Source organism: Dermacentor andersoni, chromosome 8, assembly GCF_023375885.2.
Source record: "Dermacentor andersoni chromosome 8, qqDerAnde1_hic_scaffold, whole genome shotgun sequence".
Classification (NCBI taxonomy): domain Eukaryota; kingdom Metazoa; phylum Arthropoda; class Arachnida; order Ixodida; family Ixodidae; genus Dermacentor; species Dermacentor andersoni.
The window spans coordinates 119,749,326-119,959,959 of NC_092821.1; the positions used below are offsets into that span (position 1 = coordinate 119,749,326).

A 210,634-nucleotide genomic window follows, 5' to 3' on the forward strand; every position below is an offset into this window, starting at 1 on the left:
TGGGGAGTACACGTTCGTCCGCTTCAAAGCATAGGGAGCCTCATTTGTAATCTCTCACAGGATCTTTTGCTTGAGCAGCATTGAAGGCTGTAATAAAATCAGGAACTTCCAAAGAAACTGCTGTAGTGTCTTGCATCACATCATGTGGCAAGTGCTCTTCTATAGGGGAGGATTCAACTCATTTCGAGCCATAAACTGGCAGGATCCGACGCACTCTTAATCAAAAAGACGATCTTCACACTTAGCTTGCTCACTTATTTAGCCCATTTCGTTGCGATATATTCTTTAGAGGAAAGTTGCCTTTCTTTGTCATTACAGCTTGTGCTCACATTGTTTGTGAATTTGACTCATTAAAAAAAAAACTTGTCTACACTTTCAATTGCCCTGTACAAGTAGCAACACGTACAATAACATAAAAACTTATGAAAACGAAAATATTCATCCGCTCGAATGTAGCCCAAAGCTACAAAGGAAACGGTTGTTTGAGGACATTGGGTTTTCTTTTGAGCTTCGTGCTGCTGTCGCCGCCTTCAACATATGGCTGTACCCATGAGGAGGGGATTGCAACATTTATGTGAATGACAATTTTCCCTTTACTATGCTTTCTCCACCTTGCAGGATTCCGCTTAACTGATTTGTCAAAACTAGTTATATAGAGATTCTGCACAAGCACTGACAGACCGTTGCAAGGTTGAATAGATCACCTTCCTTGGCAAAAAAAAGTGAAATGTTGACGCTCCTGTGCACGATGCAAACTGTTTGGATACACCGTTCACCTTCACCAAGGAACATCCAGACAGACACACCCAGTCACCAACCTGCAGTGATATATACACTGCCGTTCTTATCCCAACATCCCGTGCCCACATGGCTATCAAAAAAAAGAGTCCTTTGACATTCCACACAGACATTGAAATGTCCCGCGTGGATCAGACCTCCAGTCTGGCTTCTCCCGCCGCGAAGAAGTTGCATTAAGAAGGTTACATGCATGCTAAGGTTACATGCTACATTGACCCCTGCTGCAAACTGTCTATGGGCTCCGGAGTGTAGGCCTGCCTTCGGTGTGACCTGTCCCTTCTTTCCTCGCCAGCTGCCTTTGCAGATTTACCGCACCTCTGGTAGAATTGTTCCCGACTGCACTCAAGGCCAGCCATTCATAGCCAACAATGGCCAAGTGGTGCTGACTTTTTTTTGTGATAGGCCGTTCAGTGCATGAAAAATGCATTACTGAATAGTGATTTGTACATGAAAGCACATTAAATGCAGTGGCCAGAGAGTTGTGGCATTGGGCTCCTGTAGCTTGTTTTACTTTTGGTTCATGGGTGCTGCCATCACGACCTATTATGCAAATAATTCCTGAATTTCTTGAGCAGTGATGTCAAGCTGAAGTGGTAGTACCATGTATTGGCTGTTATAGTTGCAGAATCTGTGATCCGACCATTAAGCACTCCCAATGCTTCCATCAATGTCAACATGTTGGTGATGTATATGAAGTGGGTTCAGATCCAGCAGGCAGCACCAGGTGGGTGTGGTTGCCACAGGGGGGCGTGTTTATTTTGACTGGGAACGGTCGAGTCATGGGGCTCAAGCCTTGTAGCCACGGCTCTTCCTTCGGCCACGAGCACGCTCGTACTTGCGTCCCTTTGATCGCACATACGGCCTGGCAAAGAACAAAAAAAGTTTACAGTCAGCAACTCTCAAGCAACAGCAATAATAGCAAATGTGCTGCAGACTTCGCATGTTTTACCTTGAAGTGGAAAAAGAATCCGAGACCAAACAAGTTCGAAAACCTTTATTCTTCCGTGTTACAGTGCTGAGAACTTGCACATGTCATTTTACACGCTTACCCAAATACGAGGCCAGATTCTTACTTATCTCATTTGGTTCTAATTTTACACAAGTGTCCTTTACTTCATTTTTGAATGACATTTGAGAAATTGATTTCTCAAACAGCTAAACAGGGTATCAATAATGTTCGCATGATCCAAGAAGTCCTATAAGATTGAACTTTATTTCTCGGTCAACCCTAGAAAAAACAAAGTTGCAAGCTGAATATTTTCAGAAAAGAAATTCTCTGTGACTACTTTAGTCCAATAACTCGTTTTAGGGTAGACAGAGCAGTAAGGGTGTTCTTATTGCATTGTTAAACCATATCTGTTAGTGAAATTTGAGGAACTGTTTTTACTGATATGGACCTCGTATTTGGAATACGCATATAAAATTACACATACATATCCACCAGTTTTCAACACATCTAAAAGATTTTAAGACATTTTGCCCTCCAAAGAAAACGGTACTAAGGAGCAAAACTAAGGTGTTTCAGTCTAGAGTATTTTTTAAGAGGCTCAATTTGAATATATCTGGCAGCAAAATGTCGGTCAACAGTTAAAAACAATGCATCCTGAGGGAATAAAGACTGAAAACTAGTGAGCTTTGTTAACTTTCTCAGCAGAGAAATGGGCAAGAAATGTACAAATAGCCAGACCTCGTTACAACAAACACCACATTTACGAACATTTCAGATTAATGAACTTTTAGAACATCTTGTGCTGACTGCTTATAGCTTAAATGCGAAAATATTTCAGTACTACAATCTTCATAATTATCATCGTTATTTAATGCCCTTGTCACCTTGACAACAGCTTAGTACTATGGACTCGTATTACAAAAGTCTGATGATTCTTCGATTTCAGTGTACTCGTCACGGCAGCCGGAGTTGTAAGCTAGCAGACGACGCAGCGCAATGAGCAAAACCCAAGATTGTGCGAGAGGAGAAAAACGTGGGAGGTTTTTTTCCTCCTCTGTTGTAGAGGCGAATATGTATCAGGTTTTGTGAGCAGAGGTGGGAAGCATAGGCTCGGAAAACCTACTAATAGAGCCACTGTAACAAACGATAAAGTAGGCCTTTTCTTTTGCTTTCCTTTTTTCTGTCGCGGCGGCGGAGACCCCCATGACGCTCACGTCTTTTTTGCTTGCTTTCTTTTTCAGTTCACGTGCTGTCACTTGCATCAGGCATGTGCATGTTTTTCTTCTCGTTATTTTATTGTGTTGGAAGTGCATTCCGGTGCTCGTGTTGCCATGAGCTCAACAATTCCCATGGCGCGGAAGCAGTTTTCTTTGAGCGAGAAAGTTGACATTCTTCGCGCAATAGAAGACTGGAAATAACAAGCCGTCAAGCCAAGGAGCATGGAGTAGCACGATTGATGATCGCCACGACTGTCAAAGATAAAAAATATTCAAGCACCAGCACAGATCTCAGCTTGCCTCGTCAAAGAAACAACTGCAGCTTGGAGATTTTAAAATATTCACACAGCAGTGCTGATTTGGTTTAAAGGGGGACACTGCATCAAGATACAACTCGCTTATTTCTTGACCAAGCTTGACGAAACTTGTTCAGTTTCTTTTGCAGATTTCGAAAATTCAATTACATTCCTTCTACAGTCAATCCCGGCTTACCAAACTGGCAAATAAACGCCTATCAGTTCGATATAGAGCGTAACTCGATATAAGCCTGCTAGAGAATTGGATGTCATAAAAGCACATACCATTTATAAAATCAATTTATCGATGAAACTAGCTTAGCTTCACATGGCATAGTCCTGTATTTTGTTGTGCTTGGGCAATTTCGCAGCCTACAACACACTCACTTCTCCACATTGTCTAGAGTCGGAGCACCTGAGGTCGCAACCTTCCACATTTGCGCACAAGCGCCGGACTAGTGCGAGTGCACTAATCACCTCAGAGGATGTGGACAAAGGATCGTCAGCAATGTAGTCTTCGTTTTCGGGCTCTGCCATGGTGGCGACACCATCATCCACACTCACAAACTCGTAGACTGTTCATTCGTCAATGGCTTCCGTAAATTCTAACAGCTCGGCAACATCGGCAACGGCTTCGTCGCACTCATCAGAATTTTCAGTCACCATCGGGCATGCGGAAGCCAGCACATCTGAAGCAATTTCGTATGAGCCACTTGTACACGGCTGTGCGTATGCGTTGGGCATAACAGGCACTAGGTCGCGAGTTTATCCGCTTTAGCCCTAATCACCCCTTATTCTTCCAAGTTTGTGTTGAGAGTGCTCCTCAGAATCTTGCACACTACGGCGACATGCATTCGACTCAATTTATGACTGCACTTCATGGCTAAAGGCCAATTCTGCAGCGTCGTCACGGCAACAGTGCGGGAGCAGGCCCACAAGGCGCAAAACACAATGAACCAAAAAAGCAGCGATACAACTCGCACTTGCGCCATCTTGCATGACGAGGACGCAAACGCTGCGGGCGGGCCAGGATCATTTTTTTGCAAAGGGGTCTCGACGGCTCACTCGATGCGGTCATGGTACAAAGAGCGGTTGGTTGGAGCCGCGCCCACGGGTTTCCTTGCCATCACAAGGGAAAGCAAACTTCTGGGGTCACTGTTGCCCGCTTGACATTCAATATATCGGGAGTCGCAGCTATTTTTGTTCGATGTAAGCATAATTTTTGCTATGCATACTCATATTAGATATACCGTGTTCATAAATTGTTCAATATAGTCAGGTTCGACTGTACTTATAGAGAAGTGCGGCACAAGGTTTGAAGCAGTCCATACGAATGCAGACTGTTTAAAATCGTTCGTGTAGTTTGCGCTGCAACCATCAGAGAACTATCGTGGATTATTTCAAATAAACATGTATTGTCCTACATCACGTGTGCATTTTTGTGAGGAACGAGTTCAAAGACGTGCGTGCCACTGAAAACGTAGGACATTCTCAGTACTGAAATGCTATTGTTATGCTTTATTTTAGGGCTTTCACAATAACGACTTTTCAGAATAACAAACATTTTTGTGCGGTCCCCTGAAGTTAATTATACAGATGTTTCACTGTACTGATGCACTCATGCTGCAGTTTGCGTGCAACACTCAAGAAGGGACACCTTGGCCTCCCGTTTTCTCCACCAATAAACCAACACTTGTGAGCAAACAAATCAACAGTGCTTTGCAATTTTAACCCTTTGAAGGTTTTCGCCGTACATGTACGGCGGTGGTTTTCTGTCCCGCAAGGTCTTTGCCGTACGGGTACGGTTCCGACCCTCCGTTTGAAATTTCGCGCCATAATGACGATGTGTGCTCACCGGGAGGTGCTGCCACCTCTTAGCACTTACAAGATGCGTTTGAAATTGGTGCTACCTTCTTGGGGAGATAAAGAGAGCTGATTGCTAGCTTCAGCGCGTCGCTCAGACTGCGGCAATGCCCCTTTGGCGGTTTCGGTTTCGCCGCGTGATCGCAACGGAGGCGCGCGAAACGTCATTTTTTTCTTTGTCAGCACTCTCTTGCAGGGCGGTGGAAGTTGTTTTCTATCTTGATTGGCGCTGCTCTTAGCTTGCTTATCAGCGCCGTTCGCGAAGTATTCTCGTTCTCAGTGGTAACGCGCTTTCGGTTCCGCCACGTGATCGCAACGGAGGGCGCGAAACGTGGTTTTTCTCTTTGTCGCCACACTCTCGCAGGGGTGGCGGAAGTTGATTTCTATCTTGATTGGCACTGCTTTTAGCTTGTAACAGATAATGTGGGCAGATATATACGTGATAGCCCTGTGCTTCTAGAGCGATCACACCTGGTACTGCCAAGGCATCTGTCACGACACCCTATCACCATCACTGTTGGTCTGAAGTCGACCACCCATGCAGCCACGGCACTTCGACCAGGGATGCAGGGTATTGTCGCAGACCTTTTAACATCATAGCGACACTGTCATCCGATGTGTAGGGCTGTCTGTCGAGCACCGATTTACGCTGCACAAATTTAGAAACGTCAATTATCGTTAAAAAAAAAAAATCATGCTGCCATGTAGATTTCATGGCAGCTTGATTTTTTTTTAAAATTCATTTCAGGTTTAGCAAACCAGCAGCAACAAACTCGGCACCGAAAATCTAAGCATCATTTCTAGATTGCAGTGACATTTTCAACAACTGTGTTGTTGCCGATTTTGCGTGCTTTAGGAACTCGCCTGTACAAAATTGGAATCCTATGACCATTAGTACAACTTCCATCGGAATGTTCGGTGACCGACAGGTGAAAATTTTTTTGCAAACGGAATTTATTTTTTGCAGAACTTCATGCAACACTCGCAAAATCTTCAGACGATCCCAAGTTTGTTGAAATTACGAAAATACTTGGGAGGGGTAGCGGTTATGTATTATAAAGAGAACTTTCTTTTTCACATTTCTTTTTATGTTTATTACTGTAGATCTCGATATAACCAGTGCAACAATATAAGTTTGCTTACCATGCGTAGGGGACAAAAATAATCGGAATGGAGGACCACACACAGTGCACCATATTTGGAAGACAATGAGTTTTAAAAAAGACACAGAGACCGTGAGGAGAGTCAGTACTCACTTGGTGTGACTGTGGGGAACTCCAGGAGCCGGTCCAAAGTGACGGCAAGCCTCGCGCGAATTCCGAGGTCCTGGGCACAAGCAAAAATTAAGCTGCATGTTAGCAACATTCACAGAATTTTCCCACATTCACAAGTGTATTAACACATCCGTTTCACATTCGCTCTTGCACGCTTTCTTTTATTTTCCTGCACAAATTTTTAGCCTTCTGACCTTGCACACACTGCTAGTTGCTTTTATTTCTACGCGTCTTGGTTGTAGTTGCCATATATTAAAAAAAAAGAACTACTGTGTATGACAATTTCAATCACTGGTCACAGGCCGTTTGTAACTTTTTGTCTCAGGTCCACTTTCCAAATTTGACGAAGATTAATGTTCTTTATTCCACTCAATGCAAACAACCATGTGAGAATTTTGAAGCGTCAAAAGCTTGCTTTTGTATTATATATGAACAAATACGACTATGATGCACTTCGTCGTAGGACCAGACATTAAAAGAACATTTTTCCGCTGAACTGCTGCTCCACCTAGCAGTATCAGCCAAGTTCTAACATGCCCACGAACCACATGCACTCAGTTTTCATGGGTTCAAAGCAGGAACTTGACAAAATTGAAATTAGGGCTGCTTGTGAGACTGACACAGAAATGACAAAGCTCCTAAGAAAGTAAAAATCTAATGCATACCAGATTTTTAATTCTGCATTTGCAGATCAACTCCACAAAATCTGCAAATGGGATGGTGGCTTATGTTTAATTAAAGTAACAACTTCACTAGTTCATCCTGCAATGAATGCAGTTCTCAATAACACTGACATCTACTTTGCAGTCTCCAGCTTAGCATGTAAATTACCATGTTTATTCAAATATTAGGCGAGGTTTTTCCACAGAATCGCTAGCCTAGAAGTCACTCCCTGCCTTATACGCGAGGTTGATAAATTCAGCAACTGTTTCAATATAGTAGCAGCACCATATCATTGATTGGTGATGGGGATATTAGACAGCAGCACAAATTGTAGCAACTAATACGCGTGTAGCAAGGTGCACTTTCAAGTGGGTTCAAATTCTTCAATTGTGATTGGCTCCCTTCCGGAAACAAGCCAATCGAAACCAAAGATGCACTATGTGACAACCACAAACTTTGGTTAAGTGGGCCAGTGTTTACATCCCACCAAAACAAAGCAAATGGAGTTGATAATTGTTGCCTAGAGAGTTAAGTGCCACCTTGAGAACTAGTGAAGGGCAGTCATGGAACATGCCAGAAAGGGGCATTTACTTGGATGTGTTAAGTTTATGAAGGTTTTTTTTCCTTTTACGTTAGGTTAGGAATGAACTAAACTTCAACCTACTTTTCGGATATCATTACACTTCCCCTAGCCCCCTATCTGTAAGCAATTATCACTATCTGAGACATCATAAACACGGTGTTCCATCTTTAGGGCTACTTTTCTAGACGAGGTGAGAACTCGTATGCCGCTAGGAGCGGAATAAGCAAAAACAAATGAAGTGTGGGATGCACAAATATTGCACGTTATCCGCAGAGTGGAACAGTCATCAATACCCACCACACTGGTAACCTTAAAAGCAGGAGCTGCCCAGCCACTGCGCAATAAATTTCTAAAAAAAATCTTTTTGGTAAGGGCAAATATGCCAATCACTCATTGCAAGACGCTGTTTTTTGCTCGGGCATTGTCATCGGGCATGCCGAAAATAGGCGTTTTTGGTGGGGATAATGTGTCCAATGCGTTTAGCACCCCTAACCGCACCAAGACAGATACTCCAGGAACACCCCCCCCCAATGTCCCTGCAGCCCAGCTCCCTCAAGTTATCGCTCATGAGAGATGTTTTACTTGACACTTTCCTGTCTGCCCACAACAGTACTCATCACAGTTTCAGGCAGCTGCATTTTACAGAAGCGATGAAAGCGCACAAACATAAAAAAAGACTGAATACTAATAAATACACACAAACACTGTACCCATTGTTCATACTTTCTGTACTGAGGTCGCTTTCAACATGGTTTTCATTCGTATACTTATTTACAGAGGCGGACATATTATCAGCACACCAATGCGAAGGAAACAACAGATAATGTGGGCAGATATATACGTGATAGCCCTGTGCTTCTAGAGTCATCACACCTGGTACTGCCAAGGCATCTGTCACGACACCCTATCACCATTACTGTTGGTCTGAAGTCGACCACCCATGCAGCCACGGCATTTGGACGGGGGGCCCAGGGATGCAGGGTATTGTCGCAGACCTTCTAACTTTACATCAAAGTGGCACTGTTATCCAATGTGGAGGGCTGTCTGAAGTACCCAGTTGCCCACAATTTTCTCAGAGCAGGGGCGTCATTATTACTCTAATAGACACGCAAACGACACGAAACCAAGGTGGACAGGACAGGTGTAAAGGCACCTCTAAAACATACACTTAGTGCCACCTTCCAACTGTTTCTTAAACCTGTCCTTGTCTTTTATGTATCAGAGTGATGAACCCACAAGCCCAAGCAAAAGTTGTGATCTTATCTCTTTTGGCGATTACCAGATTCCAAATTTTTAAAAAGTAGCTGTAAATGTCTCTGAAGCAGCCAGGACAGTAGCCAAAAACCAGCTAACTCGTACTATGCAAACTCATTGCATTTACACGCGATCTTTAAACAATCATATGTCTAACATTTAATCGCACATGCGCTACATCAGATAATGTTGACTAAATGCTTCTGTCGCCAAGGGTATGCAATGCAGAACAGACAACTTTCACAACTGACTACACCACTGCTGTGCTGTTGCAAAGTGCTCGAGGGTAACTACGGTAAGAAGCATGTTCCTTTTGTAACATGACAAACTCCCCTAGCCATTGAGATCAAAACGCAGGGAGACAGGAATAAAAATATTCCACAACACTAATCAATCCACAGTAGCATTGTCCTCAGCGTGTCCCTAAATGCTGCCTTGAAGCCAAGCACAGCACGAAAGCAACTACAGTCAATGACCGATTTTTCAGACATTCCCGATAATTCCAACGCATTTGTGGTGGTACCGCACAGGTGGTTCTGGATGCTGAAACTCTTCGCAGGCTGATTTTCCGGACTTCTTGCCATGACCGCAGGACTGAAAAGCCTTAGCCAAAGGGATCACAGCTGCCATTTTGATGATCTTGCAGCCTCAAACCAGCTCTCGCATGCCGATCCACTGGCAGCCATATCCACTACAGCAATGCTAGGTGGCAGCTTTGACATTCGCTACTAGGCTACCTACTGTTTGCTGCCGTGTTTTTCATGGAAAGGATTTGTGGCTGTCAACGATGGCGCCAACTCCACCTCTGTCATTCTTGCCGATGGCTCCGAAGTGCGAAAGCATGGGAATAGTTCAGTGTAGCATAATGTTGATTTCTAAAAGTCAGCTCCACCGCAATACAGCGGTGTTATGCGGTGAAGCATACAAAGAGTCAAAAAGGGCCCGCAGTCACGGGACACAGCATGCATTTTATAAGAAAGTACGCATGCATACGCTGTCTCTTGTCACAGCACGAACACCGATGCGCCTAACAAGTGTACTGGCAGGTTTGCAGGGCTATTTCAGACATTTGTTTCAGGCTGCTAAGTACGTGTTTCCACATTTACAAACACCCTTGAGGGCAGCAAAAGCATTCAATTTTTCGAACCGCCCGATATTTCGCACATTTTTGTAGGCCCCTAGAAAGTAAAGAAAAAAAAAATGGGACATTCACTGTATAACCATAGCACTACAGAGACGCTGCTTATGCACTCCGAGTGTGGCGAGATGCCAGGCTGTTCGCCTACTAAAGCCGGTGGCAACCTAACGGTATGTTAGGACGGTAGTTTCCACCACATTTTCACGCATCGAGTTAATCCGTTCTCAATTTCGCCTTGCTGGGACTGCGATCGAGATCTAGCGGTGTTCCAATGACGTGGCTTCTGCGGTCAAGCATTATTGGTGTGGCACTTGCCACAGCAAGCAGCTGGCAGGCACATTGGCGCCTGCGCACCATGCCTTCAAAGGAAGCACACCATGTGTCCTTTGTCAGGTTCAAACTGCTTCGTTGAGCTGCTCCCTGTTCGGCTTGTGCCCACTTTCTCTGGTGCCAATCAACAGTGGGCTCAGTGTAATTGCAATCAGTCTGAGCACAACAGGAACCAACGAATGCTCCATTAGAAGTGCATCACCACCACCGAGAGTCTGCATAGCTGTGCTAGCCAACTGTTTACAGATTTCTGTTACATCACGGTGGGGGCGAACTTTCTTCAACATCGTTGTCTTTGCATTGATTTCCATTGATTCAACCTTGAGAGGACCGATGAAATTAGTGGTATTATCCAACAGGCTGAATGAAAAGGCAGAAAAGATAACGCCCAAAACACATCAGTGGCTCATCAATCAGTAGTACAGTCGCCGACTGATTTTTCGGACTTCAAAAATTCGGACATGCTCGATTATTCGGTCTGCTTCGCGGCACCGCCATTCTCCCCAAAGACCATACTGTATAAGAACTGCTGAAAGTTCAGACATCTTGCAACCCCTCGTCTGATTTTTCGGACATTCCTTGAGACAACTCGATCGAGAGCACCATGCACCCACTCTGATCGGTGCATGGTTCGACTTGCTGAATGCCATTTTTGTTTTGAACGGAGCCTCCTTGCTGCCCCACGAAGTGGCACTACAGCAAATCCCCGCTCATCATCATCGTTTCTGCCTGGTTCATAACTAAAGCAGTTTCGGTCTCAGCTTAGTAAGCCATGCCAAGACAATCCAGCAGCCGATTTGTTTCTTTCTTTGTGCGACTGGTGTCAGCGTGGTGATGTTTGCTTTGTGTGCCGCGTCGAGGTTGCGGTGATGCAACGCGGCATACGAAAACATAGCATCGAGTGTCTAATGGCGCCGACAGTGCCCGCACAGACTGCGCTGGGGAATGCCGGCAAGCGGGTGCCGGGAGGCCTAGGATTTGTCGCCTTCCGATGTGCTCCGTACTGACACCGAAAAGGCTCTGCCGAGACCTGCGCACTGGTCGCATTGCGATTGCGGACACAGTCTCATTTGACAGTTTCACATTGCTGTACTGATATGAGCAGAATTTGACGACGGCGAGATAATTCGTCAGGTTTCTGCTGCGCTGCCGGACGATGACTCCGAGACGGAAGGTGACGCACCATATGCTACGCTGCCGTCGCATGCGGAGCGTGTACAAGCAGTGACTGTGCTTTCAGCCGCCTATAGTGAGCGTATGACCCTCTCCGAGATTCAGGCGTATCTGATGGCACGCAAATGGAACAGCGTGCAACGACGCATTCACGATTTCTTCAAGCCTACTGCCGAGCCCGAATAAGTGCATGGAAATAAAGGATTTCTTTTTTTTTCCCCTTAAGGGGGGACACGGCTCTTTGCGGCGAAAAAATTTCGAAAAAATCGATTTTTTGAAAACGAAATTTTCGACATCTACAGCTAATATTCCTTTAATTCACCAAGTTTCGAATCTCGGGGAAGAGTATTTCAACCGCAATATCAATTTATAACATCACTGTGAGCTGAATTCCGCGCAAAAACAGCCCTTTTTATCGCGGCGCATAGCTCTTTTTCTACGCGCGCGATCGCAGCCATCTTGGTCTCGTTGGAAAGAGGAGCCTTCCTTCTTTAATTTCCCGCCAAAAGTGACTCCGTCGGTACGCCAGTGACGTTGAAATCCGGGGAGAAAAAAAGCCCGAACGCGCGATCCGATTCGTTGACTAGCGCACGTGACCAAAAACGCGCGCTGTGGTTGGCTGCGCGAGGTTCCCATCGTCTGCTCCACTCCGCAGGCGACGCGACTGCGCGTCTCGTAGGTTTGTTGGCACCACGCCCAACGATGTCCGATCCACCGGGAAAGTTCGCCACGAGGCACAAGTTCGGCAAAAAGAAGAAGCGATCAGCTTATAACTTTCAAAAGCGCTCCATTCCTTCTGAAAGCTTTGAGAGTAGCTCGCCGCCAACCGCAAATGATGCCGAAACCGCGGACGATGCCGAAGTAGGCCTAGCCAGCTCAGAAATGAAATCGTTACGGACAGCGGCCGCGTTCGGCGTGACACTGCAATGTTGCAGCGTGCGGATTTGTTGCAGAGGGAGATGAATGCTCAAAAAAAAACTTTGAGTTCTTGCGTCAACGCCAGCAACAAAGCGGGTGTTGGATTTGCACACTCGCGCCGACGGCGTTGCAGCCGCGCCAGTCGACGCCGAGGCAGGCTTCGCTTTCCTCAGTAGGGCTCCGTAAGCGGACTGATGTCGTCAAGTGCAAGCAAGGTGTGCGGCGGCAGCGTTGCAGTAGGCAAAAGCGAACGGTAATCTGGCCTCGCCATAAAGATCGTTATCACATGCGCGTGTCGCGGCGATATCGCGTCGGCATGGAGCTCGACCCTCGTGAACAACCTTGCCGCGCGCGCGATGCAAGTCACCGGGAATCGGCGAACGGCGCTAAACGATGTTTTTGCCGCATTTGGGTGGCCGTGGTCAGAGCGACTACATTCCTGGTAGCTTTTAGCCATTTTCACTGCAAAGTAATGCAAAATTATTTCTGCACTTTTGATTAAAAGTGAACGTATTCCTTTTTTCTCGTTTTCTCAAAACACCGACTTTTCACTTGTACACAATGTAGGGCCAGATTTTGGAATTTATGCTTTAAAAATTTTCAATTCTGCTTTAGATCAGACAGTAGGGTAGCCACAATTCGAACAGTAAAGATTGAATTGCTATAAAATTACTAATATTTGATATATCAAAATAGTATTCCTACCATTATGTTCCTTATGTTTTCTAGTACCCAGGCAGTGCCAATACGAATTTCGTAGTGCATTTCCCCCCCCCTATTGTTTCTGCAAATTATGAACAATGAATTCCATTTATCTTCAGAACTAAATGGCCTATTGGAAAAATAATTACATATTTGAAATCAGCACAAAAGTCTTAACAAGAATGGAAGGTTTCATGAATATTGATGGAAAACATCATGAACATTATTTGAATTAGTGTCCCCCTTAAAGAAGCGAAAGTTTCATTCTTGCCTGGTTGGACCCCTGTATCATCCTTGATCAATTTAGTATTCAAGCATTTGCCGTAATCACTATGAACATGTCCTGAAATGTTTTTCTCGTTTTCTCAAAACGACGTTTTTGATGGTAGTGTAGTTTTGGAGTGACGATATCTCTGGTTCTACTCATCTTATTGCAATAATTCTTTTTTCATCAGAAAGGTGGACAAATTGGGAGTGCAGTAGGCCTAAAATGTGAACAAATATCATTACAGAAATTTTGAAAAAGTAATAATTTCTCCAGGGTTTCACTAATGCCTTCTGCTTACAAAAGTTTGACATGCTGTAACTTCGGCATAAATCAGTTTAGAACATTCATTCTTGTAGCACTGCAACCTCTGATCAATAATAATAATATTTGGGGTTTTACGTGCCAAAACCACTTTCTGATTATGAGGCACGCCGTAGTGGAGGACTCCGGAAATTTTGACCACCTGGGGTTCTTTAACGTGCACCTAAATCTAAGCACACGGGTGTTTTCGCATTTCGCCCCCATCGAAATGCGGCCGCCGTGGCCGGGATTCGGTCCCGCGACCTCGTGCTCAGCAGCCCAACACCATAGCCACTGAGCAACCACGGCGGGTAACCTCTGATCATTCAACATCATTTTGATGTGCCAGACTCCTTCATTAACAGCCAGCATTGTAGAGAGAACTTGCCTCCAAATTAGTCCATGCAAAAAAACATGAATTGCTTATATTTTGAAAAGTACTTGTTGCATGGGAAAACAAATTGAATATTTGAAATCAGCATGTCAAAATACATAAGTGATGGAAGTTTTATCAAATTGTGGCCACAAATAAAAAATAAAAATTTAAGTGGGGTGTCCCCCCTTAATCTGCTTTATTGGACACCTGTTTATTTGGACATTTCCACAGTCCCCGTGAGGTCCGAATAAACGGTCAGCGACTGAATTTATCAGATTCTGAAGCTGGGGTATATGCGTGGTAAAAACATGATCTGATGATGAGGCATACCATAGTGCAGGGCTCCGAATTTTGACCACCAGAGAATCTTCAATGTGGCCCCGATGCACGGGAAATGGCCATTTTTGCATTTCGCCCCCATCAATATGCGGCCGCCCTGGCCAGGATTTGATACCGTGACCTCGTGCTTAGCAGTGCAACACCATAGATGGTAAACCACCACGGCTGGTAACTTTATCCGATTCTAATGTGCACCCAAATTGAAGGCACACCTCATTAAAAGGTAGTGTGCCTCCTACTATGGCAGATCAGAAATAAGATGAAATATGAGGGGTTCACCTTAAAAGAACAGAAACTTATTTACACTTAATGCTTATGGTTGCTTATGCACACTATTTATTGCTTTCTATGAACTGAAACTATGTCGTTATCCTTCAAACCCATTCCATTCCTTCGGCAAAGACCAAGTAGCAATGGGAAATAAGGAAGCCACAGAAACAGACCCTTTTCTTAAATTGCAAGGCTACTTCTCTGCATAGTATATTTGTCCAACTAATGGCAGCCCCAGCCACTGCTCAAATGAAAATGTAGTCCCAGCAAGCACACGGTGGAGATGGTGCCTTGCATACATTTCCATCACGAGAGCTGTGTCCACATAAGCTAACGCACCCGCACGTGCCAATTGCAATAATGAATACAATGCAACGAGCTCGAGAAAGTGCCTTGCGAGGAATCTGGCTTTTCACAATCATGAAAAGGTTCTGGTGCGACAAAGCGACGAAGCTCACCCTGCATGAGAACGGTGCCCTTGCCCTTGGGGGCCTTGACAGCCAGCTCGTCAAAGGTGAGGATCTCACCACCAGCCTTCAGGATGCGAGCACGGGCCCTCTCAGTCACCCGCAAGGCGCACACCTGCAAACGTGAAAGGATTGGAAGTTGTGCTTGCCGGCGTACTCTTCGAAAAGCGCCAACAGTAAGGGGTATACCTCGGCAATGTGCCGATTCAGGCTAGCTGACAGGTTCATAGTATTTTAACAGGGTGAGATGCAAGACAAAGTAGACAACACATGCGAGGACTCAAAACTGAAGGTTGTGCTTTGCACAGGGCAAAGTGCAGGAAGGGAAAATGGGGGTTGCAAATCAAGATTAAGAAAAAAAAAGTGGTATGTGTCATGCACAAGGAACTAGGCTTGAGTAAACTAATGTGTATGTATATATATATATATATATATATATATATATATAAAATCATGGGGTTTTATGTGCCAAAACCACGATCTGATTATGCGGCACACTGTAATGGGGGAGACTCCGCAAATTTGGAATGTGCACCAAAATCTAAGTACACAGGTGTTTCGCATTTTGCCCTCGTCGAAACGCGGCCACCGTGGCCAGGATTCAATCCAACACCATAGCCACTAAGCAACTGCGGTGGGTCTCCAGTAAACTCTGCTTGTGTAATCGTGGTGGATGGTAATCTGTAACACTGTTCTAAATCTTAAAGGGACCCTGAAACGATTTTGGCGATTTTCTACAAACGTACTGAGTCGTTAGAGTAGGTCCTTCTGATCATTAATTGACACATCTAAGTGCTCTGCTTAAAGCGTGTAATTTATTATAAGGTTTTAAAAATGCACATCGCTGTCGATCGCAGCGCACTGCTCGGCGGAATTTTAAGCCGCCCCTACCCATATGATGCAAATAACCCATATGACGTCACGTGGGCGAGCTATCTGATTGGCTGACCAGGGCGCGTGATCGATAATTTTTCCAACTTTATGGTAAACAAATGATCTTCGTAATAGTTGGAATGTTAGTTAATTTGTTTTTATAAAGAGAAAGTAGCAGAAAGAGAATGCACAAGAACAATTTTTCAGTACACTTAAGCACTTCCGGCACACAGCAAGTGTCGTCTGCTTGTGTTACAACGTACTCCATTTTGACGAGAGCTCCGCGGTCAGAGCACTATGATTCGACTTTGTTGCCTTGTGGACTGCAAACGTAGTGACTGGCAATATGTCAAGCTGCGACATCGTGTCCCTCTGCAGGGCAGCGTACGAGCGAACTGGCTGCTGCGCATCGGACTGCCGCTATCTGATCGGCGCCAGGATTTGCGCGTTTGTGGCCGTCACTTTACACCGGAAGATTACTAACGCACTAGCGTTTCGCGAGTCCCGTATTAGGGCAAACGTAAGCGCAAGGGGACAGGGTCTGGCCGCTTGACTGTGCCGTAACGGGATGAGCCGAGATGAGCAGAAGGGCAAATGTGAATGGTCTGCACGGTGCAGCCACCTGGTGGCATAGAGCTCAACCATACACAGTAGCAGCAACGAAGCGTATTTCAACCGGGCAATCTGTTGATCTGGTACAACGACGGACGAGAGGAAGGCTCTACTACGGGAGTCCATTCCTAGCATCCTTCCTCCCATTCCCACTCGCCTTCCTAGAACAGCCCAGGTCCTCATCCACAAAGCAAGAGCTAAGGCATCTATTACACCGGATGTCCTGAGCAAGTGGAGAAGAACGGAAGTGGAATGCCCCAACTGCCCTGCGACCAACGTCGATCTTAAACATATGATCTGGTCCTGTCCTGCCACAGCCACACTTAGGGACAAGCACACCCGACCTCTAAAGGTGACATCGTACGAAGACTGGGTCGCACCTCAAGCAGATGCCACCAGAAGAATCAACGCTTTGCTCTCCTTTGCGAAGGAGGCAGGCATCCTTCCTTTCACCTAACCCCCACCTCTATCTTAGGCCACGGGCCATCACTTCTAATAAAAGTTTCGATCAATCAACGAAGCGTATTCTTTTTTGCTGCTGGTGCGTATTTTTCGCAGGAGTGTAATCATCAACACATTGTTTTTATAAATGTTTAAAATGTTTTACACTTGGTTAGAGCAATATTAGCGCTGTGTTTGGCTGGTTAAGCACTGCGCCAACAAGTGTCTGGACCGTGCAGACCGATCAGGCCGCTCACGTACGTCTGCGCCAAAGTTCCTTCATCAGCTTGAGTTTATGCCTCCAGTCATTTGCCGATATGACCAGCTTGCCTGTGGCTAACGGAATACCAGACACGTTCGGCGCTACGACAGAATGCTCGCAACGCACGCTGCTTCGATAGCTCTCGCTTGGGGTCGACAGCCAAGCCAGGCCAAGCGGCTAGTGGAGAGGTTTCGCGCGAGCGGGGGCGGGCTTCAAAACAACCGGAAGTGGACGATGTGACGTCGCATCGTGACGCAGGACCAGTGAAGGCGGAGCTTAGCCCCGCTCGCTCGGCGAACGAGTTGAGGAGGAAAAGCATGGCTGGGGAGGAGGGTAACTTCTAATCGCTTGTAGCTCCATTAATACGTAACGCTTCACTTAAATTGTGGTGCGAATGTTCTACTGAAGCTGTACCCTACGCGTCTACAAAATTTGTCCGAACCGTTTCAGGGGCCCTTTAAGGTGTACAGGGAGGAAGTGACGATAGAATGTTAGGTTAGCGACGCGGTTGGTTAGTGCTTCTGACGCAAATGTTATGTTGAATTCCAATGGTAGATCGTGAGCGCTCGGCCGGATCACGAACGGAGCGCGTCGCTCTGACTGAAGTCGCTCTCGTCAAATCTGCGAAGGGAATGCGTGTGCTCCCGCGGGGGCACTTAGTGCAGGAGAATGAAGTGAGAGGGCGCTAGAATAGAGAGAGGAACAAGCAACCCACCACCCCATTTCACTGTCCGTGTCAGAAGAATCATCCCTCGACTTGGAAATTGTACTGTCTGAGTCGGAGCTGTCTAGGAGCGCGAACAAAATGACACGGCGCGAAGCGGCATCCACGTTTCTCATGTCGTCCATAGCTGCCCGCGGCCGGAAACGGGCGACCGTGACAGGAAGCAGAGGCGGGTGAAGGAAATACGTCACGAGGACTACCGGTCAAATCTGCCAATTTCGGCGGAGCAAATATTTTTGCTCCATGGAGCAATCGGGGATCAGCGGCTGGTGCCAATCTGCCATTGGAATAGGATTGCTCCATACAGAGCAGAAAAACTTGATCTGGATCTGTCATTGGAATTCAACATTAGAATGCGCAGCACAGCAAACAGTGCTTGCATTGTCAACATTGTGGTCGCATCTAGTGCTCTTAGAATGGTACGAGGCTGCACTTTTGCTGTTTCATTGTGCCCACAGGGTTCGACGTTTGCATGGTGGGTGCTCCTTTCCCGGGAGAATTCACCAAACAAACTGCTGGGACAGCATATGCCCATGCCCATTAGGATAACCAGTGATGAACTGGCAGCTGCACAGTTTTGAATACATGTCCTGCGGGAGTCATAGCACTCACCTACGAGGCCACAGCTGCGGCACAGAGAGGGGGGTGCGCCATGCCACTACCACCAACAGCTAGTCGGGCATTACACTGTGTAATGTGTAAGCACCTAGGAGGTACTTGGGCATTACACTGTGTAATGTGTAAGCACCTAGGAGGTACTTAGCCCAGTGAAACAGTTGGGACTGGTGAAATTAACGCCAGTTAACTGTCGATTGGCAAAGGTGTTGGGCTGGCTGTTACACTTTTCTTCGAAGTGCCGCGCCTACAAAGAGCATTTATTGTGTTGTGCCATTATCCAGGTTTCAAGATAAACTGCACGGTTGTACGGACATGCACAGTTCGCAAATTAGCATTGGCCAGACTGACAGCTACGGTTCGGCTCAGGGGTAGCTTTAAAGTGCAGTGGCGCAATCAACGAAAAAAGCATCTCACGCAAAAACACAAACACGCCGCTAACGTTTCACTAACGCTGCCACAGCAGCGCAAGCTCTCGACCGGACTTTACTGGCACGAGCAGACCGACATGCGAAAACCAGACAGGATACTTACGCGCAGCTTTGGCAGCTCGTAGATGCGCAGATCATCGGTCACGGTGCCGACAATCACGGCTATGAGGCCCTCCCGCCCGGGCTTCTTCATGAAGCGGGCCTGCGACGACACAAACGTTCACGTCCACCGCTTGCAAGCGCCCACGACACTGCACATCGACCTATCGGAAGAGATCGAAAGAGAGCAAAACGTACCACGCGAGCCACCGACATCGACGGCCGGTTGATGCGGCTCATGAAGAGACGTCTCAACACAATCTTGTTAAACTTGGAGTTGGTCCTACGGGCCAGGAAACGGTAGACCTGCGAAAACGTAACGATGTGTTCCAAGCCGGCTCGGTCTCGTGCCGAAGCCAGACTAGAGCGCGTCGCGCGAGGAAAGCGATGACAAACCTACCGCTAACAAGAGAGAGCTTTAACGGTTGCATGCACGCGACACTAGCAGGGATCAGGACGTTTTAACTCGAAAGCTCGCTAACTTACCTTAACCAGGAGGCCGAGGTAGACATTCTCGCTCTTGGGCCGCGTCCTGCGGACCTTGCGGTCGTACTTGTGGCATATATCGATACCCTGCGCACGGAAAGGACATCGCCAGGAATTATAATTTGTAGTGACAAAAATTGGGTGTGATCCGAGGCGGAGTATCGACCCGATTTAATGGATATAAATGTCGATTCACACGACAAGATACTCACCATGGCGGATATACACGCGAAGAGAAAAGGATCACGGGAAGCAAAGAGCGACTACGACTTCGGCCTTGTTTCGGCTCAGAATGGCCAGCTACAGCTTATAGAGTTTTTTAATTATAGTATAAGTTTTTATTTTATAAATTAAACACTCACTTGCTAAAAAAATAAACGTTTATGCCGTAGAAATAGCAATAGTTGATTGTGATTTTGTATACTTTTATAGTTGTTGACAGTGGGACAAGATGGTAATAGTGTACGTTTGACTCAAGGCAATTTGTGATTGCCGTTTGTCCACGGCTTTGCAATCAAGGGTCATCATCATCAAGTAGGCAGGCCTTGCGGACTAGTGGGTTTTTCTGTGTGTGTTCGTTTCTCGTGCCGCGAGTCAGCTGCGTGCGTGCAGCAGCAGCACAGCCCGTGCTTGTTTCCTGTGAGAACGACGGAAACATTCAGCCGCGGCGCCTCGGCCGACTACCGGCGTTGTGTTGCGAACCGTCTGCTCTTGGCCATGTCGTCTGCCTGACGCTACGTCGCCCCGTGTCGTCTGCCACGAATTCGCCGTCGTCCCCACCACGCAGGTGCTACCGGCGAACGAAAAAAAAAAAAAGAAAGAAGGGAGAGCAGCGATGCAGTGCGTGCTCAAAGACAAGTTCCGGCTCTACCCGAACGCCGAGGACGACTACGATGTGACGCTATTCGATAAGTCGCTAGTGTTCGAGCCATGCGTCAAGGGCAAGGGTTTGCCGCAGTACCGTTCGCGTACCGAGGTGAAGCTCGACGACGTGATCGGCTGTCATGTGATGCGCGTCGCCGAGAACGCCACCGGGCTCAAGAAAACTGTCTCGTATTTCTGCGTGTACGCGTACCATCTAATCCAGAAGAAGAAGAACCTCGGCCACAGGCGCCAGAAAAGGACATATGTGTTTACGGTGGATAAAAGCGACGAGTACGAAGCGAACCTCGCCATCTCCAGGGTATGGCAGTCGGCATTTCTCTGGCTACTCCGAGGCGTCATGCCCGAGCGAGGTGGCGGTAAGTGTGCGTAAAACAAAACGAAAGAGCTGCCGCGCGGAGCATTTGCATTGCCTCGTTTCGGTCGCACCTACAATCACCTCTAAGCGACGTCGAAGAGGTTTACCGCCTCATCGAACGAGAGACGTGCTCGATTGACCAGCTTTCGCTGGCTGCTCGCGCGACGAGTGGGGTTGCGTTAATTTCGTATGCGGTCTTCCCAGAAGTGCAGACGGACGCATATCTAGCTTGGCCCAAGTCATTTCGCGCGCGCTTTGCGAATTACCAGCTGTGCGCTTGTTTTCGTGGTCAAGCCCACATGCACCGGAGTTTTACTTCGCCCAGTGGCACCTGTTCTGCCGACGAGAACTGGCGGTGGCACGACGCTACTATTTTTGTCCGCAATTTCCTACGTGCGAAGGAGCGGCACTTCCATTCTCCTTGCCAGGTTTTCTGCTGTCGTCTGCTTCCATATCTCAGATAGCGGGAATCCAATTCGTACTTTATTATGTGTATACTGCAGCTAACAAGAAACTTCGCGGAACAGAAGACGAACAGAAGTTTGCGCTGCTGTCAACTGTCTGTCACGCCAGTTATTTCGTCACGCGCGCTAAAGGCAACGCGCGCATATGTTCGTTTGCGGAAGCCGGCAGTTTGTTTTGACCTTATCTCGTTGAGTAAGTGCGAAATGTGAAGCGAGTATGCGGCCGTCTCGGGTGTGCGCCTACAGATGTTTGTTTCTAGGGCTTGCAATTCACCGGAGGCGAAAAGTTTGTCGGAGACACCGTTTTGCTTCTTCTTGGTTCTTCGTTTCGTTCTGATAATACCTGTGTCTCGATTCCACGAAACGTTATCGCTCTCCAAATGCGCCCATAGTTCAGTATCGATAAGCTTTGGTTAAGCATTTTTGTCCCCTTCGGCGTAGAGACGTCTGTGCTATGTAGTATTTAACCGCCTGTATTCGACGAAGAACCTTGTTGCATGTGTAACCATCATGTGTAACTGTCATCCAACGATGTACGGACACCGTCATATTCAACCCGAACAAAATGCATTCTTCTTTCTCCTGCGAAAAGTGCTTGAAATTTATGGTTTAGGTGCCTGGAATGTGTCTTCCTTGTTAGATTATTCGATGGTTGGACCTGACAGCACGTGCTTATTAAAGTTTAGCTATACTGTACGTGTCATTATTATGCACATTAAGTATGACGGCGATTGTAGTTACGTGTGACGTATCGGTATTTGCGAGCGCTCTGATAACGAACATATGGTGGCAACTGCAGAAACCTTTCGACCTTCGAGAGCAGGAAATGACTGCAATAAAATCGCGAGAAAGAATGAAACATCCTGAAAACACAGCTGTTCCACCTTTCGTCGACTACAAATTAAGTCACGGTGAATTAAGTAGGTGTCAAAAGCGGCGTGGAATCACGTAGCAATCAAAACTGTGAGCTCGGAAGGAATAAAATCTAAACAGTGCCAACTGTATATATGTCTCGGGTCTCATCAGTCACATTTTAGAATTATTGTGCTGTAATCCTAAATATAAGTTCTAAATGGAAGGTTTAAATAGTAGGTATCTGAATTATGACAACTGGTAACTTCGAATTATGGAAGTTACAGCGTGGTGTCGTTTGTTTTTTCCTTTGCCGAATCGAAACATCGGCCGAACTAGATTTTGTATGCGACTTACAAGTTGTGAATCTAAAATTATTCACGCCGCTTGTTCTGCAGAGCGTGACATCATGAATATTAGTCACATTTCATGACCGCAAGAGAGAAAAAAAAAACATACCTACGAACTCTGCCGAATGACGTGAATCTTCCTCAGACAACAGGAGACGCGGGAAAATATTTGCAAGTTTCTTGGGCAAAGATTATTCTTCTAATCGGGGAACAGTGAAGGTGTTAGGAGTGTGACGCGGAGGCGAGTGAAGGTAGCAGACAGCATATATAGCTCGGGTCTAAAAAGAACTAAATTCGCACACTTGGCCATTTATCGCGTAAACGTTAAAATCAAGTGCGAAATTCTTAAATAGCACGCTACAGGTCGATTCGAACTGAAAGTGTTCAACTTGTACTCATAACTCTCTGCGATCGGAGCGGCCCGGAAAGGACGTCTTGTATATGTACGGTATGAAGTGATCGCCAGGACGTCTTGCTGATCTCGTCAATACATCTTGTAGACGTCAGATAGACGTCTGCGTGTCCAGTGGGCGGGACCACGGGAAAGATGACTATAGTATACGTGGATTTGTCTATAATATTCGTACACGTTGCTTCAGGCGTTCTTGTGGCGTTGTTATAATTATACTTTGTCCCTATAAATTTTGAAGCAATCGTGTGCGTGTGTTTTGCAAACGTGCACGGAAGATCTCCGCTGTACACTTGCGCCGACCCGCGGAACGACACGATAAACAATTCGACGACTGTCGTCAGACGCTGAACACTTATGAGCATGCGGTTCACTTGAGCCTTAATTGTTGATTGTGCAGGACAGGCTTGAGCGACGTATTGTGTCAATATCGACCGTTACCTCCTCTACCGACGCGAGTCCCCGCGCTTTATCCTCCATCATCGTAAACGTTTACGGCGTTGATCCGATCTTTGTTGGCTTCCGTGTATCACCAGCTACATACCGCAAGTAAGACTGCATCATCCGCGTCTCGCCTAAAGCCCCTCCATCCACGTTTCCGCCGACCAGGTGGCGCGTGGATTGGGAGGGGCTTTAGTCTCGCCGAGACCTGGGTTGATCGCCGATTACGTTTCTAATACCATCCGGTCGAGGAAATGTTTCTCGAGACTGGGAAGACACAAGGAGGAAGACTCCCCTGAAGGATCCGCCTCAGTCGCAGAACAACACAATTACTAGAGCTCTCAATAAAGTTCTCACTCACTCACTCACTCACTCGAGCCTCGTTAATCGTTTCATCTGTGCAGCCCGACGCAGCATCTACATGACGTCGTTCGTTTGACGCTATGCAAATTTCGGGCAGAAACCAGTTTGGCGGCGCAATGCGGGTAGTCTTGCACAAGGCACGTCGGGCTTGCTAACTAGCTATACCCTCGGCAGCGTAGGTTTAGAAACATCGGTATAAAGAAAAAAAAAACGAAGGCATGCCGCAGTTGCGTAACGTGGAATTCTGTCGGGACCTAGTGACAGAAAGCTATGCGTCCCGTATAGACGGATATTATGTGGCTATCTTCAAATAGCGTATGGACATCCTTCATCAGTCCATATTTTACCGTATCTCGCGCATGCTCTTGCGTATCTGTACATGTATCTTGCGCATGCTCCGTCTGTTCAGTTTCATTCGAGAATAAATCGCGAGCGTAGTTAAACATTGATGTACGACAAACTTCACTATAACGAAATCCTCGATAAACGACGTTTATATCCGCGGTGTGTCGTCACGTGACATAGGCAGGTATTGGGGCGGACTACTGAAATTTTCAGTGTCAGTTGTGCCGGAGGATGCGCAAAGTAGTACAGTGTGCATACGAGCTGGAGACATACAGCGGAGGCTGTAACTTGGACATATGTTGTTATAACTCAACTGTTATGACTGCTACCGGACGGGGACGACCGCACGTGCCAGGGCCGCTTGAGAACGTCTGAACAAAGGGCTGTCACTGAATAAACGGGTGCAGTGTTCCCGTTCTTTTTGTAGTTCTTTTTTGTAGTTTTGTAGCCATTTTGTAGTTCTTTGTTTTGTTTTTTTGGCTTGTCTTGACTCGGCTTATTTGGTCGTCGGTGTAGACGCGGTCTGGCCACCTGGGTCGGAGCGGACGGTACCGGGATCCGGCAATCTGGTAACGCAACACGGTATCCGGTAAAGTCATGCGCATGCGCAGTTCGCACCCGGTAAAACGCCCCAACGCTAACGGGGCGGCTTTCCGGACAAGCTAAACCTCTCTAATATGCTCCTGGCCGTCCGACCGGATGCCGTTCCCGCCCGGTAGCAGTCATAACAGTTGAGTTATAACATATAGGGACTCGAAACATATTTCTATCTCTAAGGAACCGAAGCAGCAAGCCTCTGGAAGGGCACTTTACCATTCCTGTATGAGTCGATAAAGGTCTGTGTGTACGATGTGGTCCTCGTCAGTGTACCCGAAATTGCACGTCATGCAGACCGGTGTGCTATTCATTTCCGCAGCGGCGTGGAGATATATATTGGGGCGTGAAGGTAGTTGTCCCACGGATGAAGCGCTTTTTTTTTTCTCTCTCACCTTTGTGCGTTGCATTTGTAGGGCACGCAGATGTGGACTGGGCCACCTGCATTTCAGGTTTCGCGCCTAGATTTGCGAAAAATATACCTTTTTTCTTTCTTTTTTTTCGTAACATCTGTGGGGTCTCCGGATATTTGCCCGCGGCTCTACGATTCGATTCGCCCCGAGCCGAACTGCTGTTCTATGCACTGCAATTACAACATCATGTTTCGCGCTCGTCGTTCTGAACGAACGTGAAGGTCTCGTCAGCAGTCCGGTTCGCCATCTTTGAAATGCGCCATTCTTTTTTCTTTTTTCTGACTGCCTCACAGGGCGAGTACGCGTCAACGCTGATTGTCTCGAAAACGCCAACGCGAGCGCAGTGTTTTGTTGTTGTTTTTTCCCCACAGTGTCCACGACAGCAGGTGGATAGCACTCCGCGCTTTCCGAAACCGTTGGCATTGTTCCGAAGCATTCTGCGCATTGTGAAAACAAAACGAATAGGCCATAACCGATTTGATTCGTCTCGTGACCTTCGTGCGGTGCTTCCCCTTCCGTCACGCATTGTTTTTCACCCACTCTGCTGATTGCGCGTGTCGCCTCTGCGAGAAACGCGCTTTTGAGAGGGAAAGACCCCCCCCCCCCCGCTTACAAGGAAACGTTGGCGCTGCCGTCGTACGGGGCACGTGTACGTATCCGCCTTTATACAGGAATACACTCGTATTATTTCTCTATGCGGTCTGTAGCAACAAATAAGGAGGACAGTCGCCATTTGTAGGCAACGAGCAGCTGGCTTTCGCTATTTTAATGCGTTAGCAGTAGGAATGTCAAAGTCGGGAGAGGGGGGTTAGTATGTGTGTGAATTGGGGGAAACCGCTTACGTGGTGGAGGTAGAGGGGAGATGGGAAAGCGTAGGAGAGCGCGTGTATATATCATCATCATCAGCAGCAGCGGCCTGTGTTTATGTCAACTGCAGGACAAACGCATCTCCCTCCGATCTCCGATTACCCCTGTCTTGCGCTGTAGCTGGTTCCAACTTGCGCCTACAGACTTCCTCATTTCATCGCCCCGCCTTGTTTTCTGCCTTGCTCGACTGCTCACTTCTACGTGCGCTCCTGACATTCGCCGAGGCTGTCGGCCTCGCCGACCGCCTTTAGCTCCATCCCATTTCCGCGGCGTGCTGCTGTTTCTGGTGCTCTCTCTCTCCCCCTACTTTCATTCCCTACCCCCTGTGCAGCGCGGTTGAGGTGTCCTCTGCTGAGAGACAGTTACTGCGCTGCACTTTACCCCAACCTTTCCTTCCCATCATCAAGAATCTCCTTCTCCCTTCTCTTGGCACCCATTAGCTGTAACTCTAATGGTGGACCGGTTATGTACCCTACGTATTACATGGCGTGCTGCCCAGCTCTATTTCTTTCTCCTAATATCGTCTATCCCCGTTTGTTCTCTGATCCACTCTGCTCTCTCCCTGTCTGACAACATTACGCATAACATTTTTCGTTCCATCGCTCTTTGCGCGGTCCTTAACTTGTTCTCGAGCTTGTTTGTAAACCTCCAAGTTTCTGCCCCATATGTTAGCACCGGTAGAATGCAGTGATTGCACACTTTTCTCCGCAACGACAATGGTAAGTTCCCAGTCAGGATTTGGTAATGCCGGCCATATGCACTCCAACACATTTTTATTCTTCTGTAAATTTCCTTCTCATGGTCAAGGTTCCCTGTGATTAATTGACCTAGGTAAACGTACTCCTTCACAGACTCCAGAAGCTGACTAGCGATCCTGAACTCTTGTTCCCTTGCCAAGTTATTGAACGTTATCTTTGTATTCTGCATGTTAATCTTCAGCCCCGTTCTTACACTTTCTGTGTCAAGGGCCTCAATCATTTGATGTAATTCGTCCCCAGTGTTGCTGAACAGGACAATGTCATCTGCAAACCGAAGGTTGCTGAGATTTTCACTATCCCAGTTTAATAGCTTGAATACTTCTTCCAATCATGCATTGGAGAGATTCTGTCTCCTTGCCTGGCACTTTTCTTGATAGGTAACTTTCTACTTGTGGAGGATCAAGGTAGCTGTGGAATCTTTGTAGATATTTCCCACGATATTCACGTATACCTCCTGTAATCCTTTATTAGGTAATATATCTATGAATGCTGGTATCACCACTGGGTCAAATGCCTTTTCATAATCTGTGAAAACCATATAGAGAGGTTGATTATACTCTGCAGATTTCTCGATTACCTGATTGATGACATGGCTGTGATCCATTGCAGAATACCCATTCCTGAAGCCAGCTTGTCCTTTTGGTTGACTGAAGTCAAATGTTGCTCTTATTGTATTGGAAAATATCTTGGTGAATATGTTATACAATACTGAAAGCAAGCTAACGGGCCTAGAATTTTTCAGTTCTTTAACGTCTCCCTTTTCGTGGATTAGTATAACGTTGGCATTCTTCCAGCTCTCTGGTGCACTTGAATTCGTGAGGAATTGTACGCAAGAGGCCGCAAGTTTTTCAAGCATGATATGTTTTGCATCTTTGATTAAATCGACTTTATTCCATCTTCTCCTGCTGCTTTTCCCTACGTCATATCTTGCAAGGCTCTCGTAACTTCATCACTTGTTATGGAAGAAGCCTCTGTATTCTGTCCATCACTACTTCGAATTAACGTCACGTGACTGCTCTATGTACTGTACAAGTCTGTATGGAACTCTTCTGCTGCTTTTACTTACCTTATCTTACCTTGTCCTATGTCAAGTTTTCTTTCACTGATTTCATACTGCGGTTATACTTTACTGCTTCGTCAATCTTTCCCATGTTATAATTTCGAATATCCCGTAATGTGTTCTTGTTGATCAGTTTTGACAGTTCAGCCAATTCTATCTGATCTTTGAGGTGAACAATTCCATGCTTTGTCGTTTCTTTATTAGGTTCTTTGTTACTTAGTAGAGCTTACCTAGTGGTTGCCATGGTGCCTTACCTCCCACTTCAATCGCTGGTTCTGAAACCAGCCTAGTTACGGTTTCATTCATCACCTCTGTGTTATTTTCATAATTTTTCTGAATTTGGGCGGTGTGGCACGGTGATAAGTCTTTCAGGAGACGGGACAAAATTCCTGCCAGGTGCATTATACGTTTATAAAGCCTTAGAACGAATAATGCTTTAATTTCGGTACTTTCGGTACGCCTCACCCACAACATTGCCCCCCATTCCCTTCAAATATAGAATTGATACCACCTTTGGTTCTGCGAGGGCAGCGGAGAAATTTGCAAGCGATTCATATATTACGTCTCCAACGCACAGGCAGAAAATGACGGTTTAGCAATTTTCGTTTAGCCGCTTATATGCCCACAAACTTGAAAATTTGCCTGTATATCTCCCCTGGCATACCCATACTCTCGAGATATAAACTCCGGAAACGATCTCTTAAGTTATTTTCCGTAAACAACAACAACAACAAAGCTGGCTTAGAACGTTTTCGCGATCATCTGCACTCTCACTATAGTAGGATACAACTTTAAAAAATATATATAGCAGTTGGCAACCGAAGCACACGGACAGCGCGGGATTGTGTTACTCCGCTAGCCAATCACAGAAGCAAACGAAGTCGTCGTCATGTGACATTTTCAAGATGGCGTCATACTTGATACCTCCGGAGCGTCTGCTGTTCTTGAGTCTTTTCATCGGCGGAAGCGATGAGGTGTGCAATAGACACGGACAAAGTGTATGGAGCCTGAGCATTTCACTCTTCAAAAGTCCACGGTACAGTTAATTTCACTGCTGAGTCCGTTTTACTCATGAAACTTCAATGCCAACTGAAGTGAAACTTGACAGTACTATACATTTGCAGCGAAGCAAGCGTTTTATTTCAGTTCAGTAAAGAATTAGGCTATAATAGTCGAGTGAAAACGTATAAAATAACGTACTTATAATTTTGTTTTTGTGGTCGCCGCCTTATTTAGGTAACAGGGAAAGCTTGAAGTACGAACTATTTGCAGCCTTGCGGAGGAACAGCGACTGACGGTTATCAAGAGGTAGGCGGGGCTTCACTACAGACTTGAGTTCTATCCGGCTATAGTAGTTTCGCTGTAAAGTGAATCCGGAGCCGCGTCCACCGTATACTGCGTGCCACACTTCCCACTGCTGCGCAGTTTCAGTGCGTTTAAAAGCATATAATTTATTATCACGTGGGCGAGGAGTGCCTTCGTGCCGGATGGGGATATCCGGTCCCGAAGACTGCGGCGCGCAGAGAGTTAAGACACGGCTCTCTGGAGGTGTAGTCTAGCGCCTCCATACAACGAACACCTCTGCGACGAAGTGACCGGTATAACGAAAGAACGATTCTATAACGCAGTTCTACTTCGTGAGCTGTGCGGTGCGCTACGGTTACAACGAAGTGACCCGTATAACGAACGAGATTCGTCGAGCACTTCGTCGTAAAGACGTTCGTCGATTGCAAACGTTCGAGCCGGACGGCGGCGGAGGCAGGCGCGCGCGTGTCCCCTGCATATGCATCGGCCTTCGATGATGATCGCACGGAGTGCTCCGTCGCTCTCCTCTCCGCCGGTGTGTCCGTAGGAGTCCCCGCGCGACGGTCACGCGGCACGGCACGCGTTGTTCCATGCATGCGTCAGCCTCCTCGCCAAGGACGCCCCGTCGCCTCGCTCGGACGCATGGTCGCCCCTTGCGCGGCACGACTTTCCTCCTTTCCCTCTCTCACTTTCCACGCATTGCGGGGCTTTCGCTTCGACCTCTCTCTTCTGTTTGCACTGCACGGTTATTCGTGCCGTTTTCTCTTTCTTCTTCGTGCACTTTCTCGGTGGCCTTCGCGGAGTTGCGTGCACCGCCGCCATCAAGTGTGTGTATACATATGTACAGCTGATGCGGTTAGACAGGCTTTTAATTGATAACTGCATTCGAGATGCACACACATGTTGCTGCAGCGGCGCGAATAGGCTAAACGCCCTAAACGAACGCCGCTCGCAGCAAGTATCCTGGTGTAAATCCCGGTATGTTCTGGGGCGCCGAAATTGGGCGGATGTCCCGAACTGCCGTCTCAAGTTTTGTGTTGTTCAGTCGCTCCTATATAGCAGTGACCGTTCGGCAAACACTGTACATTTGTATGGGGCAGCATACACCGTAAAATTACGTTCTCAAAAGCGAACAAGGGTGTAAATCGGTGCGCAACTCACACCCTTGCACCATAGGGAGTTATGGACCGATATGCACCCTTATTCGCTCGCGCAGGTGACTCTGCGTGTGTGTGTGTGCTGGCCTGTTTTGAGCCACTCCGCAGGACAGCAGCATTATCTGCCACGGTCCGCAGGATCCGGGAGAGCTCGCAGAGAAAGCTGTATGTGCTTTAATGCGAGGACAGCCTGCAGGTTATGGCTGTCTTTGTGTAGTCTTCTGGATGGATGGATGGATGTTATGAGCGTCCCCTTTGGAACGGGGCGGTGGCTTGCGCCACCAAGCTCTTACTACTATGCTGCCTAATATCCTACCTATGTTCACCAATTAAAAAAAAAAAAAAAAAAAAAAAAAACACTATGAACTACCACGTCCAAATTTTCTGATACCCTATTGCGAACTGTGCTTTTGTACGTCTCCGTCTTTTGTCGTTTCCCTACTTTTCTTCCACCAATCCTCCAATCGCCTCTTACTGATGTCTATTGCGGACCTGTTTGCTTTACCACTGCTCCCGCTGAACCCAAGGGCTTCAAGGAGGCCAGTGGTGCCTAAATCGACCGCTGGGTAGACGTCCTCACATTCTAATAAAATATGTTCCGTCGTTTCCCTAGCTTTACCGCAGCAAGCACATGTTTCTTCTTCATTCTTATATCTCGCTTTATAGGTGCGTGTTCTAAGGCATCCCGATCTCGCTTCGAAAAGTAATGAGCTTCCCTTTGAGTTATCATAAATGGTTTCTTTCCTAATTTCGTTTTTTCCCCTTAAGTAGTTACTCATGGCAGGTTTCTTTTCCATTGCCGCCACCCATGAGATTAATTCAGCCTCTCTGACTTTCCGCTTGACCTTCTTTGTTGCTGTGTTGCCCACCCCACAGGCCGCATACTTGCTGGTAAGCTTCCTAGTCTGGAAACCGGATGCGGCGCCGCCTGGTATCGCCGGGCAGTGTACCGTCAAATTGAAAAGCCTTGTTTCGTGACGTCACAGTTTGACCCGGCTCGAGAGAAAATGGCGCACCGCCGGCCGGTGCTTAGTGCAAGACACGCGGAGGGGGAGGGGGCTGAGGGGGAGGGGGGTACGCGCGCGTTTGGCCAATTCCGAGGTGTCGTCAACCGCCGTGCCAGCGTGTCCTTCGGTTTTTTCTTTTTCCTTTCGTTTCCTTTTCTTTTACGCAAGCTTCAGCAGAGCGTGTAGCGGGACAGCGCATTGTGTATAAGTGGGCAACTAGAGTCTCCGAATCAACCGCGAGTACAAGTCGAGTTAAATCTCGCGAGTGAATTAATTCACATCGAGAAATCGAGCTTGCGTGTTGTTAGTAAATTGTGCTTCTGGAACAGCAAAGCGGCTGCTCTTAACGCAACTAGATAGGAGATTAAAAAAAATAGAAAAGAAGGTGCATAGCGGAAGTCGTGCGTGCGTCAAAAAAATCAATCCCGCGGGCCTTTCCGACACGGTAAAATCATTTACACCCCTGAAAGTGAATAAGAGTGTGAATTGGTCTATATGCGTAATCCACACCCCCCCCCCCCCCCCTAAATAAAGAAAGCGTGTATGGGTGTGAGTCATACGCACATTTCTTCACCCACGTTGCACTTTTAGGGCTGTGAGTTATGTTACAGTGCACAGCGGCGGCGTACCTCGTGTACACGCATCCCAAATTATGTGCTGCTTCGGGACGTCAGCCCCGACAGTTTTAGTTTATAGCCTATTTGCCTGTTGTCCAAGTCGTTGCCCCCGTATATATATGTACCGGTGTTATTCTATGGCTGACGTCACAGCCACCTTGCTGCTCAGAGTGCTCGACTCGTGTCGAGTTATACGACACGTGGGTATGTACTATGAGGCAATGCTCCTGCAGCCGCACGCTATATATATATATATATATATATGTATATCCTGTGGCGACGCTGAGCGGAAGCGTATATTTCGACGAGGCTGCGGGAGTGTCCAGACCGGATCTGGCAATCACGTGTGTACTATAATACCCCCCTCCCCCCACGAAACGAGAAGACGGCAGTCGGCGTTCCGCCGCTGGATCCTTTTTGGGCCAAGCGGTCAAAAGCGCGTGAAGTTGTAGCGTTAAAAAAAAAAAAAAGAAACCAGTGCGTTCCTTTGAAAGAAAGAGAAGGGCGAATTCTGACCTCGCATATGGCGATGAACCGGCTTCGCTTTCAGGTTTGACGTCTCTCTCTCTCAAATTTCTTTTTCTTGCGTGGGGGTCATTCTCGCTTCATTATTTTTTTTTTCGCCTCTCTATCTCTCTCTCTCTCAAATTTCTTTCTTTTTCTTGCGTGGGGGTCATTCTCGCTTCATTATTATTATTTTTTCGCTCACTTCCGGTTCCGGTTCCGGTTAAGGAAGCAAAGACGCGGAAACCAGCAGGACTAGAAAACAAAAATAAGTCACGTTGATAACGCGTTGCAGTTTTATAGCCTGGACTCTTTAAATTGACACTTTAGCGGAGCATCGGACTTGCTTGTCAAGCGAACGTTTCTACAGATCCAGTTGTTTAAAAGCATCCAAAATGAACGAACGAACGTGTGGAACGTTGCCCCCCCCCCCCCCCCCCCGCTATATTTCGGCTGGGGTCCGGTCTTCGTCTCACACACACATGCACGCACACATTTTTTTTTTTTTGCCTAAAGAGATTAGTTATTGCTTAAAGGTGGTCAAAGCTCCCCACCTCCCACCTCCTTATTTCTTTATTGCCCTCTTTGTCTAAAAGAACACCTGCAGACTTTGTCACCTTCGAAGGCTTCATGGCATGAACTGAAGATAGCGCGTAGAAATATTTGCGGGCCTTTCGCTGTCAGCGACATGATATACTCCGAGTCTGAAACATGAAGGACGCTGAAAAAAAAAAAAATCTCACGCGCACTGCATACATCCCACTGAGCATTCGTTTCCCGCTGCGTTTGTCAGCTGTCCTTATTTTTTTAACAATGTTATCGGCGACATTTCGATCTGCTGACGTATACGCGTTTCTGGGGGGTCTCTCCATCTATGGACATATTAGAAATCGGGCAGATATGACCGTGTATGTGACAAATACGGCCCCTTATATATGGCCCCTTATGGGCCATATATGGACACATGTGTCAAAGTTTTCATATATCAGTTTATGGATTTTGTGTTATATATCAGTCGAGATGGGACTTTTTTTTTTTTTTTACAATGGGAAACCATTGTATGATTGATCATGAGGATCGCCGTAGCGACCCGCCGTGGTTGCTCAGTGGCTATGGTGTTGCGCTGCTGAGCACGAGGTCGCGGGATCGAATCCCGGCCACGGCGGCCGCATTTCGATGGGGGCGAAATGCGAAAACACCCGTGTACTTAGATTTAGGTGCACGTTAAAGAACCCCAGGTGGCCGAAATTTCCGGAGTCCTCCACTACGGCGTGCCTCATAATCAGAAAGTGGTTTTGGCACGTTAAACCGCATAATTTAATTTTAATTTTTAATCGCCGTAGCGGTGGACTCGGGTATAACTTTGACCATCTTCGATTGATTCAACGTGCACCTACATCTAAGTACACTAGCGTTTCTTTCTTCTTCGTGTGTGCGTGTTTCGATCCCCCCCCCCCCCCTTATATCGTACCCGTGACCTCGAGCCCGCCACGCATGGTCACGACGGGTGTATCCAGAATCGGGCCGCACGACAAGCCGCATTGAAACCCTTGCCGAGGACGCACCTGGTAAAAGGCACTGGCAGGCGCTAATTGGAATCGGTTGGCGCAGGACAGAGGGGTAATTGGAAATGATCATAAATTGGATGATGATGATGATGATTATGATGATGATGACGACGACGACAACTACGACGCGTCAGGGTTGGCCCGCGAAGTCCACGCTAGTTTTGCTTAGATTGTGTTCAACGTTGGCCCAGTTCACTAATTACGCTGTCTTCCAGGTTCGCGGTCCATTCTTTTACGCGGCGAGTCAGCACCGAGCAACGCCGAACTCCGGGGAAGCAAAGAGCGCTTCTCTTAAAAAGAAAAAAAAAAGAAATTACTGATATATCTTTTGTGTGTGCATTTGAACCTGACATGTATCTATGTTTCAGGTAGCTTTTCTTTCGATAACCATTTAGCTTTTTTTTTTTTTTTTTTCAGAATACGTTTACATGTCCACCGCGTCGGGTGTGCATGCGTATACGGTCTCTTGGTGAAATTGAAATTGGGCGCTTTCCCTCGGGTCGCTCAGGTGTGCATGCAACATAATGGTCCATGCAATTCGATCCGCTATGTCGTCTTTCCGCCTGTCGTTCGCCCGGGTTCAAATTCCTAGCTCGCAACGAGAGAAATCGAAATAAAGGTGCACACTCCGGCGTGCAGGTCACAGTCCCACACGCGGAATAACACAGCTGCTGCATAGTGTTTGCGAATACGCAAAAATAGCAAACTGCAATTATATGCGCGTGTTTCACTTAGCAGCGAGAGTCCACCCGAAATGTGCAAAACGCGCGCACGCGTGGACGGACTGCGTCAGTTTGCGAAATCTGACAATTAGACATATATAAGCCAGCTGTGTGGCGCTTGTTTTATTATACTTATGATTTTTTTCTTGCATATACATTCTATCATGTTGCTGCCGCTTCATTTTCGTTTGCCGCCTTCGTTTTTCTGTTGTATATTCGAACGTAGCACATTTCTTCGTTTCTTGTCCTGCGTTTGATCGAACGTTCCCGCGACTCACGTGACGTGCATGCGATAACGAAATAGATGACCTGGCTTTTTTCTTTTTTTCACTTTCGCGTGTCGTTGCTAACGTCGCATAATTGGGGTCGGTTCGTTGCGATAAGCTTAATTGCCGCCGCTCGACCTTCGCGTTTGGCGCAGTCGGATAACGGCGATAGTGGAATCGCTGAGCTATGTGGCGCACGCACGCATAACGCATATTCCCGACGGTCAAGTAGCACGCGCACGTCGTCAGGGGAATCAAATGTTGGAATCGCACGCTTTGTTAATTGTTTCGTTCCAACGGTATGCATACGCACACACATTCGATGGGACACGTACGCTACCCTGGGTCCCGACGATAGATGCCCTGCGTTCTTGTGGGCGGAGCTTGTAAAGTCATGTACGTTGTCATCGACTACAGTGTACTTATATGTAATGTGCGTGCGCAGAAACGACCGCGCTTAATAGTAGCAGATGCGCTGTCCCGCCGAGCCGAATGAGCCAAGCGTTACGTTAAGCGTTACGTTAAGCGTTACGCGCTTCGTCAAAATAGTAGCAGATACGCTGTCCCGCCGAGCCGACTGACCCAAGCGTTACGTTAAGCGTTACGTTACGCGTTACGCGCTTCGTCGTTGTTTTTTTTTTCGGCCAGTCGAACTGCGTCATCCTCGCGTCCCTGGAGACCTGTAACGTTCCACGTGCGTGCCGCGCGTGTTTCGTCGATAGCTTGACAGAACGGCGGTGGTCGCGAACGCGTCTCGAGCGGCCGTGCAATTGCTATCGCGCAATAAAGTTATCAGAATTCTCGACTTTCATTCTTTGGTTTGGTGAGAGGGCAATGCGATCTTCTTTTATCGATCACCGGCAAGTGTGAGCTTCCCAATTATTCTGGCGAGCACGATTTGTACAAAGTGTCGCATAGCGAATTCCAAGCGGAAGGTTAGGCGGCGCAGCGAGTTATACTATATATGCGCTTCGTGTTTGCGCTGGCTCGTTATGAGCCTCTCGTCTGCGTCTCATATTTGTGGTCGCGCAGTGTTGTGTGCTTGCGGTAACAAGTTCGTGCCGCCTTTAGGTGTGAAGCCTCTTTCGTGTCAAGCGGTTTACGTCTAAATAACAAGAATGAGCAAATGGGCGGTAAAATACGTGAGGGTCGGACACTGAAAATCTCGTCGACACTCGACCAATAAGCGCGCCGAAATAGGCGTCATCCGGAATTGTAACTCGCCGTGGCAAATCCTTTCAGTCGCGGTTTTATGCGACGAATTTTTTTTTCGCTATAAGCTATTTGCCTCGCCAGAGCGCCTCCGTTGTTAAGAGTTGGGATGATGTGGCCTGTTTAAAATGCTAATCGCATTTGAAAAGACACGTACGTCTGAAAATCTTTTAAATAGCTCGGAAAGCGAACTGCCTGCTTCTGTGCTCGTTATTTACGGGAGTGACGCACTTTGCAAGGTCGATAGATGGATTATATATGAACATCCATACAAGTTTACCCTGAAATTGTTTTTATATAGAGTCCACAAATAAGGACATATCTATAAAGTTGAAGTCTCATTGTAGAATTCGGTACCGAGCCTTGTGCGCTTGTGTTCGCCATCTGTGGCAATGGTGGTTCATACTTCGAATTTACTGATCACTCGCGCTGTGTATACACGCCGATAGTGCCTGACAAATGTGAATTTAGCCAGCTTGTAGACGTTTTGTAGTCGTCTGGTAGATTAGTTTTGGTCTGTATACATATACGTTTACTTGGACGTTGTCCATGGACAACATAGGCAAAAGTGAGGAGGTCGTAAGTTCGTGTAGACTGCGATATTATAGACGGTACATACAAGCGATCATCGAAAACGTCTATTGATGAGGAAGCCGTAAGCTATATATATGTGTAGCCGGTTTTATACATGGTAAGGAACGTTGCGGAAGATTTATGCGCAAGTAATATGCCGTCATAGAAACGTCTCTCCTTGCCCGTTGCGCAATGCAGTTTTTTTTATGTGCGGCGCTTTCTATAGGGAATAACTATACTTGCATATATTACAACTACAACTTGTGCACGTAAAGTTAGGTCAAATCAAGTACAGTTTGTGCATCTGGGTGCTTCCAGTGTTGGATGTATGACGGTTTGGTCGCGAGCATTAGATGTGCGCCGCGCGTTTGCTTGCACGTGTCACACTAAATCGACTTGAACCTTTAAGGGTTGCTTTCTGTCTATAACTCACCCCCTTAACCCCTTTGCTGGTGTGAAGGTGTGAGTTATAGACCGATATGCACCCTTAGGTACCCTGAATAATGTATGCGCACTGTATGTGCGTGCATTGTAAGCACCTTTAAGGACGCTTCTTGTCTAACGATTATTTTCTAGGCCTCCATTTCAACCACAGCTAATTTCCCCAACGCTTTCCTTGGATTCGGTGTCTGTTGGCTTTATATGATAACGATTTAAAAAATCTAGGCCCTCGGTTTCCCTTGTACTTCTCGTTTATATATACAGGGTGTTTAAGCGAACGCTTTCCTGTGGCAGATGGCACAATTCTAGTGCGTGAGCTAGTCTACTCGAAGAGGCGCGGACTTAACTTGCGCGAAAAATTCAAATGCATAATCGACTAATTTAAAAAAAAAATCACTAGTTAAATTCATAACTAATTATCGTATGGCCCGTATTGCAATTTACAAATTCTAGCCGTACAGTTCGCAAGGCGCATCCCACTTGGAACGAATTATCGGGATGACACGAGTTTCGAGATATTAATTTCCAAACTTTGCGGAGAAATGCATCGGCATCGCAGTTACTTTTGTGTTTCAATTGCTTAAAACGACGTTCTTTCTTTTTTCTTTTTTTTTGAGGTAAAGTAACTGGGACGCCAGTGCATTTCTCCGCAAAGTTCGGGAATTAATATCTCGAAACCGGTTTCATCCCGAGAATTCGTTCCAAGTGGAATGCGCCTTGCGAACTCCGCCCCTATAGGATTTGTAAATTGCGGTATCATTACGAATATAGGTACACATCGCGCACTCGTGTTGGCCCCGAGCCAAAGCTTCCTTTCGACGACGTCGTGTGTATGCGCTTCGCCGACGACACTGAATGTGCCGCCGGCCATTTCGTCGCGAGGCGAAGCGAGTTTCGCCTCCAGCAGCTCTCTCTCGAGCGTTTTATGCACCTTCGCGCGATTGTGTCGCTGTTCCGCCGCCTCGTTCGACGGGTGTACGTTGCCATACATGCAGGTGCGACTGAAAGCTTTTTTTTTCCCGCTGCCGCGCTATTTCTCGACCCTGCCGAGTCTATTCCGAGCTCGCTGTATAGCTGCGAAGGCGGTCGCTTATCTTTCGAGGATAAAAACGGGAGGGGGGGGGGGGGGGAGGGGGCGAACGGAGGTGTCGTCTGTATACGATTGGGAGACAATACGCGCTTCTCCGGTGTCCATTTCCCACGCATGCGGATATATGAGGCGTTGCACTACCTCTTAACCGCCGCCGTGGGCGCAGGTGGCGCTGGCTACCACTTCCGGATAGAGATTAGTAAGAGACGATTGGAAGGTTGGCGGAAGAAAAGTAGGGCAGCGACGTAAAACGGAGACGCACGCAAGCAAAGTTCGCAATAGGGGATCAGAAAATTTGGTTGTGGGAGTTCATAGGACATTAGGCAGTATAATAGCACGAGCTTGGTGGCGCAACCCACCGCCCCGTTCCAAAGGGGACGCTCATGACATCCATACATCCATCCGGAAGAAAGTGAGTGGGTGGGAGGGTACTCTGACAAGTGTCCGATAAGTGGACTGGTCCATTACAGCTCGCACCCATTGGACGTTTGTAGCCCGAAGTCGGTATATGTGGCAGGCGCGCAAATTGGCCACCGCCGGCTCTGAAGGTATCTTCATTAGCGCGCGCGCGTTGTAGCTGAAACGGAGAGTCCACTTAGTGGATACTCGCAGGGTGCCTTCCAATTCTGCAGCAAGCGTCGGAAACAAGTCTTCGTGGACAGCTAAGGGGACAGCCAAGACAGCTGCTTTGAGTCCAAGTAATGGAGCGCGTCTCGAAACGTCTGGAAGACGCACGGGGAAAAAAATGTGGAGGACGATTCAGCTTCGCCTTTAAGAATGCTGCGACACGAAATCGCTCAAGAGACCACTGACTGATTCTCACGCTTCCCGTTGACTGCAGCTTACGTAACCGTAATGTTTACCTGGAAACGCTGACGGCGAACGCTGTGCACGAAGGCGAGCTTTAAGGTTCTTTCTTTTTCTCGCCTCTTTCGCCTCCGTGCAACGCTGTCGCGCATGCGCGGAGGCGAGCGCCACCTGGATGGTGTTGCAGGCAACCGAGTGGGTGGCGCCGCTCTGTGAATGGTAGAAGCGCTTGAAAAGGGCCTTGTGTTTGAGTTTCAGCTAAACAGAGTTACGTCTTCTCGTATATTCGAATTACAGTCCGACGCTATCGTGTCTGTAGGTTGGGCGTAAGTCGTACTTTAGGACTTTTTTTAACGCATTTTACTTTGAGAAATTCACTTAGTTAAGCAAGGCCTCTGCGCCACGCGTACGGCCTGTGTATAGTTCAGTATGCGTAAAGTGCCTAGACTATATATATATATATATATATCTGTGGGCTTTAGGTATGCGTGGTTCGTTGAGAAAAGCACACATTATCTCTGTGTTTTAACTCTTTGCGTAACAAATTATTTTACATTTAGGAGGTCCGGAACCAACTCTCGGGCTTAGTGAAAAAAAAAAACGCAGTCCGTGAATAGCGTGTACACTGCAGTGACCATCCGTGGCATGCACGTGACCGCCACAATACGTAGCTGAATTTGACGGTGTCAGTTCAATTTTCATTTCACCATACGCATGGTCGGAGCTGTGCGAAACAGCTTGACTGGGCCCCAGAGACCACATCAAGGCAGAGTAGCGTGACGATGTAAACATCAGTAAAAGGAAAACTAAATTAAACAACAAAATCTAGGTGTTCAATACATGTTGACTGAATAGCACCCCGTATACAGTGCACTAGAAAGGGGGTAGTACGTTCAGGGGCGGAACGTGACGTGCATTGGCGTGAGGCGGCAAGTTTGGTAAGGTACGGCCCTTGGATATGCTGGCCCACAAGACGTTCATTTGAGGGATCGCCAGTCGTTCTTGCGCAGGCGCGAGTAAAGAATGGGCGCGAGAGAGAAAATCTGGGGCCCTTGGGATGCCGGCCCACTAAAACCCCTCAATCTTTCAAAAGTAGCGCCATTCTTAGATCTTTCCGCCACCCCGCTCACCCTGGCGCGTCCTCCTCCACGCCTCCTGTCGCCCCAGCCTCCTCCGCTCCCCCATTGGCCAATCTGTGTCACGTGGAAGCGGGCGCCGCGCTTTTGTATATTTTTTCTTTCCAGCGCGCGCCGACCTCCATTGTTGGGCCTGCGCGACGAAAGTACGGCAGGCAGACTGACGGAGTGCGTTAGCGTAATAGAATCACAGAACACCTATACAAACTTAGAGAAGGGAAACTGTACCTTCCACAGTGTTACGGAAATAAGCGTAGCGGTGGCGTCGTGAACTAAAGTATGTGACCACAGGTGGCGCTGTACAACAGGAAACGGAAACGGGGTTTTGCACACGCTTCACCAGGTTTGCACACGCTTTACCAGGTGTTCTGTGGCTTTACTGGGTTTCTGGCTGCTGCGCCTCGATCGTGCTCCCGCCAGTTTGGTTGCTGTGTGGCAAACGTAGCGCCTACATAAATATGTAGGCGCTACGTTTGCTACACAGCAACTAAACTGGCGGGAGCACGATCGAGGCGCAGCAGAATACATGTAGCGCTGAGTCATATCGAGTTAAGGCACACTCTGAACTGACTTTTAAGGGCATCCCGAGTACTGCCGCCGCGCTCCAGCTGTTGCATTTCGTGTAGGGCTACTGACAGAATGCGGTTTCCAGATGGCACGATGGCCTCGACTGGAATAAATGCACACGACACCAAAGATTGAGTAAGCCTGAAAATATTTTATTTGCATTTTACAAGTACAACAAAAAGCACACGTCTACGCATCCACACAAACGCGGTTACATAGTCAAGAACATAGTCAAGAGATGGCTCATTAATAAGGGTAGCACAAACGCACAAGAAAGAAGACCTAAGCTACAAAACGTACGGTCGGCTGCTAAGTATAATAATTTCCCTGTCACCGCGTGTCACTTTTATACAGCATCTTTACAGCACTACCAGGCCGGGTAGTTTGGCGGAAAGAACGCAACAGCTTGTACGGCCGTCAGCTGCCTTTTCCTTACGGGTGTCATAATTGTGTCCGCATCAACGTCGTGCAAGTTCGCATACAGGTATCTGTATCTGAACCATATGTGCCAGCTTAATACACGTCTAGTGAAATTATGATAACCACTGCGTCTTATCAAACGTATTGGTTTTGCAAATGCGCATTACAGCTGACGGAACGACATACTGTAAGTGAAGCACAAGAGAACAAGGACAAAATGAGGATACAACACTTGAAGAAATGAAGAATTAGTAGGCATACAGCAAACAAGCGATGACGGAGAACACACAATGATGCATCGGGTGTTCTGCGACATCGGTTTGCGTACTTACGGTGTTATGGAGATCAACGGCATAAAAACGTACCTTCAAGCGTACTCCCTCAACCTCCGCCGCATTCATTATGATAGTCAACGCCTAAACAAAATGAAGCACTATTCTTTGCCAAGAGTAGACCTTCTTACAGCAAGTCTATGTAATGACTCGCAGACGAAACCAGCATGCTTTCGAAAATGTTTTACCGCCGTAGTATTCGAACGCCAACGGCCAGGAAACACATCGATACCAATAGGCTGTCGGCTGTCGGTGGTTAATCGAGCACAAAAACCCTGACGCTATGACTAAAAAGCAGCTTAAACAATCAAATTAAAAGAAAATCAACTGCCTATTTGCCTGAGGTAAAAAAGCATCCTTAGACACCTCGATTGTTCATGTCAATGGTTTGTGTAAATTAAAAAATTCAGCATGTTCAGCGCCTCTAGCAGAGAAAGCGCAAATTAAACTATTCGACCAAATTACAGTAGCTCCACTTGCGCGCTTACGCTGAAACGCGCCTCGATTGATTTTTCGCCCTCTGTGGACATTTGTTGAACTTGAGAGTGTGCGGGGCCTGATAGAATGTGCAGGGCCGAGAACTTAATTGCGATGCCATGCTGCTGCACCTTCGGTTGCCGCAACAGACACAGCGAGGGCAAAAAGCTTTTTGCTTTGCCGTCCGGCGGGCGCAACGCAAAAAGAAGTGTGGATTCGCAGGATCGGGCGGGCTGACTTCGAGGAAGTGGCAAAGAGCGCACGGCTTAGTGAAGTAAGGGCCACGGCTACTCACAACCTCTTATTTTGAGCCTAGTTCACGCCTTCCGCTTCGAAAAAGTGAGTGTTCATGCTCTGCGGGGTTTTTAGCGCGTTGTTTGACTTTCTTTTTTCGAATGTGCTCTCTTTGTTTCATGTAATATCGTCTTGCGGTGAAATGCACGCATCTGCAGCTGGCCTGTGACATAAAAGCTACTTTATTCAGGGTGTGTTTTGAGCTCCACCAGAAGTTAGCACATTCTCGACGCTTTTGCAAGGCTCACTATGACTTACGATGCAGTCTTTTAGCTTCGAACGCATGCCCGCATGTATTGATTTCGTTTGTGGTGACTAACGTTTTTAACGTTCCGAAGCGACTAAGGCTAGGATGGAGGTCGTAGTGGATGGCTCCGGATAACTTTATCTAGCTCGCCTGGGGATGCTTAACGTGCACTTTGATCGTAGAGTCGTACGTGGGCCGGTAAATTCCTCGTTAGCGTTTCATAATACTCGTGCGCTAGTGCTGCTTTAGAAGTTGGCGCCTCGGCGCGATTGTATTTCTTCAATAAATTTTATTTACTAGTGTAACAACTTGTCATTATTTCGTGTTATTGACGGCGCCGTCAAGGCACCAAAGCGGCAACGGCAACACCAAAGCTAGAACCAGCGCTGGATGGGGCTCGCCGAAGCCTGTGCATGCCAAGGGGGTATAAAATCGCGGACAGCCAATTTTGTATGCGAACACTCCCTGCGACGTCTGCATTAGTGTAATGTTACGTGCTCTTCAGAGGCTTCCGTTAGCCATTACATGTGCCCTCCTGGAGCAGTACTTGTAAAAAAAAAAAAAAACAAGATATCGTCACGATTACCAAAGCACCCCGCAATGAAAAAACGGCCCTGTTGCCACGCATTGCTGACCGCACACAGCCGGAATCTCTCACGCGCCGACCGAACAAAAGTGTCCTGCAGGTACGTGAATGAACCTACGAAACCACGTACACATACTTTCACGCTGTCAACACCTGAAACGTTGGTAATTACGCGCGTGTTTGAGTACACCGCGTGCTTGCGTCGTGTTTCAGCAACACGAACTCTCAACGTCGCGCGCTTTACGCCTTAAATACGCCTTGAATAATGGTCATTTTCTCTATTTCCTCCGCAATTCTAACACGAAATTCTAAAGGCCAGTTACCGACTGACGAAGAAAGATCTCGATTGAAAAAACTGCTCCGCAGGGCTCGAACGAACTTTTCTGCGGATTTCCTCCCGTAGCGTGTTAGCCGTCGTCTGCTACGACAGGCCCACCACCGGCGGCGCCACCGTCGAGGCCGCGCCGAGCGGAGGAGGAGGGAAGCGAATGGCGCTACTTTGGGAGATTGAGGGGCTTTACGGCCCACGCGACAGCAGCGCCACCGCCAGCATCCGCCGGCCGTTCCTGCCGTTTGTCAGTTGTACGCCGCTGGCGCGCCCGCCGAAGTTTGTGTTCTTTGCGATGTTGTTTTGCACTCCGTGTAGTTCAAACGACGCGCCGTTTAAAGTATAAAGGCTTGATTTTCCCCCGAGGTGTTCCAGTTTGAATTCTACACAGCGGTTGTCACCGCAATATGAAGACCTCAATGCGTGTAATGAATTGATTAATTATTGAATTAATTTTGTTATCCGACTTTGAAATAGCTCAAGTAATTAAAACATGGTTGTGAAATAAATAATTAAAAATAATTGTACTGTTTGCATTACTCAAGTGTGTATGTGCATTTCCACAGTTGTCTGTGCGTTTCCAAGAGGTTCTCTAACTGATCCTGGCTCAACCAGGATCCGTTAGAGAACTTCGGTATTGCCAGACAGTCACGCGAATCAAATGGTCATCCCGCACCGACGCAGTTCCCGATTGTTGTTAATTAACCGCTTGTCGTTTCATAACCTCGCAAAAGCAGTCAGCTCAGGCAGTGCAGGTCTTCTTGACGAAGAAATGAGCTTTCCTGTTGAGCCTATAGTGGTGGCTCCATCCGAGAAGCCAGAGTTAATGATCTGGATGCGTGCCGTCGAAGCAGGGACGTGTTAGCTTTGACGCGTTGGCAATTAAGAAAAGCACATTCTTCTAAGCGCGACGTATGCGAAGCGCCGTATAGCCCATCGCAAGCGATGCATGGTGCGACCGCCCATGCTCTGGTGGCGCCCTCTTGTGGCGTTCGACATCAAGTGCGGCAACTCCGAGTCGTCCCTGATCGCACTGTAGCCCATATTCTAGCACGCTGTAAGCCAGGGAGCGATGGTTAACATCGATAGAAATGCCTATAAACCTGGTCCTTGTGGAAGGTGATAACATTCAGAGCGACAGCCGCGACTGATAACATATCACGCGGTAACAGCTGGATGAAATTCAAACAGCTTTGCGATTTTGCAAGGTGATCATCTTCAACAAAGGAAGTATTCCCTTATAAGTGCAACAATTCGCAATGATTATTCGTGTGTTCAGTCTTTCTTGCCTTCCGTGTCTATAAGGTTGCCTGGAAAGCTGAAGTGAATAAACGCAGATAAAGAACAGCAAACAAAGCCCCAAGAACGCGTGAATCCACAAACACGAAGATAACACAATTCCGTGTACTATACCCATCATATTTCCGCGGCAACCGAACGATCGCTGCGATACCTTTAGTAGTCTCGGTTAGATGGGCGATGGGTACGCGAATGGGGAGGGAAAACCGACATGCGCGCAATAAACAGCACGCGCGTATACACATATTCGCACACAAACTCGAGCAAAAAAACGCTTACTATATCTGCAAAAATTGAAACGCGAAAAATATCGAAACTATACTGCAATTGTCGTGGTTTCGTTTCCACGTTCACGTGTATTTGTGACAGTGACCTATGTTAGACTCCAGAACGAACACCTGGGACTACTCCGTGCTTAGAAATAGGCCACAGAGAGCGCGATTAAGCGGTACGAACTTTGTTGTCATTACGCGTAACGGGTGTCCACAGTAGTGATTTCCTGTTTGCATTTCGGCTCATAAATTGATGGAGTATGTACACAAACGCACGCATGCTCGAACCACACTTGCGCCCATGAACATGCACGCAAAAACCCACTTACACATACGAACAGAGAACACAGACGCACAAACACAAACATGCACGCGCTGCGAACACATATGTTCACATACGTTCACACATGTTCACGCACTCTCGCACAAAACTCGAGCAAGCGTACGCGCATGTTAGCGCATGACCGCACAAACATAAAAAAAAAACAGGCTCGTGGGCGTGTCCATTTGCACTTGCGCACACAAACACGCCGATTTAGGGAGACAGAGGGATTTACTTCGTAAACAAAGGCATTCGTTACGATTGCGACGTCCGCGTTCAAAATTTTCATCACTGTTTGATCTGCACGGCCTGCTCGAAAAGTTCTAACTTCGCCGCCGCACTAAAAGTTTTCAACGATGTTCGATCTGCGCGGCCTGCTCGAATAGTTATAAACTACGCCGCCGCAAGAAGCCCGCTGCTTCGACCTTCTCCGAACGCGCTCCTGTGGTCGTGTGTCCTGCGCGTCCGTCACGTGACTGCGCGACCCGCGGCGCTCATCAGTTTTTTTGTTGTTGTTTTTTTATCGCGCCACCGCGCCGCAGGCAGCGCGTCGATATCAGCGCGCGGCCGACAGAAAAGGGACGTCGGTGTTTGTGTGTGTACGGCACACACACTGCCCGGGCGGAGGTGTCGAAACGCGGAGTTGTTGACGGGGCGCTTCTTCTTCTCCCCCTCCGCGAGAAGCACGGGAGGTTCAAGTTGCTGGCCTCCGCGTGACCTTGTGTGGGGTTGCTCTCGCGTCACGTGTGTGTCCTCCTTCCCCCCCCCCCCCCTTCCTCCCTGCTCGTTTGCGTGCGTACGTATGCACGTCGATGCTTAGCCTGCGTCCGAGGTCGAACCAATGAGCGGCCGCTTTGGCTCCATAGGTGCATTGCACGCGCGTCCGGGACGCTGTGCGTTACTGCGTTGAGGGCTCAAGTTGCGTCAGTGACACGTGACGTTCGTCGCTAATACACGGTTGTTGGACGCTGATTTTGTTGCGCTAAGGGGGGGGGGTCAAGTTTCGCCACTGAACGCTGACGGTCATCGCTAAGACGCGGCTGCGTGGTGCTTGTGTGGTTCGTGTGTATTCTTCGCAAAAAAAAAAAACAAAAAATGACATGTTGTCGAAGAAAGGACCGTAAATTCGAAACAGTAAATCAGTGTATGGATTGGCGCAAAGTATTCTTGAAGAAACTGTACCTTTATTTATGTCGAGGTAAATACTTGATTATGTTAGAAGAGGAAAATGTAGGTCGAAGTTCCGTTTCTTTCAGTTTTCGAATTTCGCGAACAAATTCCATGTTCGATACGTCTGCAGTGTGGGAACATGGCGAATTTCAAAAATATTTTGAAATCCGTTGTGGTTCGTTAAAGGTTTCTCCGAAACTTGCCGTAACTTCACTTTCTGACTCTTTTAGAATGCAATGTAGTTAAAGATTTTTTTCTTTACGGACACACAATCAACTATGCCCAAGAAGACATGGGCAAAATCCATGACGTCACACCGAGCTAGTGCGGTCACTTCACGGCGGCGTCGCCACCTGCCTTTCCATGTTGCGGATTTTCTGGCTTACCCAACCCAAGCTAGAAACCTGAATTTGATAGGTTTTTCTTTTAATTTGGCATTGTAAAAGAGCAATTTACTAACACAGCTGAAATAATTTCAGTCATGGTGTCCCTGTAACAGTTCAGATAAACGTAGCGAACATCCAAACGTGTCTGTGCACTGAAAGAATACTGACAAGATTTATCGACTCGCCTTTTTTTTTTTTTGTGGTTGTTTCTTAATGCAAGGTACAAGCCCTAGAAGGAAATAGGGTGGAGTGATTTTCTACAATGTTTGTTTCAACGAACAAGTGCGCGTTTTCATATATCCAGGGGATATATCAGGGGTCGGGTGCATCATGACGTCACTATTATATATTGTATCGGTTCGTGTCCGGGATTGCTGCAGCTGTCATGTCACTCGAGTGAAGGCAGAAAAAACGCGCGCAGCACTCTTGTTTATTGTTTTTTTTTTCTGAGCAACGTCATTATGCAAAGCATTGTTACTGCACGATGTTTTCAAATCTTCCTTTGTGTCGCTACAGCATGATGATTTCAGTGCTGCTAGGTCCTGCTTTCGAGTCACCATTAGAACAATATATATATATATATATATATATATATATATATATATATATATATATATATATATATATATAAAGATTTTTTTTTCAAACATCGCGCTTGCTATGGATGGCATATATACAGTATATAAACGTCACGATGCATTGTATCGATTTGTATCCGCGATTGCTGCAGCTGTCACGTCACTGGACGGAGGGCAGAGGAAAAACGTGCCGCATAAAAGTGTTGTAGCGAGTGGGAAAAAAAAAAGCCCTCGAATCCACGCAAGGTGACCGCCTCGAGCGGCCAGTCGCGAGGCGATTTTGCGTGCATACGCGGAATTCATTCACGCTTGTCTCTCTGCGATTTTCTCATTGACATTTTTTCATCTGATTGTCATATTTTAGGAGCTGACTAGCTAATTAAGACTAATTATGTAGTTAGGTGGAATGCAAAAAGAAATAATCCGAGTATCTCCAAGCGACGGCAAACATTACCTTGGTTCCGTCCAACTGTGTCGTATTTGCTTATCTATAAGTCTTGGTGCATGATAGTTGAGACATCCTGTGTATCTTTGAGTTCTTATATCCTTGTGCTGACATTTCACTTGTGCGTGTGTTTAATAGATAACAGCTAAAGTTGTGATGGGCAACATACGTTACAGCAAACGTAGCTTACAAGCACGCGTACTATAGCCCAACAAAAATAGTTACGTATAGTCTCCTCGGTAATGCTGCCCGCAGGTGGTTGTTATGTCACGTGTCTGGTCTCGTCGTGTGCAGGATCTCTTCCCCAGTGTTCCTTAAAAATGTTATCCCACCAAAATCTACATGCTCTTACCATATGACCGGCTTCACTCCCCTACACACACATGCGCGCGCTTTCTTCCACTGTGACACTCCTAAGGCCATCGCACTAACAGAAGACAGTGCCTGCCGCGAGGTGGAGGAAGAGAACGGTCAAAACTAAGTGCCCAATTGAATCGACAAAGCCGCACACAATGCATCAACGTTTATTTACACCGGGGACGATGGCACTGCCCAGTCAAAGCAGGCGCCCTGTGCTCCCCCCCCCCCCCCCCCCTGCTGCTTGATGACAACTTCGTTGTTCGCTGCTCGCACTTTGACAAATGTAGGGCGCGCGCCTGACGTCTCAGTGAAGGCGCACGAGTACGAGCTCCCCTCGACGACAGCTGTGACGTCACGCAGCGCATCCTCCTCCTCCTCCTTAGGCGGGTGCATGTAGAGATCTGCTGGGCCTCTATGTTGTGTTCAGTGGATGCGCACTTTCTGAGGAAAATGGCGCCTCTTCCTCGTCGCAGTCACACTCTCTCAAGCGCACTTCCTTATCGCGCCAAACTATCGGGGGCGACGTCTCTCGCCGAAGCGGTTCCGGCGTTCTCGTTGAATCGGGTGGCCGTTAAGCCCCGCCCTCTCTCTCTTTCTTTTTTTTTTTTAGAGTTTCATACAATTACGCTAGCCTACGCAGGAGCTGCAAGCGGAGCCGTTCACAGCCAGCATGGAAACGATGGGTATAGTACGTGGGTTTGCCTGGACTTCGTCCTTCTGGCTTAAAGTAAGCGGCTTGGTGACATTATAAAGCGATCATTTACGAGAAAGCATACTGCGTTATGATTAATTAAACATTATCAAAATTGTCAGACAGGAATATTGGAGCGCAGGACCTCTATAGCACAGGACCCCGATATTGAAAACCGTTACGCCAAGGACGCATGAATCGAGAGAAATCGCAGCAATTAGCAGCGATTATTCGTACTTGTAGAGTCGTAGTAGTAGAAAAAAAAAAGGAAGAGTTGTTTTGCAATTTAGTCCAATTTATAGGCCCAGATAAATCGTGATAAACGAAGATGAGACAAATCCATGTGATACTCGACATTCCCATAGTAGCTGAACTATCGCAGCGCCAGAGTTCCATCTAGTGATTGTGGGAAACTCTATGGTTAAGCCGGTGCCGACCAAGGTTTCCCGTCACCAAACAGAGAAAAACAAATAAAAGAAAAGGTTGCCTTTACTTCTCGATATGCAACCAAAACGCAGACAACCTGTACTGGAGCAAAATAGTGTGTTCTGCACAAACAGAATTGCAGTGTGGCAAGTTTTTGAATGCTTTAGAAACATACACGAATACACTATGGCATGTCCATATATCTGCATGTGATGTTACCTTTTCCACAATGTATTATTACTCGCAGACTTTATTAACACGCTTAAGTGTACTTGATGTATGTTTCTAAACCGTTCAAAAACTTGCCCCACTGTGTTGTAGCCGACATATTTTTTGTTGCTGTGGTTCTTGTTTAAATGATGGGCCCCGAAAATATCAGTTTAACGAACAGTTCAGCACCTACCTTAGTTCCCCAGCGGTTGCTTAGTGGTAGGCACGTGCGATTGGCTTTTTTTTTTTTTTTTTAGGCTGAATCGAAGAACGCGAATCGAATAGGGCCAGAAGCTAATAGAGAATGCAATATGGTTTTCAAATAAAATATGCAGATGCGTCCTGTCAGCGCTATATAACAAAATGTTCACGTCCTAGTGTATATTTACCTCGTTAGTAAGCTTCGGTGATTACATTGGAACTAATGAACTGTTAATAAATAGACACAAATAAAGCATTATGAGCAAATGAGCATTTCGCTCGGATATACTCACGACTTTTGGGTGAGTGCGAATGTTAGTCGATTAGCTGGAAAGGCCTGCATATGGCTCCCTGAGCGACATATATACCGTGCTGCTTAACGTATGACTGCTGGTGGTTTACGTCTGCTGTACGGTGCGCGATTCGAACCGGCAACCTCGTGCTTAGCAGCGTAACGCATTTATATCCGCTAAGCCCGCCGTAGCGCGGGTGTAAATTCGAAGGCGCCGGAATCGAATTTTGGCGACGTTCGATTCGTTATAATTCGAAATTTTTTTGCCTGCATCGTACGTACTATTCTTACTAATAATTCGAAATTTTTTTAAATGTTTCCACACCTATGCACTCAGTGGTTATGTGGCGTGCGTGCGGCTGGTACGCGCCGCACGATGTCTTGGGTTCGAATCTCGGTCGGACTCGGCGGCCGCGTTCCTGCGTTGGCGCAACGCAAGAAAAGAAAAAGAAAAGAAAAAAAAAGCCGCCCTTGCATCGTGATGTGCGTGTAGGCGCCTTCATTAATGCTGCAGCCGCTAGGATACGCCCCGGCCCGTCTCTCCTGATGAACCACCGGATGCTTTTGCGACAAGTGTGGTTCCTGTCTTTTTATTTCTTTTTTTTTTTGTTCTCGTGGGCGTATAAGGAGCTTTTCCTCACTTCGTAATGTGCGAGATGTTAAGCGCATTCCTTCGTGTGGACCTGCCACCGCACTGCATGCATAGCTGTACATTTGCATATGCGTTGCGTGAAGTGGATTTTGCGTTGCCTGATGTGTGCCGCAGTGGCGCTGTTCCCGAAGCATATCTGTAGGGGAGATAGGGGGGGGGGGGGGATTGCAGTTTTTGAGATTGAATCGAGTCCGAGTCGAATAGCTGCCAGAAGCTATAATAGTATCGCGGAGAATATCGAATACTCTTTTTTTCGAGTAGTTTGCGAATAATATAAAGCCTTCTCACCCTAACATAGGGAAATTTTAACAGCCTGGTATCCACAACAACGGCAAGTTTTTTTTTTTGTCATTGTTTCTGTCGTTTTTTTTTTTTTACTCAAAGCGCAATAGGAACGTTTTTGAACAACTACGCAGATTGTTCGCTAACTCTGGGCTCTTAGGAGAATGCATGGTCATGCATTATGATATAACGTTTATAAAAGTAACACTGCGGCGATATTAATATCTTCGCATACCGTTGCGACCAGACATAGGCGTTATATGTGGCAACGGCCAAGTGAAAAAGAAAATATATCACTTTTTCTCAAGTTGAAATCGTCGCGGCAGACGGTGCCGCTATATTTAGAGTATGTTGCGATGAAACTTATTCTGATTTAATCTGACGAGAGGGGACTCACGTTCCGCATGTATAAATAGTACCAAGCAGTATATCCGCTGCCCGAAGGCCGTTTCCAAACAACATTTTATTGCGAGTTGATCGTCTGGCTGATTGAGCGAAGCGGTCTGCTCTTGTGCATATGTCACGTCCACCTTGGATGGGATGAAACGCGTAACCGTATTTTTTATTTTTTTTGCTTCAATTTGATGTATTGATCGTGTGCAGTCGACGACGTAAAGTACTTGAAAAGTATTCGTATTTTTCAAACAGTCACTGTTTGATTCGAGGACCCGAATCAAATACGACAGTATTCTATTCGTTATTCGAAAATTTCGAAATTTCGCATGCCCCTGCGTACGTATTTCTGGCGGAGACACTTGTCGTTCGCTAGCCATGGCAAGTTGTTGGTGGCCATGTTTGTTGAGAAGGAAAGGCAAGTTCGTTAGCCACACAATGCCCGAAACTACATTCCACATCAATGAAAAAATTTAAAACCTTCTTCACCCTTGTTTTCGGGCATGGGCAGTACACTCGTACAAGAAACATTTCATTTTTATTTGAGCTGGAAGTTAATTACTGTAGTAATTCGTAATTGGTGTTCTGAACTACTCACAACTGAAACCATGCTGCAGCACGTCAGAAACGCTACTATGAGCTTTGCGCAAAATTTCGTGCGCCTCAATCACAATATTAAGGCGTAAAAGCTTTTAGGGGTAAAACGACAAGTTTGCTGGGCAGACAAGCGTGCTCGGTGAAGTTTTTATGGCAGGGCAAGTCTGTTGGCGAGGCGCAAGTTTGTTGGCTAGGAAAGATTGTTGGCAATGCAGTTTGCTGGCGATGCAAGTTTGTTGGCGGTGCTAGTCTGTTGGCGAGAACAGTCTGTTGGCGAGGCAGGTTTATTGGCGAGGACAGTTTCTTGGCGAGGCAGGTTTGTTGGCGAGGACAGTTTCTTGGCGAGGCAGGTTTGTTGGCAAGTTTGTTGGCGAGGCATCATGTTCCAGGTTCAATTCACTTTGCTGCGTGCACCGATGACGAGTAGTCACGCCGTGTGTTGCGCGCTTTAGTCGTTCCACCGTTCCGTTCTTATCGTCCTCGCGCGTATGTATATATGGCGTACTGAAACGCCGAGAATGCCGCGTGCCCGACGTGTGACGGCCGCGCCGCGCGCGTTCGCTTTTGATATTGCTCTGCCTCGTCGCTCCGTCCTGTACGCTGCATTGTTCTCTGCGCGACCGCCCGTCGTTGTGTGTGCGCGGACGTTGTGCGACCACCAGTGCCTCGATGCGTGCTCTCCGCGTGTACACACCACTGATTAAAGCGAACGCCGCCCGACCCGCTTCTCGTTGTGTCGCCTCATGTTTTTGCGCATCCGGTCTTATTATAGGTACGCGCGAGCACCGCGTGGTTACAGTGCCTTCCTGGAAACCGAATATGCTTAGCTTTCGCGCAGTCGTACGTGCGGTGTCTTATAGTACAAAGCTGTTGCTGAGCGAAATCTGCCGCCGCCTCCGCCTGCGATAGTCGCGCCGTCGAATAGCACCGGACTGTTAGTTTCCGACTCCGTTGCAGACGGCAACGCAGGTCCGCAGGTGTAATCTACAGTCTGAACGATGGGAGTACTTGTAGATAATTTATTGCGCTGGGCAATGTGCTTTTCGTATATTTTAATTCTGTACTTCGGAGGGTTCTAGATTAGTGTTCACTCGGTTCGTGAACGAAGTAGACTCGTCTGGTATAGGACGAGAACGAGAACGAGCGATGACGTAGTTTACACACGGGCCAGGCGTCCCGTTACTACTTCCTCACGAAAACAGCTGCCAACCTTTCTCTTTGACTTTTAGAGTGTGTACGTTGTTCCACTGCACCGAAGTGTGACCGGCAGTAGCGCCTCTGTGGTGCCGCAAACTTGCAGCGTTTCCGCGAAACCATGTGGCACTAGGCGTTACGTTTATCGCTTACGTCCACTCTAATAGTAAAGATAGCTTTCTTTGGTACGGCGGTTTACATAGAACTCTGAGCAACAAGACAATGACGAAGACAAATAAGTTCTCTTGCGGAGACGTTATTGGTTCCGGCGTGAAGGTTTTCTTGTTCGTTCACCGCTGTTGCTCATCTCAAGTCGCCCACCTTGCTCTGGATATCATATCTTGCGTTATTAATGTATTGCATAGTGTACACACTTGGAACAGTGCACGCATCTGTGTGACTTCTTCGTTCGTCCGGCATGTGCCATGAGCACTGGTAACGTGCCAGGTCAGTTCCACAGAAATGCGCACAAGGTGGTGAAAGTTTCATGGAAGTCAATAAATGTCGTTATGGCTATTGTGTTGCGCATTCTAGTCATCACGGCTGCTGCGCAATAGACCTTTTGCGTAATGCCAACAACCCTGTGTGCGCACATTGGGTTCCCGCCACCATCGTGAAGGATATTAAGAATGGCGTCCGAGCGCAGGGCATGCGTATGTATAAACGGTTCGTGGGCCGCGCGCGCGCACTGTTCTTTATTTATTTTTACTTCATTTGAACCTCTAGGGTCCCCAGACGAGATTTTACATGAGGGCAATCATACTCGGTAAGCTGTCACCGAGTATGATTTGACGTTCTGACGTGCACACAGTGTTGGCTGCATAGCATGGCCCCGCGAACGCAAGCTTGCCGAACTTGGTCCCTCCCCCTCGAAACGGGATGGGTTGAATATCTTGGCTTCTTCCCGCACCTGCTCCACGAACGCGCCCAATGCAGCGAAGCTATAGCGGCGACGTAGCTATAGGCCTTTGTCTGCAGGAGCTGCAACCTCTTTGTCAAGTCCTACGTCATTCTGCATTCCATCAGAGCAAACTGCACGAAAAAAGAGAGAAGAAAAAAAAACCGCTGCATGCTGCCATGCTTTTTTTTGTACAGTGGTGTGTAGCCATCCCGCGCGGTCATCTATATAGCATGGCCGAAGTGTGGCCTCACAAGCAGTAAAGTATGTTCGGCAATGCGATCAGGCCGGCATCTCGCCATCATCAAGAAGCGCGACCTCAGTCGCCTGCACGGATTTAGTCAGGTGACGCACCTCGTTACGACGGTGCATGTTGCCTTTGAGTGTGAAGTAAGGCTATAGCTAGCAATGTGTGATGCGTATGCATTCGTTTAAATAGTATGCCGAACGACCGGCGAGTCAAAGCTGCCGCACTATTACAATTTGTGCGGAATACGGGCGAAGGGTCGGCTCGGCCAGGCAGTGGGAGAGATTGCAGAGGAAGTCGGTGCAGTGAACGCCGTATCGAAATCTACGCACTTATGTACCACATGGCTGGAACTGTTCACGTGCACACACTGCTTGCTTAGCGCGGCTCTGCGCAATGAGTCAGCATGCCGAATTTAATTGAAGGAAAGCTGGACACAAACGGTAGAAAACATACAAGTACGCCATTGGGCAAGCGACCGACTGCTATATCCTTCTCGTACATTCCCTCGGCTATGGCGGCCGAAAACCAGCACCTATTGACTACAGCACAAGGTGGTTGGGTTTATACAAGTTTCCTATAACAATCAAAATTTGTTTTAATAATGGTCCTGTGAAATGCACTAAGCTACAGAGGAAACCCGACAAGATTTCTGTGGAAAGAGGAAAAAGGTTTCCCATAAGGAACGCGGCAGAATTTCTGCAGAAAGGGGAGAGTGTTTTCCAAGAAGGGTCCAATAGGATTTCTGCAGAAAGAGGAAAAGTGTTGCTCAACAGGGATCCAACAGGATTTCTGCAGAAAGAGGAAAAGGGTTTCCAGCAGGTATCCAACCAGATTTCTGCAACAAAATGAAAAGTGTTTCCCAACAGAAATCCAACAGCATTTCTGCAGAAAGGATAGGGCTTCGCTGCAGGGATTCAGCAGGCTTTGCACTGAAAGAGGAAAAGGGTTTGCCAACAGGAATTCAACAGGATTTCTGCAGAAAGAGGAAAATGGGTTTCCCAACAGGGACCCAACAGAATTTCTACAGAAAGAGTCAAAGGGGTATCCCAACAGGAATCCGGCAGAATTCCCATGGGAAGGGGAAAGCGGGTTTTCTTTGTAGCTTCGTGCTGCACTAAGGTGGATGAAATTCCCTTCCGTGAGCACTGTAGCGCGTGGCGTCTTTCTGGAACTCTGAAATCTGCGCCATTGCGTGAAGTTTCGCCCTGTTTTTGGCTTCAGAGCATTTATGTCTTCCCGTATATAGGCACCCTGAGGTAAAGACCTATGGAGTTATGGGCTACGTACACATAGATACGGGCGCACGTAGTATAGCCATTTCATAGATGGGCGCGAGGTTTCCTTCCTTAAGACAGACGGCGCTCGTAAAGTGCAATCTTAAATAAGCGTTTGGGCGCTTAAAGGTCCGTGCTTTTTGCTGATAAACGGCCGAGATCTTACGAGCTTTACGATGGTCTCGGAGCGGTATCTCAAATGGCTGTGTGCGGCTTTCGAAGGCGTTCGACTCGTTATCTGCGGCGACGTTTCATTCTCTCGAACAAGGTTCACATCGCTGGCAGGGGGTCCGTTTGCGTCTTCCTTTGCTACGCCTACTGACGCCTTGTTGATGTCGAAGAAGAAGGTTTCGGTGGCGGAGTTTGTTAAGCCGCGGGGGCTGTTGAAGGGATTTGGGCACTCTTAATTGGATGTTCGATGTCCACTCGAATCGCACACGTACGCTTCATTTTAGTCGCACTCCCTCCCCGTCTGTGTTCCGTCTCGTTTGCACTTTAGCCTTCTTTTCGTCCCAAATTCGTTTTTGGCGCCACAAGTTTTTGTGCATCAGAAATAAAGAGAAGGAAAAAGAAAAATTCAGTGTGCTTTTGTCGAGTACGTCGAAGCCTTCGATTATGAACTCTGTATGCTGTGGGCCGCTTGTTCTATCTCAAAATTTTGAATTCACAGTTGTAAGTGTGTTGAGATGTGGTTATAAATTATTAGAAATTCCTGCCCCCTAAAGCCGTTAGCCCGCCTTTGGTGGTACATAGCTCCAGAAGTGTGGCACAGAGGGGTATGCTCGCAGTGTTCTGCAATGTGAAGTTTTCGGAATTTCGCCAAAGGCCTCGCGTCACCAACACTAACTCGCGTCACCAACTTTAGATGAATTCAGTGAATGGCAGTTACCGGAACTTCGATTCCTCAACTTGGTGATTCCTCACCTTATCACTTCGGTTTTCTCTTGGTCATGCGACCTTTCGAGTCACCGCGTGCACATTTAGTGTACACGCAGCTTGTTTTTGCCAGTTCTGTCAAAACAGAATGTTGCCGAACAGGTGCTTCATAAATACAATAACATCGTTGCAGAAATCAGTGGCGGCGATATGCCTTTTTTCACTCTCAACGTTTAGAAAGGCCCCTTTGTCCACAGTTCTATACGTGCCATGTTATGACACGAGGAAACGTATATTCGTCAAGCTGGAATTCTCTAATAACTTCCTCAATATCGCCGCCACTGATTTCTGTACGATGCTATTCTATTTGTGGAGCACCTGTTCGGCGAAATTCTTTTTTATTGCTCGTTATCTGTAGCCCCCGTTCAGCTAAGAAATACTAGACACGTTGTGTCTCCTTATCTATAGATACTGCAAAGTTTTATTGACATTGCTGACTCAGAAATTGTGAGTGTTTCCATCCGGCCATTGTTGCAATAACCTTGTTTGACGCATGCCTGGACCGAAAGGGTCCAGACAGGATGCTTGCGGGACGGCTAGTAAGTAAGTGGTGTGATGAAAATAGGACATTTGCAGGCACAACAAATTCAACCTGCGTGAGACAAGTGGCGATCTCTTATAGAAGTCTCTATTCTGGAGCGGTCATAAATTAAGCTAATGATGATGACATTTATTTCTTGACTTGAACTGGTGTCGCAAAAAAAAAAACATTAGCCGCATTTCCAAGAAGTTGTTCTCGGTAAGGTAGTAGTGTCTGCCATGAGAGCCTGCTGTAGTCGCAGTGAAACGTTCGTTTTACTGCGACAACCGTATAAAACAGCTGAACTCTGTTGATTTTCTTTTTTCTATTAAAATAGCGTGGCACCTGTCCGGCCGAATATTACGGACTGCAGAAATACTACCGAAGTGTTTGAGAAAACGGCAGAAGCTTCTCGTAAGGTAATAGAACATAAGTTGCAGAGCATAATATCCAGGAACCACGGGGCAGAGCCGACGTAAAGATTGAATTAATCGGTGTCCTAATGAATCAATCTTTCAGCATAGCTAACCAACTATAGCCCAGTAGAAAGTAAACTATTCATAAATAAATGAATAAGAAAACCGCAACGTCTAGGAAGATTTATAAAAGGAAAAATAAGTCATCAGCGCTGAAATTGGTCGAATGTACAAAGGAATCTCAAACCATGAAAACACTACCCCGTTTCAGTTTTGCACGTTTCTATCGGTATTTGCAACGGCAATATGTTGAGTACCATTACGAGTCCACTCAGAGCTGTCCGTATTGACGTACTTACAGTTTGCGGAATAACGGTATGCCGTGGCGCCACCTTGTTACCCTGAGGTCAACTAGAGCGACAGATGTGTAATTTCACGACCATGTTCGGGCTGTTTGCTGGTGCAAAGGCGTTAACAGCAACAACAGTCATTATAGAGCTTTAGTTCAGAGGACGCAAGCGGCTTGCGTACGCAAGAACTAAAACTCTCTATTATAGAGAATTTTAGTGCGTCCGGTATTCCGGCAAGCGCGGGCGGTTTGCCGGATGAGCTGCGGCGTAAACGCTAGCGGCCAGATTTGTGGCGCCAGCTGGTAGTGCAAAGCTCAACCACATAAACAATTACTGTATTCTGCTTAGCTGGGGTGTAAATTTTCGACAGCGGCGTAATCGTGTTCACAATTACGCCGCTGCCGAAAATTTGCACCATGCAGCGAAGCAGAATTGTAGGTTAATGCAATTTTAGCTCTGTGTTTGTCTGGTTGAGCTCTACACCACCAGGCGGCTGCACCGCTCCGGCCGCTCACGTTTACGCCCCCGAACATCCGGCAATCCGCCCAAGCCGCCCCCATTTGCCGGAATCGCTGACATGCTGAAAGTCTCTAGTATCATGTTCTGCGACAGCAATCTTGCAATGCAAAAATGTTTATAATGCCTTTCATGTGGTTGAAGACAACGTCACAAGATGACGCTGCTAGCGCTTCTGCCGTTTAACTCTCCTGTTCTGCGCTATCATAAAATGTAGCAAGTTTATGGACGGTATTCCGTAAATGCGATAAGTTTACGGACGGTATTCCGTAAACTGTAATAAGTTTAGGGACGGTATACCATAAACTGCAATAAGTTGACGTACTGTATTCCGTAAACTGTAGTAACTTTACAGACTCACATAGATAGTTTTAGCTTGTCCATGTTACCTATTACCCACCACGGAATACTGGAAGCGGAGTCGTGGATTGCCGTAACATACATACATACATACATACATACATACATACATACATACATACATACATACATACATACATACATGCATACATACATACATACATACATACATACATACATACATACATACATACATATTTATTTCAACAGTTCACAACTTACCAGTAACAACGCTGCTAGCGACATTTTGTGACGCCTTCTCCAGCGACAACGCGTTAGAGACATTACGCACGTGGGTGTTGTCAAAACTAAGAAAAAAAAACATGTTCAAAATTACGTCGCGGCCGGCGCCTACACCAACTGCTAAGTTGACTATATTATTGGTTGCCGCAATAATAGCCGTGTGTCCTCTCTAGTTAGACTGCAGGCACAAGATGGCGCCACAAACGTGACAGCTCGCCTACGTATATGTTAACCAAGAATTCCGTGAATAATATTTGTAGATGGGCTTAAACACATCGTTCATAAGCTGCGAGTAAGAATTAAGCGTTCGATGGCGGAGCATCGCTTCGCGGAAATCTCGCGCGACATCAAAAAACTGCCCTCTCAACACTGCACTGCTCGACCACACTTTGCGAAAGCTGTGTTCAGAAGTGGAATTATCGTCATCTTCAATCTCTTTGTATCCTGCCGTAGTCTGTTAACTAGTGCCTCTCATTACTGTTCGACCGAGGCGGAATGTAGGTGCACATAGGCATATAGGCGGTAGCAGTGACGCCAACAAATACCATGACATTATGCTATAGTATTTGTTGTGGGCATATGTATGTGCAGCAACGAGCAAATGTTTGGAGACCACGGCATAAGCAAAAGAACGTATATATATATATATATATATATATATATATATATATGTATATCGGTGCAGCTCCGCCGCCTGGAATTTAATACATTGTACTGGTCAGATACGCTCACGTAGGCGTACGCGCTTGATTTCAACCGGAATTCCCAGGCGGCGAAAAAAAAGAAGAAAAAGGCGCGGTTCTTTGGTTCCCAAACTTTTGCTCGCGACTGTACGTATGTACGTACGTACATCTACTGATCCTTGTGTGCGCGTTACCATACTTAACTCGCATTCAAGCAGGTTTTTTTTTCAAATGCCGGCGAAAAATTGGCAATAAGAACTGATAGTGGCGGATTATATACAATGTGACCCGGCTACCGTTCGCCAAGGTGTCGAACGGCAAAAGAAATAGAAGAACACCATGCATGGTACAATTATAAGACCTACGGTGCTCGGTCGTTAGAGGTCTGGTGACCGAACACGTTATTTTAACGCCATATCTTTCACCATGTTTCTGAAATCTTTTCGTTAAATCTTAAATTTTTTCGTTGAACACCTTGGCCAAAGTTAGCCGGTACACCCTATATATTCCAGGAGTCGGCGTATGACTGATGCGGTCATGAATTCTGCAAATTGCAAACTTTGATGGATGGAGGTCGAAAGCAACTTGGGAGCTATGAGAGACTCACTAGGTCAATTCATACCAGGTCTCCGGTTTAACCTTTACCACCTGGGGTACCTCTAACGTGAACCGAACTCGGTATCGCGGTAGTATATTTTTTTCCATTCTGCCCCCATCGCAGCGCGACCGCCGTGGCCTGTGTTGCTTTTTACAACAAATTTTACCTAATTGATAATTCTAGTTTGTGAGTTGCGACTATGTTTAGCAGTTCTGGCGTGTCCGTAAACGTATTACCGTTCGCGGTATACCGGGTTACCGGAGAAGTGCGCGGCAGCAACATCGCTGGTAGCTGCATCTTGTGGCGCAGAATTTGACCAGAGAACACGCAAAGCGAATACTGCCACTGACTTACCATGCTCTGCTAAGTGGGAAGCTTTAGATCGGGGGCTCCTGTCTAAATGCACGGGAAAGGAGAAATCGTTTTCCTCGGCAACCACTGCACCAAATTTGATGGGGTTGGTTGCATTTAAAGGAAAAGGTCAAAATCTAGTCGCTGCTGGGAGCGAATTTCTGATTTAGGCTCTTGATCATTTTATTAGAGATTGTTGAAAATCGCTAATTTTCAGGAAACGCAACTATCAATAAGTTTACAACTTCGTAATTCTGCAGTGAAAAATGATATCAAAATTCTGTAAATTACATCTAATAGAACATCTGAAGTGGACAACATTGATATAGTTTACATGGCTCTTAAATACATCACTAAATATAAGTAGGATTTTGCAAAACTCTTCTAAACATTGTAACAAGTTCACCAAGATGTAAATTAATATCTCCAATTTGTCCTCTTTAGATGTTCTAACGGACGCAGTTTACAGAACTCCGATATGTGTTCTTGATGCAGAATTGCGGTATTTGTAAAATTCGCGCTCTTTCTATTGTGTTGGGCTGCTAAGCACGAGGTCGCGGGATTGAATCCCGGCCGCGGCGGCCGCATTTCGGTAGGGGCGAAATGCGAGAACACCCGTGGGGGGAGGGTACTTAGATTTAGGCGCGCATTGAAAAATCCCCAGGTAGTCCAAATTTCCGGAGTCCCCCCACTACGGCGTGCCTCATAATCAGATCGTGGTTTTGGCACGTAAAACCCCATAGTTCTTTTTTTTAATTTGTGCTTCTATTTCTTTAGCTTAACTATTTTCGTCAATGTTCGTAAAAATATTCATGCCTTGAATCAAAATTCCGCTTGTAATAGTCAGTGCTATGGAACTTAACTTTCACCCTCAAATGTGGCGAATTTCATTAAAATCGGCCCAGGAATTATCTCATGAAAGCATTTATGCGTTCAACGTGTATTTTAATAGGCGGCAATGGAGTTATTCCTTAACTCGCAGTCATTTTATCATTTCATTCTTCGACGATACCACTCACGCAAACACAAGCCTTTCGATTACGTACTTGGAGCACCGATAATATTAGCACTGACTACCTTTGTTTTATTGTCATATGGGTTTACCGTTGTATTGTGTCAGGCGCCTGCAGTGTATCTTGTATTAGCTATGCATTTGACGTGCTTGTTTCTGTGTTTTCGCCCTACGATACTGCCCACGAGGGCGCTGTAGAAATTTGCATAATTAGGAAATTAATAACTATTTCATTAAATAGTAATTAACCATCCCTAATTAAATACGCAAATAAATCTGTGAGCGCATCGTTTTACGATGTCTTGCGGACATCTGCCTATATTAGAGGTCGGCTTAGGCGCGAGTAAATACGGTACGGGTACGCCGCATACACGGAAAGAACATTTGCTTCAGAAGGAACGCAATTTCCTCGCCATTAATTTGTCGGTGCACGTACTTCGCCAGCGTTCATGACTCGCCTGCACGTTGGATCGCCTTATTCAAAAGTATTTCCTATACTGGCCTTGCATGCTTGGAATCTTGCTCTTTCGGGGCGATGGCTTATTCGAAACGTTTCGCTTCCCCCGTGAATTTATAGGCAGCGCGAGTGCTATGCCGGTGGAAAATATGTGCGGTGCAGTTGACGGAACGCGGTCACGTGTGCGCACGCAGTTTGTATTCTTTATTGAACTCTGAGAGGGTTGCGCGATCGGGACAAGCTTCACGCCCGTACCTCCAGGCTCACAGTGTCTTTATGTGAAACGGAGAGGAAGTAGAATGAAAGAAAAAAGAAGTCTAGAGGAAAAAGTAAAGTATGAAAAGAGAGTGGAGGATGGTAACCAGGGTGGCGATAGGTGCCTTTGCAAGTTCCAAAAGCACGACGTCACATTGTTTGGGGAAGCACACAGGGAAGAGGCTTTTGCAGGTGAAACGTCGCAGTTTTTTGGTGAAAGCCCGTAGTGAGACTGTCAGGTGAGGGTGAGTTTGCCAGGGCCGTTGGCAGAGACCGCCACAGCATCATCGCGTGCCTGAGGAAAGACTGCGAGCACCTTAGAGATGCACGTGTGAAGAGGCCTCGGTTTTGCCGGATAGAGGATGCCAATAGAGGATGTCCGTTGGCGACGACCGCAGCACAGTAGCGGGTAGTCGCTTGCGCGGTCCATGCGTGACGTCAGCGAGTCACAGCGGACCATGCGGCGGAGTGCGCTGGCACGCAAGTTCCTGGTTATGTGAAGCTGCATGGCCACGCTGGCGGATCACAATGTTACATAGGCAGCTAACCCCTTGCACCGATTCCAGTGATGCTCGGAGCTTGCGAGGGTGGAGGGAGTCCCATACCGGAGTGCGATGTATGTTCGAGAAACGGGAGAACGAGGCTTGCAAAAAAAAAAAAAAAAAAGTCTGCTTTCTTCAGTATTCGTTCCCTTCGACGTTCGGAGAACGAAAGCCACAGTTAGCCTCGTTCTGCAGATGAATTCGTGTATGTGGCAGCAAGAATCCACATTGTGGTCCAGGTGCAACACCTTCGAGTCGAGTGCGCATCTCTCTCTGGATCTCTGTTCCATTGAGGAAGATGGTAGGAGGGCAGGTGACTTGGCGACTATAAGTGACCCGCGCCGCGACGCATTTGGCAATATTTAAGGGCAGTAGGTTACGTGAGGACCAGAGATAAACGTTGTAAAGGTTAGCTTGAAGGCTAAATCAATGCGAGGGATGTTGTCGTGCACGAACACAGGGATGTCGGTGGCCTTCCACTGGTGGCGAATGTAGGCCCACAAGACTTTTGGTTGGTGGGTGGGCCTTCGCGGCTATTTCCACAGTGGGAGAGATGGAGGTGACATTTCACTTCCCTGCACGCCTCCTGGCGAGCTTTGGCGAGGTGGTCAACGTGTTGTGTCTAGCGGGCCTTGTCGAATAAACGCTCCTTGCGCCTAGTAAGGACAGCTGTGTCTTTCGTTAATCGTGTAAGGCCGGCTCAGTTGCATCATGCTTTAACAGGAACTCATTCGCGTTCCATTGCTGACATAAAACCGAGCCAGGTGCGAGAAATCGGTCTGGGCAAAAAGAGCAGGAGTTTCTTGGCGTAGTCATCGCGTTCGGGGACTAAGCAGTGCATGCTGATGACAAGAGCGGTTCGGTCGCAACCTTACAGGCCAGGCAGGACAACGCGATTCCGCCGGAGAGTACTGTTTTTAAAAAACAAAGCGAGGTCTAGGTAGGAAGCGGATCCGTTCTGGTAAATGTAGGAGGGACTGTCGCACAGACGAACAGACTGAAGAGCAGACGGACGCATTGAGGGCGTGCTAATTGGCCCTGCCGGCTTGAAATTGACTGTCCAGGCTCCGAAAGCTTATTTGAAATTATTCACTTCCCCGTGAATTTGCGAGGGCTTTAGGCTGGTGGAAGATACGCTTGTGTGCAGCTGACAGAGGCGAGCGCGCGTGTGTACACAGGCGCATGGACGGACGAAGAAACGAAAAGAAATCGCCTCCCATGCACTTCGTACGGATGGTATAACCAGCGAAGCTGAAGCGTGCGCCCCCGAGGTTTATGACTGGGTTAATCCCGATGGTTCATCTGACAACGCCTTGGTAAGTAAGTAAGTGAGTGAGTGAGTGAGTGAGTGAGTGAGTGAGTGAGTGAGTGAGTGAGTGAGTGAGTGAAAGAAAGAAAGAAAGAAAAGTGAAGTAAGTAAGTAAAAGTAAGAAAGAAAGTAAAGTAAAGTAAGTTTATTTCGACCACGTCATACATGATGATGCAGGGGACCGAAGTAAAAGCTGTCTTTCAACAGCTTGACAGAGCAACGGCCCCCCTTATTTGGCAGTAGCATACAAAGTCACATGGGTAGGAGGCCGGATCCTCGGTAGGCGGTTGCTGTTTGCGCTGCTGGGGTGCAGCATCGGCACGGCGTAGACGAGCTCGTTCCCGCTTCTGCTCGAGGCGTCGCTCATCGAAAGCTACCTGCTCCTCAGGAGTACGCATGAGGCGTGGCCTACCGATTTCGGAGCCGGAGAGAAACTGCTTCACGCGCACTCGGCTGCGACGGAGAGCAGCGACGTCACTACTGACGCAGCCAAGCGCGCGGCTGTCTCCCTCTTCTAATATTTTTTTCGCGCATGCGCATTGGGTCGCGCCGGAGGAGTTTTCGGCGTACAGGCGACAGACGGGTGGACGAACGAATCGGCTAGCCATATCCAACTTCGCTGTAAAAGCAGACGGACGTGCGGCCGTACAGACAGACAGACAGACAGATGAACGGACGGAACAACAAAACGGATAGACAGCCGTGCCAACGCACGAACAGACGAACGCGCAGGGACAAACGGGCGCAAATCGTGCCCAGGCATGTACGTTACACACTACGCAATCACCCACGCTTTCTATGCGATGAGCAGACGTGCATTCGCACTCGGTCGCTCGATCGACACCCAACACTAGGGTCGCGCGTACATTCACGGGTACAGACGTGTATATATATATATATATATATATATATATATATATATATATATATATATATATATATATATATATATATATATATATGAGTGCTTTCTTCGCAGGCGTGCGTTATGTTTATGCGCACAGTCGAGTCGTTTTGTCGTGCCTGCATCATCGACGCCGTGTTTTCTCCCCACAATGCTCTGCGGGTGGCATTCTCGCTTTCTCGCCTTCCGCGAGGGGTCGAATATGTGGCGTGCGCAAACGTATGCCTCGTTTCTTTCTGTATTTTTCTTTTTTGCGCCCGACACGCTGTCGGTGCACCGCGACGAGAAGTGTATATAGCTCACCTGTTGCTGCGCGTCGGTCGCCACCCCGGCTGCGGCGCTCGCCTTTTCGCTGACGACCCATTTTTGTTTTTTATTTCGCGTGTCGCGCCCGCGTGTCGCTCTATTGACCCGCGCGGCGTTGCTGCAGCTCGGAACAACGCGGCGCGATGGCGAAATTATTACTGCGCAGCCCCTGCATGGCTTCCCCGGCGAGCCCACGCGATCGCGTGCGCGCGCGCAATGTAGCCTTAATGGCGGTAGCGCCATGGGAACACGGGGTCGTGCAGAATTCACTAAGAGGGAACTCCGGCGCCGAAATCGTTCAGCGTAGCACGCCTTTACTTGGCGACCGTGCGTTCGCCTACTACGTGGATTTATCTGCAGTGTGGCTTTGAACCTCTTACACCGGGCTACCGTACGGTAGCCCGGTATTCACGTGTATTTCTAATACACGTGTATTCGGCAAGATCCTGTAAACCGTACTTGACAAGTTTAAAGAATTGTGTCGGATCGCCAAAACAGTCTATATATATATTTATAGCAACTGTCTCATCCAACGTTTCTCAATCTCTCGGCTTCCTGCGTAGAAACTTGCGTAACGTTCCCTCTAATGTACGAAAACCAACACATCTTACTTATGTTCGCCCACAACTACTATACGTTTCATCTGCACGGTCACCATGTCAAGATTGTCTAATTCGTATGTTGGAAGCCGTTCCGAACAGGGCAGCCATATTCATCTCTGGCTACTACGACTGTCATTCGAGCATTAGCCGCATAAAACAGGACATTGCATTTCATTTGTTAGAAGATCGCCGCATCATTGCTCTTTTATGTCTGTTTCACAGGTACCTTTATAGTAATGACTTCCATTGTTTGCCGCTTCATGCTCCTGTGCGCACATCTCGTCGCACTCACAACGCACTTATTTTCGTGCGCACTCATGGTCAAACGCAGGCATTTACCTCATCGCCACCACCAAAAGCACGTTGGAATGGCCTCCGGGATCGCATTGCATTCATCTCCAATCGTGAAACATTCCGTGATAACCTGAATTCGTTGCGTGTTAATATTGTATACAACGATGTTGCCCTTTGATATTTTTGTCATGTAATTACTGCTGTCCCCCTTACTCAATGCCCTTCAATGGGCGTGTAAGGTAATGTGAATAAATACATAAATAAATAGATAAATATGTATTGTCACGTCGTAGGGACGGTGAAGAAGGCAGCGAAACATTGAATGACGAAACGAACGTTTTATTGGGTGTACATGTGGCCTCAAAGACATGCTACACTCAAAGAACAACGATGACGGCGAAGACAGGTCGATTGTCGAAATGTGATATATTGAAATGGTTGACGTCTCACGCTGTCGTACCGGCCGTGAGGTTCGAACGCAAAACTGAAAAAGAACGTATGGAAGCTTGACTTTCGCATTAGCTTCTAGTAAACGATCTCGTATTGTGAAACTAACCAAAATAGAGCTCTGAAAGACTACTTTGTCAGTATAATCTGATTCATTGTATTTGTCATTGGTGTTCTTTTTCTTTCCTTCCTTTTCTTTAGCCGAGTATTTTGTTTCTAGCTAAGTGAACATTGCAATATCTCGTGCAAATATCTGGATCTCTCGAAGCAGTTATATCGAACTGGCGAAATTAAAGACTTTTCACTGGGGGTATAGCAAATCAAACGAACAAACAAACCTTTACAATCTGAACCACCGCGATTTAAGCCAGACAAACAAGAAATAATAAACAAAAAACGAAACACAGCAAGCGTGTTTTTTTTTTTTTTTTACCTGCTATGTCTTGTGGAAAGACTGAGAAAAAGACGGAATGCATTGTGATGGGCTCGTGACCTCCACGGTGCGAGGCAACAGGGCTGACATATATATATATATATATATATATATATATATATATATATATATATAGCACAAAAGAATAAACACGACGTCCGTGAAAACACGTTATTTTCTTGCTGTCAAAACTGTCCAGCTGCAGTGGGCCAGACGTTTGACAGTAAAAAAATAACATGTTTTCAAATACGTCGTGTTTACTCTTTTGTGCTATATATATAGAAACGAGAAGAAAGGGGGTTAACCGAGGGGCCCGATATTTATTAGTCATATCACACGAAACCAACAAACACTGACACTGGCTTCGTATTATATGACTGCTGGAAATCGGGTCCCTCGGTTAACCCCCTTTCTTCTAGTTTATTACATAACGAGGGTCTCGAATCCGGTAACATTGATGCCTTCAGGCAGTATGTGTGGGGGGTTCACTGACCAGTTGCTTTCACCCAAAAAGATCACGTGCTCGTGACGCCTGCGGCAGAAAGGATGTTCCACATCCGCCGCCAAGCTCTGTGAGTGGTGGCGCTGGCTAACACTCCCAGGGTTTCTACTAGGAAACATAAAAAAAAACCAAGAAAGTGTACGGGGAAGCGGCGCCGCGGTAGGTCAATTGGTAGAGCATCGCACGCGAAATGCGAAGGTTGTGGGATCGTTCCCCACCTGCGGCAAGCTGTTTTTTCATCCACTTTCACTTTCCATTAATTTATCGTTTCTTTATTTCATTTATTAGGCACAAGTAATTTTCCCCGTGTTGCCCTTGGTGTCAGTGTTTGTTGGCTTCGTATGATACAGGGCGCACATACCTTCTCTCGGCGTGACTGACACGACGGAACGTACGTGCCAAGGACTGTCGTTTTGACCGGCATTGCTATGACAGACACACACAAGCTGTGGTTTTTATGACCCCCCTTTTCCGACTTGCCAAGCGTCTACTCGTGGCAAATAACAATAGTGATAGCTCACTTCCATATCTGAACAGTGTGATGGAGGAGCCAGGAAAGAAAAAGAAAGGTTATAATGCTTGACGGTGTTCCCACCTTATGTGTACAGCCTATTCGCGATTGCAGAACGGCACCGTGTCAATTCACGAAGCAACGCAATAACAGTTCTCTTGTGTTCCAGTTAAAAAACATACATGTGTGTCCGCTGCTGCAAGTGCATGCGCGCCACCTTTTTGTCCGTATACACGGCTCTCTTGCACAGACGACGAACGGTTTCTTTTTGTTTGTCATCTCGCTGTTTTTTTTTTTTTTCGTTATCTCACATTGACCAGCCCGCCTTAGCACCTTCGCCCCGTCACCGCGGCAGCTCCTTGTATATCTTCGGTCTTTCCGTATCTTTCGAGTGTATAAGCCATCCTAGAGTACATCATCTCTGTGGCGGCAGGCGGCTCTCCCGCTTACCTCGCTGCGCGACCGTTCTCGGCTATACTTCCTCGCTATCTCGGACCTCTCGCTGCAGGCGCCCTTCTTCCTTTGTTTTCTTCTCTTTCTTAATTTTTTTTTGGTCCCCTTTCATTCACCACGGACCGACCGACAGACAGCGGACGAGAGCGGTCGACCGTGGCGGGTAATGAAGCCGGACCTCTTTACCGTTTTGGGCCGCCGATTTCGAGCGCTTATGCACTGTTCGCAGACCTGCGTGCTTTGTTATCGGGACAACGCGCGGCAGTTGGGAGTTGGCAGCGCAGCCTCTTGAAGTGTTTGCTCCAGTCGTACCGATTTTTTTTTTCTCTCCGGCCAAAGATCTCTTGGGGATTGGCGTAGTATGTAGTGCTATTCTTGGCGGCTTCGTAGGCGACAAGAAAGAGAGCACAGTGTAAAACGAGGACAGTGTGGTGTTGTACCGGGGATACCAGAAAGGAACCTGGCGTTCGCGCTCTTGAGTGCGTGTCACCAGTATTGGCAGCCAGTATATGAGGCTGTGATGGGCAGTGTGAGATGATGTGCAGCCAGTGTGAGGATGTCTGGTGGGACAGTATGGGAGTGATGTAGTGCGTAGGTCAGATATAACCGGTGGACCGCTCGAGTTACCGAATGTGGGGAGCCAAGGAAAGGGAAGTGCAGTCGAGGACCGCAGAACATTATGGCGGGTGAGGAAATTAGGGAATTAGCTGGCGCAATTTGAAATCAGCTAGCGCGAGACCGGGGCAATTGGAGATCGCTGAGATTTGTCTTTGTCCTGCAGGGGACATAAATATATGATGATGATAATGGTGAGAGCAGTGATGGTCAGCTGGCAGAGCGATGTTTCTATAGGCAGTGTGGTAAGATGAGCAGCCCATATAGGATGGACAGTTGACTATTGCATGCATGCAATGGTCAGTTATGCTTTTTGTTTGGTCGATGTGTCTGGATAAATGGAGAAGCAACGTACCTTCGTTTGTACCGGATGATAACGACAAACAAAATAAGTTGCGGAGCTAGCGCTGAACGGAAATGTAATTCTCTGCTAACGAAAGGTAATGCCATATAGACATTACACAACATAATAATTCTTATTTAGTGTTATCTATTATCATTCTTACCATTCAAAGCTTTTTCAGAACATTAGAAGGAAATTGTAGTTGCTTCGAATGTAAAAAGAAACTATTAGGTAGGTTACCTGTTATCGGACGTCATCTAGACACCTTGGGACAAGCGTACCCGAAGGAGTCGTAATGTGGCTCTGCAATGAAAACTATAGCTAAAAAATGTAATTGTGAAGCTATGACAGCTACATGTACCTGTCAAAGAAGTGTAAACATATTCTAAAGTGTAAGGTTGGGCCGCCACGCACTTGAAGCATAAACAAGAATAACATAATCCTGTAATATACTTTCTCAACGAGTCCACGCAAAGTCGTAGAGAAAGTCATGCATACTTACTACCGATTAATGCCCCCGTTGGCCGCAACGACTGCAACGCCACGTTGCCCTCTAGCAGTCTTAGCACAAAAACTGCGTGGTAAAAACCATGTGTCCAGACAGGACACTTGGTATTTGGGTGCACGATATAACCGTTAATATTTAAATATTAACGGTTATTAACTATGCGCAATCAACAAATTTGTTGATTGCGCAAAGTTGATGCGTTGATTCTGAATGATTGCATTGTTCCGCCGTCCCACAGGCGACCACACAGTGCCTATACATGTATAACGAGGGCTGGGATTAATTTTGACGTCCTGGGATTTTTTTTTTTTTTTGATCGTGTTGCGTGCAAAAAAGCTGCTACGAGCAGCTTTTTTTCCCACTTTATCCTCGCAGAGCTGTATTTAGTTTTTGTGGAAATAAAACATATATATATACATACATACATACATACATACATACACACATACATACATACATACATACATACATACATACATACATACATACATACATACATACATACATACATACATACATACATACATACATACATACATACCAGCGTTGCCAGATTGGAAAGTCGGCACGACACCAGAAACTCGCTAAAGTTTCTCCAGATCTCACCAGAAAATAAAATTGCCTTAAAATGCACAAAAATGACCTAGAATTAACATTCGTCAAGCACTCATCTTATTATTTATATAAAATCACGATGAGAAGCCTTTAATTATCCCTTGGAGCATCGTAGACGCCTGAACGAAACCTGCGTCGCATATCGTCTGTGATAGTGAACTTCACGCAACACCCTTCTCTGGAGGCCAACGTTGGGCGAATTCGTGCAATGGAATCCAAAGTTTTCAGCGACATCTTGTTCCTGTACTTCGTCTTAACACACGTGACCTGACTGAAGACACGCTCCACCACTTCATTCGACACTGGGCAAGAAAGACATTCCAGTGCATACAATGCAAGTTCCTGGTAGGGCTTTTCCCCCATGGCATTTTTAAACTTGAAAATTCTAGCCCAGAATGTTGCAGAATCCTCAGGAAGTTTCCGTCGAAGACGGCCTGCGCAACAGGTTTTTGTGACAGCGAAACGAGCGGAGCGTCAGCATGTGTATTGGCTGGCCACTTGACGCATTGCCGGTGGCCCGGCCTTGCTCTTCCCGTGCTTCCCACGGTAAATTCATTCCTCCACTAGAACAGCCGGTGCCGTCTATTGAAATGACTTATAACTATACGTGCGTTGAAACCTAGTACTAGCCCATCACACGCTAGCGCAAACCTTAGCTACAGTAAGCTTTATATAGCTCACTGTACCCTAGCAGTAGCGCAGCAACACAGGGATTTCATGAGAAATAAACAAATACAAATACAGGCCTTAGAATCGTGGCGGCCGCAGGCGCTACCTAGTGTTAAATGTTTGGATGAGCAGCGCGGGTAGACAGTAATTTCGGTAGAGTGGTTTTCCCCAAATATCCCCAGATTTTGTCTGGTGTAGTAGTTTGTTGGCCTGGCCACCAGGAGCTCTACATGTTCACCAGATTTCCGAAATCTGGTGGCCAATTTCACCAGATGGCAACGCTGATACATACATACATACATACATACATACATACATACATACATACATACATACATACATACATACATACATACATACATACATACATACATACATACATACATACATACATACATACATACATGACACCCGCGCCTTATCGATACCGCCGCTCATTGGAGGGTGTCCACCGCGGTTGGAAGTCGAACCTGCGACCTCACGCTCAGCATATCATAAGAACACCACAGCCACTGGGCCAACTGCGTTGTGTTGAATTTGTTTGCGTCGTTAGTCATATAGCCATGGCGTAGTCACCACCTGATAGCTAGTGGCGTATGTACCTCGACGTTGTGCTCACGGAAGCTTTTAATTTGGCTCGCCCTTCGTAAGCGTTCCACCGTGTCTGTCTGCCAATGGCAAGGCCTCGGCTTGTGTTTGTTTATCCGCATGGCAGAACACACGTAACTAGCAATAGCTGGGGACGCATCGAGGCAACGCGAGCCATGTGTAACTATGGAGCTTTTCTTTCAAAGGACGAACTGTGCTCTTGGCACCGTGCCACGTGATGCGCGACCACATCGCGGAGCGTTCTCTGTGCGTGTCGGCTTTCCCTCGCGCTTAATTACTGATTTTGTTGGCCACGCTGGACCCTCGCGCGAAATGACGTTGGGATGATAAAAAAGCGTTGTGTCCTCCCCGACCCCCTTCCCGAAGCGCGCGAGAGGTGCTTCGAAGCGATGCGAGAGGGCGCCTCTCGCATATATATATATATATATATATATATATATATATATATATATATATATATATATATATATATATATATATATATACGCGCACGCGCGCGCTTCTGCTAGGGACGCGATTCGTTGCAGTTCAGCCACGTCACCGATGTGAGCGGGCTGAATCGACGATCCGCTCCGTCGTGCGAATCCAGCCTTAATCCCCGTGTTCAGGAATGCGCCTTACCTTGCGAAACCCACGCTTTACTTGGCTAATATAATACCTGACGTGAACGCGCCCAAGGCAAGACAAGGCAAAGCGCATTTTGTTCACTCCAGTCGTTATCTTGGGCAAGTCAAGCGTGGGCATCAAAATAAGGCGCATTCACGAGTAACGGATGTCAAGTGAAGGATTTGCGGGAATAAGATATGCACGGAACGCCAATGAAGTTCGGCTCAAGTAACAGCTCATATCGCCTCGGTTTTCATCTTTGGTCGATGCGCAGGCTTTCGAAACCTGCAGCCCGAACCTGAAGGTGGTAGCACCGTGCCGACCTGGTTGCGAAGCGACGTACTCAGTGTAAGTTGTCGGCATATATCCCTGCGCGGGTACGTGCGGATTTGGTGCGTTCCGAAACAGTCACGTCAGTCATGTGGCAGCTGGTCGCCGGGACTTATTGGTCTGCTTCTTACGCAGCCTTCACAGGTCTGCTGACACCGTGCGGACTTAACGAAACTAACATGTTTTACTTTCTTGATTACTTATTTTCCGAGTCTATAGTATTAAATATTTAGTTAATTTACTTCCACGCTGTACTGCTGCGAGCTCAATGCGACTCCCTGATTGCTCACCGCTACAAATGGCAAAAAGCTGCAGTCCGACGGTGCTGCACACAACGCCATACAATGTGACTCTTCGTGTAAGTTATCGGCTCTCATGGCAGGGCAAGTGAAGCGCTGTATGTCGTGTTTGTACACTTCTGCTCTGTCCCACCAACTGCGCACACTGCAGAGAAAAAACTATGGGATCTTGTCAACCACGATGGAAAGAAAACGGGTTGCTTTCCGACAAGAAATTGGCGGGCGGAAATTATCCGTCGTTCGCTTCCACCGTTAATTCTTCCGTGATCTTCCAGTTCCATGGGCATACCTGTAGCGCACGGTAGGGTTGCCGGTGGGCATCAGCAGATGGAGCCTCTTGCAATTGTCGTTCCTGATTGGCCGACGTAGCCTGCAACGTACTTCCTCTGCGCGACGCACGTTTGGTGGCACAGAGGTGCGGAAACTGCTTCATGTCATAGGGAGAGTGTTAGCCAGCGCCACCTGTATGCTCATGGCGGCGAATGTGGGATGACTCACGCAAGGGCTAGGCTTAGAACGCGTACACAATATTCGGGAAGCGGACAGAGAAACAGCTGTTGGTTCTAGCTCAATTTGCCGCAGTGGGAGCTACGGATCCCACTGCCGGCAAGTTTATTTTTCTTATCTTTCTCATCATTATTCATAAAATTCAAATAAAGAAAGTTAACTGCCTTCTTGTTTTTCTTATCTTCATGGTTGCCTTCGTATAGCTGTCTACTAAAGAAATCAAGCCCTTCGGTTGCACCGATTTCTCCCCTCTCTCACTGAGCATCGGCGATACGCCTGAAATTTACGCGTGTCAGTCGTACTCGGCAGTTCCAATTCGAACGAGCTGATGCTTTGGCAGCAACCAGAAAATCCCGACTGGTCCGTATGCGCATCACCGTTTTACAGAACACCAGAGATGGTGGAGGGCTTGTTACGAGGATGGTTTCTAATGACGTCCCCTTTGAAATGAAGCGGCGGCAAATAGGCGCCTGGTCTGCTTGAGATTATCCGGGCCGGTATTCTCGTGCGCAAGCTTTCCGCGGCAGTTGCACTTTCGCAAGACTCGGGCGACGAGAGCCGATGAGCTTCTTTCTCGCGCTTTCCCGACCCTTGTGCACGTGCGTCCAGTGCCGAGTCTCGCGATATCTCGCGAATGTGAAACCATCTCCGATGTTGATCATCCGACAGTACGTCGACAGGTTCGACCGTGGATTTTACCGCATATATTGCAGCCTAGCATTTTGCTTTTCTCTGCTTAATATTTTGTCACTCTTCGTTAAAACTTATTTCTGTATTGTATGTACTGTTACGTATGGCTGTAACGAAACCCCAGATATACGTGCTGCTGCTGGTAGAGACAGCTCGTGGCGTTTTGTTCTACGACAGTGTGTTAGACAAGGCTCTGTCGCAGGGCTGTTCGTGTTGAAAGACAAGAACCGCTATGCCTCAGTGATTCTATTACTAAAAAGACCTTTGCGCTATCGGCTGAGTAAACCGTAATCCTTCGTTGCGGTAGTAGTTTTGCACACTCTCATTGAACTAAGCGCCACGAGATGGAGCCACCAGCGATGCTGCTCACGGTTACGTCACTGGTATGTTCCGTAAATTGAGAGTATTAGCCTGTCCGTGAACGTATCGCAGTTTACGGAATACTACAACGCCGGATACCTGATGGCAGCAGGATAAAGCCCCTCAAACTTCGTAAAGTAGCGACCCTCTCCTCCTCCGCCTTCATTCCTCCTCGTTTCTCCTCTCTTTCACGCTCCCTCCTCGACCGTGGCGCCGCCTACACTGCTCGAGCGTAGCAACAGCGCCAACATGCGCTCCTCGCCACTCCGTAGACGCTCCTCGAGCAAAAATGGCGCTGATGCACGGTGCGAGGGCCCACGTGATGCTATTAGGCCAATAGCGACGCGGCGACGGCCTCGGCCAGAGCGCTCGAGGAGGCGGCATTTTTCAAAGCGTGGCACTACTTTACGAAGTTTAAGAGGCTTTACAGCAGGAGTGCTTGCAGCGCCACGTTGATGCACTTTGTTCAACCATGACGCGCCTTGCGAACGTACTTGTATTGCGTCGTTGTTCTCTGACAGGCCGCGGCGGCGCACGGATGGGCGAGAGGAGTAGACGCGCGCTCACTTCACGCCGCCCTTCCCTCCTAGGCGCACGCTTGATCACTGTACCGTGCCCCCCTCCACCACCCTCTCGTCCTCCGGTCTTGTGCTTGCCTAGAGGCGGCTCGCATTGACCCACCGTCCTTCTCGGCTCATCCTCGCACGCTTCCCCTCGCACCCACAACAAACGACGTGCGGGGCGCGATATGACTTCATACGGAACGCTTACGCGGCAAGGAGGAGAATTCTCCTGGAGTGCATGCCGTTTAATTGCTATCGCACTAAACTGTGGTCGGTCTCCTTGAAGATGTAGAACTTAGAGACAGCAATGAGAGGGTGAACGTCGGCGCGGTGAACATAACCGGGATATGTTTGGGAGATAGGTGGCGCATATGTAGAAAGGAAGTGTATATAGAGGGACGTACGTATGGTGAGTAGAATTGGTGCATGGCCGCAGGATGGCGTAATCTTTCTTTTATTATAGACAGCAATGGATTGAAATTAAAATTTGCACGATGAGATTGAGTCCACAACGCCCAACCTGTCATTTTTGATACGCATAGTTCAGTACCTTAAAATTCTGATTTAAGTGTAGACAGTGCAAAGCTTCTGATACGTAGTAGTTGTGTTTCAGTTATGGATGAATAAAAAGAAGTCAATTACTAAATAGTTAGTAATGCTCAAATAACATATTTCATTGTTTCTTGCTACGAATTCACTCTCCAGGGCCAGAAATGAAAGTAACTTGGTCTAACATCTTTTTTTAGGGAAGAGTGTGATATTTGCGGCGATAAAGTTGCATACGTATGCGCCGAAGTACTATGCTCAAGTTTAGTGCGACATGCCGCCGCTCCACTTCAAAGGGGAATTCACTCATCACATCATCATCGCATATGTATCTCCCGTACTCCGTAAACGGCAATACATCTGCAACTGACATACGTACACGGATAGTAAAACAAACTAGATCTTCCTTCTTTACTGGATACCGCGCTCCAAAGAAATTTAGCGTTCGGGTGTATATTAGAGAATTCTAGCTTCTCGTCTAACGTATTACGCCCTTTTCGGAATACCGGGCTACCGGAGACGTGAAGATAAGCGACCAGGTTGGTGGCACCATCTGTTAGCGCGGAGTTTAGCATAGAAAAGACCGAGCTGTTATTGCAGTAAGCAAGCATACGCTATTCAGCTGCTGGTGCACATTTTTGGCAGCGGCATGTTCATTGCCCCGTGGAATTTTTCAAAGTCTTTCTGCGACATGAACACCCACGTTAACAGAAAAAAAATTATCTAATACGTTGTGATTTGACAAAATGTCACAAGGTGTCGCAACCAGCGTTGTTGCCGCAGTCAGGTAACCCGGTATTCCGTGAAGATTGACAGGGGGTTTTCGCATTACCGTTTACGGAATACTGGGTTACGGGAAAGGCAACAACGCCTTTAGCGACGCTTTGTGACACACAAAAGAAATAAATTCGAAGGTTTTAAATGCCAAAACCACGATCATATTACGAGGCGCGTGCCGCAGTGAGCGGGGGGAGGGGGGGGTGCTGGATTAATTTTGACCATCTGGGATTCTTTAGCGCACACCCACTGCATGGTACACGAAAGTTTCTCTCTCTCTCTCTCTTCTTTTCTGAGTTCTGCCCCATTGGGAATGTGGCCGCCATGGCCGGGATTGAACCCGCGACCTCTAGACCAGAAGTGCAACACCACTTGTGACTTATTTCAACCGGAGATCACACAAAGCTAATATATTGCACTGAGCTGCCGTATTCTGCTCTACTCCGGCGTGTAAAGCGTCGGTGGCGAAATAATCGTTCACGTGCTTTTTTTATGATTTTCCTTTGGCGAGAGCACTCGATCAGGCAACGCAAAAGAAAATGTTTCAGACGCATTGCAGTTAAAACAAAGCGTCGCTAGATGTCGCCACCAGCTTTGCTGCGGCTTCCCACGGCTCCCGTAACCCGGTAATTCGTAAACGGTGAGAAGTTTCTCGTACGTTTCTGCACTAGCCATAACTCTACGCTTTCGCCAAGAAATGCGGGGGTGCTGCTGCGCAGGCCTCGGTGCGCAGGCAGGACGAAAGCAATGACGGCGTGTTCAGGCCGTTGGCGCTGGACTCGGTGCCCAAGGGGCCGCGAGCGCACCGCAAAAGTCGTCGCGCGTTGAACGTCGAGGACTGGTACACTTCGAGTGCCGCGGACACCGCGACCACCGCGCAAACCCTTGCCACCGTGCCGGTCCACAACGGCTCGAGCACCGGAAGCCGCCAGGTATAATAACGCCTCCGGGCAAGCCGTCCCGCGGTGGCTTCCCCAGAAAGAGTTGGGAGCTTGAGCTTGTTAGTAGAGAGGTTTAGATCAGGGGACGCAAGTAAGCGGCTTGCGTACGCAAGAACTAGCGGCGATGGTACTGCGCATGCGCAGACACCTACGTCTGGGTCTGCGCATGCGCAGTACCGTCGCCCCTAGTTCTTGCGTACGCAGTCCCTTGCGTCTCTAATCTGAAACTCTCTATTATTATCCCTAGCTATTAGAGACGTTTAGCGTGTCCGGTATTCGGGCAAGCGCGGGCGGTTTTCCGGTTTAGCGGGGGCGTCCACGTGAGCGGCCAGACTGGTGGCGCCAGCTGGTGGCGCAAAGGTCAACCACACAAACACAGAGCTAATTACTATATTCTGCTTAGCTGCTGGCGTAAATTTTCGACAGTGGCGTAACCGTGTTCACAATTACGTCGCTGCCAAAAATTTGCACGGGTGGCGAAGCAGGATATGGTGAGTTACTGCAGTTTTAGCTATGCGTTTGTCTGGTTGAGCTCTACAACACCAGGCTGCTTCACCGCTCACGTTTACGCCCCGACCATCCGGTAATCCGCCCAAACCGCTCCCGTTTACCGGAATAGCCTACAAGCTAAAAGTCTCTATTATACCTGTTTGCGCATTGCCGGGCTACCGCCGGAGACGTGACGTGAGCAGGCCGGGATAGTGGCGCCATCTGGTGGCTCGGAGTTAAGTTCCATGCATACTTATTGCTTAAAATTGAAGTTCGTGTATGTTAAAGGGACACTGAAGTGAAAAATGATTTATTCTGCATCAGTAAATTACCGTTCTACAACACCAAAAACACCACTCTTACAATGATAAGACGTTTGGTAAGCCAGAAAAAGCGCAAGAACGAAATACGGGTGGCGACGCCTACTTAAGTTCCCGCACCTGGGGGCTGTGACGTCTTGGATTTTGATGGCATCTTCCAAGGCCTGCTAATTGTATATAGCGGTACAGATTGACTACATTGTGTTTTAAAGAAACCAAATATTAAACATGGCAAGTTTCGGGAACCTTTAGTCAGCCAACGCGGCCCAAATGCGAAAACATACTTTGGAATCCCTGACGTCACGCTGACGTATCGGCGCAGGGGTTCTGGCGCGAAATTCAAATACTGATACTTGGACCTTCATTTTCTCATCTAATAATCAAACTATTTTTTGAAATGACTGCCTGCAGGGTTCTCAAACAGTGCTTCATTACTCTAATGTGATTTATTGTTTCGCTTTAGAGTCCCTTACTTATGCTATGCATATATGCTATGCGTATAGAACTTAACTTGGTAACGTAACACCACAGACGTCCACGGCGATTGGTAGCGCCATCATGTGGCGTTTTGTTGAACCACGGCACCTTACAACTGTTCTTTTTCTTTTCCGTCATTGTTCGGCAGTAGGAGAGAGGGAAAGAACTCGTTACACGCTAGTAGTCATTGCTTCCAACGCCTTTGCACTGGCACCGGCTAGATGGCGGCACCAGCGATGCAGCGCTTCTCAGCTATCCCGGTGTTGTTTACAAGACAGGCTAAACCATACAAAATAGCGTACGGATGAGCAGCTGGTCATACCGTAAAAACATCATTTCGCAGGTTTACACGTTGTGCATGTTATCTTACACTAACACGTATGGCTAAAGCTCTCTGCTAGTCTTAGCCGGTCCACATAGGCATTGCCGTTTAGGGAATACCGTTTTATACGAGAGCAGCAGCGCCAGTGGCGACATCTTGCGACGCTGAGTTTAACTTGAAAACGGGAACTATGAGAGTTTTTAACTTGTCCATATAACATATTACCCTTCGTGCAATCATCGGAGACGTTGACGGCAGGAGCATCTTGTGGCACTTCGTTCACCTACAAAGTGTCAAAAACTTACGTTGGTTTTATCCTGTTCATGCCGAAGAAAAATAAAGAAAAAAGGAAGAGGTATTACATGTTCCTAATCATGCTGTTAACTTACGTTGGTTTTATCCTGTTCATGCCGAAGAAAAATAAAGAAAAAAGGAAGAGGTATTATATGTTCCTAATCATGCTGTTTTCCAACACATTTGCTCCGACAACTGAGTACCAACATAGTCCGTCCGGCAATAATAGTGTTCTACGGTCTGCTTGAACTCTACATCACCATATGATGCGTCACTATGGCTGCTGCTCGGTCTAAGTCTCCCGAAGAACTTGTTTTGTGCACGCTGGTGCTTATAAGCCTGCTGGCTGGGCTTCCGGTATTCCGCAAACGGTAATACGTTTACGCACGGACCCGTTCATTGCTGTGTAATGCCCAAATTATCATCAATGGAAGTTTTAGCTTGTCCGTAAACGTATTACCTTTTGCACAGTACGGGGTTACTGCAGGGGAGGGCGTGCAATGGGTGTACAGTAGCGGCACCTTGCGACACCGAGTTTAACCGGAGAGTGCAAAGAGCTAATACTGCAGTGAAAGCTAATACTGCAGTGACTTGTATTCTACTTCCGCTGAGAAGTCGTAGGTTGTAGATAGGTAATCGTTAACGTGCTGTGCTTTAGTTATTTTTCTTCGACGAGAAGACTCCCGTGACGCTGATATTTAAAACGTATTGTAGTCTGGCAAAGCGTCACAGGGTATTGTTACTATACTTTTCCTACTTCCTAGTCCACGTACGGCTCCAGTAGTGCGTATAAGCCGTAATGTTTACAGACAAACAAACTCTAATAGGTTCTACCTAACTGTTCGCGTAGGCCCGTTATGAGTAACGTAACCTTAATGAACGTAATGCTGACACCCCCCTCTTTTGTTGATCATGCGGCGTCAACTATAAAGCAAAATGACGACGACAAAATTCTTGCGCGTCGTAGTTACACTCGTGCCGCAAGGTGTCGCCACTAGCGTTGACGGACGTGCGCAGACAGATCAGAACTCTTTTGTTACTAAAGCGTTTCAGTCTTTGTCGAAAGTATCGAAGCCGTTCTTGCGCGAGTGTGACGCGATCGGTTTTCGGGCCTCGTTGCAGCACTCCTGTAGCGCAGCGTACAAAACGTGCAGCACGCAGGTGCGCTTCGCGGACCCGTCTGTCCGGCCCTCCATATCGGAAGTAAGTCTTCGTCAAAAGTATCGGAGCCACGTCGCACTCTCGGCAAGTGACACGATGTGCGCCTTTGCAGGGACGCGTAAATTTCACCGAGTTGGCCGCTGTAAATACACGCCTCGCAAATACCTCCGCTTCCTCGCACCTCGAAGAGATTGAAGGAGTAACGAAGCATGATATGAAATGAAGGGTCCGGTGTATAGACCTCGAATCCCTATGGCAAAAATACTCGCAATCCTCCATAGCGTCCTAAATTTACTCTGCTAGCTTTTTTTTACGAACCAGATTCTCAGGAGGTGTGTGTATACGTTGCCATGACGCAGACGGTGGTCATGGGGAGGGAGAACACGGCGACTTTTTGGAGCGAAAGCTCTACTCGAGGTATACAACTCCCAAGGTCAATCTCGGCGCTCGTTTGACCTTCAGCCGCCGGCGCGCAAGTGCGAAGGTGTGACGTCATGTCACGTGATCCGCTGCGGAGAGGCGTCGCAGCTGCGCTCGCTCGAGCCTCGCCGCTGTGTACCACGTGACGAGGCGAGGGTTTAACAGTTGCTTCGCCGGCGCTTGGTCGCTCAGTCTCGCCATGGATGAAGCACGCGCCGGTGCGAGCGCTTGAACTCTTCCCCGTAGGCCCCAGGCTGAGTCTAAGCACCCTGCCGATGTAGCTCGCCTGGAAGAAGTACTGAAGAAGCACTACAGCCAACAGCCTTTGCTACTCTTCGGAAACTTCAATAAGAATGCCAAAACCGAACTTAAATTTCTGCGACTGCTACAAGATGATATTGGATTAAACTTAGTTTCTGGTCCTAACGTGACAGCTACACAATTGAATTCTACCTGGAATTTGGTATACCAGCGCCTGCTGCCTAGTTCTAACATATTACCGTAACCCAACTTCTAACTGCGAGCGACTACTTTACAGACCATAAATCAATCTTTACATTAGTCAAGCCACAGCAAGACACTGATGAAGCCTCTGATGTGCAATGAAACATTCAAAGAAGCAAAACCGTGTCCAACCATGCTTAACAGAGCTTTCGCTGGTATAATTAAGTGCAAGTCACGTTGAACCCCATCCACTTTTTTGGCAGTTGTTCCTGCTACATCAGGCCGCTCGACGAACGAGTAGCAGCGTATAGTAGTGTGCGACCGAGAGAGCCAGCTAGAGGTTAATGCCAAATCGTCACGATGTTCTATCACCACGTGACCACCTGCTGCGTTCGACGTCATGACACACACACGCTTCCTGGGAAACTAAATGCGAAACTGCAAGGTTCTTTAAAAAACTGTTATAGTAAATTATTTAGGATGCTCCGAGAGTCGCCTGTATTTATTTCCCTAGGTTTTCGAGGTCAAGGTCCCTCACTTAACGCAAATAAATACGAAGAAAATGTCGGAAATGTAGGTACTCCATTTAGGCAGGACACACGTGACACATGAAGCAGCTTGTGATGCAGCGCGCGACAAGTTCAAAACGTGGCGGTTGGGCCAGTTGTTGCACAGTCAAGCGATATTGTTTCGGTACGACTTGGTCCTACCAATCGCACGCGGTTTTGTACCACGTGTCTCTTGCTCGAGTCAGCAGATAACAGTCGTGCTTTCAAAAATCTCGAAGCCACTACGCGATTGAGACGGTCCGCTTCTCTCAGTCCGTTTGTTGCGTTGGGGCAATAAACCCAGTAAATCGATCAATCAATCAATCAGTCAATTAGGCCGTCAATCGATGAATGTTTTGGAATGGCCCGTAAGGTGCCTCGTGTTCCAAAGCTCAGAATAGTCTTCAGTACCACAGCCCTCCAGCCCGCCCCACCTTTCCTCCTCAATCTCGGTGACTTTGGGAGCAAGGAAAGTTGTATACAGGGATGTCCTAGTAAGCAGGCCAACGGCAGGTTCCTATCGCCAGCGCAGTGGCTTCGAAACTTTTGGCTAAGTCTGCACACGCGTTGCCTTTGTTCCGTCGTGATAAGGTTTTACCAAGTACGATTGTAGATGTCTCCTTTGCATGTACATCAGAACTCTTGGCGTTAGCTGGGCGACTATGTTTCTTAGAAGTCAAGCTTTCTTTACGACGCAAATACCGGGGTACATTCTAGAATGTAGGACTACGTGAGTACCAGCGTTTTACTCTGGAACGTGCAACGAGACGTGTATAATATGCCGCAGATTTTGCAGCGATGCCTTTGCCGGTGCTATTCCTTTTCGCGCTTCCTCAGTGGTCACAGCGACGCTCCCCGCGTGATGTCGCTGGTATCAGCCGGCCGTGAACGGTGGACGATGATAACGAGCGACGTAGAATCGGGCGCAAGGGCATCGCTACAAAATGGCGGCGCCGTCTGCAGTTCCGCAGTTATAATTCATCGTCTAACGGCAATAATTAAAAAAAGGTCGTCGGTAACATTTGGTTCCGTACGTAATCACTCTCTAAACGCATTTTACTTCATGCAGTATTCACCTTGCCCCGCTTGAGGCGACCCGCATTGAGAAGTGTGAGGTGGTGGTGTCGTGAGTTCGCAAAAGGGCGTGAAGACTTGCACGACGATGAGCGTTCGGGGAGGCCGCCTGAGTCGCTGACTGACAACTTTTATAAAATTTAGTGTTTCGTTGGCACATATGCCAACCGGTGTGGGGACTATGTGGGAATGTAGTGTAAGATACGTAGAACAGTAACTATATGTGTAATTAAATGTATATACCTTTACTTTGGCTAATAGAAATGGGGGGGCAAACACTTTCTGATGTAATTCATTCAAAATATATTTAATGAATCTTTGTTAATTAGTCGAATTTTCGTTTCCATTTCTCGTACAAGTAACGTCCGCCTCTTTGAATAATCCAGCTCAAGCGCTAGAATTACGTTATGCGCAACGGGCTATATATATTTTTTTTTAATTCCATAAACCTTCAAAACGATCACCCCGTACACTATACCACCACAAATGTGCGGATTAACGGCTCGGTTGTCTACGGAATTACGCTACAAAATCGCAGAAAACTACCAAAATATCCTCACTGCAACAAATCATCGACTTCAACTGCATCATTCCTTTAATAAATCGAATAGCCTTCTAGAAAACGTTCGGGCCGTTAGGCTACTTTACAGTCGTCGTCGGCGCTTTACGCACAGTTTTCTTTCCTTTTTTTTTCAATGCTCATACAAGCGTGTATAGACGCCCTCCGCACTCGCACGGCGTCAGTCGCAGGCCGTGGATCCGAGCTCGAGTCCGGGGAGCCCGGAGTCGGGCTCCTTCCTCGTCGACCGCCTCCTGGAGCTCCCCAGCGAACGCACGGCCGTCACCACCGAGTTGCCCATCGCAACCGAGTCGCCCGCGATCGGCAGATCCGCCGCGTCCGGTGAGATTTTCTCGCTCTGGCAGAAAAATAAATCAATAAAAAAAATACTTCTCGCTCTCCCGTAATCGAGAGATAGATGTAAAGATGAAATGGCTACCTGCAAAGCAGACTGGTTGGAGACGATACTATATACTAGCCGCAATCTTGAAACGGGTGTATAGAGCAGCGTTCGCAACGGCACACACACCACCCCACCAAACCGCACCACGTACACCGTGCTGTGCACTGGTCCATGTGGACGCAGTAGTTTCCTGTCACAGAAGGAACCTCACTGCAAGTCCCGTCTCCGTCAAACGGCCATCCGCGGCGGGCCGGACACGCCGCGGAACTCGCGGACCGCTGGCGTTGAAAAGAGCACTCAGCGTCAAAACATGACAATCAAGTGTGTATAGTGCCCTGAATCTGCCATTTGAATGTCCCCTATTGAATGTGTCAAATGAAGCTTCAGCCTACTAGAAGTTACAACTTGAGCGATGTCGTGAACAAACATTGGGAAGAAGTCGGAAGCAATATTTTTGTGTAACTTGTTTAGGAAGTAACTAGCGTACGTGATGCGGTCTTGACTGGTTGGCCGGATGATCTCGTTTCGTTCTCGCAACTTGCCCGGATGTTCTCGTTTCAGTGCCCGGATAACGGCTCTGGCTTTTTGGCTCAAGCTCACTCGAAGGTCGCCGTCAGGAGAAGCGAAATGTTCATGCCTAAAAAGCGAACATCCGCACAGCAAATGGATAGCTCTTACTTGCGGCGACGTGTCCGCTGTCTGACCGCTCTAGCAAATACTTTTTTTTCTTTAATGCATTAGGTACCAAACGCTTTAGTTATTAAGCACTATTTCTTGCGAGTATAACCGTTCTCGTGGGCCGATACCGAAGATGCAGTGTAGTCTAAACACAGCGGCAAAAACAGCACGGCGGAACGGCATACCACCGTGTTGTGGAACCGGTGCGACCATGTGGTACGGCGTGATGGCACGGGGCTGTAATTAAGGGCTGCGCTGTCGCATTCGTCGCTCGTGGCAGATAGCGTTTTGAGACACTGAGCCATATTATATTGTGCAGCTTACCGTGGTCTGCTTCGGACCAGCGTCAGAATTTGCACTTCGCGCCGCAAAGAGGCATGACCTGTGTCGAGGGAGCTCCTGAACAACAATTTGCAGTGGGGTGAGCGCGGCTTACATCGTGGATACGGATGCTCAAAGAGGTGCGACGAAACGCTGATTCGCCCGCCGTGGTGCCGTAGTAGGATATGGTCTTGCGCTACTAAGCCCAATGGCGCTGGATCGAATCTCGTCCGCAGCGGCCGTATTTCGATCCAGTTTAGGTTAGGTTAGGTAGATTAGTGCGACGTAATGCTGATTCGCCCGCCGTGGTGACGTAGTAGGCTGTGGTTTTGCGCTACTGAGCCGGAGAACGCGGGATCGAATTCATTCCGTCCGCTGAGGCCGCATTTCGATTGGTGGTGAAATGTAAAAGAAAGAAGAAAAAAAAGCCTGTTTAATGTGCATTGGGTGCACGTTAAAGAACCACACGGGGCCAAAATCAATGCGGAATCCCACACTACGGCGTGCCTCGTGATCAAACCGTGTTTTTGGCACTTGAAAACGCAAGGATATAATTTTTAATGCTAACGCATTTCTCTGGCATTTACATCTACATTGTCACTGACTTCTTTTTAATTTATTTCCCCTGCTCCTAAATCTAAGTACACGTGAGCGTTTTCGTAAAGGAGGTTTTGGTTTTAGCGTTTATTTTTCCTCCGTCGAAATTCGGTCGGGAACCGAACCCTCGACCTCTTTCTTGCTCGGCGGGAGAACGACATGTACCCTCGGAGTGAGTGACCTCGGCGGGTCACTTGTCCGAGGTCGTCTTAAATGTCGGAAGAGTGTTGCCGTGTTGTACGGTGTTATATGTTGCCTCAGTACTAAGAACATATTTACAGGGAAGCTGTATAGCGCTAGGTTCTGATGAAAAATGCGTCCGTGGGCAAGAGCCGTGTAGAACGGAAAAAGATATATAGCCATCTATGTATAAACTAAAAAAAAATGAATGAAAACTAAAAAAATTAAAAGAAATAAAAAATAACGAAAGAAAGATGAAGCAAACAACGACGTTGTGTGTTTGTGCCTTTATTCAACCAATCAGCATAACCACCACGTAGAACTTGGGCCGTTATACCTATTGAGCAATACAGCTGCGCTGGTCTTTCACCTTCACATAGTGGAAGGGTTCTCAACATATTTTTTTTTTGCCTACCTAATTACATTGGAGCGAGTACGGACCTCCTAGGACAGCAAGAAGGATGGTGGTATATTTGCATTTCGGTGGCACACGAACACGCGTTCGATGGTGTCTGGCGCGTCGAGTCGACTCCTGCAACGACGAGGTGCGGAAAACATGCGTGCGTGTCACGTGGTGATGAACTCAGCATGCATGTTCAGTTCAAGATGTCGAGTTCATGTTCTACGACCGCAACGACCAGAAATAACCTTCGAACTGCCAATTCCAAGATCCTTTAAATCGGTTTCGTCTCACGAATTGTCTAAAAAAAAAAAAAGAACTTTGCTTTCAACTAAGCTTAGTAAATTCCGTTTGTGTACTTGACCACGAGGTTTTGCAAGCCAAAAGTCAAGCCAGTCCAACTTGGTTTATTATTATTGACTTCTTTTTTTTTGTAGGGGCAGGCCAAAGGGCTCACTGCCTGACGAGGCCCGCCTTCCTGGTGACAGACGACACATGCGGCACATTTCACGTTAACAAGCGACAACATTGTCATAAAGACAAAAGAAAACCAGTACGTGTAGCACATAAATAGTCCCCAATTATAAGATTTCCTTTTAAGATAACAGATAAAGGACGCCAAATAAACATACATCATAAATTGATAAACACAAACACACAACTTCATTAACATGTTGTATTTGTAGTAGGCAACCATCTTGTTTGTGGTGGCGGGTGAAAGTTTGCGCGAAAAAGGCTTAGCAAGCACGTCGCCCCCTGCCCTCCCCTTTTTTTTTTTTTCATGTGCAATAATAATAATAATAATAATAATAATAATAAACGTTTGGTCACTTTTTGAGTGCTCTTGCTTCCAGTTCGTTGGGCATCACATTGCTATAATCTTCGAAAAAAAAATGGTTTGTCAAGGCCATCTCTGAAAACCCGTGCATTCTTTCCGCGAAGGCTTCTGTACATACACCTTGCATATTAGACGTCAGCACGTGATTCGTCAGCCCACGTAAACACTCTCTGGTTGCATGTGACATCATCCTCCACCCTGTTTTTCTCCACCTCGTTCAGAGAAACGTACATTCATTGCGCTCCATATTCTTTCTTTCTTTTTTTTTTCTTCTCGTGTTTTGTCCCTTCGAACACGTATAGGCTTACACGCAATCCGGTTCGAAATGCCCACGTGCCAACACTCGAGTTGCCCTGCGCATTTCTCCTTTTCTCTCTCGCTTCTTTTTTTCTTTTTTGTCCCGGCGCTGGTTAGAGTAGCAATGAGAAAAAAAAAAACATTTTAACCACCTGTCTTCTCAGCGTAGATGCGCCTAATAACAGAAAAAAGTATATTCGACCTTCTTTTCAATCATCGATGTCCGTATTTTTCGAATTCGAAACTTTGCTAAGCGGCATTAAACGGGCGAGGCATCTTATATGTCACCTATGTAAGCGTTTTCTCTTCGACAAAGACCATCTGTGGGTCGGACCATAGATCCACACATGGTAGTTCGGCGGGCCTACGGCTTGAATGTATATCGGCACCGGGCCACGTACTTTCGACACGTGGCGGTCCTCGACTACTCCGCTGGAACTATCTCTCAAATGTTTATTTGCGATTGGAAGATTCCGCTGTTGGAACCACTCCGGAATAATGCCGACTTATAGGATGGGCCGTATACAGGAGTGGACAACAATACATTTCGCATTTTCAGTCGTGTGAGATAGACACCTCGGAACGCTGTATTACGGCGTCATCCCAGACCGCCGTAGCTCCAAACTGTGTGTATATATATATATATATATATATATATATATATATATATATATATATATATATATATATATATATATATATATATATATATATATATATATTCAGAATATTCTCTACGAAGTGCTATATCTAAATGTTTCTGAAGTTATTCGACGGCCCAGCTATAGTTAGCACGGTGCAATATCGTGCAGTATGGCGCATTATGGTACAGTGTGGTTCAATGTGGTGCAATATGGTGCTGTGGGCTAGTTTCTATCGTGCATATTATGGTACATTCGACTGGATTGTGCAAGTTGAGCAGCTTAAGTGACAGTCGCCGGGACACTGACGCGTATAAGCACGCATGCCGCGGTGATCTCGGTGGCTGCGGCGCATCGCCGCTGCTGAGCACGGTGAGGTCGCCTGTTCGACTCCCGGCCGTGGTTGCCACGTTCCGATAGCTGCGGGACGCGAAAGCGCTCGTATGCCGCCCTTTCTCTTTCTTTGTTTTTTACAGGCGTATACAATAAACGTGTCAATGCGTGGTCTGTGCCTGTCTCGTGGCTTATACGTATCTCTTATATATATATATATATTTTTTTTTTCCGAGGCGTCAGTGTGCTTGCGTGTGTCGCACCTAAGCAGCGCGACTCACATGCCGCAAAATCTGAAGCTTTCACTTCACTTTATTACCTTAATGGCACCAAGGATTGGGGGTATTACATAAGGGGTGGGTAGCAAATAAAATAAATTCAATACACGAGGAAAGGATGTTTAGGTAGAGGTTTGCTCACTGGTAAATATGTTATACAGTTCAAAAACGTGGATGGGCAGGTGATTGCGGCACTGTCGTGCGAAAGGCTGTAATAGTCCGAGGCTGAGCGTGGAAAGAATGACGAGGCAAAAGTGGTAGTGTGCGCACGTGGCCGGGCGACTTGGAGGGGATGAGCGTCTCGACCGCTGCGTTCAGGCTGCACGGGTTTATCTCTCGCCCGTTCTTTGCTTTCCGCACCGCGCGTTCTTTGGCCTGTTTGTTCAGACTTCGTTCCTTGCGCGAGAAATTTTATCCTCCGCGGTTTTCGTTCTTTTTTTCGGCGACTCGCATTTCGCACCTGACGGCCCCCTGCGAGGTGGCAGTCATTTGGTTTCACTCGCGAAACTCCGCGTCAGTTGCTATGAGCGCATCCGGTTACAAGTCATCTGCGGAGCTTGCATACGTGCGTGCCGTTTGCATGCAATAACTTGATAGACGCACACTTCTTTTATTTATTTCTTTTTTTTTCCTTTATTCTTACCTCGTCATCGGCGCAGGTGCTGGTCATCGGCATCGTCACCGGCGAATGTGCTCAGAAAAAAAAAAAAAAAAAAAGAGAGAGAGAGAGAGAGAGAGAGAGAGAGAGAGAGAGAGAGAGAGAGAGTAGTGACTATTCTCTTGCCCGCAGGAACTGCAAACAGCAGTCAGAAATCCGAAATAAGCATGCATGAAAATGCGAACATGTTCACCGTTCCGTTGACCACATCCACTTGGCTTAACCAAACTAATTGAGTACGCTTGCATTATATGGAACCAGTACACGCGTGCTAACATTAACGCGCTTTCGCATTTAAGTTAATTTTTTTCCGCAAACAATTAATCTATGACCGCCTTAATAATCTGTCATCTGACTGACTATTGTGCATTGGGACTTCTCGATGCAAGTGCTTAAATTATTTTCCACCCCGTTCTTTATTTATTTTTTCATTGTCAAACTATAGCCTCCTTTTTTTGTAATCGTGATTTGGCTTAATATTTTATTACGTGCATTGTCTATGTATTTCCACTTGCAGGTAGTTCCAATGACATGTTATTTTCGGTTGCGTGGATTTTTTTCGCGCTTATAGCATTTTGTCATTTTGATTTTTACTTCTGTATTATAGGAATAATCAATATAAATAATGATTTGTTCCATATTTGATATTGTTAATGTTTATAGTGTCGTGATTTGTAATGCCCCTGCTGCTTGGGCTCTGTGGGCTTCACTATTTCTATAAATATACAAATAAGTAAATAAATTAATAAATTTGCCAGAAAACAAGCGGTAGCTACAGACGGGTGACGCCGCCTTGTTTAAAATTCGTGCACAAGCTCGCCATGACGTCATCAATTCTTACGGTGTCTGTTCTGGCCTACATAATTTTTTTATTGGTAAACGTGGACTACATTGCATTCAAAACAAGCCAAAAAGTGAACTTATAGACCTTCCGAAATCTCCACTGCACCTTGACTGCCCAATTACAAAATATACTTTAGAATACGTGACGTCACACTGCAGCGTACCGGCGCTGGTGTTCAAGTGTTAAATTCATCAAAAATGAAAGTATGAGCTTCGTTTTTTTCTTCTCGCAATCACCCTCTTACTTTCAAAATTTCCGAAAGCAGTGTTTTGAAAGAGTACCCTGTCGGTCTGAACACTTCTTTTTTTAAAATTTGTTTAGTTTCTTTTTAAATTACGTCCGGGTCAATCCCGCCCTGCGTGAGGTGTCACGCTGATATTTATGCACGTTCGTAGCGCGTTTATGAGGAATATAGGGGATATACGTGAACTTATGCAAGTGCACATCTCCACACGTCTTCTTTGACCCTCACGTGGTGGCATACGTCGCCATAATATTAGGAAATGACTCTGCCAATGGTGTTTGTAAAGCCTGTACTTCCAGCGTGTTGCACATCCCCCCGGGTATTGTCTGGCAAATGACAATGTCGAGACGCGAAGGATTCCATTCTCTTGGTGGCCGCCAAACCTTCCGGAACACGCCTTGCGCGCCTTGCCTTCTGCGTATACTATTGTCGTCTACAGGAAATGAATGTCGTCTGCTGCTGATGGCGCCTCCGCCTCGAGTCCACACAATGGCGGGTCCCAGGCTGCTTCGGGTGTCGTATGCAAATAATAGAGAGAGTTCAGCACTGCTCATTGGTCTCGTTTTCCGATTCGCTATCAACAGGTCGTCGTTCTGTCACATGCCACATGTATGCGGGTGTGTCGCACTTTCGAGATGTGTCATATGTGCGTCTTAAGATAATTTTGCAAACGTCGCAATTGTCTCCCGAAGCAGCTCTCCGGCTACACCGATCCGTCAGCCGTTTGTTGAACTTGATGGAAAATTGTCGACACCTGCCACTGTATAGGTATGCCGTTATGACTATGTGCTCGGCTAAGTTTCGCGCCAAGCCGGAAGCTAAAAGAAAGCGTTAATTATATGCACTAGAAGATTAACAATGCTTCTAAAACAGAGGCGAGCTATACTAATTACTGCGCAATTGAACCTTTTAAGTCAGAGACTGGTGTTGCACTCGGCGTGGCAGTTTGCACCAATGTTCGCCAAGGGCGAGTTCCCCGAATTGCAGCGTCTGTGCGTCGACGTGTGGTGCCGGATTTGAAGGACTTGTAATTTACTAGGTTCAGTTCTCGGTTTCATTAAGCGCAGTGCGTAAGCCTTGTTTTCGGGATTTAGTTTTCCTTAAGTGCAGCACAAATCCTTGCTCATCAATAAATAATCGACCAGTACCAAGAAGGGGCTATTGCAATTCGTGACGTCACATTGACGTACCGGCGCTGCGGGTATCGGAGCAATGTTACCAAGAAAAAAAAAAAGCCTTTGTCTTTGGTTTTTGCCTTTTTTTCAATAAGCCTCTTACCACGAAATTCACAAACAAAACAAATGAGTTTCGAAAGAATAGTTTACGAGTATAAGCTGAATCATTGTTTCACTTTAGTGTCTCTTAAATGATTTTTCTTTAGTCTTTTTAATCTGGTTGCCGAAGGAGCAGCGCAGACGTGCCCGACGCTTCATTGTCGTCATTTCCTCTCGACCTCGCAGACGGCCAGGCGTTCATTCCAGCCGAGCTGCCCGCGCAACGACACTACCTGGTCATCGTGAACCCAAAGAGCGGACCGGGCCGGAGCCTCGAGATCTTCCTGCACCGGGTGCGACCGATCCTGGCCGAGGCCGACATCTCCCACCTGCTGCTCGTCACCGGTAATGCTGGGGGCGAGGGAACGCCGGCTGTGTCGGTTGTGTCTAAGACTCGGTGGCTATAACGCGTTTCCGCCTTTGCAACTCCTTCCGGCGCATGCACTATGCGAAAGCACAGCTTTCGCGATCTGTTTCTGCCTCTTCGATTTCTCGTCCAGGACCACCTGAGGCGTTGCATAAGCAACGTTCGTCGGCTGAAAGCGCACCGGGCAGTCCGAGGCTATTAGGGATGGGTAATCGAAGAGGTTAAGAAGTAACAGTCGCTGGTGCGTGACTTTGGACACCCGTAGCTTCGTTTGGACGACTACTAGACGTCGAGCTATAACTGTCAAGTGTCGCCGCTGCGCTATAGATGGGTTCGGCGTAGCTTCGCTCAGACGTCTGCATTTAGACGTCGAGCTAGGACTCTCCAGTAGTGCTACTACTCCGTTAGTGTGCTTGATATCGACGTACTCATTGCACAGTTATTACACTGGACAATCATTCCAATCTACCGGTACTAACATGTGAGCCATACACTTAGAGGTTAACAATGAAGCTCGAGGAAAAGTTAAGGGCACGCAACGAGCAATGCGACGAAAAATGATGGGCGTTACGTTAGGAGACAGGAAGACAGCGGTATGACTTAACGAGAAAACGGGTGTAACCGAGATTCTGGTTTAGATTAAGAGGAAGAAATGCAGGCGGGCAGGACATGCAATACGTAGGTCAGATAAGCGGTGGTCTATTACATTTATCGAATGTGGGTACCAAATAAATGGTAGCGCAGCCGAGGACAGATAACTGGTGGTCTATCGCATTTATCGAATGTGAGTGCCAAGGAAATGGAAGCGCAGCCGAGAACAGATAACCGGTGGTCTATTAATTTATCGAACGTAGGTATCAAGGAAATGGAAACGCAGCCGAAAACAGGTAACCGGTGGTTTATTACATCCATCGAATGTGAATACCAAGGAAATAAAAGTGCAGCCGAAAACCGATTACCAGTGGTCTATTACATTTATCGAATGTGGGCACCAAGGAAAGGGAAGCGCAGTCGGGGATAGATAACCGCTGGTCTATTACATTTATCGAATGTGGGTACCAAGGAAATGGAAGCGCAGCCCAAAACATACCCGGTGGCCTATTACATTTATCGAATGTGGGTACCAAGGAAATGGAAGCGCAGCCGAAAACAGATACCCGGTAGTCTATTACATTTATCCTATGTGGGTACCAAGGAAATGGAAGCGCAGGCGAGGACAGATAATCGGTGGTCTATTACATTTATCTATTGTGAGTGCCAAGGAAAAGGAAGCGCATCAATTACATTTATCCTATGTGGGTACCAAGGAAATGGAAGCGCAGGCGACGACAGATAATCGGTGGTCTATTAATTTATCGAATGTGGGTAAGCGCAGCGGCGGACAGATAATTGATGGTCTATTACATTTATCGAATGTGAGTTTCAAGGAAAAGGAAGCGCAGTCGAGGACAGGTAACCGGTGGCCTGTTACGTTTATCGAATGCGAGGGCCAAGAAAAGGCAAGCGCAGTAGAGGACGACATGGAATGTATGTGGTATGTGATCAAATTAGGAAATTTGCAGGCATATAGGGTAGTATCAGCTGGCGCAAGACAGGGGCACTTGGAGATCTATTGGTAAAGCCTTTGTCGTACAGTGGACACAAAAATAGGCTGATGATGACACTGATGGACATGCCGTGGAGTGTTCTCCCGTTGCGCTTCTACGCTGCGTTGGTTCCGCGTAGTTTTAATTGGTACAAACTGCTAGTGCAAGTCGAGATGAAGCCTTCGTGGTAAAGCCTTCGTAGTGAAGCCTTCGTAATGAAGCCTTCGTAGTGCTGCTGCCCAATTGGAGAGCTTTAGGTCCACGGACGTACATGTTCTACCTTATTCCTGCAGTGGACATAAAATAGGCTGGCAATGATGACAGAGCCCTGGTCACGTCGTTCTTCCGTAGCATCTTGGCGTGCGGTAACATGCGCGGTAAACTAATGCTTGTAGTTGCTGGGTTTTATTGGAACGACGAATATGCAATACCGTTTTTATTTCCTGTGACAACGTCGACACCGATAAAGTTGTTTTTCCCGATGCGTATTTATTGTTCAGTACGTATTCTTTTGTAATTTTGATACATTACATGTGATTTCGTGTAATTTGTATAATTTTAAAATTTCTTTAGCAATGTACTGTTATTTGCGCTATGTTATGATCCATTCTACTCTGCCCCCTGCCCCACCTTGCACAATCCATCGTGACGATGTAAGCAAAGTGAGAATGAATAAATCAACAATACGATCAGGTGGTTTTCTATGCGACACAGTAATGCGCAACAGAGAGAGCCTGTTAGGTAAAGCGACTTCCTGCAGAGTAAAAGAACTTTCCAAAGTCCTTTCAAAGCGCCGCATGCCGTATGTGACATCGCGTTCTACCATTATGATTATGATGTTGGGGAACATTATCGACAAAGGAAAAGGCATTCTCATATGACCGCATTCGGAAATACGGTTAGTAGCGCACTGCTTTTCGACGCGTCGCGGTATCTGTTCTTGAGCGTGCGCCTAGAGTTCGTGGCCGTTTTCAAAGCGCTCGGCAAAGCTGGCTTCCCCGCCTTCGAGAGTAGTTGTGAGGAGAAGCATGCTTCAAGTACATTCTTCATTCTGCGGGAGATAGCTTTCGTAATGTGAGTACTTAATTGTTGGCCGAAACGTGATCAAGACTCTACTAAGGGTGGACGTTGTTGCGATTTGTTAGTCATTCCTCAGAGCTCCCAGGGCTAATAATTTATGCGCGAGAGAATAGGGTTAATTAATAATGCTTCACTGTCTCTGCTTTGTAATCAGTATATGAATAAACGAACATGAACAGAATAGGGTTAATTAATAATGCTTTACTGTCTCTGCTTTGTAATCAGTATATGAATAAACGAACATGAACATTATTTCTGACGATATCGTTGTCATCCGCGCTCCTCTGAAGTTTAGAGCAGAATTGGGTGCCTTATTTTCGTGCAGTTCTTTTGTTTTTCAACTGGCCTCGCTTAGGCTACTTCCTTGTAGTACTCGCTAATTATTGTATATTTATTGCTATGTGTTTGTTGATGTTCACAACTGCCCACTTGTAAAAAGATATGTGTTAACCGTCTTGTGTAACGATACGTGTAACAACACTTTGTCAGCCTCCCCCCATACCCTCACGGAATACTTCTTTTTTTTTTTGTGAGGAGCCTCTGAGTCTTGTGAATACATCAATAAATTAATTACTGGGCGCGTGTCAGCCGGTAGTCAATACCCTTTCAAATCAGGCTGGTGCGTGACTGCAACCTCGCACCTAAATATTGCACCGTATCGGACACGTCGCGTTGATAAATGCACCGTCCCATACGGAGCAAGTTGTGCGAATTACAAGAGCCCGCACAAACGGAGCCACGGCTGTCACCCCCGTAGCACTACCAGATTACGGACAACGATCTACGAGACTTTCGCTCGAAACTCCGCCTGTATTCGCTGCTTGGATCGACACGAGTGTTCTCACAATTCCACAGCTTGAGGCACGGCACGTCGAGAAGCCGCGAGAACAAGACGAGGAACACAGCAGGACAGCAGGACAGGCGAGTCTTGCACCGAGTTACAATTTGATAGCAGTGATTGATCTAGTGAAAAGCAGTCGCCATCAAAAAAAATCAAAGCAGCATGCGGAGAGCTGATATGACGTCGAGGCCGCCATGTTTGGACACTATAGCACGGTGAAAAGACGCGTCCATTACCTCACGTGAAAGCTATCCATACGATCGTTCGCAGAACGCCGGAACCACGCGAGGGACTTCATCAAGAATCTCCACCTGAACCAGTGGAGTGGCATCATCATCATTTCCGGCGACGGGCTGCTCTACGAGGTATGCATCTACCTTTACACAATTCTAGAGCTTCCTACGAAGCTTACTACAAAGAACTCTGGCGCTGCCTTCTGTCGGTTGCCATGGGAACGACGAGTAGTGCGTGGATTTGTCTAAACCTTTGTGCTTGTGGATTCAAGCGTCCTTGTCGCCCATTTTAGTGCGCTTCGTCTTCCCTTATTGGCGCACATGTGCGACCGATCATCTTGTGACACTCAAATTTTTTTTTTATAAACGCACGAGGGCGATATCGCTCTGCGCTCATTCATAAGTCGTTGTAAATTTTTTGCGTTAGTAACCCGATATTTTATTGAACGTTATCAATTTGCGGAGTCGCAAAGCCGCTTGAAGCCAGGAAATCGAGTGCGATGAAGGCAAATTAGTCTACTGCGCATCATTCCCGTGCTGTCTGAAGCGCCATACTAGGAGCTCCTGTAGACACTAGCGCCATAGTTCCCCCTATAGTAGTCCTTTAGGAAATTATATGTCCCCACCTTTTTGCAATGTTCCTCGGCGTTATTTTGCGTTGAATTGTTCGTGACCTCCCGTATGTAGCACTGCTATGGCTGCCGCACCACCAACCGCGATGGAATGCATGGTTGACACCGTTCTTCTGTGCTATAGTGCCGCCTTCCCGAACGTTCTTCACCTGTTCAGGACCAAGTTGCAGTACGGTGTGCAGCTATCCCTCTTCATCTTCAGCATGCTAAGAAAGCCGCGGGAAAAAAAGAATGAGTGATAATGCGGCTGTGTAGCCACTGTAAAGGCGCCTCACTAAAAGGAGACGAACAATTATGGAAGTCGCACGCATTACCGAAATCGGCGTAAACGAAGCTTTTGCTTACACTACGCTGGTCGCGGCCGAATGACGTCATCGCTCGTGCCAACCAATCGGTGAGCGTTACTACCTCTCCCATCGTCTTCCTACTCTCGGCGCCGCACCTTTCCTTCTCTGTACCGTCCGCAACCTCCTTTCCACACTCCTCCACCATTATCACCACCGAACACAGCATCGAACTCGTCCGACGCCACTAAGAAGGTTTCGCTTCATGATGACGATAGTGATGTAGTGGTTGCCAGTCTATTTACAACGTGTGGACACAGGCATAGGTTTCGTTTGTAGCAACTGCTACGATTGGGTGGATGTCCCCACGACGAATTTTTGGCCCTGACCAAAAGAGCAGAGCTATCGCCCCACTGTGTTAATGTCTAGAAATTTGCACCCTACTGTGTAAACACAAGGTTCAGACCGAGTGATCAAGTATTTTTAAGCGTACTCGCGGGCTCCACTGGTTGAAGAAGTAGCAGCGTTTATACGTTCGTTCCACGCCCAATCGTATATTCGGAAGGTTCTGCATAACCGCCGACATCGTTGTGGTGTTCCCATGAGCCGCAATATGCCGGCGCAGCGCTTTCCAAGCGCGAGTCGTAGAAAAGATATGCGCTCGACGGTCACCGGAATTTATTGTGAAAACCTCCTAATACGGGCATATCTGCTATCGCTATCGGCATATCTATAACGTGAAGTGTCGAAATAACGACACCGACACCTACTTTCGCATTGCGACGGATACCTTGTAGTCATTTCTTTAGCGGCGCTACCAAATCGTAGTTCACGTGACCTGTATATATTCAGCTTCTCTCGTCTACGTCATGATGACCGAACGGTCGAGCCAGGCGCGACGCCCAGTGAATCGAGCGATAGCAGTTCGAACCAATGCTTCTCTACTTTTCTCAGCCGTGGCTCGCGCCTTGCAGTTCTCGCATTGCTCTATTATACAGTTGTACAGTACAGTTCACTCTTAAAAAGGGCATCTAACTGGTAATAAAGGCGCCATTCTTCGCGAAAATGCTACCACCACCACGCGTCGGGCAGAGATCCGCGCGTAAGAGCTAGATAATCTGCAGGCCTTCGTTGCATTCGTTATCCAGTGCAAGTCTTGGGAGCGGTTTAGCTTTTGTGCCAAGAAAATGTTTCCCAATAGAAAACACTGAAGCGACGCCTGTCTTCTTCCCTGCTGTCGACGTCAGCATTTCCTGCTTTCGACGTGCTAGTTCTGTGGAAACCGGCAAGGTGGAGAGAAGTAATTAAAAATGGAAATTGAGACATCCACCCAATCGTAGCAATTGTGACAAAGGAAACCCACACGGATTCTTCGAAAGGAAAGCCTCGCAGTTGAAGAAAAATTCGTCGTGGGGACGTCCACCCAATCGTAGCAGTTGCTACAAACGAAACCTATGCAGGTTCCTCGAAAGAAAAGCCTCGCAGTTGAAGAAAAATTCGTCCTGGTAAATTCATCCTGGTCCCGGACCAGGGCCAGTTTTTCTTCAACTGCGAGGCTTTTCTTTCGAGGAACCCGTGCGGGTTTCCTTTGAAGCAATTGCTACAATTGGGTGTACGTCTCATTTTCCCTTTATTAGTTTTCTGCTTTTCTTGCAACGTGCTTGGGCGGACACATTCCTGCAATTCGCGTCGCGTAAGAAGTATAGTCGTAGCCCGAGCATGAGACGCGCGATGACGTGACAGATGCGGACAGGCGTTGGTCCGTGTCGTTCCTGTCGTCATTGTGTTGTTCTTGCGCTTCATCTGTATCCGTTACGTGCACAGCGCAGTCTCGAGCTTCTCTCTGGCTGGGCCGTGACCTGCCCCTTCCACTACGCGCGTTCTTTCTTTCTCTCACTCCAGGTGTACAACGGCCTCATGGAGCGACCCGACTGGGAGCTGGCCATCAAGATACCCATCGGCATGATTCCCGGTGGATCGGGAAACGGCCTGGCTCGTACCATCAGCCACGCCGCCAAGTGAGAGCCGTACAAGACCCGTACCGCATATCGCGCCCGAGCCCTGTATCGCTTTCGGTGGTAGTGTGACCTTCGCGAGAGTTCACGCGTCGAAGTGTACACGTAGGCTTCCGAAAGCGTTCCCGTCACTGTGGTCACATGGCGAGCATGGCACAGTCCAGGAACGCTGCCGGCCGTATAGGCGACTGGGCGTCCGATACCGAATCACGCGAAACCTCGCGAACGTGATCGCATCCACGACAGCTTCTACTCGGCGAGAAAGACGACGACACTCCTAATCGAAGGCAGCTAGGCAAAGGAAGCGTCGCCTTAAATATCCGCGGACTACTCATACCCATTGTAATAAGATGCCAAAGGAATCCCCCGTGCGAGATCTGTAGGGAACATCCACCTTCCAGGAGCGCTTGGGGAAAAAGAACAGGGAACAGACGGTGCCGGAGTTTTTACAGGCCCAGGTCACTTCGCGGAGATAAACATTATGGTTTATTAGAATAGGTCTTAGGAAGCATAACTAGCCTGCGGAGGCTAGGTTATTTGTAGCTATTCCGGTTCGAAGGGGAGGTAATTAGCGATCGTCATTGTCATCTTCAGGTGACCAATCATTTCATTCAGCATTTCCTGGTACAGTTCGGCGTCTCCGTGAACCAGTATCCCGGATAAACGTCTGCAAGTTTGTATGGGACACGTTACATTCGCACGAACGCAATTCTTATTGTCTGACGGCTGCACCTGGTTCCGCTACAGTGCCTGCGGCCAATAGACTGCACTCTAATACTGTGAAACAACGTAGCGACTTTCTCGGAAAAGTACTCTCTTTCTCACTGCTGTATAAATGTTACAAACAGTAATAAGGTGCCCCAGAAAGGCTGGCCTATGTTTCGGTAGGCGGACATATATCTTCGCCAAAGGCCTCCTTTGCCGAAGATAGGCCCATCTATCGAAACGTAGGCCTTTGACGAAGCTAGGTCCACCAATCGAAACGTAGGCCTCTGACGAACGTAGGTCCACCCATTGAAACGTAGGCCTTTGGCGTAGGCCTTTGACAAACATAGGTCCACCTGTCGAAGCCTAGGCCAGCCTTTCTGAGGCACCTTATCCCTGTTCGTAACGTTTATACCACAGTGTGCTGCTCCAAAAGTCAGCCCCCTTCTAGGTCCTGTCTCACGGTTAGTGTTTGCTACGCAGTGAACCCTACGTGAGCGATCCGATTCTGGCGTCGACGCTGGGCATTGCCAAGGGACGGGTGGCCCCTCTGGACCTGATGAAGGTGGAGACTCCTACGGGACCCCTCTACTCGTTCCTGAACGTCGGCTGGGGCATCATGGCCGACATCGACATCGAGTCCGAGAAGCTGCGTGCCATCGGAGAGATACGCTTCACCCTGTGGGCCTTCTGGAGGGTCTTCAGTGAGTGGGATACGCTTTCTGTCCTCTCCTAATTGTCACCTCCTCGTCCGTTTCGAAGGGGATGCCGATAAATAATAATAAACTTCAGCATCAATTACGCTGCGTTCGATTTACGAAGCAAGGACTCGACCTGGAAACTTGTATGTTTTTATTCTACAATCGAATCCAATTCGAAACCTGTTCGAATAATGAACGGCCGTTTTCACCATTACTGTGAAGTGATCTTCGCATCCCTAGTATATGCTCACAATGTTGACAAGCTTCAGTCATTTGAATTATACCGTATACGTTATAAGCGTTGTTTCTTAAAAGCGCAAATGCAGCATTAGTACTAGACAAATAGTTAATTCACATACTCGGGGCTCATTGGCGAATGCGTGAGTTAGCGTTTTAGCCGCAAAAAATCTGGCTCCATGATCGACGTATAGCTTGCTTCACTACGTGTGGTTTCCCGTGTTTTAAATCTGCTGTGACCTCCGGGTCGGGATTTAGCGCATTCTTGCTTCAATGTTATGATTGACTGCGCACAGTTGGCAATCTCAAATATTCGAAAACTATCCGACAAAAACATACTCGTATTTACCTGACCATTTGATACGGTATTTGAAGGTTTCGACTAGGGTCGACTACCATTAATTCGACCCTTGCGGTACCGTAAAATTTGGTCGAATTATCCGTGAGGTCGAAATAACGAACGGTGGTAAAATGAACGAATTCAAATATTTTTTTATTGCTCGAAGTAGTTATGATATGTCGTTCTGCTTTTTAGTCTTGAAGTGCGACTCAACCGGTATGCGGTGACGAGCGCCGACATTTTTAAACGCTGCCTCAGAGTTGGACTAAAAAAATTAAGGTTATGAAAAAAAAAGTAGAAGGAAGACAGCTTCACACCTAGAGAAACAGAAGCGCCATATGCTGAATTTATTGTTTTCCAGCCTTAGTATACCCAGCGTGCACCAGGGTGCGCCTGTGAGGGGGTCGAATTAACCGAAGCGGCGTGCTTTCGCGCTCGAAGTAAACGAGTTTTTTTTTCATAGCAATGTATGGTTTCTTGCCGGGACATTTCAGCGCGCTCGAATTAAGCGAGAAGTCGAATTAACCGAGTTCGAATTAACGAGAGTTGACTGTGATCGCACCCCCCTATTACGAACTCTCGTGCCTCGCCTCAATTATCGAGCGCCGTTTGCTCGCTTTGCAACGTTTTGTAGACCTGCGTACGTACCACGGCCGGATATCGTACCTGCCCGCCACCGAGAAGATGAAGGGCGGCAACGGAGTCATCTCGCGGCTGGTGACGTCATCGTCGGCGCGCAACGGGCCCTCGTTGGCACCTCTGCCCCGCAACCAGTCGTCGGGCGCCGACCTCGGCGAACTGTGCGGCCAGAACGGCAACGCGAGGACGTTTCACAGGTGGGTAGGCATCGTATATACACACTTTGTTATACCATAAGCGTGATGATATTCCTGAGTGCCTTAAAATTAAGTTCCCGTGTTGTCAGCGTAGGCTAGGTGCACTTTTATTGAGACTGCATCATTGCTTGGGACATTCACGCGACCTTATGAGACTATCTGCCTGTATACTTAACCGCTGTATACCTAACTTGGATCACTGGGGGCTTCAAGGTCTAATGGGTTCAGCGGCGGGTTGCTGTGCTGAGGGAACAGGGTTCAAAACCAACCGTCGGATCAACTTGGGTCACTCGGTGTGTTGCCACTGAGTGTGTGCCGCTCTTCAGTGACAAAAATATTGAACGTTTACCCGGTTCTTGGCGGAATCGAACCCACATTATGTATACTCGGGCAATCTTGTCTGAATATTACAGTCACACATGCGCCACGGGTGGACGTTGCGGCGGCGCCCCTAGATGGCGAAGTCAGTTCTGTGGGAAGAGCGAGCGACGAACTCGGCTGTGCATGCACGGTTCGTATGTAACGCGTCTCTGTGGTGGCAATACAGTGTGCCGCTAGATCAGCGCCGACGTTCAACGTGAGATGGGTTCTGCCGGATTATTTTAACTTTTCTAACTCTTCCTCTTTGCTGCTGTTCTAACTGCTCGTCTATAAATTTGCTCCTCTTTTGTAATGACCTTTTCTTCCATTCGAAGAGCTTGCTTCAGTGCTTGCTTTAGCGGTGAACTCGATGTCCTGCAAGGTACGCAGTGAAACTTTCGATAGGGCTAGTTCCTTCATTCCGAAACTATACACAGAGCTGCGCGTAAATGCACGGATGAAGATGGGGCACGTACGACTGGGCGCGTCCATCTTCGTTGTATAATGTCCGCTGTTAGATGAAGCACATGAGTCTACAGCACCTGCGAATTCTTCCGTCTGGCAAGTACAGAAGCGTCCGGCTGCAAAAACGCCCCGAGAATGGTTTGATAACGCGCTCGAGTTGTCTGTGCTGACGGAAGATGCCTTGGAAGTTGTTCAGGTCCTCTATCACAGGCTCGGGTAGGGTGGTCTGCAGGGCTGCTACATCGCCGGGTGCTGCAGCAGCAGGTTCGGTGCGCTCTCCGAGAACAGGGTGGTTTCGGGCTCCTCTGGAAGGCGGTAGCGTTCTGCTGGGAAATCCATCGTGATACCAGCGTCTTCGATAAAATCTCGGTCCAGCAACATTGGGATAGACAAACCAGGCAAACAAACGAAACCCTACCTCTTTGTTCTATCATTAAAGCTAGCGCGCAAGTGGATCCATCGGTCAGTGTTAGGAATAAAAGCAGAACGCCTACCAAAATGGGGTTGTCTACTCGGTTGGCCATACGCCTGTCGTAGTTGAATGAAATTAAGAATTTGACGAAATCTCGTCTGGTGGGAAAGTAACGGCATAATAGGAATAAAAATACAGAACGCCGACCAAAATGGCTTTTCGGCCCCATTTTCGTCCGACCAGACGACATTTCGTCAAACTCTTAATTTCATTCAACGTCGGTCAGCTTCGGCTATACGACTCGACGCCATTTGCAGGCGGACATGCGCATCCTGCAGTTTCGTTTCTTTTCTCTTGTACTGGTTGATGAGCAAATCGCCAATAAGGGATACGCCTGAGCGAGTATCAAGAATGAGCAGGAACAATCTTTCCAACAGTCTTAACGTTCATCCTGGGTTCTATTGTAGCAACGGGTGCAACTCCACACGCAGTAGGAATGATGACTGACCCGCCCTCTTGACAGCCTTGTTGCCCGATATCGGTTGCACTTCGCGACAACCTGCCAGGATTCATTGTCGCCGGCTTTGCCAATGAGGCCAATTGCTCGTGCCTCTAGACAGGCGCGGCATTGCCGCCACACATGACCTGCATGACCGCAGTTAAAGCATATTATCTGCTCTTGGAAAGTCCGCCTTATTGCGTGTGACTGTATTTCGGCGTCTAAAGGCCGGACGCCTCCCGGAGTCAAACGCGATACTGGAGGGCCTTCCTGTTTCAGCATTGGAAGGGTTTTGGTGGACTGAACCAGACTAGCGTTCCTGCCGCCTGGCTCGAGTATAGAGCGAACGGTATTTACCCTGCCGTTTCTCGGACCCCGCTCCCAGTGAAGTCGTCTGGTACAGGGTCTTCAGGCACAACGCGTGACCCTTGGCCGTAGGCGAAGGGCTCCAATGCGCGTGGTGAACAGACCGCCACGACAACGTGACGCGTCTCGTCGTACGGTGAGGGACAGGCAACGGGAGCTCGCCGAGCCGGTGGTGGTTCTAGGGCAGCATTTCGTGGCGTCCGGCGCACGCAGGTGTTCTCAGCTAGCAGCAGGGCGTCTTGAATCCCTCGTGCTGTCCGCGCAATTTGTTCAAGGGTCTAGAATGCGCCCCCAATACAGGAATGGTCTAAACCCGAGGTGGAGTTTGTCGAATGACTGGAGTAATTTAGTTGTCAATCTCGGAGACACTGGGTGCCGCTCGGCGATACTGTTCCTGCATTGTTCGGGCGGACTCGAGCAAGCCTTCGTCCTGAGAGCTCACGTTGGACTCGGACCTCGTATCCAGGTGGCAGGAATCAACTCTTCCCGGAAGCGTGTCTTAATATCTTGCATGTTGAAAAACGAGAACTAATCCTCCACCAGCGTCCTGCGCCTTCCCGCAAGGCTAATGGCAGGAGTCGTGCCATATGATATGTGTTTCCGAGGTACCAGTGGCCTTGGCGTACGACTCCAGCGTTTCAAGGAAGTCTGCCATGGACTGCAGGTCATCGTAACATGTATATTTCGGCAACTCGACTTGCGATTGGAGTTTCGGTTCAGCTGGAGAACTGTGCGATTGCTCGGCGAGGCGGCCAAGTGGTCGGTGACCGCGATGCACATCTGCGCGAGTGGTCGCGGCAGGTCCTCCTGAACCCCCCCCCCCCCCGGCAGCTGCGTTCCAGACCGGAGCGTGACGCCACCTTTACCCTTAGGAACCGTCGTGATAACAGCATAAAAACAAAACGCAAGAGCGGCCAGACAAAAAGAACCAGAGAACGCCTTCTGTCTGCGCACCGTCTACGGGGATTCGCTTGATGCAATGTGGGGGTTCGACGCTTGACGTACCCGTCCGAAGCCGTGCAGAAAGACAGACCAGAGTCCTTGATTTAAGCGAGAGCGTTTACTCACGCAACTCGAGTTCCACGAGGCCGGACAACAACCCTTGAGGAGCGCGCAGGCCTCCCCTTCATGCTTGTCTCGGTGCGCACACGCCAATACCGATAGCAAATGCAACAGGCGTCCACGGGCGGCTCCCCGCAGCATAAAAAGAAAACGTATTGCCCGTGGCACTGTCATGTTGCTATACCCCCGTGCAGTACATTCGCGTTAGGTTTAGCTGCCATCTCGAACGCTAGTAAATCGAGGGCCGCACATTGGCATTGGCGCTGTAGCAGTTGACACGTACGTGTCCACTTCATTGTCCGTGTTTTCACGCCCTCTACCTCCCCTCCCCTCCCTCGACGTGTGTAGCGTGAAGCACCGCGTGATCTATTAGATTTTTTTTTGTTCTTTGCGCGCTCCATTTTCCAGGTCTGATAGCGCTCCGGAAGGCCACCGCACGGGCGATTGCGGGACGTCACAGAATGAAGGGAACGAGAGCGGCCTGGAGAGGGCTACGGCGCGCGCCGTGCCGGATGGCACCGAGGACCACGTGCCTCCTCTCACGGGCGAGGAGCTGCCGCCCGAGCTGGAAGTGGTCGCCGATTCGAGCGTCGAGCGCGTGCCAGGGCCCAAGCCGCAGGCAAGTGCGACCTCCCTTCGACCTCCTCTCCGCGGCGGCTCAGTGGTTACGGCGTCCTGCTACATGAGCACGAGGTCGCGGGTTCGGCTCGTAGCCCCAGCGGCCGCATTTCGTCGGGTGCAGGGTTGCCAGGTCTAAAAAACAAAATGTAGCCAAAAAATTCGGAAAACTAGCCAAAAAAGTAGCCAACTTGAGCCGAGGACCGTAAAAGTAGCCGAAAGTAGCTTAAGTAGTTTTCTTTACCTTTTTTTTTACATTTCACCCCCGACTCGGGGGTGAAATGTAAAAAAACAAAGAAGACGCTCGTGCACGTACTTTACGTGCAAGTTAAATAAACCAAGGTGGTCAAAATTGATCCGGAGCCCTCCACTATGGCTCATCTCGTGTCCCCAATAGTGCTCCAGGACATTAAGCCCCACTAATCAGTCAGCTTAAACTAGGCAAAGGGAATTAGTCGCTAGAAGTTGGAGGCAAACTTATCGACAGTGTGCGATCAAGGGAAGCTTCAAGCCAGAGCCAACAATCGTTTGGCAAGGGCTCCCGTCTTTCTCGGGAGCCCTGACGAGAAACCCCGAATCCCCTGCTCAAAGCGGTGACTGGATCCGCACTTCGGGACGTAGAAGTATTTTTGAAGTTTTGACTCCTGCGTATCCAGATGTCTAGAAGAAACTTTGAATTCTTTCCCGCAAAAAAAAAAAATATTGCGGACCGTGCTCTAAATGTCGAGGCCATGTCGCGCATTATACCCCGTGTACGTCGAGCACCAGGCCAAGTCGTCGAGCAACGCTCACCTGCGGTTCGAACGACGTACGCGCAGGAGCCCGCGCTCTCGGCGCCCGAGTGGTTCCCGGCGCTGACGGACCCGGTGCCGGAGGACTGGACCGTGGAGGAGGGGCGCTTCATCATCTGCTACTCGAGCACGGTCAGCCACCTGGGCACCAACCTGTTCATCGCGCCCGAGTCCCGGCTGGACGACGGCATCGCGTGGCTGCTCATCATCCGCGGCGAGGTGACCCGCTTCCAGGTGCTCAGCTACTTCAAGGCGCAGGAGGCCGGCCAGCACGTGGACCTGCCCTTCGTCCGCCTCATACCGGTGCGCGCGTTCCGCCTGGAGACCTTCTCCGACTGCACCATCACCGTGGACGGCGAGGTCGTCAAGACGAGGGTGGGTCTTCGAAAGAGAAACCTTCGCCTAGACTTTGACGTGCTACGGTAAAAGCTTTTGAGGCACCCCTCCCCCCCCCCCCCCCTATACGGGGCTGACACTCAGGGAGGGTAAAGACGAGGGTGGGTCTTCGAAAGAAAATAACCTTCGCTTAGACTTTGACGTGCTACGGTAAGACTTTTTGAGGCATCCCCCCCCCCCCCCAATGCGGCGCTGACGCTCAGGGAGGGTCAACACGAGTGTGGGTCTTCGAAGAAACCTTCGCCTAGACTTTGACGTGCTACAGTAAAACATTTTGAGGCACCCCCCCCCCCCCCCCCCCCTCAATACGGGGCTGCCACTCCAGGAGAGTCTTCTGTATCTGGATACATTGGAGAACTGCAAGTCCAGATGTCTGGAAGAAGCCTCCTATCGTACAAAAAAATGCAACTAACCCTGCTTTAAATTTTGATGTAAGACCGAAGTGCGCATTACACCTTGTACCTCAATTGAGTCGCGGGTCTTGAAAGAAAACGTAAAATATACTGTGATGTGACACAGTAAAACATTTTGAGGTGCCCGATGCAGGGCTAACGTTCAGGGAGTATCTTGGGTTCTACATATGTATATTTATAAGTGTAAGTTCATATGTCTATAAAAAATCTTTTTCACAAAAGATAAAACGAACCCTGCATTAAATTATGAGTCCGAATTGACATGAGAAAGACGGTAAACCTTTTTGAGGCCCCGATCTAGGGCTAAAGGTCAGGCAGGGTCAGGGGTAACAGATGCGAGTCACATGGGATCAAGGGACTGGAGATCTTTAGTTACGTCCCTTCCAAGTGGTACGGCCCTGGGCGTGGTGACCTGGTCTGGAAAAGTCCACGATGCTGCTCCCATGGTCGTAGCCCGCGGAACCTTGACGAGAAGGCTTTTCCTAGATGCCCGGCTTTCTGGCAATAGTCGATCTCGATAACTTCTCTTCGTTCTCGTCTTGAACCACTTCGCCACAGATCTCCGTAACACAGTATGTCGATATATGACATCACACCCATGGTTTCACAAAGGCAACCAAGATTGAGTCAAACTCACAATTCGAGAAGGCGTCCACACTGTACAATAGCCTTGCCAAAGCGGCTCGGGTTGTACGATGGAAAGAAAATTGAGGATTTAATAATCATTATAAAAGGTCATTGGAGCATAGCGGATGCAATATGAAACAACACTCACGGCGGAAGAAACTCATACCGTGAGGCAAAGCCATTCACATATTAAGGTTCAATCCAAACAATATGTTAGGGTGGACTCTTGGCTTGACAAAACTTTCAGTAGGCTCTCTCGTACCCAAACACCGCTCTGCCTGACAGCCGGTTTTAAGGGCGTGTATGTGAGGGTCCGCAAACCACGTAGGAAGACTTAATCGTTGAGGTCGTGATAGGTGCTTGGAACAGTTTGTATTTCCTAACTTGCGCATATGACCTAATAATGTGTTTTCAACTTCGTGCTATGGATGTGCAAATTAAGTGTTGTATGTGTTGCTGCAGCTTGGTGGGAACTTAAGATGTGACAATCTGAGTGCCTATGCCCGTTTAAGGCTGGAGTGCAATGAAAAATGACTTTGGCTGAATCGGTTTTAAATAAGTTGTATATACTACTGAATCAATCTTGGCAAACTGACAGGGCTAGTACTTGTCTAGTTTTTCTTTTTAGCAGACTTTAGCCCTTTCAGGGCCACTGACGTACCGGTGAATTTGACAGACCTGAACGTGCTCTGTTTTCTGTGTCATTCCTTTTAACTACCGTTGCTTAATGGTAAATTCTGTCGAAATCACTCATGTGGAATTATGTTTAGAAATACCAATACTCCACCACTGTTTCAACTTCTGCCCAAGTAAAGCTTTCTTTCCTTTTCTGTCTGCATCTTTCTTGCAGATTCTGCAGGCCCGGGTGCTGCCTTCTCTGGGACGAATTCTGACCTTCTAGGATTGTACGAGGCGGCGCGATTTTAGACGCATCGCCAACAGGGACAGATGTGAGGAAGCCCGCGAGAATTGTTTCGATCTGCCAAGGTTCGGCGGTATAGTTTTTTTTTTTTTGGAACAGTTTCTCAAGAGCCAGTCATGTGCGGCGGCGTGCGAGCTAAGTTCAAGTTGACCAGCTATTGACTCAACTGCCTGCTCTGGTGCGTTCCCGAGTCCCGCGGCAAGTACAAGAACTCTGTGTGTGCGCGCCTCGTGAACATTTGTGTGCAGTTTGCTTAGGAACGCGGATCGTTCCACGACAAAGGAAATGGACGTTTGTCTGCATAGGTGCGGACGCTACAATCTTCATTTCACGGGCAGGGATCAAATGTAGATTGTGATGTTTTAGTCCCTGCTGAACCTGACGTCACGGTACATGACGCGGGAACGGCACGGTCTCGATGATTTGATATTTACGTTTGTATTGCTACGGATTTGGTTGAATAGGTATAGCATTCCCTCCCTACCCCAAATTATTTTCACCTCTTTTTGCGGTTTTTCCCCACTGCCGAGAAATCCTTTTTTATCTCGGAAATTTCGTCGTAATGTTCGAGCCTCTAATCCCCGGGACTGTGATGGCCCAACGATCCTCCGAGTCTTCCACTATGCCTGTACCGGGTTTGTGCTCATATTTCTTGTACTACGAGGCTGTGTTTGCCAGCGAACATACGCCCTGTAAAAGTATCGTTGCAGCTGGCAACTCAGTCGCGTATACCGTCTCGCTTATTGGGTGTCTCAAAATGTGTGAGCAATGCGTTCCGCGGATCGGTCTCGTTATCTCTTCGACTTCTAACCTACGGGTATATTGCCCATTGTCCTTAGCAGCTGTCTGGTTCGTGCACTGACCTTCAACTATCCATGTAAGTGGACAACCGTCCTCTTTCCCCAGAACTGTAGGAAAATTAACACGGCTCGAAGAAACCGGCAGTGTGCTCAAAACTCGCCAACGGTGTCACCGGTCTCTGTTATTCGCACTCGCGAAGCGTTGCACGTGCTACTGACTTCGCAGTCAGTTTGGCAGACATCGAATCTAATGCAGGGGTGTCCTAGGAAGCTGCCGTCGGACGGCGCTAGTAGATAGAAGCGACTCGGAACATGGCCTCCGAGATCGGGCTGCGATCTCGGGGGCTATGTTTAGACGCAGTAAGCTCCTCTTGACACCATGCACGTGACGGCGCTTCGTCGCAGCCGCGAGATGCGTCTGTGCAAAACTGGGCTGTTGGTGCTGCAATACCTGTATGTGTGTGCGTGTGTGTTTAATTTTTGCGCCGAGATGGCGCTACGAAGGGTACGACGGATACCTCGATCTACAGCTGCGACTGTTGGACGTTCTTTTCGATGATCCTCCGCAATTGGGTGTAGTGAAAGCTGACGGATTGCGAAAAACTACCCCCGCACCTCTTTCTTTTTTCTTGGCGTGTGTGAGTGTGTTAATGGTTTTGTGTGTGAAAGACATCACGTGACCGCGTAAATGATGATGGACGAGAAACGGTAACTTGCTTGACAGCGAATTCACGTGGTACTGTGGTGGGGCGCGGTCGATATGTATCGGCACTGACGCTTGTCTCGACAAAGGTGTATTCTAAGGTAAGATATTTTTTCCGAGTAAGTGAGATGTATCGTCAGGGGCATTCGTGCGAAACTACGCCCTGCGCGACGAACTGAGAATAATAGAGACACTGTTGTAGCCCCTGGATATGTGCATATATTAGATTAAACGCAGTGACTGTCTCTCCTCCAAATACAAAGGTGCCTTCTCGACCGTTGGTCTTCGATCTTCCCGTATTGTCCGTCATGAGCAGCTGTACATGCAAGGACGAAATAAATCGACTGAACAATACGCTGGAACGTCTTGTGTGTGTTCGTCTCGTTAGTAGATACGCTAAGACGTTGTTAGTCAGGTGACGTTATGTTAGAACGTCGTGGAAAAGAAAGTGAAATGAAGCAAAAAAAGTTATTAAGCGAGTTCAAACCTGGAGCTGTATGGTTGTGGTACAGTTACTGCACCACCACCCCACGAGCGAAGTTGCCTACCTGAAAAGTTGTACTATAATTAACCTTACCCTCCAGGTTGACATTGAACTCCAGATGTACTGCTAAAGGTTCAATATAGGCAGCGGAAGTATCCTTTAAAAGTTTCAGTGGCTAATCTGGGGTAAATGCGAGAGAAATGCATTAGCATTACGTCGCACCTATTCGAGGTCCCAGATCCCTGATTGAAACCACGTTCACCACATTGCAACGTGTTATTCAGGAGCTTACTCGACACATGCACGGTCTCTTCGAGGGGCGAAGTGCAACTGATGGTGGCCCTTAGCAGACCGCTGTTGCATTATATATATATATATATATATATATATATATATATATATATATATATATATATATATATATATATATATATATATATATATATATATAACCACGTGACCTACTTCCTACACTTTTTCCTCTCATTAAAGGCATTTACAGACAAGCTTTGCTTGCATCCGAGCGCCATCAAACGGAGCCTGCTGAAGAGCGGTAGATGCCGCTTCGACGGCTTCAGGCCAATGAATAATGGCACATTCTTACTGCGATTTTTTTTATTGAGAAAGGTTGCAGTTTCGCCCGACAGGCAAAGCAACGATGGCGATAGCAAATTATTCGACAGCTATGCGAAGTAAGGACAGTAATTTTATCGGTCGTATAAGCTTGTGAACATTCGCTTACTAAAGTAGCAAGCACGGTGTCAAGTGCGCACAAGCAAACACGAGCACATCTCACTCGGTGACCGCGGACACTCGCTGTCAAACGCCGGCGCGAGAAAGAGCGGCGGCAGCAGCGAGCGAATGGACCTTCGTGCTGCCTCGCTTCAACGCGAACTAAACTGCGAGAATACAACGCACACGAAGCTATCATCCATCGGCGCCTCTAGACTCTGTACCCATCGCTGTTCGCTTTCAACATAGGGCTCGCCCGCCGCGCTCATCCGCGCCATATGCAGCCACCGCCGGAGTAAAACGTTTTCCCTTCCGGTTCCTTACGGGCGTTGCAAGACGGCGCACTTCCTCCCTGCTTTCGTCCCTTGCGGTATGCGTGGGTCATACTGAACGTAATTTCGTCGCACCATCGTCGTAATACCATTTTCGTCCCTGCTGGCTATAGTGCTGTACAACTGGCCGCTACTGGATGTAGCACAAACAAACAGCTCATATAGTGCGAATCGAGGTGATCGAGGCGGCCCGCGGCGGCAGGTGATGCACGTGAGCGTGGATGTAAGCTCCAACACCAACACGCCGTAGTTGTGACGCTGTCGTCTGATTTCATCGCCTTCATGCCACTTATCAATTCTTCGTTGTCATGTCATCGTCATCCTGCCGCCGTCTTCACTCTCTTGCTATCACTGCGTTGTCATATCGCCGACATCGTACCGCAGTCTCCGAGCCGTCGTCTTCATACCATCATCGTCATGAATCCGTCGTCGTCACTTCGTCATCATCGCGGAGTCGCTGTCATGCCGCCGTGGTTGTTTCATCGTTGTCATTTTCTCGCAGTGATTCCAATCGTCGTGCCACTGTCATTTCTTTATTCGTCATTGCATCACCGCCATTGCGTCGTGTTCGTAACCACCTCCGTTATCTCACTGTCGTCAAGCCGCCGTCGACATGCTGTCTCGATGCAGTCGTCGTCATTTTAGCAACCTCAAAACTTTTTGTCGTCATGCCGTTGTCACGAAACCATTGTAATCTCTTATATTCGTTATCACATTGTTGCCACGTCATTATCACCATGCCGTCGTCATGTCATGTGATTGTAGTCATTTTGTCACCGTCATCCCGTTTCAAGCTGTCGTCATATAATCTATAATTTCAGTGTTGGCATCACGCCGTCGTCCATGCCGTAGCCTTCGCGCAGTCATCGTCATTTTGTCAGTGTTGTGCAACTGTCGTCATTAAATCGTCGCCGTGTCGTCGTAATTTTGCCGCAGGGATTCTACCGTTGTCATGCCACTGTCGTCGTGCCGTCGTTGTAGTTCCATCGTCGACGTCGTCCTTGCGTCGACGTCATACAGCCATCTTCATGACGTCACGGTCCTCCACCGTCGTCGTGCGTGGCAATTGCATTATCGAACGAAGCAGCCTCTTTGTTGAGTGAGGCGGTTCCCAATGAAGATCTCTCCGACTGAGCAGTCCGGCTGGCCTACGACGCTGCCAAGACTGGAGGTCTGGCCACCGCCTGAAGAAGGGGAGCTCTGTTAGGGCTAGTCGCCCGCCCACCTTGACCCAGCAAAGACATCTTATAAAGTTTTCTCTCTCTCTCTCCAACTGAGCCATGTGGTCTCTACCTACAAATAGTTCGCTAAGCAGGAACAGCGTTTTTCCCAAACACCAATAAACGCTTCGCTTAAACCAATTGCCACAGTGCGTGGGATCCGCAGATATGTTGTTACATTTTATCTGCCTTTAGAGGCCTAAATTATGAGGAAAAAAAAAATTTCTTTAACGTGCACGTACAAAGGTAATAAATTAAGACCGTACACATGCAATAAAGTTCTTTCACTCACTCACTCTGTACTCATGCGTAATCACTGCGCATTGACCCGCCGTGGTTGCTCAGTGGCTATGGTGTTGGGCTGCTGAGCACGAGGTCGCGGGATCGAATCCCGGCCACGGCGGCCGCATTTCGATGGGGGCGAAATGCGAAAACACCCGTGTGCTTAGATTTAGGTGCACGTTAAAGAACCCCAGGTGGTCAAAATTTCCGGAGTCCTCCACTACGGCGTGCCTCATAATCAGAAAGTGGTTTTGGCACGTAAAACCCCAAATATTATTATTATCACTGCGCATTCATACATATATAATGCAATATTTTGTAGAAAATTATAATTTTGCAGTCGCAATTCTGTTTGAAGCCAGAAGGACAAAGCTTAGGCAAATCTACATAAGAATCGTGACATTTTATTGGTACTGACATACGGAGCATTCACTTGGAGGTTAACAAAGAATCTTGCGCCAACGAACGCGGAAAAAGCGATGGAACGAAAAACATGATACGCGTACGTAACGTTAATAGAATACAAGGCAACAGCGTGGACGAAAGAACAAGCACGGGTAGCCGATATCCTAGCTGCCATTAAGAAGAATGAATGGAGCCGGGAAGGTCATTTAGTGCTTTGGGCAGATAACAGGTGGTCTGTTAGAGTTGCAGAATGTGTTTAAAGATAAGGAGGAAAGCACAGTTGATGACGGTAGAAAATTAGATACTGTGATGAAATTAGTAAATCTACAGGCATAAGATGGGGACAGCTGGGAGAGAGATTCAGGCTGCAATGGACATAAATATAGGCTGATATATATATATATATATATATATATATATATATATATATATATATATATATATATATATATATATATTTTGGATGCCCGCCTCATTTCCTGACGAGTGTCTCGATAGCGCCGACTTCTTTTTCTTCAGCTGACCTATCCAGCCTATTGTTGTTGAAAAGTATTGTTCAAAGTCCACCTGTCCCTTTCGGACTTTCAAATGTGCGTTTTCTTCTATGAACGTTTTATGTGCCGTCAGTGCCGTTCGATACCATTACAGCCTTACCTGTACGCCGCTTGCAGTCACCCGAGTTGTATTGTTTTAACGCCACGATGTCGCCTGCTGTGCCGACGGAACGGTGCAACTTACCAGGTGTTTCAGGGAATACTTTGAAATGGGCACTGCACGAAGTGCGAAAGGAACGACATTTTCGGCAACGCGTCTTATCGACGTGGCATTTTGTTGACGAGTGACGAATCAGTCGAAATTCAGAAATTAAGCTTTCCATAAGCAACTTTACAAGGCGGGGGGAGTGGAGGAGGGGGGGAAAGCAAATTGCAACTGCGAAATCGAAGGCAGCCGGTATTCCAAGTGTGTAACCATACTTATTGAAATCGTGTACCCGCTTCATCACTTTATCTACACGAAACGCATGTACAGGGGGACGAATCGCCGGCCTTATCTGCCATGCCTAAAACCGCCTCTAGCATCACCACCACCACATCGAATTGAGCATCGAACCAGTTTCGCACCAGTTCACACCAGTTGCGCGTGTTTCGAGAAATATTGTTTCGAGAATTGCGTGTGTTTTGCGAAATTACACTCGTATTTTCAGCTAACGCATTTGTACATTGAAGGAAACTGCAGTTTTTCAAGACGTTTGCTGCGAGCCGCTGCCCTATAAAAAAACGTACGCGGAAACTGAGAAATCGCCTTGCTCAATGACCGCTTAGTCTAGTCTGATGAGGTCTGCCAAAGTTTATACAATAAAATTTCAAACCGTGAAAGAACTCGAAATTTGCAGCTCCATCTCTGAGCTCGCACCCATAACACATCCCATCCACTCGGCAAAACCAGGCAGCGCTGTCCATGCAGCTCCGGCTCCACGGACTAGCTCAAGTTGGTCTACGAAGCTAGTTCGACGGTCCAGCTCAAGTTGGTCTACAGAGCCACTTCGACGGACTAGCTCAAGTTGGTCTACGGAGCCACTTAGACGGTCCAGCTCAAGTTGGTCTACAGAGCCACTTCGACGGACTAGCTCAAGTTGGTCTACGAAGCCAGTTCGACGGTCCAGCTCAAGTTGGTCTACAGAGCCACTTCGACGGACTAGCTCAAGTTGGTCTACGAAGCCAGTTCGACGGTCCAGCTCAAGTTGGTCTACAGAGCCACTTCGACGGACTAGCTCAAATTGGTCTACGGAGCCACTTCGACGGTCCAGCTCAAGTTGGTCTACAGAGCCACTTCGACGGACTAGCTCAAGTTGGTCTACGAAGCCAGTTCGATGGTCCAGCTCAAGTTGGTCTACAGAGCCACTTCGACGGACTAGCTCAAGTTGGTCTACGAAGCCAGTTCGACGGTCCAGCTCAAGTTGGTCTACAGAGCCACTTCGACGGACTAGCTCAAGTTGGTCTACGAAGCCAGTTCGATGGTCCAGCTCAAGTTGGTCTACAGAGCCACTTCGACGGACTAGCTCAAGTTGGTCTACGGAGCCACTTCGACGGTCCAGCTCAAGTTGGTCTACAGAGCCACTTCGACGGACTAGCTCAAGTTGGTCTACGAAGCCAGTTCGACGGTCCAGCTCAAGTTGGTCTACGGAGCCAGCTCGACGGACTAGCTCAAGTTGGTCTACGAAGCCAGTTCGACGGTCCAGCTCAAGTTGGTCTACGGAGCCAATTCGACGGAGCAGCTCAAGTTGGTAGACGGAGCCAGTTCAATGACCAGCTGAAGTTGGTCGACTGCATAGAGTTTCCTGCAAAAATTACGTAGGAAATTCTATGGTCAACTGAGCCAACGACCTGCTGGACTCCTGGACTGAGGAGACCACCAACTGCAGAGTTGAGGAGCTATATATCCACGTTCGCTTCGCTCACTGTTCTGAATAAAGTTTATTCTTGCTCTGTTTCCACAGCGGAAAATATACTACGAAGTGTTTCAATTAGGAACTAGTCCACAACTGACAAAAATACATACGTCATGCAAATCGTTTATGCTGTATACTGGCAAATTTGTTAACCTCTTCAAAGCTCACGTAGACAATGTATAGTGATCTCGCGCGACCGGCAAACCAGCGTATTCCACTTACCTGTCCGCTTTTTGATATCTTGTAAATATATGTGACTGAGAGAATTGCAAATAAATCGAACGCCTTCGTAACGAAGTGCCTGGCCGGGGCTTCCGAAATTAGTCGTTGTAAATGTCGCGCACGGCACAGCTCGCAACAGAACCGGGGCAGAATTGTCTTCGTTATACAGATAATTTCGTTGTATAGAGGCTTTCGTTGCAGATCCGCAAGGCTGTTAGCTGCTCTCCGCCGCGACTCAGTGTCTGTGGCATCCTGCGGCTGGGCACGAGGTCGCGCGTTGGATCCCCGGCCACGGCGGCCGCATTTCGACGAGGGTGGAATGCAAAAACACTGATAAACCTTACAAAAATGGATGTCAAGTATGTTTAGATCTTGATGTATTTTTGGCAAGCCATCAGAAAGGCTACACAAACTCAGCGGCTAATTGCTCCTACAGATCAAGTTCGCAACAGCCACTGAGTAAAGATGAGTTATGACAATATGTGCTGAGAAAATTACTCACAGTTCCTGCTTTATTACTGATGTTTAAACGCTTAACTCCTTATAACGTCACATTTACATAAACGACTGAGTTGAGAACACACATCAGAATTTTTGTAGAGATAATTACTCGGATTTTCGTTGTACTTGCCGATGTATTACCGCACTGATACTCCCTAATCCAAAACAATGTAACCTTATTGAACAAGAGTGAAGTGAGGATTTTCCAAGACTTTATAGGACAGAACTTGACATTTCTGTTTTAAACCAAATGTAATACATTTGCAGTGTTACATTATTTTCACTGTGTGTACGTGCTCCTTGCGTACGTTAAGAAAAAGGAAAACATGGATGGTCAAAATTATACCGGAGCAGTCCTACTAAACTGTTACTCCTAACCGTGTGCGTAGTTTCTTGACGCTGAATGTCACAATTTAATTACAAATCGTTGTTTTGGGAACGGAGTTTTGGGGCAGTAAACGATACGTTTCGACGATTTCTTTTTCATATCTCACTGATGTTTATTTCATTTTATTTGATAATGGGAGTTAATTACAACAACGTTCCCGACTTCGCTTGTTGTCATAAATGTGTAGGCAGCCAAATAATCACAAAAGCATAGAGACCCTGCACACGTTCGTGAAACAAAAGGGCATGGCGACACATCACGCAAAAAAACAAAACAAGAAAAATCCTTTCCTCGGTAATAATCATTTTCTCAAGGAAAGGGAAAACACAGTGGCCTTGAAGGAAGGTTATGTTATTCCTGAAAAAGCATTATATGTCCCGTGAGGCAGAAAAGCCGGCGTTGTCCGCAACTAGTGGTACCGAAAATAAAAATAATGTGATATTTTACGCGCCAGAACCACGATCTCATATTGAGGCACGCCGTAGTGGCAGACTCCAGAAATTTTGACCACCTGGGGTCCTTTAACGTGCACCTAAGCACACGGGTGTTTTCGAATTTCAGCCCCATCGGAAATGCGGACGCCGTGGTCTGGATTCGATCCCGCGACCTCGTGCTCAGCAGCCCAACACCATAGCCACTAATCAACCACGGAGGGTGGGCACCAAAAATCAATGTGGCGTCATCAGCGTCTTGTATGACTTCAGCAGTAATACAGAAGATAGTAAATGACATAACATTTATTAGTAGTAATCATGGGTAATTAAAGAGCAGGTGAACTAGAGTGAAGTAAAGTTAGAACAAGTTAGGGTAAGGGACTCAAGGTGGAGTAAAGTGAATGAAGGTCAAGCAGTGGGAGTGAAGGTGAATTAAGGATTAAGATGAATGAGTGTGGATTAACGTCGGTGAAAGAGCAAGGTGAATTAAACTGAAGTAAGGTGAATTAAGGTTGGCACAAATTATAGCAAGGTGGATTAAGGTGGAAATATAATTGAGTTAGGTGAATTAAGGTTGGTGCAATTTAGAGCAAGGTGCATTAAGGCAGACTTGCGAAGGACACGTGACAATGTGTGAGTATGACGGCAAGTATCGTGAACGTAACCAAGCAATTAGAGAATTCATAATGCTTTCGCATTCGAATCACGTAAGGATACTTAAGTGACTGTCAGTTTTATTCTTACTGTTACCTTGGACATTTTGTTTCGCTATTTGAAAATCGCGGCGCAGTACACGTATACAACGTCTTTCATATTCGAGACCACACCATCGGCGTCTCACGACGCGAGCATCGCTCGCAGCAAGGGAAACGGATCTCCGCACTCTCCGGCCGGGTCGTCGAAGTCGCCATCTACGTAGAGCACGCACATGGGGTCGGTGCGGAGGTCGAGACCCTTCCATACCTTGGCGTAGTGGCGCACATTCGTCGCCACTTTGTCCGCAGCTCGGTACCGGAACACGAATCCGCGCTTCGCGTTTTTCGGCAGCTCGCCCGCGCTGCATTCCCGGAAGCTGTCGTTGGCCTGCACGTTGCAGACCCGGCTGCGCGGCACCAGACCTGCGAACCTGCGAGACGAGTGAGCGTTGAAAACGTTTTCACAGTGGAGATGTTAGAACCGCGCTGGGTTTCTCTTGACGTTCGTAGCTTCGCCGAACTGGGGGGGAGAGAGTGCTGAGTGGGATGAAAGTAGAGTATAAAAATGGCATAGCGATGCGGCGAGGGTGGGTGCAGCCTAGCGGGGGAGAAGGAGCGGCGCGCACGCGAGCGAGGAACGCGGCCGTGATGCGTGCCCTCTCCTTTGGCGCGCAAGGCAGGGGGCTCAGGCGAGGCATGAGGGGCGTTCTTCTCTGGTGGCTGCTAGGGTGCTTCGATGTCCTCCTCGCCCGCCGCTCCATAAGAGTGGGGACAACCGCGGCGTCTACTACGGCGTTAGCCACGCGAATCGCGGACGCCGTAGTAGACGCCTTTGGCGGACGCCGTAGGGATGCATTGCCGACGATCGTATGTATTGTGTGCCGTTTGGCACTAGTTTACTAGCCTTCCTCCAGCTCCGCTGGTCTCCGGTGTTTGCGATAGCAGAGCCACGCATAATTTTTTTCTGACTATTCAGCGGTGAGTACGAGGCAAATGCGTTCGCATTACGTCACACGTATTTGAGAGTACCGGATCCACGATTTAGGCCTTGTACCCCTTGCTCTCCTTTGTTCTCTCCTTGCATTAGCTGGATCGGTGTGCTGCCAAGCAATAGTCTATGAGTTAGTACGTGAAGAACTAGGACGCTATAGATATGCACGAAGTGCAGCTTATCAACTGTGTCAACTTCATGCGTGTCTTTAAGTGTCCTAGTTCTTCACGCCTTCGTCCATAGTATTACCCGCCGCGGTAGCTTAGTAGCTATACAGCGTTGCACTGTTCAGTTGCACTGTTGAGTTCGAGGTTTCCAGTACGATCCCAGCCGCGGCACCCGCATTTCGAAAAGGCGAAATGCGCATACGTTCGAGTCATCATTAGGTGAGTTAAGCCGTCGTTATTCTTTAATTTGTCCAGCGGAAGGTTCCACCATGTCACAGTACCAACCGCGGCTTACAACACATTACCGCTCTTCTGGCTCGCGCTCCTCGAACCTTAGGTGGGTTCCCACGACTCCGGCGGTCCTCTCGAACGCCTCCACGGCCGCCGACACGGCCCAGCACACGGAGAACGCGGATGCCTCGGACTCGCGAAGCTTACGGTAGAGCGTGTCCAGGCCGGCCTCCTCCAGGTCGGCGCAGCGACGGTCACCCGCTTCCAGGAAGTAGTAGTCGACCAGGTCGCCGGGCGCCGCGGGCACGGCAGACGCCGACAGGGCCAGGATTAGCGGGACGCGGTTCAGCTGGGCCAGGTCGCGCAGCTGCCGCAGGACGGCCTCGAGCGCGGCGTCGTTTCCGGGCCGCCCGCACAGCGGCGACTCCAGGCCGCGCCAGTCGAGGTGGACTCCGGAGAAGCCGTGCTCCAGCGCCCACTCGAGAAGGTTTGCCGCGAAGTACCTGAGAGAGAAAGAGAGAGAGAGATGAAGAGGTGCCGGTTGGCAGTGCGTGACACTAGATCCTTAATAACTTCTTTTTAATCACTTTAGCATTCTTAGGGTACTTGACTCAATTTACGGGGTCTATCTGTCTGTCTGTCTCTAACCGCTTTCCCCCAACTGTCTGTGTCACCGGGTGGTCCATAGTGGAATGCGTAGAACGTCAGGCTGCTGTGCAAAGCGAACGTGGTTCGAAACCAACCGTCTGACTTACTTGGATCACTGTGTACGTGAACATATGCGCTGTTCTTCAACGAACCCCTCTCACGGCGGCATGGTTCACTGTAGATGCGGAACTGGGTGTAGGTACCGCTGTTCAGTGCAACTCTTTGACGCCGATTTGGAACACTGGGTATGTGCCAGTGGGTCTGTGCTTATGTTCGATGAAACAATTTGATGCCAATTCGGGGGACTATGTATGTTCCACTGGGAATGCGCCGCTCTACGATGCAGAAAAAGATTCTTTAAGTTTGTCCGACGCTCGGTGGAAGCGAACCCACGGCACTAGAATTCCTCAAGGAGAAGTTCACTTGGTGTGCGCCGCTTTTCAACAAACGTCTGCTACGCCAATGCTTTAACGAGCTGCGCCATGAATTCGCTGGGTACGTGCCGATGTTCAATGAACCTGTCGCCAACTTGGGTCACCCCTGTATGTGTCACTAGGTGTGCGGCAAGCGAGGGAACAATTCTCAGCGTTCGCACGCACCGGAGCATGCCGCGCTTCTCGTCTCCGAGGCCACGCCCGAACTTCTCGACCGCGCCACTAGATGGCGCGGAGTGTTCTCAGGAAGGAAAGCGCGAAAGGGGCGCCCCGCTGCAGTGCGCGCCTTGTAATTCGTTTCGACGGTGATTACACGTTGTGTCGATCGCTGCGCTGATTCAATGCTAAACACATTACCGTCGACAGTCATCGTGATATAGGTTTTACCGAATTATTTACAAAGTATATACAGTAGTAATAGAACAGATAACCTTTGGCAAGTTGGTGGAAGCTCTTTGACAAACAGCAGCGCAAACCAGACGCGGACGAAGAAATGAGGATCACGACACAAACACTGACTCTCAAATAAATGTTTTTTTTTTAAAGGTGCGAATATATATACAAACGAAACCTGCTGAGTTAAAAAGCCGTGCATACGCAGCACAAACCAGCTGGGTGCAACAAAAGTAATGCCGTGTAAAATAATAATGGGCATCAAAAACCAAACAGAAAGACCACGAAACACACAAAAATAACATTTTCTACGAGGGGCGCCGAGTACAATCTAACCTGGAAATAAATATATAGTAGGCAAAATTTATTCTACAGTCAACACCCGTTTCTTCATCTGTTAATTTGGTTTCTCGCTTAATTCGAACCCGCCAGAACACCGGTCCCGGCGAGAAACTATCAATCACTATGGAAGGAGAACGCGTTCACTTCGAACTCGAAAGCATATCGCTTCGGTTAATTCGAACCACACCGACGCCCCCTCTTGCGCACAGCGGTTACTAAATGCTTGAAGACAAGAAATTCAGCAGAGTGTGCTACTGCTTCCCGGGATGTGAAGCTGTTCTATTTAAATGTTTTTATCTTTTAGTGGGCGACGCACCTTCCGCGATTAAAGCCCTTTGTGGCTGCTTGTTCTGTCTAGCGCTGAGACGACTTTTAACCGCATCGGCGCTTTTCGCCTTAGGCTTACTGAGTCGCCCCTTCAAGACCAAGAAACACAGACATGACGGCCTACTTGAAGCAACAGAGATAAAAAAAAAAGGTTTGAATTCATTCATTTTGCCGTCGGTTGTTAATGCGACGTTTCGGACGATTCGGCCAAATTTCCTGGTCTGTAGTTATACATCACCTGACGTTCCCCGCCGAGCGGCGCATGGTTGTGAACTCGCCGCGACCTCTGACGGACACCAGGAGGGACGTCGTGTTGCCGGAACTGAAAGCGACTGTCGAACTGAGTTGCTCGATGAGGATGACGTCGCGAGCCGTCGGCAACAACTTCGCGGTCCAGCCGTCCAATTTTACCGGACCGTAGATGACGTATCGGCAGAGGTAGAACGGCACGGACGCCACCCCAAACCTGGATCCACGATTGCAGGGGTATAGCGCGACGGTTCTAATTACTGTCCTAACTCCGTAAAACAATGCGACATCAACACACGTTTGGCGCAGATAAATTCACGAAGTGAAAAGGCTTCACCGTTTCTCGCCGAAAAGGAACGCAGTCCGTTTGTGAAGATGGCGCACTCGTCGTCTGCACGCGATCGTCTACTAGGCTGCTAAACTGCCCGAGGTGAATGAATGAAACCACATTTATTCCACATTAAAAAGCGCCGAAGACACTGCGGTGGAAAGGGAGCGGTATTATTGCAAAAGGGGAAGGGTGAAGCTGCCTCCGTTTTATTAACGAACGTCCTGGAGGCAGCTAAGTGGGGGCCGCATGACGCTTGTGGCTGTCGCAGAGCCGATCGCCAACCGGTGGTGCCACCGGGTCCTGGAGGAACAACAGCAGTGCTCGCAAAAGCTCGGTGGCATGGTCCGGAGACGTGGTATCCGGGCAAGCCCAAGTCCGCAGAGAAGAAGGCCAGGGTCCCCGCTGTATGGTGGCCAGGGCACGAAGCTTTGGTGAGATGTAGACGGGGCACTCCCAACACAGGTGGTTGAAGTCAGCACGACATTTGCACGTGGAACAGAACCCACTTACGGGTGGTGTTGTGCCACCCCTGTGGAAACGGTTCAGCAAGTGAGGAGTAAGGAGGGTGCCTGTCTGAATTCTCTGAAGCAAGACTGACTCTCGCGGTGTGAATACCTTCGGGGTAGCAGCATACCAGAGGACCAATCATGCTGAAGCGAGTGTCGAAACGTCGAGACGTTTTGTTCCCACGTGACCACATTCTGTGTCGTGACGTCACGACACATAACCATCAAGGGAAAACGAAAACGAAACTATTTCGTGGAGAAGCTATAGGAAGATATTTAGGGTGCTTCGAGGCTTGAAAATGCTTTTTTTCCTGGGAGCTTCACTTGTCGCAATATATGTAAAGTCGAAAATGTCATGCCAGCCTGTAGCAGGACAATTAGGGCCTCTCTCAGAGATATTCACTTGTTCATGCTGTACTACGTCAGCAGCTGCTCTGACCCTATTTTTTCAAGTTTACTGATCTTATCACAACGTTTGACCGATCTGCCGACAGACAGCTAGAACGTTTGCTTTTCATCGACATATATTCTACAACTCTATTAGCCTATTGCATGCTTATCTTTGCTACGGTTTCTGTTCGCCCTGCCCAACTCTATCTCAACCAGAATATAATGCGTTTATCCGGCAGCAGTAGCAAGTATATGAATTTTAATCAAGGTATAAGGGGAAGCCTTGGCAGGTCATTTGTTTACTTGAGGGGTGTGACGGGGCTTTAACATCCCTAAACTGCAGAGTGGATTAGCAAATTAAAATGTCTTTTGTTTTCTAACAATCGATAGTTTTAACGCGTCATCCTTTCAAGTGCGAAAAAGAGCGCGTGGTACAGAATTTCCGCAAGGTCTAAAGTATGTGTCGGTATCTTTTGAAGGAGTCGATAAAGAACGACAGTATCTGAATGATTGCGCCGCTGAGCTCAGAGTCGTGGATTCGACCCCGACATCGGCGGCCACATATCGAACAGGGCGAAATGAAAACAAAACAAAAAAAAAAAAAAAACCGTCCGTGCACTTAGATTAAGGTGTTTCGAGCTGTCTCTCCGCTTGTGTCTCAATGATATACCACAGGCTCCTCGGGACCTTATCAAGGAGGTTGAATTGACAAAATCCTGTACTTCTACTAGTACTAGTTGTTATCTAGTCACTAATCTTGCACAAGTTGTCGATTATTTAGCCCTCGCGCCGAGATATGCTATCCTGCTGGTTAGCTGTGGTTAGAACCCGTGACCAACGGCGTCGGTCCCGGATTCGCATTCCGAACCAAGACGAATTTTTTTCATCAACAAGGAAGCTTGCTTTCTCAGAAACCCGTATGGGTTTCTTTTACATAGCTTCGTGCTACATTCGGGTGGATTACTTTTTTTTTTTTTTACCTTTCGTGGCACCTTGCCTCCACCTTGCCGGATTCCGCAGAGCCAATTTGTCATGCTTATATTAAGTGCACGTTAGGGAACTACAGGTGGACAAAATTAATCAGGATTTCCCCACTAGGTGAGCCTCATAATAATATCGTGGTTTCGGCACGTTCACCCCCAGATTTCGTTTCTTTTTTCTCTGAATCGGGGGTGGTTGGTGTGTAGTCATGGTTAACTCTCGGCTGAATCGCAAGATTGTGTCTCGTCCATTCGTGTCGTCTCCTGTAGTGTGGTTGAGCCAACAATTTCATCATTGCGCCAGAAAGAAGCGTTACGTTTACTCAGACGAATGAATTACACACCCGTACGTAACTTCGGTGTTTTCAGACCTCCACTTGCTGCGCGTCAATATTTTACAACGTGCAACAAGTGTGTACACACTTCGAAGCAGGGGATGTGCGGATAGCAATTTTTGAGACCAAATCGAACGCAAATCGCACTGTGCCACAAGCGAATCGAGTACCGAATATCTTTCGAATAGTTTTCGAGTAGTTGACACTTGCTTCCACCATTATTATAAAGGGGAGTTCACAAAGTATTCGCAAGGTTGTCAAGTTTCTGTCATTACGTCGCATGTTATGTAGAATGGCTTATTAAAAGCAGAAATGGAAGAGATATTCGCAAATATCCAAGACTCTTCGGTGGGTGCGAACGATGACTGTTTCGTCTAAATAGCCTGGTTTTCCTGAGTGTCGTAGCGTGGTTCTGCCACTTCTCGTGTTTTACGGGAAGAAGTTTACAGGCTTTTTGCCCCCTTTTATGTTCGATCGCGCACAGTTGACATCTTGAAACACTCGAAAACTGTTTTAAAAATATCGAGTTTACGAGCATAGTGACCCCTTCCATTCGTAAACTCATCCAAACGGGACTATTCGATTCGCCATTCGAAGAAGTTTCAAGTATTTGCGCCCCCCGTACTTGCAAGTTCTACAATTTCGAAAAATATGTGCGTCCAGCACTCCCACTGAGCAACACACAATCCGAAGGCATGGAGGACGCGAAAGTATGGGCGGCCACAAATGGAGCTAAGCCTCGCGGTTCACGCCCGTATATACCTTACCAGGTCTTGCCTCCCTGCAGCCAGCTGACGCGGCTCTTGTTGTAGTAGCAGAACACCTGCAGCGCAGCCTTCGAGCCCGGCGAAAGTCTGCCGCCGCCCCTGCCAACGGTGGGCCCGGGGCCGACGTACTGCTTGGCGAGGTCGAAGGTCAGGTTGCCGGGCTCGTCCGCCAGGAGGCACTGGCGCGGCATCCGCACGGGCACCTGCTCGGGCGCCACGTAGCGGTCCCGGAAGGGCAGCGCCCCGGGCCAGCCCTTACCGGTGTCGCCAAGGTGGGCGCTCGTTTCGGCGCGCATCCTGTGGACGGCGAGCAGTCCCACCGGGACGCCGACAATCCCGATCGCCGCCATGCACAGCACCCAGACGACGAAGAAATCACTGTGAGCGGGCGGCACGACACGCCGGACTCCGCTCTCGAAGAGGTCCGAGCGCGAGCCTGGCATCTTCTCGATGACGATGACCCTTCTAAGTATGGCGTAAGCCCACTGTTGGGGATCGGCCGAGAACCGGACGGTATTGCTAGAAAAGATGTATAAATGAAAATATGAAAGAAGCCGATTATAAATAAAAATATGTATATACGTCCCAGCTTCACCCGAAATGCAAAGTATTAGACAACCGCAGCAAGTAAGGCTCGTAAGATTATCGGCAGTATAAATTGAATTGAACATTCGCTCACTCATTAAATCAGTATGTGTGGTGAGACGCGCACAGGTAATTAAACGTGGTCAGACCTCACTCGAAGAGCGCGAGAACTCGCGGTCACAGCGCTGGCGCGATGAGCCGCGGCAGCGGGGAGCGAAAGTTTCGCGTTGCCACTAGCTTCGCTGCGTCTCCGAAACTTGACGTTAACATCTCCGAAACCCCGCGCGCGGAATGACAGCGCGCATGACGCCGCAGCGGCCATCTTCACTCGCCACTGGTTTTTTGCGCTGGCCGCAGATCACATCCAACACACCGCGAGTGGGTCGTCCATGCGCTCAGCCGAGCGTTCAGCCAAGGTAGGGATCGTAACCGTGAGCAGCCACGACCGGGCTAGAGCAGGAGACGTGCGCTCTCCTACCGTAGCGCACACGTGATCACGCTGCCTCCAACGTTGGGCGTGCGAGAACGCGCGGCGCGCATCAAGCCACCGTCCTTCCCGGCTCACCCTCTCAAGCTTCGTCATGCACCCACAGCATATGGCGCCCGGAGACGCCATCTTATCGCGCTTGCTTTATTACGGGACATCACGGCGACGGCGACGCCTTGAATGACCACATAATCGTTATCGGAATAAAACAGCCTGCACGGAGAAAGGACATCGCGCGGGAATCTCTCAGAGAAGATATGTAACACTCAGGCGGAATCGGGACACGAGGGCACGTTAGCGTGCGGGGGTCGGACAATTGACTTCCGTGGTTGGGATAATAAACGAACACCTCTCTCTGACATCTGCGGCGCCACTCCTTTCGATATATGTGTAAGGTGAACCTGAAAATCCAAAGGTTGTATGCGCTTAGTACTATATAGCTGTTCTAAGTGCAACACTCTATCTCTGGCCTCCCCTAACTTGCGTTGCTCTTGCATAAATATCAAATGGTTTGCATAACTATATAGGGCACTGTTCTTCTATAATGTCACATAACTTGCAATGGTGGGGGCAGTACTATAACGCAACAGTTGTGTAACTATGGAATTGCATTTTTCCCCAAGAACAGGAGACGACGTTGAGTCCCGCCAACTGACTTGCGCGATTTAAACAGAACTCAAGGTATACCGCTAACTCTATCTGAGAAGTTGCAATATAGTCCGGCACACGTTGTCGGGCGAGTTGGTGTGGCTTGTACATCACGAATCAGCGCAAAAAAAAAAAAATAACAATAATAATAAAGAGGGAAGAAAGGCGGACGACGACAACACAGAGCATTGTGCTGTCACCGTTTACGTCCCTCCTCTTTATTGTTTTTTTTTCTTTATTTGCACTGAGATCTGTGATGTACAATTTATACGAACTATAGCCTCTGACAACGTATACATCTCCCCACCTTAGCGTAGGCCAATCACAATACGCCACAACGTCGAGTATATCGGGTTAAAAATAAAAAGCAAAATAAAGCGAACAGACTAAGAAGAAGCCGTTTCTCCCCGCATAGGCCGACTCGGCGCCTCACACAAAGTACTATTATAGCTTGTGCGAATCTTTCCAAAACGAGCTTGCTCTGTTGTGCTGGTCGAGCCCATCCTCGGCTTGGTCTCCTCAGAGGCCGGCAAACGACTATGAATCGCGCGGCCGGACGGCTGTTCAACGCCTAATGTTCAACGTCTAATCAACGTCTAATGTTCAACGTCTAAGTTGGACCCTGCCGACTGCGGAGGTGTGGCAGCGTTGGGCGGCATCGGTTGCGGTGTCGTCGATTTCTGACGTCACCTCGGTTAGCGAGCACGCGGTCGGCGACCGGTACGGGTCGAGCAAGGAGGAAGTGTAGGAACCGAGGCGCAGCTCTACCACGTGTGCAAGACGTTGGCTGCTGGCTCCAGCTTTAATTCGGAGAACTGAACCGCGCGAAACTGGCCCCGGAAAGAAGAAGACGATGATGGTGAGTATGTGTACAAACGACGCGGCAAACGATACGTGTTGAATACGAAAGTATATTTTCGTCGAATTTCCACCCTAGTTAGACATAAACCACGGGTGCTCTAAAGGCGGGGTCAGATGCCAGAATAAAAAGCACGTCCGACAATTTCGAAGAGAGTCGTGGCGCATACGCGGTGTCCTGGTCTATGCAGCGCATATAAATTAATGGAGAGCTTCGGTTCTGGCGAGACCGCTCGTTGTACATGGTTAATGTGCAGATGCCTCAATTCGATTTGATTTGAAAAAACACCTCAAAGTGCGTATACCCATTGGCTGATCCAGAAGGGGGAGGGAAGGGGGGAGGCCCTGACCTTTCCCTCTAGACATGAACAATACCCCCTCCGCCACGTTGCCTTACCCTCGCCTGCACCAACTGGAACGTTACATATAAAGCCTCGTTATAACGAATTCATTGGGGACAGGAAACGAACCCCGTTATAACCGGTACTTCGTTAAAAGCGGAAACGCTCTGAAGCAGCCGTATCAATTCTGGAGGTACGCTGCGACTGCTCACGAGCCCGCAAAACGTTACGAGGCACAAAACCACGCCTCGTATACTTACGATGTGACAATAATTGCGATGTGGCCGTAGAAAGCGCAGAAATAAAGGAATACGTTTTTTTTTCTCACTGCTACAGACTTGAACTGCCAGCTGCGTCCACTGCCCAATACAGGCAGTGAGCGCAGCATGCCCTTGGCATATGTAGGAGCACCCACGAAAGACCTTCGCTTTGTGGAAAAATACCCTCCCGCCTGACCCGACCAAGATCAAATTTCGCTAGAGGCCCCGCAAGTCCTAGCGCATATATTTTTTTCAATAGCTTCTTGTCTTTCCTGTGCGCATCATTATTACCATGACCTCCCTTGGTACAGGTGGCACTTGGCAAGAGTCATGTTCCCTTTCAGCTCACGCATGCTCCGGAGTGGTGTACAAGGAAAAGGAAAGGCTCACCATCACTGCTTCACCCGAGTGGCCTCACTGGAATTTCCCGTTCCGTCGCTCCGTACTAAGCGGTGTTCGGCGCCAGCCCTATTTCAAATAAATTCGGTCGAAAATTCACGCCGTGGATTCGGGAACAGTTCGAGTAAAGCGACTTTGTTATATCGAGAATACGCTCTACCTCTAAGACGAGAATAAACCCTCCTAAGCCCCCTCTCCCTTCCCCACCCTCTATGGTATTCTGGATCCGCCTCTGGTAGTAACGTAAAAGAAGAGATCCCAAAGTAAAAACTGGAAGCGCCACCTTCTACATACATATATTATTAAACATAAGATAATACGATCCTGTCGATTAATATAAAGGTTATCGAAATAAACCAGGAAAGTAGTGAGCAATCAATTGTTGTACAAGGGTATCACGAAAATGTAAATGAAAAGACGAGTGACAGATATAGAAAAGAAAATGATGTATATCGGAGGCGCACGAATATTCGAAATTTTGAATCCTCATCGAATAGTTCCTGCTATCCGATTGGGCTTCAGTTCGAGAATTCACTATTCAAAGTAGTCGAATACTCGTTTCTTTCGAATATATAAAGCATTAAAAAAAAACATTATATCGGAATCTCGAGGGAGAGAGAACGACGGTTTCGAGGACCGTTCTTTTGAGAATCTGGTGCGGGATATTTGCGGTTGTTTCCGGGCACAGCTAGGCAACAGTTTCTGGGCCAATAAGGCAGGGAACAGATAACTTATTCTCTCGCATAAATGTCCACGAATTCTATGAGACTCGTTTCGCGTTTTGGGAAGCCCTCATACAGATTCGTTCCGGTTCGTTATTTGGCTAGATTCATCGCGTTCGCTGCCCTTGAAAAAAATAAAAGAAAAAAATGTGGAGTGATATAGTATTACGCTTATCTGATACACATCGGCGTACAAAACACCTTCGAGAGCGGACACGACGAAATGAGGTGCGTTTATTCGTACTCGCTGAAAACAAAACAGAGGTAATTGAGAGTTTTTCGTGGCACCAACTGCTTTATTTATTTATTTTTTTCGAGCCTGCACCACTTGGTCAACTAAAGTGCGTAAACTGAACTGCCTGCACCACTTGGGAAAACGTGGTGGCACCTCGCGTGCCGAACGCTATATAAACGCAATAATTAAACGCAAAAGAAAGGGAAACAATAATGTCAGCGGCGATTTTTGAGGGGTTTTATCTGGATGGATGGATGGATGGATGGATGGATGGATGGATGGATGGATGGATGGATGGATGGATGGATGCTATGAGCGTACCCTTTGGAACGGGGCGGTGGGTTGCGCCACCAAGCTCTTGCTATTATAGTGCCCAATGTCCCACCTAGTTTAAAAAAGGGGGGAAAAAAAACTTACGATGAATTCCCATAACCAGTTTTCCTCCTATTGTGTCCTTTTTTTTTGCACGTCTCCGTTTTTGTCGTTTCCCTACTTCCACCAATCATCCAACCGCCTCTATTGCGGACATGTTTACTTTCCCTCTGCTCTCGCTGAACCCAAGGCCTTCAAGGAGTCCAGTGGTGCCTAAATCGACCGCTGGGCAGATATCTTTACATTCTAATAAACATGCTCCATCGTTTCCCTAGCTTTACCGCAGCAAGCGCATGCTTCTTCGTTCTTATATGTCGCTTTATAGGTGCACATCCTAAGGCATCCTGATCTGGCTTCGAAAAGTAATGAGCTTCCCTTTGAGTTATCATAAATTGTATATTTCCTTTCGTTTTTTCCTCTTAATTTTTTACTCGTGGAAGGTTTCTTTTCCATTGCCTCTGACTTTCCGCTTGACGTTCTTTGTTGCGGTGTTGCTCATCCTACAGGTCGCCTACTTGCTGGTAAGCTTCCTAGTTATTTTCCTCCATTGTGAATCAATGTTCTTTCTGTACAGATACCTCAACACTCTCCCAGTCCATTTACTTTCCTTCATACTCCTCAGTCCTTGTTCATAATTAATTTTACTGCGAGCTTCCCTCACTTCAAAGCTTGACCAGCCCATATCACCCTGCACAGATTCAATTGTAGTCTTCACGTCAGCGGCCATTGCGAGGCGTCTCACTGACCGTTGGTTGCCATCGAGTCCTGATTGTACCCCTGATTTCAAGCAAACAACCGCATCTCCAAAAGTAAGTCCTGGAACCAATCCACCCTCCCTCATACCCCGGAGCACCTCGAACCTATTGTATCTCCATAGCGCTCTGTGCTTCACTGTGTCTGCATTTCGCTTCCCCTTGATCTCTCTTGGCTCGACACCTCCGTCTGTCGGGCGCCGTTTTACTCGCCGACGGCAGCAAAGGGTGGTGATGGCGTATGCAACGTCACCCACTCCCCCCTCCCTGTTGGGTGGCGGGAGATTTGAATTTCGAAAAAGGTATTCTAACCCTTCAGATGAAATTTTCTCGTAAACTAAGTATTTTATTCACCCGAAACAAGATTGCGACGTTTCTCGAATGGTATTTAGACAGTAGTATCTGCCTTTAGTGTCCCTTTAAGGCCGGTGCAATGCAGGGATTAATGCTGGAACCCGGACTACACTTTGGGTTGCGGGTTCGCCGAAGCCTCCGCGTGCCGCATACCTCTCGTCACGACCCTGCGAAGAACTGCTCTCCACAAAAACCGCGGGGTCATGAACTCTCGTAAAAAATGGCTAGTGGCAACGGATATTATATGTCCGACGTTGGACTTAACGAAAGCGAGGCTGGTGAATCGCAGCTGGTCGCCTCATCTGTGGTCCATCCCCACTGAACTTTCCACCCTGAACCCTTCCAAAACCTTGCCTTGAATATGACTCTTCCGGTAATCCCTTCCTCTGGGGCTATCGTACGCTGTTATGGCCAGAGGAACATATATGATGCCATCTACAATTTTGTGGGCGAGTCAAAAAGAATTGCTCGCTAAAATTCTTTTTTTCCTTTTTATGATCACATAACCATTACTGTAATATTAAGATATTTTAGCCTTTGTATCTGTAATGGTCGGTATTTTATTTCGCAAGTACAAGTTGCTAATCTTATTTCACCTTATCTTCCCTAAAAAAATGATAACTATAATCAACGTTCACCGTCTTTTCATCTGATTCGTGGCCGATACCGCCATTTCACTAAGGAGCAACAACACCACCTCATCTCTCGAATACGCATTGTGATATCACCTACGTACGTGAAACGTGTCGCAACCAAAAATGCACTTTTCGCGTGTGCGGAAGAAACAATCAGAATTAACCTTCGTTCAAAAAGCGCGGGGATGAGAAGTCCATCAATTAGCTCCTCTCCAACTGTATATAACTTGTCTGCTACGATGACGAATGCTTTCTACTCTTGATCACGTTAGGTCAGCAGAATTCAAGAACATTGTCATTGACAAAGATATAGTTGGATCGCCAAATCAATGTAAAATCCTGTGCAGTGTGCGCATCCATGATAAAAGCGCAGCCAGCGCGCTGGCAGTTATTTTGCTTCAAGGAGAGCGGGCATGGCGCCGTACGTCTTGCTAGTGTCATAACAAAAAGTCAACATGGCCGCTGTGTCAGGCCCCGGAAGGCGTGGGCGGGGTGCGGTTTTGGGTGGAAACTGAAAACAACGTCGGGACTGCTCGCAGGTTCACAAGGTCAGCGTGACAGCGCCGGACCACGACCGCTACTTCGAAGAAGGCTCGCCTGGCGCCACCGCTTTGTCGTGTCAACTCGGCGGCTTGCTACGATCACGGGTAATATGATGAGCCATCGCCGCCTCGGAAATGGCCCTAGCCGACGACGAATGCCCGAGAGCCGACGGCATTCGAGTCCGAAAACTGCGGAGAAAACTGCAGGACCTTCGTGAGAGGGCCGTCGTGTCCGGTCTGTCCGACGACGATGTCTCGGCCGTCGTGGCCGAGGAGGTGGCGGCGAACGTTTCGCCGTCGGTCAGCGGCGGCCTGCTGCTCAAATGGGCCTTCATCGTGGCCACCCTGGCCTACGTCTGCTTCAACCGGGGCCTTCCGGACCTGGCCAACGACCGGTGTCTCGTGTACCCCGGGGGCCTGTACCTGGAGTTCACGCGGCCCGTGCTGCCGTGCGACTTCTGCCGCTCGCCGACCCAGGTGACGGAGTTGACCGAGATGAGCAAGGAGGAGTTCCTGCGCGTCGGCTATGCCGACAAGCCGATTGTGCTCAGGGGCGGCGCAGCGCACTGGAGGGCGATGCAGACGTTCAGCTACGAGTTCCTCCGGGACGTCTACCGCAACACGAGCGGAGCGTTCGAAGAGAGCCGCCGCTACTGCCAGTTCTTGAAGTCCGCCACCGACTTCGAGGATCTGGAGGACTTCTTCTCCATGCCGGACTCGCGTGTTCACATGTCGAGGCCGGAGGAAGAGCCGTGGTACGTGGGATGGTAAGTTCGAGCGAAGTTTTTAAACAGCCGTGGTTTTATGAATTGCAAGTCCCAGAAGTCGCTCGAGGCGCTGTCGAATTTATGTTTCGAGAAACTTAATTCTCATCATGTTCATTTCCTTGCCGTTCCCATCTCATTTATCTTTCTCTCTCTAACATCTCCAAGTTGTATTGAGCACATCGCTTCGAAGGAAAACTCGCATCCATAGCCAGACACAGGGGCATTGCAGTGTAATGATGTCATTATTTTTAGTGTCGGGTTTGGATATTCTGGCGACTCGCCATCGGTTACTGTTCTTGGTGTCCTGAAATCGCTCTGACATGATTCACTTTCTTTCAGGAGCAACTGTGACCAGAGGGTCGTCGCAACCCTGAGGAAGCACTACACTAGACCCGACTTCTTTCCCGAAGATTCCGAAGCTAGCGTCATCGACTGGATATTTATTGGATATGCGGGAAATGGAATTAAGACACATGTAAGACTGCATATTTCTTTCATGTTGAGAAAGTATAGGGTGTGAAACTACCAGTACGTGCACACTTTGTGGCAGCGTCCCTGGTAACACGTTCTTGGGAAATGTCAATATTTTCGCATGACTACTTCAGTGCAATTTCTTTCTTTTCTTTGGGTCAATAGCACCGTACATACCTGGCAGCTCTCCTGAATGTTTTCCACTTTGGGCTAATTCTACGATTTTATTAATGTTGTGTTCTGCTTGCAAAAACATGTTCATCACTATCTGAACTTACTGTTGGAAGTCCTCCGATTTTGAAAGGACATGAGATGGGGCATTTGCTTCGTGCAAGTCGACACAGGCAAGTTCCTGAAGCAGGCGAAATTGGCAACAACAAAGTCGGCTAGAAAAGGCACTGTGATCTAAAGACAGTGTGTTGCAACCTCCTTCTCTGCTGTTGCAAGCTTGCTGCTGCTTGTGTGCCGTGGGTAAAGGTTATCGTTAATGTTTGTATGCATTGCACGAAAGGCTATGCACAGATGACAAGGTTTAAATGCGTGCTGTAACTGCTTCCTTTATTTGTGTGGTGTTTGTAGAAGAGCTCCGAATTTTAGAATTTGCAGGTCAAATGGTATGAGCATGTGTTTTCTGTAGCTGTTATTGATCTGGCCAAGGCGCACACCGCCTTGGCCAGTTCAACAGAGAGAAGAACAGGCCAATAATTGCTAAATTTACGTTTTTTAAAGATAAACAAAACATAATAGAACATGGCTATAAATTCAAAGGCACGGAATTCGCTGCTCGCGAAGATTTTTCCCTTCAAACGCGCATCGCTCTACGCAAGCTCATTGCCTTCGCGAAAACAAAGGGCGTACCGTTGAAGTTAACCCTCGACAAACTGCGAGTAGATAACACTACTTACAGGTATGACTCGCTGTCCGATACCGTGGTACCAATTTCGCAATAGCTAGAAGTTAACCCGATAACATGCGCGTCTGACAACCCCTCTGCTGCGCAACATACACACATCGAGCCTTCGTACCTAGCTTTATCATTTACTAACATTCGTAGTATAATTTCTAAACGCACCGAAATCGTATCGTACTTGGAAAATAGTAACTGTGATATTATGGCACTAACGGAAACTTGGCTCTGTGACGGCGTGAATGACAGCGAAGTTTTTCCTGATACGGAGGACTATGTCATTTATCGCCGAGACAGACATAATCGAAGAGGAGGTGGTGTCTTGCTGGCAATAAAGAAGCACATCACTTCGTTTATAGTACCGATACCCTCCGCTATTGAGATAGTGTGGGTTTGTATAACATCGACACTATCAAAGTCACTTTACGGACTGTGTTACAGGCCTCCTGACAGCACTGATAACTTCGTTTCTAACTTGCGTGAGAATCTTACTGCTGTTCGTTCTAAATTCCCTAAAGCTGATATATTCATTCTTGGTGATTTTAATTTCCCGGACATAGATTGGCCTAACTTAAGAGGCAATTCGCGTGCATCTAATGACTTTGTCCAGCTCATCCTTGATTTTTCTTTTGAGCAACTAGTCCTCCAACCAACGCGCATTACTAACGTCTTAGACCTTGTTCTAACAACAGCACCTAATAGAGTCAGCGCCATTTCAATCACTGATGGGTTCAGTGACCACTCGTTATTAGAATTTACAGTTCGCACACCTTCATGTACACGTAATCTAACAACAAAACGAATATTTGACTATAAAAGAGCAGACTATAATGCCATTAACCGAGATTTACAAAGCTTTTCATCAAGATTTATCGCAACATTTTCTCAACGATCAGTCAACAAAAATTGGTGCTTGTTTAAAGAACAACTACTAGGTTTAGCAAATAAATACATACCTCAGATCTCATTTCGCACCAACTGCTCCAAACCATGGTTTAATAAAACTTTGAATGCGTTAAAAAACAAAAAGAAACGTTTATACAGGGCAGCCAAAAGTGTCAACACGTTAGGTTCGTGGAATAAACATAAAGCCTGCGAAAAAGCCTACTGCAGTTCTCTTCGTCGTGCAAAGCATAAATTCTTTTCCGATGATCTTCAGTCACTGATAAAAAATAATCCTAAGAAATTCTGGAAAACGATATCTCCTTCAAGCAGCACTGACACTCCCACACTCGTGGATAGCACTGGTCTTCCCATACCGCGAGAGCACTGCGCATCTGTATTTAACAACTACTTTCTTTCCACGTTCACAACGGAAGACCATTCCAATATGCCAAAGATGGCAGACTCTGATTACCAATATATGACTCCAATTACCGTAACAGCCGCTGGAATCGCTACTTTGATTAACAATCTCAAATTGTCGAGTAGTTCCGGATTTGATGGCATCAACACGAAAATCCTAAAGAATACAGTAGTCCCTTCCAGTACAATGCTTAGTCATATATTTCAGCAGTCCCTGTCAACAGGGGAGCTGCCGAATGATTGGAAAGTTGGCAAAATCATACCCATTTTCAAGTCAGGTGACAAGAGCGATGTGAGTAATTACCGTCCTATATCACTAACCAGCGTTCCCTGCAAGTTACTCGAACACATCATTTTTACTAATGTCGTTCATCACTTAGAATGTAATAACTTCTTTTTTAAACATCAGCATGGATTCAGAAAAGGCTTTTCATGTGAGACACAACTAATTGAATTCACTACGGATCTTTTTCAAAATATGGACGACAATGCTCAGACTGACTCAATATTCATCGACTTCGCTAAAGCATTTGATCGCGTGGCTCACTGTCGCCTCATTTCTAAACTCTCATGCTTAAACCTTGACGAACTAACAATTTCTTGGATAAGAAACTTTTTGTCTTTTCGAAAGCAGTCCACTGTCATTGACCAGTACTCTTCCTCTTTCAGTAACGTAACATCAGGCGTACCTCAGGGAAGTGTCCTTGGACCCTTACTCTTCCTGATTTTCATCAATGACTTGCCATTTAACATTACATCCAGTGTTCGACTATTCGCAGATGACTGCGTTATCTACCGTCAAATCCGCTCCCCCGCTGATCATATTGCTCTTCAACGTGACCTTCAATGTGTCACTAACTGGTGTTTGGATTGGCAAATGACCCTAAACACTAACAAATGCAAACTGATGACATTTACTCGCAAAAAGTCCTACTCCATTTTCAGTTACTCACTTGACAATGGTATCGTCGATCGCACATCTTCATACAAGTACCTTGGAATTATTCTAACACCTAGCCTTTCATGGTCATCCCACATTGAGAAAATAACGGCTAAAGCATCGCGCACTCTCGGATATTTAAAACGTAACCTTCGCAGCGCTCCTTCCCTCACAAGAAAGATAGCCTACCAGACATTAGTGCAACCGCAGCTCGAATTCGCAGCTTCTATATGGTCACCTCATCAGGCATATCTAATCCATCTTCTCGAGTCGATCCAAAACCGTGCTGCACGTTTCATTGCTAGAGATTATAGCCCATTTTCGAGCGTAACTAACATCAAGCTGTCGTTGTCGCTTTCATCTTTGGAATCGCGCAAAAATATAGCATTACTTTGTCTTCTGCACAAAATCATGCATAATGTACGTCCATCTACTTTACCACTCGTTCGTCCCTCCCGCACATCTAGACGCCTGCATAATCATCTCAGTTTCCAACGCATCTTCGGTCACACCAACGCATTCAACTGCTCAGCTTTGCCACGTGCGATTGCACTGTGGAATGGTCTTCCTGATAACCTCGCTGACATTAATGACCCATTAACCTTCAGACAAAAAATCACTGCGTATTTGGCTAGTACTTAGCTAAAAACAAGTATCTGTTCAGTTTTGTTACTTTTAACTTCATTGTTATTAATTTGTCAGCATTTGCTCTAAGGTTGCTTGCTTTACTGTATACTGAAAGCTAACACCTGTTCGTTTACCTTCCTTGCCTTTTATCTTTGTTTACTTCGCGTTCTTTGTTTATTATTTGATTCTCGTTTTGTTCATATTTATGTAACAAACACTATGTTTTTGCTCCGCATTTGTTATCTGTACCGCCCCCCTCACGCAATACTCCTTCTGGAGCCTGTGAGGTATATGAAATAAATAAAGCTTTTGCTAAAAGCAACTTTACAGATTTGTTCCAAAGCAAAGACAGCAGGCTACAAGCAGCTTTTATCTCATTCCAAACACCTGTAGCCAGATCTACAAAGGCAGTTTATGAACAACCCAGCTCTGGCCGTGGAATGTTGCTACTGAGTACAAGGATGTTGGTTTGAATCTCGGCCACAGTGGTTGTGCCTATGAGTGGGGGTAGCATGCAAAACACTTCTGTACCTGTAGATTTATGTGCATATTAAAATAACCCCAGGAGGTTGAAATCAATCCAGAGTGCCCAACTAAGGCATCTCTCGTAGCTTTGGAACGTTAAGACCCACAATTTTTTTTTTTTATCTAGGAACACACTTTGTCACGAGAAAAAGTTTTTGAATATTAACGTATTCTCAAAACTACAAACTTTTGCGAGATCACCCTGCGTACATTATTGTTGCCGCTGTGAAGAGGAGCGCCGTGAAACTGAACTGATGCAAACTGTTACAACCCTTTTTTTTTAGTGAGGTTGCATATGTAAAGAAAGCTTTGGTATGTAATGTTTGACATCCATTTAGGCTCTTGATCGAAGTGATCCTTATTCCTCTGCTCTTATTTCTGTAACATAAAGCAAATATGGCTGCTCCGAACAGACCATTGCAATTTTTATAGTAGTTAAGCCAACAGTCTGGCAACTATAGTTTCACCGATCGGCAGTTTCTGAAAACCAAGTTGGCAAACGCGAATATGCCGGACATGAGGAGCACAAGTGGCATACACAGCTGCTGTACCAGTGTCTCCGTATGTTGTTTGGGTTCTCATATGTGCTCTCTATTTGCGTTACACAAACTCGGAATTCAAGAACAATGCACCAGCTAGCCTGTGCATGAATTTCTTTTGAATTATTGCTGCAAGCGTTCCTTTTTTTTTTTTCCGTACAGTTTGTCCTGCCAGCATTTACTACCACTCTTTGACAAAGTGTGAGAACCACTGCTGTGGGCATAGAAGTGACTGAAAACCAAGAGTGTGTTGGCTTGCTGGTTTCAGCTTATCGGCAAGCGATCTTTTTCATTTGTAGTACGTGCCAACCTGTCTTACATTTAGCCGCTGACTTTTATGACTAACAAGACCGGGCCAGCGGTAATAACAGTGGCACCTGTTTTACCATTGTCAGTAAATGAAATTTAGTTATTGTGAGCACATGTCCTTCTTCTCCTATGCACAAGTTCTTAGCTGTCTCTCTGGGCATGTAGTTTTCTTTCACTGTGCATCAAAATGTAGCAAAGGTCACATGCTGGGACTAGCAAGTAGTCTTTACAGGGGACTGCGCATTAAACACCGAAACTTGTCATTCGTTTGTAACTATAGGAAGCATTCATGAAGGTTGACTCCTTTTTAAACGTCCTTTCATGCAAACAATATCGAAAAATGTGTGCAGTTGTTCTCACACCATGCCTAGAAGGTGAGCTCAGTGTGTTCCTAATGTGGCAAAATGGTTTGCCTTGAGCTGCGAGTCACTTGTGGATTGGTGGGAATGTCACTGGTGTTCTCGAGTGCTGTGAAGCTGCTTTTTGCATGCATATCACTTATAATGTTCTCCGAGTTTTCACCAAATCTGATTTGGGTGGCTGTTGTATTTCTTTCAGTACAGCTACCAAAGTCTATGCCATTCACATGTATCTTGAGTTTCTTTTTTCTGACACAGGCTTTAGCAGCAAGGTCCTGTAGATTGCTTCAACCCTTCGTGGCTGCATAATGGCTTGGTGTATGTGTGTGTGTGTGTGTGTACATGCGCACGTCGTGTTTCATCACTGTCCTCTTGAGCACCAAAGCCAAGCACTTGGCTATGCAAATCGCACGGCTACGCCTTGCAGCTCTAGCTAACCAGTCTGAATCTTCCTTTAAAACGACTGTAGCCTAATCTCTCTTGTCTGCCTTGTGCTGGATCTTTTTATTCCAGCTGGATTACGTCCTCCGTCCATCATGGCAAGCTCAGATCCGGGGAGCAAAGACCTGGACCCTGCTGCCACCGCCAGAGTGCGAGTCGGTGTGCGTGCCTTCGCTAAAGGTCACCATCAGGCCCGGTGACATTATAATGGTGAATACCAACCGCTGGTACCACAGCACACTGGTCGAGCCAGGCAACATCAGTATCACTATTGGATCAGAGTACGACTGAGGCTCGCATGATGCTTGATGCTGTGCCACAAGGGTGCAAGGAGTTGCCGCAGCCTCCTGTAATTTTTCAATGCCAAACCAGTCACATCAAAACCGGGGGTCACTGAGAGGGTCGAACTTCCCCAGCAGTTAGTTGGTCACAGTTTATGGGGCACGGTTGGGGTCACATCAACTATCCCTCATCACACGTGTGAAAACCGTGAGTGAGGCGTAGCGTAGCAGCAGTGGCCAGCTAAATTTGTCTACGCTCTAGCAAAAACAGGTATGAAATGACTGGGAATGCGGCGCTGCTGCAGTGGACCACTGGCTCCCCATGCATTACGCAAGTGACTGGGCAGGCATTGTAAAAATATAGTGGACTATGGAAATGACATTAACTGCTCAATGCCTTAACATTTAAACGTTTAATGCCATTTGCATGGTGCCACATAGACATACGTAACAACATTAAATATTAATGCTGCTTGCAGCATAGTGCATTGTCACTACTGATTTGGCCTTGAATTCGTACACTCGGTCCCAGCATTAGCAGTGACGGCTCCGCTCGGAAAAATACATTTCTGAAGTAACCTGAAATATCTAACGTAAGATATGTCTAGCAATAATGTATTCAGTGGCATTTATTGAACTTTTGATTGCTAAACAAACTCATTAAAAGATAATTTCCCGATTGGCAAACTTACTGCATTCACTGCAGCTATCATCATCACAATGTATAATGTAATTAGAAATGTGGACGTAGCAGCTTTAGGTATAATGGCATTAGGAAACTTTAAAGTCTTAGACTCTTAATGGGAATTGACCTCACCCCTGTGGCGTGAGCATTAAGCTGGTCAATGCCAACCACTGGTAAAACATCACGGTGGATAAGCCACATGACATCAGTATTAGCGCCACCGGATCAGAGTGCTGCTGAGGCTTGCCTAATACTTCACGTTGGCTTGCACAGCAAGCACGCAGCAGCAGCACTGTTGTGGCAGCTAGAGAGGTTACCTTGCCAAGACGGCAACTTCGCAGATCAAGTATGAATAGTTTTGCTTGCACCGCGTTATTGGAAATGCATACATGTGACCTACTGCTTTGCAGGAGTCTAAGTGCATTGCCTTAAATATATTAGCAAAGCATGCCATCTCACACATAATCCAACGAACACTTGTCCTGTACCATGGAGTACGAAAAAAAGAACAGGAACTGCTTCACTGCAACATTTTTTACCATAGGTAGTGCACCTCGGCTTACAGCCAAGTGTACTTTCATTACCACTCCCTTTTCTATGCACTACTGCGACTGTAAAATGCCAGAATCTTTATAAGCTGTCTTTGAGCTTAGCATGCATGCCTCAGTTAATGTGGCACAAGATGTCACTGCTGCGTGCTGCTTGAAGGTAAAGTATATAAAGGGACAGTAAAGGCAAACATTGAATCTATGTGCACTGGTTAGATTAGTTTTATGCTATGAGATGGCTTAGCTGCGGAGAAAATTGTGACTGAAAGAGACCGCATAGTTCTTCCACAAATCGAGTTGCCCTATGACGAACGGAGTGGCTTATGTAGGAAGCCTACACTGCGCCAGAAATCTCAGGGTAAAGCCATGCTTTACCAGGTGCTGCGGCCAGCCTTGAGTCAAAGGTCCCTACGTGGAGGGTGCCAGTACGAGAGTTTTATTCTTGGTAAAGGTTATGCTTTGGTAACCTTGGAGTAGTACTAATACATCACCTTATCTTGACTTTATGTTTGCCTTTATTGTCCAGACCGATGCCTTGTGCAGTATGAGCCGCGTTGCTTTCAAATGCGAGTCCCAAGTCTTTCACACATGTTCGTAGTAAAGACAATGCTATTTCTGTATCACAAACATGCAGCATGCCAAAATGTTAAAATAGTTTTCTAGAAGGTCATACAGCATTGTTTCGCTGTACACGTCAACTGTTTAAAGTAGAACATTCATGCATTCAATGTTTCGATGAAATGTGTGAGCTTGTTTGTCGTAGAGCTTGTAGTGTGGTGCAAGGTAGAGATAAGCCAGTAGATATTGCAAGGTATGCAGTGCTACCACAAAAATGAGCTTTTTTTCTGGTGATGTTTAGCATAGACAGATGCTTTCACTTTTGTAGCGGCTGAAAATTACGGTGACGAGAGTTACGCCAGATTTTGGTGGCCTTGACATGGAGATGAACTTCTTATAATGCCGTCGGAATAGTTCTTTGCTCAGTGTCATTTGATGATAGGGCTTTTTCCCAGTTAATGGAAGTCCTTGACCGGTGGTCAGCTCATATTATTGTTGAGTTTCATGTACAGTTCTTGTGCTTCCTACGCACACGTTCCAATGCAATAAGTCACCGGTTAAACCAGGCATTATGCCCGAAATTGTTGGGCTTTGGCAATAACACAGTATAAAACTGTTTTGTCATTTCTGTGTGAATTGTTGTGCAGTCGAACCTTGCTATAACGAAGTCGTATTCAATGTGAAAATACATTCATTGTAGCTCATATTTATGGTATCCATTACAGGCTAATGTCGGCGAGGAAAATTTTAGGTTTACTTTGTTATATGCAATAATTTGTTACATCTGTGTTCGTTATATCATGGTTTGACTGTGTTAGTATTTTTATATCTAGTCCTTTTGTACCAAAGTATTGCATGTTCAAGGGTCGTGCAAGAGCCAATTACCTGGCATTTAACAGGTTCGCTTTTCCGCTGTTATATCTTATCTTTGAAGCAGCGTATTTTTGAAGGCTCATAATAGTGTGTGAATGCTACAAGGTTTTACGCATGTGTACGTAAACGCATTTATAAAGTTGTCTTTCCGTCACCACTTGACAAAGCTTGCCTTGGCTGCAAGGTTCACCCAAATGTGCGACAGCCTTTTATGCCACTTTCTAGATTTCAGGTTTCAAGTCAGCAAACTATGACCTGTGATGCTCTGTGGTCATTGTTATTTGCACATTCTGGCGTGATGGCATTTTGTCATTTGTGTGCTAACTACACGGATGCATTCAATATGTTACTATATTGCCAAAATGTTGGGTACCTTGCTACGCGTGCACTATGCTCCACGTGTAGCGGCGTTGCGTAAATTGTAGCTGTTTGTTGTTGTACCCAGGCTGATTTAGCGTGCTTTCAGTATACAGTATTGTAGACGAAGTTTGTTAACGTAACCGGTAATTGTCAGATGTGGTATTGTTAGGAGTGGAACTGCCCTCTATACAGTTTTTTAACACTCCCGTTCGCTTCTCTAACGCCTAACATAGCATCCTGAAAGATTGCATCAATGCAGACATGCCGCTGTGTTAACTTTGCAGTGTACGAAGTAAGAAAGAAAAAACAAATATTAAAGCTCAGGAATAGACAGTATGCAAGTATGAATAGAAGCCCGAGGTTCGACCTCACTTTTGTACGGCAGCTGTGTTATACTTATTTCCTGTTTCTGCCACTTTCCCTGAAACACGTGTCACAGTTCTTTTTGTCTCCGAGGCTCTTTGCTTTCCTGCAATTCACCATCATTAGCGTTTACTAGAACATTAATACAGAAATTAAAAACCAGGGACTTACCCAAGGGGGAGGCAGAGCCGAGAAATAAAATTATGATCAATCCATACATCACAATGCAGTTCTACATGATAGAGGCGAATGGAGGAAATCAAACAGCACAACACAACATGTGATAGTACACAACATGAGTATACTGAACAACCAGTGTTAACACTGTTGACATTTATACTTAGTGTGACCAACTGTCACGCAAAGCCAAGACAGCGCACTCGGCACTCTGCCAAGAATGCCGTCGCTTGTAGACGTGTCCAGCACTAGTAATGCGAAATCTAGAGAATGTATATCCCAAAGTGATTGCATAAGAATACTAATACCATGCCCCCATTTTCTCTGTTGTTTTCCGGTACCAACCACTGCCGTCCTTACTCTCGAGGATGGTGTCGCCTCCTTATGCGCCCTCAGCTTAGGAGAGAGACATTGGTTTGTGTTGTACCTTGGCAGTCATTCCAAGTGACATTGTCCTCCAACACTTATACTGCGGTCACCTCGCCCTCTACTGAAAGAAGGGTCATTGACCATTAATGTGTCGCTACAATATAAACATGCTCGCCTGTTCTGCATTCGGAAACTGGTGGCGGTAGTCATTTCTTGCGATGACGGAGGATAGTAACATGAGCCATGACAGTGCGTTTCAGAGCCCGCTTTTAGACGGGTCACAAATTTCTGAAAGACAAGTCCGAGTGCTTAACGAGCAGATGAAGGCAATAACGCAGACGGATAGAACTTGCCGGATTATTTTTTGAGTGTGACGGCTTCCGAGTATGTGAAACCGCTGCGTTAATGGTTTCTGAACACGTTGCAGACTTTTTATGTTGGAGTCTGATATATGGAAGTAATCACAGTGGTGCAAGGTCGAAGCAAAAAAAATACATGTGCAAGTTGACTTTGACTGGTTTAAATTTTAGATAGTTCATATGCTCAGGTGGCCCTGAATGAAAGTGTATTTTATTATAAGCTCAAGTTTGCTGTGCTCACATGCGCATGCGACTTTGTGGCATTTTCTTTCCATTAGAATACTGCACTTTAGGCAGTATTGTGTTCACAGTCTAGGCTACACTGGTATAACGTATCTGTTTGCTACAATGTAGTGGGCGTTCATCAACGTGTAGCTACATAATTATGTATTTGCATAAGTGTGTGCTTTCTTGTGAAGAAGTGGTTGTTATTTCTTGTGCAATGAATGGTTGACTGCTAGGTAGACCTGTTACGATTTACATATTACACTTAGTCTAGGAAAGCTCTATGCTCCAGTAGGTGCACTTTACAAAGCAGTAAACGAAGTGTGCCGCGACAGCGCACGCTGAAAATGTCTCGCTACATGCATAAGCTCGAGTCAAATCGTGCTCTCACAGTTAATGTGTTGCGATGGCACCATTTCAAGCACTGCAACCTGGCACTGAATTTTCATTGGTTCGGCAAAGTCTTGCCAATAATAACTGCACTTGTTCATCCATGGCACTTCTTGTATTTTGCGCGCTTTCTGATGCATACAAACTTCTCGAGCCCTGGGCTCAAGCGTCGGGTGACACGACTTCGGCAGAGCTGAGCCTTGCCAATATGGTTAGGGAAGAAGAAACATTCACAAAAGCATACAATTCAGTTTGTGCAACCAGGATGGTGGTGGGTTTAGTCTTCTTCACCACATAGCTATTCGGGAAATGGTATGAACCTGGAACATTGAGGTTGTATTGTGCCAGAGGGCCAGCTGTGAGCACTCAAGCAAACTCGCATCTTCTTTTCTAAATTGTTTGGGTCGAAGCAGTAGCGAAGCTGTTAGGTTGGGTTCACCAACCTCAACACTCGTGCAGCACAAGTGCGATGGCTGTGCCACTTCAAAGCTCTAATAAAATCACTTTATGAAGATAAAATTCACTTTGGACTCTGCTGTTATGACTAATTTTTGCTCACTTCAGCTACAATTTGTAAGTGTGAAGAGAAAGTCTATGACATTGCAGATGCCTCTTACCAGCTCCCATTGAGCACCGCTGCCACTGGCAGCTTTTGTAGCAGCAGCGGATCACTTGATGAGGTTGTTCCGTAACATAGTTGAAGACAGTAATGCCAATAAATAAGCATAACAAGGACAGTCATGAGAATGACAACTTTAGTGGCACTTTTTTTGTGCTGACTCAGGTTTTCCAGTACGACGAACAAGCTAGCCCAAATTATTGGCTTGTGTTTGTATTAGTATACCAACAGCTCCTGCTTTGTCCCAAATTTAGCTACTGGGAGTTGGTACTTGCTTCTGCACAAAATGTGCACTGTTCCTGCATCCGACTGCCTCAAAACTTCCGGTAAACGTGTTTGACGTGCAAGAATTTTTGAGCAGTTGCTGGCTCACTGCAGGGCGTACTTATACCAAAGGTTTAGCAAGGTCAGACACCCAACTGTCACATTGGTTTTACTTGTGCATTTGCTACGTGTTAGAAGCTCAAGGGCATGTACATTTCTATTTGCTAAAGTACATCCCTAAGGAATGGCCACTTTGCTGACAACTATCAGCGATTACAAGCAATACCGTTTTCCTGGTGCTACACTTCTACAATGAATGACCTTGCTTTTGAACGAGGCACTGTTTCAGGGTTTTGTCACCGTCCTATTTACAACGTGAACTAAAAGAAAGTCAATAAAATGTTCCACAGCATGCTTTACTTTGGTCACTTTCTTTATTCCTTCATTTGTACACAAACATTGTTTGGCACGCACATTTGTACAGTGCAACACTGGTTCTGCATTCAAAGCAGTGCGATGAGATCAGTGCATGCCATGTGTTTATTTGGTTACCAAAAGCAGGGCACGGACCGTTTGTTTCAAGGTTTGGAGATTCAAAGAACGATTTGACGATGCTGCACAGGGCTTTTGCTTAGCACAGAGCTCCGTCGAGTCTTGGTGTTGTACCTGGCTTGGCCTTGAACGTGAACTAGATGGCTTTAATATGCACGCTTGAAAAACAGTGCAATGCTCGCTCTTTGCCAAAATTGAATCAGAGTTGCCCTTCATGACATCAATTGAATGCACTGCAGTTTTTTTGCTGCCAGATGTCAAAAATACTCTGTCTGCAAGTTGTACACGCAAATTGTAAACCACTGCACATTCTTTGCGACGCTTCCCAATGACAATTGCCCAGTGTGCCGTTGTTACAAAAGAACGGGTGATGGCCATAATGGCTTTCCAGTCACCACGATGCATTACAGGTAATGAAGAAACGGGGTACCTTTAACACCATTATACGCTGGTGCTACTAGTACAACTACACTCTTGGGCAAAGTTGCACCCTTTGGAGTGCCCCTTCTGCCACACAACAATAATAGTCATCTGCCTTGATGCGTTTCCTTTCTTTAACGCTGCGAGCCCGGTACTTTCCAGTAACGAACGGCATGCGCGTTATCAGCATGATAGCATTCCCGACAGGAAAGTAGCGGGCGCGGCGTTTTCAAGAAAGGAAACGCATCAAGGCAGATGACGATTATTGTGTGGCAGAAGGGGCAATCCAAAGGGTGTAACTTTGCCTAAGAGTGTACCTTCTGTACCTTGCTGCAATGATGTCCAAGTTCTTGTATGCAAAATGACATTTAGGTTAACGCGAGGAGGACAGACCAAGGTATGCCAGACCAGGTTGTTTCCCGACAGCCCATTCACAGAAAGCAGGCTTCCGAATTCTAGAGGAAGGTCACTCTAGAACTTAAGCAAAATGTCCTTAGGACATCATACTGGTAGTCTTCAATCTCATATTTAATACATCTTATACCACATGAAAGACATGTCCGTGAAGTTTGTTCAATTAACCCCATAAAGCCCAAGCGCCATTCAAAAAAAAAAAATTGAACAGGTTCACAAAACATTCCTGCCCCTCCCCCACCCCCCCCCCCCCAAAAAAAACTTCCACTGTAGTATAATTCATCAGCACCAGGTTTTTCTCATCTATCCAGAATTGGATGTTATGTATAAAAAATGTTACTATGCATAGGCTTTACATTAAGTTCCCTACATACAAACCATAGTTTAGAAATTACAAGCCCAGCATAGAAGAAAGGATACGTTGGGCTTTTTGGGGTTAAAGACATACCAGCCAAGTTCATGAAAGATGTTGACAGCGCTAGGAAAGATGAAACACAAACATGAAACGCACATGCAATGTTTGTTTTGCCTCTCTTAGCCCTGTAAACATTTTTCCCAATGCCAGTAACAAACTAGCTTTGCTTTCAGCAACAGCAGCCTGCTAAGACCTGGCGTTGCGTTCAGTTTCCATCAGGCATTCCCGCACAAGAATGCGTGCATGCACTATGCCTCGCTTGAGGCGCTCGGCTGATGACTTGCTTCCAGCGTACGTGGGCCGAATGTCGCGCCCGAGTTCCTCGATGACCGCGAGGAGCTGCGTGTATTTGGACGTCTGCGGATGACGGGCCGCATCACCAGCAACCAGGCCCATGTTGACGGCGCCTGGGCTGTGGCTTGTCTGGAGGGGTGTGCCGGGCTGGCTCTGGCCAGGAGAGTCAGTTGAGCGAGAGTCCTCGTCCATGACCTGCATCAGGCACGAAAGACAATGTACTGTATTTACTCGATCACAAGTCCCCTCCAGGTGCAACATGTACCCGAATGTAAGGGAAAGTTATGATGATTTGTTCTTGCTCAGAAAAATAAAATTTATTGCATTTGAGCTTCAGCAGACCAGCAATCATCAATAGCCCTGAGCACCTCATCTTTGATGCCATCTACCATGTCATCCTAACTATAGCGTCTAGAATCCAAATTAAAGACGGGGGCTGACAGATGGAAACGCACTAAGAGACAAAAAGTTGTACATAAGCAGAGATATAGTTCCTCAGACAGGCTGGTTGACGTTTCAATAAGGGGACCCATCTTTTTCAAAGGCAGCCTTGTCATCCTTAGTGTGTGAGATTTAAAGGGTTAGTAGTGCTAAACCAGACAAGAATGACGAGTATAGCACATGGATTTGCCTAACTTGCAGCTAACGCCTCCAAGGTTTCAGGCCAATGGCTGCAGCCATGGTGCTTGCGTTGAAACATTTACGGCCCGCCGCAATGCCAGACTCCTCTACTGAGCACCAGCTGCTGCCACGTAATCTCGTAACAGTGAGCGAAGAAAAAATGAGGCACTCTCCTACTCGGATGAAGCTTGCCGGTATCTTAAAGAAAGGAGCATCTAAATGTACAAGAGAGCAATAGCTTTCTCCCACACACTCGGTATGAGAGAGAGTAGGCTTATTATATGTGAAAAGCTGAGAAAGATTGACCTGAACTACTGTGCACTCAGCAATGGGGTAAGAGGAACAAGAGGAGATGGAAGAAAGTGACGATAACGACAGAAAAGTACATTTGCATGAATTGAAAAAAAAAAAACTGGAAAGACTTGTTATAACCGCAAATGAAGTTAATTTTCTCAAAAAATCCGCAACAGCCTTTATGGCCTGAGAGTGTTTTGGTCGTGTGCCAGAAAGAAGGCTTTCAGGAAGTGGCCGGTTTTCAATGCATGCCAGAGATTTAGCCTATGACACTGAAAAAAGCAATTAGCATCTCCATTGTGCGCTCATTCACCGGCCAACCATCACAGGTGTTTGCGCATGTTGCGAATGGCACCAAACACATTGAGCACTAATGCTGACCCAGAAGTCGTCTGTGGCACTTTTCCCAGTATCGGCAAATGCACTTGCAAGTACCTTGAATTGGTAGCACCTGGGCCATGATATTGTAACAACGCCTTTCACTCGAGTCTATGCCACTCATAATTCCCGTTTATAGCTGGCTGATCCCATGAATAACTAGAACAAAGCACTGCTCTGACACATGCTGTGTGAAAAGGAATGGAAAGAAATTTAATTGAAAACCGCATCGCTACAACACAAAATCTCAGCCCTGCTTCTTTTTATGTTCCGCCTTTACAGGACAAGCTTTCCAGGATTCACTCATTTGTGCTTGAGCTCCTCTTTTCTGTCCAGCTTCTACACTGTCGAGTGTTCTGTCTAATTCTTTCCATTAGGTTCTTCTCATCGGAGCGTTTCGCGTAGTGTGAACAGGTCGCTACAACACAAGGTAGCCCTGAGCTCTCCATTCGATGACTTTCCTGTAGAGTTTAAGCTCCGCACGCCAAGACCTCTTCACTTCACGTGAGCACTCCTGAAGAACACATCTGCCGCAGTTTGCGCAGCAGCTAGTTGTTACAATGGCCTGACTGTAACACGCAAGTCCACAGTGTCTCGTACTCGACACCACGCAGACAGAAGCTGCTGTAAATTGACAAGACATACCAAGTCATAACACCGAGGCCGCCTCCGACTGAGCTCGACTCACCTCAATGGACTTCAGTAGCCACTGATGAAGCATATCACCGGTACCGGAAAGCAACAGGTGAGAAGTCTCGCGCCTACGAGAGAGAAAAAAAAAAAGAGTAAGCATCGTTGAAAGCTGTCGAAAACGACCGCCCTACACAGTCGTGCAATGCAGCAGCATCGTTAGAAAAGGCACTGTTTAGCAAGATATGTCGCCCTGTCGTCTGCAAGCCGTCGGTCACCGCGCGCGCGTGCAGCCAAGTGCCCGCGCCCTGCGACGCCGGGTTGCGTTTAACGACTGCCAGAGGGTTGAAAGATCGCCCAGAGGGTTGAAAGATCGCCCACAGGGTTAGGACCGCGTTCGCGTAACGAAGCCCCAGGCCACGTGCCACACGCAAACGACTGTTTCTACCGGTTTCCCCACTAGGTTTTACTGCGACAGTAGTTCAAAATAAAGTCGTCCCACTGGTTGGCGTCGTTTTGCGAAGCTTGTGCCTGTCACTAATTAAAGGCAGCGCTAAAGTAGCACCTGGACACGAAAGACGAAACGCGGCGCCGACTTCCTAACTATAGCCCAAACCGAATCTTTCGAAATTTCTTTCAACGTTTATGTAACTCCCGTTGTACCCATTGGCACGGATCCGCTGGTCTCGGCCGTCACTCGTCTCGTCACAGGCCCGGCGTCTTCTGGAGGGACACCGCTTCGGTTTCGCTTCCACCGTGTTCCTAGCTTCTGCTGCACCTGGCTCTTTCGTGACCCCTCGATTTTGCAGCGTCGCCGGACTCTCACGATCGCATTCCGCTCGAGTGTGAACTTCTGCGCGGCGCCCGCGAAGTCCAGGCGTCCGTTCGCAAGCTCCTGCGTTGGCACTCTCTTCGGTCCAGCGTTTGCGATGGGCCCGCATGCGTTCCCTCGCTGCTTCTTTGAGAGCTTCGACTCGCTCAGCTCGAGTCAACTGACGCGAACATCCGGGCTCTTCGCTGGACATTCTACCTTCCACTGGCAATCGAAGAAAAATTTCTAAGCACGTTTCCATCAACTGTACCCACGACAGGGTCATCTGATCACACAGAACCTTCGTACATGAACTGGTCATCTGCGAACAATTAACTATCTGCTCACGCAAAAATTGTGATAACCTTGCATAGCTCGCGCCAAACCGCACGCAAGTCGCCTATCGCGGTTGCCTTTTAAGTCATGTTTGCATCTTGTGGAAGCGAAAGTCGATTTTACGCGCTTTTACATGTGGTCACGGAGCTTTGGCGAAGAGACGTAGGACAGGAGGTCGCGTACCCATTTTCTAACCCCTCATTACTACTGTCGCAGTAAATGCATCCCCAGGAGCAGTCGACAAATCGTCCAACACCCTCGGCGAAGTGTTTCCGAGAATTTTTGGCAAGGAGCGTCTTTTATGTTCAGCGCGAATCATTAAGACACCGCGCGCGTGTTGCACCTGGTTGCACTGCGATGCCTAATGAATCTTCGGGCCTCGCGACGCGTCAAGAGATGACTGCGGTGCGGGGTCAGCGGGTTCGGAAATCGTCCTCAAAGTTTAGCGCGCTAGCTCGATACATTCGAAAAGAAAGTATCGAAAAATGTGAACGTACGCTAGGACCCGACATCATGCAGAGAGGTTTTACAAAATTCGGGAGCTCCTCACAAGTTTCAGCCTGCCGTGATGCGAAAACCTATGACACCGCAAAATAAAACAGAACGCGACGAAAGGGAAATTGAAATAATGGGAAGCATTCTTTTATTAACGGGAGCGTCGAAAAGCGGAAGCGCACATAAAGTGTAGGAAGCTTGCAAACTTTGAAGACGTCTACATCTTCTCAATAACAAAAAAATACAAGTGTAAAAAATAATTGCTGATGCCAAAACGCGTTGAAATTTGAAAATAAGTGCATTTTATGTCGACTGCGTTGAAACGTGTTTGCAGTTGCTTCGGGTTTTGTCACTCTCCAGATGGGCTGGCCAAAATGGCGGCGCGGGCTACGGGCACGTCCCGTGTGCTAAACAAATTGGAAGCGTGCATCGACGCTGGAAATTTTTACGAAGCTCATCAAATGTACAGGACCATATATTTCAGGTCAGTCTCCGCGCGTTCGGTCTCTCATTCTTGTTGTACCGGCGTGACGCGCTGCGCAGTGCTGGTTTTCCGTAAACGCGCCGGAGGCATCTATGGTTTGTCGGGGTCGTCGCAATTTGGTCGTCACCTGCTAATCAAACAAACAAATCGCTCACACTCGCGGTCAAACCCACGTAATACTACGATAGTCTGTTTAAGGAATGCTAGCGGCTGGCTGGTCGCGGGCTACGCAAACGCAAGCGGTATCCGCGCTGTTGGGTTGTGCGACGACGGTGTTTCGTTGGGTTTGCTCTGACGTGTATGAACGAAACATCGGGTTAAATGCGAGTACGTCACACGTGCGCGTAATGTGCGCGGTTTCGGAATTTAACAGGACGGGTTCGCAGACGCACAGCTACGGCGTGTCAGCGGTTCTAGTTCCCCAGGGCCAGCAACGGGCATTCAAGACACCAGAAACTCGTGGAAACTGCGATTTAAATGACTCGCAGAGAAAAAAAAATAAATACATACCACACGCCGACTGACAATGAAAAGCGCTCTGCTTGTTTACTTGTTTCGCGTGGGTTTTTGTCTCGCGCTGGGCGCTTTCGTGGGCGCCTCGTTCCCGATACGCCGAAGCTTGCTTGTTTCTATGTCTGCCGGGCGACGTGCAGCCCCGTACTACAACAGTACGCGCCCGCTGATAAATGTCTGTTGAGAAGCCACGCGGCCCACGTCGCGACTGCTTAGCCTGCGCACAGCGTTCACGTCAATATATAATCGTGCGGCTCGATTCCATCCTAGTTAGGCTTTGCTGCAGTGCGGATGAGCACGCTATTGAACTTTGCTTTCAGTAACCCCGTGCTGTAGTCATCGGGAAAGAGAAGAGACCTAGCCCTTTTTGTTTTATTTCGCCCTGTACGCTTGCGTAAAACTCCGTGTCGAGACTCGTGAAGGGGGGACCTATCAAGTTTCGGGTCTAATTGTGCTGGTAGTTTAGCCGCATTGGCACGATTGCATCGTAATGTCGCAGCGCACGAGAACGTAATGTCTTATTAAGGCCTCCGCAGTGCTATCACCACATGTGACGTCACCTTGACACAGAGGCCGGGAGCTAGCAGCGAAAGTGCTGGCAAATCATTTGGCAGGATTTTTTAGTTGTTCTACGTTGACATGTACGACTGTGAAACACTTGGCGTGACTCGGTTGCTTTCGATGCAGTGATGGTGACTTCGTGCAACTTTTGGTGCTTTATCAAATTCTGTTTGGAGTGACTAGGAGTACTTTGCTGACATAAGCTACATTCCATTTCCTTGTCTAGAACTAGTATTGTCACGTTGGGTGAAGTGTAACCTGTTTCGAAGTGTAACCTGTATCAAGTGCCCGTCTTGTCGTATGTGTTCTCTTCATGTTGGTCTATAGTGCTGTTATGTTATTGCGGGTTTCCGGAGAACTACTACGTCAAACTCTTGCCTTTGCTTCGTCTTGTCGACAAATTCGACTTCGCCCTGCCATCTGCTAGCCGCCTGGTTAGCTCAGATGGTAGAGCGGCTGCCCCGGAAAGGCGGTGGTCCCGGGTTCGAGTCCCGGACCAGGACGAATTTTTTTTCAACTATGAGGCTTTTCTTTCGAGGAACCCGTATGGCTTTCCTTTGTAGCAATTGCTACGAACGAGTGGATGTCTGATTTTCCCTTTATTCATTACTTCTCTCCACCCTGAGGGCTTCCGCAGAACTACTACGTCAAAAACTATATTACGTACACTGTCAACACGAACCGACTCATCCAAATTAAAGTTTGTTGCAGTTACAGAAATAGTAACTTAACTATTTCGCAGTTTTTGCACCTGTCACCCCTTAATGGTGTCTCATATAAAAACATTCCAAGTGACTTCTTGTATCTGCTGAAGGCCATGCCTTGTGAACTTGCCTGGCAGTCCAAAACCTCAAGCTGGTAAGCTGGTGGTGTTCTGCAGCCATGTGTAACACAGCTTCCAAATTAGAATAAGGTGTCGGTGTATGATGCTTTCCTTGGCGAGTTACAATAGATAACCTTATCACAACATCACTGTGTTTTACCATTATGCATGTCGAGAGCTTTAAAGCACTGAAAGAATGTCTAAGAAGAAAGATGGGACTACTTTGTTTAAAATGTAAAGGATGTTTCATTTTCACTTTAGTTATAAAGGAAGGTGTTGGAAGATGCCGTAATGTAAAACTGTGTTTCACTTTAGGTAGCGTGAAGTTCTTTCATCATTTGTAGCTGGGTGCCTTAACGCCTTCACTTCCACCCCTTTGGCGCTCTGCCACACCTGATGTTCCGTGGCACATTTTTCTGGCTCGTTCAGCGTGTTCCGTGCTGTAGGAAATGTGCTACAGACATCGCATCTACAAAATGTCTGGTTTATTTTGTTCACAATAGGCTTCTGCATCAGATGCGGTAAAAAACAAAGGTACAAAGTGAGAATCAAAAATGCTTAAAACGTCCAAGAATGTGGAGTGCAGCTTTACATTTTTCTCACTCGGAACACCTCTTGAACTTTTTGACTTGGACCTTGGGAACTAAACAGAGCCTTGAAAGGATCTTTTAAATAGTATTCAGTGACGCGCTGAAAAAATTGAGCCCGCTCGGAAGCGTGTATGCTTTTATTCAAGCCTGAAACTCTGCAATGGTGATGACAACAGAGTGGAGTCTGGTGAGCTGGAACCTTTCCATTGTTTTACTATGATCTCCTGCTGTAAATGTGGACAAGTATGTCCATCTAGTGTGTGAAACAGAAAGAAACTAGAAAGTATTCTATAGTGTGCTGCCATCTGTGAAAATCTTGTCAAAACATCTGCTCTAGAGGCAGCTGGCACATCACCTGCCTCCTGCACTTTGGCCTCTTGTGGCCTGGCCAGCTCAGTGCTGGCCATGGAAGTGAATGGATTAAAGTCCAACCGACACTAAATTTTGAACAGTGCAGAAGGCCTAATCTGAAAAAAAGAAATTGGCATAATTTTATCTTCTGTAAGTTTTATGTACTTTAGAGCAACTGTTTTTAGGCCCCTATACAGCCACCGTAACATCTGCCTTTCGTTATTCATGGGTCCATTGCTAACGCATTAGCACCGGCCTGGCGCTCTTTGGCCATAATTGGCCCTTGCGCCACAAAACACCACATTCATCATCAAAAAAGAAATACAAGCAGATGTGTCACGGAAAACCTGTGAAGGTGGACATTTTTGATACCACAACTGGAAGAAATGCCACCATTTCCACTCGCTGGAAATGACGCAGCACCCAAGATTGTTGAGAACTAATGTGGCTAGAGTGTAATTTCATTGTGGTTGGTCTTTACTGTTATGTCAAGCTCCTTTATCATTGCCATCTATGCAAGATTTGAAACTGATGAAAGGATGCGTAAAATGGGAGGTTTCGTGGTCATTATGGGATAAAGCGTAAGCGTGTGATGCGAAGACGATGCTAGTAGTTCGTGTAAGATGCCTATCATATCTGTCTGTTTATTCTTATCTGAAGCTGTCTTTGCATACTGTCGAGCCACATGAATGGTTAGGTGGCCCAGGCAGTCAGAAAGCCAAACATCTGATGTCGGTATTGCCGTAATTGCACTTTCAATGCAATCTGTTGCTGTCGTTGCAGATACCGAGGCCAAAAAAGATATAGTGAGTTGAAGGAACTGCTCTACAATGGTGCCGTCAAACTCCTCAGGTTGGAACAGGTGAATTGTCCGTGTCTCCCTTTGCCACCTGCCGGGCGATATATTTCGCAGCGACCTCTCTTTCTCGGCGTCTATGGCAGTCTGCTACGGAGCACAAGGCCACGGGTTCGATCCCCGACTGCATTCTGAAGTGGGCGGAATGGAAGAAATGCTCATGCGCTTAGATTTAGTTTCACGGTCTAGAACCTCGGGGGGGGGGGGATTAATCCAGTGCGTCATCTTTCACATTCTCACGTACTCCATGGGACGGGAGCTTTGAAACAGGAACCCCTTAATTGACATATTTTGCATCTTCACGCAATTAAATAGTTGCCAAGTAATGATTGTAGGCCAATAGATCCTTTCCTGATTTGCAAGCGTGCTTCTCTGCACTGCGCACTTGCCCAACTGATCACGGTGCCGGCTGTTGTTCAAATGAAAGTGAAGTGCCAGCAGCACACGCCGTAGCTTCCTCCATGTGCATGATTTCATTGTGAGAGCCACATCGACATTTTCCATGCCGTAAGACAAGCTGTGCTTGTACAGGACTTGCCAAAATGACTATGCCATCGTTAGGTAGTTGGGCAACCACACCTCACAGCAAAGCTAGCTTTACAATAGCGAATAGGGTCTATTAGGGTCTATCAAAAAAACAAAGTGCACGTCCCGACGTGAATCACTTCATGAACTTTTTTTATAACCTTGACCACTTTGCTGGATTTTGTCAGAGAAAATCTGCTAACTTTTGACGCCGTTCTGCCGGAACCATTTCTGGGCAAGTGCTACCTTCTGTAGTTAGGTCAGGGGTGCGATTCTTGCCCCTGGCAGCTGCATTTAATGGTGGTAGTATTCAAGGTCACCCGTGCACCAAGCATTCGGTGCAGGTTAAAGAACATTATGTGGCACCTGCCGCGGTAGCCAAGTAGCTATAGCGTAGTGCTGCTTAGCTCCAGGTTATGGCTTTGATCTCTGCCACGGTAACTGCATTTTGCTGGGGACGATATTTTCCGTTTTTTTCACAGTCCATTGTGCAGCTCAGCTGTGAATAAATGAATTAATTTTTAGTTCAGGGATATTACAAGCGTAAGTGCACATGTGTCTCTCTTAATACTTCAACTGCCTGGTGTTTCACGAAATTTTGTGTAGCTTATACCAGGATACATATTTCTCATCAGTGCCAGTATAGATCTCATCAGTGCCAGTACAGCAGTGATGTGCTGTTGATAGCAAATCTCTGAGTCACTGGGCTGCTGTTTTCTTTCTTTGATCAACACAGTGCAACAGCGGAGCTGACCTGGCGAACCTATTAGTGGATGTGCTTGTTCAGTCAGATACGGAACCTTGCGATGAACAGATTGGTAAATATCCTTTATAGTATACCTGTTTTCAGCATGCTCACAGATCACTCATCTTGCTAGGGTGATTGCAATTACTACACCAGTGATACACTTCACTCTGACAGGTATCTTTGAAGAACTCACTGTCAAAACAATTTGTGTGCGCCACAACGACCATTCTCATTTACTGGATAGAATCGTCTCTGTGAAATTCATGGCTTCAGATTGGAGTTACTTGGCAAGATCAATTTATTTAATAAGACTGCTGCAAGAGACAACTGATTAGTTAATTGCTTTTCTTTCTTGTTAACACACCCAATATGTCCAAGCTGGAATAGCTGCTCCTGATGCCTTCTGCTCTGTGCGCATTTGACTCTGTTTCTGTGTGGTATGGCCAGGATGTCATACGTGCCTTTTACATGCTTTTGTTCTCAGTGTATATTAAAAAGAGCCAACTCACTGGGAGGTGGCCACTGTCATCGAAAACAAGCTGTAGTACTTCTGGAAGAATCAGTGCTCCAAGGGCAGAGTAAGATAAAGTGTCGTACCATTGATCTAGCTGATCTGAAACTGTGGAAATGGGGAGCTGTTCTGAATCGACTAACAGAAAAAATAAATGCTCAACTGCAGAGCAAACTAACCTGCCTTAGATCAACCAATGGTATTCACATTTCAATTAACTGGATGGATATATATGGGATGGAGATGTGGTGTGAAAAGGCAGGGAACTCGCTGGTGTGGCAAGATTAGGGTATTCGAAAACCAAAGAGCCACAAAAAGGAATTAATTGTAGATCCTTTAGAGAAGGAAGGCCTTCGTCATTTTGTGGTCTCAATTGGGCTGCCCGTAATGGCGAAGCTACACAACAAATGATAGCGGCCAGTTTGGTTGAGAAAGCTCTCACATGCATAAGATGTTCATCAATAGCATCAGTTTTGATATCTTCGCGGCACTTGACTCATGCAGCATAATGTTTTTATTTTGCCTGCCTTCTTTCTTATTTCTGTCTGCCTCACTTTTCACCTGCCGATGAGTTCTAATGCTTCATATAAACATGCTTCGTTAAGTGCTTGTGCTCTCACGGTTCTCATGTGTGTTTGCTTGCACTTTAAATCATATCTTCAATCTAGCCCAGCTATTCGTGCTTTTTATTGAAAGATGCACACCGCCTCTCATGTACGCAGAACGGTTGGGGCGCCTGTACGCGCTGCTGGTACCCCACTCACCCGAGCGGTCAGCGTTCCTGGCACGAGCATTGCAGTGGTCGGCGGGCAAGGAGCAGCCCGCACGGGGGCACCCCCAGCTTCACCGGCTCGTGGCACTCACCCTCTGGAAGGAAAAGAACTACCCGGAGGCGCGGCACCACTTTGTGCACTCGACGGACGGTGACGGCTGCGCCGCCATGCTCATAGAGTTTCAGACGGCCAAGGGCTACAGCTCCGAAATTGACCTATTCATTGCCCAGACGGTGTTCCAGTGAGTCGGGCTCCATCTCCAAGCTATTAGTTGCAGCTCTCTTACAGTGATAGCTGTATCACAGCTATGTTACTATGCTCTTTTTTATTAGTTACGTGCAACACTGCAGAAGCTATGGGCTTCTTTGACCAATCAGGGTGGTGAACAGACATTAAAGGTGCTGCAGCGTAGGCGGCGGCAACATCTACAAAGGCCACAATTTCCCAGTGAAGTCAGCTGCTGTGATAAGAGCGGTAGAAAATTTGTTCCATATGCACTCTGACACCAAAAAAAGCATGTGTCTTCAAGATATTTCGAGATATAGAGGAGGAGGAGGAGGGTCGCAGAGACTGGAAATGGAGGGTTCAGAAGGAGCACTCGGCCAGCGTGTCGCATGGAATGGTGGCGCCATCTCTTGATCCGTCTTGTAACATCCATTTCCACATTGTGTGCTAGCTGACATTCCTAAGTGCAGCCTTTTTCTTGATTAGAATTTGTGCTCGTTTACCGCACTCTTTCCGCACTGTTCCAAGCATGTTCAACGCCAACTTACTCGTTCATTTCGTCTAAAAGAGCAGCTTGGAACGATGCCACACAAGCAAGTCTGTAGAAGTCATTTTTCGTGAAGGACGAAGCACTTACCCAGGAGGGAGTCCTCTGCAGTGTCGTGGCTGTGCCAACTGCACATATGAATTTAGGCACTGTCAAATCAGTTAGTTTGTACTTATTAAAAGCAAGTTGATGTCTGTATAGCAGCGTTGCATTAAATCTCTTTTTCTCTGCATTTTCATTTGAACAAGTGGAGAACTTTATTTTCAGTATCACAGAATGTCAACAAATATTTTATTAAAGAACAAAGCAAAATCGCACAATAAACCGCCTTGCGACCTGCAGAGAAACTTCCAAGTAAGCACCTCCTACCAAGACCATTTCTCAAAGCCATTTAGTCGCCCAACGGGTTCCGTACTGTAGTGCTACATCTCGCTGCACAAGAATCTGCGCTCACAGGATGCATAACCTTGGTTCTGCTGTACGGAACTACTAAAACGGAATGTATATAAATGTAAATACATACTATAACTGTATAACACCTATCACTGTACATGCTGCTAAATGCAATGGCTGTTCTACTGTAGGTGATAGCTGTGGTCAAAATTAATCTGAAGTCCTATACTGCGGTGTGCCACATACTCATATGTATTGTGGTTTTGGCATGTAAAACACCACAGAATTCAATTCACTTTTATATGTGATAGCTGTTATACTGTATGCAATAGCTGTTGCAGTGATAGTTGCATAACGGCTATCGCTGTGGTACAGAGTGTAGATAGTAATGATGAGCCTAAATACCCACTGGAATGTCGGCCAATGCTTGTGCTTTGAACTGTCGGCATGCTGACAACTATTAATATTTATTTGTTTTGTTTGTTTTACAACAATAGCTGTTATGGGCTCACACCCCTGGTTATATTGATGTCTGCCAGTGTCATTACTGGAATCCCATAATCCCTCATGAGAAAATTATAAAGAAAAATTCTCATTGCATCGCGAGGATTCAAATTCGCGACTGACACATTGGCAATCCATGATTCTGCCTCTAGGCGACTCTGCCGATACTACAGCTGTGGAAAATGACGACCCTGGAGAGCACGATCATGCCAGTAGCTGCCTTTGGCTGACAGCCGCCCAACAATCTGTGTACTGAGTAGAGCTGGCATCTGCACTCTCTTCATGTTCTAGCGCTTTGCTTTCCCAGTTGTGGAGACGGTCCCAAATTAAGTTTTCGTCTTCTACATGTAATGAGAATGATTGAGCACCGCCTGTCTCATCTTTATTAGTCTTCTTTAGTGCTCAGCTTGTCCACATTTTTACTGGATGGCGCTGACGTCATGTTTTGTTCATGGATAGTGTGAGGCCTAATAATGGGTAGCCCAAATATAAATCTCAGAAAAGCCAAGCAAATCCAACAGTAAGAAGCTAAAGGGTTGCTTTATTAGAGACTAGTGGCGAAGTCTGGATGGAACAGAGGAGGGAAAATAGCCGAGTATTTCCATTTCATCACAGGGAGGTGTACACCTTGTTCAAATGAATGCAGCTCGCACTTCTTTTATTTCTCGAAAGCAGATTGCTCATTTGCAACTGCAGATGTTCACTCCAACAGTCACCACACGAAACAGTCAAAAGCTTACTGTCCATTATATTTCACTGGCTATCGCTTTACTGTTTTCTGTTGCAGGCAAAACAAATTTTTTAGTTTCTGAGGGCACCAAATTTGGCAAATCTGATCTAATATTATGAACACAAATCATTCTCGGTGACAACGTAGTTAAACAAATCTGTCATTTTCCGCACCATCTGACACCAGTGAATTGTTGTGGAGGCCCAGCCACTTTGATAGTAACGGCTATTGCACTTACACCGCCATCGTTGTATCTGCTGCTGTACGTGATAGGTAGCTGTTTTGTTGTGTGTGATAACTGTTGTATACTGGGAGCGATAACAGCTATCGTTGTAAGCGGAGTGCAGATATGTAGTAGTTTAGTGCTATAAATCAATATCTAAGGTGCCAGTATCTTACAAACCCATTATGACCTAAACCTAAATGGACAGTGGCATCATAATAAGCTCGTAGTCATGCCACCTGACAACAATGGCTTGTTTTGAGGATCCGGCCGCTTCGTTAGTAACAGCTATTGCTGTGATGCAGCTATCGCTGACCCTTCCTTGGCTCATATTTACATTTAGCATTTAATGTAACTCATCATTAATCACCGCCTGAAAAGGAAAAAAAAAATGTCCAGTCCTACCTCCGGATTCAGTCCTTGATCAATGCTGCCAGCTACAGCTAAGCAAGCTAATGGCTAGGCCTCGAAACCGTGGCAACTTGTGCCACTCAGTGACGTAGCGTTTATGGCTCAACGTTGTCATCGTTACTCTTAGCATGAAAATGGCACCTGAGAATGGTAAAAATTGCTTGAGCACTAAAACTGCATGTTGAGGGGGTAATATCGCTCAAATAGTGCATAAGTTCTTTGAAAAATTGAGCAGGAGATTCCACCATGCTAAATATTTTGGCTGCCATTATGCATAGTGGCTTTACTGGACATGCGACGACGCTGTAAAAGTAATGTTTGGAAAAAAAAAACCTATATGCCAGCTTGCAGTTTTTTTGCTATGGCTATGACTGTAAACGTCATTTCTTGTTGAACAGTGTTGGTGTGAAGTTGTGTGCAGTACTGACAGGAGCGTCACGTTGCAGGTACCTGTGCCTCCGTAACCCTTCCACAGCCTCGGTTGTTTTCTTAGCGTACACACGGCGCCATCCCAGTGTTCACCCTGGGCCACCCTACTACCTGCCACTGCTCAACTTCCTCTGGTTTCTGCTCCTCGCCGTTGAAACGTAAGCTCCTGCCTGTGACATCACACACTGCAGTTCATTTCATAGCACATTCTTTAAGGACAGACATCCTAAGCTGGTCCTAGGCTCAGAATTTCTTCTAAATGGACGTCACTTTGTGACTGGCTGACTTTACTGCCTCATTAGTGCTTATGTGCCGTGCCGTAAGTTGATGAGCTTACTTAGTATTTATGAAAACTTGCAGGCCTCCACGGAAGCATTGCGTAAAAGAGGTACTGTAAGAAACCAAAATATAGGTCAAGCTATTGTACAAGAAAAGGAGTGGAAAAATGACCCCTTATCATATATAGTGTGATATCGATTGTCGTCTGGCTGTAATGGGTCAAATAAGAAAAGAAAGCAGAGAGTGTGCCAGCATTATTGTTCTTGCCGTTGCGAAGACACGAATGTCGTAAACTTGCTGCAAGCTTTCGTAACTCCCCCGGTTGCAAAATTAACAGGTCTCAGCTTGACTTTAGTGCTGCATTTGGAAATGATGTGATAGAATATGCACAATCGAACGGGAGCATAGCAGCACCGCATCCCGGTTTCCGGGAACAGATAGTTAAACAGTGCATCAGCCGCTTTTAACTGGAAGCGTCGAAACCTCCCAGTAATGTTAGATTCAGTTCATTGCAAAGGCAGTTGCATTTGCTACTAGGTGCCCCACTCCATGAAGCAGAAAGGCTTGTCTTCTTGCCGGAGAAGTTTGTACCTCTAAATGCAGATGCGTTTTAGTGCTTTGTAATAAGACCGTGGTGGGAGATCAGCTATCCGCTGCAACAAATCGGCGCGCCTTATTGCAGCCAGAATTGGCAGTTTGCTGGCAGAAGAACGGAATCGAACTGAGCACTGTTCTTTAAAGATTGGCATGCCAACGTGATTTTATGGTGCAGCCGGAAGCTGGCGGTGTTCACGGTGCTGTGCGAGCAGTACCAGCCAACCATCAGCCGGGACCCCACGTACCCACAGTACCTGGATAAAATTGGCCAGCTCTTCTTCGGCCTCCCGCCGCCACCCAAGCCACAGGGCATGTTCGGTGCGCATCTGTTTCAGCCTTCTTTCATTGTTACTTTGTGGTCTTATCTGGCTAGGAAGAGATGCAAACATCAGAGTTCTGAATGGCCTCTGCTGCATACTGCTCTGGTGCATTAGGCTGATCTGCCTGCTGCTTATCAGCAGTGCACAATGCTGCCAGTAAAAAGACTGTGCACTGTTATAGATTTGGAACCGAAGTGCTTCTAACCGAAGAGGCGATCGTCTAGAATGTGCTAACTTCAGATAGTGACGGCGACGGTGACAGAGACCACGGCAGCGATGATGCAGTAGGGCAGGCTGCCTCAGCATTGTCCTCACAGAAGGCCCTGCAGATGATTCGGTCCCCCCGGGGATCCATTTTCATGAGGGACCTTCCACTGCACTATGTGGAGCACCTGGATGCCTTGGAGAAGCATGTCAGCAAGCTTTGCATAAAGCAAACAAAGCTGACAGACATGGGGTTTTCTCGTGCAAGCCAGTGAGAAGTACGAGGCGAGATGCTTCTGGCAGTCTCGCTTCAGCATTTCTTCTCGATTTCTCAAGCTGAGAGGCTGCCGCAGCAATGTTCTTGCATTTTTTACAACGCCCCTTTTGAGGCCACCAATGCGATGCCTCGGCAGAGCTCGCATGTCACTTCCTGCCCGTGACCCTGCTTCGGCAAGTTGTTTGCCAGTGCGACAAATGGTGCAACAGTATTGCCTGCCTACCCCATCCCAGCATACGTGCTTTGATGGCACTTTTGCCACTTGATCTTTTCATGCAGAAGGAAGCTTTAAATAACTTCTGCTTCGGCCGACTATTCTTTTTTTTTTTTTCTAGATTTGCTAGACATGCGGACTCCAGGTACATGCTTGAAATGGCAATACTTCGTTAAATCGAAAAGCTGTCACGAAATTGCTTTGATGAATCGTGAAAGAAAGAATACATAGTTTCAGTGCAACTGCGATCGGGAAATGAAAATAGTTCATTTCATTCCAAATTTTGTTAAATCAAAGCTCGTTATATTGAGGTTTGACTGTATTTGGTATTCACACACCCCTAAAAAATTGCCTTTGTTATATGTACATATTCATTATATACACTGATGTCAATTTGTTATATTTGTGTTTATTATGCATAGGTTTAGCTCTGTTTTTCACCTAGAGCAGGTTTCTCCCCACTGGCACATTTTTTTCAATACTTGGGTGTTTCTTTATCATATGGGGAAGTATTAGAAAGAAAAGTGACAAAGAAGTTGAGAAATTTGTACCTTTTCTAGTGTGATCCCGGCAAAAATCAGGTAGAAAATCAGGCATCAGGATGTACCATTGCACTGCGGAGCGCACGAATTTACGTTAACGTAACACCACCCTTTTGGAGCCATCGCAAAAAGGAGAGATGTGAGCTTGAGAGCGCTATGTTTCACCATGCAGGAATAAAAAGCAAATGAAGCAAACAAGAAATTAAATGAACTACATGTACTGTCACAATTCATTACTGCTGCCATGTGGACACAGGAAATGCTCCAATTGGCTGCTGCAGATTTGAATTGCTGGCGCATGTTTCCAGCACATTTTGACAGCGGCGACCTGTGTGTTTCTTCATCCCATTGAAGTTTGGCGACTGCGGTATAATGCGACGCTGGCATTTGTGAGTTTCGATAGGGCATCCGAAATTGGTGGGTTTACTATTCAAAATGACAGAATGGTTCTATTGAACAAGAGAGAGAGGGAGACAGAGGGTCATCTGCATGAACACCTCCCCCCCCCTCTCAGGTTGCCAGATTTCCACCCCTAAAAAATTACTCGGTAGCACCCTGATCCAGAGTTAACGCTGTAATCACTGAATCTAGTGTGCATGGTTTCAGATGTCCTTGCCATACTCATGGCTGTGTGACCCCAGTTGGAAGCCGTTGATTCTTGAGGAGAGAGTAACCGACATCCGCAAGTACTTGCCGAGCTACCCCAAAATGGTTATACGTACTAATGAGTGTATCATTTTTGGGCTTGTTGGTTTGTGTCTTGAGCATTTTAATATTGCAGAATGAGGCTGTCTCATGAAATTAGTGTTTTAGGTGTGTTTCTGTGAAAACAAGATTTTCAGCCTAGCAACATGGTTGTTTGCATTCATTAATCTGTTGCAAGGGTACTATGTCGGGTACTATGTCGGGTAAGTCGGGTACTATGTAGGGCAGGCTGGTGCTTATCTAATAAAGGTAACGTGTGCAATGTAAAATAACATAAGAAGGAAAAAGGAGACGCCAGAAAGAGCGCGAGTGCTGGCGCTCTTTACGTTGTGCCGCATTACCTTTATTAGCTCTCGAGTCATTTTGCTCACTTAGTGGCCAGCCTGGAAGTAGATGGCTGAATTGAATGAATTGTTTATCACTCAGATTCCTCTGGAATGACAGACATATCTGCCAGTGCGACTGAATCTTCTGTAAAGTTGACAAATTCGGGCTCGTCTTACAATTCTGCAAGCTTTTTACCAAGTCCTGCGAAAATTTTTCGCTTGTCTGTTCCCGTACCTACCGTTGGGAGTCTTGAAAAGATGCAGTAGGGACACTTGCTTCCAGCAAGTTTATTCAGACAAGTTCCCCGAAGCAGGCAGAATGGGCTGCACCAAAGTTACTGAAAAGGTCACTGTGATCTAGCGTGTTATTCGTCAGTACTTGTTGTGCCAAGTTTGCTGCTGCTTGCGGTCTGCAGCAACAAACTTGACAAATCATTTTTGAACTTGAATAATGTGAAACTAAGTCATGTTGCTTAAAAAGCCTTATGTACTTGTAAGGTTTATCGATAAATGATTAGTTTGGCCCAAGCAGATGCAGAGAAAATCCGTAATGTTACAGTGAGCTAGGGTGGGAACTTAAGGCGGTGTTGTCACCTAGTCTTTCTTTATTGCTTCTTTCTTCCTTTATGAAGTCTGCTCTCACAATAAGAGGGACTGTTTCAGTATTGTAAAAAGATAATTTACTAGTACATGTAGGCTTGACCTTATTTTTAAAGCCCCTTTAAAATTGGTTATGCCGGAAGGGTCCCCCCATTAGTTGGCCATCATTGATCCTTGGAAGGCTGCCTTCTGGTTGCGGGGCTCGCGTTTCCTAGGATGATCGACAGTGCGACCAGGCAGCATCTTGGATAACTTTCCTGTAACATGCCTCAAGCAGGCAGAGCACCATCATTTCTAAAGGCGTGGCCAGCTTGCTATGCATGGCAGCAAGATTGCAAATGCTGGGCAACACTCATGCGTAGTGACGTGCTTGAACACTTGCTCGGAGGCCTGATTACGTACACACAACGCACTGTGCGCACTGTTGGCACACAATGCGCTGCATTGCGTGCCAACCGAGACCCATTGACTCATGGCACGTGCAACAGGTGGCGCTATTATTTGTGCTGGGTATGGCAGCTTTGGTGTTTTCTACCGCATGAGTCTGTATATATGCTTCTTTCTCAGCATTCAGCATGTGCAAGTTTCTTTTTTTTTTTTTTTTTTTTTTTTTACACGAAGTTTGTGGTGCCTCTTCCTTCCGACTTTTGCACTGCTGCTGCTGCTACTGTCTGGCATGCCACATCAGGGGTTGGTTAACGTGCATAATGTACCTGGTAGGATCGCAGAAGAGAAGTCTATGAGACCTGTCCAACGAGAGCTCCCTGGGCATTACTACAATGTCTTTGTAGCTTCCTGGCTGTTGCCACAATACCCTTCGGAACTTCGCGGCCGTCATCACAATTCCCTATGGATGGCTGTAATTACGCACGAGCCCTCCGCAAAAGCATTGCAGAAGCAGCAACGCTTATCTTTGTACTCGGGTATAACAGCCCAGAGATAGATTGAATGGTAGAGTGGAGGTATAGAGAAGAGACAAAGAATAGGTCGAACCAACGCCGTCACGGCACAGGTGAATAACAATGTTGCCACTCTTGGCTCGTGGCAGCTTGTATACACTGGAGGGCCGCACGAGAGGGTAAATGTACTGTAAGAAAGCATGGCTCGTTTGGGGTCTGATAGTAAAGACAACGCTACTACTATACATGGCTAAAGTTGCAGACAAACTGAGAAAAAGAAATTTAATTCAAGATATGGCACGGTACGTGCGTGCTATTTCTGAAAAGTAAACACTGTGCAATTTTGTCCATCAATACAACTAACGCAGGGTGTGCAGATGCAAAGCTGCATTAAAACACCACAGTGTCAAGACGACATTACACAAGCAACCGTTCAGAAAGCCAACACTTCAGCACAGATGCAACGTGCCATGTGAGGCAGTGATAGTGCTAAGCTTCTCGCAGGCTATGAACAGTAGTGCACAACACTTCGAGCAAACATGTCTCACTGTGTGTTCTGTGTACTACGGAGACATACACAAGTGATGCATGCAAGAACATTTAACATCACCTCACGAGTGTCGTATGCCGTCAACATTAACGCCAAATATTGTCAATCAATGCAAATAGCGCAGAAAGCTTTGCTTACATTGATTCCCACAGTGCATAAGATCTGCGTGACTTTTCTGTTCTTTTTGCTCACAGTGAAAATTTACATTACAGGCAACCTGATCCAAACACTACTAGGGGGACTGGAAGATGACGACTCCGGCACGTCGGCACAAGCAGGCACAGCGCCGGGGCAGTCGACGTCCGCGGAAGTCCAGCCCGAGGAGCTGGATTAAATTAATTCGGAGAATCCAGCCTCGTGATGATCCGGTTCTGCCAGCAGATTGGAACTCGGGTGTGCAAGGGTTAATGGCTGGCATAGTTTTGTGCGCAAGGAAAGACGGTGGTTAGCCACACGGTACAAATCCGCCGACACGATGTGCGGCGCGGAAGGCTTTTTGTTGAAGCAAACAAGGATGAAGGCTTTCGAGAGGCCAAAGGGTCAGTGCGCTGTTTGTTGCAGACGGTTTTTCGCTCGTAGATTTATGCGTCTCAGCTGCTAACCACATTTCCCGCCGCGCGGGCGACGTGGCCTAGGCTACGGATGGCTACGAACCGCGCGTTCTTTGGATGTCGGGAGGGTCGGGCGGACAGGAATTCTTTCTGGAAGGTCGTTGCTCGGCCGCCGTCACGTTGTTGCCAGTTGCTTGCGATGGCCGACCGTACAGCGCTGTATGTTCGTTCGCAAGGTACTTCTTGTTTTTCTTACTCGCATTGCTGGAATAAGCAGCCCAACAGCAGCTTTATTTTTTATTTCCTTTGAGGCTGGAATGAACTGCAGTTGCGTGATGTGAGGCAATTATTAAACTATCTTGCGAGTTCCAGGCGAGCCTCCTTTCTTTTTTGTTTTATTGCTTCCTTTATGTTTTAATATGCTTTGACTTTACAGACTGGTCTTTGTGGAAAAATGTTCAGTTAGACATTGTAACAAAAAAAGAAAAGAAGCAAAAAAAGCAGGCTTATGAAAGAAGCTGCTGTGAAAGCACTAATGTTTGCCACTGGAGCAATAAAAAAAAATGGATCAGCGAGTACATGGATGTGTGTTTCATCACTTCCACAACATTGTGGCTTCGGGTTAGTGCGTAGCTTCACCTTAAGAGGCCAACTGCAACAAAGTTTGGCTTTTCTTAAATTGCCCAATTGTAGGGTTATGGTATATTCTATCGAAATAAACTGAGCGACAGTGCAGGTTTGGTAATTGTGTAAATCTCTTAATTGATGGGCTTTAAGCAGCACCTAAGTAGCCAACATGTACACCCATTGCACACAATTGTTATAGTGGATATATGACGCAAATCGTAACACGTCGCCTCCGAGATGTGCAGCGCACTCCAAAGTCATGCTGAGGCACCGCTCTGGTTTCCAACATTGTGTCCTGCATCATTTCCAGCAAGTGATAATCGTGGCTTTTCTCTCTCTCTCTCTCTCCCCCCCCCCCCCCAGTTTCTGCATCGTAAACTTATGTTTTTGAGAGCTTTTCGTGATGCATCGGCTCTCCCCTGTCGCTATCTGAAACTAGCCTTTTTATGTGGTCCAAAATTTTGTAGCAGCTCGCCTTTAAAGGAACGCTAAAGAGCAACAGTATTTAAATTCAAGCCATTTGATTCGAAGTCACGGTAAACTACTGGCTGAATCACGAGAGTTTCTGGTCCGTTTGCGTTGTCCCATGTATCGCGATTCAGATGATAGTGGATCGGGTGACGGAGAGGAATATTAGGTTTACTTAGAAGTATGACTTACACACCCGAAATTTTGAATAGGCGAATCATGTGAGTTGAGGCTTGGGATAAGCCAAAAATGACACATAAGCAAGAGATCACTCCGAAATTTGTGTGCCAGCTAAATGCAAAGTCTTATATTTTGGTGGAATGTGCCCAAAGGTGGCTTAGTCATTGGCTGAGAGCAATAGAATAGGTCTGCATTGTATTCAGTAGTGGACAACCAACAACCTGGTGACTGTTAATTTTGTTCACACGAGAAAGTCCTATGTAACGAAAATACAGCAAGTGAGGTGACATAGGACTGACGTCGTCGGTGCCGCAGTTCAGGCACAGTATTAAAGAGATGCTAAAAAAGAAACACTTGATCCTTGAAAACCATATCTTCATACATTTGACGGCAGCAGATTGTTTACTAGAATAGAAATTGGAGGCCAAACTTCTATTTTCTTGGTGCCGAACCCTCGGCTCTGGCGGTAGTGTTACAGATTTCAAGGTACCTTTTTGTGTGCGTGGTCGGACAATCGCGGTGCAGCAAAAGTTCTCTAGATTTGCTACGCTCATTCTCGGGCTCCCCTGTCCTTAGCATTCATCTTTACTAATAAAAATTTTAACCGAGCCTCAGCAGATGCCATCAAAATTGATGACGTGGCGAGCTGGTAGAAATTTGAAGGAAGTGCAGCCATCTGTATACATATTGCTTTATTTGTCTTTTGTGGTATATCAAGCCTCCTCACACCTTAAGAGTGGCTTTTAAAACGTTTGGCCTTTATTTTATTTTTGCTAGTAACGTTTGTTTCCAAAGAACTAGTAATAGAGGTCCAAGAGGGGCAATTACTGGTCCCGTTGTTTATTTTACTGCAACAGCAGTGAAAACGTCAAAGACGGTTTCCCGTGTTCGTGCATCCTTTTCACAGCACCATTTACCTCATCCTCGCCATTCAATTCACTCACGTTTACTGTCAGCTTCGCCTTCAGGCTCTGTTTGTACAATCGTAAAGATAGTACATGAAAAGCAAAATATTATGGCAAATATTGTGACACTTAAAAGTGTCCCATACACCTTGTAAACACTTTCGATAGGACCTATGCTGCAAATTTTAATCTGCGTAAAGTGCTTCGCAGAAATGTTTTCGAAGGTAGGCAGCTGGGTGTTTGCTCTCGGTGCCATACGTCTTCACGTAGAGGGGTTCACTTCTTTCATTGTTAGTCGCCATTTTTTATGCGAGGACTACCTTTCGTGTAGCTCGATGGGTGCCTGCCAAGTATACCAGACATGAAATTGTTGACATTCTCAATGACCCCCACTATGGCGTGCCTCATAATCAAATTGTGATTTTGGCACGTAAAACCCTATCATTTTTGGTTATACCATAGCACTCATACTTGGGAACTTGTGCAGGGCTTTTGTGGGCCAGGTAGGCTCATTGAATGTAGTGGTGTCATTGCCCTTATTGAAGGCCGGCCACGGCAAATGATGGTGTGCAGAATGGAAGACAAAGTGTGCAATGCAATATACAGTAGGCGCCTGTTCAAACAAAGCATGCGTTGCAAAATATAGTAGACGCCCGTTCATTCGACCTCAGTTAACTGGATTATTTTTTTCGCATATTTCGAAGGCACTGGGAAGTCCCAACAAGGAACCATGCATTAGAATAGAAGAAATACTATTTGTTTGAATGTGAAAGCATGCCTTTTTGGTTAATGTAAACGTCATCAGAGCCCCCTATGTACGCAGCAGTTATTAAGGTTTCGAAGACACAATAAATTCAGCAGACAGCGTGTCGCGCTTTCTTAGGTGTGAAACTATTTTTGTCTATCTTTTCATGGCCAGTGCTTCTCCCTCCCATGCCACCATCCATTACCACTTGTTTCACATTGTTTCGCGCCCCCATAGTCAGCAGTCTGCTTGTCTGTTCAGCATGGCGTTGCATGGAAATTACACAGCATTTTCTATCGAACTCGAGAAATAGAAACAGATGAGTAAGGAATACGCCGTGAAGAAAGGCACACTTGTGACTCTTAATGCCAAACAAATGAGCTCATTCATTTTGTCGCCGCTTGTTAATTAAGCCTTTCGAATAGGTCGATTAAATCTTGCTGTCCTGCGAAGGGAGAATTAAGACGAGTTGATTGTAATGGTTGTTGAGGAGATGGCGGTGTCCACTACAATAACCTGCTGCTGTAGCAAAGAGGAAAGGAGTGCAGAGCCTAAGGAATCGCTGTCGTATGCTAATATTTTGGCTTTCAGTGCGTATTAAAGAGGCACTAAAGAGAAAAAGAAAGTGATTTCACCTGTGTCAGTAAATTACCCTTCCACAATACCAACAATGCCAGTCTTGCTGCAAGAAGAGGCTTGGCAAGTCGGAAACGGCATGGCTACCCACCTTTCCTTTTTGCACAGGAAAGATGAGTAGCGACGCCACCTTGAGGTTCCTGCACCATATCACCATTACACCACGGATTTCAGAGGCCTTTGCTATAGCCTATAGTTGCTTATTGGCAAAATGGACTACACTATGTAGAATAGGAGCGAAACATTGGACATTGCAAGTTTCAGAAACTCTTGCAGGACCAATGTGGCCCAACTTTGACAAAGTATTTTTATACCTGTGACGTCGCACTGATGCTGAAGTTTTGGTGAGGGGTTAAAAAAGAATGAAGCATCGACATTCATTTTCTCCTGTAGTAATAACTGACTTATTGCAATATTACAAAACTAGAGTTCGTTAGCCCAATCTGATTTACCGTTTCTTTTTAGTCTCCCTTTAAAGTAAGCTACTAAACAGAAGCACCTCGCACAGATCTCGGCTATGCCTTTTCTCTGTAAACAGAACCTACCAACCCTATCCTTCCCAATTTTATTATCTCCATAGCCTAGTGCTGTTCTAGTCTTAACTGCATTCCTGTTTGCTGGAACTGCACTATGTTACTTGTATCGAAATCCTTTGGCACTTTTTTTGTATGACCTGTGGTTATCTGTTCTATGCATTACAAGAACCCACAGTACTACTTCTGTCAGTCGTCCGATACATATTTGTCTATGAGCACCAGTCCATCTGTTCTGTGCATTGCATGACCTGGATAGCTCCAAATCTGAGTGTAAAGCAGTGTTGGCTTAATGTGTGCATAATAGCATTTATAAGCAAGACATGTTCAGTGGTCACTGTATGCACTCTATCCAGGCGTAGAGCTTTTGGAAGAGCATTGGGTTCACATAACTTGTTCACTGACAGCGTTTTGTGATAACCACTGTTCTGCCAACAGGAACGCTCTTTTAATAGCGACTATTAATAGGTGTACAATAATAATAATAGGTATACAACTGTACAATAGGTATGAGGTGCTCCGGGGTATGTGTAAAATTGTAATGGTTCCAGGACTTACATTTGGAAATGTAGTTGTTTGCTTGAAATCGGGAGTACAATCAGGACTCGATGGCAACCAAAGGTCAGTGGGATGCCTCGCATTGGGCACTCACGAGAAGACTACAAATCAAGCTGTTCTGGGTGATATGGGCTGGACAAGTTTTGAAGCGAGGGAAGCTCACAGTAAAATTGATTATGAATGACTGAGGTATATGGAAGAAAGTAAATGGGCTGGGAGAGTGTTGAGGTATTTGTACAGGAAAAACACTGATTCACAGTGGAGGAAAAGAACTACAAAGCTTACCAGCAAGTATGCGGTCTGTAGGGTGAGCAACACAGCAACAAAGAACATCAAGCAGAAAGTCTGAGAGGCTGAAATAATCTCATGGCTGGCGGCTATGGAAAAGAAGCCTGTCATGAGTAACTACCTAAGAGGAAAAGCAAAATCGGGAAAGAACCAATTTATCGAGATCAGGATGCCTTAGAACACGCTCGTATAAAGCGAGATATAAGAAGGTAGAAGAAGCATGCGCTTGCTGCGGTAAAGCTAGGGAAATGATTGATCATGTTTTATTAGAATGCGAAGATATCTGCCCAGCGGTCCATTTAGGCACCACTGGCCTCCTTGAAGCCCTTGGGTTCAGTGAGAGAAGGGGGAAGTAAACATGTCCACAATAGAGATTAGTAAGAGGCGATTGAAAGACTGGCGGAAGTAGGGAAACCAAAAAAGGAGGAGACGTACAAAAACAAAGCTTGCGATAGAGGGTCAGAAAATTTGGTGATGGAAATTCATTGTCGTTTTCTTTTTTTCCTTTTTTTAATTTAACCTAGGTAGGACATTAGGCAGTATAATAGCAAGAGCTTGGTGCTGCAACCCACCGCCCCATTCCAAAGGGGATGCTCATAACATCCATCCATCCATTCTATGTCTAATATTCGGTTGTTCATCTTGGAGGACAGCGGTCATTATTTAAAAGGTAGTACTGCTTTCACCTGTGTAGCATAACTGCTGTATGCCATGTTGAAGCTAGCTGGACTCTGCAGAGCATGTCCCTGTGCTCACATGTGTCCAATCCAGAAACACTATAGTGCACATATTTCTGGATAATTTCCTATAAGGGCTAAAAGACTTATACATGCCAGCTCTTTAGGCTTAAATATATGTCGATTGTGGTGAAACAAGAGATCTCTCTGTAGCCAACATTCAGAAAAGGGGACTCATCAGCGCAGTTGTTGTCCCGACAAGTCCCCTCATTGTGATGGCTCCACAGATTCTCTTGTTTGGCCACAGTTAATTATTTAAAGTACTCCACTTTCAGTGGACCTACATCAACAGTGTGCGACGCAAAACATGCTCTTAAGAGAACTGAAACTCTTTTGTCTGACATACTTAAAAGTCAGCCCAACCTACTAAAATCCTTTTCTCACATTTTTGTCTGTCAAGTACGATGTTTTAGGCCGTACTGGGGCATCGTGATTTGCGTGTCGTGATGTCCCATGCGTTCACTTTTGCCACCATGCTTAGCATGTATAAAATTAAAAAGGAAATCATTTCGATGTGTAAAGGACAGTACAAAGAGTACGTCTACAAGTTTGCAAGAAAACTGTGTGCAACTTTGAAATGATCATGGAGGAGTGGCAAATGTTTCAGCTTTGAACGTATTCCATGATCTTCACCTTTCATTTCCAGGGGCTATTCTTTACTTGAACTAATGAAGGCAGCATTACATTACACCATTAATGCAAGGAGGATTAACCAGTTTTGAATAGAAAGAAATATGCAGATCACTAAGCAAGTTTCTAGTTATCAGTACTCCTTTATGCTGATTCAGCTCTTCCCGGCATCCTCTGTTTAGCTCGTGTCCCACTTACGCCTTTTGTGGTCTGTACCAAAGGTCTGTAACTTTCCAGTTTTATGCATAATGTCAGCACTCGCGCTGCAAATGAATGACTTGAAGGTACATATTTCAGCAAAATCACTGGTTGAAAAACCTAAAATAACAACACACCAGCCGAGTCGGTGAATTAGATTTAATTGAACGTTTTCGAGTCCTTCCGACACTTTTATCAAGAGTGATTCCGGCAAACTACAACAGCGTTCTAAAGATACGTCTTGCAGCGCTGGCGGTGAAACCCCCCCGCTCCCCCAGGAGGCGAAAACCTACTCGGTTGGTGTTTGTTTCATTTAGCGCCAGTGTCAAACGGGCACTTTCGAACACGATCACATCTTGTTGGGATCATATTCACGATCACGTGTGGCTCCTTTGCGCAAGCTTCAGAAGGGAACCAATCGCCATCCAGGAGTTAAAATCCCAGTCTGACCCGCTCGCGATCGAAAGTGCCGCCTGTGACTGGGGTATAACTTCGTAATTCAGACGACACTGCGCCTCCATAGCGGAAATCCAGAGATGGGCAGCGGAGAAGGTTTAGCGAGTGGAAGCAGACGCCGAAGTCACATTAGTATAACTACGCCACGTCACGGCCGAACACTTTGGTGAACAATTCCTTGTCCACGATGCCACCGTGTTTTAGAGACACAAGGAACGGGTCGTTCGGTGCGCTGTACCGGTGAAGCTGGATGTACCACGACGACCATATTTGACCTGTATCAGACAAGTGGGCGATGTCCGAGACGTCGTAGACGTGGTCCTGCCGCCGGCCCCAGAAGTTCATGCGGGCGACGCGCAGTTTCGTGCAGTCCTTGTTCACGTACATCATGCCGACGACCCGCTCGGAGAGGTAGCCCGTCAGGAACAGCACGATGGTGGCCGACATCGTGAGCGACAAGAGCATCCCGTTGGCGTACGACGGCATCCAGTGCAGGTACTCCGACAAAAGCAGCGGCGGAGCGACGACTAAGGTGGTCACGCACTGGTAGATCTTGAATCGACACAGCATTTGGATTAACCTGATGTACGGGTAGCGGAAGATGGTGGTCCATTCCCCGTCTTCAAAATCCTGCGTCGCCGCCTTCGGCGGCGACGTTTCGCTCTGCAAGAACCTCCGAGACGTGACGATGCACGCGGCGGAGTTTGTGCGAAGCAGCGACGACGGCGCAGGGGACGAAAGTACGCACGAGAACCGCACCGCACCGACGACCGTAGGAGCGGAGCTGAGCGATCGTTGCAGAGAACGCAACGTGCGAGGCAAGAAAGCCAGTCTGCTCGCCATGGCGTTTCTTTTTTTTTGTGTCTCAGTTCACGTCAGTCGGGTCGTGGTTCGCACTAGAAGGAACGACAATGGTCGATTCAAAGCACCGTAAACGTAGTACGTAGACCGGTACACCGCCGTAGATACACCTATCCGCATTGCGTGCTCGATTGACGGCGCGATGCACTTCGGCGTGAAAATAGCCACGGCGATGCTCCGCGTTACTTACACGGTAGATTATGATGATGATGATAATAACTGTGGCTCGCTCCAAAAATGCAGTGGTCCAAAAGAAGCGCACAGGCTCATGGTTTAAGCCAATTTTTAAAACAACAAAAATAACGAACATAAATACGTATACAACTAATTTAAAGCCACTTACGGATGGATGGATGGATGTTATGAGCGTCCCCTTTGGAACGGGGCGGTGGCTTGCGCCACCAAGCTCTTACTACTATGCTGCCTAATATCCTACCTATGTTCACCAATGAAAAAAAAAAAAAAAAAAAAAAAAAAACCACTATGAATTACCACGTCCAAATTTTCTGATACCCTATTGCGAACTGTGCTTTTGTACGTCTCCGTCTTTTGTCGTTTCCCTACTTTTCTTCCACCAATCCTCCAATCGCCTCTTACTGATGTCTATTGCGGACCTGTTTGCTTTACCACTGCTCCCGCTGAACCCAAGGGCTTCAAGGAGGCCAGTGGTGCCTAAATCGACCGCTGGGTAGACGTCCTCACATTCTAATAAAATATGTTCCGTCGTTTCCCTAGCTTTACCGCAGCAAGCACATGTTTCTTCTTCATTCTTATATCTCGCTTTATAGGTGCGTGTTCTAAGGCATCCCGATCTCGCTTCGAAAAGTAATGAGCTTCCCTTTGAGTTATCATAAATGGTTTCTTTCCTAATTTCGTTTTTTCCCCTTAAGTAGTTACTCATGGCAGGTTTCTTTTCCATTGCCGCCACCCATGAGATTAATTCAGCCTCTCTGACTTTCCGCTTGACCTTCTTTGTTGCTGTGTTGCCCACCCCACAGGCCGCATACTTGCTGGTAAGCTTCCTAGTTCTTTTCCTCCACTGTGAATCAATGTTTTGCCTGTACAGATACCTGAACACTCTCCCAGCCCATTTACTTTCCTCCATATTCCTCAGCCGTTCTTCGTACTCAATTTTACTGCGGGCTTCCCTCACTTCAAAACTAGTCCAGCCCATATCCCCTTGCACAGCTTCATTTGTAGTCTTCCCGTGAGCGCCCAATGCGAGGCGACCCACTGACCTTTGGTTCCCGTCGAGTCCTGATTGTACCCCTGATTTAAAGCAAACAACCGCATTTCCAAAAGTAAGTCCTGGAACCATTACCCCTTTCCACATACCTCGGAGGACCTCGTACCTATTGTATCCCCATAGCGCTCTGTGCTTCATTATGGCTGCATTTCTCTTCCCCTTGACTGTTATGGTTTTTTCCTGTGTTTCCATATATCCGTTGCCTTCGTTTATCCATATACCAAGGTATTTATATTCTGTTACCCGAGGTATTTCTTGGCCCTGTATCTCCACTGTCTGTTCACTGTTTTCATTGAATACAATAACACCTGATTTTCTAACACTAAATTTCAAACCTAACTTGTTGCCCTCCTGTCCACAGATATTAGCCAGACGTTGCAAATCACTTTGCTTGTTTGCGAGCAACACAATGTCGTCCGCATAAAATAAACCTGGGAGTTGCTGCTCTATTACTGTACCTGCCTGTTTGTATGAGAGATTAAACCCGATATTACTTCCTTCTAGCGCCCTCTCCATCCTCACCATGTACATCATAAACAGCAGCGGGGATAAAGGGCACCCCTGCCTCAGTCCCTTGTTGATATGAACTTTCTCCGCGCTCCTCATCCCTTCCCATTCAACGCAAACAGTATTTTCTAGGTAAATCTCTCTCAAGAGCTGTATACAATCGTTACCTAAGCCTTCCCATTCCAGAATATCCCACAAAATGCTGCGGTCTACGTTGTCGTATGCTCCTGTAATGTCCAAAAAGGCTACATACAACGGTCTGCTTTCTGCTTTTGATATTTCAATACACTGAGTAAGAACAAACAAGTTATCATCCAAACGCCTACCTATTCTAAAGCCATTCTGAAGCTCTCCCAAAATGCCATTATTTTCTGCCCATGCTTGAAGCTTTAATTTCACTGCCTGCATTGCTAGCCTGTATATTACCGATGTAATGGTCAACGGTCTATACGAGTGAATTCTGTCTTTCTCCCCCTTACCTTTATAAATTAAATTCATTCTACTTTGTCGCCAACTGTCTGGTATTCGTCTATCTTTTAAAGTTTTTTCAACTGCTTTCACGAGAGCTTCCTTACTTTTTGGTCCCAGTTCATTTATCAGCCTAACGGGAACCTCGTCTAGCCCTGTGGCTGTGCGCTTAGGAATTTTCTCTTCCGCTTTCTTCCAGTTTAAATTTGTAAGCACTAGCTCCTTTCCCACTTGGGTCTCTTTCATGCTCTTTTTTTCTTCAAATACAACCTTGTCCTTGCCTTGGAAAGATTCGGCTGTTACTTTTTGGATGTAATTTATTGCTGCTTCTCCTTCCAGTCTGTTTTCATCTTCGTCTAGGATATGTTGTTGTATTGTTGTTGCCTTCCTGCCTAATAATTTTATGTGATTCCAAAATATTCTAGGTGCAGCCTTCTTTTTCTCACGTATTTCTGACAACCAACGTTCACTTTCACCTTTTAATTTTGCTTGCACCAGTATTTGAACCATGGACTTTTTCTCCCGGTATATTTCCCATTTACTGGTTACTTCATCCTGTGGCAACTGCGCCTTCTTTGCCTGCCTGTGCTCTCGAGATGCTTTCTGTCGTTCGGCGATGGCTTCTCGTATCTCCTTGTTCCACCAGCTTTTCGGTTTCTTTTTTCCTTTCCAATGAACATGTTGTTTCTCTTTCCGTATTTCTGTCGTTACTACACTTAGAAGCTCACCATATTCCCACCCCTTACTTGGCAACTTGCCAATTTCTTCCTCCACTCTAGTGACTATATTTGCTATTTGTTCAGCGTTCAAATTTGGACTGGCCATTTTGCTTTCGTTGCTCTCTTTCCCAACTACATATCCCATTTTCAAAATGATGCGTTTATGGTCACTCCCTATGCTGCTAAACCCTTCCTCATCGATGACCATTTCTCTCAACTTATCATGAATTCCTTCTGTCATCAGACAGTAATCAATGGTCGATTGCCGGTTTCCCACTTCCCACGTGATCTGTCCTTCACACTTAGGCCCTGTATTCACGATCACGAGATTATGTTGCTCGCAAAGGTCTAGCATTGACTTCCCGTTATTGTCGGTATAGCCGTCTAAATCCTGTATGTGGGCATTCATGTCACCTAATAGGACTATCTCAGCACCATTCCCGAAACCCCTGATATCAGCGCTTATGCATTCCACTAACTCTTTATTCTTCTCTGTGCAATTTATTCCGGTCCACAAATACGTAACTCCAAGCCAAGTTTCTTTCCCACTCATTGTACCTGATAACCAAAGATGCTCTTGACATTGTGAATTTGCGTAACCTCCCGATTACGCTTCAGTAGCGCCATCTGGATGTCCCTGCGCGGCGTATTCAAACGATGTGCAATCGTGTCTGAACTAGTAATTGGCGTAGTCTTGTTCCGTGAACGTTTTCAGTTTCTACTGTGCCTTCTTGCCTTCGATGGAAGGCTCCGGTCATCTCGCGGTTGCAGCACAGGTGCCGCATACATACACGGACTGTCACAGCCGGGCCTTCTGGGATACGCGGCCGCCATCACCATGACCTGACGCCGGCTTCATTCGGTGTTGTTTACATTGCGAGCTCAGCAGTCATGACGATATGCTCACTTACCGGCTGCAGCAAGGCTGTGCACAGGACACGAGCACAAAGCCAGGCACAAGCCTGCATTGCTTGCCCCAAAGTTATAACTTGGCAATGCGAGCGCCCAGGAATGCTCTCCGAGAAGCGTCGGGGCATTTGGCTCGCTCACAGTAACTGCTAGGAAGGAAATCAAGAGCGCATTCGATTTTTTTAAGTGCATGTGCGCGATCGCCACCTTATTTCGGGTAAGCCTCCAGCAGTATTAAATAAACGCTGCAAAAGTTAAAGAGCTCTTTCGATTGCTGTTTGCAGTTGTCAAAGTGTGGCGATGTTTAGAGTGGCGTCTTCCTTTGAACCATGATGAATAGCCAGTGATTAATAACTGCTCCTTGCAGCAGTGCTTTCGTCGTTTTAGCTGTGGTTCGGTAATTGCGTGCAGCTAGTGTAGTAAAACTGCTTACGCGTCGTCGGTCGCGCTGCCGGCGTCGAGTTTCCAGTGAGGTCAGCCACCCTTTTATTGGGGGCTTCTCGCAGCTGCTGAGAGTGGTCGATCTGCAAATAAATGGACCGCTCAGAAAAACATAAAGTCAACCAAGATTATATGTTTACTGCACTTTGTCAAATGGATGCACTCGCTATGTAAACGAAGATTAGTTCAGATTACGTAAATTAATGGGAGTATATTTGTTCTGGACCCAGAGAGTGAGAAATAAAGCTCCTTACTGAAACGCAGAGCATTCTGCGGGCGTGTTCTGGGCCCAGTATTGTATTCGCTAATGCCTCATCAGAGTACTTAACCTTTTTATGAGAAAGCCACTCAAATGTCACCGTCACCTAAAACACGGAAATGAGTACCACGCTTGCGTTTGCATTCGTTCGAGGTCGCAACGGGCTGTAATGAAATGCAGGTAAGCCTGTGGTAACACAGCTGGGAGTAAGTTGGGAATTAGATGCCACCGTAAAGAGAAGCGAACAAGCCAGGCCCTACCAGCAATGTTTACAAACACAGCATTGTGCAAATACAGGCGTATGAGGAGAGCATTGTTAATGCGTCAGCGTTAGGAGCGGGAAAAGGTGCATGTGTGGGAAGCCGGTCAACGGTGTACGCGCGCGCGCGCTACTGGTGCTAGTAACGGTGGTCTGTTCCGGACCCACAGTCCCACTAGAGCCATCGCAATTAAGTGATGGCTCTAGGCCTATTTGAGGAAGTGGGCAAGGGGAAAGGGAGCTCACTATTTGGCCCACTACGAAAGCTGCGCTCCATAGTGAGCTAAGTGTTCTATTTGGATTTAGTCTGTGGTTGGAGCCAGTCCTCAAACGAAGTCACCTCCTTAGACCGGTACATTTGCCGGAATATCTTAAGTCCTTCGCGTTCCCACACGAGGTGATGAACACTTGGAATTACCTCCCATGGACATGCGCGGAGGAGTTTGCTATGGGAAGCGACTGCGGGAGGTCGGGCTCATTGTATATTGCCGTCACCACTACCATAAGGCGATGATGTCGTCTGTCATGACGTAAACTGCTCTTGTCAATTTTATGAGGACTTAATTATGCCCCTCAAAATAGCTCTTTGGAAACAGGGTCGTCTGGATTAGTGATCGCAGGCATGGAGGTCTTCTCTGCGGCATTTCTGGAACCGGCGCCGTTCCTCTTCAGGGCCTCGCTGTATAAATCGTCCGGGGGACGAGCTCGTTGGATCGGGAGTGGTGATTGAGTCTTGCCTTGGGGGTCTCGCCAGCTGGCCGGCCCGCTCGTACGTTGCAGGCGTTTCCACCATGGCTTAGCATATCGACTTGATAGTAGTCTCGCGTGACCTGTCGCTTTTATAACGTGCCTACGTGGAATCTTGATGCACAACGTCGGCCTAATGTTCAGGACAGTGCCCTCACTGTCCCCTGTTTGGCATTTTGGTCTTGCTGAGTTGAGTTGAGTGGTTGTAGGCTACTGGTGGTATTAGCCTTGCAGTTGCTGCCGGCAATTGCTCCACCGTAGCGACACTTAATGTACATAAATCATATAAATCAGACACAGGCCTCACAACTACACATAGTCACTCCTAAGGTCACCATGTGGAGGCCAAATCCGTGTCCTGCAGGTAATTTAAAAGAAGGCGAGAAACCTCCTTCCTACCTAACTGGTTCCCGCGCGGGAAAACAATGTCCTGAAGAGAACTGTGAGCAATTCCTCTCTTCTTGAGGGACCCGAATAACACACTCCTTTCCGCGTTATAAAGAGTGCAGCACATAAGGTAATGTTATATGTCACCGCACACACCACACGTTGAACATAATGGAGACAGCGCCAGGCCAGTCTTATACATCCACGCAGGGGTATACGAGCAGAGCCCGTGCGTGCTGCGCGTTGTAGATGTATAGGCATTTGCCTCGTCATCATCGTATGCGCTTGTACATGGCTTGTAGAAGCGCATTCGTGTTCCGCATGTGGCGGCGGTGAAGTGTTTTGTTGTACCTCTGTTTCGTCGGGTGCATGTAGGCCGGCCACTAATCCAGGACATCTGGTGCAGACGCGAACCCTATACCCGAGCCTCGAGTATCGGCACTTGACCGAGACGAGCAATGTCGGACGGTAAGAAGTCTGGATTGACAGGTATGATCTGTTAAGAAGCGTGGTCGCGTTCGATGGCATACCGTATAGACTCGTGTAAGGGCCGCGCTTTCTTTCCTCCCACATTTTGACGAGGTGCGGCCCTTACATGGGACCGAACCTTTTGGTCACAGTGGTACCGGCGCAGTCCTTGACTTGTGCACACCCCGGATGTGCCATATTGCATCAGAGGTCAACACGCAGCTCTCGCCATCTAGCGGGGGCACGCAGAAGTACGCAGTGCGCGAAAATTCGCCGATGCGCGCACGGCATCGGGGCACCAAACGCGATTGCTTCTGGAAAGATTTTTCCAAATTTTGGGCTTCCAAGTTGGGGGTGCGGTCCTTACAAGGGTCTATACGGTAGTTACTCTATTTCTGTGTAATTACCGCAAGGAAAGCTCGTCTTGCTTGTATATATCGATGTAGGGCAGGGTTCGTCTAAATATCGCAGGCGACGGTGGTCTTGAAAATAAGCTCGCGCGCAGCGTCATAACCCAATTTGTTCGCGCGGAGATGCCCCCGCACGACCAACGGGCGGTGTCTTGCGCTCTCCCTGCAAGCTGTACCTGCAGTGAGCCGGGCAACGAGCCGGTAAACGCTTTACATTGAGACAAACAGACGCAACTAGTGCACCAGGACTGAGGCGTTTCTTTATACGCAGAGATTTTGCTCTTTATTTGGTATACAGTCATCATATAAATAGTCATAAATAGTGGAAGGCACCCGAGGTGCACCGCGATGCGCGACCGCTGTGGGCCACGCGGGTCAAGCGCCGGCCGTGCCGTTGGTCGCCTGGACCACGGCAGGCGCCGGCCGAGCGGGGAAGTGTGTCTGCTGGGGCCTCTCCCCGAGGCTCTCTTCGAAGCGGTCCGAATGGAAGCCGTCGTGGTCAAACTCCTCGCCGAACCCGGGCTCCTCGACCTGGATGCCCTGGTCGTCGGGCCTGGAGAAGGCGTTGGCCTCCTGGTACGGGATCGGGATGACCGACCCGATCGCAGCGATGGCATCGTTCGGAGACCGGCAGACGCCTCCTCGACAGGTGCCTTCGTAGAGGCGCTGCACCAGGAACCGACAGAGAGAGTTTAGCAGTGGTAGCAGTTAGTTAGTTAGTTAGTTAGTTAGTTAGTTAGTTAGTTAGTAGTAGTAGTAGTAGTAGTAGTAGTAGTAGTAGTAGTAGTAGTAGTAGGTGTACGCCAAGAAAAACCTCGCAAAGACAGTTGGTATGGGCTTTGGTTTCAACGTGTCCTCTGTTTTAGACCTCTGTTGCAGAACTTCGCGTGAAACAACGCCGGTTCCTTAAGTACCGGTATACACAATGCCAAACTCTTTTGGTAAACATTCGTGCGCCTTGCGAGTAATCTTTGATCAATCCAAAACTCATTATGGCGTTCGCTTAAATGGACACTAAATAGAAACTCTTGGTCAGTTTAGATTGACAAATTATGCTTGAAGAACTCTACTTTGGGTGATTTCACGGCAATGTGTTGATTATTAGAAGATAAAAATGACGGTCAATGTTTCGGTTTTGAATTTCGCGCTCAGATCCCGGGGGCCGGTATACGTCGATGTGACGTCACAGATTGCAAAGTATTCTTTTTTTTCGCATTTCGACGGTTGTGGTTTAGCGAACGTTCTCGAAACTTCCTAAGTTCAGTCTTTGGCTCATTTGGAATGCACAATGTAGTCCATTTTTACCGATAAATATTTCATCATGGGCCCGAGCTGACGGCGTCAAAATCGATGACGTCACTGCGGCCTGGTGCGGGAATTTCAAGGTGGCGTCGCCAGGGGTCTTTCATTCTTGCGCCTTTTCTGGCATACGAGAAGCGTCTTCTCGTGGGAAGAATGTGTCTTTATGGCATTGCGGAGGGGTAATTTAATAGCACAGCACAAATATTTTTTTTTACTTTAGTGTCCCTTCAAGGTTTGATGGATAAACCTCCTTAATGGCCACAAGGCTTTCTCTGTTAGAAGCGCGTGATTTACGACGCATGCGCAGAGCTGGTGCGGGCAAAAGCGCTGCTGAACCCGACAAAGGCATGGAAGCTCGTCCCCGCAACCTTCCATTTCGCGTCGCACGTGGCCTCGGAAATTTCGCTCATCTCGGAGGCTACGCGTTGCGCAACTTCTTTGCTACATACGTAGAGGGCGCTCGGATGCTGCCCACAGTAGGGTGCCTCGATGTCCTCCTCGCCCGCCGCTCCGTTCAGGGTGGAGACATTCTTTGACGGCGCCGGTGCCGCCAGAACCGGTTCGTTCTAGCCACCGCCGCCATGTTCATGCCCGCCGCGCGCGCTGCACGGTGCAGGTGGTAGGACGTTGCTGCGACGAGCTCGCTGGGTGTCGTCGGCACAAAATGCCCGGCTGCTACGTGCCGTTGTGCAGTAATCACTCAAGGTGTTTGTGTCAGCCAATTCTTCCACACACCGTCATCGACTAGCTACGATGTCGATAACGCACAGTACCTGATCGACCTGCTGTCGGCAGGTATGCAAGAAGAAGCGGCAGCCGAGATTGAAGCAATCGACGACGCGGAGATCCCGTTTGTCGAAGAGCTAACATCAGCTGAGTGCGAGGTTTTGTTTCATATCGGTGGGTTTCTTATAAAAGGGATCCTCAAATCTATTGGCCACTGCGAGCAGTGCAAGCCTGCATTGTTAGGCTCAAGCAGCAGTGAGCATGCATACTTGACGTCCCTCAAGGAATACGTCTCTGAAGGCAGCAACCTTCATTACCCAAGCGATGCAGTCATGCGAGTTCTCAAATCTTGCGAGGAACATTTTAATGGTATCACCACCTGGACAGAAATCGTTTTCACCATGAAATCTCCTTTGAAGGCTGTAACCGCATACTTGACAAAGATGTTGCGATGCGGCGTAACGGGCGCCTGTCAGGAACACAAAGAAACAGTGGAAAAGCTCCTTGTGTCAAACTACGCGAGACTGAGGCTGCGTGTGCACCTGCGTCAAGCCGCGGCAACGGGACTTGACGGGTATGCAAGCAAGACGTGTGCAGGAGTGCGCCTATAGTGAACACTGAAATTAAATTTTAATGCATATCGGCAGAATTCAAAAACTTTCGTTTCATGTGCATGTCTTACTCATTTAATATAGTTTTCATTTATGTGTTTATTCTTACTTTGCTGTGCGTGCTGATTTTTCACCTTGTGTCTGTACAAGTTATCCGCTTTTTTTTCGAACTTATCGAGCTGAGCTGCAAGCTGACATTCTAATTTATTTTGTTCAAGTTAATTCAAGGCTTCTTTGTAGTTTCTGGTCGTTGGTCTGAGATCTACGAAAGACCTGTGGCAATTCACACCTCCTGACAGCTGACATAATAAAAACCTGCATGGCGACGCATACGTCGTGACCGAAACCACGTATCTACTCGTCACTTATTGACCTCTTTCTTTACCACCGGTATCTTCTTATGCAATAGGAATTTCCAGGGCTGCATACCAACATGCTCACAAGCAACACAGGTTCACGGCGTAACTCTTCGCGAAGAACAGAACTGCTGGCAGCGTAGCAATTTTTGCATTCCTCTGTGAACGCTTGTGTTAAACGCATCATTTCCCACTGTGAAACAAAGTGATTGCCGCGCAACTTAATTTCTGTATTTACAGTTCGTAAACCAAACACGCCAGGCCGCTGATCAGTGGTTGCAACGCGTTTTACGAGGGTACTTCCAGACGACAGCATTAAAACGACACTAAGTAGAAACACGAAGGCATAAAAGAGGGGCCTTATGGAATGCGCGCATATTTTTTCGGTGCAAAAATATTTCTTAATAGTAGAGCAATTCGTCATCGAAGTAATCGAAGTAATCAAAAAAGCGCATTGCTTCCGTCAAAAAGCTCGTCCACACGCGCGCCAACAACGCGCCGCTCGCAGCGGGCAAGAACATGGCGGACGCCGTAGCAGACGACGCACTTGTCTCCACCCTGAACGGAGCGGCGGGCGAGGAGGACATCGAGGCACCCTAGCCCACAGTATACGGTGTCCTCCTTGGGCCTCTTAGACGACGACTCATTTCTTGCGCAACCCGGTACTGCTGCAACCTCGCTAACTCAAACAAGTTTCACGTCATTTGGAGAGAGAGAGAGAGAGAGAGAGAGAGAGAGAGGAAAGCGATGAAGGAAATGCAAGGGGATTATAACCATGCTGAGCCCGGCTGACCACTCTGCACTGGGGAAGGGGAACTGATGGATGAGAAGAAATGGAAACCTCCAACGTCGGGTTAAATATGCGCGTCTCTTTTTCTTTCTTTTTTCTTGTTTTACATCGCCATGGCACAGACGGTGTGCGCCCATACTCACGTTCTGGCACCTCTCGCCGTCATCCCTGTTGACGCGCAGGGATTCAGCCGTGTTGGGATTGTAGCACCGGAGTCGGCAGGCGGAGATCACCTGCGAAGAGGCGGTGATTTGCGACGAGCCTGACATGTACCAACACTGCCGATGAGCCTGTAACTCCAAAAGCACATCGATTCGTAGCATTTTTCCCAGTGGTAAAAGAGGTAACATTATAACGGCACCTAAGCGGACCAAGAGATTTGTCGTCGCACCGGCGTCACCTGTGGTAAATTTTTGACCTATCAAACGTATCGCTGACTGTAATGCGGTAACGAAGGGGCCATGATGCGAAAGGAATGCATTAAAGGGTGCTGCCAAGGGGCACGCCCGGGGAGAGGCGGCACAAGGGGGGGGGGGGGGGGCAGACTGGGGACGTGCCCCGTCCCTTGAAATTTCTGTGTACCAGGATGCCGCCTGCCCTGCCCCCGAATTCCTACTTCCCTCCCCCACGTCCCCTGTCAAGTACGTGCTCTCCTCCTCACCGTTCCCCAGAAGACAATTCGTCGCTGCGTCACTGGTGCTGCCACTCTTTAAAAAAAAAACAAAAAACGACGGAGTGTACAATTCGCAGCTACTGTTCCTGTACACGAGAGTGACTGCAAGCCTGCCGCATGATTCGACTTCGAAACTTCTCGTGAACCCTAATGCAACTCTCGAAGTTTCAGTTTAATATCGCACGAGCAGTTAAATAAACGAGTTGCCAGCACTGTAATTTATTCTTAGGGCGTACCAATAACGAATGTTACGCTTATCGTAAGAAAAGTTTTGTGTCTGACCACGTGAAAGTTTGCGTGTACCGAACGTAGCGTACATAGGAGCGCCGGTTAATGCACGACCCTTCTTGATACATCGCCGGCTCTTTCGCAAACTTCGCACGGAGGTGGCGTTTCGTGGTGGATGCATTTTTCATAGAAAGCTCGGCTGCATTACTTGCCTGTTACGACCAGAAGTCAAATAGATCGCGAGAAGCAGTTCAAAGTTTCGTCCAGAAGAAATCAAAGTACGCGTCGCCTACGGTGATGCCGAACCGGAAATGTAGAATTTACGGGGACTATGCCCCGGCCGGCAACGGAACCGTGGTGCCGTCTGTCGCTGTATCGGTGAAACAAAGCGCGAGCCGTGTTTCTCCCGTCACCTGCGGTTTCGCCCTAATAACTACAGACGGCGCCACCCTACCGCTCCTACTAACTTTACACTATTCTTTTTTTTCTACTTCTTGTTTATTCTTGACGGAACAGGCAAGTAGTGCAACCACACTACGCGGTACGAGCGCTTCTTTCGTTGTTCCCTCCATGGTTGTTCCCTTTCTGTTGTCCGTCGGTGGCTATGGTTGGATGGATGGATGTTATGAGCGTCCCCTTTGGAACGGGGCGGTGGGTTGCGCCACCAAGCTCTTGCTATCATACTGCCGAATGTCCTACCTAGGTAAAAAAAATAAAATAAAAAACACTATGAACTCCGACAACCAAATTTTCTGACCCCATATTGCGAACTTTGCTTTTGTATGTATCCGTTGTTTGTCGTTTTCCTACTTTTCTTCCACCAATCTTCCAATCGTCTCTTGGTTTATGGCAAACTATAGCGTGCAATCTACCGCCATACTGTCTGTGCTTCGTTTACTGGTGCTTGCTTTCATCTACTCAACTGTGTATCCTTTTCTTTCGAACGATAATGCCAAACTCACCCCGGCCTCGACGCGGGCGTTGAACAGCTGCCGGTACTTGCGGCGGCTCTGGTTGAAGATGGTGGTGCACGTCTGCATGTCCTTACTGGTTCCGGCTTGCATGCACTCCCTGTTGACGCACACCTGTGGCAGCAAGACGCGGCAATTGACGTCACGCTCGGAGGCGGGACTCGACGTTTCCCCGCCTGAAGAACGAGTATAACAGCGCAAGGCGCAGGACACAAGAAGGAGACGGACGAAGCGCTCATGTCCCGCAGTCTTGCGCTGTTGCTCGTTATTGGTGTGACATGTACCCACCGGCCCAAATTCGCAATTTATTTCCCTGTTCCACACACATTTCACAGCTTAGCTATGCCACAGACAAGACAAGACAGGGCAAGACAGACAGACAGACAGACAGACAGACAGACAGACAGACAGACAGACAGACAGACAGACAGATAGACAGACAGACAGATAGACAGATAGACAGATAGATAGATAGATAGATAGATAGATAGATAGATAGATAGATAGATAGATAGATAGATAGATAGATACTAACCATTCCACTGCCGCACGCTGTCTGCGCGGTGAACGACTGTCTCCAAGGGATCCCGTAGCCATTGCGGCATAGCGCCACGCAACGGTTGTTCTGCAGTACAAGTAAAATAAACCAATAAACAAAATTTATTGATAGATTATTTATATACACAGGGAGAGGGGTAGGTCGGTCGTAACGGCTCACCGCTCACCGTCAGGGGAAGTTACAAACTTCGTGCAAAGCGAGCAAGGCGCGTGTTCTTTCCGCGCAGTGGCATCCTCACCGTATAGGCGAATCCACGCACGTTCGGGTCGTTCTTTCCGCGCGGGCTGGTCCGGCACAGTAGCGTGGCGGCTTTGGACAGCGTCTGGCGCTCAGTCAGCTCGTCCTCGCCATCGTCGCCGGGAGTTTCCTCCAGCTCAGGGACCGGAGCCGCAGCTGGAACCGCAACCGGTGCCACAGCCGATGCCACAGCCGGAACCGCAGCCGGTACCACAGCCGGTGCCACAGCCGGAACCGCAGCCGGGGCCACAGCGGGAACCGCAGCCGGAACCGCAGCCGGGGCAGCTGTTGAAGGTGTCTCGGGCACACCAGCGGACGTGGACGGTGATTCCGGAGGGCTAGCCGCTGGCTCGCCATGCAATTCAGAGGCAGTGCAAGGTTGAAAAGCTGCAGGCTATAGTTGGTTCGTATTTCAGAATTGATCAGACATACTTAACTGGGCGTGAGAGAAAGAGACGTAAGGCGAGACTGACAAGCACGCAGCACACGATACAGGATTCAGCTGAAGTCCATAGGCGTAGCGTCGTGTTCTGTGCCCTTCACGTTCCCGTCTAACGGGCTGTTTAGCGCTCGAGTTAAACATGTCACAATTCGGGATTTGAGAGGCGGTAAGATGAACAGGTGGGCTAGGGTGGTGCTGGTTGAGGTTGTATTTATTTATTTATTTGTTTGTTTGTTTATTTATTTACTTATATATTTATTTGTATCGACTTATTCATTCATTTCAAGTACCGTCAATCGCCGAATCATTATACAGGACCGCGAGCATACAGGCTAATATATGTAAACAAGGTTCTAAACTAATAATTATGGCAAAGTACAATAGCGTAACTACGGGCGTTACGTCATCACATACACATATACCGAGTGTTACAGCGAACACTTTCAAACATTTATAAAAATTGCCTGTGGCAGATAGCACAATTCTAGTCCATGAGCTGGTCTACTCGAAGACGCGGACGTTCCTGGCATAAAAAAAATTGAAATGCGTAATCGACTAGCTTAAAAACCTGACTAATGAAATTGTGAAGTAATTACCTTATGGCGCATGTGTTGCAATTTACAATTTCTAGCCGGGGATTTCGCAAGGCCACTTGCGAACTCACTTGGAACGAATTCTCAGGATATGACACCAGTTTCCAGATATTAATTCCTGAACTTTGTGGACCAATCCATCGCGGTTCCAGTTACTCTTAGGCTTCAATGCATGCAACGACGTTTTGTTAAAAAAGTAACTGGAACGACGCCACTGTTCTTCGTTCTATTTTTTTTTCTTTTTGGCAGGAGGCGCACGGACTGTACTCATAAAGCTAGGTCAGTGAATATTAAGCACCGTTTTAAATGCGAACTTTGCGAGGAGGAGGAATAAGCTTTATTTGTGCACAGCAGATGTGAGACCTAGGCCTATAGGATGACGGCCTCGAGCCCTTGAGCCCTGGTGGCACCTTCGGCCTGCTGCATCATGTTTTTTTTTTTTTCGACGCGGGTCTCCTTGTCAGAGTCGCTTTGTTTCCTTATAAAGTTAGGTTGCACGTTCTACATACTTTCTATAGGCTCCATGTAGGCTGCTCTGTCTTCTACGGACTTCTTCTTTCCGACTAGAGAAAAGATATGAATCGCCTACAGGCAAGTCGTAAGCAGGTGTGTATCACTTGACCTTTGGCGATTCACAGACTATGTTTGGAAAATACATAAGCAATAGAAGACGAAGAGCACAAGTTCTTAAGTATGCATACGTTGTCCGTAGACATTCAACAAACTTTAGAGTGAGTGGAAGAATGAATAAAATATTTACTTTTAGGAAGGAGATGGCTCTCAGCTGCTGTTTGGGATAAGGCATCACACGTTAAAGTAAAAATAAAAATACGGTATATCGTATTTTGATATCGAATGTCCGAGAAAAACTTCGCCGGGGTTCGTATATCATCGTGCCAACTATAGTTACAAGGTTGCTTGCAAGAAATATATTTTATAACTATAGGTATCTTGTATCAGAGAAAAGTATTGGTTAAAACTCATATGCAGGTGCACGGTGCTTCGGGCACGCCATGGTTGGCACAATTTTGGCAGAAATATTTTTTACAAAAGTTGAACGACAAACTTGAGCCTCGAGCATTGAATGTTGTGCAAGATCATGACGAAAGCTGAACAAACGTTGCGTTTTGTTACAGACATGCTTTTATTGTGCGTAGCTTTTCGTGCGTTCTATAGTTCGAATGTGCCATTTTCGTCTACCAAAGCCCTAGGTGCTTAGCTTATGTTTTACGTTGATAATGTGCACCGACATTTTGATGTACTACTTGCGTTGCTTAGTGACATTGATTGTGCTTCATAATGTAGCGATGTTTACTATAAAGATGCCATAGGTTGCTCACACTGCTCGTTCACCAAACTCGTTTCATTTGAATGACATGTCTGTTAGTACCTCAAAATTACTGTCTTTCTTGCTCAAAGTACAACATTTTCATTCCCAAACTGGGGTTGCTTTAGCTGCATAACATGCGCTTCATACGATGCGCTGTGAGCGGTTTTTTGTCTGTCGCTATTGTAATCGATAGGAGTCACTGCTCTGGCTTGCCGACGAGCTATATTGCGATTCGCCATCTAACAAGAACGCCAATAACAAGCCTCTGCGCGATGGCGCAAATACCGCTGTGGAATTTGTCCGTAAACGTATTACCGTTTACGCATGTAACGCAGTCCTGAAAAAAAAAAATCACTTTTGGTGCGATTGCGAGCTAAAAGAACGCGCACAAAATAGCCGCCTTGTGCACAAGTGTCTCCCGGAAGCAGCACCATCCGCGCTTTGGTTCGCTACAGTCAAACTTACACCTAACTCTCGAGGTCCCCCAAATCGCTGATGTGTGAAAGCCACCAGACGTAACACAACCCCGTTACTGCGTTCTTCAGACTTCGTGACAAAGCATTACGCAGGAGAAACTTCGATCCCGATCGACACTGTAGCGGCATCAGAATTTGCGCGAGAGACGTCGCAAACATTCGCGCACGCAGCGCAGTGCGGTGGCTACGAGCAAGTGTCATGGCGGTGACGCAACTAAAGCACACAAAAGAAAAAACAAGAAAATATTTGGAGAATGCTTAAGCTTCGCCTTTTAAGACTGGAACGCGATATCGTTCAAAGACCCCTTTCTGCTTTTCATGCTTCCCGGCTGCTGCAGCTTATGTAACCGTAACGGTTACCGGGGAACGCTGGCTGCGAACGCTATGCACGAAGGCAAGCTTTCTCGTAGAAACGCGGCCCCTTGCGTGGGTCAGTCTCTTGTTATTGTCTCGCACTTTTAATATTTTAATCTGCGAAGAGCTAACATAAAGGATATGCGCTGTCGGTGTTTTTTTTCTATTATATTTGTTTGTGGGCTGCCGTTCTCAAAATTCCGAGGAATAACTTTCTAAAGAATGATAGGAAAGGTATGAGCAACATTGGTGGTAGGGGAGTGGTTGGGTATACGTGGTTCAGAGTTTGGTTCGAAATTCCCAAAGGTACCGTATCGCGCGTGCTTTCTCATAATTGTCGCTCCAAATACTGTTTATATATATATGTATATATATACGGCTGTCATATCAACTGACATCGTGCCTGAAACGCTTCAGTTGCCTCTCGATATTGGCGAAGTCAAGCAGCATCGAATCGATGGCCGATTTCAAATGACACCCTCCACTGTGGCGCAGTGCACGCTATGACGTTCTGACGATGAGCACGACGTCACGGGTTCGGTTACTGCGGGCCTCGGCAACCGCATTTCTGTGGCAACGACGTGAAAAAAAAAAAGAGAAGAGAACGTTCGTGTGCTTAGATTTACGCACGCTTTACAGAACCTGCGGGTAGTTATTCCCTATACGACGCCTCTCACATAGCTCCAGTGCTATAGGACGTTAATCGCCGTGAATCCAATCTTGTGTCACGGTTTCATTAGTTCGCATGTCCGCATCGAGCTGACAGTCACGGTTTCTGCGGCAGGGTGATGTCCTCCACCCCCAACCACCTCTCACCTTTAACGAGAAGAGCAATTAGCTTAACTAATCAAACGCGTCACATACGTTATACTCACAGGGCTGGACGGAGGAGTCCTGGGCCGCAGCCACGGCCGCCAGGAACAGCAGCAAGGACGCGCAACGCATGTCCTTCTTCGGGCGGAGTCCTCGACGGCACTCCCTCCTTCGTATCGTCCCTACTATCAACGCGACGGGGAGTATGTATATCCCACGATGCGACCGATCGTGTCCCCGGTTCCTGACAAGATGCGGCCGGGCGCTTCTCCGGACGTGTGTGTGTGTGGCTTGGCGGGCGTCGCGCGACTCCGCGCGACAGGTGACAACCTGCAGGACGACCTTCCGTAGCCCTTCTCCTCCCCCCTCTCTCTTTTCTATCAATTTTTTTTTTTTAGTCGTTGACCCCAGCCATAACCGAACGGACGAGGCAGCGAGAGAACGACCGACCAGCGCGTCTGCCACCGACCGCTGCGTGATCTCACGCCGTATCGGTCACGATCGGTCCAAGTTACAGCCACGACGTCGACGACGACGAGCAAGAAAGCGTTCTTGTCGGTCGGGTGTCTCTCCCGGAGTGTAACAGGCGCGCACAACCGGACTACGTTTGAGGAAGAGACAGACGTATACGTGCCGGTTATGGCCACTCACCGATTCGCGCTCCGTCCGGACGCTGACCCCCCTCTTCGCCGTATCGAAGGGGCCATGCCGCGATAGAAACTGAAAAGAAAAACAAGAAAGATCCTAATGGGGCTTGCGAGGACAAAAACAACAGCAACAACAGAAAAGGATAAGATGAAGAAATAACTGCCTCGCCGTACCTGCCTTCTGCGGATGGCATGGCAGTTTGTCTTTCGTAAGTCCGGAAGTCTTCTGCCGTGCGAACGGATGTCGGTTGCATCACGTGGGTTTTTATTTTTATTGCAGCTGCAGCGTTCGTGTACACTCAAGTGTTCGGCACGTACATCTCTTTTATGGATAGGCAGTTCATGTGTGGTTTTTTTTGTGTGTGTGTGTATCTTTAAAGCGAGTGGAAGATTCCCTCGTCTAGGGGTCCTTTATTTTATATATATATATACTGCGTGACGTGCGTATACTTCTACTTAAGAAGGATAAAAAAGGGGTTTATCTGCTGGTTACCGTCTGGTTTCTTATAGTGCTGAGATCTTGCACGAACGTCGCATTTAGCGTTTTATATAGTTGGTACATATATAGTGAGAGATTTGGCGCCGCATTCTGCAGCGAACCATTCCGGTTCGTCTGCAGAAAATTTCCTGCTGTCGTCTGCGAACTCGGCGCAACAAAGGGCGAGATGAGTTGATTGCATGACGCCAGCGTCTGTTTGTGGATATATATTCTGTTCGTGGAGGGCTGCCTTGAAGTATATTCTCGTGCACTGTTAAAAGCGCGCTGTTGAAAAACGTTTACACCCTTTGGCTCGTGTAATTTGTCTCACACCGATGATTGTCGTCTCTCCTGCTCGCATTTCCTTTCTTTAACGCTGCGAGCCCGCTACTTCCAAGTAACGAACGGCTTTTACCAGCATGAGACAGCATTCTCGACAGGAAAGTAGCGAGCGCCGAGTTTTCAAGAGAGAGAGAGAGAGCGAGAGAGAAAAAAAAACTTTATTTGGTTCTTTCAAGGATTTAGCGTCTCGAGGTCTCCGTCGTCTTCTTGGGCGCCGGCGACTTGGAGCCTCTTCCGGCAAGGGTGGGCCCCTATTCCAGGGCTCCACTGAGCCTAGCTACCTCACTAGCGTGCTGCACTAAGGCCCTTTGGGCCGTGAGCTCGCAGCTGGTAAGCCGACGCTCCCATTGTTCCGCACTCGGGTTATTGTGTTGGTTTTCAAGAACGGAGACGCAAGCGAGGCAGACGACGATTATCGTTGTGGGACATGGTAAGCCCCCAAAGGGTGTAAATTTTTTTAAGGGTGTGTAAACAGCAGGTTGTCATGAACATGAACAGCAGGTTGCCATTATCCCTCAAAAGAAAAGTGTATAACAGCTGTGTCTTACCAGTGCTCACTTACGAGGCAGAAACCTGCAAGTTTACGAAAAGGGTTCTACTTAAATTGAGGACGACGCAACGAGCTATGGAAAGAAGAAGGACGCGTGTAAAGTTAAGGGATTAGAAAAGAGCAGATTGGGTGAGGGGAAAAAACGCGAGTTAAGGACATCTTAGTTGAAATCAAGAAAAAGAAATGGGGCATGGGCAGGACATGTAATGAGGAGGGAAGATAACCGATGGTCATTAAGGGTTACGGACTGGATTCCAAGGGAAGGGAAGCGTAGCAGGGGGCGGCAGAAAGTTAGGTGGGCGGGCGAGATTAACAAGTTTGCAGGGACAACATCGCCACAATCATCACATGACCGGGGTAATTGGAGAGGTATGGGAGAGGCCTTTGCCCTGCAGTGGGCGTAGCCAGGCTGATGATGACGATGACTAAACAAATTTACACCTTTAAGCGTGTTTTCTGCCTATGACACACATCCCTTACATCTTTACCGGTTTACGGGCGCGAGTTATAGGTCTATTTGCATCCTTAATGAACCGTAGGGGTATAGATCGGTTTACAATGTACCCTTGGGTAAATTACGATGCGCACTGCCCCCGTGCAATTATTTAAATATTAACTCGTAAGCTAGTGTGTAAAATATTCAACCCACAAATAAAGTGGCATGCATGGGGGAATTGTATAAAAGTGATTTGAGCCTATTCTGTTCGGTGGCCTTTCATGAAAATTCGCAGCAGTTTGATATATGTTCTGCTATATGCTATATATATGTATGCTATAGACGCTATACATATATATAATTTCTTCGTATTTTCACAACGAGTGGCGCACAGTTTTGTCAGGTATGGTGGCAATATGAGCCGGATACCTGCAGCATGTCGGTGTACCGGCGGCTGCAAAATTTTCTAGTTCCTCTGCTTTGTGAAAAAGCAGGAAGAAGAAAAAAAAACGCGATTCATCGCGCTGTTGGCGAGAATGACGCAGACTGGTACGGTTGTGCGGAGCATCATATGCCGATGATCGGGCGTACGATGAATGAGTGACACTTAGATTCTACACATCGCATTCGCGGACAACTTTCCGTGGCAACGAAGACCAGAAGGGCGGATCTTCTGCTCCGCGGGTTCGCCAAATACACCGGCACGGTTTGACAGCGTTTTCGGTTTCATTCTGTCGGAGCCAGACGCGACGGTCTTGCACTTGGCAAAAAAACAAAAGAGCAAACCAAATTTACCACTTGGTAGTCTGTGTTACGTAATATAAAGTCGTTCATTGCCTGTTTCCTACCACCCCCCTTTCCACACACACACACACACGCACACTTTTTGGGTATTGGTTGCTGTCTTGCACGATTGGCTGGTACCGGAAAATATACTGCGAACCGGCACCGGATGCAGCGCGAACCGAGTGATTTACCGGGTGATTTACGTATAAGCGTGGATGTAACTTGAAGCACAAGCGTGCCTTCGTCGTCACTCTATCGTCATCTCATCGTCATCATTGCGTTGTCATCATTGCTTCGTGGTCGTGGATTTGTCATCGTTGCGCCGTCTTCACTCTGTCGTCTTCACTGCGTTGTCGTTTCGTCATTATATGCAGCCGTCACGTCGTCATCAACATTCCGTCCTCATCATTCCGCCGTCTTCATTCCGTTGTCATCACGTCCACGTCGTCGCCGTGCATTCGTGGTCATATACGCACCGCCATCCTGATACCGTCATGTCCGTAGCGTAGTCATTCCCTCGCTGTTGTTCCAGCTACAGCCATCGCGTTGTCGCGAAGTCTTCGTCGTCATATTCCAACATCGACATCTCACTGCCGTCGTCGATTCGTCGTGATTTCGTCGTGTCACACAGTCGTCGTCTTGCTACCGTGGTCTCTTCATCGTCGTCATTTTGTCGTAGTTCCAGTGTCGTCAAGTCGTCGTCATTCTGTTGTAGTTGTTCTAGTGTCAAGTCGTCGTCATTTTGTCATAGTTCTTCCTGTGTCGTCAAGTCGTCGTCATCACGTCGTAATTGTTCCGGTGTCGTCAACTAGTCGTCATCCTGTCGTAGTTGTTACAGTGTCGTCAAGTCGTCGTCATGACGTCGTAGTTGTTCCAGTGTCGTCAAGTCGTCGTCATGACGTCGTAGTTGTTCCAGTGTCGTCAAGTCGTCGTCATGACGTCGTAGTTGTTCCAGTGTCGTCAAGTCGTCGTCATGACGTCGTAGTTATTCCAGTGTCGTCAAGTCGTCGTCATGACGTCGTAGTTGCTCCGGTGTCGTCAAGTCGTCGTCATTCTGTCGTAGTTCCAGTGTCCTCAAGTCGTCGTCATTCTGTCATAGTTGTTCCAGTGTCATCAAGTCGTCGTCATGACGTCGTAGTTGTTTCAGTGACGTCAAGTAGTCGTCATTCTGTCGTAGTTCCAGTGTCGTCAAGTCGTCGTCATCACGTCGTAGTTGTGCCGGTGTCGTCAAGTCGTTGTCATTCTGTCGTAGATGTTCCAGTGTCCTCAAGTCGTCGTCATGACGTCGTAGTTGTTCCAGCATCGTCAAGTCGTCATGACGTCGTAGTTGTTCCGGTGTCGTCAAGTCGTCGTCATTTTGTCGTGGTTGTTACAGTGTCGTCAAGTCGTCGTCATGATGTCGTAGTTGTTCCAGTGTTGTCAAGTCGTCATCATGACGTCATAGTCTCTCCGGTGTCGTCAAGTCGTCGTCATTCTGTCGTAGTTGTTCCAGTGTCGTCAAGTCGTCGTCATTCTGTCGTAGTTGTTAAGGTGTCGTCATGACGTCGTAGTTGTTCCAGTGTCGTCAAGTCGTCGTCATGACGTCGTAGTTGTTCCAGTGTCGTCAAGTCGTCGTCATTCCGCCGTAGTTGTTCTGGTGTCGTCAAGTCGTCGTCATTTTGTCTTAGTTGTTCCAGTGCCGTCAAGTCGTCGTCATTCTGTCGTAGTTGTTCCAGTGTCGTCAAGTCGTCGTCATTCTGTCGTAGTTGTTCCAGTGTCGTCAAGTCGTCGTCATTTTGTCTTAGTTGTTCCAGTGTCGTCAAGTCGTCGTCATTCTGTCGTAGTTGTTCCAGTGTCGTCAAGTCGTCGTCATTCTGTCGTAGTTGTTCCAGTGTCGTCAAGTCGTCGTCATTTTGTCTTAGCTGTTCCAGTGTCGTCAAGTCGTCGTCATTCTGTCTTAGTTGTTCCAGTGTCGTCAAGTCGTCGTCATTCTGTCTTAGTTGTTCCAGTGTCGTCAAGTCGTCGTCATTTTGTCTTAGTTGTTCCAGTGTCTTCAAGTCGTCGTCATTCTGTCTTAGTTGTTCCAGTATCGTCAAGTCGTCGCCATGACGTCGTAGTTGTTCCAGTGTCGTCAAGTCGTCGTCACTCTGTCGTAGTTGTTCCGGTGTCGTAAAGTCATCGTCGTGACGTCGTAGTTGTTCCAGTGTCATCATTTTGTAGTAGTTGTTCCAGTGTCCAGTCGTCGTCACGACGTCGTAGTTGTTTCAGTGTCGTCAAGTCGTCGTCATGACATCGTAGGTGTTCCAGTGTCGTCAAGTCGTCATGACGTCGTAGTTGTTCCAGTGTCGTCAAGTCGTCGTAGTTGTTCCAGTGTCGTCAAGCCGTCGTCATGACGTCGTAGTTGTTCCAGTGTCGTTAAGTCGTCGTCATGCTGTCGTAGTTGTTCCAGTGTCGTCAAGCTGTCGTCACGACGTCGTAGTTGTTTCAGTGTCGTCAAGTCGTCGTCATGACATCGTAGGTGTTCCAGTGTCGTCAAGTCGTCATGACGTCGTAGTTGTTCCAGTGTCGTCAAGTCGTCGCCATGACGTCGTAGTTGTTCCAGTGTCGTTAAGTCGTCGTCATGCTGTCGTAGTTGTTCCAGTGTCGTCAAGCCGTCGTCATGACGTCGTAGTTGTTCAGGTGTCGTCAAGTTGTCATTCTGTCGTAGTTGTTCCAGTGTCGTCAAGTCGTCGTCATGACGTCGTAGTTATTCCAGTGTCGCTTATAATAAGTCACTTATTCAAGCGTTCCACAGTGTCATACGGCCGTTGTTCGCTATATGTTTCTCAATGTCATCAAGCAACTGCCTAAGAGACAAATTTCAAGTTCGAATTAAATTACCGGAACGTCAAGTGGGATATGGGGACGAAACTTTCGTGTTCGTGATGCAAATAGAATCGTTGCAAAAAAAAAAAGAAAAAAAACACCAAACACGCGCTCCATCGTTATATTTCATGCGTCATATATAGCAGGCTTGCGCTTGGTCTCTCCGGTGTCCTTAGGGAACAATAGACAAGGCACCTTGTTTGATTTCGTTAGCGTAAGGAAGGAAGGAAAAAGTGGAGAAGGAAGGCAGGGAGGTTAACCAGTTTAGCCTAACCGGTTTGCTACCCTACACATGGGAGCGGGACGGGGGTGATGAAAGATGGGGAGAAGAGATAGAGAGCACATAACACGGCACACACATCGTCGGTTACAGTCTGTCACTCTTGCGCGGTACGTGACATCACTGCCACAGCCGCTTGTCCAAGCCCGTCTCCTTCATAAACCGAAGTAGTCCCTTCGTCGCCTTCAGATGCGATGTCTTCTGTCGGCGATATGTGAAAATGGTTGCAACTGACCTTGTTACGTTAACATAAGGGGCAGGTTAGGGCTAATGTGTACGCAAAGCTCGAAATGTGTGGCTTAAGTAATATGCGGGGGCGGGCGAGGGGGGTGGGGGTTGACTGAGCCACCAAAGTATCGAGGTTCCGCTATATATGTTTCCGGAAATATGTGAAACCCCTCGCTCACATAGCCGCGTTGCAGGCGTCGCGATCTACGAGCGGGCTTCTTACACAAAGCTCGAGACCCATTCTCGTTGCTCTCCAGCGCACGCGAATACAACATGCTTCGACGCGGATGCCGCGTTATATATGCTAGTAGCCTGCTCCTTGTCTCCATCTATGTATATACGAGTCGTCAAACACATTCTCGCCAAGAGCTGCAGCGATGCCTTGTTGCGCATGCGCCTTTTCGCCCCGAAACTTTTCCTCTCATATAGTGTGCCCGTACTTCAGCAATACACGTCGCTCTGGATAAGAGGTTCCTGCGCTGTGGTGCCCGGAAGAGCTCGACTTCTAGGTCGTTTGAGATACGACACACGTTATACTGTGTTTATACCGGCAATCTTGAGGAGAAACGCTGCGATTCAAGATGTCACACGTCGCGACGGTTGCGGAACTCGCGCATCTGCGCAGCGCACTTTGTTGACGCAGAGAGACCCAGTATAAATGGGCCGTGTTTTCCGACTCGAGACCGGCTTTTGCGCTGGATATATACAGTGAGTATACTCCGACGTCAATCTCGCGAACTGCCGATATACAAAATCGCCAAGCTTCACCACGACGTCAAATAAACACACACACACACACACACACACACACAAAAAAAAAGCCAACTATGTTATTTTACACTGGTTACCAACTGCCCCTTTCGGGAACAGTGGAACTGATCGCGCAGACAAAGCTGCCCGAGCGTCCCCTCAAAAAGAACGCAGCGTTCCCATATCTCTTTCCAGGACAGACGCTGCAAAAAGAGAAAAAGAAAAGGCGCAGCTTTGTCATCTGGCACGCATGCTGTCTTTTAAACGGAGTGGAACACCCCAAATATGAGGCGCGCCAGGGTTTGCGCGAACTGAACCTCTCGCTTCTGCACCGGCTGTGGCTGGGAGTGGCCTTCACTAATGCTTCACTATAAGCCTTCACTATACATTGCTTGGAATGACCGACAGCGCTGCGTGTGGCTTCTGCGGCAGCGAAGAGAACGTCGAAGTAAAATCGCCACCGGACTCTATCATCAAAAAATCGACGCCCGGCAGCTGCTCCTCTCTGGGTTTAAGTAAGAAAGAAGGCTCTAACAGCTGCAAATAAATGAATAAATACACAAATAAAATGTGCACGCTATTGTTGACAGGCTCCTATAGCTAGACTGCCGCGGTAACCTCTGCCCGCGAAGATACGACTGTGTTATGAAGTGTGTGCGTACGGGTTGCACAGAAACTGTATGCTGTGCAGCTCTCATCATCACCGCCTTCACCATCTTGGCCATACCGCAACCCTCCTCCCTTTGAAAGGGATAGCGTTAAGGAGCCGGTGTTGCAGAAAATCATGCGTGGGCGCACCGCGTCGGCGTTGGACGTCGCTTCGTCAAAAAGAACTTCGACACAAATTCAGAACCAAGCATACCCAACCACTTCTCGACCACCAAAGTCGCTCATACCTTGTCTTTCATTCTTTACAAAGTTAATCCTCGGAATCTTAAGAACGGCAGCCCGCAAACCAATGTCATTAAAAGGAAAACACCGACAGCCCATGTCCTTTATGTGTGTTTAGAAAAAGTTTATTTCAAGAAGAGACGATACGAACACTGAGTGACAATCACGGTACAATTCCACCAGGACGATAACATATACACAAGACGAAGCATTATATGCATGGCACGTTTTCAAAGCAGTGTCCGAGTTCTCACTCACTAACATATAACCATATAGACCTACAGCAAGGCATAGTTACACATAAACTAGTTGTCACATGTATAAAATGATGTTCAACATATATAGTGTACACAATGGCTATGTACAATCATGATGTGACAGGGACACATGACATAATACATACTATTGTGTTTAGAAAAAGTTTATTTCGACAAGCGACGATACGAACACTGAGTCACAATCACGGCACAATTCCACCAGGACGATAACATATAAAAAACGAAGCATTGTATACAAGGCACGTTTTCAAAGTATCATCACATCACAAAACCCACGTAAAGGCACAGTTACACATAAACTAAATGTCACATGTATAAAATGATCTTCCATATACACAGTGTACACAATGGTTACGTACAATGATCATGCGACAGACACACCTTACACAATTTTGAAGTGATATGTATGAGATGTGTATATACAAAAATGATCATGTATACAAGAGCACACACACACAGAAATCACGGGCACCTGCATTTTATGTGCATTAAGTGAATACTCCTGATGGCCTGGCTACAAGAACCAGGCTGGTCGAAAATTAAGCGATACGCGTGCATCAGCCACCGACAGGAAACGGCATGACCACTGTCGAAGGAACTCTTCTTCTCCAAGGAAGAACAACAACTCTGACAGAAACGACAGTAGCTCAGAGTAGAGCCTCCCCAGAAGTGGAAACAGACCGCGGCGACGATGCCCCCCGGCAACTGCCTCGCACCGGTTACGCCACAGACAAAAGGCCCCCCGCAGCAAGTAAAAGTCGCGCACAGCGGCCACGTGAGCAGCGACCAGGTGTAACGAAGCGGTTAACTTCAAGGCCACGATAACCAGCATGCAAGGCCCTCCCAAAATACCCTAGCAACGACGCATTGCAGCTGCACATGCTTGTTGAATTCTTGAAGGGGGCAACTGAGACGCAGCGAATATGAGACAACGCCCCACCGCTCTAACCTGTCACGAATGGGAAGCACTCGCCACCCTAGGCGCCACATGAAGTCGCGTAGGTGGCCAGGCCGAAATGACGCCGTTATCGCATCCCACGACACATTATTGGAACGTGCGAGGTGCGCTGGGGGAATTAGAGGAAGCTGTAAGGTTGACATAGTATCCACTACACGGTTTTCGACAATACATCAGGACATACCTGTTGTATGTGGCGATAAAATGCCACGGCCGTACAGTAAAATGTAGGGGCGTTTGACACTTGTGGTCCGCGGTTTAAGTGCACGCCCGGTAACAGGTAACGAATTTTTGTGCCAGGGAAATAGCAGGCGAGTTCACGCGCAGGACACGGATCACGTTGTAACAGATGGAGCAGAAATTGAAGGGCAAGCAGCCCGCAGTGGACAGACACGGATGGGAACACGAACCCACCGCGAGAGCGTGGTTGCCCAAGCGCTGTACAACAGACCAGTTCTGTACTGCCCGACCAGAAGAACGAACCAAGAAGGGACTGCAAGGACCTAGTAACCCGTAATAGTGGCTGTACAACGCGACAAACGTACCACACTCGGCCGCAAAATACAGACTGTGCTAAGTACCTTCTTTCTAATAGGGGTAAATCATACCCTTAAACATCCTGAATATTTCGCCTTACATCTCCAAGAATTGAGAGCCACACATAGTCTGATATGCCATCATAGGTGTAATCAAGGCTTAAAATACGAAGAGAATCTCTCTTTCGACGACGGAAAAGGGGATTTGTGTCTGTGGTGAACCAATGAACAGATAACGACCATTTCGAAAAATTTAGCGCAGCATCTGAAATATTTCCGTACTCAGTGAAAATTCGAAGGCTACGGGATGAGCTATCTTTATTTCTGAGATACAATGTGATGTCACCGGCGAAGGCTGTCACCTTCACAACACCGCTACCAAGCAGTGGGAGACCGCATACGCGAGGGTATCTCACTACTGAGCGCAGAAATGCCTCAAGGTTGAGTACAAAGAGCACTGGGGATAGGGGGCACCCTTGACGAACACCACGGATAACGGGAAATAACGCACTTTCACGACCATCAAGGAAAAATGCACTTCGGATATTTGAATAGGCCGTCCTAATAAGTTTAACAAAGTTTGACGGAAAGCCGAACGAGATCAGTACACTAAACATGTAGCTATGTTCAAGGCGGTCGAATGCGTTTTCTTGATCTAGTGAAACTAGGAGACCACGTGCTGACCTGGTCAGCGTGTATGTCATTATGTCACGCGTAACGAACGAGTGTATCTCTCTGGCAGGGACTGAGCATGCCTGAGCATGCTCAGTCCATTCCTATTAAGGAAGGCAGCAGGCTTACCAAGCGTCGGGTGACAACAGCTGTGAAGGTTTTGTAGTCAACGTTGAGAGGCGTGATTGGCCTCCATTCCTCTGGACGAACTGATGATGGATCGTGCTTAGGTATCAGCACAATACGACCGTCGCGAAAACTAGACGTGAATTCAAAGTTCTTAAGGTAGTGGCTGATAACAGATACGAAAGGAGCACCAATATCTTCCCAGAACGTTAGATAAAACTCAACGGGTAACCCGTCCGGCCCTGGGGCCGAGCCACGCTTCATGGAAGATAATGCTGCCTTCACTTCCTCGGCTGATGGTCGTGCACAAAGACGGTCAGCTACCTCAGGTGGAACCTGAGGCAGCCCACTAAGCAATGTATGAAATCCTCGAGAGCCAGAATCTATTTGCATGGTCGTACGCGCCATGTTTTCAAAATGCGTTACAAAGAGCGAATAATCACGCGTGGGAGGTGGTGTAACAGAAAGTGCTCTTGGGGCCGCAGAACCGAATGCATTCGGCTGTCTAAAAAGCGAGTTTCTTGAAAAGCGCAGAACTTCGGGGTGTGTACACGGATTACGTCTGCATCGCCAAGCAGCAGCTGACAAAGACGACGCCGCGATGAGGCGTTGGAAACGCCTCCGTAGCTCACGCTGCCAGGACCGCATCAACGGAGTCAATTGACTGACCCGAAGGGCGATGCGGAGCTTCGTGGCAGTATCCGCCAGTTCTTCTGACATACGTCGTCTGAGTGCACGTCCTTCAACTGAACAGCGCAGACGCCACTGTACCTTAAGCGCATCCCATGACTCTCGGTCAGATCTAGAAACAGAGGCGCCTAAGACTCTTGACAAACAAGAGCGCGAGCGCGCGTCATGTAGAACGCGGATGTCCAGACGCCAAGGTTTTACTGATGAGGAAGCAGGGAAGCGAATTTCAATTATTACTGGTTTGTGATCGGAAATATAAACAGGGGATGAAGGTAACGTTATCACATCAGACTGGGTGACATACTGAGCTAAACTGCTTGGCACATAGGCACGGTCTAACCTGCTTGACGACGCACCGCGTCGCCAGGTCCAGGCAAATAAAGAACCATGAAAAAGTCGATACGTATCCAGCAACGAAAAATGCTGGACGAGGCGACGCAACTCCCGTGCGTTCCAATCAGGGCGACCCCAGCCCGGGCCTTGCACATCTGCTCGCGTGTCTAAGACGCAGTTAAAATCCCCAACGAGCACCACGTGACGACCGTCAAGGAAATACACGTCCAGGTCACGGAAAAAATCATTGGACTTAATGGCCTGTGCGGGTCCACATATGCATAAAATCCGTAACCTAAATGAAGATAGTACACAATCAAATGCCAATATTCGCCCAGTACCATCATAAAAGCCATGATGATCTCGCAAGAGAGCTCTGTTGAAAATAATAATGCCAACTCCGCTAGATCGTGATGTCGCGATGGAGAAGAAACAGTCTAGGTTAAAAGTGCGTTTGAAAGTAAGGACATGTCCAATGGTGAAAAAATTTGTTTCTTGTAAACACAGTATGTCGCAGTCTTTTGCGCGGGCCACGCTGATAATTTCGGCTTGTTTTACAGGACTTCGGAACCCTTGTGCATTTAATGAAATAATCTTCAGTGTGTCAGCCATATTTAATTAAATGTATCACCAAACTGACCTGGTCGTGTTGTTCAAGTCGGCGCCCCGGGAACAAGTCCAGGGGTTAAGCAGTGCACGCGTCACTTCTTCGACTCTCTCGAAGAAGGCCGAGTTTTTTTGGGCCGCTGTAACTCGGCACGGCGATCGGGGCCGCCGTCCGAGCCAGAGGCCGACGCATGAGCGCGCTTTACGCCTCGTGGGGCCCCCATTTCTATGTCGAGTTCATCCAGGCTTGGCGAGAGTCCAACGCTGCTATCAAATCCGAGGCTGAAGCTGTTTTCTGATGAGGATGATGTCGGTAGCGGTAGGGCGGCGGGATTGATTTCATCGTCACCGACAACTTCGGCAGCTGGGGGCTCATTCAGATGTAATGGTTGCGCCGGTGTAGGAGATGCAATTGAGGCGGATGAAGCCACAGCAGATTTCGTGGGGATATCGACTGTAGTGACCGCAGGGTCAGGTGTTTCATCTGCGTTTAAAACTTTGCTGCGATCAGGAGGAGTGATGGTAGCAGCCTAAGTGGAGGCGCTTTCGGCCACAGCACGCGTGTCCTTGGCTGCTTGGAAGGCCAGCGAACACGGCGTTTTGCGATCCGTTCTCTGTTATTCCGTTCTCGGCGGGGGTAGCAAGAAAGCACATGGTACAGCCCTCTCGCTACGCGTTTCTTGAGGGAGCATGCTTTTCTCATTGTTCGCGTCTAGCCACCTCATACACTCTAAGAAGAAAAGGAGGAAATGGGGTATTGAGGTTACTCCTTTAGGGGAGCAACTGATCTGCCACAACCATTCCTCCCTTTAGGGGGTAAGTGCGGGGGGATGAACTGTTACTCCCCATGCCGTTACCCCTCCGAGGACTAACAGTTGCTCTTTTCCGATGCTCCTCAAAGGAGTAACGGTCATTATTTCCGATGCTCCGCAAAGGTGGAATTAATGGAATCAGGCATTTATACGCTAATAAAAAAGATTACTGAGCTGAAAAAAAAAAGAGAAAAAAGGTGCCCGAAGCAGGATTCGAACTCACGTCCTCGGTCTCCCATGTTAGCTACTCTAACTACTGCACCACGGCAGATTGTTTTTTTTTTTTTTCTTTATTACATGGAAAAGAAAACTGAAGGTGTATAACAAAGCGGACACAACTACACACTTAAAACTCAGGCAAACACACACATGCATCCAACAAGTGCATCCAGTCTGGCGGAGGTTCCTGCACAGCGTACACACTTCTTACATACGCAGCACTTTCGCGAAAGAAGGATTTTGTAGTTCGCGGGCTTTCGGCATGGCGATCACAGAGACTACTTCTCCACAGGCTGTATAAACCAAGTACAATGAACATGTCATAGGGAGGACCACCTGTAACCTTAAACGGTAGAAACCTAATTGAGTATGGAGTCATGTCAATGTCCTTTTTAAGCGTCCGTTGGAGAATTGCTTGACGGGGTAGGAAATTGAGACAGGTTAAGCATCGGAACGCAGGTGCGGCAATGTAAAAGCGACTCGGCATTTTGTGTATGCTGTGCGGGGAGAGTGTAACTTTGAGTGTACTTGCAACCATAAGCGAGTGCGAAAAGAAATATGCCCGAGTATTCTTAGGGTGCTTTAAACTGAGGCACTACACGATGTAAACGTGTAGCGAGCTCAAACGGGGCACCTAAGACGACAGAGACGGACAATTGCTCTGTCGCTTGGCGTGTCCCGTTTGAGCTACACATCGCTTCAGTTAAGTTCGTAATCTCCTTGGAACGGAAGGAACTTAGGTACTATTGACCAGCAAAATCTGGCAGTCTATCAATGACTTGCGCGTTTAGTGTGTATCGCTCACTTATGGGGTGCGCACGAAGGGCATGGCTCTTCACATTCCAGATTTAAATTTCACGCAATTTTCTCACGAAGAGGCAAAGTGCTGCTTTGCATGTAGTTCAATGGACAGTGCACGAACTTCGAACTATTCACGATTTATAGACAATACAGTTTTTGCCGCATCACTGCACGACACGGACGAAAACAGCGGAGCGCATGGGGAGTAACTGTTGCCATTCGTCCTCCCGTTGCTCTCTTTCCGACCAGGGACTAAACACTTACTCTCCAAAATTTGCACACGGCACGCAGATCCATGCAATTACTCCCTTGAGGGACGAAAGCGCCCTTTTTGGGACGAACTGCGCAGTTACTCCCGTTTTCCCCGGAATTCTTCTTAGAGTGTATATATAGAGCCGCAAACTCGTTTTTTTAACGAACCTTATCGCCCTCACAAATCAGTTACTCCAAGATTTGCTTGAAAACGTGAATCACCTGTCTCACACATGAAAACAGCGCCGCAGCCGACGTTCAAGAAACCTTCCCGCTGGCACGCCGCTGGTACACGAATCGCTGATTTTTTTCTCGATGGACGAATAGTGATTGGTGTTGATGGCAGTACGGATGAAGAACAAAAAGCACGGTAGGTGTCTTGGATAAACTCTGTTTTTGTGCGTAAGAAACACGCCAAATTTGGGCGTGTAATTATTATTTTGTAGAACGATTGAGCAGAATTCATTACAACATTTTCTTTTTTTGCGCCGGCGTCCTCTGGCGTTTGGTGAGAGAGAGAGAATAACTTTATTGAACTGGGGAAATGGGGATAGGGGGTTTGGTGAGAGCACTTGTTCGTTACGTAGCCGTGACGTAGTTCCTGAGGCCAGATTTCTCGGAGTGTCCGCTCTCAGTCTTTTTCTTTCTCTATGGCGTGAGGGTGGACGTCCCCGACGTGGAACACGTAGGGGCGTCCGTAGGAACGCTTGTCCTCTCCTTGCGGTTTCTAAAGGATTTCGAACCACCTTGCGAAGCATGCACGCGTACCTAACCACTTCTTTACCGCCAAAGTTGCTCCCACCTTGTTTTTAATTCTTTACAAAGTTATTCCTCGGAATATTTAGAACGGCAGCCTATGAACAAGTATAATGGAAAAAAGACACCCACAGCGCATGTCCTTTATGTTAGCTCTTCTCAGACTGAAATATTAAAGTGCGAAACCATAACTGGAGATCGAGCCACGCAAGAGGCCGTGTTTCTACCAAAGGGCTTGCCTTCGTGCATAGCGTGCGCAGCCAGCGTCTCCCGGTAAACGTTACGCTCACGTAAGCTGCAGTTGCCGGGAAGCATAAAAAGCAGGAAGGGGTCTTTCAACGCTATCGCGTCCCACTCTTAAAGGTGAAGCTTAAGCGTCCTCCAAATGTTTCACATCCCATCTTGGTTATTCCAACTAAGACCTCCTCTAGAGGTGGTCGTGATTACAACAAACGTTTCTCCAGCGTGGAGTAGCAGGCCTAGAGGCGCGAGCTCTTCTTCCTGCCATTAAAATGGCAGAACTCTCGGCCTTTTTTCAGAGTAGAAATGGCTTTTTGGTGTTATATTTGGGTCAATTATTCATACAGCTCATCTTATTATTATTATTATTATTATTATTATTATTATTATTATTATTATTATTATTATTATTATTATTATTATTATTATTGGAATTCAATTCTTAGGTTTTACATTCCGAAGCAACGATTTGACTATAAGGCACCACACCGTAGGGTGGTGCCTCCGGATTAATTTTGACCATCAGGGGATCTTTAACGTGCCCACGGTAATATTATTAGTTACAAATTGCTCAGTGTTCTTGTAACCGTCTGAGGCTGCGTTCCGTTTCATAGGCACCAATTTTGTTAGCGTGACAGACCACAGTTTATAATGTTGTAAGTAGGCGACGAATTACTTTTTGGCCACATTTCCCCCCTCCATTAGGTAGACGAGTGCAAATTTTTAGAGGTGGGCGAATATATGTTTTTTTTTTAAATGCGAATCGAGTACGTCTAGTAAGCATCGAATCGAACGTCGAATATTCAAGTACGGACGCATATATTTACAGAAGGAATACTAATTTTGGTAGAATTAGGTACCTGTCCTGTACTAGCTAGGGTAAAAAAATAAAACTGTGAAGTGTCACGGACTAGGGATAAATTTTAATCAGAAGATTACTCATTACCATTAAAAAAAACTTAGCAAAATATCTGTTCAAAACTTCTGGTTGCAAAAAACGTCTGGTTGCAAACGAATTTTTCAGAAATGTCTTTCCAAAAACACAAAATAAATAGTGGTCGAAAGAAAGGTCAAAATTAAGGGGAAAAGAAGAAGGAAGCTGAAGGACTTGTGTGGCCGTAGACACATGTAAATGGCCGGTTGCAAGGAAAATACAAACTGTAGCGTTAAACATGATGAAACTGCCACACGACCTACTGCCAACAACACTAAACGATACACTGCGAACAAAAGTCAACGGTTGCCATGTAGGCTGCCGACGCGAAATCGAAAACAAAGCTTGCAGTACAAATTTTATTTCTCCATTATTTCTCCTGATTATTTGTGATACTTGTTTAGCAGACTGAGAACAGTAACCAGACGTCAACATTCGGTTTGTTCGAAATATTTGTTTAGTCTCGAAATTCCGAATAGTTCGTTTTAGAATAGGAATACGAATTGTGACTGTGTAACATTCGATTCGCATTCGAAACTTCGAATGTTCACCCATCTGTACAAATTTTACGTTTGAAAGCCGCGCGCCGAAGCTTGGTTTCGTTTGTACTCTAATAGATGGCAGGAAAAGCGCGCTTTCTGAATGTTAGTTGATTTTTATAACAACAGATGGCGACACAATAAACGCTCTCGCGTTCTCGCTTTACTTTAGAGAAGTAAGTGGATTTATCGACCTACACTCCTATCATGCTAGGTGTTCGAATGCCGCTCGTAACTACTAGACTTCGTTGTTCTGGAACACTTGCAAGCGCAGACTTCACGCACCGTTGTATTCTGGATGTAGCAGACGACAGGAGGTTTAGGATATGAGATCACACGTGAAGTGCTCGAGGTAGTTTCGTTGTTTGATATCCCCTGACTTCAGGTCTTTTACGCAACAGGAAGCCGCTTTATGTGCTACATTTTTCGATTACTGTCGACTTCGAATTAAGTTAGGATCGCGCGACCCTGTCTGTCAAGTCGGCAGTAGAAAGTTACGACTCATTTGACAACGCTTCGAAACGCGCCATGCTTCAGCTCGCCTGCTTTTGTAACCAACAAACGGCGAAAAGCAAGGGCACGTCGTTTCCAAAGCATTGTTCCTTCCTACCCGAATTCTGTACAGGCTTGCAATTTAATTACAAAACAGCGCAAACGTGTGACGCCTAAAGTGATGATCGACCTGCGCGATACAGCGCACTGTTGACTTTTCCACACAGCGCAGCGATACGCGGACAAGAGCGACAGCGTGAGAGTGCATCGGCCGCAGGCACGAGGCTGCACCCAACCCAAACACTACACTGCAGGCCACTCGAAAGAAACCGCGCGATGGGAGACGCGATGGAGCTGCTG

General features: G+C 47.3%; 8 protein-coding genes and 1 non-coding gene across 11 annotated transcripts; 4 read left to right on the forward strand and 5 right to left on the reverse strand.

Moving 5' to 3' along the window:
* Positions 1-1,527: 1,527 nt before the first annotated feature.
* On the reverse strand, positions 1,528-20,019 carry RpL18 (ribosomal protein L18). Its single transcript, XM_050176731.2, has 7 exons — positions 19,934-20,019; positions 19,722-19,808; positions 19,434-19,541; positions 19,240-19,338; positions 15,170-15,293; positions 6,380-6,449; positions 1,528-1,660 (listed from the first exon to the last, which is right to left on the reverse strand). The coding sequence occupies exons 1-7, from the start codon at positions 19,934-19,936 to the stop codon at positions 1,585-1,587; spliced, it is 567 nt and encodes a 188-aa protein (XP_050032688.1). The 5' UTR covers positions 19,937-20,019; the 3' UTR covers positions 1,528-1,584.
* Positions 20,020-20,195: 176 nt separating this feature from the next.
* Positions 20,196-110,442, forward strand: LOC126529134 (sphingosine kinase 1-like). Its single transcript, XM_050176740.3, has 9 exons — positions 20,196-20,962; positions 91,984-92,142; positions 95,942-96,036; positions 98,723-98,838; positions 100,024-100,244; positions 101,453-101,654; positions 105,227-105,437; positions 106,255-106,602; positions 108,514-110,442. The coding sequence occupies exons 1-9, from the start codon at positions 20,557-20,559 to the stop codon at positions 108,562-108,564; spliced, it is 1,809 nt and encodes a 602-aa protein (XP_050032697.1). The 5' UTR covers positions 20,196-20,556; the 3' UTR covers positions 108,565-110,442.
* Positions 110,443-118,027: 7,585 nt separating this feature from the next.
* On the reverse strand, positions 118,028-125,843 carry LOC126529122 (uncharacterized). The gene is made up of 3 exons (XM_055069444.2): positions 125,324-125,843; positions 119,723-120,124; positions 118,028-118,663 (listed from the first exon to the last, which is right to left on the reverse strand). The coding sequence occupies exons 1-3, from the start codon at positions 125,764-125,766 to the stop codon at positions 118,375-118,377; spliced, it is 1,134 nt and encodes a 377-aa protein (XP_054925419.1). The 5' UTR covers positions 125,767-125,843; the 3' UTR covers positions 118,028-118,374.
* Positions 125,844-132,425: 6,582 nt separating this feature from the next.
* LOC126529113 (uncharacterized) lies at positions 132,426-146,188 on the forward strand. The gene is made up of 3 exons (XM_050176717.2): positions 132,426-133,280; positions 133,620-133,755; positions 139,776-146,188. The coding sequence occupies exons 1-3, from the start codon at positions 132,649-132,651 to the stop codon at positions 139,992-139,994; spliced, it is 987 nt and encodes a 328-aa protein (XP_050032674.1). The 5' UTR covers positions 132,426-132,648; the 3' UTR covers positions 139,995-146,188.
* Position 146,189: 1 nt separating this feature from the next.
* LOC126529119 (cyclin-dependent kinase 2-associated protein 1-like) lies at positions 146,190-151,597 on the reverse strand. 3 transcript variants are annotated; one of them, XM_050176725.3, is made up of 3 exons: positions 151,490-151,597; positions 149,851-149,923; positions 146,190-148,064 (listed from the first exon to the last, which is right to left on the reverse strand). In XM_050176725.3, the coding sequence occupies exons 2-3, from the start codon at positions 149,881-149,883 to the stop codon at positions 147,762-147,764; spliced, it is 336 nt and encodes a 111-aa protein (XP_050032682.1). In that variant the 5' UTR covers positions 149,884-149,923; positions 151,490-151,597; the 3' UTR covers positions 146,190-147,761. The 3 variants fall into 3 exon arrangements, with proteins under 3 accessions (XP_050032682.1, XP_050032681.1, XP_050032680.2); XM_050176724.3 differs by having other exon boundaries at positions 151,437-151,573; XM_050176723.3 differs by lacking the exon at positions 151,490-151,597 and adding an exon at positions 150,456-151,373.
* Positions 151,598-151,783: 186 nt separating this feature from the next.
* On the forward strand, positions 151,784-168,273 carry LOC126529114 (Golgi to ER traffic protein 4 homolog). Its single transcript, XM_050176718.3, has 7 exons — positions 151,784-151,918; positions 155,540-155,618; positions 156,874-156,955; positions 158,119-158,410; positions 161,649-161,789; positions 162,683-162,825; positions 167,357-168,273. The coding sequence occupies exons 1-7, from the start codon at positions 151,809-151,811 to the stop codon at positions 167,476-167,478; spliced, it is 969 nt and encodes a 322-aa protein (XP_050032675.1). The 5' UTR covers positions 151,784-151,808; the 3' UTR covers positions 167,479-168,273.
* TRNAS-GGA (transfer RNA serine (anticodon GGA)) lies at positions 153,422-153,496 on the forward strand. The gene has a single exon. It is a non-coding gene; the product is annotated as a tRNA-Ser (tRNA).
* A 6,072-nt stretch (positions 168,274-174,345) lies between the features above and the next one.
* LOC126529123 (transmembrane protein 186) lies at positions 174,346-176,452 on the reverse strand. Its single transcript, XM_050176728.3, has one exon. The coding sequence runs from the start codon at positions 175,497-175,499 to the stop codon at positions 174,795-174,797; it is 705 nt and encodes a 234-aa protein (XP_050032685.1). The 5' UTR covers positions 175,500-176,452; the 3' UTR covers positions 174,346-174,794.
* A 6,141-nt stretch (positions 176,453-182,593) lies between these two features.
* LOC126529112 (uncharacterized) lies at positions 182,594-193,113 on the reverse strand. Its single transcript, XM_050176716.3, has 6 exons — positions 192,861-193,113; positions 188,792-189,135; positions 188,530-188,619; positions 187,986-188,108; positions 186,266-186,355; positions 182,594-183,003 (listed from the first exon to the last, which is right to left on the reverse strand). The coding sequence occupies exons 1-6, from the start codon at positions 192,928-192,930 to the stop codon at positions 182,713-182,715; spliced, it is 1,008 nt and encodes a 335-aa protein (XP_050032673.1). The 5' UTR covers positions 192,931-193,113; the 3' UTR covers positions 182,594-182,712.
* Positions 193,114-210,634: the final 17,521 nt, after the last annotated feature.

Coding starts and splice junctions, on each gene's coding strand:
- LOC126529119 (XM_050176723.3), bottom strand. CDS start 150,925: ATGACCAGTTCATGTACGAAGGTTCTGTGTGATCAGATGACCCTGTCG. Junction 149,924..150,455: donor CAGCGGATCCGTGCCAATGG/GTACAACGGGAG, acceptor TCTCTCTCGTAG/GCGCGAGACTTCTCACCTGT. Junction 148,065..149,850: donor GGCTACTGAAGTCCATTGAG/GTGAGTCGAGCT, acceptor TGCCTGATGCAG/GTCATGGACGAGGACTCTCG.
- LOC126529123 (XM_050176728.3), bottom strand. CDS start 175,499: ATGGCGAGCAGACTGGCTTTCTTGCCTCGCACGTTGCGTTCTCTGCAA.
- LOC126529122 (XM_055069444.2), bottom strand. CDS start 125,766: ATGCCAGGCTCGCGCTCGGACCTCTTCGAGAGCGGAGTCCGGCGTGTC. Junction 120,125..125,323: donor CTGCAGGGAGGCAAGACCTG/GTAAGGTATATA, acceptor TTTCTCTCTCAG/GTACTTCGCGGCAAACCTTC. Junction 118,664..119,722: donor GTCGTGGGAACCCACCTAAG/GTTCGAGGAGCG, acceptor CTCGTCTCGCAG/GTTCGCAGGTCTGGTGCCGC.
- LOC126529113 (XM_050176717.2), top strand. CDS start 132,649: ATGGCCCTAGCCGACGACGAATGCCCGAGAGCCGACGGCATTCGAGTC. Junction 133,281..133,619: donor GAGCCGTGGTACGTGGGATG/GTAAGTTCGAGC, acceptor ACTTTCTTTCAG/GAGCAACTGTGACCAGAGGG. Junction 133,756..139,775: donor GAAATGGAATTAAGACACAT/GTAAGACTGCAT, acceptor TTTTTATTCCAG/CTGGATTACGTCCTCCGTCC.
- LOC126529114 (XM_050176718.3), top strand. CDS start 151,809: ATGGCGGCGCGGGCTACGGGCACGTCCCGTGTGCTAAACAAATTGGAA. Junction 155,619..156,873: donor AACTCCTCAGGTTGGAACAG/GTGAATTGTCCG, acceptor TGATCAACACAG/TGCAACAGCGGAGCTGACCT. Junction 158,411..161,648: donor ATTGCCCAGACGGTGTTCCA/GTGAGTCGGGCT, acceptor GTCACGTTGCAG/GTACCTGTGCCTCCGTAACC.
- LOC126529134 (XM_050176740.3), top strand. CDS start 20,557: ATGCAGTGCGTGCTCAAAGACAAGTTCCGGCTCTACCCGAACGCCGAG. Junction 100,245..101,452: donor GGCCTTCTGGAGGGTCTTCA/GTGAGTGGGATA, acceptor AACGTTTTGTAG/ACCTGCGTACGTACCACGGC. Junction 106,603..108,513: donor GCGAGGTCGTCAAGACGAGG/GTGGGTCTTCGA, acceptor TCTTTCTTGCAG/ATTCTGCAGGCCCGGGTGCT.
- LOC126529112 (XM_050176716.3), bottom strand. CDS start 192,930: ATGCGTTGCGCGTCCTTGCTGCTGTTCCTGGCGGCCGTGGCTGCGGCC. Junction 188,620..188,791: donor TGCGTGGATTCGCCTATACG/GTGAGGATGCCA, acceptor CTTGTACTGCAG/AACAACCGTTGCGTGGCGCT. Junction 188,109..188,529: donor CAGCGTGCGGCAGTGGAATG/GTTAGTATCTAT, acceptor TTGCTGCCACAG/GTGTGCGTCAACAGGGAGTG.
- RpL18 (XM_050176731.2), bottom strand. Junction 19,542..19,721: donor ACCTCGGCCTCCTGGTTAAG/GTAAGTTAGCGA, acceptor ACGTTTTCGCAG/GTCTACCGTTTCCTGGCCCG. Junction 15,294..19,239: donor ACGAGCTGCCAAAGCTGCGC/GTAAGTATCCTG, acceptor TCACGTTTGCAG/GTGTGCGCCTTGCGGGTGAC.